The 288,358-nt window shown below is 41.2% G+C and overlaps 3 protein-coding genes and 1 long non-coding RNA gene across 9 annotated transcripts; 2 read left to right on the top strand and 2 right to left on the bottom strand.

The window, feature by feature from the left end:
* The first annotated feature begins 28,598 nt into the window (after positions 1-28,598).
* elavl2 (ELAV like RNA binding protein 2) lies at positions 28,599-59,276 on the top strand. 6 transcript variants are annotated; one of them, XM_086282856.1, is made up of 8 exons: positions 28,599-29,338; positions 43,080-43,170; positions 44,220-44,460; positions 49,915-50,018; positions 52,184-52,337; positions 53,902-54,127; positions 54,692-54,730; positions 56,529-59,276. In XM_086282856.1, the coding sequence occupies exons 2-8, from the start codon at positions 43,099-43,101 to the stop codon at positions 56,857-56,859; spliced, it is 1,167 nt and encodes a 388-aa protein (XP_086138982.1). In that variant the 5' UTR covers positions 28,599-29,338; positions 43,080-43,098; the 3' UTR covers positions 56,860-59,276. The 6 variants fall into 6 exon arrangements, with proteins under 6 accessions (XP_086138982.1, XP_086139006.1, XP_086138974.1 ...); XM_086282848.1 differs by having other exon boundaries at positions 28,603-29,338; positions 44,217-44,460; XM_086282866.1 differs by lacking the exon at positions 28,599-29,338 and adding an exon at positions 30,610-30,768.
* A 29,925-nt stretch (positions 59,277-89,201) lies between these two features.
* On the bottom strand, positions 89,202-266,760 carry LOC147335852 (glucosidase 2 subunit beta-like). The gene is made up of 15 exons (XM_086282813.1): positions 266,560-266,760; positions 266,110-266,226; positions 264,411-264,506; positions 259,805-259,862; positions 258,761-258,878; positions 253,948-254,077; positions 244,981-245,050; positions 240,593-240,671; positions 210,122-210,208; positions 194,291-194,360; positions 142,022-142,091; positions 140,321-140,410; positions 115,588-115,659; positions 94,939-95,038; positions 89,202-91,476 (listed from the first exon to the last, which is right to left on the bottom strand). The coding sequence occupies exons 1-15, from the start codon at positions 266,639-266,641 to the stop codon at positions 91,339-91,341; spliced, it is 1,377 nt and encodes a 458-aa protein (XP_086138939.1). The 5' UTR covers positions 266,642-266,760; the 3' UTR covers positions 89,202-91,338.
* LOC147335853 (uncharacterized) lies at positions 161,727-162,768 on the top strand. The gene is made up of 3 exons (XR_015128610.1): positions 161,727-162,179; positions 162,253-162,458; positions 162,538-162,768. It is a non-coding gene; the product is annotated as an uncharacterized LOC147335853 (long non-coding RNA).
* A 728-nt stretch (positions 266,761-267,488) lies between the features above and the next one.
* Positions 267,489-269,270, bottom strand: LOC147335851 (doublesex- and mab-3-related transcription factor A1-like). The gene is made up of 2 exons (XM_086282827.1): positions 268,436-269,270; positions 267,489-268,281 (listed from the first exon to the last, which is right to left on the bottom strand). Exons 1-2 carry the CDS (start codon positions 268,911-268,913, stop codon positions 267,524-267,526), a joined length of 1,236 nt encoding a protein of 411 aa, XP_086138953.1. The 5' UTR covers positions 268,914-269,270; the 3' UTR covers positions 267,489-267,523.
* Between the last annotated feature and the right edge of the window lie 19,088 nt (positions 269,271-288,358).

Raw genomic sequence — 288,358 nt, 5'->3', positions numbered from 1 at the left:
CCAGGGGGTCTCACTGCCTTGATAAAGCAGGGAGAGGGAAAGAGAGAGAGGGGAATGGAAGTAGAGATAAAGAGGGTGGAGTGCACCAGCTGAAAGAAGAAAGAACGGGAGAGGCACGCTTGCAGTGGCGGTGACCACTTTCTGGTTCTGATGTCTGCTCGGTTTGTTTCTGTGGCCTTGAGCAGAGACACTAGTGCGATGGTGATTCTTTTATGGACATGTGGGAAGCTGCCTTTTGTCTCGTCAAGAGGAGGCAATAAACACAATTAGCACCGTTTACAGCACTTTTCAACCGACGAGAGATAGCTTTCATTTTGCCTCGAAGAGCTGAAGGATGCTTTAAAGATCGCGTTGTATCCTTGCCCTTTGTTTTGTCGGTTGCACCTACAAATTAAACTTCGAAAGATGGTAAATAACAATGCTGCATTTTTCTCATGAAGCAGTCTTCAATTACGCAGCGGTCCTCTCAGGAATTATGTTTTATTATAAAGCAATACGTTTTCAGAAAACAGCAATTAACTCAGAGAGATTTTCATAAGCATTAGAGGTGGATGCAGTGAAATCGGCGGCGGCGGCGGCGGCGGTACTTCCCTCCTGACATCCTTTGTAAATTGTCAAACCAGAAAACAACATTTCACTGCCAATTAAACAACAATTACTGGACACGGCACACTTTGATGGGCGACTCGGAATTGCTCACAACATTGCTAATGTGTGTGTGTGTCTCTGTCTCTCCCACATGCAGGCCACCAGCAAAGACAGCCAAGATCAAACACCACAAAAAGCAATAAGAAGAAGCAAACGAATAGAGATTGAGCATTTCTCTTGCCCACCTCCGTGCACAAACGGAAAGCTAAATAATATAACACCCTCAGGATTCGAAATTGTTCTCTGGCTCCTTGAGACTTTATTTTTGTGACCTGCTTCGAACAAAGGCAACCCCGCCATCTGTTGTGTTTAAATGCAGCAAATATGTTGACTTAGGGGTCAATGGGGACAAATAGGGGAAGTTAGCCAAGAAGACACAAAGCTCCCATCCGTTACCCACAGTCTCCCAGTTCTGTTCCAGCAGACCAAAAACCACCGTCAGGTATTTATCATGCTGTGACAGGAGGTCACAGGCAAGTGTCACAACTATTGTTACTATTCTCTGAATGAGGTGTCACACTCTCTGGGCCAAAGCCACATTTGCTTTTTGGATTAATGTACCATCTCATGGGGGAAGAAATGGGGGGGGGGGGAAGCAGTGCAAAAATTGCTGCAACATTCATAATGATGAAAACTCCAGGAAAAAGTAAAATGCAAAGTATTCTAATGCATTTATTGCCTTAAATAAATCAAACACTCGCTGTACGTTAGGTACACCTTGCTAGTACTTGGCCTGACCCCTTTAGAGCAGCCTTAATTCTCTCCTCGAAGGGAGGATGTGATTGGCTTGTTTGTTTTGTTGCCTGGTTGTTAGCAATCTGACAAATCTTGTGTGATGTTAGACGCCAATAACCCCTCGAGTTGATTTTATTTTAGTGAATATCGCTTCAAGGTCACACAAAATGTGAAAATCACTAAAAACTTTACCCACAAATTTTATGGATCATCTTGAAACTTCACAGCAATATACTAGCCCTTGGGGGACCAGGTTGGCTAAACATTAGACTTTAACCTTCACTGTTAGCACCCAAGGTCAAACCCAACCTTGAAAAACGGTTTAGTTTTTCAGTACGACTCCCTATGACATCACAGTGACCCCATAGCACGCTGATGGCATAATAACAACAAGCTGACTTTAGCGTATTGTAATAAAAACATTATAAAACATCAAAGTTTTAGTACAGACTTTACTTTTATTTACACTAAATTCTGATCCTACCATCCAGTTGTTACAGCAGAACTTTGAGACTCTCAGACAGGGGCGGCTCCAGAATTTTTCACAGGGGTGGCCATATGGGGGCCACTAAAAGTATTGGGGTGGAACTCCAAAAACACAATTTCCAGTTTTATTATGCTGCTGTAAAATATAGGTTACTTGAAAAATATGTCAAAAAAGAAAATAATTATATGCCTAGTTAATTTTCTGCTCTTAAAGTTGATATCAGTGAAAATAGGTACAGATGAAAATCAATTATAGATTTTGAAATCCATAATAATCTGTTTTAAGCAAGAATAAATAACAAGTTAATGTTTCAACTCATTGTAGGGGGTCTTCCTCTTCAGTCCTCGTGTTTATCAGAATTATTACCAACATAGGACAAGGGGGGTGGCACCAATGGGGGTGCAAATTTTGGGGGGGTGACCTGTGCCTCCTGCCCCCCCCTTGATGGCGCCCCCACTCTCAGACAAAGCAACATTTTCAAACATTCTTGTCCTTTCTCGCTCCTCTCACCCCAACTGGTCATGTGATGTGGCCGCCCCTCCCTGAACTTGGTTCTGCTGGAGGTTTCTTCCTGTTAAAAGGGAGTTTTTCCTTCCCGCTTTCTTCTGACCATCTGCTTCAAGGTTCAACATGTTATTCAGAGCTGCTCTGAGGTCTAGCTGTTCTTCTCTGAACTCTGGCACCAACAAGGCATATTCACCCACTGCTACTCACTGAATATTTTCTCAAGTCAAGTCAATTAAATCACTTTTCTTTCACACTTTAATGTTCAGTTTGAACTCAAGCAACTTATCTTGACCGTGTCTACATTCATGCTTAAATGCATTTCTGCCATGTCACTGGCTTATTAGATATTTGAAATGAGCAATTAAACAGGGCTACTTAATACAGTCTCAAATGACATACATCATTACTGTATGACCATCCAAAATCTAAAAGATACTATATTTCATTGTTGTCAACAACAACAACAACTCCATATTAAGTAAAAAACACATAAATTCTACATAGAGCAGAATATAAAGTCTAAATTGACATTAACACAAACTTTATTTACCTGAACTTCATCTTGCGTTCTATAAATCTTATCTATGCTCCCTCTTATTAACCACTTCTCCAATCCATCCCAAATCCAGAAAAGGGTTTTGAGCCTAGTTCCTAATTTGACTCCTGTTTTAAACCGTCTTGTATTTAAGTTCTCAATTTAGAACTCCAAACATGACTCGCTGAGAATCGCGTTCTCCACAAATCGTCTGCTCTTTGAAAGCCTATGCTAATTTCCATATTCATCACAGAAGAAACCGCATGATTCAGATCCTTGAAACACGACTGCACGGCTCTCTTTGTAAATCTATTATACTTTTCCCTTTCGTTATCCTTTGTCTGCTTTAGCTTGTTGTTTTTCCAATTTGTAATTCTGTACACCGTTGACACCTTCTCTGTCAGACCTTGGTACGGTGCTATGTTTTCGTCTGTTTTTTCCTCTCTTTACATTTGCTTTTATTCAAATAAGTACTTTGATTGTTGTTGGACTTTTCAAATTGTCAGTCGTGTGGAAAAATGACAGAGTTTAATGAAAAAAATAGCTCAGATGTTTAAAATGTTTCTAATCCAAGTTTGATTTCCATCAGAGGATTGGTTATTATAAAAAAAAAAACGTCCGTCTCGTTCGCAGTCATTCTCTGATAATGTCAGAGCACGTTCATGCATTCGAGTGCGAGCGCTGCTTTTCTCAACTCATACAAAGTGTGCATGTAGTGACTCTGCTCCTTTGCCATTCCTGTGGAGGCGACCGTAAAATGTTCCATTTTTATAAACAATGTGACGCGTCAGACAACTACGCCCCATCACGATCGCTCGTCTCCACCAGTCATATCGGCCTCGCTGTGTCACATCTTCCTCTGCTTTCATCGGTAGAAAGCCATATGGTGGAGAGCGAGATGTTCCCACCTATTAAAATGTGTCAGAAACAGTTCTTATCTATTACGCAAGCAGAATGAAAAAGTTATCTGCCGCGCCGACTTCGACTGCTCACCGTATGTGGATTTTCTTTCCTCGTCCTCATCTGACATATTTATTCTGTCATATCTATGATGTAGAAGCAGCGTGCAAAAAATAAGGAAAGCCCTCCCAGTGATCATGAGTGTGTGTGTATTTTTTTTTCCTTTATGGATCTTGTCTGATGATGATCGTGGTTGACCTCGGGGGGCGTTAAGCATGCCGAACCTTCGCTCCATTACTCCACTTCAATGCAGCCCACACAATCCGAGTGCAGAGTTGAATGGAGAGGGGCTCTCTCGGCGCTGAACCCTCCACTGAGCTGGCTGACCTGTGGCACATTTCTCTCATCTCCCAAGACCTTGCTGGAATAAACACTGGGCTTGACTAATTACTCTTAAAAACAAGTGGGATGTGGGTGGTTTGTAATTGGCAAGTGTCAGCATCCAGTGAAAGATCGCTCGTCTTGAGGGCATACGTGTCTGAGCCTCCCATTCATGCAGTCTCTCCTCAGCCGGCTGATTTCTGTGCTGCTGCTGCTGCTTCGCTCCCCCACTGTTTTATTCTGCACACTTTAAATTTATTTAAAATATACTATTGTTGCAAAATTATCCAGCGATTCTGAGGAGTGCAACTGCAGAAAGAAAAAAAAGCTTTACTTTTTTGGTAATATTTACAACCTGTTTGCACAGTTACTTGAACTTTATAGCTGCAAATTGGCCATCTAGCAGTGCAGAAAACATTAAGCTGCACTGTGATCTCGAAGGAAGTGGGTGGGATGCCACACATTACAAGTGGCATATCCACTGACAGGAGGCATAACAGGGCCACTCTGTTTCCATTTATAATGCAGCAGTGGCCACAAAGCTAGCAATTACATGGACCGTGTTAAGAAAATGTTCTTTTATTATTTTAACTCACAATGACTGTTAAATATTTTGTTATTGACAGTGAGGAATTCACCTGAAGCTATCCGAGCTGTAGCTAGAATTCCACAACACGGCTCCTTTGGGAACGTCTTTGTTTGCTCTGGGTTTGAATTGAAGCTGTTTTACTTGCTATGACAAGAACACGTATTGACGTTCACTGAAGCCTCCTGCCTGAAAACGCAGGACGCCATCCATAGATAATGTGAAATCCGTTTCCTCCTTGCACCACGAGGCAGGAGCCGAGGCCCGCCGCTTAAGTCGGTGTTCATCTGTTAATCATTCTCCAAAGCCGAGCGTCCGATCCCCTTTTTGGGAGGGGGGAGTGTAATTACTGTGAATTCAAGGTTATTATGCGAGGCCTTGGGATGGCAGGCGTATATTAAAGGAGATTTCACTTTGGCTGTGGTATGTCATGCTGCTGAATGACAAAGGAAAACATAAAGTATATTTCAATAGACATATATGAGATATGCTGGATACATCAAAAGCGACCTTAAACTTTTAAAGGAAAAGATATTGGAAATGGAATTATGAACTGTCACGGGCAAATCTAGTAAGTAATTTCCTTTCCCCCCCCCGTGGCCATTCGTGGCCTTTGCAACGGCTCTAATATTAGAAAATATTACTGCAAGAATTATTTTCTGACATTCAAATGTTATTGCTACCTCCAGAACGCGTGCTGGTGCTCCCTCGTTCATTTGGATACTTGACAAGTATGACAGGTAGAAAAAGCGAAGCCTTAGCTGGACTTTTCTGTTGTTGTTGGGGGTTTTTAGCCAGTAACCTCACACTGTCCTACTGGCCTAACTCCCTGAAGGTTCTTGGACAGACCATAAACGTATCAATAATTGAGTGTCTCACTAAAAAGGTGGGGTGTGGGGGCATTAAAAATTTTATGGCTTGTCATTATTCCCCTCCTGTAACACCTGCATCACCACACCAAGGCTCCTACTCCCCCCCACCTTGCTGTGTCTCTCTTCCTTTCCAGCAGGAAGCAGCGTGACATGGGGCCGTCTCTCAGGAGCTAAGTACCACTGCCATGCCCCCAGTCAACTGCATCAGCTTCACGGGAGCTTTTAGGGAAGTACTAGCTAATGAACTCTCGTGGAAAACCAGGAGGAAATGTGGAAGTCGTTTTTGGGGGTTTGGCTTTGCTTGATTTGCATTTCTGTGAAGCACACCTATGAATGGATTAATATTTGATCAGCGTTATTAAAACATGAATGTAATGTGGAAAAACTATGTGGTCGCTCATCTCAGCTGTGAGTGACCGCGGTCGTCTTAGGATACATTTCAGGATACATAAGTAGAATTTTCATGTATCAGTATTTTAATTGAGTATTTGTTTTTCTGACAACTTTTTGCTTCTACATTTTACTCTATTTTCTACTCCTTACATTTTCAAAACAGACTTAAACCCTTAGGTTAGACACATTTTAGGAAAGTTTCTATTTCCCAGCATCCTGTGCTTCCAAACATCAAACTGATTTGAGCCTAAATGACGGGAACAATGATAGATCAAAGACAATCCTATTGGTGTATCCATCACCAGTGCTTAGACCTCTCTGCATTTATCATGCCTGTTGTTAATCTCTCTTTTATAGCATGTCTTTTATCCTGGCTTCCTTCTCTCACCCCAACCGGTTGCAGCAGATGGCCCCGCCCCTCCCTGAGCCTGGTTCTGCTGCAGGTTTCTTCCTGTTAAAAGGGAGTTTTTCCTTCCCACTGTCGCCAAAGTGCTTGCTCATAGGGGGTCATATGAATGTTGTGTTTTTCTCTGTATGTATTATTGTAGGGTCTACCTTACAATATAAAGCACCTTGAGGCGACTGTTGTTGTGATTTGGCGCTGTATAAATAAAATTGAATTGAATACAAAAAGCAACCACACATGTTTGTAAGCCACTCTGCATTTAATCATTAGTCATTATTAATCTCTGTCTCTCTTCCACAGCGGTCTTCATCTTGTCTCCCTCCCTTTACCGCAAACTGCTTGCTGCAGAAATTATTTCATAATTATGAAATTATGTGAGCTCTGATTCTCTTCAGAAAGTTAGACCTTGCCTAAAACAGTTTGTTAGTCTACCAATGTTTGTATTTTCTAGGGGGGGAGGGGGGTTATAAGACCAAAGGTAAAACCCGAACATGCCACCAGTTCGATAGTAGTCATACTGTATTTTTTGACTTATGAACTAGTAAAAAAGCTGAATAACTGAGAAAGACATACTAAATATGTCCCTACAAAAACCCTACATAAAATCAGTTGCTTTCTAAGTGTTCACCAAGCTGAGCTAATTATGTAAATACTTGACTGCTGGTGAGCCAACTAGTCAAGCGTCAGTAACACAATGTTGTGTCTAGACATGGCATTTTGGTGGTTTTTCTCCCTCTGTTATCTTAGAGGGGGGTTTAGTCGGGCAGACGTTTAATAATTTATAGCTGCTTTCCCATTTCCCCCCGTCTTGCCATTCCTGGCAAAGAATCCGTGCCAAAAGTCCTTTCCGTGTATGTGTTATCTTCAGCTTTTATTGTGCTAGAGAACTGTGTGAAAACACCTTGCTGGTATTAAAAAAAAAAAGCATACAGCTATGACTCACTTCCATGTTGTCCACGCCGCTGAAATTAGGTTGTGAATCGATGTGTTCATCTGCCATAATTGCTAATGGTACTAAATGTTCCACGTGTACTCGGATTACTGAGCTCCATCCTGTTTTCAGTTGTTTGAGGTGGGACAGGAAAGCTTGTGGCCAGTCTCTTCCCACTGACCTGCCTTGACAGGAGGCCATTTTGTTTCCTCTCGGTATGTGTCAAATATTTCTTTCTTTTTCTTTTTTTTGCGTCTGTGTGTGCGTGGACACTGTGACATGGTGGTCCTTGCATGTTCACCGGAGCGAAACATTCTGTCGTTAGAGACAGCAGGACTTTGGCACAGTACCTGGTGTTTGACAGCCTCTCACACTGTCTCTGCATTTGATGATAGCACTTTCGTGCCAGCCGCTGGTTTTTGGTCTTTCACCGTGCATACAGATTGTGACTGTGTGCCTCTTAGCAGGGGTTAGTAGGACACCCCCTCCCTTCCTGGGAAAACTGTCAAATGTGGAGTTTTGTGAGGTGCGAGGTGCGATTTGCAAACTCCCACCATCTCCGGGACTGTGTGCATATATATATCTACACACATATATACCCATATATATATATGCGGTGGCTCTATGGCTCTATACATATTGGAGGAGGAGGATTCCCGTGTATTCATTCTCTCCAAACTCACACTGGGTTTTGTTGTTCCGAACTGAGGGGGCGATGCCTACCTGAGCCTGCTCAGCACTTCCAATCCCCTCCAGAAAGAGGCCTGCGAGTGCATCACTTGGGTCAGGGGGGATTCACCCAGCAGCCTGTCATGCCACAGCTTGCAATTACTTGTCTTCACCCAACCAGCCCTGCACTGAAGCTTTGTTTTACCAGGACCTGAAACATAACCGAGCAACACCGAGCCTGTCAGTGGATGGGTTTTCAGGAGCCCACTTTCCTCTTTCTGCTCCTCTCTTGTAACTTTCCTCCCCCTCTGCCTCGTTCCCAGATTCCTCCCCTCTGCCTTCACTGCCTGCGTGTCATCCTTCTGTTCTAATGAGAGGCAGGGATCAGCAACCCCAGAGTTTGACAGAGGTACCTGTTGTGCCCCCATATTTCTTCCTCTATAGCTCCCCCTCTCTGTTTCCTTGTCTCGCTCTCTCCCTCCCTAAACACCAGAGCTGTCGACTCCTGGCAGTTTGATTCTAAACTGTTCCCCCACGTCGGCAGTAGCTGCCATGACAGAGAATAAAACGAGTGAAATGTAGAGTTTGTAGTGAACAACGCGAGCATTGGTTTTCTCTCTACATGGCGTGTGAAAGGCCAGAGTATTCTTTTTTTTTCATTCAGTCTAGGAGGGATTCTTTCCATTTTGTTGATTTCAGAAGAAGAAAATGGTGCATTTTTATTTGCTTTCCTTCTAAGTGTAAGCTGAGAAGATTTTTGTCAAACTTAAACTGATCAGGCATAGCATTATGACCACCTAATATTGTGTCTTTCCCCCTTTTGCTACCACATAAGCCCTGACTGATGGAGTTATGGACTCCATAGCCTCCATGGATTGGAGTTGTTGGTCCTCGATTGGATTGACATCTGATGAATTCAGAGGCCAAGTCAACAACTCAAACCGTTCCTGAACCCTGCTTTGTGGCATTATCCTGCTGAAAGAGGCCACACCATCGGGGAGCGCTGTTTCCATGAAAGCGTGTACATGGTCTGCAACTTTAGGTTGGTGTTACATGTCAAAGTAACATCCACATGGATGGCAGAGGTAAATGTTTCCCAGCAGAACATTGCCCAAATCATCACACTGCCTCCACCAGCTTGGCTTCTTCCCATAGCGCATCCTGGAAAATGTGATTCAGCAGGTTATTATTGGTACTTTCAGCAGTAGAGGTGGTGATGGTGGTGGTCACCCTGACCCATGTGTGGTTATGCAGTCTCAGTGGTCATAGTGTTATTTTTGATTGAATATCTGTGTATTATGTACAGCGCTAAAGCTATGCTTAGTAAAAGAAAGAGGGAAATAGCTAAACAACTTTTTATCATTGGGATATTCATTATGATACTTTTAGAATCTAGCTCCTGTTTTTATATAATTATGCATGTTTGAGTTTTGTTTCCTCTGCCCGTTTGTTAGTTTGCTTGTCTTTACAGGAGTCTGCTAGTACTGCCAGGGATTAATATGCAATATTTGTTGTCAATAAGCAGATCAGTCTTCAAAGATTTAAACAATATATAACACCCCCAACTGCGTAATTTTCTTTTTCTTTCCAGCTTTCAAGCTACTTTCATAGTTGAGATTGCTTCCTAGTTTGGTTTGTGGTGTTTTCTTGTTTGTTTGTTTGTTTTGGGGGGGGGGGTTGTTGTCTTCCTAGTGTACATGAATCCCTTATGTTCATAGTTATATCTTTATGAATGTCCTTTCTGGCCATTATCGTCTTGTTTTTTGGAACTGTATTTAGATGAAAGTAGCTAAGCAAATAGCTATCACTACTGCTGCCTAGCTAGCTTGGTTAGGATTAGTAATCAAAAGCTGAAAAAGCTAAGCTCACAAGTGAAAGCAGCCCTGTTTTTGGCATTTTAATGATTTTAAACCTTAATGTAATTCAAGCAGGAGAGAATGAATTATTGTCTCTCATTTTATGTATATGAATTGAGAGCGACCTTTTATTTACCACAAGCTAACAGTTTCAGCCTGCAGAATTCATGCTAAGCTAGGCTAAACAAACATTTACCTGAAAGATTTCCGTTTGAACTGCTGCCCTTGAGCAGAAATTTTAGGACATGAACAACAAGAAAATAAAAAATAGCTTTTATCAGGAAGGACGATCAAAGGCATTCTGGTTATGTGTTTCTGCTGTCTTGCAGAACAATGGTATATACTGCTATAGCATGGATTGCCATATTCTTGCCTTGGTGTTAAACCTGGCACTTCTTCAGGATGCTTTACTGCATCTATCACCACAAACAAATAAATATAAATACAAGCTGCTTTTAACAAGAGAATGGGTATGGCATGTGAAAATTGTGAGAATGATATTTTTCTTCGTAAAGCCAAAACCAAACAGATACAGTTTTTGAACTTCTCACTGCGTTTATAAAAAACAAAACAAATGATCCCACTGTTCTTTTACCTGCGATACCAAACAGAAATAACAAATTTGTTTTAATTAGAGTGTTGAAAACAGATTAGAGGGAAGAAAAGTTGCAGATTAGCTGCAAAACAAAAGGAAAAGGAAAAAAAAATCGGTGTTATGTAAAATTTATCTGTTGGATCTGGCTCGTGTGAGATTCATAAATGTCACCACTGCAGTGAGAGTTCCCAAAGTAGCATGAAACGCAAACAATCTGTAGGATTTAACACCCACTGCCTCGACACTTTTTCGCTCACACATCCCAGAGATCGAGAAATCGCTCTGCAAACTGTGTCACGCGTGTTCATTTGTTCTTCAAGATATCCAGGTATAGGCCGCCTGAAAAACAAAAAACAAAAAGAGAGGCAAAACTTTAACTTTATTCCTTCACATTTTCAGCTGAACTCGTATTTAATGGGGCTTTTAGCCTTACCAGCAGTTACCATGGCAGCCATATATTGAGTGACAGCAAAGACTGGATGCTTCCCCTATTAATGTTGGTCTATCTCAGGTCAAGTCAGATTATCTTTTTTATTTAAAGTGTGACGCCAAAAACTGTGTTAAACTTTCTAGTCTTTATAATCACATGCATATCATTATCGTTTTAACAGTAAAGAGGTTTTTTTCAGTGGTTAACTTTGCTTTCTTTTCCTCGTAGTCAGTGATATTGTCTAATTTGACTCCTAAATGAACAAAACGAGAGCTGTGATATTTAATTAGGCTCGTGAGATTTGATTTCCAGTTAAATTAAAATGCCACTTTGTCCTTTGTGTTCGCCAGCCTCTTTATTCTGCCTTCTTCCTGTTGCTTCAGTGCACGCTGCGATTCGCGCGATGCAAAAACGGCCAAGGGGAGGAAGCGAGGAAGAGGAGACAGCGAGAGGGGAAAGAGACAGACACTGACTTCTCAAGCTCTCACTGTTCGGCTCACCACTGTCAAGTAGGTCAATGCGACAGGCTTGACTGAGTTCTCCTCTGTAGCGTTGTTGTTCAGGCTGGCGCTGAGTAGGTGCCACGCTGGATTCACCTGTTTAAAAAAGCTCGCACAAATGCAGAGTGAACGGCGTGTCTGATCCTGTGTGGCTGGACCTCTGTGGGCGTCCTGTGGCCAAAGAAATAGATCACTCGTTGACCTAAACAAGCGAAAGAAGCAGCAAATAAGAAAAAACAATCATATTTATACAGATATATAAACTTTTTTTTAAAAAAAGACTGTAATGAAGTTCATCGAAAGTTCGTCAAATGCCACTGGTCATGTGATGCTCTTTAAGCTTGGTTGGGTTTTTTTTTTTTTTAAAGGGAAGATAATCTCCATGGGGACCAGATGAGCTATTCTCATTGAAGTCATCTTCCCTCACAATTGGAAAATGTTGAGCATAATAACTTGCACCCTCCACTTCACAGGCTCCTCTTCCTGCACACTCAGCTGCTTCAAAAAGACCACATCTGACTCATAATAGACCTCATTAGACTTGTATTGAATAAGCTCTGAGCCGGCGTAACTTAGCTTCACTGTTAGTTGCTTTTTCACCTCAGTGTGTATTCTCCATTAGAGAATTAAAGATTAATTGCCAAATTTTTTCCAGTTTAAAGCATTGATTAATTGCAGTGAGAATCACTGGTGGATCCAGAAGATTAATGTCGTGAGATTGCCCCCCACCACCACCACCACTACCACCACCCACCCCCCCCTCTTCTTTAGATAGCTATTGATTTTGATTTGCTCAAAAATGCCTGTCTTGTCTTCCCAGGAGGGCAGAAGCTGAATGAAGCACAAGCGGCATGCCGGGCTGCTCTAAATTGCATTTTGTGAGACACGGCCTAAAACACGAGCGGCGTGAACTAACATTCACTTAATTGGGCAGCAAGTGATTGCGCTAAAGAGGTTACCGGTTGAGAAGGAGAATCAAACGCGGCAATAAATAAAATTGTCACTTCAAGTTAAGAGATTAGCGAGGCGCTGAAAGATAAATGTACCTTTTAGACGTCGAGGAACTCTTCCTGTTTGTTTGTTGTTGTTTTTCTTGTTTTTTTTTTAAATCAAGATGCTCTCTAGTCTGTGCAAAATTTCTATTTCAAGACTCCAGTCTGTCCCCTTTCCAACTTCAGCTTATGCTGTCTCCTGTTGCCCACGAGCGATGCACAGTGTACAGTAGCTCAGGCAAAGACGAAAACAATTGTCTTTTTCTGGTTGTCACATTTTTTTTTACAATCTCAGCCTCAGTCACAACAAATCAGAGCGACTCGAGCGTTCGGTTCGTCGCGGACACGGGGCTCTTTATCACTTTGCGCGCCGCTGTGAGGTAGTCTTCTAAACGCAGGATTACGCCCATTGTGATCTGCCTAAGCGCACCATATTAGCGTGGTATTCTCATGAAAACACATGAAAGCCACTTTGAAACGTAGGATGCCTCTGATATGCCCTGCGTCAGGGGGAACGTGCAACCGTATCAGGGAACGCGTGATCTCCGATTCAATTACGGTTCCGTTTTAAATGAGATGCAGACGGTGTAAAACGCCTGATTGTAGCGCTGCGAAAACGTAGAGGGAGTCATTCACGAGACCTCTGTGTATGATCTGCATAGAAAGTGTTGCATCAAATGGATTTTCGATGCGGGTCTCCGCAGAGCATTCATCCTCTTTTCGCTACAAGACCAGGTGTATTTAACATTGCATGAGAACGGGGGATAGATATGAGAGCATACATGAGACTGTATGAGACCTCAAGTGTAAAATCAGAGGGAAAACCTGTATTTGGAGGCCTCGGATTTGGGTTTTCAGCTGACTGAAGATGGCTACGTGCTTTAAACCTGTAAGAAATATCTCGATTCTCTCAGTTTTATTACTTCAGCGCTTGACTGTAATTCTGCAGTGACAACAAAGCTGTCTTCTCCTTTTCTTCTGCAAGGCCCGCCTTCCCAAACCTGTTGAACTCAATCAGTGGAGCTAAGATGCACCATTGGTTGCAGGTCACGTAAGCTATGTTGGGGAAATGTTTGTCTCTGTGATTGAACTGTCCCCCGCGCCTACGTTAATTGAGCTCCCTGTAATCACACGCAGGCCCATATGATCAGTGTCTGCAGCCCTGCAGAGGGCTGGTTGAGATTATCCACTTGCCTGGCTGTTCCATTTTGAGACTGTAATCGAAATGGATTTTTGTCCTCTTCTTCCACATCCTGCCTCAGCGGACAAGCTTGGATATGACATATTTGCATACACTAGCAGCTAAGCTCCTGGGAAGGCTGCATCCGTCAGGAAGTCTGTCATTTTAGTTTTGACTGAAATATCTTAAGAAATAAATGAAACAAATGGATATATGAAATATTGCGCAGATGCTCAGTGTCCCGCTGGAATTAATCGTAACAGCTCTGGTGATTGCTTGCCTTTTTATTTAGAACCTCCTCCACGCCAAAGCTCTCGATCCCTGTTCCCGACATAGTGAATAAATAGATATGAATGTTTTAGAGGACTCACCTTAGCCCATTCCTCTGATTTTTCCTGTAGCGTCACATTAGTTTTAGTGAAATATTGCAAAGGTTGATGTGTGTCGTGATGCATTCTCAATAATCCAGGTAAGGAAATCCCAGAAAGTTGATTCAGTTCACTTTTTCAGTGTGAGAAATGTTTCATGACTCATCCAAGTGACTTCCTCAGCTGATGCATGCGTTACCATCAGCTCCTGGCTGGATGAAATGATGAGGTAATGAGATGAGGAATACTTTATTTATCCCATGTTTAGGGAGATCTTTTGTTAAAACAGTTAAAATGATGATTAAATACTAATAAAACAAATATCAGGCAGATCTCTCTCCAATCAGATAAATTATTCTATATAGGGTAAAAGCATGTGGTATGGCAGCCTGATAGGGAAGGTGATCTACTGCCTGTTCAGTAACTGGTGCTCAGGGTGGTCAGGTGGTCCACGATGAATAACAGTTTGATGACCATCAGCCAATCACAGATCCAGCCTTCCTGATCACTTTATTCAGTGTGTTGGTGTCATCAGCTCTGATGATGCTCCCCCAGCAGATCACAGCAAAGTCACTGTACTCGCCACAACTGACAAAATATCTCCATCATTCTGCTTTTCTATACAGCCTCAGTGTTTGTCTTCCAGTTCAGCCTGTGGTTGATCTGAGGATAGACACAGGTAATGTAGCATTTAGAAACAGATCATTCCTCCTAGACCACTACACAAAATCATCTACTAGTGCTCTGTATTTATCCTCCTGCCCGTCACCTACACAACCATAAATTCAACCAGTGCAAAACTGTTTGACTTTTTTCCCCAACCCATTTTAAATCTGTTCCATTTCTGCCAACTTTGTATGAAGTCGAGGCCAAAGGCTGAACTTTCCACAGGACAGCCTTGGTAGTGCCCCAGGGCCCAAAATATAGGAGGGTCCCTGTGGACATGCCTTCAAACACACCTCTCTCTCACTGTACAGATATTTCCCCTATAGCAGCGGTCGCCAACCTTTTTTGCGCCACGGACCGATTTGTGCCCGACAATATTTTCACGGACCGGCCTTAAAGGTGTCGCGGATAAATGCAACAAAATAAAACTAGTACCGGTACCGAAAAAAAGAAGATTTATTCATAACACACCTGAAAAGACTCAGGAAAACCGAGTTAACGATAAAAACGATAACAAAATAACGCTGAAAACCGATAAAAACCCTGAAAACCATACATTTCACACCTGAGCCTCCATTCTCGCGGACCGGTACCAAACGACTCATGGACCAGTACCGGTCCGAGGCCCGGGGGTTGGGGACCGCTGCTCTATAGTATATGTTTAAGTCATGATTGTGAACCAAAGCCTAACTCTCTTTATGCAGTACACATTTTCCTTATAAATCAAATTCTGGCTGCAAGTACTGTATTTCCTATCATTTTGCACATCCATTGATTAAATATCAATAGGCGTGCAAAACATTAACGCAAAATATTAGTTGTACATTCTGACCTTGCTATTAATCATTTCTGATAGATGCTTGCAAACCCGTTGATCCAAACTTAGCACCAATTAGTTCATAATTTATAATATAGCGCAGTGGAATACCACTGTGCTATATTATAAATTATGCTAAGCGAGCCAAAGCACAAAAAAAGGAAATTAAGTAAATGGTGCTCAAAAGAGGACAGAAAGCAGGATGAGTAAACCTCCAGGACTTTGGCAGTGTAAATGACTGTGCTTGTTTCGCACAGTGACCCCATCCAGTCAGTTTGTGAGGGGTAAATGGGCTTTTCTCTTGTTGGTCCACGCTTACAGACATTACAAGATGATGTAGCAAGACTGAACCTGTGCTGGGCTTATGCTAGCCTAGTAGAAGATCATGATGTGAGTTTATAGAACAAGCTTACATAAATGTGCCCGAACCTCAAACTGTAGTTGTTGCCAAAAGTTGGGAGGATGATATGATATTATTGATTAATGTCTATGATTATAGATGTGTGTTTATGTGTGTGTGAGAGAGCGATATCAAGAGAGAGACTATGTCAATGCCATGTTACTGGGATAAAGTTAGTTTTCGTTGTTTTCTATTAAAATAAATACAACTAAACTGGACAAATATGAATTGAGTGAGAAAAGGTTTTTCTTTGAGTTTAATATCTTTCGCAGTCTCCTCTTTCTACCCTACTCTTCTATCGTGATCGTGAATGAATGAATATAAATAAATAGTCCACGCTTCATGAGATCTTTGACCAAAGCAGCACTAGAAAAGAAAGCAAGTCCTCTTTGTCCTCTATGAATGCGTTTCCAATCACATCCCAGTAAATCCCTTTGCAATAATGAATGCGATACACGCTCAATTCATCTTCCCGAAAAAGCCGGGGCTGTCTAATTTGTACAAATATTTCTTTGGGTGGAAGCAATTAACAGCCGTGATGCACTAAGGTGACACTGCTGAGCTGAATCATACCTCAAATGGTGAACCAAAATAAGAACCAACGTGTTTCTCTTTAGTTAAATTCATTAGGGTGGAGAAGCCATTATCTCAGTAAACTGCCCTGGCTGAATAATTAATCATCCCATCACTTGTTTGTTTGGTCTAAATGTATAACATTTATTCCTCGCTCCTTCCAGCCTAATGAAATCCTTACATTGAGATGAGAAAAATGTTGGTTCTTCATGCTCAGCCCAACAAAGTCGTGGTGGAGGCTTGATTTGGTTAATGCATAATAAATTAAAGTTATTATGCACTTTTGATATAGAAGGTCAGAAAAACCTTGAGGCCTTTTGGAAGTAAGAACTAAAAGTAAAATTCTTCATCTAAAACACACATATCAGGAGTAACTGTAAGTTTATTGTTAAGTTGTGCTTAAGGTAATATTAAAAGGAAATTTTACGTGGGTAAAAGGCCAGATATGGAAATTGTTGGCAATGTATTTGAAATGAGTACTCATGCTTAGTGACTGTTACACTATGCAGCATACAATGTAACAAAAAGAATCAGATGAATTCAAAGTGCTTCATTCTGCAGCTGCTCGGTTGGAATGCGTACCGTTAGAAAACACGGATTCGTGAGTTTGGTTCCAGGTACGTAGCATAAGGACAGCAGTGCTTTCAAAAGTGTGGTTATACTGTGGTGTGGACGTGTACAGTGCGTCTGTTGAGGGACACATTGAGCATTAGTGAAAATTGTACGTTTTGTGTTTAAAACATAATATTCAACCATTTTTAAAGTTTCCATATCCGTTACTTTAAAAAAAGTATCGCCTCTTGATATTGGATGGTGCTCTTTTCACTATAATTATTCTTACTCATGCAATTTATTGTTGACCTGTTTTGTATTTTTTGATAGAGTGCAAGACATTTATTATTGTCTGATTTTGCTCAGCTAGTAGCGACACAATGGAAAAGTAACTATATACACCAGTTCTTGTAGAGCACCTTTCTACTCAACCTGAGCACTCAAAGCCTTTTATACAGCATGTCTCATTCACCCATTCATAAAAGCACTATTTTTTTCCATGCTTACATGCTCTCTGTCTAGTATTCACCGACAGTCACACTGTGATGGATGCATCAGAGAGCAACTTGGGCTGAGTATGTTGTTCGAGCATATTTGGCGTACGGGCTGGAGCACCCAGGGATCAAACCACCAACCTCCAGATTAGCAGACGAGCTGCTCGCCATCGGCCACCACCAACTAATGTCTCAGTCATAGTAGATTTAAAATACGATGACAACCTCATTGCTATAATCAGTGGTTGCCAAGTGATTACAATGAATCTTTTTCCTCATTCATCAATTGATTCCAAGTAAGGGGAGTGACCAACTAGCTACCTAGAGGTGGAGTATGCAACAACTTATGATCGCAAGGCAATTACAATGGTCACCTGGTGGGAGACAACGTGTCTCCAAACAATCATGGTATCTGGCAACTGCAGTCATTCTCAGTCAGACTGTCCAAGGTTTACAAATAATTGCCACCAAACTTACAACCAGGACAAATTGCCGCCATATTGCAATCAGTCTGAGGCACTCTGCACTGATTGCAATGCAACAGGGGATTTGACTCAACTGGTTACCAAGTAGTGGTATTCCAGAGAAACAAGCAAGGTTGCTCATCACCTGTCATTTTGCAATTAAATTACTGACTATGTCACTATTTGTGGAGGGATTTCTAAATTTCTTTGTGGCGTTTTCTGGCTTGACTCTGGATGTAAGTAGTTAATGCGAATGTTTCTTTAATTATATAAATTAACTTGTTTTTATGCAGATGGCAACAGAATTCTGACTTTTGCCAATTTATCACAAAGAGCTTGATCCTGTTCAGTAGTAGACCAGCTCCATGTCATTCCCATTTTATTTCCTTCTTGATGCACCAAAGTCACTTTGAAGACAGACTGACTGAGTGGCAAGAGATCTGGTCCCTGTCTTTGAAGCAGCTATTTCAAAGGTAACAAGATCGCAAGCTCATTGCTCGAAGATGCAATAATTTTGGTTGTGCCGCAGCCTCCAAACACTGTTTTCCCTCGAGGAACTATAGAAAAGCCTCTGTTACTAGCACAGGATTATCATATTTGTACTTTTAGGCTATTCAGTTTACTGCAATACAATACCAGGACTAGTAGGCTGCCTGCATTTGAAAAACTGGAGCCACGTAACAGCCCACAGTTTTTGCTTGCAAATCAATGAATTGATTACTCACTGACTAATCACTGAATCTCAAATGTCAATTACTATATGATATAAACGCATGATATCTTTTGCATGTATATATTTGAAGCAGCTGTATTTAGCGACGCACGCCATCTGAAACAAAGTGAAAAAGTACACATTTGGTGAACACACTGAAACGTGTAAGGAAACTAGAAACATCCCGTAATTCTGTCTAAGTGCATTATTTGAGAAACTGTATTTATTCTCCACCTCTGGGTTCTTTCAGAAATACTTGGACTCATTTATTGCATTTGCAGTATTAAAAACAGACCTTTTTTGTATTTGTTTGTTTGTGAAAAGCTGACATTTTGAAGCTGCAGTCCAAGGCTTTCACATGGCAACGGCCAAAACACCACAACAATAGCACGCGAAGGTTAAAATAGATTTTGGCAAACAACACCCACGACTAATCATGCGTGTGCCTGCACTACAATGGGGGTTTTCATGCTTCTAAGCCCTAATAAAGTCAAAGTGAAACACCCTCTGTGCTCCGATGTGTCCCTCATTTTCCTAGATTGATTTTTCTTCTTATTGTAATTGATTGGTGGGTAAAATGATACAAGCGCTGGCTGTGCAGTATGTGACAAACAAACACGAGTTTTAAAAACGCAGATTGTAAATTGACCTGGGTTTTTGTTAGCCAGGTTGGCAGCTGCGAGCAAATAGCCTTTTAAGGGACTGTGCTATTCATTAGAGTGTTGACCAAGAATTGTTTAAAGAGCTTAAAGAAATGCACTGATCTGAAATATATTTGCTCATAATTAGCTTTCCACCGACCCCTGTGTCTTCAGTGTGAGTGCACTATGATGCTCTCGATGAAGCAACACAAGCCAGTGTCATCAATTAAGGCAACAATGTGCTAAAGCTTTACTGTTCCACCGGTATTATAATGAGCACGCACTATAGAAAGCTAAATAATTCCTGGGGACACAGAGAGCTCCTCAAAGGGCTTATTTTCACCGAAGTCAGTGTCTGCCTCGTGCAAAGGCCGAGGCTGAAGGCACACACAATTGGCATTCAATCAGACAAGAGCTCAGAAACTCCTTTTTCTTCTCCGACATGTGGATTTAAAGCTCAAATTGCACTTAACGGGAAAAGTGTGAGCAGTCCAGAGTCTCTGTTTAATGATGCCCTGTGTTTGTTTTCTGGGAAATTCACTTTTTAATCTCCTGGACTCTGTGAAGGCTTGCCAGGGTAGCGGTGCCACATAAAACCCCCTTGATTTCTTATTTTATCTGTGGACAACCAAATCGATCGTTGTCTCCCCTGCACCTGCTCACCTCCCTCCTCCACAGCCCCCCAAAAGAGATAGGCCCACGCTGCCCGTCCCACTCTCCAATCAGGCTGTTTAGACCAGGCTATTTCAGGCAGAGAATGAGGCACCGGGTGGTCAAGCACTCCTCAGTGTCTCAGAGAGACGAGTGCATGTAAAAAAAAAAGAAGAAGAAGAAGAAGAAAAGCATTGAAATTTCCCAGGATCTTGACATGTCTAATTGAGATTTCATGCCCTATTTTCTCAAAGATCCGAATCCTCGCTCTGTTCTACTGCAAGCAGTATTTCCCTGAGGATTGAGATGAAAGAAATTGTTTTCAGGTTTTATTTGGTTTTTGTTCCTTTAAGGGTTGTTTTTTTTTTCATCGTGCTAGAGCAGCTTTTCAATAAAAGTCCGCCCCCCTTCTTTCTTTTTCTTTCTTTCTCTCTTTCTTTTTTAGATAAAGTGACTGCGGTTGATTTGGTTTGTCTGACAGGTAGCGAAAAAATGAAATCCAATAAAGTTTCGGTTTCTTCCATCAGAATAATTCATTTGACTACATGCATAGATTTGTCATGATTTTTGCAAAAAAAGAAAAAGAAAGAATGACAAAAAGAAGTAGTCTTTGCAGCTGCTCTCAGCTGATTCGTTTTTATTCATCTGTCCATCACAGAGTGCCTTAAGATATTATTGGTGTTCAGTCAAAAGATTTGACAGGGGACCATGAATATTTCACAAGGACATCTATTATAGGGGTAAAAAGGTGAACCCGTGTTCCCTACTTTGACATCGAGTACTGTGAAAGTCTTCAGCCAACCATCGTTTCTTTATATTTTGCTTCGACAATGAAAAACAGCTGCAGAGATTTATTATTGACACATGTGCAAACATAGAAACACAAAACATAAGACAAAAATGGAGTTTGTACACACAGCCTGAAATCTCGTAGGCAGGATTGCTGTGATTGCTTTAAGTAGTTCACCACTGGCTGAAATGCAGCCCCAAATCACGACAGAGCCTCCACCGTGTTATACAGATGGCTGTAGATGCTCACTGTGACCTCTCTCTCGATGGTCCTTAACTCATCAGCAGGACCGGTATCTGCTCCTTCGTGTAAGGACGAGCAGGATGAACACTGTGAGGTCACTGTGTGAATGTCCCTGACTAAACAATCAGAAACAGATTTCATGAGGGTGGCCTGAGGGCCCGATGTCCTCTAGTGGGCCCTGCAATCACTGCCCGGCAGCTGGGAGCCCAAATGGCATTTGCCTTAGAATACCAGAACTGACAGGTCCACCGCTGATGCCCTGTGCTTTTCACAGATGAGAGCACCCTGAGCATATCTGACAGATGTGAAGGGGTCTGGAGGGGTGAAGGGATGCACAGACTACTACCAGCTAGGCATTGGCACCCTGACTGCCATCAGGCATTAGAGTGAAATCCTTGGAGCCATGTCAGACGTTAAGCTGGTGCAGTGGGTCCTGGGTTCCTCCTGGTGCATAACAATGCTCAGAGTCATGTGGTCAGAGTATGCAGGCAGTTCCTGGAGAATGAAGGAATTGATATCATTGATTGACCCCCATGCTGGCCTGACCTAAATCCAAGAGAACAGCTCTGGGACATTATGTTTTCAACGCTGCCAGGTTGTACCTCAGACTATCCTGGAGCTCAGTGATGCCCTGCTCCAGATCCCCCAGAACACCTTCTGTCATCTCATTAGGAGCATGCAAGCACATCTTCATTTAATATTTTGGCATAAAACCACAGTAACACAATAAGATGCATCAAATAATGCATATTCAATACATCTGTTTTTCCCCCATATCCCATGTCTGTTTATCTTGCTGCTTCGTGCACCACTATGTCACTCTACCACTCTGCTCCCTGTGCTCTCACAATGACATCACCCATTCTTACATTACACATCCCTAACAGTCACAGTGGGAGCACCAGCTTCCCAGCAGGCCCCACATTAGATGGTCTACAATCAGTGACATCATGCACAAGCATCAAGCTCAATACCACGGGGAAATACACAAGAAGTGGGAGTGATCTCAGAGCCCCCAGGGCTTTTATTTATTTGTATCTTTTTTCATCTGGTATAAAGCAGGTTACATGACAGAAAGATATTAGCATCACATAAGGGAGTGACATTAAGTGATCTTGAGGATGTAAAAATGCTGTATTTCTTTTTTTCCATCTGCTGTCACTTCTAACATAAAAATATCAGGTTACATTAAATGAGACATTTCTGTAGCCACGGATGATCAAGGCTATATCAAAGAAGACAATGCCTAAATGTGTCTACTGAAGCGTTTCCATTACATACACCATTCTCAGTGTTGCTTTTGTTAAATATATTTATATTTTGTTTATCAAGATATGCTGTATGTACCTTGATGATCCAAGGCAGCTTGTTGAAGCTTGACCTCTCTTGACACAGATAGTTTTTTTTCTTTTTTGGAAAGGTTGCTCCCACTTGAAGGTATTTAAATAGATTCAAAAGCTTGTTTGAAGATCTTCAAAGCAATGCACCAAACCATCGTAAACAAGCGGCTTACACCAAAGCATAAATCTTGGGTTTTTCTGCTCAGAAAAAAAGTGCACTTTACCCAAGCTGGCTAAACAATGTAACCCCCTTTCATGGTCACCAAAAGTTGTTAACGGTTTCTATCAGTTTTGTTTTATCCACGTGATGGAGGTAACACAGTTGCTGCCAGTTTTAAAGGTTATTAAAAAGCTTGCAGCTGCAGTTGGTTTGACGTCTGGAAAGTCCAAACCATGTTTCAGCTTGAGGTTTCCACCTATTTTGTGATCTTTTCCCATCTAAACTGTATTAAACCTATAGGTGGCACAATGCTCCACAGAGTTATTAGAGTCCTCAGCGCTCGTAGTCCTTTGCATGACAGTCTCTTCCCTCTTGGGGTGGCTGTAGCTCAGGTTATAGATCAACTAATAGCCTTTCGCTAATCAGAAGGTTGGTCATTCGACCCTTAGCTGCTCCAGTATCCAGGATGCAAGTCTAAGTATCCTTGGGCAAAATACTAAACCCCAAGTTGCTCTCCAGTGACTTCATCACAGAGCAACTTGGGGTTGTAAATGTTTGAAGCAGTGTTGTAGAAAAAAGTGCTTGTGTGAATGTGGCATGAGTGAGTGCTGAGGTAGAGTAGAAAAGTGCTAGCATTCCTGATATGATATCAGAGCTCTTGTCTGTTACCTGTGTATATGTTTCATTCTTCTTTTATCTGCAGGTTTGGTTTCACACCACATTTCTTCATTCACAAATTGTATTGCTGTATTATTCTGTGGTTGTGCGTGCATCTGAGCTCTGAAGTCCTCTTGTTAGTGATACTATTTTTGGAGATGCATTACTCCATTTATCTAGAATCTACTTTAAAGCTTTTCATAAAAAAAAACTTGTATTATGTATCTGAAAACCTGTCTTTTTAACTTGACCTTTGTGAATTCTCTCTAAAAGCTGGAAATCACATATAGGGAATCTTTGTTGTTTGTAATACCGAGCATGGTGCAGAATTTAAAGCTTCTTTATGCACTAAAGAACTCCTCTAACATATTCAAAGAAATAATTAAGCTGTGGTTTCGCTCCCAAAGGAATCCTCTGCAATAATATTCCTGACATTCCAGTTCATTTAGCGCTTGGCATCTGCACTTCTTTCTGATCATAGCAATCTCTGAGCTCAAGGAAGAAAAGTCGCATTCAAAGAAATCTTTTATGGCAGTTTTGCTTATTACCCTCCTTTACAGCCTTTCAGGAAGCTCGTCTCGACACCTTTTTGTCCACTCCCAGCAGGGAGCATTAATAATCACCTCCATGCAACACTGGGACCATTGTCACAGAAGCAGCTCCAGCAAAGGGACCGTTAATGTCTCAAAGGAACCACTATTGACATCTTAGTGCTTTTGGAAGGATCTATTGGAGAGACAAAAATGCCTGTCTGTGAAAAAAATGCTCATCCTTGCAGGTTGCCAGTAAGTGTGCTGGGATGTCAAGATCCCTCACCTTTGGAGGTGGACCAGTGGATTAGTCAGTGGATTCAAATGGGAAGGAGGCTGAAGTGGGAATATTTGAGCTGAGTAAGTTTCAAATATAAATAACAATCGTGCACTTTTTATCCCCTTAACCATTGAATGGGGGTTTGGTATTATTAAGTATCTGACAGAGGGTGGTAAATTACATGAGGCTGGGGGAAAATACTACATTTCACAAGCGCTGTACTACAGTTTAATAAGGAGAGATTCTTTGGAAGAATTAAACATGATTCATTGATAGAATTCAAAATTCAGTTATTTGGCAATTAGACTCAGATGACCCATCATAGCAGAGCAGAATCCAGCACTAGGCATTAGGACAGGACACCCAGAAGTCTAGATGCTGGTGGTTGGTGGTGAAGATGAAGATGGAGGCTCGGCTGGAGCTTAAGAAATCACAGTCTGGAAAGGAGAATGACGTAAGAGCACTGAAATTTAACATACGCAGAGTGGAGGCTGATTGGCTCAAAGAAGGTGGGCAAGAGGGTGATTGGACTAGAGGAATGATGTCAGCACTGAGTTTGACAGCGTGGCAAACAGGAAGTGATATAAAGCATAAGGTTCATGTAAAAAAAATCACAAAAGTCCAGAACCGGTAAAATTTTAGCCAATGACAACATTTATAGCCCACATTCATTTATTATACCTATCACAGTATAGGCCCTTGAAATACACATGCACCACAGGTCACACTGTGAGACGTACAATACAGACAATCAATAAGAACTGAAAATTCAAACTGATCTCTCTTCACAAACTCATCTGAAGTTTAAAACAACCCCTGTTTGGGTGCTGCAGGTGTAGCAGATGCAGCACACTGGGCTGAATGCACTCCTTAATGAATGAATTTCAATGACTAGCTACAGCCCACAGTGACGCTTTGCAACAGAAAGGGGCGCCCCCTGCTGTAAGGAGTCAGCGCCTCAATTAGCGACCCAGAGGTTTCCTTCTTTACTGTCCAGTTGATGTGGGACCTTATTGCTCCACATTTCAGAGATGGATTAGGTTAATGGACCCCGCATTGACCCGCCTTCCCTCTGAGGGGTGCAGATATTACACAGCTGCTCCTTTTTTGGGGCCCTTAAATATAGATGGCTCCGTTTGCACTTTCTCTCAATTAAAGCTATATTGTTTTACAATAAAGAGTCCCCCGAGAAACCAAATTTGCTAGTTTTCAGCCAAAGGTCATTAAATACTATAATACCTGGCGTAATCATGGCTGCATGAATATTGGGTTCATAATCTCTTGATATTGATTATCCTTCACTGTAACACTTGTGTCAGGCAGGGGACTTTGCATGCAGTTTATTTTTGCTTGGATATTTTTATATCTTTATATTACTTTAAGTTGTTGAGGTTAAGAATTAACATGATGATAAATGGAGCATTTGGAGGTTTTGATTTTTTTTTTTTTCCATCAGTGTCCCTTTAAGGCCACGCCCTCTGCACAGTCAGCAAATTGTTTGCCACAGCCACAGGTTTCTCTGTAATATCAGAACAGGAAGTCCAATTTAGACAAGCAATGGTAGACAGCACGAAACTCTTAAAACAGTCTGTAAAAAATATAATGCAAACCAGGGGTAAGAGGTGTGGATGAGTAGTAGTAATCTGAATGTGCCACAGGAAAAGAAGAAGAAGAAGAAGAAGAAGTTGTTAGCCTGTCAAAATACTTTGCTTTCTTGTGTGCTAAGTTCAAATGATTCATTGGTGCTTTTACCCTAAAGCTACAGGTGCAGGTTTTTAGCATCTTTCATGCAGTCCTTAAAAAAGCCAAATGTGTGAAAGAATACATTGTGCTGGGTTTGTCTTCCTGCTCTCTGGGTAAGGTGTAGCTGACCAGAAGCAGGAGGACAGTGCTGGACCAAAGCTACAGGAGTCTGGTAAGATTTGCTAATGATTGTTGCCTCGACTGCCACATGGGAAGCAGGTAATGTTTAAGTTCAGCAAGTATTTATTTGTTCAGCCCCTCAGCCAAAACCAGCAACCGGTGGACTGCAGTAATGGGATATTTAACTTGATGGATTTGAGAGTAAGCTTGGCTGTACCTGAAGTGAAAGAGCTGATTTATTTAGTTTGTTCAAACGACAGGAGAGAGTGTGTGTGTGTGCTTGTGTGTGGGGGTGGGGTCCTAAGCACCCCCTCTTATTAGGTGGTTATTTGCTGCCTTCATGTTCTTACTGTCCAATTCTGTTACTAGCACTAAGATGCTGACAGCCTTATGCCTCCAGCCTGATTTATCCTGATATATTGACCCTTTCTTGTGTCTGATCTTTAAAATATAATCTACCTAGTGGAGAAAGTCTTCCTGACATTCTTTTGGGACACACCTTTACAAATCACCATTAAAAACAGGGCCAACGGGTCCATGTTCTCTTTCATTTTACGAATTCGTATGTGCTATCTAAATGCTAATGAGCTAATTGATATTTGAAGGCATGAATAACGTCCCCCTCCCCAAAAAAGCCAGAAACTACAGTCTGCTGTCATCAAGATGTAAAGCCTGGAAACATTGTTGAGAGGATCGATTTGGAAGGGGTCTTTTTAAAAAAAAAAAAAAAAAAAAAGAAGCTTAAAATGTTGGAGGGGGGGCATCAAAACAAGTCTTTCAAATGTTGTTTCCAGGATTTACACACTGATGACATTGAAGTTATGCTAATTATAAGTAGCCTCAGCCAGAAAACTGGAGCTACATCAAACTAAGCGATTTCCAGTGCTGCACGCCAACGTTACATCCCAGGAAATGTTGTTTTCCAAAACAAAAAAAATGTATGTTCAGTAGCCCAGTGCTTGTTTAAGCATCATTAAAGGTGCTTTGTTGTTGTAGGTCCACATAAAGGAAAACTGACATTGTTCTGTGCTTGCAGGAAATGAAGCCTGGCGCGCACCGGCGGACGTCATTCACATCCTGACTGCTTACAGCTGTTTCTAATATGGAGTAATCTGCTCTCTAAAATATTTATTTGTTTCCTTTCTTTCAGTTCAGAGCCGTCACTGAAGCTGTCAGACCACCGGCGGATATCTCCCAATCTATTTTCCAGCTGTGAGGATTTCTTCCTGGAGCTGTACGCCAAAAGGCAAATTCATTTGCTCTTCTCACTGACACTCTGAGATTTTCTATCATCGGCATCACTCGGGTCACTCATCCATTTTTTTTTTTCTTTACAGTCCAGCCATGTTTTGTTTTTTTTTTGGGCTACACATGTTTCCCAATTTGTGAATTCACCCTGAGAACAGATCATACATTCGACACATAGAAGCAGCAACATGCTGAAATTTGAGCGACCCGACTTCAATTTTTAATTCGTGAAATCCTTTTTATGTGGTTGATTCCCTAGTATGATGCCAAAAATGAAGATGCTGGAAAATGTTCACTAAGCCTCATGACTTTTTTTTTTTTTTTTTAAAGAAAATGTAAAAGCACTTGTGTGGTTGAAGGCTTGCTTGTTTATTTTTTTTATTTTTATAGATTTGAAGACATTAGAAGTGAATCCAGTTTGTTACAGTGGGTCCTCAGTCACAACTGGGGCTGGAGTGGTTGATGCAAAGTTCTCATGTTATTTCCTGTGTCTAACAACAAATAATACAAATTTGGAGAGATGCTATATTCTGAAGGCTGCCTTTTTTTTTTCATAGGAGTTTGTGTATCCCTCTTTATTTGTTTTTGAGGTGAGGACAGTGATGTAGGTACCATCAATTATGATAAAATGTCTGTTGTCACAGCTGATGACACACACATGACTAACACTAACATGTGTTTGAGTTTTTTACATCCTATTAAGAGACTACACTAAGCTCCATTTATTATCTGGCATCTACTGGACATACACATAAAGCAAAATGCCCTGGTATGCATGTACATCTGTGTGTCAGGTCCTCTTGTGTTTTGCTAGGAGTTACATTATATACTGTGCCTGTTTGAAACTGTCTGACCGCCTAAAAGAACCGATCTCCCCTCTGATTGCATTTACGTTAGCCTAACTGTTGCTCCACCCTCTGAAAGTCGACAAAGAAGGTATGAGATAACTCCTGCTGTAGAGTGTGCTTCACTAGTGCACATCCAGTAAGGTAAAAATTACGGTAATATCAGTATGTCTTTAAAATAAAATAAAATATGAAAAAGTGCCGGGGGAGCCCCAATTAACGCCCACATCTGTTTCTAACCTGTAGGTCGAGGGTTGAGGGCTGACCGTTGACTGGAGGGCTCCGAGTCAGACGGCATATAGGCTGCCTTTACAGTCACTGTGTTAGAGCAGTGCGCTGTCCGCGGTGCTGAAACCTGCTGATGAACGCGGGGATTCGCTTTCAGCACCAGTGCAAACGGGGAAATGGCGCAGACAGTAGCAGGGTGAGAACGAGTGCGGCTGGCCTGCTAGAGAGTGGAGGGGAAAGGCGTTTCGGAGTAGTTTTATTGTGTCTGCGAGGGCTGGAGTGGAATAAAGAAAAGAGAGAGGAAAAAAAACGAGCCGTTTGCAACACGTGAAAGCAGCACACGTCTCTTACATGACTTCAGTAAGGTCGCTGATTCTTAGATGATGGTGACAGTGTGGTGATCTGCTGTTAAACAAATTTCTCAGGTTTCTTTCTTTGCTTTTTGTTCTTCCTTTTCTTTTTTGTTAAGGGGGGGGCAAAAGAGCGGACTATGCTACTCTCGAGTCGTGGTGTTATTCCCGCCCGCTCCACAGACCCATACCACGGCAAAAAGGCGATGTTTGACTTCAAATGCCATATTTAGGAAAAATGCTCGGTCGCTTTGAGTGACTGGGGCGAGGACGAATGGCGTCTTGTGATCTGGGAAGAGACGCTCGAGCTCAGTGAGGAACGCCTCGGAGCCAATAGCATTGGAGGGCTTGTGCACGCATAAGCGGTGGATGGAGCTTCTCCGGGTATACTTCCGCGTCCAATGCATGTTCATGTGTAGGTTGAATGGATGAAACGGGGAGTGCGGAGAGGTATAGGCATGCTGTGATACGGCCCTATATATTTGCCGGCAGGACTATCTTCCTTTTAAAGAGAACCTCCTCCGTGCATTGGCTTCCACTCAGTGATGTCGCGTATTTGTGTGGCGCACCTGTAAAGAGCGAGACAGGCAGAAGCCGGCTTTTTTAATTATTTGATTCCTTTTCTTTCTTCTGTTATCTTTTTTTCCCTTTTGTTTCATGCATTTGCTGAAAGGAACTCATTTCTGTGTTTTGATTTAATAAATATTTCATTTCCCTCATTTTATCTTGTTTGTGTTGGCTTTTTATGTTCCCAAGTTTGAACTAAAGAGAGCGGAATTCGTCATTTTACACGCTATTGGCCAGGTGTTTTCATTCAGAGATTGTTTGCCTAAGGACGTCCCTAACTTTCATTTGTAGAAACGGTAAGATATTTTTTACACATTTGCTCATTCACCTGAAACATGTGAAATCGATTTCTTCTTCTTTTTATTATTATTACTAAGCCTGTTTCTGTTCGCTGAGGACAGTGTGTAGAGCAGATCATGCATTCACTGTAGTCTCAGGCTGTCTTATTGCATGCAGACGCGATGGGGAAAGTCGCCGTGATGCATTCATGTTTCCCCACTCAGGGCTGATTTTCAACTCTTGAATCGCGGTGGCTTGGCATATAGGAGAGACTTACAACAGGCTTTCTCCGCACATGTGCTCAATTTTTTTTCTCTCCTTCCCCCCCCACCCCTCGACATGCATGGACGCACTATTGCTCTAGTGTGCAGAAATACAGGCCTTGTAGAGAGCTGAAACGTGGGATCCGCATAGTAGTCGTTACACTGTATCCAAAGGTAGAAATGTGGGGTGTATTAGACTGATGTTACATATAGAAATTAATATTACTGGATACATGATGGAGCCAGTAAACAAACTAACAAAATTTAAGCTGTTTGATCTTAGACTTGAGCTCTTTCATTAATATAAAAACTTGCGATTTTATTTAAGCTCTAAATTATAAAAGAGAAAAAAGCGGGTCCAAATACAAATGAGATTTAAAATTAATGAGTGGTGGCTTTATTTTTTTTCTGTCTTTCTAATTTAATCGTAAGATGGTCTGTAAGGTTTAAGATGCAGCGTAACTGCAAAAAGACCAATGCTATATAGGTTAAGTGCAGCCGGGTGTTGTGCTACTTAGAGTTGCCGGATGAAGTTCTGCTATCACATGCATATTCCTATGCTATTTTTGAATTTCCATGCAGCGCTTATTTGTGAAGAATACAGGAGCTTAGCTACTCGTCCCAATTTTTTAGAAAAAACAAACACAAAAACCCAAAGCGATCCTAACCTTTGTCAGCATTCCTGTCTTTTGCCCTTTTTTGTCTTTAAATATAGGCCACCTATATATAAATTCCATGCCCATATGTTTGCTCTGCATGGATAACAATGGAGATGCTGAAAACTTAAAATATATATAAAATGTTTATGTTCACGTCATCGCTGGAAAAGGCTATCTGTTAAAATTAGCTGATTACCCTACAAAGAACCCTAGTGGCACAATGTTGTTTTTGTTTATTTGGTTTTATTTTATTTTGGAGCTGTCGCTATTTCTTAGTTGTAATTCTCCTCTGTGCTGAGCGCTGTTTAAAGCAGCAGCCTACACCTGCAGCAAATCAATTAATCGTCTATTTCCGGTATAGAGAGGGTGGGTCTGCGCTGATTGGCCAAAAGTCTGATTAGTTTATTTAGGGTGGCTGGGTTCCCGCCACCGCTCCTTATTCTGCTGCGCAAAGACTGTGACCAAGTTTGATGTCTGCAGGTTGTACCGCAATAAATTCCCGCGACGCCGATTCAACACATCAAGGTAAGACAAGTCAAAGTGTTAGCGTGCTTAAAAACAAAGAAATACTAACTGTAAAAAGGGGTCAGAGCTGTTAGCTAGGCCAGACATGCTAGCTGAGCGCCATTAGAAGTAGTTTTGACTTGAGTAAACTTTGCCTCTTGTAACCTAACCTTAAAGCTTCTTAAGTTAGTGGGGTAACCTAATTAGTTTGGTCTACAAAATAAAATTGTGTGACCAAAAAAAAAAAAACGCTCTAAAGCCCCTCCATCACTGGCAGAGGTTGTGTTAGCTAAACCCGCTCGGCTAAACCACAATTAGCAGAAAATGGAAGTTTCACCCGGATTAAACGCTCCACCTCTAACCGCTTTCTTTCGTAGCGTAATCTGTAAGTAGTCACGGTCTTTAATTGGATGAGCTGGGTTTCAGCACCGCCACAGGTGTCACAAATTAACCTAACATCACTGGGTTGCGTTCACTTGTTCCCGGTGAGATGGCTTCACTTCACTGTAGAAATGCTTTACTAACAGGAATTTAAGTTCAGTTGGTTTTAACAGTGGCCTTTGCCTATAAACACACAAAGCCTAAAAACGTAACCCCCGTCACCCATTGTTTTTGGGATTTTTTTTTCCGTATCTAAGTGACTTATAATAATATAAGTATATTTTTTTTACACAGGCAAATTGCTAGCTGTAAGGAGTCCTATGTATTTTCAGAGTGATTAAATTATTGCCTGATCTCATTGCTAGTAAACCTTGGATTATTTTTGGGTGATACGCCGGTCAAAGTAAAGAGCCTGGTAATTTTGTCTTTGTAAGCTTGACCTGTTAAGACTTGGAATTGCGGCAAATGCGTTTTCACTCTACTTTGTACTTTGTGTGGCCTTGAATATTGATTGAGTGAATCTGTCGAAGCCACAGGCATCGTGGTGAGTAACCTTCAGCTGTGAGGTCACGAAAAGATTACATATCATGGAGTCAGCAGCTAAGAGCCTGACCGGGTAATTTACCAGAAATGCAGGACATCTGTGGCTAGGGGAATAGTCAAAAGGAAAGTGACATCTTGAAGCTTTCAGTTTTTTTTGTTTTTTTTTGTTTTCCTTTTTAAAATTTTTTATTTTATTTTTTTTTATAAAAAGGAGGTCCTTAGTGATTATTAAACCTTATATGCGATTAACAGATGAAAAATCAGTTGTCTATGCTGCTTTTTGTCTGGGCATCCGAATAAATGCAGTACTACAAAATAATGAAACGCTGTGGGGGGGAATTCATAATTTCTCTAACAGAAATGCTTCTCCCCAATCATGCTGCGTTTTATTTTGTTCTTAGTTGTACTGGCTGTAAGAACACTGTTCGCTGCACAGTGATTGCACTTAATTTTTCTGATATCAGTGGTGTTGAACACCGCTCAGGGGATATTAATTCAGATGAAGTGTCACGGCAGATCTAATCATAGGTATGTAAAAGATAGCTGCTGCTTTTAGGCATTTTTCCCCTTCCTCTCTGTTCGTGCAACGTCCACAGCTTCAGCAGCCTTCCTGAGGACAAGAGATAAGAGCGGTTGTCTTTATGTATTATTGAGCCCCCACGTCTGCCTTTCTAAATAAAGGCTGCTGACAGAGTGACTAAAATGCAGGACAGTGAGTGAACTTCCAAAGGCCACATATCACTGTGCTCTGCACGGCGATGTGTGCTGCTGTCAGAACTGGGTTAGTATACAGCGTGTAGCTTTGAGGAGAAAAGCAATTTTGCCCTCTTTGTCCTCCTTAAATGTCCGTCCCATCCCCCTTCCATGACTTCGTTGCCTAACGCCCCCCCATTACAACCCCCCTTGCTGCTGAGACAGGCTAAGGCTCTGTGGTTTTTGCACTTACTGTGTGTTGGCCACAGGGTGGCCCTCCCCAGTATGTGCAGGTCATTACTGGAGATCAGCAATGCATTGTCCTTGAACCCTGTTACTGCTTTGTCAGGCCTGGATACAGTAGGTGGGGTTTTTGTGTGTGTTGAGTGCTTTATGTAATTTAACTGTATTGTCTGCAGGCCTGTTTCTGGTGGTGGAAATATGCCTGGTTTTGTGTTAGACGTGTGATTTGGATATTGGATTCATGAAGGATTTTTTTGTTTAATTAAAGTGTTTTGTTTTTTTACTCTTAGTGGTTTTAAGTACCGACTTGGATTTCAGCAGTCTCACTAGTATGTGTGTGGTTTTTCTTTAATTTACAAGTATCATGGTGGATTATTCTTGGAGCACAGGAACAGTTTTTCCTTAATAATGACTTGCACACTTTAAAATATAATGGCAGATAGTCCTATTATAGTACTGTATATTTTGTTACAGGAGGTTAGACTAATTCCACTCGTTCAACAATTATAAAATTGTCAAACTAAATTAAAGAGTCAAATGGTAATCTGTACCTTGTATAAATGTTTTATTGTACTGCTTTTATTGTACGGCTGCACGTCAGCTATCTTTTTTTTTTTCTAATTTCATACCTAAAGATAGTAATAACAGACTGGCAAATATAAAGAATCATAAGCATCGACATATTGATGTTTGTACTCTAGCTCCCAAGCAGCACAGAGCATGAAATATAAAAATGCCTCTGGTTAGGATTTCTGAATAAGTCAATACTGATGAACATGTGTTGCAGTCTCTTGAGCAATATGAACCCAACTGAATTTTATTTCAGCCAAATTCTGCATTTTTCAAATAACGTTTTCTTCTGAGATTGCAGGATTATTGACTTTTTCCAAAAGTGTTGGTGAGAAATTGTGCGCTTGTAATCTTGGAGGCACACTGCCAATTATAACTCAGTTGCGTCACATTTCAGTATTACTGTGACATGCTCTGGCTGGCATGGGGAAAATGCTGCATAAATACCCTTTTCTCAACCTTAGGACAATCATTACAGAAGTAATAAAAGTTCACCTATAAAGATGCTTCCCCTCCTTATCCTTAAGTTAAACTGCATTGAAAGCTGGTTTGCCAGTAAGAACACACACAGCAAAGACATAATGCAGCACTGCAGTTTTTTGAGATGTGGACTACGGAGCAGGACAAGAGGCTGGAGTGATCATGTTGGGCTGTGAGGTGACAGTGTTAATTTATCAGCAAAATTGATTGGATTTCAAGGAAATAAGTAGACCAGGGGCAATATGTCCAAGTAGTAAAATGCATGTATGTGCTTAATTTGGTAGGTGATGTTTTTGGCTATATTCTTTTTGTCAAGGACCATACAGCCTCTGAGTAACAAACCACATGAATAATGCTGCGCATGTGCAAACAGCTGCTTCACCTAACCCAAAACACACAGAGGTGTGTCTCTGGAGGGAGAGCTGGGACTTAGAAGTCGCTGCATGTTTTATTTATTTATTTATTTTTTAAATATAGATGTATGCTGTTGATTATAAGGGAGAAAGTTGCTAGGTTGGCATTGGTGAGGTGAACTGAGACGTGAGGATTACTGCTGCGAGTGAGAGGGATGTCAAACACCCAAGCTGAGATGCAGCGTACAGTATTCCCACATAAGAAAACAAATTACTTGATTTTTATTTTTTTCCAGGTCATCTAATACCTAACCAATAAATAAAAATAGTTGAATAAAACATCTACATTTTCTCATCCAGGTACAAGTAGACTAACCTTTTCCTTTTCTCCAGCATTTTCTTTTATAGCCTTATCCTTTGTACTTCTGGTGTGTGGGTAGACTAGTCTCATCTATGTTTTCAGCTGTGATATTTTGAACCGTTACTTGTGTGCTTTTAGTTTTCAAGGACAGGTTGTGCATGTCAGTGTGTGCACTCTGGAGTTCTTTACTCTGCAGCTTGTCACGCATACTTGGTCAATTTAATCCTCTGTGGAGTTGGTAGCAGAGATTCGTGCCTCCTCATTTTAAGTGCTCAGTGTCACATCAGTACATGCCGATCTAAATGTTGGCTTCATGTTCAAGTTGAAGAAATTCTATGGTCAGCCAGATCTGTACTAAACTGCCTCTTGTCAAAATCACGAGGGTTTATTCGGCTTGTTTTTCCCCAATGAATGTTTTCTCATAGCAGTCTTATTGCATTTGATGTAGTATTTAATGACTGAGATTAAAACTTTGCTAATTTTAGGAAGTTTAATTAAGAGGTTTAATTAAAGAAAAAACACTGGTAAATGTTAAGATTCTTGTTTATGCAGTGAACAAAATGTAGTATGTTCAGTAGTGGCCATTTAAAGTGTAGGTCCTCTCAAAAGCCTGGATATCTTCAAGTTTCCGTTATGACTTGTGTGTGTGATTAATTTAAATTTAGAACTGAAAGCTGTGGTGTTCTTCAGTAGTCTGTCAAGAAAAATCCTACCAAAAATATCAAAATGTAGAGCAGGGCGATATGACCAAAAATATTTATCACGATATATATTTGACAATTTGCGATAACGATATAACTGATGATATAATTGACACGAGACAAAACACTGGCGGTGCGGCTTCGTAGCTTAGCAAAGTCGCACTGAAACATTTAACAGATTTTCGAGCGCCATGTACATAAAATTGTTTCGAGGTCAGTAAACACAACCAGAATTCATACATAAGGCACACGGGATTATAAGGGGCACTGTTGATTTTCAGAAAAATCTAAGGATTGATTTTAAGTGTGCCGTATTTTCCAAAAAACACGGTAATAACGACGGCCCGCTAGCATGCGCTACCAAAAATAGTGCTTTGTTGTGTATCTGATGGATGAAAGCTAAACCAGTTCCACACCACTGAAGTTGCAGCATTTTTACAAACCAATTCTGGTTCATCCGTTTCATTCAACGATCCACTTTTGCTCTTCTCATTCTGCGTCGCCGCCATGTGCGTATGTAAACAAAGGCACTGCGCATGCGCGTTTTACCCATATTCTATCGCGATATTTCATTTTCCTATCGTTGCCCAACATTACACCTGTATTATCGTGAACGGTATGATATAGCCCAGCCCTATCAAAATGGTCTTCTTGTAAGGAACAATCTGTTGAATAAAAATTTGGAAAATGGAGGTATAAAAGCTTCACACATATTTCACGAATGTTGCTAACAGCACTTTGCTAATTGTCTGAACTTCACTCCCCAAAAATTTGCTGTGATGTAAAATGGAAACCTGACAGAAAATTGTGATATTGGATCCTAGGAGTGTACAAACGCTTTTCTTTATAAATTTACATCTGTCCATCTTCTTGGGTTTACTCAATTTAAGGTTATGGGAGGGCTGGAGCCCATTCTCAGCTGCTATAGCACAAAAGGCGAGGTACATCCTCGACAGTTTGACGCAGCGCTAGCATGGCGTACCTTGCCTCCTTCCCACAGTCCAAAGACACACAGCTACTTGTGTTAGGTTATTTAACGATTTTAAATTATTAATAGGTGTCAATTGGTTTTAAGATGCAGGTATAACTTCTGTTGTACCCATTGGGGTGAGGTGGGTGGGATGTGAGGATGGGTGTGAGGATGAGCTGCTCCTCCACCCTTTAAAGCTGCAGTAAAGAGGGGAAATGCTGAGATTGATTCAATAGTAGTTGATTTTTCAGCTGTATCTCAGTGGAATTTGATCAGCTGTGAAATCTTGCTGCTGAACACCCACTCAGTCACTTTTCTATGTAATTAATTAGCACAATCAGTGAGCTGCTAAAACAGAGCCAGCACTACCAGCTTCAGAGGTTATAGAATGACAAATGGCTTAGAAACAAAAGTTTACTACCTCAGGTAACTCCCTGCATCTTTGTGACAACATTTTGAAAGCCCCTGTACTTTCTACAAGGGATCGAATGACTGCTAAATTCTGGGTTGATACTGATGCTTACAACAGTTTGGCCCATGGATGACACTGATGTTTGAGTTTATTTTATTCATCATTGTCAGGGAAAATGAAGCAAAATCACTTTTCATGAAATTAACAGCTTTAAACTGTTTTAGCTCTTCTGTTTAGCCACTTTAAACGCGATCAGTCAGTAAATGTGACTTTTGTCCAAAAGTTAATGGTGGTCAACAAAGCAAGTCTTGCCAGTATTATCCTACTTTTTACATTGTGCCATAGTGACGCTAGTAAAAAAGCACTCACAGTATTTGAATTGGAAATCTGTATTTTTCTCATAGCAGCGCTGTGCGCAGAGCCTTTTTTTCCCCTTGCGAGAAGGCTGTGGGATCTGAAAGTCCCACTAACTAAACACGCTACACTTTAATGAGTCCTAAAAGGCAGCCTGCTCAGTGGGGTAAAATTGTGGAGGTGAATGGGTTTAGCTTAGCAATGATGGGAAAACAAAAAAGAACCTTGTGGTCTTTATCTGGGCCTGGTTTCTGACGAAAATTGTGAGGCAAAGCCTCTAGGGGAACAAGATGCTCTGCTCTAAGAGGAAGCTGCTGGCTGGCTGCACACAGTGAAAGCCTTGACTGAAATTTTTGGGGAGCGGCATCTTGCCAGGCTTCGTGTTCCAAGTGTTTATCTAATGAAATATTTCTGCCTTGTGGCAGTATCTCAAGTGGGACAGTAGCCAGTGTTTGTGCATTGTACTTAGAATAAAAGGTGAAACATAAAATGAGATTGAAGTAAGTCAATTTCTTTAACAACAATATGTTCTCCTGTGGGCCTGTTTTTCTGTTACTGTGCGTGTGGGGAGCCAGTTTGTAGAGCAGCTAACTAAATTACAAATGCAATTTTTGGTAAATTAAATTAAAGGGCACAAGGATGCTTGTGTGCCCTTTGTCACGTTAACAAAACGGCAAAAGTTTTGCAGTTCCCAACTGGTTTCACTTTTGACAATAACAAAAACAGAACCTTTTAGTCATTGGTTCTTAAGCTGCCGTTGTTCTACAGTAGACAAGTGGAAAAATATTATTTTAGGTGAACACTAATGAAGAGCAGGTAAGCAATAGGTAGCGCTGTATACACTGGCCTGCAGTTTGACTACCTGCAGTGTTTGGCCCTGAAACCTGCCAAGTCCCCACAGTACTGCACACAATGCTAATGCTGTCACTATTTTGTGTATCAATGTTTTACATATCTTTAGTAACACAATAACAGGTTAAAAGGGATTTTAATGATGCAAAAATAGTTTAGATCTCCGGCTAATCAGACTTCCTATTTGAGCGAATGTATAATTATTGAAAATCAGGTATGTGAGTAAGAGTAAAACTTGGACAGTAACATCATGATGCAGAATTATTTTTGCTTCATTAAATGAATGATGATTTGAATCCCTCATGTCAATGACCATTGTGTTTTTGTTTTTTTTTAATAAATACGCCCATGTTAAAAATGAGCCGCAGTATGAATAGTACTCTAAAATCTCAGTTTAAGTTGATGTTGTGATGCTCCTAACTCCATCGGAGTGCATTATGTCATATCAGCTCATGCTGCAGAATAACGTGCACACCTGGATGTTAACAAGTAGCAGCTGATTTTGTGCAACAGAACAAAATATAATTTGTAGTAAGCTGTTGTTGTTATTATTGTTATTGTGGGCTCCTTCATAACGCTAATGCAAAAACCACTAATAGGCCACTGTAACCATCTGCAGGTTCCTGGGTTTTGCATCTCTGCCACCATTTTTGGGCTCATTTGGTTCAGCAGCTTCTCTTTTAGTAAAATAACTGTTGTACAGCATTCATTAAATTTACCTCCCACATCATCCCCTCTGTTTCAGTCACAATAGTAGTTTCAGTAACTCTGCCAACTAGCATTTTGGAGGTATAATTACAGAGTGATGCGCAAAGTGTTAAAATAGGACATGCTGAATTCCATTTATGATTAAGAGTTTATTAGAACAAAACTAGTAGAGCTCATCAGGAAAGTCGGCACAGCAAACGACACAGGCTGAGAATCCTGGCTGAAAAACAGCTAAGCAATGACTCAGTCGATTACTGGTCGTCTTTAACAAAATCTTCAGTGTTTCTCTGTATTATTTAGGGTCCTTAGAACTGTTGTTTAAACTGAATTTAAACTTTGACTGCAAATGTATATCTCAAAGCTTTAAAAAAATAATTTATTGATCAATATTTGATGATTAAACTGTAAATAAACTTTACACTCATCCAGCAAACCCCTCTCCCTTCTGTGAGGGGCGGTGCCTCTGCTCAGTGCAGTCTCACCCTCTGGGAGAGGTTGGATCTGCACAGTCAGCCAGTGAAATTCGCCACCTTAGTCATCCTGGTGACTTCTATATTTGACCCTGTGTGCTCTGTGATCAATTAACAGTTTGTGAACCTCAGAAGTTTAATCATTTACGAATGTGCTGGAAGTGAGTTTATACATTTGCATCATTGCTGAAGCGCAATAATTAAAACATTCAAGGTAAAAAATTAATGGGAAATATTCTGAGATGGATAACTGGAATGTGCTTTTTGCATGTCAGTCTTAGTTTTGAAACTTTGTGGAGATTAAAAAAAAAATCATCATGGACTCTAACTTGGTTTTTCACATGCTGTGCCTGAAATATGCAGTGTCCACAAGAGCAAGCGAAGTTAACCTGTGACGTCTCCGGCAGTAGTTATTATTCATGAAATAAAGTTAAGGCTGATGCCTTTAGTCATGGTTTGGGGTTTCCTCCAGTGTATTGTAAGCTTGCCTGAGTAACCTTAAGCATTGGGGAATAATTTCGTTTTAGACTTACTGCACTCCAGTAAGCTAATGATGTTGGGCTTATTGTCACCTTGACTGTTTTTTAACTTATAAAAACACCTTATATGTAGCGATAAAATAAATAAAAATAAATCATTAACCGGTCCCTTTAATTATCAAACTCTAAAACACAAATCTGCAAAGAGATTTGCAATGGGGTGCATCTTTGTTGGAAACCATATGGCCTATTGTGCACTTCAAAATCACACTGTATAAATGAGTCTCCTCGGCCTTCGGTTCATCGTCTGTCACGGTCTGCTGAGGTTTTTCTCCTAAGTGAAATGCATCTGTGGTAATGGGTCATGTTGGTAAAAGCAATTTGCTGTGTTTTCTATTTTTGCTTGGGTTACGCAGCGAGTGGTTTCGACCTTGGTTTTGGGACATGCCAGCAAATCAAATGACTCATTTATTTGCACTTGTGCAATGCAACGTTAAAATCAACATGAATGCACAAATGTCTTGGCCAAGCTAAAAGCGGTGTTGAACTGAGTGTGTAACTTTCAGTTTAAGATATTAAATCTTTATCATCATCCTCACAAGTCTCTCTAAAAGAGATTTTGCGTTTGTTTAGTGGAGTATAATTGATAATATTTTTTTTTTGATAATAAAAATTGATACCCGTTAAGTTAATCACCCAAAATGTTAGACAGTTTTTTTTCTTTTGTCCAGCCTGTGGCATAAAATTGAAATATAAACATTTGATGCAGAAATGACAACATCTAATGACAGAGTTATCACTGGCCTGAAGACAGAAAAAGCCAGTCACTGTGCGTGGTTATGAAACTGCAAGTGAGGCTGCGACTGCATTGTATTCATTTGCTCTGAGTAAACTGTGCATCACACCATTTTACACATGGATTATGATCTGCCAAATATCTGGAAACAATGGGATGAGCATATTGTGCGTGACACAGGATCATTTTAAATTCAGCTGGTAATGCCCCGTTCTGAGGAGGTGCTCACAGACTTCACTGCTCGAGCACAGCTGACTGTTGTCTAGATTTTACTGTCTTGTCATTCTGACTTTAGTTAGCTGGTAGCAAAGTAATTGCCCAACAACTGAGGGAAAGCAACTGCCTGAAAGTCAAATTAACATGTAGCCGACATATTCAAAGGTCAGGTTGATTTGTATCCTGAATATTGTCACTATAGAAGATCTCTGCTCTGTACACGAAGAGACACAGCGATATACTTAAAACCCCCATAAATAACACTGTCCATGAACATTGTCATTTTTAGTCAAGCAGTCGCACTAATAACACATTCACAGTACACTTCCAGGTTTTCACACTTGGATAGACTGAGGTCATAATTATTTTCTAATTGAGAGTCCACAGCAGTTCTACAGCTGTTTGATGTGACTGACATTGGGCTGTTGCTGCAATTTGTCCATGTGTATTTGTGTACATAATCAGTGTTGTGTATGTATTTTTTTTGTTCTTCCTTTGTTTTGCCTCTTTAGACCCATGTAAGACCTTCCTCTGGTAATAAATCTAGAGACTTGATGGACACACTAACCTCCTTTAAAGAATCTAATTCTCAAAGATCTCAGTGTAAAGTTACTGCCAGGAGGCTTCATGTACAAGCTGTAAATGCTGAACATCTAATACCTGAGACTGCTTTTAGGGTCCCCTCAAATCAGAACCACTGTTTGAGTTGGATTCAGACGATGGACTGAATAGTCTTTCAATTTAGAAAAAAATAAAATTGAATGTAGGAAAATACTGATCTGTCCACCACTTAAGTTTCATGTAGTTTATTCCATGTTTGTTGCTGAATGGTGCACTAGTTCATGCTTACACCGGTTTAAAAAAATAAAAAGTTTGTTTACTATAATCTAGCTCATTAGCTGGTAGGATAATTAATAATATTCAGACCATTTCTACATCAGAAGATGCTGTAATAACCAGACCTTCAAAGTCATTTAGGGCAGTGAACAATAATACACATCATTTGGACAGGTGTTGCATTGTTGCATGGGTATTCTGTCTCTTGTGCAAATAGAAGTACATTGTGGATGATATAAACCCTTCCTAACTACTACTCTTAAACGAATATTTAATTTCCCCCTCCATCATCTCGGCACCCTGTGCATATACCAAACTCTTGTGACACTGATGGATGGCTATCTACATATCAGAAAACCAGAGCAGAAAGGACTAAAGGAGCTGTAATTATAAGCCATAAGCAGTTTTATAGGGTGAATCATCACCTTATTCTACTTCAACACTGATCATGTGACACAGCTATTCCCTTCAGCTCAGTGTCGTGGCAATGTTGAGGCAAAAAGAAACATTAAAGATGCCAATAGTTCTTAAAAGCAGCTGTTTACATGAATAATATGCATTTTATTATAAAAGGACACATGAAAAAGTAAGATTTAATATATTAACTTTACTACAAAATTTGGACATTAAATTATAGACTGAGTTCATGCTTAGAAGTATGGTGAAACACTAATGGCATATTGACGTGTGGCTTCACAAGCTCGCCACTAAGAAATTGGATTAGTTTGTACCTGTCCATGTGACAATCGCAGCACTATTTTCATTGCATGAGTGGAGAAAATCAATTGGCATGAGAATGCTCGCAGGCCGATTTTCATTTGATGCAACAAACAAATTCACGAATGAGGAGCTGTCATCTGTTACGTTTACTTAATGTTTTTCAAAATTAGCCAAAAGAATCTGTTGTCTCCAACTTTAATTTCACAATATTTTACCATATTATACACAACATGGAAAAATGTCCTTATGCAGCTTTGTGGCCTGTAAAGTTATCAGAGGTGGCCCCGCTGTAAATGTGTGATCTTTGATGCTAACAGAGGTATTTTTAATGGTGTGAATTAAACTAAAGTCAGTTTACACTGCTATAAATGTCTTGTTGGATTGTTGTATTATGCACATTATTATTGGAGCTTTTGTTTGTGTCTAAATATTGTGTGTGTGTGTGTGTGTGTGTGTGTGTGTGTGTGTGTGTATATATAGGAATGTAGACATGGGTCACATGGCCACATGTGTTGCTGATATTTGGCATACTGCGTCTTGATGGACTTTAAAATGTAACTTCTGTGGCTTGGATTGTTTTTGCCTCATTTGTCTTTAATTTTTAGTTGTAAGTGTCTTTGCCGCACTGTTAGTCAGTCTTTTGAATGCACTACTACGCATTTGGGCTCTGCATGTCACCTTGATGAACTACTTTTTAAGAACAGGTATGTTAAGACAAAGTAAACATGTAGATTATTTCACCCTGGATGTTTCCACTTTTATTACTTATGTGCGCCTGGAGTTTTTAAAAAAAAAAATGCAGGAATGTGTTGGCTTAGCAGTCTTAGACAAATTAACTTGTGCTTTGCGGTCTTGGTGAGCATCTTTGTATAGCGCACTCATCCATTATACAAATTCCCATTCCTCATGCTTATTGTCCCCGTTGTGGCCAGGTTGCTCTGTAGACTGAACACTCTACACTTCTCGGTTTTGCTTTTCTCTCCTTACTGTAGATGAATTGTGACCAAGTGAAACATTGCCTTTTGCTTCTTCTTGGTTTTCACCAATCTGCATGGACAGCCAGTTCGAAAAAAGGGGAGGGAGAAAAATGGCCTCCTTTTTACCCCCCCAAACGCTGACATGTGATCATCTCTGACTGTTGCTTTTGTTGTTGTTGATCTAACATGAAGTACTTTTTGTGTCCACATTTTCAGACGGCAACTCCAAACTAACATGGCAGTCAGACTGTGCGATGTGGCTTCTCTGCTTAGAAGTGGTTCGTGGGCGCCTGAGCCTTGGACTGGGGTCTGTGGCACTTTTATTTTTATTTTTGGAAATTATTTGTCCAGAAGGGCTCTTTGTCTCAGTGCTCAGGCCATACCAATGATAGTTCTTGTATTATAACATTGAATCTAAATCAATTTGCGTATTAAATGTAGGCACCTTTTTGCAGTTTGTATGAAAAGCTCCCATGTTTAATGTCTCACTGTATTGGTATGGTCTAAAACTCTCTACTGCCCCTGTCTACTCTGTATTTAACTTATTGCATCACTGCTTTTAAAATTATAGCCTTGTACTCTGTGTGACGATAATTTAAAGTGAGAATAATAGTGGTGTGACTACATCGCTCTGCTTTCTGGTGAATCTGTTAATTAAGGATGACTCTTCATACATTAACGTGCTGCTGGTTGCCTTAACTGATTACGCATCGTTTCGGCCTGTTCCCCGATGCTAGCGTACTGATGGCTGCAGGTTTTGGGCTTCTGTAGGCTTGGCATTTTCTAATTTTGGTGAATGAAATGTTGCTACTGCAGTAGGAAGTTTAAAATCCTGGAAAGATAATTTTTAATATTCTCACCTCAGTTGTTGTGCATATGGCAGATTAATAGATTGCCTTATTGCACAGGGCGTCTCCTGTTTTCTCATAAAAGCAACAATAACAAATATCAGAGTAATTAAACAAATATGGAGGGGTCCAATCTCAACTTCCAGTATTTTTGGTGGTTATATTGCTAAAATCTAACATTTGTCCTCATACCTGAGCTAAAGTTAAATTGACATGATTAAAACCTGTACTCAGTTTCTTCTGTGGTGGCAAACTCTTGACATTGACAGCTTGCAGTGTGGGGCTTCTTTATTTTATTTTTGTTGGGTTAATTACCTGTAATGCTGTGCTGCATTAAATGATTACCACTGTTTTTTTCTTTAATCTTTAAATTTCACCAGTGGTTGTTATTCCACTGAAACAGTGTTTACTGTGTGAAGAGCGTCCTTTTTTAACTGCTGGTTTTATGATGCTTTTTGTTTCATTTGCATTTAGTTTTGATTTTTTTTTCTTTCTGTCTCTTTAGCAGGTAATTGCTGCCATGGAAACACAGCTATCCAATGGGCCCACTTGCAACAACACAAGCAACGGTCCTTCAACTATCACAAACAACTGCTCTTCACCTGTAGAGTCAGGGAGCGTAGAGGACAGTAAAACTAACTTGATAGTCAACTATCTGCCTCAGAACATGACCCAGGAGGAACTGAAGAGTTTGTTTGGGAGCATCGGAGAAATTGAGTCCTGTAAACTAGTTCGAGACAAAATCACAGGTAACAACTGTTTGCATTGCTTACGCTGGTTAATGATTGCAGAACCACCTATGTGTGCATTATTATTTTGTTGTTTTTTTGCATTGGTGCATTTTTTCTATTTAGACTATTTAGATTTTCTTTTCAGGTTAATATAGATTTTGAACAAATGGTCGGCCTGTTTGTGCCGTAGGCTTTTGTGTTGCATGCACAGTGAGTTTTTCCCCTTCTTTTTAAAATAGACACCAACAAAGAAAGACCTTAATTCTGAAAATCATTGAGCATACATACTGTTTGATTATACAGTCGGCAAAAAGGGAACATTTGAGCAATATTAACATTCATTTTTGAATCCGGTGCTCAAAGGGTTGTTTTTTGTGTTCCACTGACAGTTGTGTCATTTAAAAAAATTGCACAGTGTCATTAAAGATTTTCAACCTCGCTGTCATTCATCGAGGCCTGAAGTACAGTTAAAGTGTTCCTGTAACTGCTTTGATGTGTTGGTTTCTACTAGAGCCAGTAGGGAAATGGCATTTTCAGAAAACTCCCTGTGGGAACATCCTGTTCAGTGTACAGTATTTGGGTAGGTGGGCAATTTGCAAATGATTTCAGGTTTTTAATGGGAGGAATGCAGCTGGCAGAGACACAGTGACACGGTCTATGTGACATGAGCAGCTAGATAATGGTCGAGGCTGCAGGATTCTCACTACTAGCTGTTTGTGGTTAAGGTTATGGAGACCTTTCAGCCTGTCTCTCTGCCTGAGATGAAAATCCATTTGTTTTGTTTGCATTTTCTTCTGAATCAACAGTCAGCGGAGAGAGCGAGCAGAGCTTTTCCTTGAAATGATGCTTGAGGCTGAGAGAGGGGTGGCTGAGGGATGCAGTGACTTTAGATCCTGTGACTCTGACCTACATTAAATTAACATGTCAACTGTACACCCACCCACTTTGAAATATTCATGTTAATATTTCAGTTCCTGTGTATACCTGATCATTATTCACAGGTCTGTCTTTGCAGGGTTGCTACTATTCCCAAAAGTTACTGCTTCATTTTTAAAAATGCTGTTAAATCCTCAAACTATGTCGAGCTAAATTGTCTCTCGCTGCCTCCAACTACACCAGCTGCATTCTCTTATACTTTCTCTAAAAAGCATTTCTGTTATAGCTGTATTTGTAGAGCTGATTCTTTGGACTGCCACAACAGATGTTTAAATCAGAGAGGTTATATTTCATTGGTGTAAACAAATGATAGCAAAGAGTAGACCACAAACCCAGGATGGTACTTGTGGGCATAGAAGACGGAGGGGGGGGGGGGGTCTTATTATTTATTTATTGAATTTAAACTATTTACATGCAGTGATGATGAAAAATTATTAGTCTTGCCTGGGATAAATGCCCTCGTGTAGCCATGCATAAAATAAATGTATTTAATAATGTGTGAAATGGGTTGCGTTGACTTGACAAGTGATCCCTGTTTAAAATCAGTGTACAGCACAGCCTACTTGGGTGATTGAACATAAACAACGTTTGATAGGTTGCATATTTAGGCGAGCTAGTGTGAACGCAACACTCAAACTAATTTTCCGAGCGAGGCACTAAATGAAACGTGTTGTTTGAAATCAGCCTGCCCCTGTGTGAAAACGATTTAAGTACTACGAGGTCCTGATTCATGCATGCCGCAGCTGAAATGTAGGCTTTGATTCAGGAAACGATAGAAGCGCTCTGTGGACGAGTGTTTTGGGTGACAAGACATGAACCTGTATGTTGCCTCGTCTTTTCTTTTAGTATGGGTAATTTTCACTTCAAACAAGACGTAAATAGACGTTAGTCTTGATCCAGGTGCTTTGAGCTTGATGATTTGCGCTCTTAAATGTTGGTTTTATATCTTTTCCACTAGGTGTGTGTGTGTGTGTGTGTGTGTGTGTGTGTGTGAGAAATATTTTGTACAAATAGACGTTCTGTGTCCATTAAGTACACTGAATCCTTGCATATAGTTTGAATTTTGACGTTAAAAGATAACAGAACTTGATTTCTCTGAACAGACTAAAGTGCCTCTTCCAAACTTTTGACATGCTTATTAGACTCTGTTCAAAGAAGTCTTGCCATTAGCTAATGCTGTGGTTTTTAAATATGGTCAGTTTACCTTTAAAACACTAATTAGCACAGCCTTTTCAGGTAGCTGTAATTAAACAATTAAAACCCTTGCTTGATCCAGCTAACTATAGACTGATCTCCAGCCTTCATTTTTAAACACGTAAAACAGCTGAGTGATCATCTGCAGAGCAATGATTTCGAGTCAGAGTGCAAAGCAGCACAGATGGATGATTGTCTGATGGTGTTCTAGTCTTTGTCCTCCTTCGACCTCAGTGTAATATTCAGTACAGTTCACAACATTTACTACAGAGATTTAAAAACATGTTATTAAAGGAAATGTGTTGCACCGGCTTGAGTTGTATTTATGGATTTAGGTTGCTGAGGGAGTTCAACACGGTACTGTGCCGGGACAGGACTTTTTTACATGTTTACCAATATAACCTGAAGTAAACACTACATGCATTTAACCATAGCATGTACAGGTGTATCTTGGAGAGATTTATTTTTCTTCTTCTATGGTGGGACTCGACTGAGATGGAAGCACGGTGACTCACTTGTGGTTCTCAGTTTTCCTCAAGTACAATGGGAGGCAGAGCCTGTATATGGAACCAGCTCCCATTTGGATTCAGGAGACACGCTCCCTCTCTCTGCTTTTAAGATTGGGCTTCAAACTTTCCTTTTTCATAAAACTTTCAGTTAAGGATGTTTCATTTGACCCCGAACCATTGCATCCATAGTTAAGCTGCTATAGGTTCAGGCTGCTGGGGGATTTCTCACGATGCACTCAGTGTTTCTCCTTCACCCGCCTCTCTTCACTCCCTCTGCGTTTACATGACACTACTTTGTCTTCCTTCTCCAGTGCTTGTTGTGCTCGTCTCTCTGTGCTGTGTGGTTCTCTCCTCTCCTCTCCTCTCCTTTCCAATCTCCCTTAAACTGGTTTCTCCAGCTTTTTCACCCTACCATCATCAGGTTTTGGCTCATGGGGAACTTGTTAGGATTCTCACTCTTTAACATTGCAGGGTTTTTACCTTGAAACACAAAGTGTTTTGAGGCGACCGTTGTGATTGTCACTATGAATAAAACTGAGTGACAGTTGCAGCAGGCTCTTTAGTGAATCAGTGCTTAGATGAAGTCTGTTGCTGCAAACTCTAAAAGATCAGTGTGGCTATTTTGTAATTATATTTATTTTTGTTGAAGTAGAAATGCAGCCAGCTGGAGACGGTGAATTCTTGGCTCTCCAGCTGGCAGAAGATGCATGTCAAAGAGCATGCTTAAGGAAGGTAAATTATAGGTAACTGTGTGCATTTGCATAAACAGCCCTGCCTTAAGCAAATTAAAGCTCTGAAAAGGGCATTAATCCCCACTATTGAGCTCTAGTTTCTATCAATGTACAAGTTAAATTTAATATAGAAGCTGCACTTTTGATTTGAAAATAAGCTTTTAAAGTAGTGCTTTTTACCCCTTTAAGGGAGCTTGAATTGGTGCTTAATAAAATACCCTTAATGTTATTCAGAACCTCGGTTGTTTCTCAGGAATGATTCTCGTTTTCAGCTCTGCATAAAACCGTATCCCCTCCAGACTCTGTTGCTTTTGTCTCTCCCTTGGCCCTTTGGCAATGGATTTAAGCCAGCCTACATCTGTGCGCTGCTGCTACATCAGATGTTGAGTAATCACCAGAGAGAGATGCATGCTTCCTCTTTGCTTTAAATGTTCACGCTTTGGCTGCTGCTGCAGAAAGCAGCTTAGTCTGTGTCATTTTCCTCCCACTATGGATAGCAGTAGGTCTGTACTGGAAGCTGGGTGCAGCTCTCTGAAAGTGCTTCTCAGCATGTCTCTGCTGCTCCTTTAATGACAGCTGAAAGCCAACAAGTTGTTTGTTAAAGGGCCTCTTGTCTTTACAGTGGATGCGATGGATGTTAGACACTCCATAGGAAGGTGTCACAAAAGCTTTGCATGCTCGTATAGAGCGTCTGTAGGGGAACATTGTACAGCAAGCATTTTGCCCTCAGGGCTCAAGTAGATGTTTCATTTCACCAGCTCATTTCAAAGACTTGGCATATTTCTCCTGGCGATAATGTTCCCTGACCTGGAGGTGAAATTAAGTTTATGAACTTGGTGAGTCACTGCTTGTTCTGCTGTGATCAAGCAGTGAGATGGATTAAAAGCCTGTTTAGGTGCAACACAGAAACCCAAAGATCAGGGACATTTATCAGTTGAAAATGCATTTATTATTAAATTGTTATGCTTGATTATATGACTAAATATCTTAATATCATAACAGTAATAATCCTATAACTAACCAGCAGTGGGATTTCAGTCTTTGAACCGTGCAGAGTAGTAAGGAATGGGTTCATACAGCTATTCACTGTAGCGATGCATCAACAAGGACAACTTACTGGTGCAAGAAAGCATCACCAGATAAATGCTGAGATAAATGTGTCCATTCTCATTACAAAATACTTGCATGAATGGGGACAGTCATTTAATATCTAAAATTTAAATTGACAGATTACTTTAAATTCCGCTTATCACCTGTGCAGTGGTGCACAGATGTGACGGTGTCTGTTACAGTATTGTGTACTAGACATGAATGTCTCAATGAGAGCTTTTTTGGTAGGAAAAAATGTATATATTTTTGGCAGTTTGAAGCATGGAGTGAGTTAATATATCACTGAAAGAATAGAAAGTCTAGTTTTACGTGCATTTAATTAGGGGCACCCGAGAGATGGAGAAAAGTCTATATTGAAGAGAAAAAATCTGCTACTGCAGGAAGAACTTCTGCCGCAATCATTGCTTTAATATAACTAATCAAAGTGCAGGTTAATGGTGTCATGAGCCTCACTGTCAGAGATTTAAATTATTTTTAATTTCCCAAAACTTTCCGATACTATTCAGCTTGTTTATATATGTGCTGCATTAATATGGTGAAACTGCTCGAGATGGTGAACTTGACCGGCAGTGAAATTGCAGAGAAACCCAGGATGTGGGTGGAGGAAATTGAATTGCCTCTGTGCACATAGTGAGTGGGTGTCAATCTATTGTACATTTTAGAGATAAACTGCAGCGGGAGGGGAAGACATTGAGCCTCGGCTACTTCGCTCTGTCGTAGATGAGTTGGTGTGAAAGCAGAGCAATTGCTTGTCATTTTTAATTTAAAACCTGTTTGTCAAAGAGCGTGTTTAGTTTGTTTACAACCTGTGGTAAATTTCCTGAGATTTGTAGGAAATGGTTTGACCTCTGTGCTGTGCCAGATATGAGATTGTTTGGGGAGGGGGTAAAACCACATTTATGCTAATTCTGCTGATTCTAAAAAGACCTGTTTTTGCACACATTTGTCTTAAATTTCATGTCACATTAATTTTATTTATATTGTGATTGCAGGGCAGAGCCTAGGCTATGGATTTGTGAATTATGTGGACCCAAAGGATGCAGAAAAGGCCATCAATACCTTAAATGGCTTGAGACTTCAGACCAAAACCATCAAGGTAAGACATCATATGTTATCCTTTTTGACAGGTTTGAAAAAATAAATAAAAATGTCTTACCGGTTATGTCTGGCTCTGTAGGTTGGAGTCGAGACATAATGAGGCTGGAGCAGTGTGGGGTGTAAAGGGAGCCTATTGTTAATCTGGGCACAGGCGGCTTTGCTTGGGCCTCTAGTAGAGCAGAACTGTTTCTATGGTTGCATGTGCTGTAGCACTGCTGTATGTCTTTACAGGGAGGTGGCTGCCATTAGCATTCATCAGGCAATGTAGCACTCAATGTGCTGGTGGAGAAACTCATTTGCTTCATATAGTGCTGCAGGATTTGTGGATGGTGGAGTCAGATTATTAGATGTGATACTTTTTTTTTCTTTTTTTTGTGCTGGCCTTACGAGGAGCTAGCCTTCTCATATCAGGCAGAAAGCTATTAGAGAATTTCTGTGGGCAAAAACATATTTTGTAATAGAAAATTGATGTTTGAATAGCACCAAATATGTAAGCTGTACGCTTGATTATTTCTGTTTTTAACACTTCAATATTGTGCAGATGTGGCATGTCATGACAGCGGAAGATGTAGTGTTGTGAGCCATACCGCTTCAATTCCACAAATCGGAGCCCATCTTTCTCATGTCGCTGCCTGTCTCAGTTCATACCCCTGAAAGTAGAACATGGTAACATTGCCTTATGCATCACACATCCGAAACTCTCTAGCTGCCCTGTCAGAAGTGCAAATAAACCCAGTGAAGTGGGGGAATATACTTTGCAAATATTAGCATTAAATAAAGTGTGAAGGTTAGACTATGGAGGAGGCTGGGCAGGGGGCTTTAGCTTTTACTGTTATCACTCTACTCTTCACCGGTGGTACACGGCAGATTTTGAGGTGTGGTCACTTGACCTTTATTTATTCCCATAAAATGATGGCAGAGGAATAAAGATGAGTGTGACGCTAGGGGGAACACACTCACACACTCTGTTCTTTCTTTGTCTGATTCTCTCAATTCTCTTCCACAAAACCATCCTCCAACACTTCTTATCACATCAGCTCTGAAAATTTCGGCTGCTTTGGTTCCTGCAGATTATCAGACAAATCTCGACATAACCGAAAATGAGATGGTGCATGGAGAAAAATGAATTTGACTGCTGAGGGGTGTAATGATGTATTGATCCACATGACCTGGTAGAGGATTGAGTCTACCTCTCTTTGCTATTACTTGTCTGGGTTTCTGGATGGATGTTTGTTTGCGCCCCATATTTATTCTAGCCTGTTGCTGGAGATTTTTCTGATGTAATCTGAATTCAGAGGCAACAAAACCTCTAGAGTAGTTCAGATGAAGGTAAAGAGGCAGCCACGTTGCTGTGTAGAGCGATTTTTAACACTTTGGGGTTTTTTAAAATTTTGTTTTATTTTGAAAGATGAGCTTTCTTGATGGGCCTGACGTTTAAATTGTCAGGGAGTTGAGGGACAAAATGTGACAGGTTAAACTCTTTGTGGACAGGCTGGTTTGTCAGTGTCCAATTAATAATAATAAAAATGTTTTAGTGTTTAGGTTTGCACTGAGGAAGACAGCAGCAGAAACCGGCAATGCACCACCCTAATGTTGCTAAAACCCAGCTGCTAACACTTGCATCCTTTATATTAACTAATATGTTACAAACACATCGAGTCACTGCAGTTTGTGTACACCACTTCTTTTTTTCCTTTTTCTTTTTTTTTGCAAAGCCCTGATTTCCTTTCACCTGCATTAATGGGGTCCCTCGGGTTAAGGATGGGAAAAGTTGAGCTCATTTTGGGACATTTTCAAACGTAGCCGACGGTCTGTATTGAATGTCTGGTTTGTGGTCTCACTGTGTTATCACGTGATGGTTAAAGTTGGAATACAGATGGTTTTACAAACACTGGCAGGCTTGATGTCTGCTGGCTATGATGTTAGGAGATGCCCTACACAGTAATGTAGTCTACAGAAGACGGTGTATTTAGTTTATCATGTGATGCAGTTCTGTGTGTGGCCTGCAAGTTCACTCACACGTGAGTTAGTTTATATTCTCTCCGCTATGACTCCGTTACAGCCTCTGTTCGGAGATAAGAATCAAAGGTGATGGATGGTCTAACCTGCTTGTGCGTAAACTGGCTGTAATATACTGAGGTCAACAACTGTTTCCACTTGTAGGTTTCCTATGCGCGTCCAAGCTCCGCCTCCATCAGAGATGCAAATTTATACGTCAGTGGCCTGCCAAAAACTATGACTCAGAAGGAACTGGAGCAGCTCTTCTCTCAGTACGGACGCATTATTACCTCACGCATTCTGGTGGACCAGGTGACTGGTGAGTACAGCATGACAGCTTCCCCTCGTCTTTGTTCCATCTTCACTCTGTCACGCCCATCCTCCCATTTCCCTCCTGACTGCCAGCAAAATGACACAACCAGGACTGAGAAATGCATCAGAGGTGTTGCTACGAGGTTCCCAAAAATGCAATTTTCCACCAGACATGCTCATAAATATGCATAGATGGAATATAAAATTGAGTATAAAGTAGCAAGACTCGATGCGTCATAATTTCTCCCTCCTGCCTGCACTTACTCCCTTTTCTCTTTCCATCCCCAAGGTGTACATGCGATACCTGTTTTATGGCAAGAAATGAAATGCATTTAGAGCAGTTATATTCTCCTTTCCTCAGCTGTCAAGCAGAAGCCTTATGAAACACTGATAAACAGAATCTTTCACTGGGACATTTCCCAGTGGTTCTGTCCCACTGCTGAAGCTTATTCCTTCTGGCGTGTGTTATGGGAATGGCTGTTTTCATAGTTTTCAAACATAAAACCACTTGTTCCTTGAGGATTCAATGGTCTTACCTTAGTATTAATAACCCAGCTCAGTCTTTCTGCAACCTGCAACTTTTTTATGTATAGAAATAACAGAAATGTGTTAATGAGCTAAAAATGTAAAAGTAGCAAAATGTGCAGCAAAAACTTCTTACACAAATGACATGGGAGGCTGGCCTGATTGACCAATACTGGCAAAGACTGCGCTCATTGGCAGGCAGCAGTCACATATGTGACCGAGGGGAATGACATGCACTGGTGTCCCAACAGGGCATTAAGAGGGTAAATAAGTCGAAGCAGCAAGTCAAGAGTGATGCAGCCCACTTAAAAGCCATTAAATCACATGGAGCCCACCTCAACTTAAATCCTCTCAAATCAATGTACAGGAGAAAGGGTTATTAAACCAATTAAATGTGCTGTCGCCTATAAATTGCTAATCAACCATATGTAAGATTAAGGCTGGGAATCACTGAGTTAAACGAATAACTAAATATGAATAATTAGCTTGTGTCTCTAGAGTGTGTCAAAGACCAAGTACCTGCGTCATCAGTTTTTCTACATCTGTGCTAACATAATGTAGCTTTTTCCTAATGTTCAGCTGCTAATAACAGGCAGTAAAATGTCACTTTACAGAGAAATTACAGCTGTTAAACTGCTACCAGCCTAGTTATATATAAAGTTTACTTCATAGATGTCCATAAATACATGTCACTGCTGATGTATGTCCTCCTCCTGTGTGTGTATGTTGTGTTATTTAATGAATTTCCAGACGTGGAACGCACTTCACTGTTAATACATACAAATATAAAAAAGCACATGTTTGTGGTCACGCATGCTGTAAGGTCATGCTTTTAAAACTGGAGTAAGAAATTACTTTACAGTGTAGTGACAGACCTTGAAAGCAGTTCACTGTACTACTGGGTAAAATGGTAAAGTCATATTGGAGGGGAATAAAAAGGCATATTGGCATTAAATGAGTCTACTTAAAAGGCTGATCATTAGGTCATGTTTTGACAGTCGGGTGAAGCTCAGTATGACTAATCTGGAGTTACTGGGCTCTCTCAGGTGTTTCCAGAGGAGTTGGCTTCATTCGTTTTGACCGGCGAGTTGAGGCTGAGGAGGCCATCAAGGGTCTGAACTGTCAGAAGCCGCCTGGTGCCACCGAACCCATTACAGTCAAGTTTGCAAACAACCCGAGCCAAAAGACCAGCCAGGCGCTGCTGTCCCAGCTCTATCAGTCACCCAATCGAAGGTACCCAGGACCCCTCGCACAGCAGGCACAACGCTTCAGGTAAAAGGGGCACACCAAAAAAGTATAATGCTGCTAGTGAAGCTGATTTTGTTGACCCTCTGAGGTTTTTGGATATTAGCATTTAAATTGTCTCACTGGCAGTATCGTGAAAATATTCTGTGTCGGAGCTCGTCGGTACTCTGGGCAGAATATATCATCCCCATTATTACATTCTTGACTTTGCGGCATGTTGCAGACGTAGGCCTACCACACAATCGGGTTTAAACAGATGTTTGGCAAATGTGGAAATGAGATGAGCAATGAATGAACAAATTGTGCAAGTTAGTCCAAAAAATGTGTTAATTTTCAGTGTGCTGATTGATGTCAGTGGTTGTTAAAGCTGCCACCCTGTCAGCCTAATTGACCCTTTTTCTGTATGAACTGCAAGTCTCCTGTTGGCTGTGTTGTGAAGGATGACTGGGAAAATTTAAGTGGAACAGCAGACTTTAATCGTGGTATCAGACCCATTACTCATCTTTGTCATCCTGTCAAAACTCATCAGCTTCCTGAAAAGTTTCTTTCTTATAAAATTAATTTGTCTGTTGGTGTTTTGCTTTTTTTAAGGTTGGACAATCTGCTGAACATGGCCTACGGAGTCAAAAGGTAAATTGACTTTCTGTTTTAGATTCTGTAGTCTGCCTTAATTGATCCTTGAGGGAAATTCCGAGCTAACGTGAGGGAGCTGATGGGATACATTTTGTTGTTTATTTCCTATGAGCTCTATGGCAGCATTGTGTAGGTAGTTAACACTGCATAAAGTGGCACTGATTCAATATGAGACTGCTGCTCAAAGCAAATGCTTTTCTGTGCATCCACAACAAATATACACACAATTCAGTTGGTGTGGGTGAATCAGGCTGTTTGTCTTCACAGTAAGTCATGATGTAAATATTGAAGAGCTGCTGCAGATGCCTAAAGGCAGACCTGTGTATGCTGAGAGCATAGGCTGGAGGGGCAGGGTCTCTCCATTGTGTTAGACCAGCGGAGGATGTCAAAAACTACCTGCTAAATTTATCTGATTTAAGTCGCTCTTACTGCCTGATGTGGCATCGTTTCTGGTTTGGTTTACAATTTCTAAAGCATAAATAACATGACTGTGTTGTCTGTAGGTTGCTAACCGGGTCGATATCCTTTAATCTAATTGAGTATTTAGTGCGTTAATACTAAAGCGCAGCATGTGGTCTGCTCAGCTGCCATGTTGGAGAATCTGAAGTGCAGTTTGTGGCAAAATGTGGTGACTCTTTATGGTTTGAACAAAGCAGAGTCTCTGTATCTTTGGGGACACGGAGGTGACTGCTTTAGTGGCCATGCTCAGTGTTTAACATAAACGGGTTTAGGTATTTGTCCTTTAAACGTGTTCTCTGAAATAAGGAAACTGTATAAAATCAGCTGCTGGTGATGCAGTGGAGCGCTTTAATCTAGAGCTAATGTCACAACATGTGATAGATTAAAGCACTGTCTACGCCGCTTGTCTACATAACAAAGGGCAGACTCTTACAATCTTACTCGCTATTGCACAAAATTGCACGTTTGTATTGAGCTTTGCACTCTTACCTTGATCTATTATGGACAGCCCTGTCCTGTTTTAAACTTTGTTGCGTCAGACGTCTTTCAGGATTCGCCGGGATACCAGTTTGTCTCAGTTCAGTTTTATAAGAATGTCTTCCTCGTGTGTGATTGAAGTCCAGTTCCCTGAAAGCTCAAAGAGCCGTCACCAGCAGCAATAGACGTGCGATTTCTCCTCTGCCGTGCTCGTTGGCTGACGTCTTGGTTGCCAAATTTCTCCGTGGGTCCTTGATGCTGGGAGCACACCTGTCATAGTGGATGTTCCCTGAGAGGCCAAGTGGAGCAGCTAATCTTGTGTGACACCTGCTGCAATAATTCATAGGCTTTTCATGCACTTTGAATTTTTTGTTTCTTAAATCTGCAAAAGCACACTTACCGAAGACCAGAGCCTTTCTGTGCCTCGTTATTATGCTCTTGGCAACTGCCGCATTTATATAGAATTTATTTCCCTTTATGATTTGCCAGTTTTTGATTTGGAGGAAATAATTTCCTTTGCAGTTGTGAAGCTACAAACTAAATGTGTGGGGAGTAGCTCGAGGACTGAATCTGTGCATTTATTCTGAGGGTTGCTGCTCAGGTGACTTGCTGCAGAAGATGAAGGAAGTGTGTTTTGTGAAAAATCTGATTATGTAATTCCTGAAATGAAAGAATGGCACTAGCACCATATGGCCATAGAAGCATCCATGGCTCACGATGTGTGGGTAGAGCTGATCCCTGCAGAGACTTGTCACACTCTGTTAGGCTTGTTGGTACGATCTCCTGTCTTATAAAATGGCCCGTTTTGTGCTCATTTTGGCTCTTGCCTTGAACCATGTTACTTTTTGTGTTTTAACAGCAGGTTCTCCCCGATGGCCATTGACGGGGTGACCAGCTTGGCTGGCATCAACATCCCGGGGCACGCGGGCACTGGCTGGTGCATCTTCGTCTACAACCTGGCTCCGGACGCAGATGAAAGCATCCTTTGGCAGATGTTCGGGCCGTTTGGTGCTGTCACAAACGTCAAGGTTATCCGCGACTTTAACACAAACAAGTGCAAAGGATTTGGTTTTGTCACCATGACTAATTACGACGAGGCAGCTGTGGCCATCGCCAGCTTGAATGGATACCGCCTTGGGGACAGAGTTCTGCAAGTGTCATTCAAAACCAACAAAACACACAAAGCCTGAAACTCAGATTGTTTCTAGAAAACTCACCAGAAAATGGAAACAGAAAATGGAAGCGTATTGACCGTAACTTTCTACATTAGTAACAAGAGCTTTGTAAATCAGTGTTGCGAAGAAAAACGATATTTAGCGTCCAACAATGTGATCTCTTTTTTTTCCTTCTCTTTTTTCCCATTGCTACACTTTGAATCTTCTCTATACTTTAAAACAGAAAAATACCTGCAGGTCTTGATGCCTGTCATGTTGACTTCTCTTGCTGTCTTTACAGATGGACCATCTAAAATGTTACTCTAGGTTTTGTCATTTTGTTGCACATCTGCTTTGAAACAGTAAGTCTTGTAAGGTTATGTGTAGTGATTTTTCTTTGTACTTCTGTGTCCTGATTTGCCACACGTGCGTTTATGCCTTCGGTGGTTAGCAAGTACTTGCGTTGAACTATTTGCGGTTCTGTTAATTTTGTAAGTATTCTGTTTCCTGTAATATCAGTTGGTTATTGGTTGGCTGCATAATGTTGCTTATTGTACAATTAACAGATAAAAAGACAAAAAAAAAGATTCTTAAAGCAGTACCTTGCCAAAGAGCTAAGAACCTCTTTGATGTGGGTTTAAAAGCATCTATTTTTATAAAAAGAAAAATTTGGAGAAACTTTTTACTGGACCTGGAACAAAATATTTTGACTTGGATACTTTGAGAAATATCTTCATATGACACCTTGTGAGCTTTTGAACTTTACAAGAAAGTTTGCAGTGGTTGAAATTTCTGGAGAGATTTATGATGTAAAAGATACCTTTTGAGATCTTTGTATTACCTTTAGATTATAGAATCAGTGGCAGTGCTGGTTTCATTTGTAAAATCATCTGTGGGTCCCCCCCCCCCTCCCCTCGGTCGTCTGGTCGTTACGGCTAGCGACTCGCTTTCCGGTCTGATTTGGAAACGGACAAAACTTCAAAGGTTGATCTGCAAAAAGTGCATGAAAAATTAAAAACATGGAGATATCATAAAGGTAAATGGGGGATTTAAAAAAAGGGAAAAAAGAAAAATCAGTTCTTCCTCTAAGATTCCCTTCAGATGGAGCTCATGGTGTTTTGTGGTGTATCTACAATATCATTAGACTGATTTTTGTCTTAATATCAACCAATGAGGGTTTTTACATACTTTGTATGAAAGATTGAAGACAAGCCAGTGAAGGCAGCAGCATCAAAAAACAACTAGCGTGACAAATAGAAGGGTTCCTCCTGAGCTTTGAGCTGTGTAAATAAGTCCTTTTTTATGTTGAGTACTTGGCAGACTTTGGTTTTTGTTTGGACTTCATTGAAAAGTGTTATTATATACAACTTTCTTTTCAGGACTGTGTAAGGTCTTTTTTTTGTTTTTGGGTCTTTATTTTCAGTTTCTCTTCAGTTGAAATACTTGAGTTGTCGTCCTATGGACTAGCATTAGTGCATCAGATTTGTTGGTTGTTAGGTCTGTAGATAGTCTTGCTTCGTTAAAAAAAAAAAGGTATTAAGAAACTATAGACATTTGTTTTGGTTTTTTTTATATATAAACATTATAGATATATATTTATGTGGTAAAGAATGGATATAAACCACAGTTTTGAACTATTTGATTACTTTTTTCATACTCATATCTCTATATATAAATATATACGTAATGCATATAACCTGTCTTTAAAATCGTAAAAAGGTGTATATTGCTTTATTCACTTTGGGGAAGGGCGGTGAAGCAGTTCCATTAACAATAGCAAAGTTGGTTGCAGAAGTTTGTCAACATCTAGCTCATCTCAAACACATGAATGGAGGCTGGTTGAGCCTTAGATGCACTGAATACTGCACCTGCATCCTGCTTGGTATTTCAACCGATTATTAGTCATGCTTTCCCTTAAACGAGCAGTGTGCTATGCATTATATAATTATCTTTGCAACTGCTTTTTCTTGTTTATCTATTCCTTCTTTGTGTTACTTGTACAAGTTAAACTTTAAGTCTAGATGAGTTGTGATACTTGCTGCTGTAGGGAAGAGACAACATTTGTCATGCCTGACCTGCCACTGCTGAGAATAAGTTTTGTTTTTCCTTTATGTAACCGCTTGATGTTTTTTTTTTTTTTTTTTTTTCTCTCTATTTATTTTATTTTTTTCCTTTTATTTTTTATTTATTTATTTATTTTTGGTCTTGGGAAATTGTGCTGCAGGTCTGGCATGAGGAAATGTTTCCTCCCATCCCTCTTTTCTCAATTCTTAATATGAGAGTGATTATTTATTTGAAGTTGTATAGTCTGACTTGGTTCACAGCATTTTTGGAATAGAATCTTTTTGTTAAGTATTTAAAAGGATGTACATGTTCTTTACTTTGTGTTTGGATACTTTTGGATTTATTTTTTTTTCCATGTTCAGTACATCAATAAATAAGTTGAAGGGCAATGAAGCTTTGTGATTGGATCATTCCTGTTTCCTGTCTGACAGGAAACTGAGTTTTATTAACTACATGCCGAAATGTTTAGTTTTAAACTGTTGTGCTTTAAGCTGGAAACGACCCCCCATTAACTAGCCAGTCTAATTGCTTTGCTTTTCACTTGACAGTTGCTCAAATGTTTCAGTACTTAGGCTTCCTTAAAAAAAGCAATATGCAGTTTTTAACTTTGTTTAAATGATATGATGCACTTCCCTGCTGATGGGCAGATTTCCGGGCTTTTAATGCTCTCTGCTTCTGTAGTAATTCTCTCCACGTACACGAGAAAGCCAAATAGATTTGCAGAATGTTTAAATGCCCGGTGACTCAAACTTTACTGGCAGTGAAATGGTAGGGTTCATCTTTTCTAAATTAAATTGGACAGGATTTATTTTGGAATGAAGTAGCCTTAAAGTGGACCTGTTATTAACGGCTCAGTCTTCCCTATTTAGTACTCGTCCTTGGTGCAGCGCCTCAGTTCATCCACCGTCTCAAACAAGCTCGACTGGTACAAAGGGCTGTGCCACGAAAATGTCCAGCAGCAGCCTGAACTGCTCATGCAAGCCCGGATGGATCCATGCTTTCATGTTCAAGTCTGACCCCGACTCGCGCATTTACAATCTTCTATCATCCAACTGTATAAGCTGGTGTGAGTTGTAGCCCCAGTTTCCTGTTCTGGGATGACAGTGTCCTGCTACTGTAGTAATCTGCTCCAAGATTCAACATGTTCATTCACAGATGCTCTTCTGCAGAACTTGGTTGTAACGAGCGGTTATTCGATGTAGTTGCCCTCCTATTAGTGCAAAGCAGTCTTGCTGTTTTCTTCTGGTCTCCACTACAATATTTTCCTTTTTGGACATTTCTCTAAACCTTAGATGGCGGTGTTGGGAAACCAGTAGAGCAGTTTCTGAAATATCCAGACCAACCTGTCTGGCATCAAACTTTAGCAGGCTGTGTTAACGTGTGCATTTTAAAGCAATTGAAAGTGAACCTAATAAAGTGGCCACCTTTTACTGAAACCTTACGATCATGAGACGACACTTTTAACCCACCCAACTGCTTCACTTTGGAAATTTTGGGGTGTGAGGAGGGGTTGCCACTGTAGCTGTACCTTCTTAGCTTTTCACTGCACTGTAGTACTGAGGTTGGAGTAGTTTAGATACAATATTTGAAAGTGCTGAACTTCAAATGTGTTTAAAAAAAAAAAAATGCTAATCTATTTTCAGGTTTCTTCTGCAGGAGGTTGAGGTATAATTGGGGCACAGTTCAGGTGCTGACTTGAATGTTCCAACACAAAGAGCAGCGCAAGGCTTGAAGGAAGAAGCCTGGTCTAGAGTATTGATTTCTTTTTCTTTCTCCCCTTCCTTTTTATTTTTTATCTCATGCTCCACTTGAGGCTGACGGTCGCTGATGAAATGGCCTGCTTTGAAGTGCGCTTCCCTACAGAGCAGCCACCTCACACTGCCCGACTGTCATTTTAGGGGCACTGCAAGGACGTAGATGGGAGCTGCTTTATAAGCCAGTTGCTTTTTTTTTTCTTCTCTCTTCCCCCTTTTGTAAAGAAAGCATTTCTGAAGTATCCACTGTTTTTTTGGGGGGAGTGGGGTTTCAGCACACTGCTCAGTTTAATGAAAACAATATTTGTGGCATGCTCAATCATGTAGTCATTCTAGCTCTCTGTTTGGCTCCAGCAGATAAGAAGGCTGCTCTTTGAGCTCCTTATAAAGCTTCCCCTCCGATATTTACGGTTCCATTAGCCTGCGTGCGCGAGCAGAAATGTCTTTCCCTGAAAGGAGTCGTGTGTTTTGTTTTTTTGTTGTTTTTTTTTAAAAGCAGTGTCAATATTAAGATTTCATGACACTTCTCTGGTTTGTGGATCTTTGCTGGAAACGGATGATGTGTGAGGGAGCTTTGGCTGAGCGACGGCGTGCTTGGTTTTTATCTGACATGTTAGCGGCTCTTCTCGCAGCTGAAACTGGTCTTATCGTGGCACTACAAATGATTTTGAACTGTGTGCAGTGATTACATGCTGCTAGTGAAAACAGGATTAGGCTTCAGCAGTTAACGGGCGTCACAGACGAGTTGGTGTGAGTTTATAGCACGTTGTGCTTTTAGTTGTTTGACATAAAGAAATGCATTTTCAGTGGGTTTCCTCCAGCTGTGCACTGAATCAGCAGTGTTTTGGCAGGTGCAGAAAATTGCATCGACTTCTCTTTGAATGCTCATTCAAAGATTTCATTCAGATCGCAAGATGAAGCACAAAGGACTAAAAATTAGCTTTTTGACTTTGACGGGGATACCGTGTTATCCTCTGACGGTCCTTGCAATCTTCTAATCATGCTGTGTATAAAACATGAACATGATCAATGTGTTTTTGACTCCTCCTCCTGAAGCCTTCAGGTTAGCAGTTAGCACCTTTAGCTTACACAACTAGATTGCTTGACTGATGCACTGAAGCTTGTGAGTTTCATGGTTTTAATGGACGGTTCACTGCAAAATTAAAAACTACTCAAGACTATAAAGAGATAAACGAACTTGAGCTGCTGATGTTTCCTCTGCTGTTAAACTCTTTCTTGGATAACTTGAGTTTTCCCGAGTTGGAAAGATGATTTTTCACTTTGCGTTCGTGTGTGCAAAAATCAGCTGCTTGTAGCCATGTTTTGTGTACGACATCAACATCGCTGCATCTCTTACCAAAAGTAGTTTAGTCTACTTGAGAAAATTCATGGGAATATTCCAGCGCCACATGAATGCACAATGAAGCTATTATTCATGGACTTTCATTAGATGTACTTCCATAGGCCAGCCTGAATAAAGTGCAGTGAAAGAATTTCACTAAGTCCTACTTTATTACAGAAAAACAAAATGTACAAACTGGACCAGCGTGCAGGGTTTTGTTTACCGAAGCATTTCAAAAAACAAAAGCTGTAGTTTGTTGGAGCACGGCGATGTCTCAGTTGTTTTTATAGATCTGTAGTATTTGAACGCAATTTGGACCTCACGGATATTTTTATGAACCTTGTGATGCGTTCTTCCAATCAGCTTTGGAAGAACATTGCAAATGAAGGTAATGCATTTGAACACAACTGCAAGAATGATTTGATATTTTTAATATCATTTATTAAAAATAATAGTATTGGGTTAAATATTCCATGTAGGAGCCACATTTGAGCTGAAATAACCTTTTGTAGCCGTTTTGTCTCAATTCTTCAATTCTCCATGTAAATTAAATTCAAAAAGATTCCAGAGTTGTGATTTTAAAGTTTTCTGCATCCATATGTAATCAAATCAAATCTGGGCTTTGATTGGCCCACTCCATATAACTATTTCCTCTTTCTGAGCCAATCTTTGGTGCTTGGCATCATTATCCCACTAAAAGCTTCCACTTCAGGTTCAATTGAACTTTGCGGCAGGTGGCTTGATCATCAAGCGTCTGATGACATGCAGATGTTAGTCAGTGGATACTAGTCTCTGTGGCTGTCACACACACTCTTTGTACAGCTTTATCTTTGATTTGTCTGTTCAGGGACAAATATTCCAAGATCCCCGGTCTTTGTACGTTCATAATTTTTGGAATGCAAAGTTGTTCCACTGGTATGAATCCCATTCCAGTTAAATTTCTCTGATTGTAGATGCATGCATCGAGATTACCTGCAGATGCTGTAAGGCTATTTTGTTATTATTTTATTTATTGGGGACAATTTTTATCTTTAAAGTCATTAGCAGTGATTTTCCTTACATTGGAAACATTTATTTCAAATAATTTCAGGTTTTCTCTAAATCGTGGCTCTTTTAGCTCCTGGCAAACTGATACCACACAGTTGAGCTGCAAAGAGAACAGCACAGCCTCCAAGGTTTAAATAACACAATACTCATTTTATAGATTTAAAGGTGTGATAAATGTAGGAGTGTATTTAATTCTCTTATCAGCTTTTCAAAATTTAGGGCTCTGAATATTGCTGCATGATGTCAGTTCTGTCTTCAAGAATATTGTAATAGTATTTCATTAAGGTTCAAATATTTGACACTTGGTCAGACAGCTGAGTCTGTAATTATTGGATACAGTTTCTATTTTTCCAAATGAATTAAGCCTTTCCCTCACAAAAAACCCAAACTGCAGCAGTGCCCTGTGGGATGCCGAGGGTTAGCCCATCATCAGGGGTAATTAGCCTAAGGAGAAATGTGCTTGATGCTGTGTGTGCCTGGTCTTTGCTTTCTAGGGTATAAAAAACCCCTTTATCCTCTTTACCCTTGATGTCCAGCTCTAATGTGGTGCAGCTTTGACCTGCAGTCCCACAAGTCTAGTGCATAAAGAGTAGAGCTCCAGCGATGTGTCCCCTATACTTCAGCCTACATTTCAGACGGTGTTGATGAAGAAAATAGTCACACACATGCTCTCTCTCAGCGTCTCGACACCTGGTTACTGCTCGTACCCTTGCAACTGCTCACCTTGGACTTGTGAAGCCTAGCCTGGTATGTAATGAAACGAGAGAAGTAAAACTCTGCTTTTGGGTTTTGGCCAGAGCTGCTGCTGATGTCAGCAAGCTGCACATAAACACATTTGCATGTGGTCTGTCTACCCGTCTGATTTATGGCTCACCAGGTTTTTAGTTGTGCTCATTTATAAGTTGCTTTTTCACACATGCTTTTCTCCCTTGGTTTTATGGTGGGAGTTACTTTTTCATACAGATAAATTTGGAAAATTGGAAGTTAAAACCAGCGTTGGTCAAGTTACTTGAAAAAAGTAATCAGTAACTAATTACTGATTACTTCCCCCAAAAGGTAATCCTGTTACTTTACGGATTACTTATTTTCAAAAGTAATTAATTGGCCATTCTTGTATTTTGCTCGTTTGTGTTGTTGTGTTTGCACATCTCTGTTGCTTGTGGGGCTCGCACACAAGAATTTCACTCGCATGTGCTGTGCCAGTGTGCCTGCACATGTGATGTGACAATAAAAAGTGATTTGATTTGATTTGATTTAATTAATTAGTTACTTTTTAAAAACACGATTTACAACCTGAGTAGGTGATAAAGCGATAGATCTTTCAGCCCAATTCTACTTTTTCTACATAATCCATCATACAAAATGTAATCAAATGGAAAAGTCTCTTTTTTTAAACTTGTTTTATCAATTTTAATCTTTTAACTTTATGCATCAAGCAAAAATTTAATTATATGCAACATTCTCTGACTGGAATAAATTAGTTTAACATTTAAACCTATTTTCTGCACATAAAATAAAATATTTTTTGTGTTTACACTCAGTCTTTCAAATAGATGCAAGTAAAACACAGCAGAAAAATAAAGTCAAAGACTCAGCGGTCCTGTTGCTCTATTTTCACCTGTAAAGCAGGACTGCGGTAGGCGGAGGTTTACCCTGGTGCAGGTGTGCCGCGGTCAGTTGAAGAATCCGCGAGTTTCTCTCTGAGTTTCCCATTACGTCGTTGCGCACTCAGTGCTTACTTGGAAGTTTAGGGGTTTTTTCGCTGTAAAAAGAAGTTTTCTTCCCACGCACAACGGACGCTAATGTTTTTGTCACTTTTTATGGAATCAAACTCAAAATAAGGTCAGTACTTCCACGCTTTAAACGCTGCACGCTCATACTCTCTTCTGCACTCGATATATGATCCACTGTTGATCTGCACACAGCTGTTGTCACGAACGTCGCACTCGCTTACGTCACTGTCATGAGACATTCTCGCAAAAAAAATCACGGTTTTAGTAACGCAGCGTTCCTACGGGAAAGTAACGGTAATCTACCGTTTTTGCGATAGTAATCCCTTACTTTACTCGTTACCTGGAAAAAGTAATCGGTAATCGTTACAAGTAACGCGTTACTGCCCATCTCTGGTTATAAGTGACAAAATATTCTGGATAACTGCAAAATCATTGCAGTAACTAATAAAATTTGAAAGCTTAATAATCTCTGGACATGTAAAATTGAGATGCTGTCCAGTTAAGAGGAGAAGAGAAGCAATCAAAACTATTCTGGTTCTGATTATCGAAAACCAACCGGTTGCCTTCAGTTGCAAATGTTTAGTTCCACTCTCTCTTTGGGGCTCCAATCACGCAGGCCTATGTGATCCCCTGGCAAGCGCAGGTTGCTGGGGGAAAGTGTATTCCCTGACTAGATGGCGAGTGGTTTCTGAAGGTTGCTGGTAGACGCTACTGTAGCTGAAGAGAGGTGCATGATGCTAGCAGATCGCCACAGTCAACTGTAGTTTGCATAGAAGATGCTGACTTGTCCACAAACTCACAGCTACACTGCGCAGAGGTGAAACTGAAAAGTGTCACGCAAACCATAAATGGAGACTCTTTGCTTTCAAAGAATAAGTTATGCCTGTTTAAATATGTTCTCTGCAGCAGTGAGGCAGAATATAAACTTTGAAGACAGTCCCCAGTTCTGGTCTGTGCCACTCTTTGAAATTTTCTCTTGACTGTTGGGTCAGCAAGTGTTTGCAGACAGGTTGGCAATCTTTTAGTGACCACAGCGATCATAAGGTGGTTTTAGTGCACCATCCTCTTTGCAAGCAGCTAGCAGCTGCGGACTTCCTGACGAACTACTCGTCTACCAGTTAGGGACACATTTTTCCCCAGTGGCTGGTGGTTGCCCCGCACCCCCGCCTAAGGATCTCTATGCCTGTGAATGACGCCTTACTTTTAAACCAGTTCGATTTATTGTAGTCTCTCAACATCATGTCACCACAGCAAATCATCTTATACTTTTAACACATGGTCTCTGCTGTATTTAAATGAGGAAAGGGAGCAAAAGGCAATGCATCAATGTATCCTAAATCACCTGTTTTTGTGAGAGGCCACAAATAATTTGCTGCCAATCCTGGTAGTTGGAAGCAAATCATTTGTCGGCATCTGATTCAGGTCCTGGCAACCACTGATCTTGTTGTGCCATCCTTGACATTACACACGTACAAACCTCACTGCTCGACCCTCCCGGCTAAAAAGAATTTCTCATCCGTCTCATTTCCTCCGATCCACTTGTTCCCTCAATTTTTTATTTTTTATTTATTTTTTTGTCATCGTCTTTCTTCCGTGGATGAAATGCTCTTGAACATGTTAACTGAAAAGGCCTTTAATCTGATTGGGGTGGAGTGGTTGAATAGTGGTGCTTTATGTGGCTTGTATATGATCCTTAATGGCCCCGTGTCACAGATAATTACGAGTACCTTCTCTGCGCGTGAGGTTCCTCCATTAAGCACTTCCTGAAATATTCTTGTTAACAAATGGTTAGGAAGGGTTAGGCATGTTGCAGCTGCCTGTTTAAGAGGATAAGTGGTGATCAGCGGTGCTTGTTTGATTGTGCACAAATTCAAATGAGTCAACTGCAAAGTTGAAAACAGTGAAATGGAGTTGGAGTAGCATTTTTGTCTGGCTTGAAATTAATTAAATGTTGAAGGTCAGAGGAAATAAGACCCTTTTTTCCAGTACACTACACTCAGAAATGCCCCATTCTAGCTGCCACAAACTGTAATGCAGTGTGGTTTTCATTGTATAATATACAGTGTTGGATATTTCTTTTTCATCATATTTCCATTTGTCAGACTTCAAAGGCATTTGACTCAGTATAGGATCTTGTTCTGCTGTCTCCATATTTCTTGCAGTCCACGGTCAAACATGTTCAGTGATTGGATTTAAGTTCTTACATCACAAATGGTTGGAGCTTGGCTTCCCTGCAGCCTCGTCAGATCAGCAGCGACTTCCATCAAGAAGACATCATCTATCTTCCATAACGACTCGTAACAGGGCTCCATGTTATTCTCCCTATGAGTCCTTGGCACCTCTGTTCCATAATGAGGCAGCAAAGAAAGGGGGTGCAGATTAGAATAACAGCCTTAACTAATCCATAAGAGGCCGATGAGGCGCCACGTTTGGGGAAACCGTGTCATTTCTCATTTCGCAGCGCCGTGGTAAAATCTCTTCTCTCTCTCTCTCAACCCCCACGCAAAACAAGCCCCAAGAATAGCGGCTGTGGCAAGCCGCCGCCGCAAGAACGGCAATCGACAAGCCATAGCTTCTTCTCCTGTCTGCCTTTTCTTTCTTTCTCAGCTCTCGCCAATAGTCTGAGGAGAACACAGAGGAAATCCATGCCTCTCACTGTTGACTCTGGAAATCAAAGATGAGTTTCAGCTCGAAAGGAACTGTGGACTCCAACCCCTCTGTCAGGGACGGAGGCTGTTCTGTCGCTGCTTGGTATTGACGAGTGGTTTTCTACAGTGATGGAAAAAAGGGGTTTGTTACTCATATGCTACAGTTACGGTGGTGGATATTAAATGTCGCCAAAGCTTCAAATGATGTTGGTGTATGTAAAAGTCATACCTGTGAGTCAAAAGCTTAATCTGCCATAAATGTTTGGTTTCTAACATTTTATTTTCTACTCGAGTCTCTGTATGAGCCCTGCGACAGACTGGAGACCTGTCCAGGAAGTACCCTGCTTGTCGCCCATACACCTATCTACGAGACAGAAGCTCCGACTTCCTGTTATTTAAATGTTACATTAGGGCTGGGAGATATGGCCTAAAATCCATATCACGGTATAGTTTGAAGCATGTGCGGTAACGATATATATCGCAATATATTCTTTTCTTCTGTGTAACGTATTTTACACACTATAAGGTACTCTTAAAATCCTTTAATTTTCTCAAAAATCGACAGTGTGCCTTATGTATGAATTCTGGTTGTGCTTACTGACCTCAAACCGATTTTATGTAGTACACGGCGCACAGAAATCTGTCAAATAATGATTTTGTATGACTTTGGTAAGCTATGAACGCGCACCGCTGGAGCATTGCAGCTGCTGTACTCAGGAGCCTTGCGGAGTAATATGGGTCCAAAACGCCGTCTGCTTCAGGTCCCAAAGTCAAACAAACACTGCGGCATCACTGAGAGTTAAAAACTATTTAAATTCTTTCATCTTTAATAAAATGATCAGCGTTGCTGCTTTACCAGGTGTAACAATTAAGTTTAACATCCAGGCATCCATGAAAACAGAATTTATTAAATTCATCGGAGTTAGAAGTTAGCAGGAAGTTAGCTCGCTAGCTTCCACCTAAACATGATATAGCATGTTCTGACTGAGAGATTTCTGAAAAAATTAAAACGTACAGCTCTGCTATCACTTCCAACATAAATGAAGACAGAAAACTAAACAGCAGTGACGTTTGTAGGGTTACTGAAGTTGGACTAGCGGGTATATAATGATGTACTAGGTGATTGCTAGCAAAACAGCTACATTAGCATAACATCAGCATAGTGAAGCTGAAGGATGAACGCTAACCTTTTTCCACTGGATAAAAGTTAACGTGAGGGTTTCTGGTGGTTAGGGACAAATGCAATTGCATGGAAGGATGCTATAAACGGACCAAACTTCAGTCAGGAGAACAACTGAGATAATCCATCCACAATACGAGGTTAGTCATTCATATACTGCAACAACATGGGAATAGAGCAGCTGTGAGAGAATTCAGCATTAATAAATCAATGGTTCGGAAGTGGGGGAAGCGCCGTTTTTGGCTTTCCCCATATTCCAAAAGTGTTTCGTCTCGTAGCCATTATTGTTGCCCGGCATTATTTGCAGATGATACTGTCGGCAGCCGCTGCAATGCTTTCAACCAAAACAGGCGCCGCTTGATGACAACATCAACATGCGCTATCGCGGTATAGTCAAAAGCTCTACCGTTGGCCAGATTTATATAGTTTCTACCGTATACCGTTTATACCGCCCGCCCCTATGTTACATTAAAGTAAAAATAGCACAACAACCTTGCAACTACGAAAAACAGGCAGTTGGCTGGTGATTGCAATGAATTTTGTTTGCAAGTCAACCTGTCTCCAGTTGCAACCTGACTCCAATTGCTCTCAGACTGATTGGTGAGGGGTTTGCAAATAATTGTGGACTTATTTATAAACACAATTTACCAACGAGTTGCAATCAATAGTATGCCCTGATGAGTGCATCTCGTCTGCAACATGTCTCTTGGTGACTTGATGTGACTTGGTCACTAGTTGATAACTAGTCGGTTCTGGTTATCAAAGAAGAGCTATGTTACTGAGTATCTGCCATTTTGCAGTTAAATCACGGTCCTGGAGCAACTGCGTCACTATTTGTGGAGGAATTTGTTTCAGACTTGTGAGGTTCTGGTTGAATGTAAGCAGTTGGTGTGAATTTTTGACCATAAAGACAAACCCAATCTGTCTATTAGGGAGGATGGAGGGTGCTTATCCAGGATATGCACACTCATTTTGGAATGTGAATCTTGGAAAATTGCTGCTCTAGTCCAAGAACAGAAACCTTTTTAATCATGTTTTGTAACTGCTGCCAACGGAGTTACAACCAGTGATGGCATCATCTCCTTTAATCAGCCACTAAACCCGTCGGTGTGTCGCAGGCTAACGCTCTCTGGCCGCGGCTGGATTCAACATGAGTGTCAGTTTCTCTCATCGCAGCAAAGCAGAGTGAAAAGCTGCTGCAGTTTTTGCTATTTTCTACCACTTGCACAGCAACTGCAGGCAATAAAGCGAATGACAGTTTTGGGCAATGCATAGCCCCTTCTGTTGCATGCGAGTGTCAGGTTTCCTCATTTCATTTTGTCTTTCACTTGTGCAGTGCTCAATTTATTTCCCCATAAACCATGTTAAAAAGGCAATTTTCAAGGTCAAGGATGGGGTTTTGGAAACTCAACAACACTGTGGGTGTGTTGCAATGAGGGCTTGATGAAAGCTCAATGTGTTTGCGTTTATCGCAGAGGTCACTTTGTGCACTGCCCATCTGGATGCTTTTTGCGTGTTTACAATGTGTCCATACATTTATACGATGCCAGGTTTGCATCATTTTGTTTACATGTGGTAGGCAGAGGGCGAATTAGCTGCTGGCTGCTTCACCAGTGTCTGTTCTGCTGTAATAAGGCCTGATTTAGGGTTGACCAGAGCACACCAGGAATAGCGCCTCGTCCCTCATTTCCTCTGCAGCCAGTGGAGATGAGATCTCTTCACAATATTTACCCAGAGAATAATGATGTTTGATTTGACTCGCTTCTGGGTGTGTCTCTCTGAGGGTTATTTTCGCCCACTGCTGCCACTAAGAGAGAAAACAGGCAGAAGCAGCTACGTCCACAGAAAAAGGGAAAACAAAAAAAAGAAGAAAAAAACTCGAATCATTGTTTATGGATGATGCTAGGTTGGTGTATTTCTGTGCTTGGCCTTCACAATGAAGTGCTGCCGTTTCGCTGTGCTGATAGCGTGAGTCACTCTCGGTTTCTTCGCTTATTGCATTTCACTAAGATGCTCCTGACCAACTAATGTCTGCTTCGGCGCGAGGATGCTCGGCACTGAAAAGAAGAGCTAGCCCGGGAAGAGACGTGTAAAAGCCACATCGTATACAACTTTTGTGGTTATTTTGTTTCTTTCTGGCTGTAATATTTTGCATCTCTGTAGAGTAAGGCTGGGAATCTTCTGGGTTTGTAGGTTGTATTTCTCACCTTGAGTTTCCTCAGCAGTTTGGCTCAAACGCTGCTGACATCCCAGCTACAGTAACCCACTGTAGTCGTTACCTCATTACAGCCTGCATCCTCTCTGCGGAGCAGAGTCATTTGCATGGCTGCTTGTCAAAGCATGTTAATATTGACAAAGATTTGCTCCCATTTTAATCATGCCACATAAAAGGTATACAAAGTTGTTTATGACTGCTCTACCGCTGAGCAATAGGCACATCTCCGTACTGCTGTGCACATTAAAAAAGATTGCACTTTGTTCCGAGCAGCGATTGCAAATCACAGACGTCAGAGAGGTGGAGGAAAAATAGATGACTGCGATGGCAGTTTGAGTCTAACGAAAATGCATTTACATATTAAACCACACAGCAGCGCGCGGAGCGGGGCTCTGTTTGAATTGCACGCTTCATGCTGCCCCGCCACCCCCACCCGAACTGTAAGGAGTAGCAGGAGCCTCGGCGCTGTGACTGCAGTACCGTAAATTTGAAGTTGTTTACGGATGCTGCCATCTTGGTGCGCTCCGGGAGGGAAACTTGGAGCGGGGCCTATTACCGGCAGCTTGATGAGAGTGCAGTGAGGCGAGTTAATTAATACAACATCTCTGGGCCCACAGGCTAGGCTGCAAAGCTAACCCAGGAGGGAGGAAGCGATGTAGAGTGACAGACAAAAGGACAAATCATGAGAAGGATTTATCGCTTTATAGAGGGAAAATAAAACGGTGAAAGGGAGGAAGCTGCAGTACCTGCTGGCAAAACAAAAATCAAGTACAGATACGGCTGATTTAGCTGTCTTGAAGCTGGAGTCTGATTAAATGTAATTGTTTTTAGCTCTGAGGTGCTGCTTTTAGAGAAAAATATCATATTGCTGCAACTTGACCAAAGCGGGGATGCTGGACCGAACTAATCATAACTGAACCAGTTGGGGATCAACCTGACCGCTCCAGCTGACGGCCCAAACACTCAGTGACTCCCAACCTTTCTGAAGCACTCACCATTTAATCATTAGTCATTACTGATCTGCGGCTTGCTTCCACAGTGTCTTTGTCCTGTCTTCATCCCTTCACCCCAACAGATGGGGCCGCCTCTCTCCCTGAGCCTGGTTCTGCTGGAGGTTTCCACCCTGTTAGAAGGAGATTTTCCTTCCCACTGTCGCTGAAGACCTTGTTCATAGGGGGCTGTCTACTTGTTGTGGATGGTGCAAAAGTGCAGGGAAACATTTTTGCTCCTTGCAAGCAAAAATATAAAGAAATGTTTGCTTTCAAGGAGACTTTGTTTTTCAGGCTAGTTTTCCAGGTTTTCTGAAGATTTTTCTTTGAGTGCTTGTTCACTCATTTTCAGGATCCCCACTCCCTCCCTTCCTATTTGTTAAGCCACTGAAGACTGACATATGTATCACTGAAGTATAAAAAGGCACCTCACTCAAGGCATGGGCTGGTATTATATCCATACATAACAGACATTGCCCAAAGAGAGATTAGCCAAAAACCTAGCATGACTTAATCATGGTGTGCAGTGTGTCCCTAAGAAAAATGAGGAGACTGAACAAGAGGAGGAGAAAAGAAGTGGCAGTCCTAAAAAGTATTTGCACTAGAGATGGACCGATCCGATATTACGTATCGGTATCGGTCCGATACTGACCTAAATGACTGGATCGGATATCGGAGAAAAATAAAAAATGTAATCCGATCCATTAAATATCACGAAAGCACCTCACAAAACTTGCAACATGCCGTAACTCGCCTCAGAACGTTAGCACGTCGGAGCAGTATGCGTCACGTGATAGAGCGGCTGTGGCATGCGGGACCTGTCGGTGGTCTGGATAGCATGTGGAGCTTCGCTAGCAACCCGGCATTTCATCTCCGACAAAGTTATCCCGAGAGAAGTAAAGCAAGTGTGTAAGTCCATCTCTGAATGTAAAGCATTCCTGCGTTAAGCTTAACAAACGACTGCCTCTTCTTGCTGCTACTTCAATCATGAAACTGCTTAACGATCAGCTGATCGGCTTTTCTGTCGGGAGTCCGTGTCTCTAGTTTGCTTTTGGCCCACTTTGCACCAGAAAGAGGAAACCAGCGGCTGAACAACAGCAGAACGTTTAAGCTTGATAAGCTGTTGTTAGAATGTATTTAATATTACTTTCTACTCGAGGATCTTTTTCTACGTAGCTGACGCTGGTAACTGTGCAGGGGCGGATCTAGCAAAGTTTAGCCAGGGGGGCCGATAGGGCATGAACAGGGAAAAGGGGGCACAAAGACATACTTTTCTTTCTTCTCATTTAAAATGTCGAGCTTTTAATAAATAATTATCTGACAGCCAAAGTTTTAATTTGATGCAAAATGAATAGAAGTCCATTACTGTATATAGTAACTATTAAGTCTAATATATATACCCTAGTAAGCTATAGTACTTTTTCCTTTGGGAAGGTACCATCTGTGCAGTCTGCAATTTTGTTGAAGAAAGATGTTGAATCTATTTAATATTTCTTGAAAAATAATTGATTTCTGTGCATTTTTTTTCACACTGCATCAAATTAAGGTTGATTACGTCGATTAAGCATCATGAGGTGGAGCGTGAGGGGTGGTTCCCTATTTTTTATTTATTTATTTTTGTTGTTGCTGGGAGTTGGAACCCTATTAGTTAGGTTGCTTAATATTTACGCTAAGTACTCTTTAAAATACCAGAATAGGGAGGATGGTGTAGGTTTAAGTTTATTAGATTGATCAGTATTGCTGAACTATGAAATATTTTTTTTGGATACAGGTATAACAGAATAGCTTTAGTGTAGTTGTTGTTTTAAACTTGAGTATGAACTTATACAAAATGCAGCAAGATATTTAAAAAACAGTTTTGTTGATTAAAAAACACTATATCGGATTCATATCGGTATCGGCAGATATCCAAATTTATGATATCGGTATCGGACATAAAAAAAGTGGTATCGTGCCATCTCTAATTTGCACAGGACCTGTGAAGATGCATCTGACCCTTCAGTTGATCCATCTACTATTACTGAAGCCTCATCAGAAATGGTCTCAGTGGAAGAGTGGCTGTCAAGAAGCCTTTCTTAAGAAAGGGAAACGGGGAGAAAAGGCAGAGGTACGCCAAATCACACAAGAATTGGACTAAAAATCAATGACTGGGGGTTTTCAGTAAGTACGGAGGCAAGTGATTGTCTGCAGTCATCTGTAAAACACACAGGAGGGTCTGTCCTGGTTCAGGATTGCATTTCAGCCAGTAGGGTTGGAGATCTTATCAAAATTGGTGGAATTATGAACAAAGAAAAGTGCTTTCAGTTTTTTAATCCACAATGAAATACATCTAGAAATCGTCTGACTGGCAGTAGCTTCATTTTTCAGCATGACAATGATCCCAAACACCGCCAAGGCAGTAAAGTCATACCTGGATAGAAAAGCATGTCACGGCCACGTCAGAGCCCGGACCTCGACATTATTGAAGCAGTGTGGGATCATCTCAATAGAAAAAAAGGTAGAAACATCCATAGAAGAGCTTTGAATGTCCTCCAAGAAGCCTGGAGAACTATTCCTGAAGACTATTAAAAGAAATGTCAAGAAAGCTGCCTCAGAGTTCAGGCTGTGTTGAAGATTAATGGCCGTCATACCAAATATTGACTTTCAAGTTTGTCGAAATTGTAAAAACAGTTTTAGTCTTATATGCTGTATTTCTATGTATGTTTGCACTTTCCAATAAAACACTTTCCCCATTTCCCATTTTCCTAACAAAATCTAAAGAAATGAGGGGTGACTCAAAAACATTAAAGTACTTTTTGTCTGGAGGCATATCGCAGATGAAGTCCTGTAAGAGAAATGTGGATGCTAATGGAAAAAAGAAAATGAATTTCTATAATGAAATGATAGCGTCTGAGGTGAATGCCAGAAATGTCTTTCTGAAAATGCTTTCCTTGGAGTGATGATGGTTTAAAATAAAAACAGAAACATTAAAGGATCTCGGGTTTGTCTGCAGGGTTTAAATCCGATTTGTGATTGGAAGCTGTTTTCGAAGAGGCTCATTGTAAGCTCTCCCGGGTGGATTGGATGCTGTCAGGTAGTGAAACGCGTTACATGGCAAAAGCAGCAACATTCACACTCTACGTCTGCAAGTTCAGGCAACTATTGGGCTGATATTATGTAAGTAAGTGAGTCGATGTCAGAGTTGGCTCCTATTCTTGGAGAGGCACGCTCACATTTGACATCGATTTGACACATGGCACATACCTCACTGTCTTTTCTCAGTCACACCTCAGAGGTTTCAACACTGACTTGAATTCTGAGGGTGATGCAGGACGACACCGGCGTTTACTCACCAAACCTGCAAGCTAGACTCCGGTACAATGTGTTGTGTCTTACCATTTGACTTTTTAACCACCCAATACACAACCACCGTCCTCCTCCTCCAGGTTTCTCCTCTTGGAATAACTGGATACAAATGCAGAAGATGGAGTGAGACCGCGGCTGACAGCAAACCCATGCCACTCCATCACGAACCTTAAAAGTACTAGCACACCTCTCAGATGAAGTGGGAAAAAAACTTCAGTCGAGTTTTGGTAAACTGCGAGCTAAGATGTTGTCACCCAGGGCAACGTAGTTGTTGCTTCCCCTTAACTTTGCCTCCATGAGAACACCCGTGTATGTTGAGCTCCATCAAACCGGAGAAAAACTTGCCTGGGGACAGACGGGTCCGCTGGGAGGTTCTCGCCTCCCCCAACTCTCACTCTTTCTCTCTCCTTCTGTAGCCATTTATTTTAGCTGGCAAAAAAACAACTTTGGGACCAAGGATGTCAAACATTTTTTTTTTTTTTTTTTGTTCCCCAGCAGATGCGGTACATGGGAATAAAAAAAGAAACAGAAAAGCAAATAACAATCTGCAAACTCAGCTTTCCAAGAGTATTCTTTACTGTAACAACATTTAGTCTCCATTGTGTAAGGTGGCCTGTGCTTTTAAGGCTTAAACTATATCATTTTTAAATAATGAATCTCTCTTATTCGTTGAGTAACTTTATAGCATTTGCGAATCAGCCAAGTGACGCCAGCAGAAATACTGTAAATAGCACACAAAAGACATGGGGAGCTAAAAATACCCCGAATAAATCCTCCTAATCAGGAAGTGAGAGAAGCATGTGTTGTGTCGATATAGGAAACTGGTGGCTGAATCCCATTTTAAATGCTTTCGCCAGCTTTTCCTTTTGGTTAGTGTTTAGAACTTCGCCTGATAATTACCATATTAAAATGCATGTAGGAGTCTGTGCAGTTGTGGTGGAAAAAGATAAGCTAGCGAGAGTGGAGAGGAGTGAAAGGGGGGGGAAGTCAACCCGAGGTCTATCAGTCAGCGCTGAATTGCTTTATAATTACAAAGATGCACAGACATAATTTCCCTTCTAAAAATAATGCAAAGTTTCATTTCCCTCCGTCTCTTAATACTGTTTGTGAGCGCGTGTTTTGTAAGGTTGGGGTGACTCTTTTTCTCTCCCTCTCTCTCGCGTCTGAATGCATTAACTTAACCTCTTCCTGTATTAGTCAATGTGGTGCCATGCTAAGCACAATGTAGCCTAGTTTCTGCACAGCGTGAATGTTGCCGCCTGCCTGTTTTGGGATTGGAGAGGAATCCTAATTCTGACACATTGGGGTTGTGCTCATGAATACGACACACCGTCTAGCTGAAGTTGAACTTGTCAGAGTTGTATTTGCATAGATTTCTCATAAGTTTAATTTTTTGTGTGTGTACACAGCAAAGCTACGATGAATAGTGTGCACGGTTTCCCCCCCCAGTTGGAGCTGTTGGCTCAGATGTTTGGCCTTAATGAGTCTGAACCTGGAGACTTTAGTGGGCTTTATAATGGAGGTTTGGTTAATCAACTTTGGGCAAGTTCTTGGATTTTTCAGGTCAAGGGGCTGGGTTTGCCTAGTTTGTAATTACCACTTTGTCAAGAGCTTACACACAAAGGTCATTTAAAACCTTTTCTCGGCTTAGAAATTATTTTTTTTGCAACATACTGCAGAAACGATGTTTGCAGCCTTTAATAATAGCTCTAAATATAACAACCTTTGGGATGTTTCCAGTGTCACATAATTAAAATGGCAGTTCACCTACTTTGCACAACTATTTCTTCTTAGTAGTGTACATCTGAACATATCTGTAACTGTAAGAGGCTTCTTGGTCATCTGGGAGGATGGAGTAAGGAAGACGTTTAAGCAGGCAGCAAAAATCAAAGACAAGATATTGTAGGATCCACACCAGAGCTTTAGAGTTGGGATTTCACAGCCTCTGCTGCTTCAGTACTGTCCACTCTCTCCTTATTATCTATTTTTGCACATCCATGTCCGATGACCAGTGTCACCAGTCACCTGCGATTGAATCCTATATCACGTTTTCCACTGATAATGTGAAATATCTCAACTTCTATAAAAATACATTCAGTTCCCAGATGATGGCTCTTACCATCTTTTTAAAATTGGTCGTCTCGGTATGGTGCGCATTATAAGAGCAACCATGGGTGTAGATTTAAGAGGGAACACGGGGGACACTGTGAACATGCACATTTAACGAAGCTGATATCAAAGAGAACCAGGCACAAAAAAAGACAGAATCATGCCTGTACGTGAGCTCGGAGATATTAAATACGAAAGTTGAGAAAATCACAATCCTGACTCTCTAAGAACTTTGTTGCATTTTATTTCTGTACATTTGAGGTTTTCGTTTTTCCATTACAAGTCTGGGCAAAAATGGAGGCAACATGAATTCTCCAAAACCTGAGAAATCAAATCCTCAAAATTTCCCGTGTTCAAGCAAAATCTATGCCTGAGATACCAAATGAAATTCACTTATAAAATGTGTCCAGTTTAGGTTAGCTTATTGCTAAAATACTGACTTTTCCCATCAGCTGCATTACACTACATAGCTTTGTTCATTTCTCCATTGATGGCTCGTTAAAGGTACAGTAAGCGCTGCTGTGAGCAGAGGACGGCGAAACTTCCTTTGAAGTGTCCCATTGTTGGACTTTTAGTGGACATTTAGTGAAAACATATAATGTGAGAATGTAATCAAACTGTTTATTGGAGGGAAAGTGTTATTTTTAGGACACCTGAGTCTGAACATTAGCTGGCATAATGTTAGCTTTTAACCAGCTGTTGTTGTTTAGCTGGCTCATTATCAGCTGTCTGGAGACGAGAGGGCCGCACGTCCACTCTGCTGACAAGAAGTGCGAAATTGGAGACAAATAAGCATGTTTATGCATGTTTTCGTGCGTTAGAGCCCTGAGTTCAACTCAGGAGATGAGACGTGATGTGAGGAGGAAGAGGATGAGGTGGTAATGAGGGAGGCATAACAGAGAAATGATGAAGATATTCATGTACAAATAGTCATATAGCTTGAAAGTGATACTGTATTTTCTGCACTATAGGTGCGTTCAAAATCCTTTTTCTCAAAAATCGAGAGTGCGCCTTATAATCTGGTGCGCCTTATGTATGAATTCTGGTTGTGCTTACTGATCTTGAACCGATTTTGTGGTACACGGCGCTCAAAAATCTGTCAAATCTTTTAGTCCGCTTCAGGACCCAAAGTCAAACAAACACTGCAGCACCACTGAGAGTTAAAAACTGTCTAAATTCTTTCATCTTTAATAAAATGATCAGCATTGCTGCTTTACCAGGTGTAACAATTAAGTTTAACATCCAGGCATCCATGAAAACAGAATTTATTACATTTATCGGAGTTAGAAGTTAGCTCGCTAGTTCCCACTTAAACATGATATAGCATGTTCTGACTGAGAGATTTCTGAAAAAAATTCAAACATTCAGCTCTGCTATCACTTCCAACATAATTGAAGACAGAAAACTAAACAGCAGTGACGTTTGTAGGGTTACTGAAGTTGGACTAGCTGGTGTATAATGTGCTACGTGATCGCTAGCGACACAGCTATGTTAGCATAATATAAACACAGTGAAGCAGGGACAAATTCAATTGCATGGCAGGGGACTGTAAACGGACCAAACTTCAGTCAGGAGAACAACTGAGATAATCCGTCCCCAATACGAGGTTAGTCATTAATATACTGCAACAACATGGGAATAGAGCAGCTATGAGAGAATTCAACATTAATGAATCAATGGTAGGGAAGTGGAGGAAGCAAGAAGAATGAGTAAAGTTTGACTTATCTGACTGTTTTGTTTTTCTTAATGCGCCTTATGGTCCGAAGAATCCGGTATTTGTGGTCTCTACACATGTGGCCGATCTCTAGCCACATGCATAAAACGCGATTAGGCGATGTCCATCTCGACCAATGTATGGTGGAGCAACATGGCGGCTTCTCATAAATGCGTTTTCATAAACTTAGAATCAATTCATCTTTGTGTATTTATGAATACAATATTCTTTCATTTTCTATGAAATAACCTCAAAAAATAACTTACTTTACCCTTTTAAAGCACAACATGAAGAATAATTGAAGAACTTGAAATCTCACTGTCAGCACGCGAAACGAAGCATGATGTAGTGTTTATAATGCAGGTAAAGGCAAAATCTGGGAAAATATGACTTCTTAAGGGTCTCCTGTATCCTACAGTAAGAGCAGCAGAGCAGCGATAAGGACAGAGGGGGAAAACACTGGGAAGGTAAGGTTGCACAACGACCGGCGGGTTCTCCTATGATGAAATATTGATGGCGCTGACTTTGATTCTGCAATAGGTACTTTTGATCCAGATCTGTCACGGCAGAGGAGACACCCCCCTTTTCCATTCTTCCTCAGGTGTATCGTTGGTCTTTGCGCTTTCGAAAAATGCCATCCACCCTCCGCTACCTTTGATCAAACGTGTAGACTTTGAAGAAGAACTTATAGAGATCAATGACGTGTGTACACAGGCAGGCGGATACTGTAAGGTCTGTAACTCAATATGTTGCACTGGTTGCTGGATGAGTGCCAACGTAGGGGCTTTGCAGTTACTCAGTTGTTGACTTTTATTTATCGCGACTGCTGCCGCTGTAATTGATGACTGAATCAACACAGTCTGGAACAGCAGCCGCTGAATTCTTTGCCTTTTCAGCTCAACAGCTATCGTGTCTCCTTTCCCCCTCAGCACTCATTTGAAATTTAAATTCAGCACTTCCAAAGAAAGGAAAGAGTGGGGGGGGAGCTAGCTCTATTATTTAAAGACACCAATTTCATTAACAAAAACTCAGGGTGTTGTTCAGGCTATAAATCCCGAGGCTACACAGTCAGTGTGTTCACGTCTCTTGATTTGTAGACTGCACCCCCAATGCAACGCTGTGCTGCTTTCTGCCTCTTTTATACTCTCTTTAAAAGAGTCAAGTGCCCTTTTCTTCCTACTTCCTACAATCCAGAGCGCGTGAGCAGTGGAAAGCATGGTGTCCGGGGCAGAGCTGCGTCCCTGGGTAATGGAGTGGAGAGCCATCTGTCTTTCTGGCCAGCCATCCGTCCGCTTCCCCAAATCCTATTGGTGTGTCTCACCTGCTAATGAGAAGCTAGCAGGTACTCTGCTGCAGCCCTTAAAATGAATGACTTTCCTCCACAGCAAAGACTGCTGTGCACACTCGGCTCCCGACCTGGACTTTTCTTCTATGTCCCCTTTCCTTTGAAGCCCTGCCTGCAGCATGCTAACATCCAGCGCTGACCGTTGCTCCGACGCAAACTCAAAAGCGCCCGCAGAAGTTTCCTTCCTAAAGACTTTGTTTTTAAAACTTAAGCTGGCTCCTCGTGGAGCGCAGAGGAATGCATTTACACTTTCCCCGGTCACCTGTGTTACGCAGCATTAAAAAAATCAATGGTCACACTATATGTATGAAATGCAAAGTAGCGCACGGATGTAGCTTTGTTAATAATTGCCATAATTGTATAAGTATGTGGAAGCTGCAACACAAAATGGAGCAATGACTGTTATCAGGTTGATAACCAATAATTACTTACAAACTCTGTGCTCATTAAGCTGCTCCTGTGGAGAAACTGAGCTCAATATAGCCCTCCAGAATCCCCTCCCCTCGCCCACCAGGATGCTCTCCGTCTCCCTACATCCCAGTTTCTCTCTTCTCGCTCCCTCCATCCCTGATTCTGCTTTTCATTCACGTCGGTCTGCTTCAGCCACTTTCTTACCTCTTCATTTAGGCCTCCTCCCATCTTTGCCTTTTCCCTCTCGTCTCGGCCTTCCGTCCTTTATCTGCTGTAATTTTTCTTCCCTCCACACGTTTTCTTGCTTACATCCTGTTTATTTATGTACAGGGCACACCGGTCTCTACCTCCCTCCTCTCACTGGTGTTTCTCCCCCTGAAAGATTAACCATCCCCTCTGCAGCTCTTCTCATCTGTCATCCTAATGGGGGTACAAGAGGGGAAAAACAACAATTTGCAGAGGGAGAAGCAGCCGCAGAAGGGCAAGGGAAAGTGTCTGGATTGCCACCGTCGATCAAGTTCCAGGCTGTCACCAGTTTAATTTATGCGGCGCTGTTGGCGCAGGACCAGAACTCATTCTAACCATCATCTGCGACAGGTCCATCTCGCACTGTCTGTGCGCGTGCAGATACCTCACTGACATTTCTTTAATTATTGTACGGTCCAATAAAGAACGGTTGCACTGCAAACAGCACTGATATCACACTGCTGTATATCAGCGTAGTAGCTGAAGTGGAGACACATGATGGCCGTGTGCTGAGAAAGTGATGCAGTATTCACTGGAACACTGGAGACAAAATCAACAAAACCGGACGTGGTAATTTCCAGGAAAGCAACATTAAAATTCCAGGGGGAAAAACCCCCCGCTGCTTTTTCAACATAGTCAAAAAGCACATGATCTGTGGTCTACGTTGTGCCAGATTGGGTATAAATAAGTAAAAAGGAACTTTGTAATGTATGGAGTACCTGTGCTTTAAATTGCCTGCATTAGCAAACTTAAATCATAGAGTGCAGCAGTGAGAGTGGCAACCAGAGCGCGATGAGCGGCTGTGTTGTCTGACAAAGTGGAGCAATGACAGGCGAAATAAGTATTAAATAATTCAAAGTGGGCAGGTGCTGCGTGAGACTCGTCTTAAGTTTGAGGCAAATGATTGATGCGATCGAACATGTGGCGTAGTGAGGAATAAATATGAGAGTGTGACTGTCGCACAACCCACAATCTCAACCTGCAACCAGCTACAACATGAAAGAAGGTGGGATAACTGACAACCAGTGTTGGGTAAGTTACTTTAAATTAGTAACTTAGTTACATTACTAGTTCTATCAAAAGTAACTCAGTTACTTCAAATTACTCGTTACTTTCAGAGTAACTAGTTACTAGGGAAAGTAACTTTGGTTTTACTCAGAATTCTCTTGTTAATGTGTTTCTTCCATAACTTTGCCAGTCTTCTAGCTTGCTTACTTGCCACAGTGCACTGTGCCACCTACCAATAGAAAGGAAAAAATAATGTGCACATTTCCACGAGAGAAATCCCACGCCTGGACCGTCGTTGACCGCCGCATGATTCTAGCCTGCTTTTTACATCCAACACAAAAACTGCAGTCGTGGTGCTTTGATTGTACTCAGAACTCAGAAATTCTGACTTCTGAATAGGAAGATGTAGGTAACACCAGACTGCAGATGAGCTGCATACAGGGCTGGACTGGGACCAAAAAATCGTCCTGGGCATTTTGACTAGAGACTGGGCCACCATTATAGGAAAAATCATAAAGCCTTTGAATGAAAACAAACGCTGTTGTGACAGTGATGTGCACTGTTCTGATGGTATATATGCATCAATCTATCAATCGTTTGTTGCAAGACTCAGATAATTATTTTTTTAAAAGTGAGACATTTTAAATGAGAATAAGAAAGAAAAGTATTTCTTTGTGCCACCTCTCCCTGTTAATGCCCTACCTGGCCCCCTGGCAACACTTTGCTAGACCCGCCCCTGCACAGTTACCAGCTGTCAGCTACTTAGAAAAGGATCCTGGTGTTATTTGTCTCTCAGAAACAGTTCATAACTTCCCTTCAACTCATTCATGTCACCTAAAAGGTAAACCTGTTTCTCCATCACCTGTTCAGCTCTGATGATCCAGTAAGGACATCTCCTGGTTTCATCTTCATGTTTCCCTCTCACCAGATAACCAAACCGACATCATGACCAGCAGCTTTACAGCTGTGGCTCCAGCAAACATCAGCTGATACTAGAAATTAATATTAAATAAATTCTAACAACAACTGATCTAACGTGCTGCTGTTGTTTAGCGCGACATCCGCTGGTTTCCTCTTTCTGGCGCAAAGTGGGCGATAAACAAACAAGAGAGAAAAGCTGATCAGCTGATCATTGATCAGTTTCATGATTGAAGTAGAAACAGGAGAGGGAGGGTGAGAGAATGAGAGAAGAGGAGGCAGCTGTGCAGCAAAGACACAGAATAACTCCAGCTTTGTGTCTTTTTCATTGTAGCTGAAGTCCGGGACAAACTGTTCCTTTACAGCTCAATACGAAACGCGTAATATTTTCTCTGAATACGAGACGATTCCGTTTTTTACGGGACAGTTGGCAACTCTAATAATTAACCTTATGAACAAAATAAAGTTCAACATCATTAACTTCATAGCACCACCCAGCTGTATAGAAACTCCGTCATGCTAGCTAGCACGCAGTACGGAAAAAGTCAGAATAACGAAAATAAACTCCACCTAAACTTGGTTCATATCTGACCCAGAGAGACTGCAGGTCATAACTTCTTACCTGAAGTTCAGTTCACACTTGGACCGGCGGCCGCCTCGGGTCTCTTTTCCTTCTGCGTCCCTTTTCCTTCATCCACCTGCTGCCCTCCACCACTTGCTAATGTTACTGAATCTGTGGAAGCTCCGCGATAGCCACCACACGAAGTAACGAGTAACGACCCTATCTAAATCCCAGTAACGACTAACGCGTTCCTGATTTTGGCATAATAACTAGTTACTGTGCTCGTTACCACAATAATAACGTAGTTACTGTAACGCGTTACTTAATAACGCGTTAGTCCCAACACTGGTGACAACACACGACTTTGACAGCAGGTGGGTGTGGCTTCAGTTTCTTCCTGTGAAAAGGGTGTTTTTCCTCCCCACTGTCACCAAGTGCTTGCTCATAGTGCTCCATCTGATTATCTGATTTCCTGTGGTGCACGCTGTATACAGCGATTGCCTCAAACTTAAGATTAGTCAGCACCTGTCCACTTTGAATCATTTAATGCTTATTTCACCCGTCATCGCTCCAGTTTGTCAGATTTCACACCCGTTCGTCGCTCTGTGGTTGACACTCTGTCATTTAGGTTTGCTAATGTAGGCTATAAATACACAGGTACTCCAAAGATTACAAGGTTCCTTTTTGACTTATTTATACCCAATCTGGCACAATGTAAACCACCGATCATGTGCTTTTGTTGTTTTTTTTGTTCTGTTACCTCCTGTGATCTCTCCCCACTGCTCGAATAAACTGTGGAAAGAAAAGCAACAACCTGAGAGCGGAGATAAAATGGGTCTGTGATAACAAAACAACAACAAAAAGATTAAAATTCACTCATTCAAAAAAGCCACGTTTAGTTTCTGCTCCCTGATTACTCTTTGAATAAACTAAATCCCTGTTGCAAACACGGCAACAAAGGTGTGACATTATTAAGTTTTATGTAAATTAGGAGTCGCTCCAAACACCGCTAACTCTGCGATATCCCTGTCGGTTAATTTCAATTTGTAATGTGTGTTCATTCCTTTCTGCCTGTCTTTGTTTGATATATGCTGTCACAGCGCTGACGTGTTCCTCTTTGCAAGTTTAGGTTCCTTTCAGTAATGAAGCTGCACTTTGGGAGGACAGGCTCTGTTGAGCTGGGTTGTTGTTCATTGGGTGAAAACACTCACGTTGTGTGGCAGCTTTCGCTAATGCACTTTTATTGAAAATGATGATTCTATGTGAGTTAGGAAAAGGCAACCATGCATTTTTGGCTTCCCAGGCCCTGAACTTCCTCTCCACCAGCCTCCTCTCCTCTAAGTGGGAGCAGCCAACTGCGGGAGGCTCCTGGTAACCACATGCTATCACAGCTCGGCCTTCCAGCCTCCAACCGCGACACGCTTACACTCATCCACTCCACAGGGGAAGTGTTGAGCCTCGCTCGCCGACGTGAGAGCACAAACACAGAAACATTCACCCTCCACCAGATAGACAGCGCTGCTTATAACCCCCTCCCTCCTCCACCAGCTTCACATCTCTCTCTTTCTCTGCTCCTCCCATTACTATTTGCTACTCGTGTAGTTTGTCTCCTCCTCTGAAAGAGCAGTTTTCCCTGAAGCATCGTCCGGGTCGCTGTCATTTTTATTTTTACTGCTGTTTATTTGACTGCGTATCTTCCTCCTCCCCCTTCTCTGCCCCACCCTCCGTCAATATTAGTCTTTGTTCATCTGCATCTCTAATTCTCTCACTGCATTTCTTACAGTGTCAGTGCAGTTATTGTTTTTCTCAAACACTGTGCAGTAAAAATAAAAAAAAGTCTGACTAGAAGTCACCCTTAGCTTCTCCCAATTGCCAATTAAGGCACAGAGGAGCAAAAGTAACGTTAGACTGTAACGTTCTGAAAGGGGAAGACATTCTGCGTCTTACAAATGAAAGGTAGATTTCATAAGTAATAAACCTACTGAACCCAGTGAGTTCTGCTGTTCCAGCCTTATTTGATCTGCCGTGACCAGAAGCTTATTTAGAACATTTTAATGAGTCGGCTCATTACCAAAAGGAAAGACTTTTCAATACTTGTGCTCGTGCTAGCATTATCATTACAGGTTCAGGCTGGAGCTGATAGTCAGAAGTTTAACGTTAGCGATGGAATGACTGATGTGAAAGCAGCTAAGACAAACGCAGACAACTTTGCTGAGCTCAGTATCCCTTTTTCAACCTTTTAATGGCCTGCATCTTTATTGTGTCCTCAGCAGAGCACTCTACACAACTGTGCTTATTTTATCTGCCTACCACCCAACAGCAGGGGATATAAACTAGTGACTAGCTTATTAACATAGTCTGCAACTGCCTGCTGACCAACAGGCAGCTGGGGACAAATACGCACTGCGAGAATGAGTGCTGTGAAATCAACAGCTGAAGGCTCAGTGACACGTGCCTAGAGACCTGTCAGTGACTCCCTGTTAACTGCCAACTGGTTGGGGAGTGTTTGCTGGAGTTTCCAACCAATTATTCACCAATTATAACCTCTGACTAACCAGTCAAGGAAATACACATTTTTTCAATTAAATTTTATTAATATAGCACCAAATCACAAAAACAGTTGCCCCAAGCTGCTTTATAGTGTAAGCTAAAGGCCCTGACAACCCCCCCCCTCAAAGAAAAAAAATAAAAAAATAAAAAATGAGACAACCTCCTATTAGGAGCACATGGCGACAGTGGGAAGGGAAAACTCCCTTTTAACATGAAGAAACATCAGGCAGAACCAGGCTCAGGGAGGAAGACAGGACAAAGTACACACAAGACAACCAGATCCTGACGTATATCTTGATATATCAAGATCTGGATATTTAAATCCAGTTCTTTAACCTCCTCGGACCTGGCGTCCACATATGTGGACGTCACATTTTGGGTTATTTAGACCAAAATACTAAATTTTGCTCTACAAGGGCCTGATATCCACTTACGAGGACATTATACTGCTACTGTTCTATCAAAATTTTAGACGAATACCCTCATTTGGGACTCTTATTTTTCTTGAAAACAAAAATAAGGTAAAAAAAAAATCTGGTAATTCTTTGTTTTTACATTCATCGGGCCCCAATATGTCCAAATATCAAAGAGAAATTAAAAATGCATGCCGTGGAAGAATTCGGGTCTTAGGAGGTTAAACAAGTTTATGCATATAAAGCACACTGTTTAACAGTCCAATGCCAAACTAGTTAGCAACTTAATGTGAAGGCCCTGCACCATCATCCCCTCAGCTGTGATACTATGAAAACAATAGAGGAGCTCTATGGGACAAAGCATCTTTTTCAGAACTGATATTTTTATATTATATAATTTTTTATATTTTCAAAAAATTAGCAGCACATACTGGACAACATACCGATATTCCTGTGACAAATGTGCCAATGAGGATCCAGCTGGTTTGCAACAGAACTTACATATATGCAGTGGGCAGAAAACAAGTATCTGAGGTTTCTTAATGCTTCTCATACCTTTGAACCACAAAAGAGTATTTATTTTCTTGCAGGATTATGTAAAAACTGATTTAAGAAGAATGTACAGTAATGAATGGCAGATTAAATTCATCAAATTAATCGATTAAATGCATCTATTCTAAAGAAGAAATGATCGCACAGACTTGTTTGGAAGTAAAACAGTATCGTGTCAGAGCTTTGAGTTGTATCAGGAAGTGCACACCTGAACACACAAACTGTATTCACTGTACTCTCACAAACACCTTTGTTTGTGCAAAATCTGTAGGCTAGAGGCTGACGGTGAAGCGTCAGTATCGTGACTGAATAGACTGGAGTAAGTGCGGACACGAGGGAGCTGGATGTGACTGTCGCACGCCGACTCAACGCCAAGGCCCTTTTTTTCACTCTCGGCCCCGAGGGTATAACTGGCCTCCCTTCAAAGGAGGAAGCTTAAAAACAATCTCCAAAAGAGTGAAAGCGGTGCTGGGTTGTGGTGGGCGTCAGTCAACCAGTCAGTCAGTCAGGCAAGAGCCCCGCTGTCTCCCACTCCAGAGAACAAGGTACCTTGAACTAGTTTCTACAAAGCTGAGTCGGAGATTTAATGCAATATAAAGCCTCTGGGTCCTTTTAGCAATTTGGAGTCAACACACAAATACGCCCACACTCAACTGGAAAGACTTTCCATCCCTGCCCCTTCATGTGCAAATGTGCTGAATGGAGGTGTGTAAGTATGTGCTAGCAAGTGTCTGTGTGTGCTCAGCTTCCCTACTGAGTCCTTCCCACTACTCCCTCCTTCCCTTTTCTGATCTGCTGCAGCACATCATTGGCTGTTCGGCTATAAAAAAAAAAAAAAAAAACAGTACAGAAACACACAGTGCTAGCTTTTTTTCCTTTTTTTAATAACTGTCCATTTAAACCGCAATCTTCCAATGTGTTTCCCACCCACGCTGTGTGGGGTGAAGCACGCAAGTAATTTACCACATGATGATCATTCAGCAAAGTGGGGAGTTGTTAATACCCTGCAGATTGTCAAATCTGTTCATCCGTGGAAAAGTTCTTGATGACACCCAATCACATGATCACCATATGGCGATGCCGCAATATAAAGTTTTTCTCCAGATGCCAGAAATGAAATGTTGACTCCTGCAGTAGCAGACAGAGGGCTGCTCTTGACACTGTCTGGGTGATTGGCAGTATTTCCAGCTGCTGCCAGACTTGGGAGCCTGTGAAGGCTGAATGTTGTTATGCTGACATCAGCTTTGGCATCTGTTGCATATTTGAAGTAAGGGAACAGATTAAAATCCTCAAACACTGTGTTGTTTCCTGGAGATTGTAGGGACACACAGTGGATTATCCATCCATCCTATTTTATCCAGTTGAGGGTCACAGTGGGGCTGGAGCCTTTCCAGGTGTGATGGGGCGAGAGGTGGACAAATCATGTTTTTGGTCTTTGGGAAGTACTCAGTGCCCCAGCAGGTCGATTCGAACCCATGATCTTGCTATGAGCTGATGGTGCTAGCTATTGTAACACCATGTAACACCACCATGTTTTGATATAGGAGAATACAATAATTTTACTGTGAGCTGTCAGATTGAGCTGTATTAACATAATGTGTTTAGTTCCACTCTGAATGCAGAGTGTGCATATGTGTGTTACATATTTTACTGGCTTTGAGAAGTTCTGGCAGAAATGTCCTTTGTCTGACTTGTTTTGCACCTTCAATAAAATTGACAGCTATTCTGAAAACTGAAGCTGAAAGCAAATAGTTTGATTCGCCATCAACCAGTGTGTGCGGATGGGAGCCGACGCCGGATAAATAAAAAGCAACAGTCCCTGGGCTACAGAGCCTGAGGCTATTGCATTGCTAGCAGGTAAACAGCCACCTAGCTGCCCCAGCAGGGTAGGAATATATCAGGCAGCCTATTGGATACCTGACAGCTGATTTAGCTCCCCCTTAATGAGCAGAGGGCTCCGCTGCAGAAACTCCACAATCTGTTACATAACAACATCACAGACAGCACACCCTGTACGATGCAGACCGCTGAGGACGGTGGACTCCTTTGAAAACGAGCCGCGCTACGTTCAGTAAAAAAAATAAATCCTACGATAATAAATGAAAATGTAAATATACAGAAAGATGTGTGGCTAATGTAATAAATGCAGTTGGAGAATATACTCCTGTGTGTTTAAGAAATGAGTTTTCAAGTGAGCCAGTTAGGAGGAAAAAAAAACATAGCGATGCCACTATTTTTATTGGCAAGGTTTTTTATTATGTTTTATGATTATGTCAGTCTTCAGTTAAAAAAATACTGGAATGTACACTGCTTGGAGGATATGGCTGACTTCAGTTCATTGTTCATACTGAGTAGAAACTGTAGCCAATAATTATTTAAATCACCTCTTAATACTTTCTTAAATATTGACTTCCACACTCGTTGGAAGCAACGCTAATCTGTAAAAACTGTTTTGTACTCACTGAACTTGGACTGGACCTCTTTTGTTCTCATGTTTTTGTGGTTAGAAACATTCCAGCATTGTAAAAATAGATGGTTGGCAAACGGTTGCTGGAGGTTGCTTGCTGTCGCTAGGCAAAAATGGCAACAAAGAGGTGCACGGTGCTGCAACTAAAACCACCTCACAATTTATTGGGTCGCTGTGGTCGCCAGCAGCATGGAAGATACCGACTTGGTTGCAAACACACAACTATTTGCTAGTTGGTACTGACACTATGAAATGTGCAACACAAAGTGGAAACGGAGACTGTTTGCCTTTATGTCAAAGTTGAAATGTGCTGGTTTCGGCAGAAAGGCACAACTTTTACTTTGAAAGTGAAGAGTTTCCATTTTTAGTTTGTGCATCCAAAGATACGTACACGGGTATTTTTGTAAACTGAGATTTTCTGTTTTTGTTTACATGTAAAAATAAAAAACGAAGTCAAAAGCTGTCAAGGACATAACAAAGCAACAGGTGGTGGTATAATCCTAACTGTGTAGAAAGGTTGGCCAATCAGAAGTCTAGAAGAGGAAACAAAGATGGCGCAAAGAAGCAGTCTTTCTAAATGGAGGGGCAGTAACTGTGTGTGTATATGTAAGAGTGTAAAAACTGCAGATAGTAAGATTAACAGCAACAGTGTTTTGTTCATATCCGCCAATGTAGAAATTCATCTCATGTACGCACAGCGTCATCATAAAAGGCGCACACCTTTGACGTAGCGTGACTAAATCTCAGTTTTCCTCGTCCACAAGTAAACGCAAAAAACGAGTTTTCTAAAATCTCAATCCTGGCAGGAATTTATAAAAATCTCGGTCTTCAGTGATCGAAAACGCCGTTTACGTGTGGACGAAAGGCCCAAATGCATAGAAACAGCTGTTTTCAAAAATACTTGCATACATGTGGACGTAGTCCAAGTTTCGCTACCGCTTGGCAAGTAGTTGGTGAGTGTTTGTAAACAAGTTGGTGTCCACCAAAGCAAATGTGGAATACACAATCTTCTATAAGTGATCAGAGGTTGCTCGGAGGTTGCCAACCAGTCTCTAGGCCTGTGTGACTGAAGCCTATAAGAGCTGGGTATTGTTGGTTTCAGGAGTAGTAAGATACATTTATTGGGAACTGTTTTCATCTGTGGAACGACACACATTTGGTACTGAATTGTTACAGTAAAGGGACTATAAATTATAAAGTACATGTTTACTGCAATGAGGAAAAATGTCAACCAGAGCGACAACTCTTTTGTTTTTTTTTGTTTTGTAGTTTTCACAGAATCATTTAGCTTTATGCTAAACTGCACCAGGAAACGGCTGAACATGCAGCTCCTTCTGGGAAGATCATCTGATTTATTTATAAGTTTCATTTGCTCAACATAAGAAACATACAACATATCCTCGATGTTAAGGAAGGCTATTTTTATAAGGCAGTCATTATAATGAAGAGCAAGGACACAGTCCTTTTATTTGTGCATATTACTGAGCAGTTATTTAAAACGGCAATTACATTAGCAGAAATGTGTTTAGACCCTACAATAGATTGGGTTTCACTTTCTCCCATTATTTACACAGTAATATTGCTTATTGCTGAGCATTGAGTGCAAACACTTACAGGGAATACACAGTAATGTTGAACACGTTGCGTTAACTAAATCATTCAGTAAATGCTCTATTTAGATATTAAAGTGTAACAGCAAGAAAGCAGCACTGTAACAATCAATGGAAACTAAAGTGGCTACTGAAAACCAGACTCTGACCTTAGCCAGACTGCCTTGGAAGTATATATGTTCTGACAACACAGATGTCAGAGGGGACCCTCAGGACCCCAGCCTGTCACCGCGGGCCAGCAGAAGAGAGGAAGGGGTCCAAGTTATTCTGGGCTAGGCCAGTAAGGGAATGGGTCACAGTTCACTGTGTATACCCTGCTGCTTTAGCACCGGCTGACAGGCCACAGGAGTCTGAAAGTCCATGATGTACTGGCATTTGCTGGGCTCTTTCACTGATCGCAAGGCTGTCTCCGTTCCGCATGTCAGTGTGACCTAGAAAAGCACAAAGAAAGAGAAGTTGAGGTTGAGAAGAGCCATTGTTAGCCTGAGTCAAGAGCCGTGGCAGTTTGATCACACAAAGGGAGCTGATTAAAGTTGACCTGCCACTTGTTTTACAACTTCTCTTAAAGTTTTGCGAAGAAGTGGGGCTTGCTACAAATGACAAAATTATACAGAAGGAACCGCTGACTTGTTGTGACTTTGCGTGAAGCAAAGTGTTTCTGTGAGTAAGAGCGAGCGTGGATTTATGGGACACCGCCGCTGTCGTCCCCGCGAGCGAACAGGACAGGGGGAGGATGCGATTACTGCTGTCACGACTTTAATAGGTGACTTTGACGCCCCCTGCAAGAGAGCGGAGGGGAAAACAACTTCTTTTACTTGGGAGTGGTTTCCATGGCAACCCCTCTCATCATTCAGCACCCTGAACAGACAATCCCTTTGGCGAACAAAAGCACCTGAAGAGGCAGAGATGGGAACCTGGCAGGTATTGTTGTGCAGAAGTTTCAGGCTAGTAGAAGTGGTGATTTGGCTTTGTCCCGTAGGGAGACTAAAATAGTCTTTTGTTATGTCACTTAGTATCTTGTCGCACTGAGATATTAAGTGGGTGTGCGCTGCTTGATGAGACAAAGTCTTTTCTGTCACGCTTGTCCATGAGTATTAGCGGTCTGGTTTTAATTTGCAGGTGAAGGAGCGATAGCTCAGTCTTGGTGGCGATTTATCCTTTGATACACTACATGTAATAATGTAAGACAGCAGTAGTAGAAAACACATCTTAAGAGGAAGTGTGGAAGAATTGGTTGATTAACAGGCAGTTATGCAGCACTGTGGGAAATCCAGATCCATGGATTTTAGACTTTGGCCCATAAAAGGGACCACAGAGCAAGACAGATCGGATTCTGCATTAATTGTCTGGAAGCCCCTAAACCGTACATTTTACAGTGACGCCACAACACGTGATTAGTCACCGGGGCAGCTATAGCTCAGGACGTAGAGCAGGTTATCGATCAAATGAAGGTTTGGTGGTTCGATCCCTCGCTGCTCCAGTCTGCATACCGATGTATTCTTCATCATATGCTATGACTTGTTTTGGTCAGCTAGTTCTCCTCTGTGGGGATATGACCCTTGAAAGTTTTACAGTTTTCTTCACTGAAAACTTTCCTCGGTGAATGTAAAGCTTACAGCTAGGGCCAGAACAGGTGACCCTAAACTATCCCTATGGTATGCTGCAGGTAGGCTGGTGGGGGCTGCTGATCATGCACTGAGCATTTCTTCTTCACTCCCCATATGTTTTTACATCACTGCTGCTTCTCATTAAATGTTTTCTCTCTACCACAGCTTGTTTTGCCTAGTCTCCCTGTGCTCTGAACCCTCAATTGAATGGGTTGCAGTTTCTAACAGAGATTAAATGTGTTATTCAGCCCTGAAAATGTCAGCGCTGTACTTACGAGTGCTCAAAAATGCTGAGAAAAATAAGTCAAATAAAAGCACTAAAATTTCAAACCATGCTTAAGTACATGCAGGGCCTGTAATCTGCAAAAGCTTCATAGTATGAAAGTTAAATTTTGCAAACTCCCATTAAATATACTAAAAATATTATTCTGGAGGAAAAACACCCTCTGTGCTTTTCCTTTTTGATAAAACTCATAGTTAGAGCTGGATCGGGTGACCCTGAATCCTTACTGTAGTTTTGCTGCAATAAGCCTGGACTGCTAGGAGCTTCCCATGATGCACTGGTTCTTCTTCAGTCACTGTGTTTATACACCACTCTGGATTTAATCATTAGTGTTTATTAATCTCTGGCTTTTTCCTACAGTGTGTCTTTTGTCCTGGCTCCCTCTTCTCCTCCCCAACCAGTTGGGGCAGATAGCCGCCCCTCCCTGACCCTGGTTCTGCCAGAGGTCACGGGGGTCATGTGATTGTCAGGGTTTTTGTCTATATTATTGTAGGGTCTTTGCCTTATAATATAAATAGCCTTGAGGTGACTGCTGTTGTGTTCTTGTTGGCTTAGGTTTTCTCTTCAAACTCTTAAAACAAGTGGTTTGGTCACCTGTTCAGGGGTTTATTACCCACGTATTTAGCAACGCTAACCCACACTCAGAGTTCAGCAGTTCATTCTGTGACTACAATACTGTCAAAATCACAGTCAGTGCCGCAAAAAGCAGATCGCAAATGTATTAATCTGGAATTATCCATGAATGAGTCAATGAACGGAGCTGGTTTAGATCCGGCTGTGGTAGCTGTAGCTCGTGCTTAATGACCACCGACACAGAATTAATAACTGAAAGAGTTGAGTTCACCTTTCCCCACAGACACACAAGATAAACTGTGCACCGCTTGAATTTGGATTACCCCAATATCCACCAGCAAAACAATACATCACTGGCGCCTCTTCTCCAGCATACATGATGGTACGCTGCAATGAAAGAGTGTGCTACCCAAAGCTGAGGTTCAGCCTTTCAAATATAATGAGCGTCTACTTCTGACAAGACTTTATTTATGCCGTCTGCGCAGAGTTAGGGGGTCGTATCAAAGGACTTCAATTTAGTGTTTTCAAAGGGGGGCCTGGATGGCATGAGTACATGCATTTGCAAATGACATTTATTGGACTGATTTGAAGAGGGGGCCAGGCACAGAAAACCAGATGATTAAATGTCCTTTATTTTTAACTGAGCAAATTTCTCACACACAAATGCAAATGGATGTCATAAAGACTGGCTGAGAGAGGGCATGATGCTGGGAATATGTCGAAGAGGAGAATGCTGCAGAAGAATGCAAACGGAGCAGCAACATTAACCATGAAAACCAGTGCAGACTGACAAAGAGTGTGCGTGTCGGGGGGGTAAGTCACTTTCAATCACTTGGCTCTGGACATAACATATTTTTGCCAGGCTGCTGAGCACGCCATGAGGACTGATTGACTCGATCCTGATTGTTGAAATGCTCATGCCCGGGATGAGGCAGACCGGGACACAGATCTCATTTTATTTCCTGGTTAACAGAAGGAGCTCAGTTTGCCTGTTTCCTTTAGTTTTCTCTTAGTGCAGTGTCCATTTACCCCGCTCTGACTTGGCGTCGAGTCAAGTGTTCATCTTGTTGCTTTCCCTAGAACTACAATAAGATTTGCAGCCTTGCCTGCATGTGCAGGGTGGTAGCTCTGCTCCTGGTACCCTGCTTATAAAACAAGAGGAAACATTAGTGTAATTACTAAATTATTCTCCAACTGAATTCAAATAAAATAGGCTCTCTATCCCATCTTTTATTTTGGGTGGAGTTATAATGAGTTGTGCACAGCCTTCATCCTTCCATCTGCTTGTCTGACAGTCTGTCAGTGTGTGCGTATACCATTTGTTCATTTGAATATCTGTTATTCATGTCTGCCTCTTGGTGCTCTCATTACTGTAAGAGGGTTTGGGCTGTAAAGGATGATTAAAGATATATACAGTTTGTTGTGCTTACTGTAGTACTGCGTGAACCTCCTTGCCAGCAGGGCTCTCCATTCTCATAGACCATCTGACTGTAGTGGTTCTTTGGCTTTCCTGTCCACATCCCCCACATCCTGAAAAATGTTAAAAATGAAATGACGTAAGACATAATATATGTTATTTTACTTACAGGTACAGTGTGTAAAATTTCACCACTAGATGTCAGTGCATCGCCGATTGCATTCAACAGAGTTCTGTTTGCTTTCTCCTTCAAATTTAAGTGCATTATTGTCGTTACGGTGGCTGCTGCAGGACAAACATGTTTTAGTCAGCCGAGAGAGAGAATTATTTAGATTGTACCCCATGTATCCAACAGGCACAATGTGTAAAAACACATTTTTAGTACAAACTATATTTGAATAATATCAACACTTTACAATAAATCGGGAATTTAAAAAAACATCAATTAAATATTTTGCAGTATTTTATGTTTTCACCCTCCCGAGCAGTGATGGGAATAACGACGTTACTTTTTTCAGTAACGAGTAATCTAACTTATTACTATCGTTACAACGCCGTTACCGTTACTAACTAGAAAATGCGGTGCAGTTGCGTTACTGTTTTTCAACAAACAGACGGCTGAAGCTGTGTTCAGCTTACTGCACCTTATATCAGTTGCACGGAAGTCGCTGTAAGTAATCTGGGCGCTACAGCTTTAACGTAAAACACGTATCACCCTGGAGAAACGAAGAAGTCAAAAAACTCAAAAGGAATTGCAGGGCTGCAGAAAGGAGATGGAGGAAAACTAAAAATAATATCAACCATCAAATATTTTCCGAGCAACTTAAAATGTACAATAATACATTAAGGAAGTCAAGAAATTCATACTTCGCCAAAATAATCAGTATTAACAAAAATAATCCCAAGGTCCTCTTTTCCACCATAGATCATTTATTTAACCCTGATTTTAACAGCTCCCAAAGAACCCCCACAGACTCGCTCTGTGAGCAGTTTGCAGACAACTTCAGGGGAAAAATCAGCGCCATCAGATCTGATATTTTATCTAATCGCGATATGATTGTAAACACATCTGAGGGCTCGATTGTACCTGAGGAGACACTGGACAGCTTTGTCCTGGTTAATGCTGAGAACTTTCAGAAGGTTTTCTCCACAGTGAGACCCACCACATGTCTTTTAGATCCAATCCCTTCTTCACTCTTTAAAACACTTTATGGATTTTTTGAAGCTGAGCTTTTATACATGATGAATTGCTCTCTTCAGTTGGGTGTCTTCCCTGCTGCCTTTAAAACGGCGGTGGTGAGGCCCCTTCTGAAGAAGAGCAATTTGGATTGTAATGATTTTAATAACTACAGACCTGTATCCAACTTACCATTTTTAAGTAAAGTCTTAGAAAAACTTGTTTTTACTCAGATTACTGATTTTCTCAATGATAGACAGATCCTGGAGATATTCCAGTCTGGATTTAGGGTGAACCACAGCACAGAGACGGCTCTCCTAAAGGTTTTAAATGATCTTAGATGTAACTGGGACGCCCAAAAGCTCTCAGTCCTGGTGCTACTGGATCTAAGCGCAGCCTTTGATACAGTAGACCACGCTATTCTTTTAAACAGACTGAAACACATGGTGGGCCTCTCTGGTGCTGTACACAACTGGTTCACTTCCTATCTCTCTGACAGATCTTTTATGGTGAGTATGGACACATGCTCCTCTAAGATCCATAAAATGACATGTGGTGTGCCTCAAGGGTCGGTTCTAGGCCCTGTACTTTTTAATTTGTATATGTTGCCTCTCGGCAGTGTCATCAGGAGGCATGGAGTGAACTTCCACAGTTACGCTGATGACACGCAGCTGTACATCTCCGTGTCTCCTGATGACACCAGACCAATGGATGCCCTTTTTAACTGTATCTTAGATATACGATCTTGGATGGCAGAAAACCTTTTACAGCTTAACCAGGACAAAACTGAAGTTTTAATTGTCGGTCCTGAGGCTCAGAGAGAGAAACTCTTGTCTAAATTAGAGGCATTTTCACTATGTCCTTCACTACAAGTGAAAAACCTGGGTGTTATTTTTGACTCTGAGCTTGGTTTTATCCCACATGTTAAACATGTAACCAAAATTGGATTTTATCATCTAAAAAATATAGCCAGAGTCCGCCCTATTCTCTCTCGGGCCAACACGGAGATGCTGATGCATGCTTTTATTACCAGTCGCATTGATTACTGTAATGCCCTGCTCTCTGGTCTTCCTAAGAAGAATATTTCAACTTTACAACTCTTACAAAACTCTGCAGCTCGTGTGCTGACGAAGACCAGAGGGCGGGCCCACATTACACCGGTTTTAGAATCGCTGCATTGGCTCCCCGTGTGTTTCAGGATTGATTTTAAAGTTCTTTTATTGGTTTTTAAATGTCTTAATGGTCTTGGGCCTTCTTATCTCTCAGATCTGCTTTTACCATACGAACCCTCGCGGACCCTGAGGTCCTCTGGTACTGGCCTTTTGATTGTCCCTAAAGTCAGGACACATACTCACGGAGAGGCAGCTTTTCAGTGGTATGGTCCTCGTCTGTGGAACAGCCTGCCGGAGGAGCTCAGGGCCGCAGAGAACGTACATGTTTTTAAGAACAGGCTCAAGACCCACCTTTTTAATTTAGCTTTTACTTAGCGTTTATTTATTTTTTATGCTTATTTATTCTATCCTGTTATTCTATTATTAATTTAGGATTTACCTAATATTTTTTTGATTTTATTCTTATTCATTTTTTAATCTTCTTACTCTATTTATATTTATATTTATTTTATCATTTTACCCTGTATATATCGTATTGCGTCATATCTCCAGTGTTTCCTCGGAGGGCGCTCTCTGCACCGGGGCTGTTATTGACCGTGGCTGCTGGGTCTCTGGGGTACTCTCAGCCTGGCTGGGGGGCTCCTTGGCCTCCCTCCTGCTGTGTGCCCAGCCCGGAGGCTGCGGTCTGTGACCGGCTCCCGGTGCAGACGGCTCCCTGTTATAATGTTTCCTCACTTGGCTCATGCGAGCCCAGCCCAATTTTTACTCTTTAAGTGTGCGCGTGTGTGTATGTGTGTGTGGGTGGGGGTGGGGGGATATATGTGTATTGAGAGTGTGGGGAGTGAGTTGGAGGGTGGGGTGGGCTGCTTTTAACTATGTAAAGCACTTTGTGCTACATTTTTTCTGTATGAAAAGTGCTTTATAAATAAAGCATTGCAGGGGCCGGCGAGCAGCTTGCTTGCTCAACATTTAAGCAGTTAGCCTAATGTTTAAACCCCCCTGTTTTTCTTTATATCCACAACAGTTACAGAAAACCCATCTCTGGAAGGTATGTCGTCATCACAATGTCAGGCTGTAATAAATCAGAAATATTTATGAAGGTGCCTTTAAACTCGCACTAGGCTAACCACACGGAAACAGATTGAGCTGTAGTGGTACCAACAAACACAAACTAATTTCTTAACATTAAACAATTTGCGCCAAAAGATTCTAAACAATGTAAAAAAAACCACAAATCCTAGTAAAGATTTGAAACGTGTGGCCACACAAAACCAAAAGAGGAAGAAAATGCATTAAGGGAGTGACGGTGTCTTATTAATAAAGATGCGTTTTCCTGCAGACAGAGGAGGATGGGATGATTTAAATGTATCTGCGAAGGAGGACGGGATCAGTCGAGGGGTCATCCAATGAGTTTTTGTTTTGGGACTCCGGGGAAATCAGGTGGCCACGCAGTCAGGGTCATGGGGGCCAGCGTATGTTGCCCCGCAAAGTTCAAGGAGCTGGGCCTTCTATTGTGCCGGGGTCAGACCGCTCTACACTCATCATCATTGAAAGCACACGAGGAGGGAGGGAACAAAAAAGCATTGCAGGGGCCGGCGAGCAGCTTGCTTGCTCACCCTTTGCCCTTGGAAACACGCTGTGTTTGACAGTCCAAGCTTGGAATGCGCCCAACATCCAAAGCTGAAAACAGGATAGACAAAACAAGAATAATAATAACTCCTAGACACGCTGCTGGGCGACTATAAGCAGACAAGCCATAAAAGAACAGTGGAAGACTACAAAGGGAAGATTTACACCACACCTATGACTCAGGCTCACACTTTCAAAATAGGGAAATGTAATAAGGAAAGGTTATAAATGTTGCACTATATGAATATTATGATTGAAGCCGATGCATGGGCTGTAGAGGTAGGCGCAGATTGTGCTAGTGTGCTATCGAGTCAAGGGAGAAAAAGAAAGAGTATTGTGAAACGGGGGGAAGAGAAAAAAAAAGGCTATTAGTGTTGTCAGTTACTCCTGCTGGTTCATATCGCTCAGTATTCAAACCCACAGGTCTCCCTTGAACTGCTTTATTGAACAGTAGATTTTCAAACAGAAAACAGTGGAGAAGTGAGGTAGCCTAGCAACATTGAAACCACAGTGAATGACTGTGTATGCCCACTGCGAAGGAGCCAGGCAGTTGAAATGACAGCGCAGAGCAACCCCAGAGAGAGTGGGATGTGCTGGCCACCGTGAAAAATACAAATAGGGTGGCTGTTTGTGCCGGTATGCGGCAGACGTACGTATGCCGCTTCCAGAGTGGCGTTTTCTCGGGCTAGCGTTTTCTCACACCTGTGGCTAGGCTCACTTACGTGACCCCATGTTGACCACACGACCACACAAAAGATCACCAGAACGTTATGGAGGAAAATCTTCCCAGATACTAACAAAAAAAATGCAGCTATTCAAATGCCTTCAGGCACTAGTTTGAGCAAATTTATTAGCACAAACCTAAGAAAGGAGAGGCCACTCTTTTCATACGACCATGGTAATATGAAACATGCTCAGTGGATCGATAAGAGTCAGTTCTTCATGAATACAGCTGAAAAGCGCCACGTCTTTTTAGAAGCATTAGAAAGGAATGAGGTCCTGATGGAAAACATATCGCTCCGTTCTCATTTTTAGATTGATTACTATTCACTCGTAGTTTTCTGCAGCGCTGCACACGCATAAACAGGAGAAAAGCACCGTCGCTAATTATCTCGATAGGTGGCCATTTCATTGCACAGCAATCATGAGGGAGTTTTAAGATTATTACTGTAAAACCACTTGAGCACTAGCAGATTACAAATGAGCACAAAGCAACTGAACATCGACCCGAGACAGGAGCGATGCACATCGTCGTCTCCCGACGAAATAACCTTACTTGGATTGGTGGCTACGAATGAAAATATGATCTAATAATGTGTCATTTTCAGGGTGCTATTAGCTGATTTTTTTGGAAAGTTTTTTTTTTTTAAAGATTTCACAAATCTGTGTAACGTGTTCGTGAGAAATGTTAGGATTCAGAATTTTATTGACTCTAGTTGAATTTTTAACGTTACCTCCAACAAAAAGGCTGCAGAGGAGCAGCATGCACATAGACATAACCTACATCCTCCACATCTATAATAACCACACACATCCTCATGGCCACGCAAAGCCAGAACCATGAAATATTAGACAGAAAAGTCTAATTTTTTGAAACTTGTCTTTATTCAACCAACTGAAAATGTGTATTTAAAAATAATCATTTCTACTACATTTACTGCTTTATTGTACTCTTTATTTACATTTTATGTGGGGAAAAAAATCACACTGATGATGTAGAGGTCTCAACGCTCACAAAAACTCATCTACCAAATATGATACACTTGACGTTAATGGGTTTAAGATGCTGTTTATATGTTTAACGCACTCAATATTCACTCTCTTTCCCACTGCCACGGCCCCTCAGCTCACCCATGTCCTTGTTCTGTTGAACTGGTGACATTTAACTGGCTAGGTCTCATGGGAAATGGTTTGTTAAGTTCATTAAAGTTTGGTTTTAAGCCTCCACCTAGACATACTCTCTCTCTCTGTATGTATATATGGAGGACAACAAAAATGAATCAACATTATTATAAATGCAGCAGTTTCACAGCTCCAGCCCTTTGGCAGTACTGAACCCAGTGTAAACTGTAAAGGCTGCTTTCCCCAAGATTAAATTTTGTATAATTTGCATTGTTACAAATTGTGTTGCTTACATCAACAGTTTAATTTTGGGAGGCAGTGGGTGGGCTAGATCAATAGGATATCCGTACAGCACAAACACACATTGTCGCCACAGACTAATAAACACAAATAACTCTTATAAAAACGGCCTTTCAGCCGCTTTGCTTCGTTCAAGTCGCGGATTCCCTCTTAAATTTTGGCTCGATATAGACTTGGCATTATGCATAAAACGATATTTTCTGACTAATGTTATGGCATAGTGTTTAGTCCTTCAACACCCACCGTGCTGCTGCAGGTGGTTCGCTTATATGCGAGCAAATATAACTTGTTTATTGTTAGAACTTAGCGGCATTACAATGTCTCCGTACGCTCGACATCGCACCTGGGTTATATTTACAGCAGGCCGATCCTTTTGAAGAACTCTCACCTTTTTCTAGAGCTAATATTTCCCCTTTTTTTTAAATTATTTGCAAAGTTTCTTGTTGCAAGCGAGTTCAGCGTTAATGCATAATAGTCGACCCGTCACGTGGAAAGTAGGCGCGCTGCATATCCACGCGTGGCAAAAAGACTAATGACTGTTTGTTGCTCCGCTCTTCTATATTTTTATGCGCTCACTTAATGAGTGCAGGGATGCTCCCTTTCATGTGTTCATATCAAAGCCAATCCCTTAATTGTTTTGATAGGCAGTTGTGGAGGAGAGAGAGAGAGAGCGGGTAAAAAAAAAAAAAAAAAAAAAAGTATTTATTTTAATTATTTATTTGTTTCATCTTATCTAAGCCATAATGATTTAACCTACAGAGCAGCGACAGTTCCACTGGAACAAGTGCATAATTATACATTTAAGTGTTCTACTTAATGTGCTCGTTTTCAAGCTGTCAAGGTCATTCCCTGGAGTGCCATTAGTGAGGAGAGGGGCCCTCTTTACCTGGAAACATGGCAGCCCGCAGGATCATACAATAGTACACTAGTGTAGCCCACTCTGACAGCCAGGCAGATACAGGAATTCATTTATATAACACCCTCACTGATATAAGAAATGAAAGACCTATATATAAATATATATATCTGTTCCTAATGTTTTTATGATATATGGTCCCTGCACTTAACAGCCCACGCGCTATCAAGGGGTAATGACTCTTGTGTGTCTGAGGAGAGGGTTAAAGTGATGGGGAGTGGGGAGCTGACACTGTGAACCCCCGATGGCCTTTCTGCTGGGTAGTCATGGCAACATCTAGCCCAGTCGTTAATGAGGCACAAGTGAGCTGTTAACAGAATACTGATTTGGGTTTGACATCAGCCCTGATTCATATCTGTCAGGAGGTGTTGATGAAATATGCACCCCGACTCTGCTTCATAACCGCGCATAAAATGGCCTCGGCGTGCCGTCTGTGCGGCGAATGCAAAACGCAACTCGCCGCGCCTGTCGTGTTTTACAATTCCACAGCGATGACGTGGGTCAGCGCGCTCCACCTTAGGAGAAGTGTGCGGCAGAACAAAGAAGCGTGTCTTCACGTAGCCCGCGTGCTGAAGGTGAGTTCGTTCGTACGCCGTTACGCGTAACGATGCATCTCAGTCCGGTTCTGAAAACTTGCATCGCAAATATGCTTGAAAAAAGGCAATGTGTCTTCTTTGTGTGTCAGTCATGTGAAACAAATGGAAAGCAAAGCCCTGACTGAGCATGTGCCCTTCACATGTTCCTTTGCCTATGAATTATTTATTAAGGTGCTGGGCACCGTGGGTGGTCGGAGGGTGAGAGGAGTGTCAGTGACTGGCACAGTAATGACAGTGCATGGGCTCATCTCAGAAGGCTGCTCTCTGATTGGTGACCTGACATGAGGAAGTAAAGGTTATAGCAATGCCTGCTGCTGCTTCTGCTGCTTTGCTACGAGATGAAACCTTTTCTTTTTCCCCTCTTTTCCATTTTATGGCGCCGTTTCGCAAAATCCAAATTAAACCACCAGCGTCCAAATTACTCTCTCTACCTGCCGGTGCCCTGGCCCCTCTCATGCTGTAAATGATTACGGCATTAACTGCATAGTGAGGGGACTAACGTGCTGCTCCAGACCCCGTGTTAAAGCAGCAAAAAGCATAGCTGTGAGGTATAATTCATTTGCTGCGGCAGCTAATGAGTGGATGCTACAGTGGGAAGGTGACAGTAATAAGCGCAGACATTACACCATCTTAACATAGGTACTGTATTTCATTAGTACTGCAGGTGGTGAGGATTCAGTGTAAGGAGCCGGTTGTTGAAGAAGTTTTTATGAGTAATTTGACGCTGAGCTGGCATATCTGATGTGACAGTTCCTGTCGCTTCATGGCTGCAAATGAATAGAGCGCTTCTGAAGGAGCGGGCTTGATGTCGATGCTCTCTGTAACAGAAACTGATGGGAGTCGCCTCTGAAGCCGTTTATCTGTCGGTAAATTGGCGTGACGGTTGTGTTTTAATTCGACTGTTTCTTGTTGCCAGACACGCTTGCAGTGAGATGTAATTGCTACCTGATTGTTTAATGTCTCTGCTGCGTTTTTGTAGCTTGTCCTTTGAGTAAATGTAAAAGTAAACACGTCCTTTTTTAGGTGTCTTTGTGTTCACTTTGTTTTTAATGAACTACAATCTTTCACTAACCTCGACTAAGCCCAGTGAGAACCTAAAATAGCCGCGAATATTTGTGGCTTCAAGCACGTGGTCATTAAATACTCTTCATTCTGAAACACTGCAGATTCAATCAAGACTTTCTCGTTCTGTCGGTAGTGAAAGTCATCATGTTTAATCACGGCGCTCACATGAAAGCCATTTGTAGAAGAGAGGATTGCATTTTGAAGAATACCAGTATGAGTTTTTTATTGAAAACTCATACTTATTTTGTCTTAAGAGAAAAAAAGTGATTGAACTTCCACTTATCAAAGTAAAGTCTAAACTGGAGAGTCTAACGAGAGATTTAACCGACTGTTGAATTTGGTTTTAGTCATTTGCTGGAAACTTGCACTATGTGCCCTTTAACTGTTATAACCAATGGTATATAAGCATGCGTCCTTTGTATGACTGTGTGGGTTCTCCCCGGGTACTTCCTCCCACAGTCCAAAGACATGCACTTAGTGGGGTTAGGTTAATTGGAAACACTAAATTGCCCATAAGTATGAATGGGGGAGTGAATGTGAGTGCGATTGGTTGTCTCCGTCTATATGTTAGCCCTGCGACCTCTCCAAGTGTACCCCGATTCTCGCCATAAGACAGCTGGGATAGGCTGAAAAGGATAAGCGGAAGCGAATGGATGGATGGGTAGACAAAAACAGAATTCTAAAAGTCTCTATTTAGTATGACCGCACCTTCACACAACTTGTTGTTGTTTCTGCCTTTTTTTCGGTTCTCTGTCAAGATGATCCTACACTGCCTTAATAATGATGTAACATGTTATGATTAAAGTTTCACGTATGTCGTGATAGAGAAGGAGGGTTACTTTCTTTTTCATTTAACTGTATGTGAAGCATGTTTAATGAATGCATATACTCTATGCAGGTAGTTTGGTTTTAATGCATTGGTTGATGCTTCGTGTCACTGACTTCAGCTTTCTAATGTCTACATAGATACAAAGAAACCTCTGTAGGCAAAAATAGTTGAGGAAAGATTCTAAAAGAGGCCACCGTGGTCTTCTCTTCCTGATGGTCCTCTCCAGTGAAGGCCTGGTCACACACCGACATGCCCATTAAGGCATGCAAAAATACACTTCTGGCCCAGATTCTCCCCCCGCTCGGTATCTGCAGGGTGTTTCAGCACCAGAGTAGAGTTGTCCAAAATGATAATTGCTTCTGAAAGGCTGATTTGTGGCTGTATCAGAGGGGGTAACTCTCCTGTCATTGTTGAGCGAGATTAGCCGTGGATCTTTGGGATTTATCACTCGAGGCATACGGATTAGCACTGCGATGAAGTTTAAAACAGAATCGCTGGCGACCACATCATTTTTGAGAAATAAGAGGAGCTTATATCAGCTCAAGTCATTATCAGAAGAAGAAAAGGGGCCTAATCAGCTCTTTTAATGCTAATTACTCTTCATGAGGATTAGATTATATATATTAAAACAAAAACAAAAAAACTGCTCTGACAGCTATAAAGTATTGTTTCAAATTCCTGAAGTGACAGTTTGGATAATCAACAACATATTGTAGTCCCACCCCCATCGTTTCTAATATATACATATAAACACACACAGCAGGCCTGTTTGTGGGCACTGGATTAAATGAAATCACAACTCCACCTGCTTTTCAGTATATCAATAGATATCACACCTTAGTGGAGACCAAATTAAATGAAATTGGCTCCCTAATGTGCACGGGTAAGAGGCATGTCTGGATTCTCCGAGGCTTACCATCTCACCAGCAATGCAAACTAGATGTATGGATAATAGTTTTAGCTGGCCGGATACGCTGCTATTACAGGTTTATCTTTGATGGAAGGTGCCTTTTATAGCATTAAGAGAGGCCAGACAAAGAAAGGATTGTAACGCAGATATCTGGAAATAAGATTGTGGACGTTTTAAGCCTGAAAAAGAGCATGGCTTCAATATCTTCCATCATTAATCATTAAAAAGGAAGTCTGGCTTTGTGGACCCTCGTTTCCTGTGGTTGGAAATGGATTTCTACCCTCCGCTGGCAGCGCTAATCTATTTACATACTCAAAATATGTTCATCCACGCTATTCTTCTAAAACCAGAAAAAGACGTCTGGTTTTTTTGTTTGTTTCTCGTCGCTGTTTGAATAGTAATGTTTGGAATCTCTGTAGCTCTGTTCAAACAGGTGCAGTAGATCAGCCAACAAGAAAATACATATAGTAAAGCAGATCATTTAAGGAGACTGACCCTGCTGCTACAAGTGTGAGCGAGCATGATTTGTGTCATGGCTGCAGCTTAAAGCCAAACTGTGACAAATTGGATGAGAAAATGAAGTTGTCACTGAGCCAGAGGGGTCAATTTGCACATTTGGGTTCAGCTATATTGTCTGTCACGGGGTCAGAGTAACATATAGTAATGTTTATGCACCCTGGTGTCTTGAAATTAAGCTTCTTTACACAGGTGTGAACACCTGGCAGTGCACTAGTCTGTTGATAAGTGTGGAATGGCTTTATAAAACGGCCTGCCAATACCGACTGCGAGTAGGTATTATTACGGGGAATGATCTGTCAATAAGATTCCATCTCCCGACTGGAACACTGGATTGTGTTGGCTATATCTCAGCAATAACTCAAGCCTAATTGACGGGGGCCTATGCCGCCTCCTGGGGCACGAGAGAGCTGACAGAGTGAGAATGGAGATTAAGGAAGGAAGTGAAAGAAGGTGAGGCGAGGGAATGAGCTGTGTGTGCGTGTTAGGGGGGTTGGGGGGCTGGAGGAGGTCGCGATGGATGAGCCGGCGCAGAAGTGATGCGCAAGGGATCGCCGGTCAACTCGCAACAAGAGCAGGAGCGCTGTCGCTTTCTCCACTTGGCATGTCTGCCGGCCCTGACAGCAATCCATTCGAGGGCCTCCTGATGCTAACTGAGTGCTAAAACCCAATCAAACAGGCTCGAAGGAAACAGGCGAGGCGCTCGGTCCCGAGCCGGCTCCCACTTGTGTGAGCAATTCACCTTCGACTGACCCGTTCGGGCGTCTTAAATAAGCCATGCGCATCAAGGAGAGCAGAAAAGTCACACTCGGGGACCTGAAGACGGCCGTGTGTCCGTACGAGCAGGAGAGTGTTTTTGAAATCAGATCACTCCATATTTTCTCTTGTCAAGGTCAAAGGTTTGTTTCTTGGAAACAACTTAAACACCCAGAATAGAGAGTCCTTTATTTGTTTACAGCCTCTCATTATGACTATAATAACAATTATTATTATTTCATGTGTGTCGTTTAAGATTTATGGTAACTTGGGTCAAAAACGAAAAAACTAACAAATTTTTGTTGTTGTTGAGCTTAAGAGCAATGCACTTTACTCAATGTCAAGCTGTCAGCGTAATATCCTACTGAGATCAATTAGGACCACCAATAAAAATATTATAATAGGTCATGAAATAAAGCAGATTAGCCTTCATAATACTAAACGCAATACTCAGAGCAGCTCTTGCTATGTTAATCCCCTGCGTCAGTGCAAGCACATTGATCAAGGGCTGGGTCCTTGTGACAGGATTGGTGACAGATGCACTTGTGCAAATTAAAACAATACTTTGAATTTATAGCTTTTTGCAGCTCTTTATCTTGGCTGATTAATAGAAGACCAACAAGCCATTAGAGGGGGGAGGGGCTGCAGGTTTATTTTTCCCCATTTGCTGTGTGTTTTCCGGAAAGTGAGGCAAAGATTGATTCTATTACTCGTGCTTTGTCTTGACAGGAAAATAGTTCCTAGCTGGAACAAGAAGGCAAGAGATCAGAGCAAGACATATTTCAATAAAATCTTCAGTCAGTCATGCACCGAGATTCCCCCTCCACCCCCTCAACAGGATTACAATCTTTTTTTTAAAAAATCAGTGCTTACCACCAGCGCCGCTACAGTTGACACCACCTCAAAGAAGCTGCTCGAGCTCAACAAAAGATCAGAGGAAGTTAGCCAGTAAAAACATAATGAAATGGCATCTGTCACTACTGTGTTGGATGGAGTCCACTGGCACCCTGGTTTGCTTTGGTTTTCATAACTCCCCTTGAAATGTTTGGTGAGAATGTAATTAGCTAGCACTGGGCAGGCACAGCCTCATTCGAGATAGGCTTCTCTGTTTTCCTCTTCTCCTTCCCTCCTGCACACAGTATTAATTCTGACAAAACGGTAATTAATATTTCCCCTCCATTGTTGAACAGGAGAGGGGATGTGATTGCCTGTGCCAGGAACCAAACAAGGGCACTGCCAGGCTGCCCATCTTGCCAGCTTTTTATTTTCGCTGAGAGAAAGTGTTTTTCAATAAGCCAACTGAGTGGTGTTCACAAAAAAGGAAAAAAGTTGTGTTTTTTTTGGCGGAGTTGGTCCTGGTTAACTCTTAAAAGACCATTTTTAAGACACACATGCACAAACTTAAAGGTGCATTAAGTCGTTTTTTTAGGTTATTTAATAGAAAAAATAATATTATATTCAAATATACATTGATTAGTGTTTGATGTGTTCTCAAAAACATCTATTAAAAATACATACAAGTGGGCGCTCTTTTGAAGACGCTGTCATGTTGCCCCGTCATCTTGAACACAGTGGCCGAGGTGGACATTGCCCTTCCACCCATTTGTGTTTTACCTATGTGACTAGAGGTGGTCAAATATGTAATATTCGAAATGCAGAGGGGAACTCGAAGGTGTCCACTTGTAGTGGAGGAACATTCACTGAACCTTCAAAATATGAGGAATCTTACTTGTGTTTTACTTTTATGGAGAAGAGGTCCGCTTCGCCAAAGAAGGAAAAACACAACGTCACTGGCATCAAAATGTCAACCTCTTCCTCTTCACCTCAGGCCTCATCTCCTGAACTGAAGTTCGAGTTCTAACACAAAAAATGTGCTTATTACCAAATTAGATAAATCAGATTACTCCTGTGACCCTCCCATCTCTGGACAGCTGAAAAGCAAGCTGACTAAACAGCAGCCAGCTAAGTTTACCAAGCATCATTCACTAAGATCCAGCGTTAGATCCATTTCAAAAACCGTTTCAGCAACGCTAGCTAACAGCGACAATAACAGCAGCGCTTACTGACAGAAAAGCCCACGATATCTTCAGTATCAATATCATCAGACAGAAGTAAGCGTCACTGACTCATTGAGTCGTATCAATCATTATAGACACGGCTGTTTTTGACCCGGCATAGGCAGCTGAGGTAAACAGTGGACTGACAGCCTACCTAGGAAGCAGTAGACTCTGTGGTGGATCCAGACTCTTTATTATTGGAATACAGTCACTACTGATGAGCAGTGGCCAAAGCTGTAGACTCGGGAGCAGTGTTGGGCAAGTTACTTTGAAAAGGTAATTAATTATAGTTGCAAGTTACTTCTTCAAAAAAGTAACTGAGTTAGTAACTGTTACAAGATTCTAAAAGTAATTAATTACTTGAAAAGTAACTATTGTGTTACTTAAAAAAAAAAGTCTAACCCTCTGGGGTCCAGGGTATAATTGGCCATTTTTAACTACTTTTGATTTTCCCTCCACATTTCACCTTTAAAAACTATTTACTTTGCTTTGTTTGGTATCATTCTTTTCAGCACAACCTCACGTGTCTGAATTTACAGTTATGTTTTCATGTTGACGTACTGTATTAACACAATTGATCTAAAATCAGACAAAAACTTAAAATCTGAGTAGAAAAAGTTCTATTTTTCACTGTAACAACCACAAATATGTTTATTGAATCATATTTTATAACTATAACTAACTAATAGAAATTGTCAATTTTAAAATCATATGCACAAGTTTTGTAAACAAAGTTATTTGCAGCCATTCACCTTTTACCCTCTTTTTTTAATAACCATTTCAAACTATTTAGATAACAATCAGCTGTTCTGCATTCAATAAGATGCCACAAATTATTTGTGCCACTCCGAATATTTCTGTCCACTCGCTCTCTCTCTCTCTTGCCGTCACCCCTAAAACTTCCCGCTCTTCCTAAACAGCCAAATCTCCCGACGTGGCCTATCAACACAATTTAAAAACTGGTATATATCACCTTGTTGCTTTGTCATCTTGAAGTGGTCATGTGATTGGCTTACCATGACTACTTTATTCTTCCTCAGTCCAACAGCAGCACTCATGTGATTGTTTTGCCCCCTTAGCTCCAGGCTAAGGGGGCAGTGATCGTGATCGTGATTACCGTCCGCGGGAGCGCGCGCAGCTGCTTAATCTTTTTGGTGGTGAGTGGAGCAACGGAGTCAAGGCTTTTCTTCAGTTTGCTGTTAAAATAACTAAAAATCAAATCGCAGGGTGCAGGTAAAATCACAGGGGGGCATTTGACTAAAACCCTGGTAAAATTTGCAGCCACTTCAGAGGTTAGATAGCGCCTCCTCACAGTTCGCACCGAGGTCTCCCGCTGAATAAAACCGGTGATGTTAAAAAACACACAGTAGTGGTCAAAGACAGCCAAGTCAACAACAGAGGACACGCTGGTGGACAGCCCATGGGTGATGACCAGGTCCAGAGTGTGTCCTCTGTTGTGAGTCGGCTGGGTAAAATCCAAACAGTGAAGAATGTTTAAGAATTATTTTGATGCAGGGTCAGAAGGATTATCTATGTGCAGGTTAAAATCACCGGTTAAAATTATCATATTATAGTTTGAATGTATGTTTGTTAAAAATTCTGAGAATTCCTTGATAAAAGCAGCGCTGTCTTTGGGTGGTCTATAAATTGTGACAGATAAAACTGGAGGGCTGCTGAAAACAATAGCATGGAATTCAAAAGTGGTAAAATGATCAAATAAAATGTGTTTGGAGGTGAGTGTGTTGTTGGTTAAAGATGCAGTCCCACCACCTCTCTTACCACTTCTAATAGAAAAAGAGAAAGTAAAATTTGGTGGGGAGGCCTCAGTGAGAACAACTGGTGCATCCGAACCCAGCCATGTTTCAGTTAAAAATAAACAGTCAAGTTTATTATCTAAAATTAAATCATTAATAATAAAAGACTTGTTCAACAGAGAGCGTACATTTAAAAGTGCCATACTGATTGAGACTGGTGGATTATTGACAATAGAGTTGAATGGATGTTGATATTTTTGAAGAGGCCGGAGGTTATTAATGTTTTTGGAGTTACTGGATTTATGATAATTCTGTTGCTCTCTGTTTGTGATTATGACGGGTTTTGTGTTGACTGTGGGAGAGAAAGGTCCTAGTCCAGAGTTTTGTGTATTACTGTTAAAAGTGGAACAAATATAGGAGCTGGGACCAGGGGAACATCAGTCAGTGGCAGACAGTGGCGATGTGCGGGAGTGCTGTACGCCAAATGCCAAATTGGCGGACAGCAAACGGCGTCCCCAGGCGTTGAGGTGGAGCCCGTCTGCCCCAAAAAGATGCCTCCTCTCCCAGAAGGCATCAAAGTTGTTAATAAAACCCACGCCGTGGGAGATACAGGCAGAGGAAAGCCAGGTGTTAAGGCTGAGCAGCCGGCTGAAACGGCCTATCCCTCTGCCACAGGTGGGGGTGGGCCCAGAGATAAAAGCACTCACCTGCAACTGACCAAGGAGGCTGAAGAGTTCGAGGAAGTCCAACTTCAGCAGCTCAGATTGCTGTTTGGGGATGTCATTGGTGCCGATGTGGATGATGAGCCGGTTAACCTGTGGGTGGGATGCCAGAATGTTGGGAATTCTGTCCACTATGTCAACAACAGTGGCTCCCGGGAACGACAGCGTGAGCGCCCCCCTTATCCGCACGTTCCTGACGATGGAATCCCCGAGGACCAGCGTGGAGAGAGGAAGTGCCACCGGGGGCTGTTGGCCATCTGAGACGCCCGCGCCGCAACACCGGGGGTGTTCAGATGGAGATGCGCCAGCCGGACTGCGTGAGTGACTCCCAGGTAGCCGCGCCGTGGGTCCTCTTCTCCGAGGAGCCGGGGTAAAGCACAGCTCTCTGCGGTGAGTTTGCACCACAGCGTCGGGTTGCCCGCCGCGGCTCCGGGGGCGTAGTGGTGGAGATGGCGCAGACCTCAGCGACACAGCGGGATGGCGAGGGCTAGCGGTCAGAGGAGGAAAGTCCACAGGATCCAGGACATTGAATTTATTCTCCAATACTACCGCACCGGAGGGGTGAGGGTGCGAGAGACGGATCCTCCTGCCCCCTCTGCAGCCACCGCGCGTCTCAACCATGGTCCATGGCGCTGGTTGGAGTGGAGTGGAGCTGACCAGAGCCTTGGGTCTGGCCCCTAGCTGAAACCAGGAGTTCTCGTCCTTGGCAGAAGCACCAGCGACGCAAGTTGAGAGCCTGTGTTGACTGTTGGCGGGATCTTGGGACACAGCAGCTGGATGGTGCACTGTGTCGGCTAGCTCAGCGCTAGTAGCGGTGGTTTGAGCTTTGCCAAGGAGGATCGTGTCAAGTTCGCATTCAGCCCCCTGGATTTGGTATAGCGTGGATATCCTTTGTTCCAGCTCGATCACTTTTTGGCTCAGGTTGATGCAGCTTTCACAGCTGGATGTTGAGGTAAGTGGTGCCATTCCGGAATCTCGTACCTTTACCGGACATGTATTTATTGTATAACACGTTATATAATTTGTCTACTGGTCGAATAAATAGCTTGCTGGCAAGGTGGCGGTGTTTAATCCTGTATTTTCCCCCGTGACCCGTGCGACTGGGGCCTTGGGTCAGCACTAACTGGATGACACAGCAGGACAATAACCTTAAACATTAAAGCAACTCTAGCACACAATTATTTTCAACAAAGAAAATCTGTGTTTTGGAGCGGTCCAGTCAGAGCCCAGACATCCAGCCATTCACACCAGACACACTAAGAATATGGCTAAACTGAAGCAGTTCTCTAAGGAAGAACGGTCCAAATTTCCTCCCACGTTGTAAGGAGTGATCTCAATACCACATTGGCTTTTTGGAAATTAATGTGACATGCTGGTGACAATATGATCAATGTTCTGTTTGTTAACACAGTATTAATTCTCTGCATGTGGTGTTTCTCCATCAAACAAATTGTAACGGCAGTGCTTGCAATACCTCACATAAGCACAGAGGTAGCAAGAGATCTGCCCGCGTGCGTCTCTGTTTGGACTTTTCCAGAAGCATTTAGCAGCTCTGCATTTGCTGTCTTGTCAATGTACCTAGCATGTCTGCCCTTTGAGGAGGAGGGCGGGGGTGGGTACCGCGGGGACATTATGAAGATGGACGACGCTGTCACGTTGGGATAGTGTTTGTAGCAATGCAAGCATTTTCTCCTATTCTATTATCATTATCATGGCTGATGTTAGTGTTACAATAGCCATTTCAGGAAGCGCTTGTGACGCCGAGGCCGAAAGCTAAATGGAAAACAGAGATATTGGAATTCAAGAGGTGAATATGTGTTGTATAATATCTGCGTTTACAGATAATTGGAAGCACAGAGTGACTGCTGTGCCTTATGAAATCTTTGGCAGTGTGTGGCCACAATATAAGAGCGAGCAGCTGCAAAAGAAAGCGTTGCCAGGTTGATTTATTGTTCCTCGCAAACATTTGTGTAGTTAATGGTCTAACGCCAAGCTATGCTGCAAAACCAAGCATGAAGGAAGGTTAAGGCTCAGGGTACAATTTCAACTTTTATGAGCCGTGACACACTTCGCAAACTGTGCAGGCCGTGAGCCGTAATCGAAATTCGGCAGCGGCGCCATCAATTTAATGCCGCGGAAACGTAACACGACTAATCCAAATTAGTCAGAAAATCGTACGAGCGAGTATTAGCAATGTCATCGCCAGGGCAGCCACGCTTCCAGTGGGAGGCCGCGCATGGTAATGCTGTTTCTCTGACACCAGCGCCACCTCTTCTCTGTCTCACATGGTTGTCCTTTAAGATGCTGGAGCAGGTGTGATAAATGCTGCCGTTTAAATCAAAGCACTCCCCTCTCCCTCCTCACCCCCTCTAGGGAGAAAGAGGAGGCCTCCATGCAGATTGATATCAGGAGGCTCGGCCACATCCTGCAAGGCCTGACTGATGGTCTGTCTGGATAAAAAAATGAACTTTATACCCACCATGCGAGCTATGATTCATGTGCCTCCCCTCCCCCTTGCCTCAGCTGAAAGCAGTCCACCTTCACTACACGCACTCTGGAAACAGTATAGTACATCATATAGAGCCGCACAGCCCGCCTACACCCAGAAAATACCAATGAGGTACATGTGATAACAACTTATATTAAGCTAGCATTATTATTTTTCTCTGACTTCTATGGAAAAATCCAACATTGTGTTTAGTCTTAGTCATCAGTGTGAAAAAATGCTGGAATGTGGGGAAAAAATAAATAAATATACATTTGAAATCTGTCCCTCGAGTCCTGTTTGGCAGAGATTTTGGCGTGTTTGACCATTGATTTCGTTTAGTCCTTCTGCCCTTCCATACCATGATGAGTGACAGGCAGGCAGAAGCGCTGGGGTCACATTACTCACAGTTAGCATTCTGTTCTTCCTCTTTCCTGCGCTAAAAACATGGTGAAGCATTGCACTTTACGCTCCAAAAGTGAGCATAGTGTGGGAGTTGATGGTGGAAAAAAAGAAAAGAAGAAGAAGAAAACAGCTCTGCTTTAGATTCCAATTAATTTTCCACCTGAAAGGGAAAAAACCCCCACTGTATCTGCACGGAAGAATAATTGCAGTTAAATTATCTCGAGTCTTACTTCAAGTTGGGCCCTAATGGCATCGCATCTCAAAGCAGACAAAATGTTTTGACTCCGTGTCGCAAATTTTCCACGGCCATTTTAGACCTTTTTATTATCCGTCCGCAAAACAAGTTGTTAGTCTGTGTGGTCGCTGAGTGGAAAAAAACACCAGCGCAACTCGGTCTTCCTCTTAGGGAAGGAGCTGACGTGGATCATAAAAGCTTTTTGCATAGGTGTCAGTGTGGATGGAATAGGTTTTCCATAATTGCAGCCTATAAAAGTGTCAGGTGACGGACAGCCAAGGCTAATGAGAGAGTGGAAAAGGACAGTGAGGCGACATCCCATAATTATCACCTTAAATCAAAAATTCATAAGAGAAGAAAAAGTAAGTAAATAAACAGGAAAAAACCATCCGTTTGATGTATGCTTTCTTTTTTCTTCTTGTTTTTGACAGAGATGTTACGGTGAAGAGAAAGGTGAGGTGATGTGGTCGCCGAAGCAAAACTAATGACTGAATAACAGCCAGCGTTTAAAGTCACATGCAAGATAAAAATACAATCAAGCAGTAGATATTTCACTGGTATATACTGCTTAACAGCAGATAGATCTCCAAAGAATCAAAATAAAAACGTTTATGACAATTAAAGGTGCATTTCAGTGGGGACTGAGTGGCTTCTTTCATAGCACACGGCCTTCTTGATGCACACCTGTGTCCAACAGTTGACAAAGACATTCCCCAAGGGTAAGGTAAAAGACCAGAATGTAAACCTTTTGATGAAATTGAAACCCTTGGAGGCTGAGGAAATATAACCCCACCAGTCTATGAAAGCTGCTCCGTTTTGTCATTGATCAAAAAGTATTAAAAATATAATAAAGATCTGTTAGTGACTGATTAAAGGTCATACGAAGCTAACAGAGATTGAATAACAATAAAAAAGAATCAATAGTGCAAATATTGGTCTTAGGGTAACTTCATATGAGCACTGTAACAATGATTAAAGAGCTTTCTGGGGAGTGCAGGGGTGGGATTTGTTTCAGGTCGAATCGTGAAATGAACAATGCTGTCACTGAATTTATCTAATTGGTATAAATAAGACAAAATGCCCTTCTTGGCTTTTAGTGCATGATGAAAGCCCAGGGGAGGGAAAATGTATGTGAATTGTACTAGAAGTGCTTTGTGGCTTCATATTAAAATATTGACTATGCTCTGCTATAGAATCTCAGGCCACAGTACTCAGAGTACTGCTAAGCGCTTTGGAAAGATGTCGTTCTATAAACTGTCTTTAATTTTTTCCCACCTGATCGCAGACATACCCCGGCTGGTCAGTGATTGGGATTTTAACTGTGTGCACAAAAGAAACAGTGATTGAGGTACTTACCCTAATGAGACCTCTACTCCTGCCGTGCTCTTTTGTGTAACTTGATTGAATGGGCACAGGGTATAAGTATACCTGCAGAGACAAAATGAAAACCAAAACGTACTCACTAAACTGTCGATTTTAGCTGGTCCCAGATAAAAGTTCAAGTTAGTAACCATCACAGTTCTCAGGACCATTCTACATCAGGGCAAATACTCCTTAGGACAAAAGGAACCTTTGAGTGATGTACTATCATGGCCTAAGCAAAGATATTGGTGCAACACCGGCAACCACCATATATACAAAAGAAATTAGCAAGGACATTTTGAAAGCACTCTGGACGATGTTACATTTTATGCAAAAAATAGCTCTAAAGATCTAGAGGTTTTCTAGTAAAGTCCAGGCTTTATTAAGGGTTTATTTTGACTTATCAAAGGAAAAAAACAAATGGCAGCATTTTCTGTGAACTACGTGGGATAGATGAAGATGAACAAAGATTATAAAACAGTAAAAGACCACAGCAACCAAAGAATATCTTTTGTTGATGATGGTAATATCAGCACAAATTATCTGTAAGTCAGGTTTTTGGAGGTTATCAGGAGCAGCAGCAGGAGCTGTAGTGTACCCCTAGGAAGCATCTGTCAAAGGTTAGTAAGTCCTTGTATCCTTGTATAAAAGACAGTACAGGTGCTCTTTTTATAATATACTTCACAGTGTCTACTAACAATGGACAAAAACATTTCAACTATAAGCTGCCATCAGTCCAACTTCAGACAAACAACAAAAACCCAGCACACTGTTACCGTATATAACATTGTATATTTAGCAATGTAGAGAAAATAGTGAGATGTTATTTTAAAAGAGCACAAAGTCAGTGCCATTAGCCACACGTCCATTTCCAGTTAAATTGTTTTGCTGAAACCGCACACAAAAAGTACAGAACTCTGAACCCGGTGTTATCTCACTTACATAGCTGTACATAGCTGCTGCTGTACATACTGCCAGCTAGCTAATATGCTGGCATTAGCATACTCACTTGCAGTGTGAAATGAAACAAAGTCCCATAGGGAATGCAATTCTCGGGGGCCCACCTCAGTGGACAGTTACCCTCATGAAGCCCTTGAGGGTGCATATATCTAATTTGGCAAGTTGTTCATGGGCACAGCCAACATACTCAACCCTGCTGCTCAACCCACAAATGCATTTTCCTTATGTGGCACCATTCAAGGGGAAATAAACAGATCTTCCAACCGTATAACATTTATTGCCAAGAAGTGTTGTTAAAACAAAGAAACCATTGACCAAACTTTTGTGCCAAGTTTAGTTGAACATTTAGCATGTACTCCAGTAGCTGGTGGAGACTAAACCTCTCTGGATGCAACAAAAGAATTACAGTTACATAACGATATTTCAAAGTTATGGTTACTCTGAAAAACTTGACAAAATAATTCCCATAGCTGACACAAGCAGAATTTAAAGCAAGTTATAGTCAATACTCTAGAAGTCAACTAAATCAAAGCTATCTTGTCTAGTCTGTCCTGGCTCAATGGCTCCCACCAGTGACAAAAGATGCCACTATCATCACTAATCTACTAACAAACTGATCAAAGACAATCATGATGAAACTTACAGGAGAAAAGCCGGCCTGGTTTGCTTCCTTGACATCCGAACTATTACAGTGGCTGTTATGAGAGGATGCCCACAGTCGAAACAAGAGGAGAGACAATGAGTGAGGGAGGGTGGAGGGAACGAAAATGGCTATGGTGTAAAAAAAAAAAAAATAGACGTGGGCTGGGAAGTGTAAGGGCGACGAAGAACCGTGTGCGAGAATAGGAAGATGAAAGAAATGAAAACGATGAACATCAGAGACAGCGGGGCAGAAAAGAGGTAAGTGATTGGCTGTCGAGTTCATTTGCTCTTATTTACACTTGCTTGCGGATTGAATTAAATACGGCTCATTTTTGAGACTTTTATTTAGTCATTCATCCTTTCATGTCTGCCCTGTATTTCACAAACATAAGGAGAAAAAATAACGAGCATCTGCAGCATTACTATGATGTCGGCAAGAAATGCAGCCCCACATGTCTCAACAACTCTTGGATTGACTGCAATGGAATTTGGTACATTTATGGTGCATTCATGCAGTAGTGATAATACTTTGTGTTGCAAAATATTGCCTCATTTTTTATTTCTTGGCTGACACAGGGACCTCTGCATAAAGGGAAGCACACAACACTCAAGCTTTACATTAAATGAGATTTATTTATAAGGGTCTATATGCACAGCAGGATCAAGAGTGAGTCAACAAGAGGTCAGACTTAGTGAAGGAAACAATGTTTTGTGATTGAGTTTGAAATTAAATTAATCCTTAAGAGTTACAACACAAACTTTGATGAAAATGTTAACCTCGATTTAGCCTTATGTAGCTTCCTAGCTCACCTTTGTAAGCTAGGATGCAAAATAATGACATTCAACAATAACGCCTAGAGTGCATTTCATTCATTGGCACCTTTCTTACGCAGAATAATAAAAACTGTCTGCTGTCCAGGTATTTAGCTGCTAGTCTATTCACGCTGCAGGACTCACGGCCAATTGTAGCCCAATCATCTTTCTGCTCGCCTCCTTTAAACCAATCAGCCTTCACTCTGCATCCTTTAAATCCCACTGTTTGTCTTTCATTCTTCCTTGCAGACTCTTTTGTCCAACCCACCTCCACCAAAGCCTCCATGTGATCCCTTAATACCATCAGGGTCTAGACAGTCCTGCTCTAATTCCTATCACTTCTGGGATTTCATTCTGCTGTGATGGGCCATCAGCATCTAACCACCAAATAGCATAATTGAGTTCTGCAGATCAATAATTAATGTTCAATTCCTTCTAATGGCTTCTTTGCTTGGGATCATTGCTCTGCTGCATGATCCAGTCTGGGCCAAGCTTGAACTATTGGACACACGACCTCACATCTGACGCTACAATACTTATTATTGCATTGCAGACTGTAAGAAGCTCAAGTCCTGCAGCTGCAAAACCACCCAAATCATCACACCTCCACCATCATGCTTTACAGTCAATATGAGGTGTTTGTGCCGTGGTTTGGTTTTTGGCTGGACATCTCCACTTTGGTTTTATCTCTCCGAACGACATTGTTCCACGTCTCGTGGTTTGTTCAGATGTAGCTTTGTTGTTTTAAGGGAGAACAAGCAAACTGCTAAATCATCTGCTCTTATGGTCACACTAATAATCAAGCAAGTGGAATGATTATCAGCACCCGGCTGCTCTAACAAAGGTCTATATTTTTTTTTTCCCATGACTATGTATGACCAACACAAAGTATTTCTTTGTGCTGTTCAAAACCCACATCTTGACTTTCACTATTAACCAATCAGTATTTGACATTCTAACTTTAACCACTGATTGTTTATTCGGACATCTTCTTGATCCACTCTTTCCTGCTGTGTATACAGAACCCTGTAATGGGTCAATAGCATTGTTATTATCACAATATATTTAAAAATCACAAATGCAACATTAAATATGTTGCCACTTTACATTTTAAAATTAAAGAAATATGTTTAAAAGAGTTGTGGACTAATTTATTAAATTTTTATTTACATAGTTGTCATAAGTGCTGTAGCTGAATGCTTTGTTTGCACGCTCATATTAAACATTAGCATGTGATTATCCCAAAGTTGTATCTAATATGGGTGTAGGCTCTGCTTCCCAGAATCTACACCCAGAATATTCAGCTCCGAAGTCACATGAAAAGTCAGCAGGAGACCTACAACTGAATTAAGTTCAATGAGGACCTCATGTAACTGGTTTCTATCATGATCCGATAAAAGCAAAACTGATTGCCAAATAGGACAATGTGATATGTGCCAAGTAGCTTCCCATGCTAAATAAAATAATAATTAATAAATTTGAATTCCCTCTCGACATTGGCTTCATTGTTCCTTATACAAGCCAGGAGATTCATTAAGTTTGTAAAGCAGGTGTTTCAGCAACAACAAACATCCTCATCTGAACTCTGAAACAGATGGCACCTGATAGACAGAAGCACAGTGAGCACAAAGAAGGGGGTGGCGGTGGAAAAGTACGAAATGAAAACGCTATCAAATGAGTCCCAGAAGGGAGTACCCCTCTATGTCCGTACCTCTTTTCTCCCTCTCTTACCCTCAAGGCAAACCTGTACACTTTTGCTGACACGCCATCACTGTGCCAAAAGAAATAAAAATACGGCCAGGCTATTTGTGTGTGAGGACACTGTGATTTGACCTTGGATGCTCTTCTCCGTGTGGCAGCCTGCAAGAAAACAAAGCAGGCATAGCAACACAGAAAATGTGTCGCTGGGTAAAAAAAAATTGATTAGAGATTAGAAATGCCGAGCAGACTGTGCTGCAGGTTGATTAGCTGCCTGTCTGCAAGACAGACACTTCACATTTTCCCATGTTATATAAATGGGACATAGCAGAAAGGTCGAAGAGGCACATTTACACAAACTGTCTCTGGCTATCCTAAGCAAATGAGCACAGTGTGACATGAAGGAGGAAGTATTCGTGAGATGGATGGGCAGTGACAAAGGCTTTGAGGAGAAGAGACTGACAGTGCTGGAAATATAAGACTAAGAAGGAGCCAGGAGAACAAAGACAGAGGGAAGGGCAAGACAGAAGGATAAAAAGAATAAAAGTGCGCAAAAGAGAGTAGGAGGGAATCAAAGTGTGCTGGTGGTGACGCTCTGCATATGAATCACCAACTGCACAGGCCTCGAATATGACAGATGATGACGTGCAACACGGGAGACTCTGAGTGGAGGATGCAAAAGAAAGAGAGAAGCAAAGGGAGAACATGATAGGTGACTAAATAAATCTTTGAAAATGATTAGAAGCAGAAAATCAGAAACGACAAGACTGATCCTCCCATTAAGGGCCTGAACTCCAACGCCCACCGCTCGATCTACGACCTTGTTCCAATGCAGCTCTGGCACTAGCCACAATAAGTTGGTAACACTGTGTCAAACTTTGGCAGGTGTTCTAGGGCCTGAAGGTACACATTTACAGAATAAATATCTTAGATGCAACCACTTAGCCCCTCAGGCTTTATTTCATGCTTCACCGGATCAGCAGGCTCAGTTCACTCATAAATCTGTTGATTTCATAAAGAAAAACTAGTTCTGTATTGAAATTCTCCCCAGTTTAACTCAATTTACATATAACACACAATCACAAAGATTAGTCTTAATGGTGGACGAATTAAGATATTCCAACCATCACACTAATAAATTAGTGAACCTTTGTATGTGATTGTCTGTTCATCTGGACAACTGGTTATTCAAACTACTTTAAACTTGCCGGTTCTATTGTTAGGGACATGACTAAGTGCATTATTGAGTGTCAGGTTGTTTGCACGATGGGTACACCAAAAACCTGCCTATGGCTACTATGGTTACCAGCAGATTGCCGCAGCTAGCTGTAGTTTGCAAGGAAGGAGCCGATTTGCAACCATTAATCAACTACTGTCCAGGTGGGAGGTATTTGGTGCAGCACCAAATACCTCTTTCACGGAGCAACCTCTGGCAACCACTCACCAAGTGCTTGGGGAGTACACATTTCTAGCTAGCAACCAGTGGTTTCCGGAAGGTCGCCGACCGGTCTCTATATTTCACAGAAAGAGTTTTAAAGAAATTCAATAATAATATATATGCTTGGAATTATTTAGAAAACACTGAAATGTTTACAAACTACCTGTGTAACCTAAATGGAGAACTTTAAGTGCCACTGTAAATTGTGTTCTGTTAAATATGCGCCTTATTTTCATGTCATTTTTGCTAAATGATTGAAGGGGAACAATTAAGCTAATAGGGCTTCACTAGCTTTGTTTTTTCTTCCAGATGCCTCAAAAATATGTGTTTTATCTAATTGAACTTTTTTTAACAGTAGGAAAAAAATACTTGGACTAAAACGAGGTCTGACACCCGTGCACCACCAGGAAATGCTGGATTACACCAGACTTTTTCGTATATTTCGACATTGTTGTGTCAGTTAAGTCGGTGAGCATATTCATAACAAACATCAAAAGTATGAAAAAAGCAACATTGTTAGAAACTGGAAACAACCTTTAACAATCAAATGTTAATTAGCGTTCCGAGACAATCCCTCAACTAGTTCTCACTGGGGATACGCAGGAGAAAAGGTGAGCATATTTATTCCTCAGTCCACTGAGATCCAGAGAAGAGCGAAAGTGAAGGGAGAGAAAGACAGCAATTAAGCACTTCTCCCACTAGACTGCTATGTGATGGTGTGGGTGGAGTTCACTAGAGGTGACACTGCAACACAGCAACATCAACACTAGCTACAGGTAACACTGTGTACACTCTGCTGGCATGCCAGGAGTCAAAGGTGATTCGGCAATATAAAGTGGTGTGGCTAATTGTTTATTAGCAAACTTTAAGGGAAACCAACACTATTCATCTTGATAGCATACAGCAACCTTAGGTCACAGTAAATAGAATGTGTTTCTGCAGTTGTGTAACAGGTTATGCTCTAGATAGCTTTATTTACTTGAGTCATCCTAATGTTGTTGATAATATTTTAAAATTCACAATATTTTGTCATCACACAGGACAGTGCAAAGTCTTGAGCATTCCCTCATTTCTTCATATTTTGTTAGAAAAACGAGACATAGATGCTGTGGTTTACTGAGACGTGCGTGCACAGAAAAATGCAAATAGGAGTTTGTAAAATTGTAACGAGATTGAAAGTCAATACTTGGTGTGACCAATTTTATTATTCAACACTGCCTGAACTCAAGCTTTCTCGTAGCTTTCTCTCAAATCTTTTCTCTGGATGTCAGCCGCCTTTTGTTCCATTCTTTGTCAAGATGATCCCACACTGCTAATGTTGAGGTCCGGGCTCTTGGGATGCCAGCCCATGACTGATAGTGCTCCATTGTGTGTTTTTCTATCCAGTTATGCTTTTACTGCACTGGCAGTGTGTTTGAGGTTATTGTCATGTCAAAGAAAGAAGCTCTTGCCAGTCAGATTCTTTCCCGATGTTATCTTAGGTTTCTCAATATGTGACGGTACTTTTCTGCACTAATAATTCTATTAATTTCGATGAGATCTCCAGCAATCCTGGCTGAAATGCAGCCCTAAACCACGACAGAGCCTCCACCATGTTTGACAGATGGCATTTATAAAGTAATGTCAAGTGTTTGGTGGATTTATATTTCCTGTTTCTCAGGGCTATGACTGTCAGATATCGTTTATTTGCTGTAGATTGTTTCTTTTTTAGTCCAGCTGCTTCTTCTTTTGCTTCCACTTATTCAAGTTCCTCAAACATTTTAAGGACAAACTGCACACCATGCATGCCATGATGTGTCAAGCATTTAACTAACAGCTCTTTGGGAATCATCCTGTTACTGTATGTCTGTAAAACTGTGTTACCTTTAGAATTTTTCATAGATGCAACTAAAGAAATGCAAAATATTTTTGAAAAATTCGTTTGTTGTTGTTTCCACAGGTGCACAGTATGACTGTGCAATAACAAGTTATCTTATCTCGTTAACTTGTCTTTTAATCCCATAAGTCAGCAGCCTTTCATATGCTTTAATGATTAATAGGTAATTATTATCTATTAAATGTCTAAACAAACAATAAAAAATGGACTGGACTGAAAATGAGGGAAAAAAACAGCCAATGTCCAAAGAAAAACTTGAAAAACTAGGATTGCCCAAAGAACTAGTTCTCAAGAGCACTTTAAGACATTAAAACAAAACTCTGGCTCCCTGCAAGCAAAATATGAAGACAAACAATGTTGTTCAGAATATGTAATATGTGCCATTTCTTATTTTAGCCAAAATAACAGTCGTATCATTGTCTAAGTGAGTAATCAAGAGAGACAGAAAGGAACAGGGAATCATTACTTTGACTTTTTCCAGAGACTGCAAAATTACAATTGCTGACAGTCACAAATGAAATAATTAATCAAATAATACATAATAGAAAGAGAAAGAAACTAATATAAGCAAGACTTTCAAATAATATCTGCCTCATCCGAACAGAAAAAATAAAGAAAATTGACATGCTGACTACTTTGGGAGATAATTATTTTAGTTTTTTTTCTGTTTTACTGGCCCCAAGGTTTTCACAGAGGTGAGTCAATATTGCGTCGTGATAACCTTGAAAAAAAATGAATCCAATTTCAATCTCTACTTAAATTCAGGACAGACTGATGTAACAGATGTAGCGTACTTTTTTCATAACTGATTATCAATTTAGAAAAACTGCTTTGAGTTATAGGTAAAATGGCTTTAAACCACTTAGACATAAATTAGGTAAGAAGATATGAATGGACAGCAGGCAGTCAGCTACAGCTTAGTTAAGAACAAAGACTTGACACATGGGCACTCTGCTAGCCCAGCTTGAAAGCTTCAATGATGGAAATACGTCTGAAAGCTACAGCATACACCTGAGTATTAGCCCTGCATAAATCTCAGATTACAGTGCAACCTAACTTCTTAAACGTTAAGCTATTTTGCTCTTGACTGATACATTTTATAAACTAAGCCAGCAAGACTGTATTGATTGATTGATCTCTCAGTCCCAAAGCAGATAGAGTATAGTGTAGTACGCAGAGTATTTCCCAGGACCAAAAACATGTACATGTTGGCTCACGAGCTGTACAGTAGAAACTTTTCACTCTTAGAAACTTAAGGTCAGTCAAAATCTTTTTTTCAATCACATTCACACACATGAATGTTCATGCAGAATTACATATTTTGTTTTTATTCACAGTCCACAATTCAATCTGACCCTATTGTAAAGTCATAGAGGCAGTCTATCCTGCCTGTCAATTAACCAGCGGCTCCAGCTTTAAGCCGCTTTGTCAACAAGTCTTCACATTGTTGAAGTGTCTTTGGTGCAGGTTGTAGTTACAAATGCACCTCTCTCACCCAGCTGATCTCAATATCAATTCTAAAGGGTGACATAGAATATATTTACCTGCTATATAATATAATGCTACAGTACCGCACAAACACCACATATAGTTGTGTATAGTGTATATAGTGTATAGTTTCAAATAGAGTAGATGGGCACCTGGAAAATTCCCTATTTTCTGCACCAAATTTGCATTAGTAAATTCCTCTCTGTTTAAGTCTAACTAAGTCTAAGTCTAACTAACTACAACCTTACAGCTTCCATAGAACTTTAGAGGGTAAGTAGCAGCCGGGTACTGCTAATCAAATAATCCTGATTAACCGATCATGGCTGATCTGTAAAGCCAAAGTTCTGACTGTAGCATTCTGATGTCTTAACACAATTCCCAGCTGTGGAAGTCTCAGCGAATTCACCCAAAAGTAAGGCTGCACAGAAACTACAAAAAACCCAAGAGCTATATCTCAAACTCTACAATCCTCAGTTATCATGTTAAATGTTAAACTTCATGACAGTACAGTTAAAAAAAGACTGAACAAGTGTGGCTTGTTAGGAAGGTGAAGAACGCACAAGACTTCTGGAACAACATCCTTTGGATAGATGAGAGCAAAGTGGAGATGTTTGGCCATAATGAACAGCACCGTATACAACACCTCGTACCAACTATCAAACACGGTGGTGGAGGTGTGATGATTTGGGCTTGTTTTGCAGCCACAGGACCTCGAGACCTTGCAGTCATTGAGTTGACCATGCACTCCTCTGTATACCAAAGTATTCTACAGTCAAATGTGAGGCCATCTCTCCAACAGCTAAACCTCACTGAAGTGAAGCAAAATTGTAAAATGTGTCAAAACTTAACCACAATGATGGGAGAGACTGGTAAAGAAGTTATTGTTGCTAAAGGTGGCTCTACAAGCTACTGAATCATGGGTAGTTTTTCACAGCATTACACAAATCTTCTAATTCTGCTGCCTTTTAACTGGAGAGTTATTGCCTTTTATTCGACAGCAAATCATTATGACTAAAAATGAGTAAAATTCCAGCATTTAACATATGTGCATTATTGATGAATGTCATGATTGATTTTTAATACGTTTCATGATATCACTTTGACAGCTCCTTTAGCCAGAGTCCAATATTCAAATAATAGTTTCACAAAAGTGCAGATAAAAATGTGCAAACAGTATACGACAAACACATAGCATATACACTTTAAATAAGCAAGTATGCACATGATGTTTGTGTAACACTTTAATGTTAAGATTCCAACTGTGACTTATGTTTAATTGATTTGACTAATTAAACTGCTTTGGAACTATTTTACCTCACCATTATATTGTATTATATTTTCATTATATTGTAAGTAGAGGCCTATTCTTACCTTATGAGCTATTTCATTTTCTTGCTATAGTGTTTTTTCTCTCTCCCCAGGACAGCATCTAATATGAGAGCACCTGCTACCAGAGATGAAGGTGGGAGAGAGGCCATTTGATTTATGTCTCGGTTGTTAAAAAAAAGGGTTCTGCAGTGTTTGGGTCTCTTTCCTACAGTAAAAGTTTCAAATTGCTACCATGGAGAGAGTTTTATTTTTATCCTAAATTTCATCTCATCAGCTCTCAAGCACAATTATGGAGTCAGATTCCAGTATTGTAGCTAATATTAGGACTATTTAAAATTCAATTTCCGGGCTCATATATTTTCAAAAAGAGCATTGCGATCACATCGTTTCTCCACACTGTAATCCTGGCAGCCCAAAGAGTCATACTAAAGCCACTTTTGAAGTAGAGACTTTTTCTTCTGGGAAGGTGAATGCATAGTGTAAACCTCTGCCACATAAGTTACCCTGAAGAAACATAAAACAGAGAATGTAAGAGCCTCTTTTGCTTAGATGCCTTACCTCGATTTAAAGAGAAAAAAAAAGAAGGAAGTATTAGCTCAAAATTGAAGCCAATTTAGTTTTTAGAGCTATCACTGAGGCTAATGAGGCAAATAGCCCCTGGCAGATCATTTAGAGCTACATTCTCCTTCCATGTCTGAAGATGTCACTTTATTATCATTGCTGCCATTTTCCTCTCAAAATAGTTGAAGGCTGACTTATACAAAAAGGGAACAGCATAAAAAAGTCTCTTCTCAAAATTTCTGAAACATTAAGGCAGGGGTGTCGAACTCCAGGCCTGCAGGTTTTAGATATCACCCTGGGTCAACACACCTGAATCAAGTGATCAGTTCATTACCAGGCCTCTGGAGAACTTCAAGACATGTTGAGGAGGACATTTAGCCATTTAAATCAGCTGTGTTGGACCAAGGACACATCTAAAAGCTGCAGGACACCGGCCCTTGAGGCCTGGAGTTCGACACCCCTGCATTAAGGTGTTCTGAGGGTAAAACAATCACATGTAGATATAACTACATTTAACTACGTTTGTATTACATTGGATGCAACTATAAAGTCTCAATGAGGCACTCACATTGACAGAAACAAGCACTTCCTGATGGCTGCAGCCAAAAAAACACCACTACATCACAAAAAGTGCTCAGAAACTGCTTGAGGAACACAACACAAAGCCCAAGGTGCTGACCTGGCCTCAACTCCCCAGATCCCAATCCAATTTAAAATGGGAAAGATCTGTCTCAAAAAGCCAGATTCGGCCATACAGAGGACCCAAAGCATCCGCTACCACAAACCACAGGACACCTCCAGGCATTCTCTGTCCATGCCCTGATGGATAAGAGCTGCTCTGGTGGTATATGGTGGACCTCCACAATAATAGGCAATAATTGTAGCTTAGCAGTATTTATGGTCTTCCTCAAACTTAAGACCTCTACCAGAGATCTGGGATGTATGTCCAATTCTAGGAGTGGAGTCAGACTGAGCCGTAACCTGAATATGCTAGAACCAGGTTTGGAGGTCACAGGCCTTAATGTTCCTATTAAGACTGGGACCACTTTCATCTTCACCTTCCATATCTGTTTAACTTGTCCCTTTAGGCAGTGACACCTTTCATATTTTCTCATGCTCCTTCATCCTGACATTACAGTCAGCTGGTATTGCCATATCAATCACAACTGCTGTCTTTTTCCTTGTCAACCATCACCATATCTGATTGGCTCGCCACCAGCTCTGAAACCTTGGTTGTTCTTTTGTAGGTATGTCACAGTGCGACTCCATTTTCCGAGTACGCTGTCCTGACTCACATCCTTTACATTGCTGCACTGTGTAAATGGTCTCATGACCCCATTTGCACAGCCTGCAAAGTGAGACCCTTCTGCTTAGGGCTTTTTCTCTCGCTGTCCTGATCAGAAACTCCATGATGTCCTTCTGGCTGGACTTTTGAAGTTCCTGGTAGGATTTCTTGAGGTCAACCAGTTCCTCTATTACGCCAATGATAGATCCAATGAATGGGCTTGGTCTTTTACAATACATCATCTTCATCCTCATCATTCTCTGGTTTTTGCTGCCTGAGGCACTCTCTTGGCAGTTCGTCCCTGGTGCCCATCTTCTTGATGTATTTATGGATTCTCTGTATTTCATCTTGGGCAGTATCCCCCTATCTCTTTCATTGTTTGCCTACTCTTAGGGGGCTGGACTTTGCGTGAAGTGTTGATATTATTTCTAACATTTAACTGGCTTCACAGCACCTGTTTTATCCTTTGGAGGTATTTTGGTGCAACTGAGCTGACTTTTCTTTAGTCCTGGATACAGGCCTGTGAAACAGTCAGGCATGTATCCATGTCTGCTATGCTGCCTTCTGTTAATTCTTGGTTTCTATTAAATTACCATTAAACTGACAATATAGGATAGAATGTATAGATTTATGTTTATATAGACACACACACACACACACACACACACACACACACACACACACACACACACACACACACACAAACAAATATACTCTGCTACCAGAAAACAAAAGAGCCTACGTAGGTGTAGAACTAGTCTTATTTAATAATTATTTCACTTTTCCTCCTCAACTGTGTAAAAAACTGTTCTCAACACCAAAATGTGTTAGTAAATCTACTTTAACATGACTTAAGGTGATAATTAGAGTTCCCACATTAAAAGTGAAAATAAAAACCAAGCCTACAATCAGAGGCTTAGAGAGCGACTGTGAAACATCTGTTCTCACAACACTCAGGCTCACTTCATCTAAAGCCTCCCTTATGCACAATAAGGTTCATGTTTAAAGGGTGCACTAAAAACAAATGAGCGTAGTTTGCACTCGTATGGTTTATTCGTATCACACATAGCATGTAAACACAATTGCTGGATGTTCAGCATGCTGAACATGTCCAGTTCCAATAGTCAAAGTCAACAACTTAAAGTTACAAAGTTAAAGATACAACAGGAAAAAGGTCAAAATCTCCATCTAGAAAACGGCTAGTCAATAAGCTCAGTCTTAAAATATAACCCACTTCTTCCCAACATACTTTCTCTTTCTGTCTTAAAATGCACATTACCAGCAATGTGCAGTGGGTAAAATGCTATTCATAACCCGCTACACAGTAATAGTAAAAATAATGATTGTATCCATGTTTGCACATGTTAGTTATTGCATATTTTATTCATTTATGTATTTTTAACTATATTAGGAATTCATATTGTGTCTATTGTCTGTATTGAAGCTGTGACAATTTCATTTCCTGCAAATGATTAATAAAGGATCTAACACGTATAATAAGCTATAAGTGTTTGCATCACAAAGGTTTGGTCACAGTATATTTTTACCATATTACCTTTGGTTTAACTGTGAAATGAAATAACACCATAATGATAACTCTTCTTCTTTAAAATAACTCTGCTTTCTATAATTTTATTTCATCATCTGACATTTAAAATAAAGCAGTTTTCAAATGGACGATTTACAATTTCCATTAACAGTTTGTGTCTGTGTATTTGAACAGCATAACGTGTTTTTCAGGGTGAAAAGTTAAGATGTGTTTCCTCTGGCTGTTAAATATCCCTCTCACTTACAAGTATCTCAACTCTAGATCCGGTTCAATAATTCAGCCCGATTCATACCAGACCTTTCCCGTTCTCAACGCACATTAAATGGGTCATGTGGACGAAAGTCTCAACCCCATTTCTGAACAAAAACTGCTCAAGGCCAGAAGGTCAGAACTATCAAAGCAAATACAAAGTCTTCAGTAATTTCAGCCCTAAATGTCAAAGAGTGTGAAGAAGAAGCTTCTTTTCACAGTTGGTGCACTTGTTTCTCTTTTTTCCAGTTGAAGTCTGTCTCAAAACAATTTTCCAATGCCCATTTGAACATTGCAACATGCTTTGCATTGTAATGCAGGTGAAGAGCAGGTCATTTTTCATGTATTAAAGTATGTGACAGGAGACAAACCCCAGAGGCTTGTTTCTGTGTACTCTCTACAGTCACATGTAAAACTAGTGTTACGACTGTTGTCGTACTGTTGTTTCATATCTGAGTGTGCAGGTGACTCTCTGTGATTGGTGGATCCAAGGGACGGATTGATTGGCTAACGACCTGGAGATGGCTTATATGATGACACCGTCATGGACGGCCAGTCATTCATCCTCGGCTTACCTCAACCGGCAGACTTTATGTTACCTGTCCAGCGCTGTTTCATGTAGGAGTGGACTACCTTTTTATTTGATTATCATTTTCTCATGTTTTTGTTAGTTAGGGAGATAAGTCATTGTCATTTGCTTTGATTCTTTTTGTAGGTAAGTTTGGTACATCCTTTAGAGGGGCTCCTTTTGTTTGTTGCTTTGGCATTAGGTCCACCCCAAAGCTATGGTCCACTCCTGTCCTTTGTTAAAATTCACTCACTGTAAATAAGTCACCAACAAATTGTACTTGTTGTGTGATGTGCTGCTTGGGATCAGACGGGGATGGATCACCCTAATGTTATGGCCCTAATGTTATGGTCTGGCCACCCCTAGACAAGCCATAACACTAGCCACACCCCATGGTTCAAAAGCTTGTAGAAGCACCCTTAGCAGCAATAGATTTTGCATGACTTTACCAGTCTGTCACATCATTGTGGCTTTTTGGCTAACTCTTCTTCACAATGTTGCTTCAGTTCATTTACACGAGTTTGTTCATGTTCAGCTCTCTTCGAGATCCCACCGCAGCATTTCCACCAGGTTGAGGTCTTGACTTTGACGGTTCCATTGTGGCACCTTGATTCTTTTCTTTTTTAGCTATTGTGTTGTAGATGTGCTGCTGGGCTTGGGCCAAGTTTTAGCTATCAGACAGTTGAATCTAGAATACTTTATTACTCAGTGGAGTGCATGGTCGCCTCAGGGACTGTAAGGTGCACAGATCCTGTGGTTGCAAAACAAGCCCAAATCATCACACCTCCAACCCCATGCTTGATGGCTAGCATGAGGTGTTGGTTGGTGCTGGTATGATGTTTTCGATTTTCACCAAACATAATGTTGTGTATGATAGACAAACACATCGACTTTGGTCTCATCTGTCCAAGGGACATTGTTCCATAAGTCTTGTTTGCTTAGATGTAACTTTACAAATCTAAGTACATGTTCTTTTTAAAGAGACGAGGCTTTCTTTCAACAAACCGTCAGAACGTCTGCTTTTATAGAGCTGTGCACACTTACTGCTAATCAGTTAATCAAGTGCACTGGATTAACAGCAATTAGGATTAGCAGTAATTCCTACAGAGGGAGTTAGGGTGTACTTAGTTTTTCAACTTTATGGCTCCTTTTACTATCTGTCCTTAGCAGCTCGGGAAAAAGAGGCTATCCTGGGGAAATTCTACTAAAAGCAAACCATTAAAGTCTTAGATTTGTCCAAGGACTGGATTTAATCTTCCATTTAAGATAAAAAATGCATTATAAATTGAACTTTAAATATCACTTTGAATAGGAAATAAAAAGATGGACTTAAAAATGTGTTAATTTGTGTATAACCACTAATACGACTATAGACTATCAGAAACAACAGAGTTTTCCACAAACCCCAAAACAGAAACCTTGGCCTCGAAACTCGAAACAGTCCAAGTGTGAGCTGTACTTTAGGATTCACGTGTAACACTGGAAATATCATATTTTTGTGGAGCTAGTGAGAGACAGCCATTTCTCAAGCAAGCTGCAACCCCAACCGTTAGAGTCGAAACAACTCATTGTAATGCATCATCCGAAGGAAAAATATTTGTGTAGGATGGAAATTACATTTTCACAGGAGTTCTTACAGTCACTGAATTGGATCATATTAGATTTGATTAGATAAAATAAACTCAGTTGATCTTGCTAGGAGGTTCAGGTTGCCACAGCAGGAACTGCAAATGAGACACAGCTTTAGAATGACTGGAAGATAAACACTGCTTTACAGAGAGATTGTAATTTTTATACACCAAGACACTTTGTCTCTCTTTTGGGTTTTATTGATTCTTATGTAATGCTTAATCCTATCCTGGGTCTCCCTGTTAAATGTATTAAAGTTTTCATTGTCAGTTTTAGTTTAAATCATAGTTTCCAGTCCTGCAGAGAATAATTGCACTTTTCTCGTAAGGGTGCCAATACATACGCCAGGAAGGATTTCACTGTTCTGCCTACTTATCAGCTACTTTAAATTTACAATAAAAAAGAACCAGTAGGGGGCTAAACCATTCCTTGGGAAGCTCTCTCTCACACTTGAATATTTACAGTACAAACTAAACAGCTGGGGAAAAACTCATTTTCCAACAAGTTATTCCGTGTGACATATTTATGTGCTGTTCAGTGCTCAGGCTGTGGTTCTCCAAATTAAAAGAATGTGCGGTTGTCTAACTAACAATGGAGTATCCACAGGAATGTGACACACACTAACAAAAAGTAGGTAAATAAAAGCTGACTTTAAATAATTTAATTAATGGAAAATTTCCATGTAATTTTGTTAGACAGGCACAATGTAAAATGCTACATGTAATAGAATATGGTCAAGTTAAATTGACTTGATGGGTATCGACTCAATTTATAAAAAGCAACATTACCAACCTTAACAATTAAGTATTTGAATTAATAAACCTTTGATTTTATATATTTCTCTTCTGTTTTACTCAAAATTATTGCTTCATGTTTACGAACTCTTGCTTCTTCAGATGGCCACCCCTGCTGTGGACTGGGCAGAATCTCCAAGTGTGTTCAGATGCTTACAGGAAGAGACCAGCATCCTGGCAGCCAAAGTCTTTGTTGATCACAATTGAGCAAGCGAGGCGGTGATTCAACAGCAAAATAAGTTGGCTTTTTTTTTCTCAGCATGGCTTCTAGGATTCAGAAGACTACATCTTCTCCAAACTTACAGAAATATCATCAAACAGATATATTTATTTGAATGTGTGCTTTTGGCCATCTGACGAAACCAAACTCAACATCCCGAACAAAGCAAAGGAAGACAAGCTTTTAGGTTTGTTTTGGTCTGCTCTTCTGGGATAAAACAGCCTTATTTAATATCTGCTAAAAGCTCGGGGTATAGTCATCAGATACTTGCTGAGTTTGTTTTCGTGCTCGGTGATAATGGATGAACGGTGTACAGTTTTTAGAGCTTTTTAGTGAAAATAGCTGTATGGTTATATCAGCTGAGAGACTGTAAAAACTGTAAAGATGCACAGTGAAAACCCAAAACAAGCTAAAGGAATATAACACTTCCTATAACTGAAGGGAGTAACACCCCAAACATCTTCAAATACTGTTCTGATGCACACAGCTAGTATCAGGTAGAACACCTTTTTCCCTTCAGAGCTGCTCTAATGCTTCACGGCACAGATTCAACAAGGTGCTAGAGATTGTGGTCCATATTGACTTGATAGTATCACACAGTTGCTGCACAGTTGCATCCATGATGAGAATCTCCTGTTCCTCCACATCACAAAGCTGCTCTACTGATTTCAGATCTGGTGACTGTGGAGGTCATTTGAGTCCTCGTTTGTTTAGCCAGCAAACTATAGCCTCAGTGTCCTGAGTGTCATCTGCTGCTGCTGTGGCCCATCTGCCTCAAGCTACAAGGTACTGTGCATTCAGAGATGCTATTCTGCACCTTAGTGTAACCAGTGGTTATTTGAGCGACTGTTGCCTTCCTGCTAACTCAAAACATTCTCCTTTGGCCTCTGACGTCAACAAGGCATTTTCTCCAGGACGTTTTCCCTTCAGACCAATTCCTGTAAACTCTAGAGATGGTTTTGTGGGGAAAATCCCAGTAGATCTGCAGCTTCTGAGATACTCAAACCAGCTCATCTGGTACCAACAATTATGCCACGTTCAACCTGGCTGATGATTGTATATTAAGAAGAGTTCTTCAGCTGTCTGCTTAAAGATATAAGCTTTAAAATGCTATCATCTCTGACACTGCATAATGCAAATCTTTAAGCAGACGAGAGCAATCCTTCTGCCTCCGTAGTTATTGACAGTTGGACAAACGTGACCTTTTGAAGTTAATTAACCGCATGAGCAGCTCCCTAAGAGTGATGTTAAATTTCATGCTTTAATGTAACAACAGCATCTGTGGCACATCTATCATCATTTAAAAGCTAAGGGTCTGACGAAGTGCTCGTGCTCCAAGGCATGGACCTGCTTATGCAGCTGTGGCAGCACAAGCACATTTTAACAAGATCCCAATTAGGTTAGCTGCAACTTTTGCCTTTCTGCCCCCTTTATAAGCCGGGACAAACAAGGTTTTCATGTAGTTTTTGTTTCTTCAGTGTATCTGCTAGAAGAGCAACAGGCTGCCATGCTTCATGTTAAAGACCGGTACAGTGAATGACTGGCAAATGATTTGCAGCAAAAACGCTTTCTGAAATTAGCTTTTCTGTTTCTAGCATCTCACTGATGTCCACTGGCAGACGGCAAATAGTTTACTGTCTAAAAAAGCCCACTGGTCCTGTCAAACCCAATTTGCAAATAGACAATATTTGTGCTAAGACGCTATGAAATCTACTTCATAAATCTATATGGCTCTTCATTTCCATGTTACGCTCAGCAGACACATCTAGGACTCCACACCACCCGCATTGCCATGGTTTAGATCCAATTTAAAACAGCTCCCTCTAGGCTATCCTGGTGAATTCCCTTTCTTCACTGGAAGAACCCGGCGAACTGTTAAGGCCATGTGATGTTCTGCAGACAGTTGGAAGTGTCACTTGTGCTGCGTTATCCTTCTCTCTTTCTCTGTCAAAGCTGAACAACAGTGGCAGGCATGACTCACTGAAGAGCTGTACTTTCTAATGACACAAGAGCGGAGGCTGAGTCAATCTGACCTGACAGTCTTGCATAAATCACGGGCCTTCGATTTAAGTTGCTTTGAGGAGTGTCAACAAATCCACAGGAGGAATATTAGGCTCTGCTGTAGGTAGGGACTCCGCCTCTGAGAACTCATTATGGGGTGTCTCCCTTCATGCTGTGCCAGGCTGTGTTGACTGAATTGCCAGGCTTATTTTGGATTCGCTGGCAGAAGCTCGCGTTTTAAATTCCCGGCTTGTGATAAGGCCTCCGACAGCACCCTAAAGACCATTTCAGGGGAAAATACGTGGATTTTTTAATGGCTAAATTTCTGGAGGTAAGCTTCAGTACAGTACTTTGAATGTGATGTAATATAAAAAGAGGAGCCTCAGGTATGGAGAGAGGGGCTTGGGAGTGCAGCAATAAAGGCCATTAAATGATAATGCAGCAAGAATAAGTTCTCTTTGTAAGCTTTTATTCGTTTTGTTTAGAGTCTTTAGAGAAACTGATGAGAAGGCAATGTGGAGAGTGCTACTACACAGCATTTAGCTTCCAATCTCACAGTTAATCATTCCACTTGAAAGTGTTTCACAACAAAAGACTGTTTTCTTTTCTCTCCTACTTTGAAATCAAAGTAATTATATATTTTTTTCTCCCATAGGGACAAACAAGAAAGGCCTTCAAGCCCTAGTTTGCACAAGCGATTCACACCATCATGAGGCAAGGCGGCGACGATGCAGAGGTCTCAGGAAAAAAGAAAGAAAAGAGGGCCCACGTTTACAAAGACGAAAGCAGAAATCTCAGCTGGCACCTTCCAATACAGATGAGACTCACTTTTAATAACAAGCTCTGAATGCAACATACGAGCGTGACCAAATCCAGTTTATACAGTTTAGTCTCAATGGGGTCGTCTCATCAACTGCTATCATCTCCCTACACAAACCCCGCCCAAGCACCAACTGGATCCCATCCATTTAAATAATGCACAGCTATTAGTCATATTAAAGACAGGCAACATTTCAGCACAGCAAACTTTTATGGCTTCGGGCACTTATCTTCGATATTGGCTGCCACTCAAGAAAGGATGGAGCAATTTAATCAAATGTGAGAGATCTGAACACCAGGGAGGGCGCTTGTAAGACGGTTTCAACTGACGATCAAGAAGCGGGAAAGAGAAGTGTGTTATTCTGCTCCATCATTGGAGAGGAATTGTAGCTTTGCTACTTGAGGGCATGGGAGGGAGAGTTATAGAAAGCTGTTGGTTTATGTGTCTGTCAATGTCATGTCTTTTCAGGATCACAGTTCAAGGCAAACAGCAAGGATAAAGAGGGGCAGGGAGGGGAACTGGTACATTGGAGAGAGGGTGCTGGTAGGTCAACTGAGTTGACGCAAGTAGATATTGTGCTCTTCGGTGGTTTCAAGGATGAAAAATAACAGAATGTAAGATGCCAATAGGCCAGGGAGAGCATACTGTGGGTTTCTGTGCAAAAGGCTGAAGGTGTGAGACTGAGAGAAATAGGCTAACTTGATAAATGTGCAAAGAATTGGAGTCAAAATATGAGCAAAAAGAATCCGTCCCATCTTTCTTTTGGCTGTGGGAGCAGAAATTATTTTACCGGTACTGATAATTTTGCCACTGATAATGGCACTGAGGCGTTTCAATGTTAGCAGATGATATATATTTAATGAGAATAGTTCAAAGATATAACATGAATTTGATGGCTACATATGATACACTACAGGTCGCAGGCTGATGTTTGTCAAAGACGCATAAAATAATGATCTTTAGTTGGAGATGAGAGCTAGTTACACCCAATACAGTACAACATGGAACATGGAACATTTATTTTACTTCAGCAAAGTCGACGTTAGGCATAACAAACATGACAGGTTTCAAAATGTACGTTTAATAAGAAAAATAACTAATGCTGTGACTTGAGGATACAGCAAGTAAAATTTAGGTAATTTAGGTAATTAGCTAATGCTACTAGCATAGTAGCATTAGCGGCTTCCATGAAGTGGATGATCTTATTTATTAATTAATTTACATTTTTTTATGTTATTTTAGCTGCAGCAAACAGTATAATCAGTTAAGCTGAGTGATCGTAGAATTACTAAAAGGCAACTAGAGATTAATTTGAAGAAATACACAAATTTTTCATTTGTTCCTTCAACCTTTGCTGTTTTATGCAACTAAAAAATGATACCATCCATACAGCCTTTGGGTGTTATGTGACTGATAATCGCCTATTCCATAAACTCCCATGGCTTGTTTCACGTATGTCTTCAGGGCTCGCAAAATCGCCCTGGGGCTAGCGATTTTTCCAGTCGGGCTACCAAAATCTATCTCTTCCCTGCCCGTCGGGCTATCGCAGGAAGGAAAAATATATGTCAATGCTTTTGCATTCTTTCGGAAATGTAGCTGGGTAATTATGTCATTGGCATCGGTGAGCCACTGCCAATATGTGACATATTGAAGTCGCGTTTGAATTTGCGCTTGTTTTTTGCTTTCACTTTGCAATCGCGCGAACTGTGTATAGAGAGCGACAGCACTGATCTGTGAGTGATGATAATTTGCGCACCAATTCCTCTGACATCGTCTTATCAATTGTTACCTTACTATGCAAACATGACAAGTGAAATCTCCCGCAGCTTAAACATGTGAGAGGTTGATCGCGCAGAGAATCGCTGAGCTTATGTGAGTGCGTGTGTAAAAGCATTTCAGTTCTGCTGAGCCAAATAAGACAGGTCAGGGTGAAGAAGTGACAGCCAAAGAAAAGCTTACCACAAAACGGAGAAGTTATGACAAATCAGACTATAAGGCAAAAAGAAAGTGCAGCTTTATGGTTTCATGGACAAAAGAATTTCTGTGGCTGCAATATGACGAGCTAAATAACCAGGGCTGCACATAAGTGGTCCGCAGGTGCGCATTCGCTGTCAAAATAAAAAACGCGCACCAGATAAGAAGTTGCAACGCGCGTTTGCGTACATAAGATTTTCTGGAGGAGGACAGACATTTGTTTAGAACTCTTAAAGATGTCGAAGAAGCTCCTTTAAGCAATTACTTTGGTGTTCCTCCACCTCCAAAGAAATGTCAGAAGGAGTCCGAACCACAAAAGAAGCACGTATTCTCAGACAAGTGGTTGCAGGAGGTGAGCTGGCTTCAAACAAATGATGAACGCACAGAGATGTGGTGCAGAATATGCCGTGAAAATGCCACTCTAGGACAAAAACAGCCTTTATATGGACGCAAACGCGCGCTGCACTTCTTATCTGGTGCGCGTCTTTTATTTTGACAGCGAATGCGCACATGCGGACCACTTATGTGCACCCGTGTAAATAACATAATGTTCTGCCGGGTGTGTTGTTGGTTTTCCCTCGATTCCTGAGTCGACAAGCGCCTTTGTTACTGGGACCAGTCATTTTAAGAAAGGCCCCCATTAGAAATGCATTATTGCTCAGTCTGCAATATCTTTCCCAGAACAAACACCAACTGCAAATAACAGACTAAAAATAAACCTGAAAGATCTGTTTAGAACAGCTACTATGTTGCAAAGAGTGAACTACCACTGGCACAATGTAGCCGTCTTTGCAAACTTCAAACAGCAAACTGCCTCGATCTTGGTTCCACTTACCCGTGACTTCAGTGGAAATTTCAGATTCAGGATCTGACACAGACTGATTCATGTCCTACACAGTTCTTACAAGTTCATAGAAATTTCTGTTTAATTAGAACCAAGTGTTTGAGTTGATGATTGTCATTTTTATACAATGTTGTAATTTGTTTTAACTATTTTTTGATTAATGTTTTGTTTCCGTTACAATATTATACATTAAAGTATAATATTGTAACGGAAACAAAACATCAATCAAAAAATTGGTCTTTTTTTATTCGGGCTGGTCTTTTGGTCATTTAGGCTCTTTTGGATCTCCGGTGGTAAAGCTCAATAAATAATATAGGAGCCACCTTCCCATCCCTTTAGCGTGAAATTAAACCATTTTTCAAGCAGTGTGAAATATTGTTATGTAAAACTATCATGTAATGTAAAAACCCTGAGACGAATCTTCTTCTGGCGTACATGCAAGAAGTTCATCTTTGCTTTTCAGATTTTGCCTCCTAAATGGCAAACTAAGCAAACAAATCACACTGGTGAATAAGGGCATGGGAAAACCACTGATTCCAAGGATGTCTGAAAATGTATTCGCAGTGCAGATCTCTTAATGCAGATCTCAGATAATTTTCTTTCAAAATTGCAACCACCCACAGACTTCTAAAGCTCCAGCTGGCAAGCAATCCTGAGGAGAACAGATTCTACCCCAGCAGGGGCCATAGGGATGCAGCAGGAGAGAGTAAAAGAAGCTCATTCTGTTGATTAAATTTAGTTGATTTAGCTGCTTGGCTTCTCCAGGGTGACTTGGAGCTCACAAATTATCAATCTTAAATGGTGGATCTTTACGAGATGGTTCACATTCCTTATAGACACAATTTGTTTTAATACAGTTGTGCAAGACAAGAAGTTGATTTTTGCGAGTTCTCTTGAAAACAGACTGACTTCCACATCCAGGGAGTTTACGCTCAACTTGAGGCACAGAGGTAAAACACAAGTAATAAAAACAAAGTGTTAAAGGCTTTAATGTTTCAAGTAACAGCCTTTAATCGTGACAAGTGCGCTGCAACAACGAAACGTGATTTTTAATATGTAGCGTTTGCTTTGAGCTTTTTAACTGCAGAGGCCAAACAGATACAACCGGCACAGGTGCAATGACACCTTGTTTCAATCGTGTTACAAAATGTTACAAGCACTGACAGGACAACCATAGGATGGGATGCCACGTTTGGTGTCGACACTGATAAAATAAAGCTTGAGGCTCAAGCCTTAGGATGAAACGACAGCTAGTTTGTTTTTCTGTTACCAGATAAAACGATTCTTCGTTTCGTTGGCAGGAAACGTTATTACAATTAAAAATGGTTGCACGGTGCACATTTTGTGCTTTGTAAAAGGTTGCACGGATCTATGCACCAAGTCTGGTTTTCATACATTAGAGCATGGTCATATAAAAGACCAATACGTGAGTCATATACTCTATGTCACTGATGCTTTCAGTTCACCCTGATCCAAGGCCTCCAACAATAAAAAAGAAGGCACACGGTTTAAAAAGTTACTAGACAAAATCTAAAATCCACCTTCAACCCATTGGCAGCTGGGGCCCCAAAGACGCCAATATAAAAACAATACACACGAGACCAAAGTGGAGATGTTTGGCCATAATGTGCAGCACCACGTTAGGAACTAAACACAGCATAACAGCACAAACACCTCATACCGACTGTAAAGCACGGCGGTGGAGGTGTGATGAGTTGGGTTTGTTTTGCAGCCACAGGACCGGGACATCTTGCACTCACAGAGTCGACCGTGAAGTCCTCTGAATACCAAAGTGTTTTAAGGTCAAATGCTAACTAACGCCCGCAAAACTCAAAGAACAACTGAAGCAACTCTGTAAGGAAGAGTGGGGCAAAATCCCTCCACGACAATGTGAGAGACTGATAAAGCAAGATGACATTAGGCTGCACTTGGTTTTTCACATGACTGTTCAAGAAAAGGCAGAAGCACTCCAGGTCTGTCAGTACTTACTCATATACTTTCAGCTTGTAACACTGGCCGTTCAAAAACAGAAATTCCCAGTCTGTTCCGTAGTCTATGGCCAACTTCTTCTGTAAGTCACTGAGGAAACCAAAATAAACAGAAACACAGATCAGAAGCACATCTGAAGCTAGTTTTGGAAGTTACAATACAGATTACATAAAGTTCCTCAGTTCCATCAGGAAAGACAACAAAACTCATGGTATTTTTAAGCAAATCATTTAAGAAGAAATCCATGAAAAAAATGTTTTCAACTAAACCTGAACAGAATCCTTTTTATGTTTTAAGACAACACTCTTCAATTCAATTTGTTGTCACTCCCTGACAGGCTGCTTTAATAACTTCTGCATGACTCACAACTGTGCTGACAAAGTAGCTTTATTTTCCTTGCTCCTTCTAGCGACTAACGTCTCAGATATTGTGCTGATGAGGTGGCCCGTTAAAGCCCATTTCTATGCAGTGTCTCTAATTATCCGAGCCAGTAAGGGCTGCTCTTCTTCGCTAATCGCAAATAAGGCAAGTGAGCCCTATCTCTAACAGCACACAGGCCCTCATTTCCATATTCATAACCCAGAATTGCTAATGGGGTTAACAAATGTTTAGGGAGGGTGATTGTTCCGCTTGAGGTTGATAAGGCAGGGGGTAGGGGGACGATTCGGGGTCAGGAAAGCGTTGTGGGTTGTGTAACCGTGTGCGCGTGTGATTCTCGGTGGGGCAGGGGTCGTAACATTCACGCGCAGAGTCAATTTTTGTGGAAATTGCTCTCTTCAGCGCAAAATGTATGGACTAATTAGAAGTAGACCTCAATATCATGTGACTTCTAAAAGGTATGAACGAGAAAAATGCGCAAGGCCGGGACACGGGGGAGAAAAGCACATCCGAGTCCTCAAACACAAATGACAGTGAGTAATTTGGCTAGAGGCAATTAAAGCAACGTGGACAATGAATAATTAGAACAAATGAAGTCATGCCAGCTCCTGTCCCCCTGCATCCACCCTCCTCCTCCTCCTCTCTCAAGCAAGTGTTTGGTTGAGGGGAAAAAAGGCTGACCTTTTGGTAAGTGCCACCTCTGTAGTTGGCACTCCTCTCTCCCTACTGTAATGAACAGTTTGGGGGCCTAAGGGCCACAGAAGCTACTTATCAGCAATTGCTGGCTGGCTCTGAGCTCTGTGAAAACATCTGAGAGGGAGCAAAAGAAACTGTGCGTGGATTTTACTCCTCAGCTGTTGTAAGCATGACACAAGAGCGAGGAGCAGAATGAATCCTATAAAATCGTTTTTTTCTTTACTAAAAAGTAGTTGCAATTTCTCTCTTTAAAAAGCCAGAGAGGGTTGTGGGTAATTCCCAGCCAGACGGAGACTCTTCTGCTCACACTAAGTCAGAAGAAGACCACCCAGCAGAGTACAGAAGACAGCCAATAGTGTTTGTTTTTCTTCATTAGCATTAGCCTTAGGTATCACACAGTGCATATTCACCACAGTGCTTCTTTCCATACTATGTTAGCACAGAAGGATGGAGTCTATTTTAAGGCTTGGTGAAATTACAGTCACGCTCCTGCTTGCGATCAAAAAACAAAAACTGTGAGAGGCAAATGCCTCATCTGCAAAAAGTGCAAAATGTTGAGGATTTAGCCACACGTATGCCGCAGTAGGCGCTAACCTCTGCCTCTGTTGCTTTCATTTTTAGCCTCACCTTATTTCCATGTTGACTGTCTCGTAAGCTTCTTCCACTTTCTTCAGATTGGTCGCCTCCCACTCTGCAGCTAGATAAAACAAAAGGTCAGACAAATTAACAATGCAGAGTTGTTGCATCTCAGCAGCTGTGTGTTGCCAAACAGTGGGCTCTTGGTGGATCTAAGACTGTGAGAAGAGCAGTGCTGCGCGTAAACAGGGAAATGCTATTTTCAGGTGCGCTAAGTGCCAACAGGCAGGCTTATTAGGCTCTTCACATTGTGCTAACTGAGACAGGGAGGAAAGAGAAGTCAGAGGGAGTGTTAGAGCAGCAAAGGTAGCTCACTTTATCATACCAAAATGTTCCAAGTATGACAAGAATTTCTGGAAAAATGAGTGTTAACAGAATCAGGATGAAGTATAATTCAACTCATGAAAAACAACATGTTTGTATCTGCCTAAAGTGGCTGATCTCTCTATAAAAATATAATTAATTAATGTATTTGTTACCACTTACTCACAGTGGTGTATGTCTAATTCCACATTCACATTCCGGAGTTCTCCTTTCAATCATGTTACTGTTACTTTGCAGCAAAATGCTTCAGCATCCTCACTAGTGAATAGCTTAGATTTTCTTTCTGTCAGTTTTTCAGGTGTTTTTCACCGAAAGCAGCCATGTGTTAAAGAAAGGTATGAGACATGTTGAAATAGAACTGGATAGACAATACCTTCCTCTGGGTTTCAGTGCATATCATAATTTTGCCCAAAACATCGGCGCAATCTGGATTTAGGTTACTGTTTTGTATTCTGCAATTTGAGGGTTTTTTTCACATTATCTTTTAGGATAATTGTAAAGTTTAAATAAGAAACCTTTTGTTCTTTGAATGTTACATTTCCAATATGTGACCTGGTAAAACATAGTGCACAAAAGAGAACTGTCAAAACAATAGTGGGAGATAAACATTTAATGACACTGATATAACTTTTTATTGTTAACTTATTTATTGTAATTTGCACCTTGCAGGTATTAGTGACTTTACTTTGCAACACACACACAAAAAATCAACCTGAAAGACACTCAGGTTCTGCCGTGACCATGATCAAAACATCCTGTTGTGTGGAGCACTGGTTAAATAATTGACATTTACACACCTCTGAAGGCATCCTCGTAAAAGTTGGGGGGGGAAATCAACACAGTATAGCATCACGATATTTCGCCTAGCAATATTGTATGGACACAGGGACGCAAAATATTAGTATTTTCTTAAATACATTAAAATACTCTGGGAATAATACAAACATGCACCACTACAGTAACTGCCAACTTGACCCCATATCAGAGTGCAGCTTTTAGTGATAATTCTGTATGGTTGAAAATCTCATTTTGCTGTACAAAAATAACTGAACTTTATTGGATAAAAGAGATATTGGCAAAGTTTAAAATTAAGGACATAATTTGATGGCCACCCTTCCACTGACACCATTTCTGATGAGGCTTCAGTGAACAGTAGATGGATTAACTGTTGGACCAGATCACAGGCAGTAAAAAGACACTGACATAGCTTTCTAGGTGGAAAAATGAATCCAATGGGCTTCATTTTTCCCATGATGGCGACAATTATGGTTGGAAATACTTCAATCTGATAGAAATCTATGGGAATATGGCTTTCTGATTTGACCCCTGCAAAAGGTTCCTGTTCAGTTGATAGTCTTAGTCGTTCATTCTGCGTCATACTGAAAAGAAAACTTAAATATATTTTATATATCTTGATCGTGGCATGTCAAACACATCTCCTTAGTCAATGAGCAAATGGTTTCTAATTCAGATCCACTCTTCCATGTCACATCAGTTTTTTTCTCACAACTAAGTATGTGATAGCAAAACTATATCAAAATGGGAATTCAGAAAACAAGGGATAATACAATACCCATCTCTTATCTGCTGTCTCTGCTATCTTTCTTTTTCTCTAAGGACATGACTTTCAGATACTGTTCAACTACTGTAGAGAGGTTTTTAAGCCTACTACTTCTCCTTCTGTCATAATGCACAACAAGCCATTCTGGTTGAACACCTGGGAATCACCTTGTTGGTGCAAAAATACTATTTCACATTTGTCAGGCTGGATTACATTTTTGTTTCCCTGGAAACAAAATAGAAAAGGGAAAATACCGCAGGTAACACATACAACTTCACACACAAGCACAATGGACTCAGTAAAGAAAAAGCTAATTCTGTTCAGCAGGCAGACATAGAAATTGAATTACTACTCAAAAATAAGGAGCTAAAATACACATACCACATATAGAAACGTATCAAGATGAAACAGACTATGACATAACCTTGTCTGAGGTCACTATTTGTCAACTGCCCCTAAGAGTTTGTAGCCTCCCATGGAAATGATAGCTTAGTCACATGTTTAAAGATGTCTGTCTTTGTATAAAGACACGCTGATTGCTCTAAGCCTTTTTGGGAAGGTTTCCAGAACTCTCTCAAGAGCCACGAGGAAATGCAACATCAGCCTCAAATATAATATCTCCAAGACCCCAACTTCATCTTCTTAGGCTCCAGTTAGGATGTTGTTGAAACAAAGCCCATCTTTTCCCTGAAAAGATCTTCTCTCCCCTTTTCAAGGACCGTTTTGCTTGAATAGCTCAGGGAATAACAATGGTTTATCCTTCATAGGAAGAATGCGATTGGAAGTGAGAGTTTTGAGGTTGGAGGAAATTCATCCATCAATTACTGATGCAAAACTGAGACAAGTTTTATTTATGTTGTGCAAACAATGACAACAGTTGCCTCAAGGTGCTTTATATTCTAAGGAAAAGACCCCACAATAATCGTGAGAAATCCCAACAATCAGACCACCTCCTGCAAGTACTTGGTGACAGTGGGAAGGAAAATCTCCCTTTTTACAGGATGAAGCCTCTGGCACAGTTTATCTTCATCCTTTGTCGATCTGGACAGGACAAAGACACACTGTAGAAGAGAGCCAGTGTTTAATAATCTATACAAAGTGAACTGGAACCAAAAGTTCAACACTGAAAAGACCAGAGACACTATCAAAAGTACCAAAAAGAGATTTCAACGTGCCACCAACCTCCTTTTCTTGTGGAAAAGAAATGGGCTGTTTGGAAAATTTGTGAAAATGTATCAAATAACTTCTACTTTCATGCTACGATAATAAAATAACTAAAATAACTGCAGACAACAACAAACTTCTTTTGGTTGCACTGCAACACTTAGAGTGAAAGAAAGTGCAACTCGCACACAGACACACACAAACACACCACACGTCCGCAACTCCTCGACACCACCTGCCCTCCTCCAAAAACACTCAGAGACTTTGAAAGTAGGCAGGTATGTTAATGTGAAGTGACACCTGCTCACTGGCTTCGAGCTACAAGTGAATTTATCAGGACGTGGTTTCAGTTCCAGTCGGATCCTTTCATAAAACGGTCGGTAAAACCCAAAATAACGTGACGATGGGCTGATGGGCACCATGACAACATCTCAAAAGTTTAAAATTTTTATTAAAAATACCCAAAACATATTGTTCCCAAATTGTAGAAATACAGAAATAATATTTCATAGCTTCCAAAAGCCTTGAACAAACGTGTGATGTGCATATAAAATACTTGATTTAAGCCACCAACTACGTTTTGGGGAGGGGGGGGGGGTCTGTTTAAGGAGGCGCTGACACCCCAGTGAAAGTGTAAGGGAATCATTTAATTAGTAAACCATAGTGTCTCTGACTGAGCATGAACAAAAGGGGCTGAAGAGCTGAAAAGGAGATAAGATGGCAGACAATAGAAGTGACAAGACTCCCGTTTGACTAGTGCTGATGGACACGGGGATTTACTGGGGTTTCTGTGAGTGGACGGGTTCGTCTCTGACGTCGAAGGAACTCTCTGGGGCCCGGCGCCGTGGCAACAGAAAGGAATGTGTATGCAGTGAGGACCGCGTGTGAGAAGCTGTGACAGCCCTGGCCTGAATACCAATTAGGATGTTCCTTGCATGTGGTCTCAGCTGGTTGCCCATGAAGACCCCCCCCCTCCACACACCTCACCTCACCCCACCCCACACACACACATCCACCCACCCCTACACAAATAATTCCCTCAGCACCTATTTCTTGCCAAACCTAGTACAGATGTGATGTGTCTAAGAGGCAAGCTGTGATTTACCATGCTGTAATGGCTATTTTTATAGCACCATGATGGGGAGATCTCACTTTGACTCACCCCCAAACCCCTCGGACTCTTTCAGAAAATCGCAGCCTCACACACAAAGCGCGGTCTCTCAGCCTGCTCCTACTCTCACAATCTCTTGCCCTGTTTCTCTCTCTCTCATACAAACACGCGCAGCAATCATCAAGCTCAGCAATGACAAAAGGAGACGCAGAATCCCGAGAGGGTGACATTTGACCCCCTTGCCGCAGCCCAGTTGTATATGGAGAGAGGAGGGGAAAAGCAGCCAGGCGTACAGAAGCACCCAGAGCAGAAAACACAGGGAGCACAAAGCCTACTGAACGGTTTCTGCACCCGTCAGGCCCGACATCACCTGAAGCCAGCGTACAGTACGCAGAAAAGACCTCAGGTTTAATTATTGCAATGATTAGATCAGCAGTTACATGATCACATGGGTGTAATTGCATCATAAGTGCAAGTCTGAATTTAGGAATTGCAACGCATGGGTACAAATGTGTAAGAAAAAGGGGGAAAAAAGCTTTCTCTGCAACAGAAAAACATACAAATCGAAGCTAAACTGACCGGTGACTGACATTTTTCCACTTCAGCAAGTGTGCTGTACTTCACTAGGAGCTGTCAAGAGGGGCTGTTAAATCACAGAGGCCGTGTACACAAATAGAAGAGGAGGAACGCACTGCATAGTATAGTCTTCCGACCAAACTCTCCCGTGTATTCGTACCTTGAGCCCAGAAGAACGGAGATTTTTTGTTTACATGTGAGCGGATCAATAGGCAAGCCGTTTCTCCTGCAGCTCTAAGAAAAGAAGCCGGTGCAGCATGCGAGCTGCAGCCGGGCTCAACAAAACAAAGGCGCTGCAGCGAGGCCACCCTTGAACCCCGCGCTCGCGCGAGCAGCCGGCACCTTCAGCGAGATTATCTCGGCTAACAGGCAGGAATGTAGGAGTTTGTTGTCTGTAAAAGTCTGCTCTTTAAAATAAAGACTGGCAGCATGCTTAAGCTCTGGCATTGATTCCTTTTTACTTTCCTTTATAACCTCTTTTGCTCCCCGCCATCTATCATCCAACCCCCCCCCCCCAACCTTTTTTTTTGTATTTTCATTTTGACTTTAACATTCTCCTCGCCTTCAATATTTTCAGCTTGAGCTCCTGAGAGTCTTCCTGTCACCCTCGCTACCTCCCCCTCTCTCCGAGCTCCATTTTTCTCGGTTTTCTCTGCTCGGGTAAAGAACTCGTTCTGACTGCAGAGAGGGGAGGATGAAAATATAGGTTGAGGATCCCTGTAATGAAATGTTTATGGCAGGTTGTAACAATGAACAAGAGACCTTTCAGATACCGTCAGCTGGGCTGTGATAGCACTAATAGCCACCTGCTGGAATTGAACGCGAGCGTCTAGAGGAGCAAATTACTCTGTTTTCCTTGAAGTGAAAATGTTATCAAAGTTAATTCAACAAAGGTAATAAGAGAGGCATGGCTTAATTAAAAAAAAAAAAAACCTGAACAAATGTTTGCATTTTAATCGCGCACAGAGCGTGCAGAGCTAACATTTGTAAGCCTTTAACTATAAGTTTAAGTGAAACGCACTTTTAAACGTTATATTTCTCTCTCTTTATCCGTCCAAATCCCACAAATGGTTGTGAAACTGCAGCACAGGCTGCTGAGAGTTGAGAAGAGGTCAGTCTCGCCCCCTGCATAATCGTTGTGTTGGAGTGTCTGATTGTATTAGGGTTGAGTGAATAACAGTAGCTGGCAGAAATAGCATCATGTTTTGAACTATCAGTGCAATTCATAGCCTTGTGACTGACTCAGTTTGTATTCATTCTCCCACACTCTCCTGCACCTCTCTTTTTTTCCTCCGCAGTGGTTGAAGGACAGGCGCAGCGTCACGGCGAGCACGTACTAAAATTAAGAATGGATCCATTCACTGGCCAGCTGTCATCATACCAAACGACTGAAGCCAACACTGCAGATTGATGACTGAGAGGCAGTCAGATGTTTAACTGTAAAGCTGCATTATCTGCTGTACCTAAACAATATGTAATATGTAATATAAATGGATCAGATCGACTTACAGCTTTAATGTAACCGTAAACGCTGTGCACGAGTTAGTGCTAAGACGATTGCAGCAGTTTATTATTAACACCTAGTGTATCATAGTTAATATATGAGTTGTTGTGAGTTAAGTAAGCACAATCAGTCCATATACAGAAAAGGCAATGACCTTGTTTGACAGATGAGACCAATAACACTTAGATTAAATCACAGTAACCTAAAAGTCTCTAAGTTATAAGTAGAAGAATCAAACAAAGGTACAAAACCAGGTAAGCCAAGAGGCATTTAAATGTCAAGTCTGCTCAAATACGGCAAAAATCATAATTACTGTACAATTATTTGGGTCATAATGAGATTGTTAGCTATTAAACCTTTTCAAAATAACAAAATTGTCCTTATAATTTAGCGCATTTCCTTAAACTTTTATTACACTTCAACTGCATAAATAAAGTAAATGAATGTGAAGTAAACCTAGCACAGCCTGGCAGGGAGTCAATTTTGATTTTTATGGATATGAGAAAGGAAGTGTGTAAAAAGTACTCCATAACAGACTGTGGGACAATAATTGCTCTGTCTTGATTATATTGCCTTAATTGGTGGAAGGCAGAAATTTTAATTGAAATCAAAAGCCCATTAATTGCACAGCCTTATTAGACAGCATTGCTCTCACAATCAGTATTACGCACGAGTGAAATGGTTAAAATGTACAACTGTACAATTAATGCATTCAAATAGGCCTGCTGCGTTTCCTGTCATATATTTGTATACGTATTCTGCTACAATGGTGGTTGCTGATGGTTAACATGGGCAAAGTAGCCCTTTGAGCCAAAAGCTTCACGCTGCTCTAAACACTCAGTTTACAGCAGTTTTTCCACTCCTGGCTCTTTCTGAGCAATGAATCAGTACGAGCCAGGAGGATACTCAAAAGTAAAAATAAAGAGCTGGGAATGAGCAGAAGGGGTCTCCTTTAAAATCATGTAGGTTTTTGGATTAACAGTCCTGGACAGCTTGAAGTGGAAGCAGGTTTTGCATTGCCTAGTTTAATGGCTCGCATCAGCTAAGCAGTCAATCTTTCCTGGTAGTTTTAGAGCATTCACTGTCAAACCAAACAAGTTTATCACCAAAAAGAGGACTTTTTTTTTTCTGTCACTGTAAAACTGCAGAACCAGAAATGAGGAAAGCGTCCGGTTAACAGCTTCATATTCAGCTAAAACCACGACAGTGGGGTCAATCTTCTCACCCAACTATGAGCGAGAAAAATGTTAAATGCACAGCACGTTTTACAATACGAGATATTGATAGTATAGCGTTCGTATAATAGCGCTTAAGTGCATTTAAATGCAGCAATCAGGGTCTGGCGCTCCCATAATCACGGCGATGCGTAATCACTGTTTAACATTTAAACGGAGAAGGGGGCCCAATGAACAGAATAAACAGCCTGTGTGGAGTGAGTTCGCTCTGTAACAACTGGGTGCTGTTTATGAATATGTATGATGTAACAAACGCCTAGGAGCTGACCTACTTCTGTGTCTCCTCTGCTCATGACTTGGTCCCCTTCCGGGGTAACTCTGTCATCTTGCAACATACTGTAATAGCAGGAAGCATGCGACTCCCATGTACAAATCAACATGCACCCGTTTGATGGTTTTGCAAGTGATAATCACCGTCTGTTGAGGGAAAACGCTTCAATAGGTGGCTGTGCAGTCGTAGGAATATTCAGGACCTGGCGATGTTGGGTCTTTTTATCCACTCCGCACACACATTAACCTGGGCTTTCACAAGTTTCTGCTCACCGAAATGTGAGCAGAAACATCAACAAGCATCCAAATCGCGTCAAAAATGCAAACGGCTGACGTTTGGATGTTTACTTAAACAGTCGTGTCACGTGAATAGGCGGGAAATGCAGGGAATGGAGTAAATGTGTGACGGACAAGTAAGTACGAGCAGACAAAAGAGAGCTCTCGACATAACTGGGGCTGCACACTGGAGAGCACTTGTCTGCACCATCTCATAAAATATCTTTACCCAGGATCATCTTGGTATGGTGCCAAACGCGGTTAGCTTCAGGAGCTGGGAAAGCACACAAAAAAAAATCTATTTCAGACAACGCGAGAGACAGAAAGCTGGCAGCTGCTCAAATCAGACTTCCAACATTTGATAAGTGAAAACGGGCTAATTTTGTGCATCCCTCGAACGGTTGCAGTCCAATACATTGCTCCCGTGGCTATGAAAACGCACGGGCGAGGCCGAGCGAGGGGTGAGAGGCAAATCGTTTCAACCTCTCGACAGCTTAATGGAAGAAGAGGAAAAAAACGCAGTAGTAACTCATTCTATGGCAGAAAGGAAGCCCGGTGCACTTTTTCCACCCCGCTCCTCTCTCGTGTCGATCGAGCACTCGAGGTGAGACAATTACGCCTCAAGGACGCGTCAACCTCGGTTGGGGTCAGAGGTCGCCGCGAAGGCAACCCATCCTCCCCTCTGATTCTGTTTAACATTTCACATCTAATATAGGAAGTGCTGAACAGACCCTTAAATTAAGATCAGCCCTCTGCTCTCTCACAAACTGAACCTCAGCTGCCTCACAAGCCAATTCATTTGCTGAGAGTGCTGAGACGCATTGGCTTTAAAAAAATGAAAATAAAATAACTGGTCACCCCAGCGTGGACCGAGGGACACTGTGAAGCGTTCACACGTGGGAGACTGAAGTGTAGGAGTGCAATTTATATAAAGAGCTGTTATGCCCGTGGCTCTAACACGCGATTAATGTTAAATAACGAACCTAAAGAAGAGCGCTTGGCGGGTATTGTTAGTGTTTAATAAGAACACAGTCTTCTAGATTTCAGTAGGTATGTGGTCCAAACACGCTCATATTCCTCTCTCTTTTATCGCGCCCGTGAAAGTTTGCTATTTTTAGCGACGCCCTCATATCTGTAGATGCAACCTTGCTAAATTAGATCAAAGTGAACCCTGCCTCACAGTACTCTTATATGTTAAGCTAATTTCTTTACTACAGCTACTAAGGGCGAACATCTAAACAAGTTGACAAAAATAGCACCCTGGATCGAAGAGCTGTGACTTCACGCGCCCTGAGGATGTCAGAAAAGCCTCTCCACGCATTTGAGGTCACGTAACGGGTGATTGTTGAGTTTTCGCAGGTCGTGTGGAAAGCTCTCTCTGAGATTGTGGTTGTTCCAAGTTTTTGGTTGGGTCACTTGGTGGATACAAAGTTTGAGCCCGAGCATGATTCTGCCAGAGGTTTCTTTCTGTTAAAAAGGACGTTTTTCCTTCCCTCTCTCGACAAGTGTTTGCTCATAGGTGGTCATTAGTTTGTTGGTGTTTTCTCTCTGTTATTGTGGGGTCTTTACCTTATCATATAAAGCACCTTGGGGCAACTGCTGCTGTGATTTGCTGCTATATAAATGAAACTGAATTGAATTGAACTGTAATTGAATTGAAAGGAGGAGGTGAAGGAGGATGGCTCACCGAGAGTATTGCCACAGTGCAAGGTAGACCACCTTGTCTTAGCAGCATCTCCACTACCATCAATCTGGGATATAGAGCAACAACATGACACACATTTAATAAAGTTAGTGTCTTGATGTAAGCTAAGATCAACCACATCAAGATCTGGGTTGTTTACAAGCTCGGTTAAACATTTGTGATGACATGAAGTGTTTGAGGTCATATAGATGAGATCAAATAAAGCAGGGTCAGTGGTGGAGCAGTGGCTCTGGGTTTGAATCCACTGAGCAGCTGAGGTCGCTCTGTGTGGATGCTTTTTAGCTTAACTGGTGATTCTTAATCCGGTCGTTAAGTGATGACGTGACGAATCCTACTTCCGGGTCTAAAGTAGTCTGCGTTTAATATGGCTTTTGTGTTGTTAACATGTTTAATGTTTTGTATTTTCTTCTATTTAATCTCAAAAAGCTCCTAAAACAATCAGTGATCACTGTTGACCTCCCTCGGCTTTTATTACCGCTCAGTTTTTAAAACCTTAGGATGTAACTACAGCCCAGCCCATGCAGCAGTATATGAATGACTAACCTCGTATTGTGGATGGATTATCTCAGTTGTTCTCCTGGCTGAAGTTTGGTCCTTTTACAGCATCCTGCCATGCGATTACATTTGTTCCTGACCACCGAGAACACTCACGTTAACTTTTATCGAGTGGAAAAAAAGTTAGCTTGTTTATATTATGCTAACATAGCTATGTCGCTAGCGGTCACGTAACACATCATTATATACCAGCTAGCCCAACTTCAGTAACCCTACAAACGTCACTGCTGTTTAGTTTTCTGTCTTCATTTATGTTGGAAGTGATAACAGAGCTGTACGTTTTAATTTGTTTCCAAAAACCCGCAGTCAGAACATGCTATATTGTATTTAGATAGAAGCTAGCGAGCTAACTCCCTGCTAACTTCTAACTCCGTTAAATGTCATAAATTCCGTTTTCATGGATGGCTGGATGTTAAACTCAATTGTTACACCTGGTAGAGCAGAACGCTGATCATTTTATTAAAGATGAAAGACTTTAGACAGTTTTTCAACTCTCAGTAATGCCATAGTGATCGTTTGATATATGGACCTGCAGCGGAGTTTAGACCCAGACACGGCTAGTGACGTCAGACTTAACGACCGGATTGACCTATTAGAGCACTTCGCTCTCGCTCTGCGGGCCTACTTGTTGTTCCTAGAGTATTTAAAAGTAGAATGGGAGGGAGAGCCTTCAGTTTTCAGGGCCCTCTTCTGTGGAACTAGCTTCCAGTTTGGATTCGGGAGACAGACACTATCTCTACTTTCAAGATTAGGCTTAAAACTTTCCTTTTTGCTAAAGCATATAGTTAGGGCTGGACCAGGTGACCCTGAATCCTCCCTTAGTTATGCTGCAATAGACGTAGGCTGCCGGGGATTCCCATGATGCATTGAGTTTTTCCTTTCCAGTCACCTTTCTCACTCACTATGTATTAATAGACCTCTCTGCATTGAATCATATCTGTTATTAACCTCTGTCTCTCTTCTACAGCATGTCTTTTATCCTGTCTTCCTTCTCTCACTCCAACCGGTCGCAGCAGATGGCCGCGCCCCTCCCTGAGCCTGGTTCTGCCGGAGGTTTCTTCCTGTTAAAAGGGAGTTTTTCCTTCCCACTGTCGCCAAAGTGCTTGCTCATAGGGGGTCATATGAATGTTGGGTTTTTCTCTGTATCTATGAAGCGCCTTGAGGCGACTTTTGTTGTGATTTGGCGCTATATAAATAAAATTGAATTGAATTGAATTGACTGTTGGTGTGGATGTAAGCACGAATGGTCGGCTGTCTGATAGATGGTGATTGTATATGCTTTGATAGTTTCATATCTATTTCAGAGTGCAATGTCATAGCCATGGAGCGAACACTGCTGGAGACTAAAGTTACATCTGGGTGTCTGGGGCCTGGGGTAACAAATTAGCATGTTTTGAACAAAAATGTTTGTTTCCACTGCAGGCAAACGCCGACATTTTTAGCACATTGTTATTTATATCCACAATTACAGCTGCAGCGCAAAATGATGCATTTACATTAAGGTTACCTTTTTCAGGCAGGGCCTGGCTGAGGTGAAGGTGTGACAGTAATAGCTGCCCCATTATTGATGGCTGGGAACAAACAGAGTTTCGTGTTTATTTATTTATATATTTTATATTTATTTCAATAAATATGAAACTAGGTTAGGGTTCAGTTTTAGGCAGAGAAAGCACAGCAAAGTTATTATCCACCCAGAGCAGGAGAGCAACAGCTGCTGTTTTAGTATGCCAAAACCACTTGGAAAAACTACCCAGTGACCCACAGCACGCTATAATAGTGGAACCAGTGAAAATAATGGAAATGTACTCACTTGTGTTCATAAAAATCATTTGCCTGTCACAGCAAAGGCTTTTTTTTAAACATATTGAAATATGTATTACATTAGGATTATGAGTCAATGTGCCCTCGAAAGAGAGATATTGCACTTAGTGGTTTTTCCAGATTTAATAAAGATAACACGAGTGCTTGCTTAAAAGGGAATCTTCCTTTTTTTCCCCTCCTCCATCAGATTATGTAATGTAAAGTGCCCTAAGATGACTAATGCTGTAAATTAATGCCAGTCAAAAACACAAGTATTAATCTGAACTAAGGAGAAAAGAAGTTTTGTGTAGTTTTGGAGAAAACTCAACCACATAAAGAAAAAATAGAGGACTCCAGTGATCTGTGTGCTCCACACTTGCTCGGAGCACACAGGAGGAGATGGTGCAGAAATGTGGTCAACCGAAACCGCAGCGCCCTGCTAGACTGTCAGCGGCACTCCCCCTGCCGCGGCCCGCAGTGAGCCGAAGTACCGAACAAAGAAAATCCCACTGACACCTCAGGAAAACACCACTGTTCCTGCATGAAGATTGAGTGTGGGAGCTAGAGCAGTGGCAAATCTGCTAACTGATACCCATTTAACTGGCAGGATATGAGCTGGGTGCAAAAAAAAAAAAAAAAAGGCATCCAGAGTGGCAGTTAGCAGTTTATAATCTGTGGCAGACATAGACTCTGCTTGCTGTAAGTGGCTACTGGGCAGCTCAATCGGCAGAGTGGCCCCGAACAAGCAGCATTAGCACTGCGGATCGCACTGCGGCTCTGTGAGAAACAGATGAAGTAGCACAAAGGTCGGCGCCCACAAGAGCGAACGCAGTCAGCTTACAGCTCAGCAAAGACCGACTGAAACAGGCCGGGTAGTGATAGCACCACGGACAGCGCCAGTTTGCAACCGTCTACGTCAGCACCATGGAGAGTTCTCGCTGAGCACACGCCAAGGAAAACAGACCGCGCAACTCGCTGAACTACACTCACAATATAATGTCACTGCAGATAAAGAGTCTAGACACTTCTGGAGTCACACCACATGTGACCTGAACATTTAGGCTGCGTCTGACATAAACAAAAACAACAGCAAAAAATGCCATCCTGTCCTTAAAGGGAGTCATTTCTGGAGACACAACTGCACTCCAAGCGGTGCTGTGATAACGTCCCTCCAAAGGGGACTTTTTCAGGACATGTCAGACAAATCTGTGAACGAAAAGGCGAGCGGGGAGGGGAGGCAAACCATGCGCGCGCACACAACTGAGACAACTGAGGCAACAACAAAGAGAAGCTGCAAGTGTGACAGAGGTAGCCTGTAGAATAACAGCGAGTATGGGGGAAGGGGGGTGTTAGTGTGCGTTTTTCTGGTAGGGGATGGGGGATTGGCATTAAGAAGCCCGGGAGATGTTTTTCTGGAAAGTGGCTGGTTTGGAGAGGCAGCAGCTGCTGTTGGACTAAACTGAGCATCAATGACTGTCTAATCCAAGCGAGGCCACTATCAGCACAGCGAGGGCGCTGCCGAGCAGCAGCTCCACCAGCTCCAACGTGCCCGAGGAGGGGGAGGGAGTAGACGCAGACAAGCCCGGTGACCTATGGTCTTCCTGCAGGCGACAGCTTCTTGCAAATAAGCTATATGCATTTATATGTGTGCTACTGCATGTGTGTGTGCGGCCCTGACACGCAGCTAGCTGCACGCTGCATCGGTCGGTCTAATCAGGGGGAAAGAGGAAGAGGGAAGAACGACAAGTGTGAGTCAAGTCGTCACGCAACGGCTGGCGATACACTCCGGGATAGCTCTCACCAGCCCCGAAGCGCAGCTCTTTATAGCAGCGAGCTCGCTTTTGACACACTCTCACAAAAGCACACAATGAGAGGATGATGACACTGCACCTGCATTTTCATCAGCAGGAGCAGAAATGGATATTTTTGCAGGATGGACATACACCGGCCAGCTTTCAGATCAGTGTTGGAGAACTTTCAGGCTACACTTTATTGATTTATGAGCCAAACAGTAAAAGTAGAAAGTCCTAGGCTTGTACGCTAATGCGGGATTATGTAATTGCTAAACTTTTGCATCGTGTTAAGTCTCTGTAACCGCGCCAGTCATCAGTTTCAAAATACACAAGTGCTTTAGCTTAACTATTCTATCTTTATTCCTCAAAGGGGCTTTTTCCCTTTTTTCCAACACAGACCCATCTGCCTCATTTACTTTTACAACCGTCCTCAAACCCCAGTGGGATGAGCGTGTTACGTCCTTCTCTCCTGGCAGTGTCACAATTATGATCAAAAGCTGCCTGTATGTGCGCGTATGCATGCTTTGTGTGTGTGTGTGTGTGTGTGTGTGTGTGTGTGTGTGTGTGTGTGTGTGTGTGTGTGAGGGACAAGTGTGGACAAAACAAATGGTGAAGCCAACACCAAACCCTCTTGTGTCACTTAATTATTTTCAGTGCTCCAGATGCTGTCTCTGACTGAGTACACAGCTTAAGACTTTGCTCAAGGCAGTGCTTTGCGAAGGCGTCCCAGCCCTTTAAATAATACTGCAACTGAAGGCGAGGGATGGGGCAACAATGATACAGCAGCCACAGCCCTGATGGCAATTATTTAGACGTCCACTTGCTAATTATAATAGAGGATGACAGGTGCCCAAAACAATTTGGGCGCAAACTGCCTGTGAGCTTCTGCGTGTGGTTGTCTCTGCTTATGGTTACAGATAAAGATAGCCAAGCCAGTGTCTCATCAAGCAATCATCTCTTACTTTGAGCCGGGCTGTGCTGCGGTTGATGCTTTCTGATGAGCATCTTGTTACTGAGATGCTGCATGCTGGCATATTCACCGTTTTCCTGAAGGTAATTCAAGAAAACTGTCTTCTGAAATACTGTTTTTCTCGCACCTAAGAGGTGCAAGAAAAGGGGATTTAAGAACCTTTTCTTTAAATTCAATTTAAAATGACACCAGTTTTGTTTGTCTATCATTTTCATGAATAAATATTTAATCACTTGGACTACAAGCTATTAGTATTTAGTATTTATTTAGTATTTATTTATTTATTGTCATTGTCAAGAACAATGAAATTGCGTTTGGGGCTTCCATACAACCCAAAAAAAAGAAGAAAATAATAAATACCCCCTAAAACCCAAGTGTACATATTTAACCCAGTGTGACTCCAATGCAATAAGACAATCCTTAGCAATAATGTTCGTAGAAATTCAGACAAAGACCTGAGAAACATGACAAAATACAACAATGCAACCCATTCAATATTATTGTACTGTGAGATATGATATCAGATATGATAGTTATCTATTTAAGAAAGAGGGGGGGGGGGGCAGGAGGGGGAAGAGAATAAAGATATGATGCACCAATGCAGACCAGTTCATTGCTATTAAGAAGTTGGATATGGTTATTGTCCGTGAGAGGGGGGCAGAGAGTTCAGGAGCCTCACAGCCTGTGGATACAGGCTGTTGGCCAGTCTGGATGTTCTGGCCTGTATAGACCTGTACCTTCTCCCTGAGGGCAGCAGATGGAAAAGGTGGCGCGCAGGGTGATGTTGGTCCCGCAGGATACTGTGCACCCTCCTCAGACAGCGAGTGGGGAAGATATTACTGATCTCTGGCAGACTTGTTCCAATAATTCTGCCAGCTTCTTTCACCACCCGCTGGAGTGCTTGCTGATCGGCCTTGGTGCAGCTGGGGAACCACACTAGAAATCCATACGTCAGAACGCTGCTGATGGCACAGTTGTAGAAGTTCAACATCAGAGATCTGGGAATGTGTGCGCTCCGCAGTCTCCTCAGGTAGTAGAGGCGCTGTTGGGCCTTCCGTACAACTGAGGTGATATGGTTGCCCCAGGACAGGTCCTCGGTCACAGTTACCCCCAAGAATTTAAAACTGCTCACCCTCTCCACCGCCTCACTGCCAATGAAGAGAGGCAGATGGTTGTTATGACCCCTCTTCCGGAAATCTACAATGATCTCCTTGGTCTTTTTGGTGTTTAAGACCAAGTTATTGTCGTGGCACCATGACTCTAGTTGTTGCACCTCTGTCCTATAGTTTGTCTCATCATTGTTGGATATAAGTCCGAGCACTGTAGTGTCATCTGCAAACTTAACAATGAGATTGGACGCGCAGGAGGAAATACAGTCATGGGTGAAGAGAGTGTATAGCAGAGGGCTCAGAACACACCCCTGAGGGGCACCGGTGTTGACCACAAGGGTGGAAGAGGTGTTCTTACCCACTCTGACACTCTGTCTACGGTTAGTGAGGAAGTCCACAATCCAGTTGCACAGAGAGGAGTTAAGTCCCAGTTGGTGGAGTTTGGGACGGAGTTTGTATGGCCGGATGGTATTAAAAGCCGAGCTGTAGTCTACAAAGAGGAGCCGTGCATAGGTGTTCCTGTGTTCCAAGTGCTTCAGTAATGTGTGCAGCACTGTGGCGATCGCATCCTCGGTTGACCGGTTCTCCCTGTATGCAAACTGGTGCGAGTCCAGGGATGGTGGAAAAGCAGCTCTGATGTGTTTAATGACCAGTCTCTCCAGGCATTTGGCGGGAATGGGGGTGAGTGCCACAGGTCTGAAATCGTTCAGACATGTGACATTTGACTGTTTTGGGATGGGAACGATGGTTGCTGCTTTGAAACAGGATGGTACCAGTGAACAAGACAACGAGGTGTTATATATAGAGGTGAAGACGTCCGCCAGGTCCGCAGCACAGTCTTTTAGCACCCGGCCCAGCACTCCATCCGGCCCGGCCGCCTTCCTGGTGTTAATGCTCCGGAACACACGCCTCAGCTCATGAGTGCTCAGGACCGGAGCAGGGTCGGTTGAGGGGAGAGGGGACAGGACAGGGTCGGTGTTCTCCCTGTCAAAACGGGCATAAAAGAGATTTAGATCCTCAGCCAGAGTAGAACTGTCGGCTGAGGGTGATGGTGTTCTTCTTTTGTAGTCCGTGATAGCCCTGATGCCCTCCCAGACCTGCCTTGGGTTTGTGTTGTTCTCAAACCTGGCCTCGATACGCCTCCTGTGCTGCTGCTTGGCAGTCTTGATGCCTCTTCTCAGGTTGGCCCTGGCAGCACTGTATGCCTCCTGGTCCCCGGATTTGAAAGCGTTGTTCCTTGTTCGAATAAGTTGTTGAACTCCGTGTGTCATCCAGGGTGGATTATTAGGGAACACACGGAATCGTTTCCAAGTTGTTACATTGTCCACACAGAAACAGATGTAGTCCAAGACAGTGGAGGTGTAACTGTCCAATGCGACACGATTGTCAGTGTCCTGCACCTTGAATACATCCCAGTCTGTGCAGTGGAAACAGTCCTGAAGCATCGGAATAGCGTCCTGCGGCCATGTTCTCACGGTTTTGGTTGTAATCCCAGTGCTCTTGATCTTTTGTGTGTATATTGGGTGTAGCAGAAGGGAGAGATGGTCTGACAGACCCAGGTGGGGATAAGCCTGGGCTCTGTACGCATTCGCCATGTTGGTGTACACCTGGTCCAACGTTCTATCTCCTCTGGTAGCACACTTCACATTACGGTGGAAATTGTGAAGTACAGATTTCAGGTCCGCGTGGTTAAAATCCCCAGCCGCAATAAAGACACTGTCCGGGTGTGCTACCAGGCTGTTATTGATGCTGCTGCTCAATTGTGCTAACGCTAGCTTAGCATTAGCATCTGGTGGAATGTAAACAGCGCAGATGTAAACGGCAGAAAATTCCCGAGGGAGTAAATCAAAACCAATGCATGTATTCACATGATTTACGCAAAATGCCGCATTGGATAACAATGGTATCCAATACAGCTGTTTTATTACATGTAATGCAGTGTGAGTCATTTATCTAGATGCAGCACAATATGAGCATAACTAAATAAGAAAGGTAAGTGTCTGTGAAGCTTCTCAGTCATCCAGGTCATCGTAGTCAAAGGAGCTTGTAAAGAAAAGCATCTGGACTTCTTTAAGTTGCTTGAAGATAGGGCTGCTCAATTAATCGAATTTTAATCACGATTACGATCTGGGCTTTCAACGATCATTAAAAATGACTGAGCCGATTATTAGCCCCTCCCTCGTGCTTTACTCTCGCGCTGCTCCGTGTGGCAAATCGAGCGCACCTCTCTGCATTTCGAACACGCATCACAACAATTAAGAGGACCCGAGGGAAGCTCGGAAAGCTAAGCAGAAGTTATTTGGAGAGGAGAGTGACTGCCGTTGGTTGAAAAGAGAGGTAAAAAAAAAAACTTCAGTGGTGTGGAAACATTATGGGTTGGCGGAGTTAGACGTGGATCAAGTAGACAGTGTGTAAACTTTGCTACGGTGTCATAGCTGCACCACAGAGCAACACTGCAAAGTTCACTAAACATAGATGTTTACATTTTTCATTTATTTTTTATATTGCAAACATTTGCACTGTTATCAATATTTGCACACTATTTTATATTATTTTTTAAAGTCATTATTCAATACATTGTTATTGTTAACCCTTTAAATCCCTGTAGAACCGGAACCGCGTAAGCTAGCGCAATAATTTGTTTTGCATATGAAACCAGAGGAGTTGTACTTACATCTTATGCCATCAGCTTGTCCTGGGTCACGGTTTCCTTCCACATAAAGCTTTGGAAAAATTGCATAAACAGCGCTTGCAGCAACAAAAACATAATATTCCAGAAACACACTTTGCCGATCCGATCAGCTGTTTGTAACACTTCCCACATTGAAAAAGACGTCAACTGGAACTATCGCATGTCCGCCATTTCCTGTCCGGAACCGGAAGTGACGTCATTTTCGCAGAAAATGTAGTTTTTTACTTGTAGGCCTTAAAAGCCTATTCGAGTTCTAAGCATTCCAGAAACTATTCAGAAAAGTATAGAGTCAAACATGACATGTTTTTATAAGTCATGTTTGACTCTATACTTTTCTGAATAGTTTCTGGGGTGCTTAGAACTCAAATTGCACTGCTGGAAATATTTTATTTTGATGCACATGCTGTTTTCTTTGCAAATTTGCATCATAGGATTGTTTTTTGTTTTTCTTGCAGTATATAAAAATTGGTGTATCTCCAAAATAAAACTATGAAGACACTCAAAATAAATTTCCTGTGGTGGGAAACTATTTTTTTTTTGTATTTAAAGTTTTGAGGGATAAGCCTCTTAAATTTCCCCAAGTAGAAATATATGTAAAAAAAACAAAAACGATTTTCAATTTTTTTGTAGTTTATTGCACTTTTTTGCAATTAATGTAATTACTATGGACTTAATGCATACATATTATTAAAATATGGGCTATAACAGTTGTATTGATGTATAGCAACTTGAAATACTCCCAAAAATGGCCCTACAGCATGTAAAAAAAAAAATATAAGCTCTGGCGGACTTGGTTCTATGGTAGGTCTTAAAGGGTTAAATAAATATCGTCAAAAAATCGAGATCTCAATTTCAGTGAAAATAATCGTGATTATCATTTTTGCCATAATCGAGCAGCCCTACTTGAAGACATTTCACCTCTCATCCGAGAAGCTTCTTCAATTCAAGACAGGAAAGTAGCCAAAAAGCAGGAAGTGTATTTTACTGCATTTCTGTGTCCGCAGTGGTAAGTCTGGTCAGTCAAATTGGTGGTGGAATTAGTTTCATTGTGTTGACACTCAGTGTCAGGTATGTTGTGGTAATATTATTTTGTCCTATGTCTAACAATTATCTATTTTCCTCTTGCCTGCCTGCTTCTTGTCTCATTTAGGCAATAAACTCACCATAGTGTGGAGGAGCGAGCAGACTTAAAAGGTTTTTTTAAAAACTCTTTGTAGGAGGTTAAACTTAAAAATGGGATAATCATACATAGTACAACATTGACTGTGTGTTCACCCTCTTTCCTTCAAGTACTTCAGAAAATAAGGCATCGATTTTCTCAAACTGTCATGGTCTACGGTGGGTGGCTGGAGTTTCCATTAGGCTCCTGAACTGACCTGGGATCCGCCCCTGGGCAGGGCCAACTCCAGCTCCTGCACACCTGGAGCCTATTGCAGGCTATCAAGCCAGAGGGATTTAAACCACACATCGATGTTCACTCACTGCCAGTTCGTCATCAACCCATGTTGGTAACAGGTCTTGTGTTTCAAATTCTCGCTGTGATTTATCTTACTAACAAAGACTCTTTTGTGCTACAGTTGCTGTACCCACCCTGGCTCACTCCACCTCCGGACTCGGGATACCTAGTGATCATTTTGGAAATCCCTCTGTGCCTCACCTGCCTGCCCTCCTGCCATCACACTCCATCTGGAGCCCCAGATCTCAGGTCAGCCTTTCCACGCCACTCAGCCTCCCCTGGATCTTCATCATCCCCCTCTCAAACACTCCAGGTCCCTAACTGCAAGTAAGAATTGCTGCTCTTATACTGGCCACTTCTGAGCTGCCTTCACTACCTGCCTAACTCCTATATCCTCTCCCCTCAGTGTGACTGTTCCCCACTCAGCTCCGTTCCACTTCTCAGGCCTCGTTCCCTCGCCCTAGCCACGTTCCCCTGGGCACGCCACACCAAGGCTCCACGTCTCGTCATTTTCTGTCTTTGCCACGTTTCCCTTTTTTTCCCCCTTGCACTTAACCGTAATAAACTGTTAAATCATCTACTGTCTCCGCTCTGGGTTTCTGCACCTGAGTCCTATTCAGTACCGGCCATCCGTCGCCGTGACACAAACGAGATTACTTCTGCATAGAGCTGGGCGATATGAGATTTTTTCATATCACGATATGTTTTTTTCATTTCAGGCGATAACGATATCTATCACGATATAAGCCAAATAACTATATTTGTAAGATTTAAATGTGCCGTTGCTCACAAGTAAAATGTGAAATAATCAGCAGCTTGTTTTTATTTAAATATTTATTTCCCATAATAAGTTCAACAGGGTAGATGTACTTAAGGAACATGAGACTTTTTCAGATAAATAAAGGCAAATATTGCAAACTACACAAAAGGCAGCCGCTAAAGCGTTTAAGTTTCAAAATAGAACAAACGAAACAGACTAAATTGTCAATTCCACTTAGAAACAAAATATTAATTCTAAAAATAAATCTTAGTTTGTTTTACAGAAGAACAGACAAAACTGACTAACTTTTGTCAATATCAAATAAACTGAGAACTAAAAGGAAATTCTCAATCTCTCCTTGTTGTATAGCTGAGCTTTTCAAACAGTTTTAACAGTTACTTTAGTCTGACAAAAGCCGAATGACGAATTAGCGCTTCCAGTCAGAGACTGAGGCTACGTCCACACGTACACGGGTATTTTTGAAAACGGAGATTTTCCGTTTTCGTTTTAAAAAATAATCCCGTCCACACATAAAGGGAGAAATGAAAGAAAACGCTGCTATGAACATGCCAAAGCAGCAGGTGGCGCTACAATCCTAACCGTGCAGAAATGTTGGCCAATCAGAAGTCTAGAAGCCTCGGTGGGAAAAAGTAAACAAAGCTGGGGCATAGAAGCAGAACCGAGTCGTATGTGTGGAGGGACAGTAACTGTGTGTGTATGTAAGCATTTAAACACTGCAGAGAGTAGAATTAACAGTAACAGTATTGTGGAAATTCATTTCACCGAAACAATAACGTGGCGCACAGTGTGACGCATGCACCAGTTTATTGTATTTCCAGACTTGCTTTCGGCACAATTTACAGTGCAGCTACTCTGTTTTTTGTCAGACTTGAAATAGCCGAAATACCTTCACACTACGGAACTTCTATGGCTCTTCCGTTCGACAATCTCTCCGGCATTGGAACCATCGTCTGTTTTCTCTTCGGTCACGCTCGGTTGATTTTTCTAGTCGGCACACTCATTTCCTCCATTACGCGCTGGCTCCATTCCCAAACAAACACACGTGCGCCTTGGCACTTGTGCTGTACGTAACAAGTCACGCGACGTGACGCTGCGGCTGTGATTGGTTCGGCTCTGCGCTACTTAATTTGGATTGGCTGACCTTTTTTTTTTTTTTTTTTTTAAGAGGACAAGAGCGGCGAGGTCTATCGCGATAGCTTAATTTCTCTATCGAGTAAAAGTTATATCGCGATACATATCGTTATCGTTCTATCGCCCAGCTCTACTTCTGCATGAGGGAAAACCTGGTCGCTGGACATTTTCATGAAATGTCTTCAAAGCATGAAAAGAAGGCAGCTGGACCACTAGCGTTTTATTTTGTTTGTTTGCTTTTACCTGAGACTGTCCACAAGTTGTTCTGGAAGTGAAGAAGTCTCTTGGCTGAGAGGCGCTAGAGAAGCCCATCTGCCTTTTTTTCAAGCTATCACGACTACCATGATGTGAATGACAGAGAACCTAGACTGTCATCTAAGAAGCTGGTATCACCATTAGAGGTGGGCGGATAAAGTAACAGTATGAAATTCAGTATTGATACCGGCCCTGAAGTTACTCGGTATTGGACCGATACCAGAATCTGCAGTGTCACACACCACTTCTCTCTGCAGATAAGTCCTGAACAAAACCATCCAATCATTTGTGTTGTCATCATGTATCCCAATAGCCCTCTTGCTGAGACACACCAAGCACCATTAAACACACAGGCATGCAGTCATACACACTAAATTAGCCACACAAGAACCCTTCCCATGGGACAGAAGAAATAGGGGGTGGGAGGTGGCAGAGGGTATATCCAATCACTGAAATCAAGGCAGCTGACTGGTGAATAATGAATATAAATTGAATGCTCTTCACTTGCATTGCCGTGCACGGCTTCAGTGAGTGGGAGACGGAGCTGATACACAGCTATTGACATGATGGGGTGATTGTGGGGTGTGTTTATACATGCTTAAGATAGGACTGTATTATTGTCTGTCATTTTGTCTGCTTCTTTCCTTTATGGCTTTCCAGTGTATCTGTGTGTGTGTGTGTGTGTGTGTGTGTGTGTGTGTGTGTGTGTGTGTGTGTGTGTGCTTCTCCGTGTCTGTGAATGAGCCCTATTGACATCCTCTACTGTGACCCTCTGACTCCTGACAACTCCAATCAGTAGGATGAGTGGGAGGTGCAGGGAGGCAGTGTGAGTCCACAGCAAACTGCTATGTTGAGGGTGTGTGTGTGTGTAAGAGAGGAGTCAGCGTGTGTGTGTGCGTGCGTGCGTGCGTGTGCGAGCAAAGATATAAGAGGTTTGCACATAAATTGGTCCTATCCAGGTACAAATTCAGAAAAGGCGAGAAAGTTTGATACTCATGTGATGCACTGTTTTGTACATACTGCAGTTTAAGTTGTTACACTGGAGGTAATGGTGAGTCTAGATTCACTCTAAGCTTTATAAAAATTACAACACATCATTTTTCAGTTTTATCTGACAACCTAAAATCTAAAACGTGGAGATTTTGAAGTAAAGCGGAGCTACCCGCAGGCAAAGTCGTCGGCTCCGAGTCTGACATCATGCAATATGTCACCTCCTATTATGCTGGCAATTATCTATTAGCACCATTGCTTGCACTGGGGTTTGTGAGAGTCACATGCCAAACAGTGTGACCTGCCATTTTCTATCAACAAGGTCCAGATTTAGATTCCACATTAGTCCCTGCATGATGCCAGGCGCCTGTGTGAATGAGGGAGAGGAAAACCGTTGCACTTTGCTTAACACAAACACAATCCCAGATGGTTTTCTTCTCTGCTCAAGAGGAGAGCGAACCTGACGCTGTTCGCACTCACGTATGTGTGATATCTAACAAACACCCCAAAAGGGAAAAGAAACACACACTATCATTCTCCTCCAGCCGGATAAACCGTCATTCAGTCTCCTGTTATCCTGGGGAAGATGTGACTATACAGATGTGTCACTATTTCCTTTCTTTTAATCTCTTTAGTCTGTAGAATGGCATTGGGCTCATTTCAAGGCACAACTCTGACAATGCTGGCAGGATAGTCTCTTACAGTGTGTGATATATCTTTTTGTTGTCGGGCATTACAGCCTCGCTATCAGCACGCTACTATGCTAACTAGCAGGTAGCACTGCATTTGGCACTTTCTAGGATAATTGTTCTAATTCATGCATAACACATGCTTTTACTCAATCAGTAACTATAAACAGGTAGCTTTGCAGTGCATGTCATTGCCAGCAGAAACACTAAAGGACAGTTTGTCTTAAAACCACACAATAAATGAATGAGTCTGCAATCATGTTTTCTGTTCTGTCCCGTTCTTTTTTGTATATGTGTGTTTTTTTGCTGCTGATACAACCAAATTTCCCCTTCTGGGACAATTAAAGGATTATTCTATCTAAAATGAACGTATTTGGTGAAGTTTGATGTCATTATTTAATTGTGTTAACCAAATGTAATTAGTATTCCAAACCAACAAGTTCTTAAACCTCCCAGCTGAATAGTCTAACAAGCATGTTGGCTAACCAGGCCTTTTTCTTTATCCTCCTCATCATCTTGTACTGCCAGCCTCATGCCCGAGCTGCCTAAATCAATATTAAGACTTTTTGAGGTCCTGTGACCACCCTGGGTCTATCTTACTTGTTATCAGTACAAAATTCAAAAGCCAGCATCTATCATATGTACATGGGGGGAATTATTTTTTGAAACCCATCTGAATTTGTATGTTTGCTCACTTACAAAGGACTGACAAGTCGTTATTATGATATTGTCATAGAGAAAGACTAACCAAAACACACTACATACAAGTTATAAATTGTTTTGCATGTCAATGAGTGAAATATGCACTTGATCCCCAAACAAAACATGACTTAGTACTTGGTGGAGAAACTCTTGTTTCCCAAGCAAAGCAGTGAGATGTTTCTTGTAGTTGGTCTTGAGGATTTTGGTCTACAGAAACTCTTTATGCATCAGGTTTCTTGGCTCAACTCCCTCCACAGATTTCCTATAGGATTGAGGTTTGGAGACGGGCTAGGACACTCCATGACCTTCTTTAGTCACACCTTTGTTGCCTTGATGGTATGTTTTGGCTCACTGTCATGCTGGAAGACCCATCCATGACCCATCTTCAGTGTTCTGGCTGAGGGAAGGAGGTTCTCGTCCAATATTTTAAAGTACATCCAACAGAAAAACAGCCCCAAAGCACAACGTTTCCACCTTCGTGCTTGAATTTGGGGATGCTGTTCTCTGGGTTATAGTCAGCATTTCTCTTTCTCCTAACACGTCGGGTTGGGTTGACGCCAAATAGCTTGATTTTGGTTTCATCTGACCACATCACTTTCTCCCAAGCCTTCTCTGAATCACTTAAATGTTTAATGAAAAACTTAATACAGGCCTTTATATTTTCTACTCTCCAATTTTATCAGTCTGTGTGAATTGTAGTGAACTGGCAAGAGTGGCACATGGTGTGGTCTTCTGCTGCTCTAGCCCATCCACTTCAACGTTCAACATGTTGTGTGTTCAAAGATGCTCATCTGCATACGTTGGTTTTATCAAGTGGTGATTTGAGTTACTGTTGCCTTCCTATCATCAACCTCTTACATTAACAAGGCGTTTTTATCCAGGGAACTGCTGCTCGCTGAATATTTTCACTTTTACCGACCATTCTCTTTGTGTGGGAAAATCCATCCCAGAAGGTCAGCATATTGTGAACTACTCAGACCAACAACCGTATCACATTCAGAGTCACTTAATCACCTTTCTTCCCCAAAGTGATGCTTTTTTTTACCTAACGCATATACAAACGAGTCATAAAGATGATGTCTTTTATGAAAGAAGGCCAGATAAAAGCCACATTCTGCACATGGTACACTTAGTGTGATACATAATTAAATAAATAAAAAATCTGGGTGCTAAACCTACAGCGCTAACATGTTAGACTCCGAAAATAAGTCACACAAACTGTTAAAATCCTTCATCAAGCTAAATCATAAACATTTTGCTTTCAAAACTACAATAGCTGGGCTCTTTAGTCCCCAAGAGCTTACAGTGTTGATTAAAGAGGAGGTGATGCAACATGGTGGTAAACAGCTAGCATTAAATTTTAGCCAATTTTAAAAAACACAAACAGACAAAAAAACAAAACAATATAAGTTTTTGGTTGAAATATTACTTTTTTATATATTTCCAAATAAATGCTAGATTTGACTTATTTCCAAATCACTGCATTGTGTTTTTTTAATTTACATGTTTAAGAAACAGGGCTGCGTAAATCAGCCCTACAGCTACATGTTTTTTTTTTTATCAGCCATTTCCTGTTGAAAGACAATTATGTTTATCAGAGCTTTGTGCATGTATTAAACCAACTGAATCAAATATGTAGCATGCTGAATGTTATTCAGACAAATAGGTTTTAGTTTGCACGCACAAAAACAAAAACTTGCCTCTGCTCCAAGTTCTCATTTTTCTCTCATAACACAAAGGAAAAGAATGAGTTAGCGCGCTTGCTGAGCACACAAAAGTCAGGTGGCCAATCTGAGCGCAGATTGAAAGGGCAACAGAAGAAGGTGTGTGATTTATGCTTAATCCAAGCACTGTGTCTCATAAGGCTGTAACTGCACTTTCATTTCAGGGAGTAGTTTGTTAGCCACGGGGAGCCCTGTAAAAACCCCTGCTTGGTGCGATGATATAGTAGAGGTATGCCTTACTCGTGCTACACCTCAGCTTTGCAGGTAGACCCGCTTCACATTTCTACAAGGGCAGAATTAAAATGTGTTCCGCTGCAGAGGTCCTTCATGAGAGGTTTAATATATGTTTCACCTGCATGACATATCAGGCTTTCCGTTGTTTACAACCAAACATGATTTTTTTTTTCCTGCCAGCAGTCTCGGGCTTTCAGGCACTCTTTCATAGGCATGTAAAAAGCATCACATTATAAATTCCCTGGTCTATTATTACCTTTGCTGTAATGGCACATCCCACACAGCCGGTGCCAAAGAGCTCCGCTTGGGAACAGGCCCAAGGCACTGTGTTACACCAGTTACACCTAAGTAACTACATTGTAGTGATTGAAATTTGAAAACCTCGAGACCTCATTTTTCTTTTACTCTGTATGTCACACTCCTGTTCTATCTGTAGTTGCTCATTCGCTGACTAGCGCTTACTCTATCTTGCTTTTTCTCTCTTTTTTTTACGCTGAGGACATGTAGAGTCACTCTGGGTTTGTCGCGGGGTTCAAAAGCGCACTAAAATTTATGAATTACAAACTAAAGACCGGAATTCTCAAGCGCACAATTGTCACAACAATAACACAAACCAACAAGAAAAAAAGAAGTCATAGTTTGGCCTTGAACAACATGCTGCAAGGGGGCATAACTAGGAAACAAGTTCTTGTATGTGTTTAGAAAAGAAGGCAAAGGTAGCACTAGGATAGCCAATTAGCGACACAGGCTTTGTTGTTCATAAATAAAATGGAGCCACCGGTTCTGCAGAAGCATTTTAAATGCTGCCACAGCACACTGAATTTTTATTTCCCCAACCTCTGCCGCAGTGTCTAGTATCTCATTTCTCATTCACATGTAAGTACAATCGTGTTTTGAAACATAATATCGGAGTGCTTCACTGTCCCATTGGCATAAGTGCAAACAGCCATGGTAAAATCTGAAGTAATGAAGCGATGCTTTGCAGGGGGAGCGGCGCTGCCCCCTCGATACGCAGCGCTCTGAGACACTACAGTGTAAACTACACAGATATGATTGACTTGTCTAATCCAATTACACGAAGAAAGCGCTGTTCATTTAAAGTGTACATTAAGCTCCAATTTGGAGACTATTTTCTGATTAGCAGACTAATTGTTGCGTCTTGTCGATTTGCGCTACCTAACGTGATCCCGGCGCTGTCAATCAAGGCCGCGACTTCTGGACTGTCAATCACCGCGAGCCCGACATGCAAATCGTACGGAAACACACCCTTCACGTAGACTCAGAGTGTCCAAGTCGGTGCATTGAGCTCGCTTACATTTGTTGTATTTAACAGCCTTGACATTTACCAAAATTGATTTCTTTCACAGCCTTGCATTTGTTTGAACATACAACGGCGATGACTCTGTAATCCCATTTTAATTAGAAAGATGTAGCAAGCATGCTAAGCTCACACGCTCTATTCCCTGCAGCGATGCCACACTGGCGAGGAATCAATCACCAAGGCACCGGTTGCCGGGGCAACAAACAGGGGGCTTCTTCACTACTGTCTAAGTGGTAAATGATTGCCAGTGTAACTCATTGGTGGATGTGAGGAGTTTTTATCTGTCTGTCTGCACCCCCCACCCCCACCCCCACCCCGCATATACAGCGAGTTAATTAAAAGCAGCCGACATGAAATACATTTAAATATGAGCAGGAATGAAACATACAGTACAAATTGAATGCCCACGTCAAGGGGGTTTGAGGTTGGGTGTGGAGTGGGGGTGGGGTGGTAGCGGAAAGGCAATAGTGAAAAATGAATATGCAGTGTGAGGGAGGTGTGAAATGAAGAAAAACACACACACACGCTCGAGGAGCCTGGTGAATGGAGCAAGAGAGGGAGGGGTGCGAGGAGCCAGGTGACTCCAGAGCGTTTTCTGATTTTATGTCAGACTGTCGGTTTCAAAACTCTCGAACCAGGCACTGCTCACACTGTTTTTAGTTCATTTTCACCCTAACAGCCGTCAAGCTTTCCTTATAACTGTGCAGCTCATTCTTTGCTGTAGCACAGATTTTACATATTTACTCGCAATGCTCTTAATAGGGTATTAAAATATCTGCATATGGATACTGTACTTTATACAGCTATTTTATAGTATCGTATTGTGTGTTACAGGGTAGGGCTGATGTTTTCTGCCTTTCATTATAAAGATGAAAATCCAGTATATTGGTGTAAATGCCTTTCACACTGGTATACAGTGTTACAGTTAGCCATTTTGACTTTTAACAAGCACTAGCCAATATATCCAATATATAACATACCACTACAATATTGCAAGTATTCGCTTACAATACTTACTGAAAAACACACAAAAAATGAAAATAATGTCACAGATTTTAGTCTTCCTTGTAAAAATTACAAGTATTTTTGGGCATTGGTACAGGAGTCTAAACACAACTCTGAGTCAGTTGTTTGTTTACAGTAACGCCTGTTCTGAAATTGCTAAATCATGTCCCTGACCACTCAGATAATAATACAGAAAGATGAAATCTAAATTAAATCTACACATTTTTCTGCAATAAAAGAAATAGCTCTAAACAAACCCATGAGTAACCAGTGAAAAATACAAACCTATAACAACTCTGGTGGCAGCTAGTAGTTTTGGATGTGGAAGCCACCTACTTTAGTGTATTACAAATACTCATGAAAATTAACATATTTTGAAATAGCGGGGAACAAGAGTGCTGGAAAAGTTGATATAGTACAACTCTGCACAACACGGCCACCCAGCACAGGATTTGTTATTTCAACATTTCGACTTTTGTCGGAGCTTCATGCACAGCAGGGTTTGCATGGAGGCTGAATAAATGTGAAGGCACCCACTGCTGCACAACTGCTTGTTATACTCAGGTTCACAATGAGAAGTTTGCAAAACTAAAACTGATCATACTGACAAACCAACAGCACACCTTCCAAACTCTGTCTCTCATACATAAATTAGAGAGCAACCACATTTCTGCCACTATCTGCCATCTTTATAATTTAGCCGCATCATCTTATAATGAAAAACACACTGTACTGTATTATGCTTACATGACTCTGGCACATATATTCCATATAGCAACTGAAGGAAACTGTTTCCAGGGCCTACTCCGTGGATCGGCTTCCTCCGAGGCGTGGACGTCTATCAGCAGAGAATGTACCTTCACCTATCAGCAGAGAATGTCCCTTAGTCTGTAACACAGTCAAATATATTCTCAAGTAATATTCAAGCATGCCATTCAGCGTGTTAGTACGAGCAGCTCGGGAGCAGCTTGGGAGAACAAGAAAACAGAGACTGCTTTAGATTGTCTTCCCAAAGTGACTCAACTTTATTCACAAGTACAACAGTTTATATAGAGGGTAAAATTCATGAGACAGCAGATTTATCAGTTTAAACCAGTACAGACCAAGATAAGGCAGCGTCTTCCTGCCCTTGGGTGAAGAAGCATCCTTTGTGTAGTTTATTAGTTCAGCTACAATTGTGATTATCTCAGCGACATATTTTCAAGGCACAAAACGAAGAGTTCTTACATTAGTGAAATCTGAAACAAACCATTTGGCCTTCAACAGGCGTCTAAAAGATTAAGAAACTAATGTAGCTGAGGGAGTGATCTCTGTGGTATTTCAACCTTGTACCAGCCTGTGATTCTCACACATCAATTCTTGGGTCAAAGAGAAAAATAACTAAAACAAAGGGGCCTTATTGAATGACAGAGTTTTCCTGCATAATGTCACTATAAAACAATATCCAGTAAATGCTCCCATGGTACTAAAATACCTAACAGCAACCCAATCAATTATCAATTAATTCTACATCATTAAAAGGAAACCAATTGTAATCATTTCTAACAAAACGGTACTTCTGGATCCTACTAGAGTAGCTTTGCATGACTCACAGTTTAATATAACCCTACATGGGGAAAATACAGGGACATCTACACATTACAGCCACAGGAGTTGTTTGAACCCCACGCCATGAAGCTGCCGGCACATTGTTTTTGAGTCACTATGCACCTCAGGACTCTGATGCTTTCTATGGTCTGCCACTTCGTTGCCGTGGTTCCTACATACTGCAATATTATCACTTACACCTGATCGTGGAATATCTAGGAGGAAAGACATTTAATGAACTGATTTGTGTCCAATGTGGCATCCTATCACAGCACCACACTCGAATTCAGTGAGTTCTTCTTTACTGCATGGATAAGTGCTTGATTTTATACACCTGTGCAATGGGACTGAAAAGCAAGGCTTCATGACAGCGGGTAGCTCCGCATGTTTGATTTGGCAGATTTTTTACACCGGATGCCCTTCCTGACACAGCTGGGGCTCTTTCGCTTGTTAGCCGACTGTATAAACCACTACATTACGGAGCCCCGGCAATGGGACTGTAAACATCTGAATTCAAAGATAAAGAGGTACACTATATACACTATATTAACTCATGTTCATATAGTGTATCCTATAGTGTGCAGCTGCTCAGCCTCTGTCTGTAATTAGCCATGTTGCTATCCTTAAGCCAGCTTTCTTCTGACTGGTCGCCACTTTAAAACTTGAGGTTTGAAAACCAGGTGGGTGGAGCTGCTGTGCTCACAGTCAGAGGAGTTGGCCTGAGATGACCATTAATAAAGATTTCTGTTCTCAGTGTTAGAAAACACTGTCTGAAACAGCACATTTATTATAGTACACTCTGAAGTCTGAGCTCATAAGGATTATTGGTAGACACTCTGAAGTCATTATTTAACATTGTGACAGTATATAATGCAGAGATGTAGAAGATGGGAAATAAGGATGGCCCTGATTTAAATCGAAATTGAAATTTTTTACCTAACTTAATGGGTTTGTACGAAGGATGCAGTAAACGGTTAGTTCCACCTAATGTTTTTTCTTTTGGAAACAGAAAACAAGCGTTGCCTGTGCCTAATCCTGCCAGTGAAAATAACATCATTTTGCAGCACTTGGGATGCCCTGGACTAAGCAATGGCTCTCCATCAAGCGCTTTAGAAACAGAGCACAGATCACATTGGCCTGACAATAAAATGGTGTACACACCAGCAAACTCAGGTTGTCCATCTGGCAGCAGGCGCTGCCTGTCTATCCACTGGGATCATTCCTTCCTACTCTTCTGCCTCCCACCACTGTCTCTCCAATTAAAAGTTACACATCAGCCTCAAGTCTGAGCCAGACTTCCAGATGGTTGGAATGATAAAGCAAGCTTTTTCTTCTGTTGCATTGTCAGCGGAGAAATCAGTTACCTGTGTGTCTATTTTCCAAAAGTGCTGTGCAGTTGGGTGGTTGGCGGCTGCTTTGGGAATTGAGCCGAGTTCTCGTGTTTAGTTAAATCTCCAAACTGTGCTCTGTACTTTCAGACACAGAAGCTCGGAGCTGAGTGAGGAACTGCAGATTTCAAATGCTAATGCTGAGCCACATTTTGTTCCCTTTTAGGTTAGATGAGACTGTTTGTTTTTCAGTTTTGCTTTCACCGTTTCTCCTGACATTAAAAGGGACACCGAGACTTTTGTTGAAATGTGAAGAAATGCCAATTACAACTCTGCATTCTGACATAATAGGTTGCAATTTAAGTTGCACTCCCAGCATACGGTGAAGCAAACGTTTCTCTATGATCGGCTGGAGTGAGAAAGCTGAATATCACAAGCACTCATCCGACTGTCTCCATTTATTTCCTAGCTAGCTTTCAGACGATGATGTGCATTAAGCTGTCAGCGACCAAATACCGCAGATATATATATATATTTTTTTTTTAACCATTACTGCATCCACCGTTTGTTATCTCGCACGTGTTTTAAACGCAGTTGACAAGTAAATCCCACAGCTCAGTATTTGTGCTGCCTCCTTGTGAAAATCTTCCTGTGTATGAACAACGAGCACATCTCTTAAGACCGCAAGACTGCAGCCCTCACAACACAGAACCTTACTTAAACAGCTGAGAACTTAATCATAGCAAGCACAGGTAGAGCAAAGACAGCACAAAGGAGAATACGCCATGCTGGTATGGTCAGCATCTTCTCAGTGTATTCATACCAAAGCCAGCAGAGCATCATCAGTTCCAACTGCATCCTGCAGCTCACACAATCCCGTGTGGGAGACAACTTATGGTTTCTGTGTATCATTAACAGGCTGGCAGCCACCTGTCTTCGTGATGTGCTATGCTTGGATTTTTTAATTCCTCAATAACTGTGAGTTTTGATCCAATATCATCTGACAGGCACGTCTAATGAATAACAGATCCCGCCAACAGCCCAGTTTTTAAAGCAACATGGGACTTTAGATGAAATCCATCCAACGGTTTCTTGAACTGTTTTACAGTCGGCTGGTGCCAGGATACATTGTAACAGAACTTGAAAGCCTCACGCAGTCAAGTTGAATATCACTGTAGTAGATCAGAAGAAAACAGAAGAAGATGGTTGTGTATATATCCAATAGGTAATTTCAGTTTTAATTTCTCCTTTTTCGAAAGAAACCAATTCAATTGGTTTAAGCTTCTGACCAGGATCCCTCCTGGTGAGGTGAGGTGTTCCGGGCATGTGCCACTGGGTGGAGGCCTCTCAGCTGGGAACGCCTCTGTGTTTCCTCGGATAAGCTGGAAGAGATGGATGGGGAGAGAGGTCTAGGGTTCTCTGCTTAGACTGTTGCCTCAGTGACTTGGCCCCAGATAAGCAGAAGAAGATGGATGGATGGATGGAATTTCAGTTTTAAAATAGAGAACATAAACTTTTATTAAGGTCCGAACATAAGCCTGTTTTAAGTCAATTTCATCAATTTTCATGCAAAATGTAAAATTAGTTTAATTCCTTCAAACAACACTCACACCTAAGACTGTTAGTCTGCTGGGGAAAAGCTGATTACAAACAGGAAGCTAAATGAAAAACCTCCTTGTGATTGCTTTGGTTGATAGCAGATTGCTGTGGTTGCCCGTCGTTTGCATTGAGAACGTAGGGCTGTTCGATATAACGATATATTTCGGATCACGATATAAAAACGTCTACCGTTTCATTTTACGCTATCGTTTGTTTCGTGGTGTCGCAAAATAAACCGTTTACAGCAATATTTTTCATCATTTCGATAGTCACTCTAGAATTTCTTAAAGTTCTCTCTGTCTCTTATATTTAATATAACCACACTACGGACAGACAACCGACTGTTTTTATGCGTTGTCGTTAGCAACAACGACGGAAAAACACGTTGCGTGGCTCCACCGTCCACTTGTTTATTTCCCACATAAACCTTTCGCAATAAAGCTTCAGATGCTATTGAGATTTTTCAAAATAAACGGAATCGAGTGAAATAGTATGCAGAGTGTTTACGGACGAGAAGCTAAAAAGAGCTGTCAGGTGCTAAAAAATAAACCTTAGAACAGCCTTTTCCCCGCATCACGCCATGTAATAAATACTCACAAAGAAAATTGCAGCCGTTTCAACCTATCTAACACTTGGCTCCAGGTACACGACGCCCAGCTGAAAACACTTCACGCAAGTTGAGTTGCCCAAGATTCACAGACTTTACAGAAAAAGTAAACTTTTGGTGATATACATCGTTGTCGGGACGATAATTGTCTTATATCGGGATATGAGATTTTGGTCATATTGCACAGCCCTAGGAGGATGCTAACCTCTCTACAATTGCTTGTTAGCTAGACTGAGCAGCAGTGAAACCTGAAAAGGTGTGATGCAAACTGGAAGCAACTTTCAAAGTAAAAGATTTGCCGTATCACTGAAATCGACATGGTTACTTTGAACAGGAGCAGTAGCCTTTTGCGGTTTATGTCACACTCTTTACAGTTTCTCTACCGCTTAGCAGGCAGTTGGCGAGTGTTTACGCCGTCTTCCAATGCAAACTATGGGCTCGTGACCAAACGCAAACTAAAGATTTTCAGTGCAGCCTATTTACATCGTTGCACCCAGTTTCACCTAGCAACAGCAAGCAATCTCTAGCAACCACTCGCTAGCCAACTGGGAAATACACATTTTTCACTAGCCGCCTAGAGACCAGGTGCCTTACACTTTTATCCAACTAATTATGGCTGTCAACCTTAATTTGTTAATCAACAAATGAGGAAACACAAAAAAACAGAAGCTAAAAATTGTTCCTGTTTTTCAAATATGCAGTCTTGCTGCTTTCTTTTCTATGTACGATAGCCAATGTTAGCACTCATTAGCTTAACTATTGTTTGTCGCTAAAGTGCAGCAGTCGCCAAGCAGTAATATTTCAGGGAGGTTATTTTCAGTGTCAGTTTAAATGACCAAACATTATGAGCTGCTGTGGCGTTTGGCTGCCTGTATGGCAGGAATAGAAGTAAGGGTGTTTGCATGCAGTGCCATGCAGTATACTAGCTGCTGTGACAAAAGGGTATGCACTCGCTTTTACATTATAAATAACAGAACGGAAACTGGCAGAAGAGCAAAAGAAAGCCTGTTGTTGTTGTTTCATGTTCAAGCTGGGCAATTCATATAATGATGTGACATCATGAATGAAAAGGTGCCTTCCAATGCAATGCTTTTGCTGACTGAGCTAACCAGATCATCAAAACCCAACAAAGAAACAGACGCCAGTTATGCAGCAACAAAATCTTCCAGAAATAATAGGAAGTAAGGTCACATGATAATTAAAAATGTGTATCGTTTCATCTTTGCCATATTTTCAGAGTACAAATCAATACAAGCCACCACGCTGGCATTCAGCAGGGTCACCACTCAATGATCTATTTGTGTCTTCTTCTGTCTCCTCCGTCAAGCTCATTACCAGCAAAATGTGGGCTGAGGGTGAACTGTGTGGCTGAGCCTCAAGTATGTGCCCCTAATAAGTGCTAAAGCAGTGTGGTGGGCAGTGAGGGAGAATGCAAGGTGATAATTGAGAGCACAACAGTCATTTACAATATGTGTATGGGCTCAAAATGTGGTCATAAATATTTTGTACTTGTAAAAAAGATTTGTATGTGCGTAAAAAAGATTTGTATGTGTAAAAAGAATTTGTGTGTGTAAAAAGAATTTGTGTGTGCGTAAAAAAGATTTGTATGTGTAAAAAAGATTTGTGTGTGCGTAAAAAAGATTTGTGTGTGTAAAAAAGATTTGTGTGTGCGTAAAAAAGATTTGTATGTGTAAAAAAGATTTGTGTGTGCGTAAAAAAGATTTGTATGTGTAAAAAAGATTTGTGTGTGCGTAAAAAAGATTTGTATGTGTAAAAAAGATTTGTGTGTGCGTAAAAAAGATTTGTATGTGTAAAAAAGATTTGTGTGTGCGTAAAAAAGATTTGTATGTGTAAAAAAGATTTGTGTGTGTAAAAAAGATTTGTGTGTGTGTAAAAAAGATTTGTGTGTGCGTAAAAAAGATTTGTGTGTGGACTTAGAAAAAAAAACCCTGCAAGTTACAAGTACGGATTTTTGACCCTATTTTTCTTCCCTTCATCTGATTGGTCAATGTCATGTCAATCACAAATGTAACAATCCAATCAGAGAACAGATGGGTTTGGCTGTCGGAGGGGCGCTGTTTTGAACTGCAGGTCCTTGAAGGGTGATACCGTTTGAAGCTGGAGGATCGCTATATAAATATCCGATAGCAGCTAGGTCCCCTAACTTTCAGTAGCTGTTGAAAGGATAAAGTTGTGGTATATCAGTGGTTAGAAATAACATTATTACTTTAGGATTAATTTAACACAAAGTCAGGGCTGACCCAGGACCATTGCTGTGAGTCACAGTGCGCAGCATAAAAGTCCTTTCACATCGGATGCAGGATACGCTGCTAATGCTAACTAAAAGCAAAGGATCCAGAATTTGTTACGCTGGCTGCTGGGCTCTGTGGGTTTTTGCAGCAGCTCTACCTGTACTAGATGCACCTGCTCCTTGTCTTTTCTATCTCTGACTTTATGTCCTCTACAAGAGTTTTTTTTTGCTAGTTCTTCAAATGTTCAATAAAAACATGTATGCTAATTCATAACGAAGAAAGCTTTGTAATGAAGACTGTCATTTCCAAAACACTGCCCGCCCCCACCCCGCGGTCCGCAGCGCTGTTGAAAAGGCTGTGGAAGTCCCTGTATTAAACACGTAGACCTGTGACACAAAAATCACCAAACTCGGACGACCACAGACTGTTTTCCTTCGTGGTGATGAAGGAAAAGGCTGGGTTGGCATGTAAAAGGGCATTTATTCCCTTCAAAGACCTGCAGTTCAAAAAAAGCGCCCCTCGACAGCCAAACCCATCTGTTCTCTGATTGGATTGTTACATTTGTGATTGATGTGACATTGACCAATCAGATGAAGGGAAGAAAAATAGGGTCAAAAATCCGTACTTGTAACTTGCAGGGGTTTTTTTTCTAAGTCCACACACAAATCTTTTTTACACATACAAATCTTTTTTACGCACACAAATCTTTTTTACGCACACACAAATCTTTTTTACACATACAAATCTTTTTTACGCACACACAAATTCTTTTTACACACACAAATTCTTTTTACACATACAAATCTTTTTTACGCACACACAAATCTTTTTTACAAGTACAAAATATTTATGACCACATTTTGAGCCTATACATGTGCACCCTTTGTTTTAAATGTAGCATGCATTTCAGGCATCCATAGTAACAGTAAGTACTACATGCATATATACATACATACTAGGGGTGCAACGATATTCGTATCGATATTGAACCGTTTGATACAGTGCTTTCGGTTCGGTACGCATCGAACAATACAACATTTGTAATTTATTTTATCAACTTTCCTTCTGACGATGCTGTCTGTGTTGAGCGCTCAGTGAATCTGCGTTCGACTACTCCGCCTAGGCTGCACTGTCGAGCGCAGATCCACTGAGCACTCAACACAGACAGCATAGTCAGAAGGAAGAGCGCAGGGCAAGCTAGCAAGACAGAAGTTAAGCTCTCCTTGCAAGATGGACCTCCCCCACTCTCATTCAGATCTGGCGTTTGGAATTATTTTGGTTTTCATGTGACGTATGACCCTGAAGGTAAGCGAGTCATGGACTAAAGTAAAACAGTATGTTGGATGTGCCACGCAATGCTTAATTACATGGGTGGGAACTAGTGTGTTAGCGCAGTTAGCTCGTTAACGTGTTGGCCGTCTAGCCCCATGCACGGGGCGATCGGCGGTAGCTCGTTAACGGAGATTTGCCGTGTTGTGGCGTTAAGGTCATTTCAACGAGATTAACCTGAAAGCACTAGTGGGAACACAACGAATATGACTGCACATTTACGCCGACATCATCCTAGTGCAAAGACAAAAACAACAAGCATGCTACTAACTTTAGCCGAGTCATTTAGACAGCTGTTAGCACATGATTCTCCTTATGCTGCTGAGAATATAGCCCAGAAGAAGCGGATAGTATAGCTTTTATTTTGGAAAGAGACATTTCTCTGTAATAAACTCTCTTTTCCAAAGATGAGTGATTCCTCAATCAGATACAGGGCTCGCAAAATCGCTAGCCCGACGTCCTGGGGCTAGCAATTTTTTCAGTCGGGCTACCAAAATCTATCTCTTCCCTGCCCGTCGGGCTATTGTAGGAAGGAAAAATATATGTCAATGCTTTTGCATTCTTTCAGAAATGTAGCTGGGTAATTATGTCATTGGCATCGGTGAGCCACTGTCAATATGTGACATATTGAAATCGCGTTTGAATTTGCGCTTGTTTTTTGCTTTCACTTTGCAATCGCGCGAACTGTGTATAGAGAGCGACAGCACTGATCTGTAAGTGATGATAATTTGTGCACCAATTCCTCTGACATCGTCTTATTAATTGTTAGCTTACTATGCAAACATGACAAGTGAAATCTCCCGCAGCTTACACATGTGAGAGGTTGATCGCGCAGAGAATCGCTGAGCTTATGTGAGTCCGTGTGTAAAAGTAGCAGTATATATATTTTAGTTCTGCTGAGCCAAATAAGACAGGTCAGGGTGAAGAAGTCAGAATCAGAATCAGAATACTTTATTGATCCCTGGGGGAAATTATTTTTTGTTACAGTGCTCCATTTTAAACCAACATTAAGACAAGACAGACAATACGCTAACTAAGAATAGTACAATATATACATATATATACATACATACATACATAAGTCACTTATAAATAAATATTTGGAAAAGAAACATGTGTAGCTGTAGCAGCAAACAGTGTGTTAAGTGGATGCGTTGTACAGGGAGATGGCCACAGGCAGGAATGATTTCCTGTGTCGTTCAGTGGTGCTTTTCGGTAATCTCAGTCTCTCACTGAACGAGCTCCTGTGACTGACCAACATGTCATGGAGTGAGTGGGAGGTGTTATCCAACATTGTCTTTATCTTGGACAGCATCCGCCTCTCCGACACCACCTTGAGGGAGTCCAGCTCCATCCCCACAACATTGCTGGCCTTACGGATCAGTTTATTAAGTCTGTTGGCATCTGCGACCCTCAGCCTGCTCCCCCAGCATGCAACAGCATAGAGGATCGCACTGGCCACAACAGACTCATAGAAAATCCTCAGCATTTTCTGGCAGATGTTGAAGGACCTCAGTCGCCTCAAAAAATAGAGACGACTCTGGCCCTTCCTGTAAAGTGCTGTGGTGTTTTTAGCCCAGTCCAGTTTATTGTCAATGTGTACTCCAAGGTATTTATAGTCCTCCACAATGTCAACACTGACCCCCTGGATTGAAACAGGGGTCAAGTGTTTCCTGGTCTTCCTGAAGTCCACGATCAGTTCCTTGGTCTTTGCCACGTTGAGCTGCAGATGATTCTGCTCACACCACGTGACAAAGGAGTCGACCACAGCCCGGTACTCTGTCTCATCATCCCTGCTGATGCATCCAACCACCGCAGAGTCATCAGAAAACTTCTGAAGATGGCAGGTCTCTGTGCAGTGGCTGAAGTCTGTGGTGTAGAGGGTGAAGAGGAAGGGGGAGAGGACAGTCCCCTGTGGTGCCCCTGTGTTGCTAATCACCTTGTCAGACACACACTGTGGGAGACGTACATATTGTGGTCTTCCTGTCAGGTAATCAACAATCCAGGACACCAGAGAAGCATCCACCTGCATCGCTGCTAACTTATCACCCAGGAGGGTCGGCCTGATGGTGTTGAAAGCACTGGAAAAGTCAAAAAACATGACCCTCACAGTGCTCGCCGGCTGGTCCAGATGGGTGTAGACACGATTGAGCAGGTAGATGATGGCGTCCTCTGTTCCGAGACGAGGCTGATAAGCGAACTGAAGGGGATCCAGATGTGGTCTTACTATGGGTCGCAGCTGGTCCAGGATGAGCCTTTCCAGGGTCTTCATGATGTGGGAGGTCAGTGCCACGGGCCTGTAATCCTGGGGGCCACTGGGACGAGGCGTCTTTGGTACAGGGACGAGGCATGATGTCTTCCACATCACCGGGACCCTCTGCAGACTCAGACTCAGCATAAACAGTTTATGAAAGACTCCACACAGCTGGGGGGCACAGGCCTTGAGGACAAGGGGACTCACTCCGTCTGGTCCAGCAGACTTGCCTGAGTGAAGTCTCCTCATTTGCATCTCAACCTGGTATTGAGTGAAGGTGATGGGTGGGGGAGGGGTGTCAGGAATCTCACAGGAGGCAACATGTGAAGAGAGAGGCTGGCACAGTGGTGTGGCTCTGGATTCCAGGCTGACTGCAGGTGAGGTTGTGGGGGTGGGAGCAGACACTGTGGTGTCGAATCTATTGAAAAACAGATTCAACTCGTCGGCTCTATTCTCACCTCCCTCAGCTCCCCTGCTGTTGGTTGGCCTGAATCCAGTGATGGTCTTCATGCCCCTCCACACCTCTCTCATGCTGTTCTGCTGGAGTTTCCACTCCAGCTTCCTCCTGTAATTGTCCTTAGCCTCTCTGATCTTGTCCTTTAGTAACACCTGGATCTTCCTCACCTCCTCTTTGTTGCCCCCTCTGAAAGCCCTCTTCTTGTTATTGAGGAGGGCTTTGATGTCCTTAGTCACCCACGGCTTGTTATTTGGGTAACAATGAACAGTCTGAGCTGGAACAATGGAGTCGGTGCAGAAAGTTATGTAGTCTGTGATACACTCAGTAAGCCCATTGATGTCCTCGGCGTGAGGCTCACAGAGTGTTTCCCAGTCGGTCACCTCGAAACAGCCCTGTAGTTCCGCTATTGCCTCCTCTGACCACCTCCTAACAGTCCTGGTGGTCACAGGTTCCCTCCTCACAATTGGCACATAGCGGGGGGTGAGGTGAATCAGGTTATGATCTGACCTACCAAGTGGGGGGAGGGAGGAGGAGCTGTATGCATCCTTGACGTTAGCATACAGTAAGTCTAAAGTTTTCTCTCCCCTGGTGGGACAGTCCACATATTGTTTGAATGTTGGTAGTGTATTGTCCAGTGATACATGGTTGAAGTCACCCGAGATCACAATAAAGGCACTCGGGTGCTGAGTCTGTAGCCGAGCTATGGCAGAGTGGATAGTGTCACATGCAGCTGTGGGGTTAGCAGAGGGGGGAACATAAACAGCCACCAAGATGACGTGAGAGAATTCCCTGGGTAAATAATACGGCCTGAGTCCAACAGCACACAGTTCAGTGTCCGGGCAACAAATCCTTTCTTTGATTGTTATGTTGGCAGGGTTACACCACCGGTTGTTAACTAAGTGACAGCCAAAGAAAAGCTTACCACAAAACGGAGAAGTTATGACAAATGAGACTATAAGGCAAAAAGAAAGTGCAGCTTTATGGTTTCATGGACAAAAGAATTTCTGTTGCTGCAATATGACGAGCTAAATAACCAGGGCTGCACATAAGTGGTCCGCAGGTGCGCATTCGCTGTCAAAATAAAAAACACGCACAAGGGTTAGGGTTAAATTTAAAAACTGTACTTTTGAGTTAAAATATATATTTATAATTTTAATAAATGACAAATTAAAAAGGCATGAACATTTTTTTTGTATCGAAAAAATATCGAACCGTGACACCAAAGTATCGAACCGAACCGAACCGTGAATTTTGTGTATCGTTGCACCCCTAATACATACATAATTAAATTACCAGTACTGCTAATTTAAGGTAGCTGTGGCATAAACCTTACATTTGGTGGTGGACTAATACATCTTATATATATACATAAACTTAAACTAAACCTTACCAGATTACCAGACCTCGACAGATTTCTAAACATATTTCAACACAATGTTGAGCAGAAATGCTGACAGCCAGAAACGAGGAAAAACCAAAAATTATGTTACAATTTCATATAAACCACACGTACAAAGATACTGGGAACCCATCTCAATTGAACAAATCAATATAACAATGTAACAACCTCAATTATATCTTGCACACGGGGAGACGAGACCGTTTTGTAGGGAGATAATCTTGACTGAATAGATCAAAGTGAAGGGAGTAGATTGAGTCCACAAAGGTTTGACATGAGTTTGCATGCATCTGAAATCTCAATTACGCTACTTTATTAAATTGATCTATCAGAAAACCCCTCCCTTATAGAAGTGCCTAATAATAGCTAAGCAACGATGGCAAGTATGTCTCAGTTTGGTTACTTATTTTAGTGCATTTTCATTTAGTCCACTGTGACCTTACTTGGGTAGTGCATATGTTTGGAAAGGTAGCACTGTCTCAAACTGAACACAGCGATTAGGGCACTTAATAAAAGAGACATTTATAATGAATGAGTGTGCTTGTATTGCTGGCTACTGCAATTTGCGAACATTTGCAACATGTTGTGCTTTGGAACAAACATATTAACTTAAATGCATAACCACTGAATCACTTTACATCATAGTCAATATGAGGTTTCAACTGCAAATCTGCTACTGCTAGCTAGCTAGTGCTGATGACGTATTGTCCTGAAATTAGATAAATGAAATAGTCTGATGGTGCCGCTTTTTCTGCTGCATGTACAACACGGTGAACAGAACAGAGAAGTGTTTAGCTCTCAAATTTTTTGCCTGCATCCAGGTACTCTCATAGCACTCAATGTAGCCGTACCTGAGAGTGAAACGAGTGCACTAAAAATAGCAAATGTAAGTATGGATGCATGCAATCTGATAATCTACAGTAATGACAATATTTAAACTGAAATGCATGTATATTGCTTAAAAGTATCTTCTTAACGAGCCTTTCCGGAAAAAAAGCACAACATTATAAGAAAATGATCAAGCAATGTATTTATCTGCTCTATTATAACATGCTGTCATTAGCATATTCAGTTATCTACCCTCCTTAGGCACTTGCAGTCCCCAAACAGAACTGCGATGCTGTTAATAGTAATAAGCTTTTTTCCTTTGTTCTTCTGTTGCTCCGTGATCGTTCAAAATTGTACCGAAAACTGAAGAAAATGATTTCAGACAAACAAAAATATATATAAATTTATCTAAGCTTAGCAGAAAGACACACAATACCAAATCCAGGTAATCGCTGCTACCAAATCAAATCATTTCATACTCCAAATAATGAACTGCCACTTTTAAATTACAGGTATTTACAGTACTTTTCTCCCAGAATAGCAAAGAGTCTTTGTTGTGCCAGCGAACAAGGGAGGTCAAAACAAAGCCATTTATCTCTGTTGAGTTGGAAATTAACTTCTGCCTCCGAGCAATTCGACCTAGTAAGAACCCTGTTATGCTGCTGACCTCTCGGGCAACGTGCGAGTGTGTGCGTGTGGCAAAAATAGCACGGTGGTGGATGTATAACTTCAGCCGATTAATATCACATTGTTGACATGACACAACCGAGAAACAACGAAACGATCTTTTAGTCATTCAAACTGCAGGATGAAGAAGGGACATGAATAGCATGTAAAATATGAAGGTATAGCTGCTTGCTTACAACTCAGACAATAAAAATGTGTCGCAGGACTTCCTCTATCAAAAAATGAAGCAAATGGGCAACAGTAGCAGTGTGGCACTCACTAACTGTGTACACACGTATGTGAAATGCATATTTGCACAGCGATATCTCTTTACACATTACATAACCATGATATACTGTGCATATAAGAGGAAAGTGCTGCTTCTAAAGATATCCCTGAGAAGCCTAGACAGCACTTCTTGCTGGAAAAAAAAAATCAATAAAGCATGTCTGTGGTTTTGTGTTGAAGCTTTAAAAATTGCAAGAAACTAAAAACTCTTTTATAAATCAGAAAATTATAAAGAATACACATGGGGACTGCCCACTCACAATTTTCTGAATTACTTGTAGAAGATACGCACAAGGATTTCTGCTCATCTAAGTTTAAGAGAAGGCAGATAAGCCTCTGGATTCTCTGTTCAACACCTGATTATATTTCTCGGTCTTTTCTCTCTCTCTTTTTTTAGCAAGTTCTTCATAGTTCACAGGCACACGTGTAAAAATCCCTGAAGGTGTAGCCAATCTGATCTAATACCCTAAGACTCAGAAGTGCAAATGTCTTAAAAAAGACTAAAGTTCTTCTTCTGGGATTGATTAAACCCCTAAATTCTCATCTGTGTCTCTAAATTCTATTCCCATAAAAATAATGCCTATGCACAGATCTATGATCGTGCCGGCAGCCCTCATTCTCTTACTGACAGGTTTAGCAGCCACGGGGAAGGAGACATATGATTGTCCACACTGTTACGATGTGTGCATTTACTGCTTAATTTGTAAACCAAGCGGTCAAGTACCAGAGAAGGTGCTCTGGATTAGTTGGGAAACTTTCAGCTAGAGTATCTTAATGAGTTCCCATCAACACGTTGGAGCAGAGGAAGAGCAAAAGACACAGACGAGGTGAAACAGAGAGCAGAGAACAGCAGCAAAACTTCATGAGGAGTCGCACACTGAGCTGAAACAAAACAGGTGGGCCATCAACCAATTAGAGAGGTTTAGTCAACAAATCAAAGCGTCCCAAAACTGATCCCAGTGGATCCATCGGCATGTGAGTGTGTGCATACAATAAATGATGTGCTACATAAGCATCAGTCCATTAGATTACATAAACCAGCGGTCTCCAACCCCTGGGTCTCCAACCCCTGGGTCTCCAACCCCCAAGGCCACCAGTCCATGAGTCGTTTGGTACCGGGCTCAGGTGTGAAATTAATGGTTTTCAGGGTTTTTATTGTTATTTTTTAATGGTTTTTATCATTAAATCTTCTTTTTTTTTTTTTGGTACCGGTACTGGTTTTATTTTGCTGTATTTATCCGCGACACCTTAAAGGCCGGTCCGTGAAAATATCGTCAGACATAAACCGGTCCGTGGCGCAAAAAAGGTTAGGGACCGCTGACATAAACAACATGAAACATCCTGTGGTTTATGTAAAATGTTAAAGGATTTTGCACAATCATTGTCTCTGATACAGGTCTCATTTCTCAGCGTCAAAGTCAGAACAACCTGGAAATATAACTACAAAGTTCGACAAGAAAAACTTGCATACTGTAGCTTTAAGATATCACCAGTTGTGGTGGCTTTTGTCTGCTCATCCACTTTACAGCTCCGCAAGCCTGAAGAGATCAATTTTCTGAGCTCTGCTCCCTTTTCTGTGGCCTCAGAGATTCTGTTATAGGGGATAATTGTTGTCTCCCATACATTCATACTAGCTGTAGGGACCTACGTGGAAAAGTACATGAAATGCAGTGCAGAAAAATCAATACAACCATGCTAATTGGACTCTCAGCAGGGAGGGAGGAAATGGCTGCGACTCGCACCCATTTCTACAATCCAGCGATGATGAAGAGCCAAATTGCATGTGACACATTAGACAGTGTACTGCTTAGTTACCAATAAAAAAATTAGCGTCAGATCAAAAAAAAGCGCTCACGCAGTATTCCCATTATAAATGAACAGATTCAAAAAACAACCTATTCTACTTTTCTATTCTACGCCGGTGTTTAGACAGACCGTCTACTTCCTTACTTTGTTATATTAATATAGCAACACAGCATATAACCTACTTATCGAACGCTCTCAGTTTGAAACCCCCTGGAATACGTCCGCACCTTGTTACTATGCTAAACATGTGATGTCCTACCAATGAATTACATAAAACAAACAAATCCCCTAAGAACAGAAAATTAAATGGATAAATACGTCTCAGTGATAGGAGACATGGCTGTAACCGAGAACATAATGAAAACAATGGCGGCGCATTGCAAAAGCAAATGTAAGATGCTAATTAAATCCCCTGAGTAGGTTGTGAAAGCGTCTAAATGACGCATAGTTTACCATCCAACGGGCATTAGTTTAACTATCGGTATTATTGTAATACATCTGTGCTCTAATAGTAGAGCCAGGACAAATATTTGAGGTTTGGCCACAAATGACAAAGCAATAACATTTTCTTGAATATATCTGTGAAGGTTCTCAGTCATCCAGGTCATCGTAGTCAAAGGAGCTTGCAAAGAAAAGCGCCTGGACTTCTTTAAGTTACTTGAAGACGTTTCACCTCTCATCCGAGAAGCTTCTTCAGTTCTAAGGTCAAATGGTGGACAGTCCCAGATAGGTCCCACTAGGTTTATATCTGGGACTCTCCACCATTTGACCTTAGAACTGAAGAAGCTTCTCGGATGAGAGGTGAAACGTCTTCAAGCAACTTAAAGAAGTCCAGACGCTTTTCTTTGCAAGCTCCTTTGACTTTCTTGAATATACTTTATTAAAAAGTTTCTTCTTGATAAAAATAGCCAAATATCTCACCTGTTTAAGCTCAGTCCCCCCTAAAGCTCCCGGTTGTGGTATTTATTGTAAAAAAACAAATCTGGTGCCATTTTCTGGAAGGTTGTCAAGCATAGCACACTCACAGAAGAGGCCACCTACTATTACTACGGCTCAAAACAGATGCTGGATTTGTTTTTCTCCTGTTCTGTTGCAATGAATTTGGTAGATTTGGAGGAATTTGTAAAACAGGTTTAAAAACATGACTGACTCATAGATTTATAGCCTTTAGTTATTCTCATATTCAGCTTTAATTAGGCAAAAGTACATTTTTGTAACATCGTTCACAGAGATCAGTGGTTTGTGGAGGGTTTTTGTCCCGGGTAGAAATGGTGAATAATGGCCTGGTTTGGAGAAAAGCACTTAATGAATGTATTAATACACCTGTGATAAAAGTCAAAAAGGTTTAAAATTTAAAATGACTGAATTCAAGAATTTATGACCAAATCATCGGTCGCTCACTAAAATTAAGAAATTAATCAAGTATAATGTTCAACCACCAAAACAAATTTAGAAATTCAAGCAAATAACTGTGATTTGACATCATAATAATAATAATAAAATAATAAAACATTTTTTTCTCCTTTTCTATAAGTTAACAACAGTAACAATATTTTAGCAATAAAACTATCATTTTGATTAAAGAGCGTGGACATACTGGTGGGTTAACCGTTACAGAAACAGATATTAGTCATTTCTAATTTAGGTCAACGGTGGCTCAAAGCTTACATTGGGTGGTGATCTAATGGATTTGTTAAGCACTGTAAATATCTAAAACAGTAGAACTGTAAAAAAATTGTAAAAATCTTGACGTACCTCAAATCAAAAAGTAATCAAGGTTATATGTGACCATATGCCAGCTTATAGTTCCCAGTATTCTCGCCTATAGATACAGAACAACACTAAAACTGTATGTATTTCCTAATAAAACTTGGGAAATGATGGTAACCTGGGTATTTTGAGTTCATGCTGTATATGTCACAGAGCAGAATGCACATATTCAGTTCCTCTGTAAACAAGCCAGCCTCACCAGAACACATTTAATGGTTTTAGCAGCTATGAAAGAACCAAGAAATCGCCCGACATCCCTAATTTTCTAAATCTAAAGAAAACCGGTAAAACGACTGGCTGTTGGCTGCCTTTGTGCATCCACTGTATGTTGCCGTCTGTGGTTCGGATTGTTTCTCTCGCTCTCTTTCAGACTCTGAATCAGCAGGTCCCTTCGGTAAACAAGGCAGAGTGATTGTTGGATTTGCATATTCCTGAATAAATTATATTTCATTTCTGAGATAAGCGGTGCACTACTGTTTGGTAGCTTTTCCTCCTCCTTCTCTTCTGCCTCCTCTCTATGCCATTCACGCATGCTGCCACGAATTAACCCTGATCATGAGGGACCGTGGCGAGTAAGAAAGTGCTGCTCAAAATTCATGTTTTCGGCGGAAGGAAAATCATGCCATTGGCCCCCGGTGGGGCCCAGACTGCCAACTACGTGTATGGTTAATCAAGGCTGATAATGATTCATGCCCATGTCTGCCACCAAGGAGAAGGATGGGAGCCACGCTTAGTGGTGTGAGATGGGGCTAGAAAGCCAGGGAGGAGAGGAGGTGGAGATTAAAGAGGCTGAAGCTACAGTTGGAGATGGAGGTGGAGAAGAGAAATGGGAAGATAAGGACAGTAGTGGAGAGGAGGCGATTCCCAAAGACGAGTCCGTGAAGGAAGGCAACGAAGGAATGCAAAAGAAGTCTAATCCACTGGATTAGGCTGTTTAATGTGGGAGCAAATCACTATTTCGTGTGTGTGTGTGTGTGTGTGTGTGTGTGTGTGTGTGTGTGTGTGTGTGTGTGTGTGTGTGTGTGTGTGTGTGTGTGTGTGTGTGTGTGTGCGCAGCCAGACCAGCATATGGACATGTGTGCATATTCACAAAACTGTGTCTAATGGGCCTGGGTGAATGAGGTTCTTCATATGAACACATCTACAGACTGTAACCCCTTTTTAATTACAGCCCTGGCATGCTGAAGAAGCGACCACGAGGGAAGAAAAAAAAGAAACCTTCCATTAAACCACATGTAGGTCCAACACCCACCTCAATCGGTTCAGCTGATGGCTGCTTTTTTATTTCTCCCCCTAATTCCTCTCACTTCCTTGGGAGAATTGGGCTGGTGGTATTTTGGCTGTGAAAAGGAAACCATCGGACGGCAGGGGCATGAATATTCCAAATGACTAATGTTGCACATGCTTATTTTTGACATATCTGGCTTCCGCAGGGAAATAAAACACTTCTAATGCAGGGGGACCATCTGTTATCTGTTGCTGGTGTTTCAGAGCAGGCGGATTCGGTGCTCGCTCTTGTACGTGCGCGCACACACACACACATTAAGGATACACACAGGCATACAGATACACGCGCAGGAACGCGGGCAGACAGATCGACATGTTCTCACGCAGCGGGAGATGTGTCGTGCGTAGCCGGTACGACACATGCGCACACACACGTACTAACAGCAGAATCCGTCGGGAGCATGCACAACAGACACGCTCTAAACTCCTATACAAATTGAACACTCCTTTTCTTCCCCCTTTTTTCTTTTATTCAGTGTGTTTGTCAAATGCACTGTAAATCACGGGGTGTAGGTGACTGGGAATGCACACAATTTTTATACTGGCCATAAATATTCTGGCCTGTCTCTTCTCTGCAGCTGGAGCAGGATAATATGCTGGCAGTGTAAAGGGGGGGAGGATAGACTAGATGCACTAGATTCTCTCTTAGATTGGTTTGAAACTGTGGTCAAAGTAATAGTTGCAAGAGGTATAGTAAACAAAGCTCTTGCATGCATGGATTACCTGTTTGTTATTTTCAGAAAATAGCTTCTGGGTGTGCCATAATACCCCTGTTCAGGCAATAAGGCGTTCTGGATAGCTAGATTTGCCTCAACAATATGTGATGTGTTTGAAAAGAGTCCACAGCACAGCTAACAGTGCAAAGATTTTAGATAAAGTGCAAAATAACCACTGAAATAATTAAATTGTAACACAGATATTGTTAAAGGTAACCTGGATTTTTTATTTAAATAAAATAAATATGTTACATACAGTAACATAATATATAAATGCATATTCTATACTGTATATAAATGATGGCAGGACCCACATTGCTGTCACTTATTTATCTGTCCTGTTGGGGGCGCTGTGTAAGACACTCAGACCTATGCTATGATTGTTTTTTTAAACCATATTGGAGTCCATGCTGTTATCACATAACGCCTCTTAGCTTTATTAACAAGATGCACCACACAGACACAGATACCTGCTAATTAGTGTGAAGATATTAATTACATTTAAACTGAAATTTCCCTCCTGTGGAGGGTGTTAGTAGAATTAACCACAAGTTTATTTTAAATTGGTAGAGCAAAAAGATGTTTGCAGGATGGGTTAGCAAAGCGCAATTATGTCATAGACACAGGCAATATTAACTACATCATTACCAGACATTATCTGGGCTTCCTTATTAGTAACTCATCTATACTACAAGCCTCTGAAACTGATCACTTCCTTCTTTGTATACAAAGATGTGACAGACGTGTTATTCTCCATATATGAAGCTTTGTGGAGTTACTGCTTACAGTCCACTAAATACCCTGATGTAAATGAAGGCCTTGTTTGTCTTGTGAGGTGCATTTGTATTGTCTGCGATCGCTGCTGTTGTGTGCTCCTCGCTGTTTGCAGTGTTTGACATAAAACTGATAAATATTGGGGGCTTAGTTCTGACGCTATTTGGACTCCCACACCTGGTTCAGCTTTAGAAGGATTTTAATTGGCTGTGCATCACTGCTGTAATGTTACACTCTCACCCCTGGTGGAAGTTTGCGATTGGTGATCCCGCGTTTTTGTGTTTTGTCTGATTAAAATCCTGTTGAAGGTTTGTGTGCTCCTATCGAGCTGTTATGAAGTTGACAATTAGATACAGGCAGCACAACCCTTTTTTTCTACCAGGGCACAAACATCCTGACTTCTGCTCTGAAGTCGGCAATTTTAACAAGAGCGTCAAGAGTGGGAGTTGACTCATTTTTGGAGCCGACTTTAAGTGCCTGTTTTTTTATTTTTGGCACTTCCACATCGGCCTCATTTTTTCAGCCACAGATTCTATTAACATTTATAAAACGTACCAATCGTGACGTTTTCGGCTACAGACATGGACCGATTTCGGTTAAAGCTGCTGAAACGCGTGCAGCACACATTTGACTTCCAAGAAAATCAAGACCAAACAGAAAAAATAAATGTTTTTGTCTTTGAAGAATGTGGTTATTATGAATTTTCCAGAGCACACCATGATCTTTTTTAAATGCTTAGTTTTTAAATGTACTTTAACAAGTGTGTAACGCTGTAAAAACAAGTGCAAAGTGCAGGCTTTTATTATATGCACTGTTGAAACACATTTTAATACACTTGACATAAATTTGAGCGTAATTAGTTTATTTATGTGGCTACAGTACATGTGTATTATTCATCTCATTGTTTAGGCAATTTATTTTAATGTTTAGTCAAAAATATATAGTGAAAAAAATAATATTTTTTTAACCCTAGGACACTATCGGGTGATTTTCACCCGAGCAAATATATTTGATTTTCAATATGTTTTGTTTGTCTGTGTCATGGGTCCTTGTGTAGCTTCAGCATTGTCTTTGACATCTTTGAAGGCGTGGGTGTTTCCCTAACCCAAAGCCCACTTTCTCCTACAGGCATGTGTTCGGGCGATTTTTACCCGGCAATAGTGATAGAGGATGAAGTAGGTTTTGGGTGGATTTCACCCAGTGATAGTGTTAGTGTATAAAATCAGGTGATCTTGCCGCATCTCAAGTCCCGATCTGTAGCGTGCTTGACATCCCTACCGCGGCACACTTGCAGGTGAGGCCAGACCAGTGGCAGCAGAAAGCAGTAGCCCCTTAGGGAGGTGCGCTGACTGCCCTGCAGGAGTGGACAGGAAGTGTGTCCACGCCATTACTACCCTGCGTCTATTTACTGCATGTAAGGAATAGGTAAGTAAGAGTGGGCCTGGAATTTGCATGTCATACTTATTTAGTGCAGTGATTATGACAAAATATCACAAAGTGGTGATTTCCAGGGGAATTCATATGATGAAAAAAATATTTTAGTCAACCGGTCATTTCCTCATGACTGGTCATTCTCCTGCAGCTGTTCGTGTGTCGAGACTGTGCTCAAATGTCCCAGGAATGGGTGGACCAAAGACCAACTTTCCAGTGTCATTATTTTTTTGTTTAGGATTTTTTTTTATTGTCAAATTCCTAATTTTTCAGAAATTTTTGAGCATTTTTTAGGCCCCCCCCCCCATGACACTTCTTCTTCATTTTGTTAGACATGGCACAGTTGAAAATAAAAGAAGACCACTCCAATTTGTCATGTGTTGTCAGATTTTGATATATTTTGATGCCAAGTACTTTTTGGGTATATTATATTGGGTAAAAACCACCTGGCGTTAGTAATGGTGTTACGATTTATAGCGATAGTGTTCTAGGGTTAAATGAATGCTTATTCAGGTCAATTTTAATTTGACTTATTTGTAAGTGATCCAGTCGTCTGAAAAGTGTCTACTCTCCGTTAGTCGAGCCCTTTTTACCATGAACAAGTATCTGTGATTGCACCTTAATTTCAGGGAAGCTGTGCAAATCCTCTAAACACAATGCAATTACACACACCCTGTAGTTGATCCATTGTGGATACACAATTAAAATAGTATCGCATTAATTAAAATAGGCCAACAAACCTGTCAGCTCTTGTGTGGAGGGTAAAAATCTAACAGAAAAAGAAATTAATGTATTCTGAGAAATCAACTCATAAGCATGTGCAGCACTGAGAGGCTTGCTACGAACATTATCTTGTGGCTACTTTGTGGTGAATCTTTAAAAGAGGGGTTTTAAATTGTGAGGGGAAGGGGCGAGGTCACTAGAGCAGTGGTAAGGTTTAATAACTCACCTCTGTCAGCTGCCTTTAAGTGAGGATCTTCACTGGAAAGACTGCCTGGAGCACCCTGCGTGTCTTTGATCTACAAGCACATAATGGAAGCAGAGAGGGGAGAGAAAACAAGGTCAAAGATCTGCACACTTGTGAGACCTTGGGTATCACCTGCGTTAATGTATAAAGCGACAACAAAGGCGCCCGTGGATGTGTGCGTGTGTAAGACATGAGAAGCTATTTTTTTTTTTCTTTTTTAAGATCATTTCAACTCAGGTCCATGACTCTAATATACACCTCCCACCAGAGAGAGGAGACACTTGTTTTAAAATACATGGTTCCTCTCTGTGCTCAAAGAGGCTCCCGGGAGCCTCTGCAAGACAGTTTAATGATGAAAGACAACATGTCTGGATGCAAGTGTTCGCTTTCAGATCGCAGGGGAAAAACAGGAAAAAGCCAAAACTATTTTGGGTCTTTAATTTTCTTTTAAAAGATGCCACGTTCATTTCTAAAGATTCAAACCGCGTCGAGGAGCCTCACCTCACGCAAGGTAGGTTTAGATACAGTAATCGCCTAATCCCTCCCAGAATAAATATTTTTGGAGTATTAAGCTGTGGCAGCAAAACATATGAAAAATATGAAATCTCAAAATATTTATGTTTATCTGTAGCTGGGAATCTACCTGAGGTTAGGAAACGTGGATTATTTCAGTCGAGCTGTATTCTGTTGTTGATGCTTGTAGGCATTCTGTATTAAAAAGAACATTTTGCAAAACACGCACTCTTTCTGGAGCTATCATGATGTTGAGGAGGACTAAATATGACAAGATTCCCACATATGGGACGGAGGAAATATAGGTCTGATTTGATGACTTGTCGCATGCTGCATGCTGTCACATTTTTTTCCTTCACTGGAAACCAGACTGTAAACTCAACTGTGCGAGTGAGAGGCGTTGCCAAATGCAGTGTGACTCACCACCTCTGAGGAGAACAAAAACATGCTTAAGATCACGGTGACATCGCATGCAGTGTTTGCAGTTCCGAATATTTTTGACAGATTGGACTGAATACAAATGTGAAAATTGTCAGGCAAGAAAGGGAAAAAAGAAAAAAACCTTAAGAGAACATGTCACCGAGTAACTCTGTTTGACAAGCATTTTAAAGAAACAACACACAACGTTACTCCCATGAAGCTTTGTGAGCTCAGGTTCTGAAATCTTCAAATCTGCCAGGGAATTTGTACTGAACCTATTCGATTGAAATTATGCTATTTTATGTGTTAGAAATCAGCAGGGATAGCATAAAGCAGGATCGACAGACGCAGGAACCTGTATTTTGAAGCCTTGATAACAGCTTTCATCCCACTGCCATCTTTTTTTTTGTTAGAGCCAAAAGTGACCATATTCAGAGAATATGCTGGAGTGCTAAATTATTTGCTAATGCTTGTGACCTTGGTTAACAAGGTAAGGCTTAAGACATAGATCCCTGCTTATTGCATTTCAGCTACTCCTTTGTTACCGCAGCAGATAGCTCCACATGTTTGATTTAGCAGACTTTTACACAGACACCCTTCCCAAAAGAAGGTTTGGAATTGAACCAGCAGCCTTTCACTTGCATTTAAAGAATGTTCCAAACAGGACATTTATTAAAAAAGGAAAAAAAAAATACAATAGACACTATAGACACAAACATCAATGAGCAACACCTGCACTGGTTAGCAATGTGTTAGCACAGTTAGCACTGTGTTAGCACAATTAGCACTGTAGCTTCACTGTCGCTAGCAGGTTCTGGGTTTGAACCTTCTGACTGGCAGGGCCTTTCTGCATGGAGTTTGCATGTTCTCCCCTGCACAGGTTTAGTCTGGCATAGCTAAAGCCCCGCCCCCACAGTCCAGTCCAAGCACATGCATATTAGGCTAACTGCTGATTGTGCTATGATGTCAACTATGATGACAACTCGTTAGCTAATGAGTGTGCCGTTTCACACCACAGATAATCCTTCATTCAATCAATCCTTCAATCCTTCAAACAACTTTTCGATTAAATGACCTGACATGATCGACCGATTTCATAAACTCAGCAGGTTTGTGTCAACTCAGAAAGCAGTTTCACCATCGACTTCTATAGGACCGGAAGTATTTTTGTAACCACAGCTATCACCATCTGGTGGCCTTTAGACAGAATTCAGGGAGGGACTTCTGCATTAGCATCTATGGGCAATATGGACCCATTCCCTGACGCTAAACTTAATAAGCAGTCAACAAACCTGAAAACAGATGGATTAAAACCATTTATTCTACCATGCTATATTTTGGGTATTTTATCGTGCATTTTCAGAGTCAGCCTCTAGTACCTTTTTGATAAACTGCAGTTCTGGTCAAACATTTCCTACTTTTTTTAAGCCTCTGAGCTGTCAAACTGTGAACATACAAATGCCAGTACAAAAGGAAAAATACAAAAAACAAAGCTGAAATGATAAAAAAAAACAAAAAACACAAGGTCAGCCAAGTAGTAGCTCACCCAACTCACCATGAAATGACAAACGCAACACTGATGTTGAGAGACACTTTGAACATCCATTAGGTAACCATTGTGCGCATGTTTGATTAAAGTCTGACCAATAACTGTGAACTTTGGACGGACAGGTCGATGGATGGACCAGTCATTTGACTGGATGTGCTAAAAATCCCCAATCTACAAATCCCAATGAAGTGCATCGGTGTTTCAAGGACACAGGAGCTGATGCATTTATTATCAACACATTTACAGCTCACTAAACAGATTACTCATTAAAGTTTTCTCATTATGCTAACAGGAAACATAATTCAAGCACTATTATGTTGTTTTTAGTTGCATACAAATGCAATTTCTAAAGAGTAACAGTTGAAAACACAAAATAGCTGCTTTAAATTATTAATTCTTCTTCGTTCACCTTTTTTCACTCCCTGTGTGTTTATGCATCACTCTGCATTTAATTATGAATTATTATTAATCTCTTGGTCTCTCCCACAGCGTGTCTTTTGTCCTGTCTCCCTCCCCTCACCACTAACCTGTCTCAGCAGATGTCTGCCCCTCCCAGAGCCTGGTTCTGCCGGAGGTTTCTTCCTGTTGAAAGGAAGTTTTTCCTTCCTACTGTCACCAAATCCTTGCTCATATGGGTCGTCTGACTGTTTCAGTTTTCTCTGTATTATTGTAGGGTCTTAATGCCTTAATGTGTTATCTAAATAAATTGGAATTTAATTTCTTAAAATGGTTCAGTATACAAAAAGTGAGGAGAGCTTAAATTTTAGAATCGCAATACCAAACATGTTGGCTAGTTACTACAATTAAATATTATGTGGGGACAAAAATAATTTATGCTAGCTTGCTAATATGCAGTATGCAATGTAAATAACATAACATACTGTGCTAGTCAGTAACTTGGTCTAGATGACCAGTGAATATATCCATGTATGCTTTATTTTTATTGAATATATAAAATATATTTCAATCCTTTATCCTTTTCCATTCATTTAAAAATCCAGCTAGTATTGCGGAGTTATAAATAGATACAGTATCTTCGTGACAATGGTCAAGGTTCGCCTAACCACAAAGACCTCAACAAGACAAGTTTCCTGCACGTAATGTGGTATTACCACAGGCAGAAATGATGGAAGCTTCACTTCAAGTGCAGTCTTCTCATTCTACCTATCTCTTCACATCCACATCATTCTCCAGTTGTTTGTGTCTGAGAGTGAGACACTGGCAGAGTAAAGCCTTCAAGCAGCCAAATACGCTGCTCTCAGAAATCAGCCGGCACAAGAAAACAGAGGCTTGCTCTTGAAAACTGTCTGCCTTTGAAGGATCTTTATTCTCCGCTCCCCAGCTGCTGGAGATGCGTGTAACTGCTTAGACATACAATGGGTGCATTGCGGGTATTTGTCCATGGAGAGCTGGGCCCAGTAAATGAAAAGAGGGGCACACATACCCAGGAAGCAGCTAATTAATTGACAAGCAGATATTTCGGAATTTATAATCATCAAACAGACTTCATTTTGTTCCCCCACCACCATCCTCGCCAACCCGTTATCCCAGGCGACTTACTTAAGAGACTTATCTTATAAATACAGCCCTAATCAAAATAAATGACTAAAAGCTCTGAGGGAGTTGAAGGCTATACACATTTACATCAGAGGAACTGATGCAATTTAAACAGCCGCCTCAGCACCGCTGAGTTAGGTTCAAATCACAGAGAATCCTAACTTATGTAATACTTCCACTGTTTTTTCTTTTCTTTTCTTTTTTTTTTTGGTTGTTGTTGTTGCTCAGTTTGGCAGACCTATATTCATGACAGCCAACTAGGAGAGACAGAGCCTCCCTCTATGTGTGTGTTACACTGAATTCCCACAGCAGCATTCGTGCGCTGTGAGTGTATCATATTATAAAGATTTTTTTTCTCACATGCTTTTGTGTCTATTTGACTTCACCGTGTGTGTGTTTGTGCTCGGTGCACATCTGTGGGATTGCCCATCTCTCAGCATTGGTTCAATGCTTAATATTCTTCCTTCTGTTTCCTACCGGGTATACATTTCTTGTAAAATGTAGCAGTGAGAGCGTTTTAACAGCCAGTGGCTTACAGGATCATTTACAGCTGGTCATTGACTGTCTGGCTGAGAAGCAGAGTGGCTGATGGATAGATTGTCAAAGTTTCACCTCGCTCCAAGTTTTGATGGATATGTTATAGCCACAAAGCCCAATATAACAGACTGCACAGACTGTGAAGCCGCAACTCACCGAGTATAAAAGCCCAACAGCTTTCTGTTGATTTAAAGGGAAGCTGTTAGAGAAATTTAATACACCAGCTTCATCTGTACCGAAGTCATGTTTAGGATTAATGTGGAGACAGCAGTGTTTATGACACGACGTGTATCTTTGCACAGGAACCGAGGGGCAACGGCTCAGTGTTTGCACAGCTCCTCTGCCTCTTGACACTGTTGATAACACAAAGTGAACATGACTGCGGCATTTGTAGAATCAGCAGTGTGGAGTAAAGGAGGATCGACGTTGTCACGACTTAGAGTCAGCAAACCCATTTTACCATCCGACCAACCGAACTCAAGTCATTGCACTCTACTGGTAAAATCGGTTGTTTTTCATGTGTTGTCTTACAAAGAAGGACCATAAGAAGAAAATAAGAACGTCGGCTCACAGCACATCACAGTTTACAGATTACCGTCCTGTGTGAAGCATAAAAAGAAACAATCTTAATCTTGAGCACAGTTTGGGTGAAGATCCATTAGCTGACTAAACTGTGTTAAGAGTAGTGACTTGTGAATTGTGGGTGGTATGAGCCATGGTACGAGCTCAGTGGTCCATCAGTGAGATGAGCTAAGAAGATGGATTGCTAAATAGAGCATTTTCTGATTTGTCAAATCAAAAGCGCAATCAAATCTTAGAGAAAGTAGCTTCAGTCTTAAAACAAATCCAAATTTCTGCTGGTTGGGCTATGACAACCAATGCAACCTCTTCTCTAAGGATGAGGATATACAGCAAAGATCCTTTGCAAAGGCGACTCTAGAAGCCTGGAGATTTGTTGAGATGACAATTCGCAGATCATGCCCGCTGAATTTAGTTTGGTTTCTGTAATTACTATGGAAAACATTTGTGTATCACATTTAAAGCTGAAGATCAAATCAGCACGTTTCATTTACTTTGACCCAACAAGTTATGCACAGTGAACTCAATGCAAAAGCTGCAATCGTGACATTTGCTGAAATCACGTGATTCACACTATTGTTCAGTCTGCTGCCTTATGACTTCGGTGCCCACTAGGTGTCATACCATAACCCTCAGTAACCAGATGTCCTGTTGCTGTAAATTATACATGGAACAAAAATGCTAATTTTATACACAGTTTATAACCTAAATGATGCTGATTCCCTGTTGACATTATGTGGCGCTGAGTTTGATCAAATATTTGACGATTAGATTAAACGCAGCACCAGGGATGCTACTGAAATTTTGTGGGTGGCACCAATTTGCCAAATCCACTAGCACGACCCATAAGATATGAAAGTCTTCATCACGTCGGATGTGTGTGTCAAGTTTCATAACTTCTCAAGCTTTCTTGGCCCCTCAGCAATAACTTCCTCTTTCATGGTGATTCATCATTCCACCAGGTGGAAATGAAAATTCACAACTTTCACAGAGAAGCATCGTCAAGGTCTGAAGTTCATTTAAATCACTTTTGAGGTGGATGTGGTAAACCTCTCTACTTTCAAGGTTAGGCTTAAGACTCTTCTTTATGATAAAGCATCTAGTTAGGGTTGGATCACGTGATCCCGTATCTGCCTTTAGTTATGCTGCAATGGGTCTAGGCTGCTGGGGGCTTCCCATGATGCACTGATTGTTTCTTCATCACCACCTTTTGGCAAGCTTTTTGTTTATACCAGTCAAAGCAGATGGCTGCCTATACCTATGGCTGGTTCTGCCGGAGGTTGCTTCCTGTTAAAGGGGAGTTTGTCCTTCCCACTGTCACCAAGCGCTTGCTCATGGGGGTTGTCTGATTGTTGGTGTTTTAACTGTACTGTAGTGTCTTTACAATATGAAGCACCCTAAGATGCTGTGATTTGGCGCTACATAAATATAATAGAATTGAATTGAATGGAACCTATAAAGAGAGGTTCATCAAAGTATAAAAGGCCTCCTGTCAGCTTTGTGGTAGTCTAACTATTGCTGGCTACTGGTGTATAGGTGTGTTCAGGTAAGGCAAAGGTGAAATTTGTTGAAAGTTACAGCAATTTTGTGCTTTATGGTAAAATATCGAAATCATGCTATTTGATGCAAACTCACTGTTTTCAAGAATAAGTAATCCAACCTCCTTATAGCTTTCCTGACCAAGTTTTAGATGGCCCAGGTCAACCTGCTTAGATCAGTGCATTAAAGTTCAAAACATGTCATTTCCTGTCAGTAGGAATTGCCACTGACCGTTATCAAACATGAAAAGTCTGGTCTAGATTCTACAGTTTAATGATGACTGAACTTCTTTACCCGCACCAAAAATATTAAAGTGCTCTGTCTTTCCGTTCATTCTGTTTAACTTGGCCACATTTTAGGATCTGATGCTGGCAGAATTTAAGAGTAGATCAAGGCAGCACAGGCAGTGTGTGCTGGTGGAAGAGTCCATATGTGTGTCTGAGAGACAGCGTGTGTCCTCTGCGAGAGGTAAAATAATGACAGGCGAGAACGGATGGCTGGTGACGCGGTGACGAGGAAAGTGCCACATATTTTGGGCCTCAGGCTGGGCAGATGTGAAAAAACTTCTTCTCTTTTCCCTTCTTCCCCCCGGTTGCCTTCTCCACTCTTCCTCGCACCACCCCTCCCTGCGACGCTGCTCAAACAAAGGACACAGACGCCCTGAGTGGTTTTCTTTTTCCGATCCCATACGTGTCTGCTGGCGCTTTTGCTCTTCTGTATCTCGAGCTCGCAGCGAGAATAGTGACAGAATGAGTCACGGTGGTTTTTAAAAACAAGCCAATCTTTTGATTAATTTTAAAGGCACTTGCTAACAAAATCTTCTTTCACTGGGAGAGAACGTTCTTATTATCACACGTTAAGTTGTGTTTTTGCATGAGATGAAATTATCTTTGACAGAGAGAAATATTACGATTCCAGATGTGCATTTTGCACCTTTTACTGTGTGAGTCATGCCTTCTGGGAAGTGGCACATAGTGTCGGCATACAGTGTACAAGCTACTGCGATGAACTATTAAAAAGAAAAACGCGGTGCAGAATCCAGAGACTCCAGGTGAGATAACACAGACTATTAAGGTTAGTTAAACCCGCATTTCTCTGCACGTATATATCAGAAGGTGATGGCTATCAGCGCTGAGAAAAACAGCAGCTTGTGCGACGCACTCGCACTTTCAGGTCATGCCAGTTGGCTCCTCAAAAGCGTGACAGCGATGAGATCCAGACAGAACAGGAACAAGAAAGTAAAAGAGCAGAAGGGGAGAACATGGCAGCCAAGAACTACCACTTCAACATCAAACGAATGTTGTCACAACAGAGCAACAGAGCCACCCCTTTTAACTGTGACACCATTCAGCTGCTCATCACGCTGAGCGGGGCAAGGCGGAAAGCTACTGTAAGTCAAGCACAAGCACGGTGTTTATTAAATCAGAGAGCTGGGAGCGGAGAAAAGTGTGCATACTGTCTAAGCGGCGTTAGAAAGGCGGCCTTTTTCCTCATCCCTCCATGAAAATGAAAGTTGGGAAGGGAAATGAAGTGTGTCTTCCAATGACGGTAACGGCGATCAGCGAAGCTTGAGAAATATGGTTTTGAGAGCTTGGTGCTGGAGTTTGTAAGAGCCAAAAGAAACAATATATGTGATAATCTAGAGGCATCATTTAATGGTTTCAGATTTCACAGAACGGTGCGGCTTTTTCGAAATCAGAAGGGAGAAACGGGGCTGTGAAGGTTGATGACGTAGCCATTTAAATGTGTAAGTTGCTGAAAGAAGCAGTTAAGTTTCTCTATAATCTTTAAGGCGGGTAATCGTATCATTTAGTGCTATAAATGATTCAGCCTGTGGGAAGGGAAAAAAAAAAACAGATTTTTATCCATATGTTGGCATTTTAGCTAACAGTGTCAGATGGATCAGCAGAAGTTCTGTAGTCATGCTAAATTTTAAAGAAACAGCTAAATGATCAGGAGCCAGACTCTCAGCTGAAAGAACTGTTGTATCTCTGACAGAAGGAAAACGTGAGGCAGGAAAAAAAGAAGAAGTAGGAGTGTCGGGGAGGCAGACCGAAAAGAAAGGCTGTCTCCTAGCGGACGCCGGCGTGCGGGGCTTGTCAGTCGTCATCGCGTGCCACTCTCCTTGTGAAACTGAGGCAATATACCCCATGAAATATTCACCAAAGTTGTTTTTGCTTAAAAAGGAGTGGCGAGGGGAGGGGGTGGCGGGGAGATGAGGAAAATGTGCTACTATAGATAGATGGAGAGTCCCCCAAATGCTTTTGATGTCAAGCTTGCTCAGGCTTTTTTACATGGGGTGCGACGGGGACACCAGCAGGGGGTCCATTAAATGTTCACACAAATGTACCCTTAACAGCACATCAGTCTCCACAGCCTGAGCTCCCAGTCCCCGACATAGTCTTCTAATTCTGCTGTAATCTTTATATATCCAAAGCTTTTGCTACTGATTCTTCTTTTTCTTTATTTGCATTGTGATGTTTGATAGATGTGGCACACTGGGAAAACAAGCACTGTTAGTCTATTATGGGTAAATTACATACTGAGGATTTATTGCTTTTAAATATTTCAACTCAAAAACTGTACATTTACTGCCAGTCAAATCAGTGATATCGAACTGCAGTTACCACCAGCTTTAAACACAAGTGTTCTTTCAAATCCAAAACCCAGAAATACAACGAAAACAAAACAAATAAGTAAGAAAGTTGATGTGCGAGCTTTTAGTGGGCTGCACAAATACCTCCTGAAATGTTATTTACTGTAACTAAGGCCAGCAGTGATGTTGCAATTCTATGAAAAGACAAATGAGGGAAGGTTAACGTCATTTAAAAATGTACAAAAAACCAAAAAAAGACTGAATAATTAGGTCCTAATTAGGTTTAGGAGAGTTGGTGATTCATTAGCCGTGTTTGCTTTCGACGCAGCAAGTGCTGTCACGGCTTTTGTATCTGTGACTACCTCCGTTGCCGGGATGAGCATTGTGCAGGGGACGTAAGCATGGCGTGGAATAACAACATGCCATTAGCTGCTGCAGCTGCTGCGAACGCTTTCAATACAACACAACTGCACACGGTCCCTTTGTGTGTGTGTGTAATAAGGTCAAGACTGTCAGTTTTGACGTAGCACATTGTATAACACACCCCTCTCCTGATCAGGAGTTTCAATGTGGGCGTCTCAGGAAAATGAAAGAAGGGTAACATATGTAGTTGGGTTTTAGACGTATCTGGACAGCGACAAAAAATTATCTGTATTCTGCTGATGCTTAGCCAAGCTGCTGTTTTCAGTTTGAGGGACCTCATGCCGTGATCACACGTCTCTCCGTGTTCCTTTTTAACTTGAAGCCGGAGTTTCGGAGTTTCAGATATCACACCCCAGTTGTCCGTGTTCCAGTACTAGCAGAAAAAGCTGCAGCAGGTTCATGGAGTTAAGCTGCCCAGGGCTCTGTGTACAAGCCCAGCTCCAAAAAAGTTGTCACGCTGTGTAAAGCGGAATTTATGGTCCAGCAGAGGTAGCACAGGGACGGCCTCTCTGCCAGGTGCAGGCGGGGTACAAAGTATGCCGATGTGTGTGGGCCACTCTTGCTTGTGCTGTTGTTGGTCCGTCAGCCAACCGTGGAGGAAATCGAAGCTATAACATAGAAACAGCTGAAGTGGAACCGAGTGTTAAAAACTATGAAGTGTCCACTGCAGCCACCGTCTCTGCTTTTCCTGCTGTATTTTTTCATCTTTTAAGTTTTTTTGGCGGTTCTCCTGTTCCCAGTGAACTCTGCTGTTGGCCCCTCCCCTCCCCAGGCCCTTTTGTTAACCACTCATCATCCGTAGACCCTTCATCTGCTTCCACCGACGTGCAGTCAGGATCTTGGAGGTCTGAGGATTGTGGTTAAAATGTAAATAAAAGCTAAATTTAATAATGTGCAAATCTCATAAACTCACATTTTCTCAATACCAGAACATAGAAAACATATCAAATGTCCCACTTTCATAAAAAACACCGGCTCATTTCAACTTTAACGGCAACAACACATATTATAAAAAGTTGTGACACGGCCATGTTTACCACTCTGTAGCATCCTCGCTTCTACTGGCAAACAGTCTGCAAACATCTGGGAACTGAGCGGACCAGCTGCTGGATTTACAGGAGAGGACTGTGTCCCATTCTCGTCTGATCCTACTGTAGGTCTTGATCTCCTTTTTTTAAATTTTTAATTTCATGTTGCTACAACTGGTTTTAGTCAGCAACTCGACACCCGGGGTCTTCTACTATGGAGCCATGCTGTTGTAATAGGATGGTGGTGCTTTTGGATCATGTTTTTTGCATGTCAGAGCCTTTAGCCTGGATTTGTGGATGTCGTGGTTAGCTCTGTTCATGCACAGTGATTCCTGGGCCCATGCAGTTGCTTCCATGAGAGACTCATGCCTGTTTATAAGTGCTGCCCTTACAGCTTACCAGTATGTTTTTTTGGCCACACCTAAAGAGCTGTTTCTAAAGGCTTGGTTTCACTTCTGCAGACTGAGAACGGCCCGAGAGCCTCTCGGACCCCATGCTGTGGCTTCACAGTAGCAGCTTCCAGATGCAAATGCCAGCCCTTTTAGTTGCTTAATTGATGAAGACACATCAAAGGAATAGCCCACACATGTCCATAAAAAAGCTTTTGAGTCAATTGTTCAATTACCTTTTGGTTCCTTGGGGGGAAAAGGTAGCTTCATATTAAATTAGCTGTATTTCCTTAACACTTTCTCCAATTTTGAAGCGAATAGCCTCAAATTAAAGGTGAGAATCTGCACTCCAAGCCCACATTCATTATGTAACTGTAACACGAATGCTTCGGTAAGCAGCTGAAACTGAGCATATGGCTAGAAGGTAATGGCTGTGACGGAGAGGCTTGATTGCATATTGAAGAGCCGATATGGAAACTCAGATGATTACAGGTAGATCGCAACCTCTTGACAATCTAAGTATCATACTGATGTTTAAGTGGCATACAGAAGCTGTGAGCTTCCAACGGCAAAGCATCTTCATGAAAATGCATTACGAGATCACAATCAGTCCACGCGCACATTTGTAGCGGTTTTTCAGATATCCGCAACATCACAGCAAGTAAAATACTTTGAGAAAAAACAGTGGAGAGGTCAATAAAGAGTTCCTCTCGCATCTCAAAAAGAGGAAAGAAATCACTTAAACTGTAAATCAGTAGCACAGGAGGACAGTACAGTAAAAAAAAAAAAGTCATTCCTACCTAATAGCACATTAGCACCTAAGCACAATGAACAGAAAGCAGCTTGTGCTCATTTAGTAACACACACACACACAAAAAGCTTTTGTGCGCCACATACGGTTGTATTTATAGGTACAACGACAGTTTGTAGGATGGCCTCGACCTTTTGGCTATCACGTGCTCTGTGGCCGTGGCCATGAATAAATATTATAATACCCACTAGAGTACTAAAATCTCAATGTTTATGTAGCTCTTTGTATTCAGTGAAAGGTAACAAACACTCGTCATCTTCAGCATCTTAGGGTTCACAGAAAAATGAACATCTGCATAGCTCGAGGGCCATATCTGGATACTTCTACCAAGCAAGACTCTCAATGTCTGCTTGCCTGCATTGTGGCTGTATAATAGTGAAAGGAAGGGATTGGACTTAATAGAAAGAGAAGCAGGTATAAGAGGTAGGAAACCTTTTCACTCTTAGCCTAGCTGGTCTTTACGTTCGGCTCATTTTTGCCTTTTCTGGTTATATTGATGCGCCGTGGTTTGTTTTGTTTGAAGCTAATGGCGATCCAACGAAAGAATGAACAGTAAACAAATAGACAGACTCAAAACTGATTGAATGGGAGCTCACATATATTACAGCCATTCCACGTCCACAGTATAGAACCGCAAAGTTGGGAAGTTGGGAATTCAGTGCTTCCTGAGCACCAAGTGAATCTCGTCTACATGACCATCAGTCTCAGTAAGCATAACGTGTACAAAGACGAATGCGTTGTCAGAGCGACAGGGTTGTTTATTCGCTGTTCGGTAAAGTGCTTCATCATATAAAGCGTTACCGCACCTAGCTGGCATAAAAAATGTATTCATTTGTTATCAGCCATGGAATTCCTTCTTTTATCAGTAATGATAATAGAGTCGATTTTAACATTCAGATAATTGTTACAGGGGTAAAATAAAAGGCTGTTCTGGTAACTTTTATGGCACATCAACTTTTCTGCTAGCAATAATCCTGTAAATAAAATGAATCCATTTTCAGTCTGTATGTGTTTCAATGGTGTTTTAATGAAAAGCGGCGAGGCAGGGGTTTGCCTTATAATTCATATTCTGTGATGGAGCAACACCGAGATAAGCCAGGCGGATGGTGACATGTAATCTGAACCCCACTGTTTTTTTTTGGGGGGGGGAGTTGTCTATGGAAATGACTAGCTTCTTATCGGTGGAGTGGGTTATTTGAGCAGATTCTCGCTGTGGCTTAGTGAAGGGACTCAATCACCACTGCCCAGCGATATGCCTCACTTTCGTCCCCCATCATCCCCCCTTCATCTTTTTATCTGAGGAAAGGAAATGAAAGGATGGTATCTGGTACTCTCCGCGTCCTCGGTTTAGGAGATGGAGAGGAGCGGACATTTTCTTTTAGGCTTTAACTCGCTGATGAAAACATGCGGTCTATAAACCTGCGCTCTGAAAAGAAATACACTGGCAATTTATTGACTCTGGATGTGCACCGACTCAAAAAGGAAGTAGTTATGAGGTAATTTGTGGTGTGACAGCTGCATTTATAACTCTGGAGTAATCAAGCTTTTACACATTTTGGTTAAAGGAACACCATTTTTCCTCATTTTCTGATTATCTTCTGGGCTTTTTCTCTTGTCTCCACATTTTTCTTGGAGGTTATTGCACACAGCCACTGGAGATGATGCTTTTGTTTTTCTGTGTACGTGTACAGTATGCGGTTAATGTAGGAAAATGTTTTTTAATTTGCAGGTAGAAATGGGTTTTGGGTGTGGAGAAGAGCAAAAATGGGACAGACAGAAAGGCTTGAGAAGTTTGCAGTCCACAGTAGGTATATAAAGGGAGGGCCCAGTGACAGATGTCAGGGCTCGGTCATGCATCATTTATTAGTCGGTAAATTTCAGGGGAATCACAGCGTTCGCTGGTTTCTCTACAAGAGGCAGAGTAAATGTACCCTGTCCGACTACTTTGGTGAACCTTAAAAGGCGACTCACACTATTTTGCCTCCTTGACAGTTTTGTCCTAAACTAGGAGAAACTATTGCAATGCCTTTATGTCAGGCTGGAATTGGACTTCTGTAAAAACACACAACAATTTTGAAGGTTGCAGAGCCTCCAAATCTCACCTGTGTCTTACATCAGAAGAGGTTGTGACAAGAAGCCAGACTGATACAGGAATAAAGCAAGGTTAAGGCTTTACAGCTTAAGTTGGGAGCTCTGTTAGGGCATCATTCAGCACCGTAATGATTCATCTGAATGATAACATCAGCACATTAGCACAAGTATAAAATCCCACTCTACTGTATGATTTAAAAGCACCAACATTAGTTAACAAGGATTAAACCTGTCTGTGTGACCAAATCTGGTGTATTTACATGACAAATTTAAGTGCTTATGTTAATTAATGTGCGCTGTCCCCTTTAAAGAAACATAACCAAGGAGCTGAGCTGTGTGCCATTAGTTTTACAGGGTTTTAGGGGTACTGCAGGAGAATTTCTAGAGTCCTCCTTGTTCCTGTGAGCTGATAGGAAGGCAACAGTCAGTCAAGTGACAAATAACCACGTAGCCAAGTTATGCAGAAGAGAATCTCTGAACAGATCATACCTTGACGCAGATGGGCTACAGCAGCACGAGACCACACTTGGCTAAGAACAGGAAACTGAGGCTACAGTTTGTACATGCTCACCAAAATTAGAAAATAGAACAAAAAATGTAATCTGGTAAGAAGAGTCTCAATTTCTGCTGCAAAATCCAGCTAGTAGTGCCAGAATTTCATGTAAACAACATAAAAGCATGGATCCATCCTCCCTTGTAACAGTTCGGGCTGGTGTTGGTAGTTTCACGGTGTAGGGGATGTTTTCTATGTGAAGTTCAACACATAGACAACACATCCAAAAAGATATAGTCTGCTGAGTTTTAGTGTAACTGAGACGTAATATACACAATAAAAAGGTAGAATATATATATATTAGTGCTGTCAAAATTATCGCGTTAATTGTTAAGATCAACGCGAAATGTTTAATGCATTAAAAAAATTTAACGCTGATTTTGTTTTTTTTATTAATTTCCTGTAATCTAAGACCTCTGGAGGAGGGGGCAACAGTGTGCTATGCTGGCGTTTGGCCTGACAGAAATGATTAGAAGAAGAAGAAGAAGTGACACCATGCTACTATCTAGCTAACACTAGCTAACACACGCAAGCATGGACGAGGGCGGACTTTTGGGTGGAAAGTTTCTCTTTAAGAAGTTGCCTGATGGCTTGTTGGACAAAACGAGAGTAAGATGCACAATTTGCAACGCTGAATTCAAGTACCACAGAAGCAGTTCATCACTGGCGTATCACCTGAGAGCAAAACACCCAACTGAATCCACCTCTACGGGACCTCGCCAGTCTACGCTTCAGGAGTATTGTGCTTGTGGACGAATAACAAAAAATGTGAGAGAAAAGGTAACCAATTCCTTGGTTGTTTGGATAGCTAAAAACTGCCGACCAGTTAGCATAGTAGAAGATGATGGACTGAGAGAAGTCATTCGTGCTGCATCAGGAGATGAGTGTTACAATCTGCCCTCGAGAGGAACCATTGTGTCGAGACTGCACACTTTGTATGGGGACCAGAGGGCTCAGCAGTCCAGCAAGCTTGTGCAAGTAAGGAATGTCGCTCTCACCGGAGACCACTGGACTTCGGTGAACAACGATAATTACTTAAAATATAAAGAATAAAAAAATGTAATTGGAGCCAGGCTATTAATAAAGTAATTGAGATTAATCGCAATTAATAACAGAAAATTGAGAGATTAGTTAGTTAATTTTTTTATTTCTATTGACAGCACTAATATATATATATTAAGAAAGATGGAAAAAAGATGGCTGATAGAATTAAAAAAAGAGCTCTTACTTTGACAGTGTCGCCTCTCGTCAGGACGTCCCAGAGTGTGCTCTGAAACTTGGAGAGATCCATCCTGTGACCTCTGTCCAACAAAGCCTGGGAGTGAGAGGAAAATCAAAAAGGTGAATCAAAGCGTGACAAACATGAGTCTGAGCACCCGAAAACAGCTTTCCAAAGACATTCAATGTGCAACCGTATCATATAAATTAGTTGAAAACAGCCCACATTACCAGCACTCAGTATATGAAGTTCCTAATAAATAAATAAAAAATTCAATATGACGGGCACCGCAAATATGCACATCTCCCCCTAAAGCACATATGCTGTTAGATTTGTATTGTTGATTGTCATTTATGCTTAGAAATATTTACTTATATGTGCTTAGAGTTTTGTAATTAGTTGTAGATTGGTAGAGGTTTTGATCCTTGATAGTCTGCAAACTTTGTGTGTATTAGACAGCACTTTGGGAGCATGAGAGGTCATACCGTGTCTTATTGTTTTATGGTAGGATTAACGTAGCTACGTCTGTTCTAGTCTAAGTGCTCTTTGTATAGATGAACTGCAGGACTTCCTCACCGTGTTATCTAGGATGAACCATCTAGGGTGAGGGGGAGGCTACCCTCTTCCTGACCAAGGATGTTTAACCCTTTGATCAGCAACACACACACACACACACACACACACACACACACACACACACAGGCAAGGTACTCTTTGTTTGTATGTAGACGTCGTATGTTAATGAACCTATGCATATTCATGTAACCTCAATAAAAGGGCAGTGTTACAGGAGGACGGACGAGACCAACTGGAGTCAAGCGGTTGTCCGGTTCTCTCCCGTGCACGAGTAACATGAAGAACTTTGCCTATTTGTGTCTTGCTTAGCAGTGTAATTATATTGTCTTAACGTTCCAGCGAATAGGTTTATGCTACAAACCTAACATATGCATTCTGACTAGGGCTGAACGATTATGGAAAATAATCTAATTGCGATTTTTTGCCCCAATATTGCGATTGCGATGCGATATGCGATTATTTTTTAAGGTATTTGTCTTCTGTATTATTAAACAAAGACAAGCAATACATCATATAGTATGGCCAATACTATATTACATTAATTTTAAACTGTTCTTTCCTGGAAGACAGACCTCTGTTATGATGACATGAGGTGATGCATGAATTGATGACTGACATTTTTATTTAACTTCTTCAATCACAACAGTATATTTGAACATACACAATAGTTTATTTTTAGCTTACAAACATCTGAGCATAAAGTGCTGACAAGGAACCCTGGTGTAAACATTAAAATGAAAGTCAGTGCAATGTGCAGATTGCAGAAATATACATAAAAAAAATCAGTGGCTTTACCACACTCAGTTTTTCGACATCTGTGAACTACTAGACAGTCATTAAATTAAAAAATAATATTAAATAAATAAAACTAATAAATAAAAAATACACACATCTTACTGATCTCTGCAGTCAGTAACATTACACATAAAGTGCAAACATAATAGCAATTGTATAAACACACACACAAACACGCCTTTAAAATTTAAAGGCGTGAAATTGGACGGTCTAGCCTTCTGATTAGCGTCACCGCTGTCTCGGTGGAGTTTAATAAACTCGGCCGTCTGCTTCTTGCTATCTAAAATATAACCAGACACTGGTGTAAATTCTCGACTGTCTCATACTTCTGTTTAATAAGTTTTCTGTTTGACGTTTAGTCAGCTGTGTGAAAACCAAGGAGGAACCCACCCGGGGGATTAATAAAGTTTTATTTTATCTAATCTAATAACTTTAATCTCAGCCAAACCGATTTACTCACGAACAAACAAAACACTGAAAAAAGCCCAACAATAACATTTTTAGGTTGTCTAAGTGACTTATATATTACGTTTAACCCGAGCAGCGAAACTCCGCGGTGATCTGAAAATGATGTGCCGGGAGTTGTGCCGTTCTCGGCCGCATCAGTAACCCTCGAGCTCCCGGCTAGCTGTCGAGCTGGTGGGTAGCAGACGCCTCTGAAAACGTCGAAGCACTTTTGCAAATATGGGATATCTTGATAAACCGAGCAGATATTTGATGTTTACACAACTACTTTCTCGCCTGAAAATATGTTAAAAGTTTATTTTGTGACCCAGAAAGATTAGTATGAGTAATTTTAAAACTTAGTAGCGGCCGCCATTGCTGGAAACTGGAGTTTGGCTGGGCCGCGCTATGAATTCTGGGATATGGTAGTAATTTGGACAGCCTTCGGCGCGTCGCTGTGACGTAATCGGTCTACAAATGCGGCCTCAGGAGGATGCAGCCCATGAATTGTATAATATAATCGCAGTATAATCGCAGCCTTTGCGGTTAGAAAATTGCACTTGATCATGTCGCGATATTATCGCAAATGCGATATATCGTTCAGCCCTAATTCTGACAGACCTCAGGTTGCACACAAGCTGGTAATCTTGCATCTGTTGTGCAGTTTGCCTGGTGGCCCCACAGGTATAGGCTTATAAAAAGTGCCTTACATAACTGATAATAAACGGCACATCATCCATCTCCCATTCAGCTCACCTCCCAATAATCCCCGCTGCCATATCTGCTTATCTATTCAAGTCACCCTCTCATTAAATCAGCTTTTACAGCCAAATGGAAGAAGTTTACTACTCATAGAAGTCAAATACCATTCATCATGAGGAAGGCTGTAGTTATACAGATATAGACTGCATGTTTTAATTCACTGGAGGACAAACGCATCCTTCCTCCTATCTCAATAAACATAGACTCCTGCAGAAATAAATAAATAAATAAATAAATAAAATAAGGTGGGGGGAAAAATTGACAGGCGAATTAATCTGCTGCCTTTTGCCTGCCGAAATGGAAGTCAGTGAGGCGGCACATACCAGTGGGTGCCCATCAGTCACAAGACCTTGTGCGGGGCCCGAAAACAGCTGAATGTGATGCCACTGCACATTGGGAGGTAAAGGATGGTGACAGAGAAGTTGGTACAGCTTTCAGTGTTTATTCATCTGAAACAGTGTCCCCTGGAAGCCATTTTGGCAGCAATGTATCACAGCAGGCACTGACCTTTAGATGCTATGCACAATTAAGCTAAGCTAATAAACACAACTGCGGATCTGGACTCGTGGAACGGAAGGCAGGTGGCTGTGAATCACGCTGGACACGTGAATGGCATAAAGCTCACTTGGGTGGTGTTTTCAGAGCGAAAACTGAAATGTGTTTGTTATGGAGGAAATGAGCTGAATTTCGAGCTTTGTCTGGTGCTGTAGAGGCTTTCTGATGTTCCGGGTGGCCTCTACGCAGAGTACAGAATTGTCCACGCGCTCAACTGAAGCAGTCCTTCGCTAACACAACATACAGTAACCTTGCCTTGACAGCTTAGTTAGTTAGTTAAGGTTTTAGTTAATGGTTCTTGTAAGAACTGCATTGGGCTGTCTAGACATTAGTATTGTGTAAGAAAAGGAAACCTGGCAAGTCTTTTTTTTTCTCTCAACTTTTTGGCTTCAATAATATTCATATTGTCAGTTACCTCATCATATTAACCACGACAAACAGATGTACTGACGAAGTGTACACGTGCAGGAACACAAGTGCCTGACTTTTGCCATTTTCAGAAGTTGCCCTTTCTTGGCACACACCAGGTAATGATCTTCTACAGAAGCATTTTCACCACAGGAAACACTATATTTCATCTACGTGAAAGCGTTTCCTGCAAAGCATGTAGGAGGGGGTGCACCTGCTACCAGATCCCTGGTACAAAATCTGCTTAATATCCAGGTGTGCACATGTAAGAATAGCGCAGTTAGCAGTCAGATTAATTCACAGCACACAATTAGACAAGTGTGGGGACATCATTTTTCCTGCCTCTTACAGGAAAAATGATGTCCACACACTAGGTGGTACTCCTGTCTGAACTAAACACAGTTGAACAGAAAAATTTGCTATCATGTGCAACATGTCTTCTTCTACTTCTTCTTTCAGTTAATCTCTTTAAAGGTAACCACAGCAGATCATCTTGCTCCATCTCACCTTTTCCTCAGCATCCTCCTCTGTCACACCAACTCTCTGCGTGTCCTCCGTCACTATATCCTCAAACCTCCTCTGAGGTCTTCCTCTTTTCCTCCTGCCTGGCAGTTCAATATATCCACTATCCCTCTTCTGCACATGTCCATCTCAGCGTTGCTTCTCTAACCTTTTCCCCAAACTGCTTGGCCTAAACTGTCCCTCTAATGTACTCATTTCTAATCTTGTCCATTCTGCTTGCTCCCAAAAATCTGAACATCTTCAGTTCGGCCTCCTGTCTTTCTGTCGGTGCCTCCGTCTCCAAACAACACACGACATCAGGTCTCACTACCAACTTGTAAATCTTCCCTTTTATCCTGCTATCCTTCTCTTCATCACCTCTCTTGTGTGCAGTACATTGCTTTGGGTGGTTGACCCTAGGTAATTAAACTCAACCACTGGTACACCTGTCTCCCTCTCATGAACACACACGTTCTGTCTCATTTCTACTGACTTTCATTCCTCTTATCTCCACAGCATACCTCCACCTCTCCAGGCTCTCTTTCACCTGCTTCCTACTATCACTACAGATCACAATGCAATCTGCAAACATAATAGTCCACAGAGACTCCTGTCTGTCACTCTTACCACACACTCCTGTCCTCATACGTGTCCTGCAATACCCTCACATACCTCTCTGCCACTCGTGACCTCCTCACGCAGTACCACAGTTCCTGGCACTCGATCATATGTTTTCTCCACATCCACAGAAACAGAGCTCAGCTCCTTCTGACCATTTCTATACTTCTCCATCAACTCTCTCAAAGCAAACATCACCTTTAGTGCTCTTTCTCACTCATCGTGACCTTTTTCGCAACCTAGCTTCAACAATCTTTCCCGTATCTTCATGGTAAGGTTCATCAGCTTTATCTCTTTGTAGTTCCTACAGCTCTGCACATCACCCTATTCTTTAAACTCAGTACTAGTACACTTCTCCAATCCTCAGACGTCCTCTCACTCTCCAGGACTGTGTCAAACAATATGCTCTCTGACCTCTCTCCTACACAGGCATGAGCTACAAGTGAGGTAGAATATTCTGACCTGAGAGTCTCGACATTTTCAGAAGTTCACGTGTAGAAACATCTGGATCCAGGGTTCTCAAAGAGTGAGAGGCCATCGGTAGCTCCCAGTAACAACTTATGAGCCCCATGATTGCATCAAAGTAGGAATGCACATAACATTTATCCGCGCTCTATATGCCATCACGTCGTAGCGCGTAATCAAATTCAGGGAAAGTATCTTTCCACTTCAACACCTTTCCATTAGTCATCACGACAGAGTAACCTTGAAACGTAATAGCGAGACGCCCATTACATTTCCCTCCACCAAATACAGCTGCACAAAGAAATGTAAGATTCATGGTTATGTGAAAATTCGCCAACAGTTCTGAGAAATAAGCTCCACACTTCATCATATAGTCAAACGAACGCACGGGCTGATGAATCAGTATGCAAAGATATTGCCTTACAAGAGAAAAGAGCTCAAATAACATGGTTACATACTTTGCTATGTTATTTGATAGATCCAGCCGGTCCCAGAAGCACAGTTCTACAAATACCATTTATATCTACCTGGCAAGAGAATATTGGGTTTCTAGTCAAAGTTATGAAATGTATCACCTTGCAAATATGTGAAAAGAGCACAAACAAAAAGATGAGACATCCATTACCATGAACCCACAAAACTGAAAATATTACCACTCCCACGCCGTATTAGTACATAAGGCATAGAGGATTGTACACATGCATGAGTAGAAAGTCACACAGGTAATAAAGCTGCAGCTACTTTTGTTTATTTGCCTCATGTACGAGTCCCTCTCCCTTCATTTAGGCTTTTATCCTTTGCTCAGTCGGGTACCCGGCAACAAATACACAGACACAGTACGTTGTTCAGACAAAGCAGTACTTACAAGTTAGGCGCCACACCAGCTTCCACAGTTAGCATGGTGAAATTTTCAGCAGTAAGCAATACCACTTAATGTTTTAATTATCATTAAAAAAACTGTGTTTGATCATCAAACTTTTATCAGTCACGGAAAACAGTGTCCTCATTTACCCAAAGGCAAGTGCGCAGGTGCAGCATGCAACGTGGGTTTGCTTTGAATCTAAAAAAACACAGCTCAAGGCAGTGAGGGAGCTCTAGAGATTTCTCAGCCTTCTAAGAGGACCAACCCCTCTTTCTCTTTTCTCAGACTGTACATCCTCGATTCCTTTTCGCGTGTTTTTAGCCCTTGCCACTAGAGACGCAGGCGGGGGAGGCGGGGGAGGCGGGGAGAGAGAGGAGTCGGGCAACAGGTATGTAACAAAATGAGACATCCTTGCTTCGGAGCCATCGTTTTAAAAGCAGTGTCAATTAAATGTGACATGTAGCACACAGCTGCATTGTGCTGTTTGCGTTTTCTTTTTTGTGATCGCAGATGTCAGATAGGCACGACAGTGTTTGTGACAGCATATATATATTTAGGCCCACTTTTAATGAAATTCCCAATGCAGCACAAAGTGACAAGAGTGTACAGACACACTTTTTTTTTTTTTTTTTGGAATCACACACATATACAGTGAAGGGCAGAAAGTCTGACAAGAAAAGACACATCTGAAGTTTGGCTGCAAGCTGGAGTTTAAAAGAGCACTGAGGGCGACTTGAGCTAAGATGGTCACCCTGTCTGCAGAATGAAAACAGCTTCGTGGCCACAACCGCAGGCTTTAAAGGAACATGTTTAGCCGAGTGCACGATGTGGGGACTTTGGAGCAGGGGAAGAATGTCTCTTTAACTCGCTAACAGCTTGTCAAGTATGTAAGCGGAAGCTCTCGGTGTCTGCGGACTAGTTATGTACATCAAACTGCTTCTAAAATATCCTCAATGAGAGAGACACACTGTAGACCCATGGGTGACAAACTCTTTTTATGACGTGGGCCACAAACAGCCCACTTTGAACTTAAACGGGCCGGACTGGTGAAACTCCTGTATAGAAGTTTAACTACACATTTAAAATCCCTGATATATATTAATATAAGATAAAGAAGTGCAGTTCCAGCAAATGAAGGAAATCTGTCAACACAAACAAATAAATGTGTGAAATATGACTTTTTTTATATATATTGAGAGAATCTGAAAATTCTACAGCAGAAAGTGAAAAAACAGGAACTTTTCTGTAATTTAATCTATTACTTCATTACTTTGATGCAGTATGAATGGCAATGGGAGAGCTCCCTAAACCTGTGAAAACACAGTTAAAAGTCCAAAATCTATGCCAGGGACGTCAAACTAATTTTACATCGTGGGCCACATAACAGATCACTTTGATCTCAAGTGGGTTGGACGAGTGAAATTCCCCCTTTCGATCATAAGGAAGATTAACCACACATTTAATCTCAGAGTTAATATAAGATTTAAGAAGTGCAATTTCAACGGGACGTCGCAGTTTTTATACAAGATGATGAGATCGTGCCGGAGTAAATGAACAAAATCTGTCAGCATGACTCTTTTGGCTTTAATTGTAAAAAATCAATAAATACGTAAAATTACAGAAAAACAATCCTGATCGCTCATTGCACAGACTGTGATGTCACTACAAAACAGCTTGCTAATTCATAGAAAATGTTGTTTTCAGGCTGAATTTCTTTTTTAAATTTTCAACATTCACTGCATGATCCTCTCTGTTAATCCAAGAAAATGGAAAGGGAATCAAGGGAGAGTGATAGCAGTCAACTGTGGGAAGAGACGGCAGCCTATTTGTTGACAGCTTATTAAAATGTAACTAGTTCAGGGGAGCTTTTTAAAAACTAAATGCTTGTTTACAGTAATTGTTACTTAAGCATCAATTGATACAGCTGAAGCTGATAAGCCATATAATAATCCTGCAATGTGCCAGGCTGATTAGACCACCTGAGGCACAGTAATTAGGTAAAGGATAATCAAACTTAATACTCTAAAGCTTTTTGACTAACTTCTGTGAGGCAGGATATTTTAGAGACATACTGATGTAGTACAGTTTTGTGTTCATTCCAGTCATGTCTTTGCTTATTCAAACTGTTGATCTTGAATTTAATGTTATCAGACTTCTGTAGGTTCAGCTTGGAACATGTAAATTGAGGGATAAAACAGTGCAAAGCAAAGTTTCTTCTTTACACTGACAAACTATTTTAGATTTATTTCATTTCCAGTTAAAAGTCCTGATTGTTTGGGTTAAAAAATGGTGCTAAGTTAATCATTGATTTGTAATTTAGTCAATTAACCCGAGAGTGTCATTGACTGCAATTTGGTTTAAAAAAAATCTCTCCTATATATATCTCTCTTTTTAGATATTACAGACGATTCAAATACTCAACTTTAAAACTAGGGATGGGTATCGTTTAGGTTTTATCCGATACCAGTACCAAATCGGTACTTTTGAAACGGTGCCGGTGCTTAAACGGTGCTCAAACCGGTGCTTAAAGAATGGAGAACACACACTTTGTCCTAAACCTCTCATGTTTAGCTGTTTCCCTCTTTTTCTTTGGTCATTTTAGCCTTTTTGGCCAGGGTGAAGGGAGTATCTGCCATCAAACAAGAAGACAGCCGCATGTAATTACGACGGTGTTTGCTAGTTCACCTTACATGCATTAATGTAATAACGTGGTTAGCCTACTCAAGGTAAATTACACACGAACCACATTAAGCTACTCACGCAGAGAAGAACGGCTGCTGCTGCCATCATCATCCGTCATCATTTCTGCTACACTGGCAGGGCTAGGGGCCAGGACTCTCCTCTTCGGGTTTTTGGGGGATGTTGCTAACTCCGGGTCCGATAACAGGAACGACACCCGCAGAAGATGTGCTCGGTGTGAGGTCTTGCAGCAAGCTATCAAATACGGTGCATTTCTCGGCTTTTAACAAAATGCTATATGTTGCCAGGTGTTTCATCAGATTCGAGGAGTTACCTCCTTTGCACATTATCAGCTTAAAGCACTTGTTGCAGGCTGCTGAGTTTGCAGAACGTACATACCTGGACCCGCCTATTACGCTTGCAAAGGTAAAATGATTGGCTAGAATCCAAAGTGTATGACATCTCAGGGAAAAAAAGCACCAAAATGTGCGCTGCTTTTCGGTCTGGTTACTACCGTTTATGTCAGAACCATACCGGTACCCATCCCTATTTAAAACTGAAGTATTGATCAATAATGTAATATCACAGTATATATATACACAGAAGAGCGCCTCTGAATCCACAACAAACAATGAAGCAGATGGGCTATGGCAGCAGAAGACCACACCACAAGCCTGTCAGCTAAGAACAGGATATATGCTGTTTTCAACCAAAACTGGACAACAGACGATTGGAAAAACATTGCCTGGACTGATGAGCTTTGATTTTTACTGCAACTACGACATTCAGGTGACACTTCAGTCAGATTTTGGAGTAAAGAACAAAAAAGCTTCAGGTTGGTGATGGTGGTGTAATTGAATGGGTCACAAACTGTGTGATGCTATCATGTTAACATGGACCAAAATTGCTAACAAATGTTTCCAGCACCTTGTTGAATCTATTTATACTTTATTAGCTGTACCTAATAAAGTGTCCACAGATTATCTCGCATATTATCTACAATTTAGAAACTGTGCTCACTAGAGATGAAATAAAATCCTTCCGCTCAATAGCAATGCTAACTAAATGTATTTGCTAGTGGCTCATTTTAGCACCCTTAGCTGTTAAAAAGCTAAATTTAGCTAGCTTTGCAAACTACTGTAAAGCACATTGTTAGCATTAGCAATATTATAGCCTAAAACTAATACAGATGCTAGCACAATTGGCTAAGAGGCAACCCTGCACGATTAATTGTTTCTCCCTCCTCTACGGGCAGAGAGCATTAAAAAGGACAAGGTATTTGTTGCATGGTCTCCATGACCCTTTTCTACTTGCTAACACTTCACATTGACCAAAAAATAATAACCATATTCATTATGAAAATAATTTTTAATTGAAGACCTAAAGTCTATACTGCACAATGAAAAAAATAACCTTCAAACTTTAAGGCTATAGAAAAGTATTTTCTTTACATCAGGAATATTGCATTTCTCTTCTGCACTAACTTGTCATCATCAGCCCACCTATGCACGCAATTACACCAGGCATATTTCCAGCAAAGCCTGATTTCAAGATTTAATCATAGGGAGAGAAAAAAGGTGTTGTAAGATTCTTTAATCATGTTAATGAACAGTTCCTCTTTTCTTAAGATAAAAAAAGATGGGCAGATGGATCGATATATAGCATCACATCAGTCCATATTCTCCTCAGTATCTGGGCCCGGGGAACATTTCATAAAGGCCATAGGGTCGGCTTATCACGGAGCTAAATGCCAATGTAATTATTAGTGTCTGGAGATAGTGGAAAGGGAAGCACATCCTGCGGCAGTACACCATATTTAATTAATAAATGTCACTCTGTAGAGGGAGTGAAGGGAGTGCGTGAGAAACGAGAAAAGAAGCGGGGAGGGAGAGAGTCAGAGTGACAGCAATACTGATCCTGACTTAAGTGCACAAGCAAACAGCCACATCTGGTACATGTAGAAATGCACTGGGTAACAAAACACAGGTTGCTGAGATTATACAAGCGCGACAACAAGAGTCACATCGGGTCCAGTGTTAAGTCGCTGTTATAAAACATGCGACAACAAGCTGGAAGAAATACTCGGCATACCCTTTCTTTCACAACCGCTTACATATTGCAGCTAATTGGCGACACTGATTTGCAAATAAGGTGTGATGTTCTTACAGCAAACAGAACATTAAAGGTACGGGAGATGGCTCCCGAGGTGGGATCACAGAATACTTCACTTTCTACATTTTTGCACTTGAACTCTGGACAGCGTTGCGAGAATGAGGTCAGGAAATGGTTCAAACCTGCCCTTTGACACATCTATGAAAGAAACACAATTACCTGTAGCATACTCGGGGGTATTCGCAGGGTACAGACTAAGGAGCTACCTAACAATTATTTAGCTACTGTCATTAAGGAGCTTGGAAAGAAAAGTGTCTGGACTTCTTTAAGTTGTTTGAAGACATTACACCTCTCATCTGAGAAGCTTCTTCAGTTCTAAGGTCAAATGGTGGAGAGTCCCAGATTTAAGGCCTATAGGAGTGTCCCCCAAAAGGGACAAAGGACCTCCTAATGATCCTCTACCTAATCACACGAGCCAAGGTGTGAAAACGGGTGTAGGTCACAATCAGCCAAGGTTTCGGGTGAACTCATTGTGAAGCCTAGCCCCACCCTGTCATGTGATTTCCTGAAGTCAGAAGGCCCAGGACATGAGTGGGAATTAAGGCGTCATAGCTTTAAATCTCATAGGACCATACTGTCACAATAAAGCACTTTGCTCTCAGACTGCAGGCTTACTTTTGGTTTCTCGAGTTTCTAGAAGTAGAATGGGAGGCAGAGCCTTCAGCTTTTTCCTGTGGAACCTTCTCCCAGTTTGGGTTCAGAAGGCAGACACTCTACTTTTAAGATTAGCCTTAAACTTTCCTTCTTGATAAAGTTTATAGTTAGGTCTAACTCAAATGTGTTTGAACTACCCTTTAGTTATGCTTCTATAGGCTCAGGCTGTTGAAGGCTTCCCATGGTGCACTGAGCATTTCTTCTCCACTCCCCTCTTTTCACTCCTCATGTGCTTACACACCACTGAAAACATTTCATTTAATACAAACCACACGTTGATAACGTTTGATATTACAGGAAAATAAGCTCAAAACTGTTGACAACTTCTAATTATGAACATCAGCAAAATCCAGAAGGCATTTTTTAAATGTGTTAATCAAAAACACAACAGTTTACTCAGTTAAATAAAATTAGCCTTACAACAAATTTGTGGCAGCAAATAAGATAAGATAAGATAAGATAACCTTTATTAGTCCCACACGTGGGAAATTTGTTTTGTCACAGCAGGAAGTGGACAGTGCAAAAGTTATGAGGCAAAAATTAGAATACAATAAGAATAAATACAGTACACAACTGTACAGAATAGAATAAAATAAAATACTATATACAGTAGAATAAAATAAAATAAATATACAATAAGATAAAAATAGAATACAAATACAAATACTATATACAACTGAGTAAAAATACAACGATGACAGAAAGGATTATTGCACTTAGTATTAAGTCGGTATTAAATATGGTCGGAATGAAATGTGACGGGAGCTTTTTCAAAATATAATGAAGAAATATTGCTGTTAATGAATGTAGGTGCAAACTGAGACACAAAATATCCATACAGAACCACTTTAAAGCAGCACTTGGCTCGCATTCAGGAAAGATTGTCATTTAATACAGAGCAAGCCCAGAGGAAGACACAACTTGTTTAGTGATTACAATTCTGTCAAAGTCACCACCTTTCTCTTAAACAATTTGCCTTTTGTGTCTAAACTACACAAAAAGATTCAAACCTCAGTCTTTGGTGTCAAATTCTGCCCCCTGGCAGCCGCCATCCACCAATCAACGCACATAGCGGAAACACTTCCTACTGTGGAGGAAAATGTTGCCAGGAAACATAATTCAAGCTGCAGTTTTCCCTCAGCAATGTCATTGGGAAAACAAATTGGTATTATTAGTATTTCTAGGAGAAAAGGGTTGAAATTGTCATCATTGACACTTAATTCTCAGGAGGAAAGAAAAGGGAAAAAATCCAGTTATGAAATTCTGGTCTTCGCTTGCTCTCGCATGCCTTGCGTGATTGACAGCTTCATTAATTAGCTAGTTAGACTTGAAAGAATGGCAGAGTCCTAGCAATGAGATGAGCGTGGAATATTACAGGAGTAGACGGCAATTTAGCTTCATTTTTCATCATAAAAAGAAACTGAGAGAGCATTTGTATGCAGTAAACATTTCAGCCAGGCATCTAGATATACTGAGCTTGGTAAACAACAAGTAATACACAGACTGGAAATAGACCTGTGTTTGACATGTATGTAATAACATATTATGAGAGGTTAGGTTAGATTTGACACACTTTCTAACAATATTCTAACACAGTGGTTCTTAACCTTGTTGGAGGTACCGAACCCCACCAGCTTCATATGCGCATTCACTGAACCCCTCTTTAGTGAAAAATAAAATGTGATTTTTTTACTGGTGCACAAAATGAGCCATGCATGTCATGGCGAAGGCTCTGCCGAACCCCTGAGACCGACTCACCGAACCCAGGTTAAGAACCACTGTTCTAACACTTATATCCACTATAATATATCACTATCTGTGTAGCAAATCAAACATTAACATTAATTTGGATCAAATAATGAATTCAGTGCTAATAGCAATCCTTTCCAATGTCTACCATTCATATTACTTAGCTCTCAGACACACAGGCCTAGAGATTGGCCAGCTAGATTACTAGAGAAAAATGTTTGTTCCCAACCAGTCAGCGAATGGTTTGTAAAGTTTGCTGACTGTCACTAGGTGAAAGTAGTATATGGTACTGCACCAAAGATTCCTTTGGTTACTATTTGTTATGATTGGTAGTTAAACTTGAAAAATGTTAGACGTGTTGAATGTGTTGTTTGTAGCACTACTTTTAACCTTCTAGGACCTGGCGTCCACATTTTGGGTTGTATAGACCAAAATACAAAATTTACAAGGACCTGATGTCCACTTACGAGGACGTTATACTGCCACTGTCCTATCGAAATTTAAAGCGAATGTCCTCATATGTGGATCTCATTTTTCTCAGAAACAAAAATCAGGTAAAAAATAAAAAATAAAGAAATCGCGTATTTTTTTGTTTTTACATTCATCAGGTCCCAATCAGCCCAAATAGCAAAGAGAAATTAAAAATGCATGCCATGAAAGAGTTCGGGTCTTCGGGGGTTAATGGGAAGGTGAACATTCTTACATTTTCAGCTTCCATCAGACGATTTCAAGTTTTACTATCATTCGTCAAGTAATTAGTGTGATTTTGCACACAAGCTGGTGTCTTTCATTCGAACCGCAGCTATCCGCTAGTAACCGAACCAGCAACTGCCAGGCATTCAGCAACAGACAGCAACCTTCAAGAACCACTCGCCAACTGGTTGGGGAATATGTGTTTCTGTCTAAATTTTCTGGCACTTTTGCCAAATCTTTAAGTCTTTCGGGGTAGAGTACTCAAAACATGTCGTTTGGGCCTCTCAGCGAATAATTTAAACCTGCGGACGGCAGCCGTGAGGATGACAGATGACTGCCAACAATTTAGCCAACACTGAAGAGGACAGCTTAACAATTATCCTAAAATTAGAAAAGTCTAGCAAGTTTTTAGGATGTTAGGATGCTTTTATAACACTTTTCCTATCTTATGTTTTCATAGTACTTCATTTTATACAAGTTATGAAGTTTTTGTAACATTCCCCCAGGTCAGGAAAATCTATTGAACATTTTAAAACTTTTCTCAGAGCATTTTAAGTTCTGTGCCCTGATCTAGTTTTATTTTACATAATTTTCGCTTTCCTTTGGTTGAATTATGCATTAATATGCTTTTTGCCTTTGAACGTTTTCATTTGCTGCTTGCTGAGGCACTTTGTAACCCCGGTTCTGAAAAGTGCTGTAAAAATAAGCATTTATTTTGCTTACCGCTGAAATAAATGCAGAAGCTAGAGACGCGCGCACTGGTGCCACTGCTGTTGGGAAACAAAAATCCGAGTCCCCCCCGTCCTACTTTGGTGAAGGTCGTAGGGGGTCAGGCGTCCTGTCTCTTTGCTTTTCCTGCTGTCTGGGACTCAGGCAGCGTGTCAAGCAAGACGCCAGCTTCCATGTTGCACCCCTCCCAACCCCCCTCCGCTGCTTCCTTTGCCCCCTTCAATCAGCCTGGAGTGCTACCTGAGTCATGACTACACCTGGGACCCTCTTGCCTCGCTGTCATTGAATCAGCTGCTGACACCAAGCCCATATCCTGCAGATTTTGTTTTCTGCCCACATATTAACGCTGAGCAGTCTGCAGAATAGAAAAAGTAGATGAGAGAAAATAGATCAAGGTCCTGGAAAGCCGCAAAAAAAAGAAAAAAAAAAGATGTCTCTAAATGTTTCTTATGCAACAATTTCTATCCCTCTCACACATTTCTTCTGAAGGCGACACTCCTCGGCACACAGAAGTGGGTATTCTTGTTTGGAAACAATAGCAGGCGTGCTTCTGAGGCAACTGTTAAGCTATTGCAAAGCAGATGCTTTTTTCTCTCGCCAATCAATTTAACACCTACACCTCCCCTCTCCTCCCTCACGCTGGCTTTGGCTCATCAGTTTTAAATGGCACAAGGCATTCTTGCATTGTTCTTTTGACTTACTCAGAGGACGAGAAATGCCTGCGCTGAAGTTACAGTCCTATCAAGACTTAATCACCAATAGGTCAGGTCAGCGCAGGCAGGAAACATAAAGCACTGCGAGGCAACATCAAAATCATTGCGGTGTGTGAAGACTTATATTTCTGAGTGTCTGTAAAAACAGGAGAAAGGTTTGAAACACCCCCCCAACCCCCACCCCTTCTGAATCTTATGTGAGACAGAATTGCAAAGGAAAAAGCCATCTGTGTCTGACTCTTATCCCTGGCTTCTCCAGAGCCTGGATGAGCCTGAGCCAGCAAATGTCAGTCGGATAAAGACCGAGCCTGACAGACAGACACAAGAGTTTTGTCATTCCGTGTGTCATCCCTTTGCTAGCGAGCCCAATCTTTGCCGGTCTCAAAAACCCCCAAGATGATGGGGGAAAGAAACATTCTCAGGGTGAACGTCAGGTTGTGTAACTCCTCCAAGTGCCACAGTAGCTGAAACATCGAGGACGTGAGCTATTCTGGTGCCCCTGGGGCCTTTAAGAGCTTTCATTATTGTCTTATGCGCTGTGCGGCGGGGTCACCATGGAAACACAAAACACATCAACAATTTCACCACAAAGGATATGAGGTTCTTCAACAAGACGTTCTTCCAGGAGCCAGTGGTCTGTCTCGAGCACAGGATATTTGATGTGACTTGATATGTAGAAATACAAAAGCAGAACTGTGCAGTTTATTTTATGATTATATGACCTGCAGAATGTGTTTAAAAAACATTAAAAGTGAGCTTATTATTCAATACTATCCTTTATTTAAGTGCAAATACAGTGCACTGAAATTATATACTCATTAAATTGCCTGGGAGTCTGTTTTTTTTTACTTAATAAAGATAAGTAAATTGTCATGAACAACTTAAAGTAAAGGAGTACCGCACGCTGGATTTAACCTCATTATTTTATATGGATTTTGCATTAATATACAATATTGCAATGCATATTAAAATTGAAACTTTTCTTATTAAAGGGAGGTTCTGTAATTTTAGAGCCTTGGGCACTAGTTATTGAAGGGTTTTTTCCTACATTGGTACTCAAAGAAAATGTGAAATATACAGTTATTGAGGTTTGTACAATATAGATTGCTTTGAATGAGTCACATTTCCAAATCCCTGTGTCTACAATCTCTAAAATAGATTGGTAAAAAACCCCAAAAAAAACAACTTATCACAGATTTTTTTCTACGCAGCCATTAAATCAATTGTGTCTTCAAATTAGGTCTTTAAAGCTAAGATTGTAGTAAGTATTCAAATCAAATCAAATCACTTTTATTGTCACATCACATGTGCAGGTACATTGGTACAGCACATGTGATGTGAAATTCTTGTGTGCGAGCTTCACAAGCAACAGAGTTGTGCAAAGTACAATAATGTAAACAAGCAAAATACAAGAATGGCTACATCTGAAACTAATAAATAAATGTACAATATATAATAGTATATGCATTTCTGGATGTGTATACTAAATATTTTTCTACGTGCGTGTGTGTGTGTGTGTGTGTGTGTGTGTGTGTGTGTGTGTGTGTACACATATTTTACAAATTAAATAGAGTAAACAATAATCTATTAGTACCGCTCCTACAGAAAATTGAAATTGTCAGCACAAGCAGCATTAATTTTTCTAACTTTACATTAGTTTTGATTTTTACTTGTCACTCACCTAAGGCCATACTAACAGAGCTGTTATAAGTTACTCCTGATGCAAACCCAATATTATGTACTGCTTCCTACCGGGTGGCTTTGAGTGTGAAGCACAATGCAACACACTAATTGAGATGCATTGTCATGTACAGTACTTAGTGCTTTGCTGACAGCGAGTGTTGGTAACCAGCCTAAACCTGTACTTAACAGAAAGTGATTTGGAGGCAGGATGTACAGCCACGTAACTAACTGCCGCAACCAGCACAGAGCTCTTCTAAGAGTGGAAAACTATTCAGCTTGTGGCATTTCTGTGGTTGCACTACACACAAACACACCAGTGTTTGATAATGTAAGTAGTATCTCAACTAACTACTAGCCTCGAACACAGTCAGCCGACATGACCCAGAGCAGCTATAGTTGGGAGTGGGAAAGTCCAAAGGCACTTTTCTGTCATTAGCTAACCCTTTACAATGTTACTTATTATTTAGCATATCCTCCTACTGGTAAAACATTCTTTTATGGTCTGGGATCAAATCATGTGCAGGTATAAGCAAGTCAAATGTAAGACTTGAGATCAAATTGTTACCGTCATAAAATAAATTCAGGACCTAACTATAGCCCATAGAAAAGATAAATGTAGCCACGATGATGTTCCCCACTACACTGTGAGTTGAAACTGTCATTAGCAAGTCTTGGATAACCTGCCTTTGTGACTCCAATAATGACCAAAAGTTGCAAAATGATCTTTACATTTTATTTAACATGACTTGAAACCAGTGTTGGTCAAGTTACTCGAAAAAAAGTAACCAGTAATTAATTCCTGATTACTTCCCCCAAAAAGTAATCCTGTTACTTTACTGATTACTTATTTTCAAAAGTAATTAATTACTTAGTTACTTTTTAAAAACACGATTTACAACCTGAGTAGGTGATAAAGCGATAGATCTTTCAGCCCAATTCTACTTTTTCTGCATAATCCATCATACAAAATGTAATCAAATGGAAAAATCTCTTTTTAAAACTTGTTTTATCAGTTTTAATCTTTTAACTTTATGCATCAAGCAAAAATTCAATTATATGCAACATTCTCTGACTAGAAGAAATTTGTTTAACATTTAAACCTATTTTCTGCACATTCCAGCACATAAAATAAAATATTTTTTGTGTTTACACTCACTCTTTCAAATAGATGCAAGTAAAACACAGCAGAAAATAAATAAAGTCAAAGACTCAGCGGTCCTGTTGCTCTATTTTCACCTGTAAAGCAGGACTGACGTAGGCGGAGGTTTACCCTGGTGCAGGTGTGCTGCGGTCAGTGGAAGAATCCGTGAGTTTCTCTGTGAATTTCCCATTACGTCGTTGCGCACTTGGTGCTTGTTTGGAAGTTTAGGGTTTTTTTCGCTGTAAAAAGAAGTTTTCTTCCCACGCACAACGGACGCTAATGTTTTTGTCACTTTTTATGGAATCAAACTCAAAGTAAGGTCAGTACTTCCACGCTTTAAACGCTGCACGCTCATACTCTCTCCCACAATCGATATGTGATCCATTGTTGATCTGCACACAGCTGTTGTCACGAACGTCGCACTCGCTTACGTCACTGTCATGAGACATTCTCGCAAAAAAAACACGGTTTTAGTAACGCAGTAACGCAGGCGTGCTTATGGGAAAGTAACCGTAATCTAATTACCTTTTTTGCAATAGTAATCCCTTACTTTACTCGTTACTTGAAAAAAGTAATCGGATTACAGTACCACGTTACTTTGCTGCCCATCTCTGCTTGAAACTAACGACCATAAAGTCATTAGCAAAGTGTTTTCTGAGTTTAAAGAGTAGGGCAGTCGAGGGCTGTTTTCCCATAGACTTCATACAACCAGAAGCCGTTTTACAACCAGAGGGGTTGCTTCTCAATAATCACTAAAATTATTGCACATTTGAGACGCTTTGGCATCAGCTTGGCTCTCAAGACCTGCCTGCTACAGCCATGCCATCCACTTGCAAGTATTGAGCTTATTTTAAAAAATGATCCCAAATGTCTTAATGTGAAATGACAACAAAAACGTCATTGCTTTTCAAAACCTTATCCACCTTATAAAATGTGCATTTTGCAACAAGTTGGGGAGTGGTTGCTGGTAATCGCTAATGTGAAACTCGTCACCAAGGGGCCTAATCTTTGTCTTGAAAGATGCTATATAAATACAGTTGTGTTAACTTACTTTTGGATATGGTGCTGCACCAGAAACTTCCATGCACTTGCATTGTTTGCCAGTAGTTTGCATGCAAGACACTGACTTGTCTGCAAACACTTGCAAACTACTCAACAGGCAATAGTAAAACTTTCAATACTTTTCAAAGTTGCATCTTTTGAAATACGTTGGTAGCAGTGATACAGCACAATTTATCTATTTTTCTATCATTTGTGTTGCAAACTTTTATTTTTCAAGTTTTGCAACAGCTTGGATAGTAACTAGCGAATGATTGCAGACAAGTTGGTGTCTTCGACAGTGGCAATTTGATAGTGACCAAAGAAATCACAAGGTTGTTTTTGGTGCAGCATCCTATTGACTGGCGATAACCAGTGACCTCCAGCAATTATTCACCAACTGGTCAGCAGATACCATAGAGGGTAAAAAACAAACAAATCCTGAAGTCAATGCAGAGAGTGCCATTAAACTGCATTATTTAGGGCCACCAGATGGGGACAGCTGCAGTTGCTATAGGAAGTCTATGGGGAAACAGCTTTCTGACTTGACCTCTGTAAACACTTTTCTGATGAATTTATGAGGTCAGTTACTTTTTTTGGATCACGCTGAATAAAAATGTCTACATTGAAAATCTTGGTCATACCATACTGTATACCCAAATGGATCTGTGTTATGAAACTGCTCACTCATTGGCTAACAAACTGTTAACTTGCTGGCCAAGTTTCAAAGCCAGTTCCACTCGTCCATCCATTTTTTTCTTTATAGTGGAAAGGCTTCAAAAACCTTCACAAACCAACGTTCAGCTACGTTCAATTTGGATAATATGGGGAACATCCTTTTTTTTTTTGAGCAACTGGCAGTTACCAAGGGGTTACCAACTGGTCTCCGAGCCTATGTCACTAAAGGCTTAATGTAACTTATCAGCCTACTGTTTCAGACATCGTTTTTACACACAAAAACAGCAGGGAAGGTTTAGGTGAACCAAAAATCAAGGCGTTAACAATCCAGATGCACTGCATAGTTTAAATACTCAGAGCAGAAATAACAGCATTGTGTGCCGCAAATTCTTGCAGCGATGCAACTGAAATTGAGGACAATGTGGTAATTTCTAAGACCTTTTATTAGTATTGCAAATTAGTATATGTAAATAAGATATTTTAAAGAGTTTTTAAAAACCTTGAACACAGTAAAAGACAGTAAATACAGTAATCAATGTGTTCACATAGGAGACACAAGCACAGATCATCCAGTTGGAAACAGAAGTCTATTGTCTTTGTACTCTGCTGACTGGCAACTGCAACATTAATAGTATTTGTCAAGTGGATAAGGCTGATAAAAATTCGAATGATTGCCTTGAGCTTGCTTTAAGGCTGGTTTATAAGACAGCTTGTAAGACAGCAGTACCAGTGTTGGAGTCAAAGTGATACAAACACAGCTGTGTGATTCAAATATTTTAAATCTGACTCTCTTTTTTTGTATATATAAACATAAACCACATAATTTTTTTCTTTTGCTTTTGTTAGTTTTTATATTTTGAGAGAGAAAAAACTGATTTGATTGTTTAAAAAAAAGCAAACTGGCAAACAGATGCAGGCGGTAAACACATGGACTCAGGCACACAGATAGCTCTTGATATAAGACACCTCTGTCAAGACTTGTTGGATCTGCACAAAAATGATGCCTCTTCACTTTGCTCCTTCCCTCTCTTGCCTTTGACCTCCCACTGGTTCCATTACCTGTATCACCTGCGCGACCTTGAGCACATCCAATCTTGGCAGTTACATAACAAAAGACGAATGCGGAGGAGATTAAAGGTGCAGAGGGAGAGGGCAAGGCAAGAGATTGAGAAGTGCCAGGTGTGCAGCCTGAAACAAATAAAAAAAAAAAAAAAAGTCTTTCACAGTTACCAACTAAAATCATTCGACATCCCACCCTCCTTTGAAGACCCTTGCTGTCCTCCTATTTCAAAAGAACATGACACATAACAGCACTTTTTTCCTTTTCCTAGGAGGTAAGTTTTCTCTACCTCAGCTCTACAAACCACATATCAGTCCACCTGTGGTTACAGCTTGTCATTTTACATTATATAACTTGAAAGCACTCCAGCTGGGGAGCAAAAAAACGTGATGTGTTCGATGGTAGATGATGAACGGTACGGAGAGGGGAAAGGTGTACACCAGCCTGCTACGGTATGACTTCATACATCTAGCTGGCTTTTTAACACGGGACTGTAAGTACTGTTTTGGATGCACAAGCGGAAATGGAAAACCTGTCTTCAACTGCTTGTTTACTACGAACACATTGCTTGCTTCACCATAACGCAGCGTAAGCCGCGTACGGTTTACCTTAACAACTTTATAATCCCCAAGCAAACACTGCATGGGATGGTAAGCCTGTGCATACAATGACTGTAGGGATGTAGACCCACAGTGTTACTGTACACTTAACTAAGAGCGGAATCCTAAGCACAGCTTAGGTCTGCAGATATTAGACTTCTAGGTTGTGCTCAGTGACGCAAGAGCACACATTGCTCCCCCCAAAAAAAGGCATTTTGACAAAGTTAAATACAAACTGTAAAAACACAAAAGCTCCCTTACAGTCGCATCCAGATTCGAGAATCTCCTCTGAACACACACATTTAATCCTGGAATCACTGCAAGCTTATGAAACCACCATCCAAAAGGATGAAAAAGGAAGTTCTTGGAGGCAGATGAGATTTCTCTGAGCAGGAGGGATCTCTCTCCTTTTCGAAAGAGGAGGGAGCAAGGCAAGAAAACAGCACCAGAGGCCCAGCCCATGACAAAACAAAGAGATTAAATGACCTGTGAATGTGACTTTCCATTTTGCCATCAGCTCTTGCTCAACTTAGAGGCCTGCTGCCCCCTTCTGGTGGCCAGGAAGACATCCCAGAGCAAATAAAACTCTGCTTTCCTGTTCACAAGTATTCATATGCTCTTCCTGTTCGGGACTCTTCACTTGACCAAATGTGCAAAAATTACCATCACGATGATATGCAGACCCCTGATGTAATAAGCCATTTGCACCTAGCACTGTATGAAAAGACAAAAGCAATTACACCCTAAATAGCCTAAACATGTATTCAGTACATGTCACAGTCTCTCACTTCACCAACATCTAACATACATTTAATAAGATGTTATCTTGTGGATTTGAGACGAAATCTAAGTGAAATCTGCCCTCTTGACACACAATACAAAAACAGAATGCAAACATGCCGGGCCCCCTCTGAAGTGAGATTTAAGCGTTGGCCGGGGCCAAATGTCAACCAGCTCAAACAGATGGTGTTAAGAGCCGAGCTGAGAGGCTGACCTTGGTTCGGGACTGACTAGGGGTGGAATGACAACGCAACACCGGCATCCGGTGTTTGTTTTCAGTGGATGTTGTGAACATCAAGAGAGCCGAGTGTTGTTGCCAAGATGGGGAGGTAAAGTCACGTCAGGGCTGCTTGCTTTGCTTTGCAGGTGCTTTTAGGCTCTGTGGGATGTTGTCAAGCTGCCACCATGACAGAAAAATGTTGGGATTGGATGAACAGCATAGGAATGTTTTTGATATTTCTATGGATAAACAGGATATATATATCATTTTAACGAGATTAACGTGTTTTATATATATATATATATATATATATATATATATATATATATATATATATATACACATACGTCAATGTGTTAGCGCGGTTAGCTCCTTAACGCGTTAGCGCCATTAATGCGGTAATTACATTAACATCATTTAATGACATTAACGCTGACAGTACTAACATATCGATAGATCGATAGATCGATAGATAAAACTTAATTAAGGTAAGTTTAGACTTCAATGAAAATGTTGAAATGTTAAAAATTAAATCTAGACATTTAATGATTATTTTTAAAATGATGAAACAACCACAGAGATAAAAATCTTACTTGAAAAACTTAGTGAAGGTAACCCAAAGAGCTCTGACATCTTAAATGTTGCCCCCCCCCCGGTTGTCTATGCACTGCTACCTCCCAACTACACCACAGCGTCATAATTTCTGCCTCGTTACCACCAAGGCAATGTCAGCTCGTCTACTAGGGAACCCTAGGGCATGGTCAATATTATAAAACTGTGAAACAAGCAGGATTTCCATACACACTAGGCAGGCCGTTATGGGGAAACCCCCGACCTTTCCCAGCTACACACAAAAATGTGAAATTTCCTCAACTTTTCTCTCTTATCACCACCAAACAGCAACTGACTTTTCTCCCCCCCCCCGTTAAATCCGGGGGGTTTTGTCCTCATGTTCAAAAGAAAAGGAAAAACATGTTATTTTCTCCATCTCTTTCCATTTCTGGTAGACTGAGTACGGGGCTTTAAGAGAAGCGAGTGGGTAGTAGATGGATAAGTGAAATTCACCTCGGCACAAATGTCTATAGCTTGAGAGAAGGCAATTTCCTCTAGCTCTAGTTCACAAGCACATTGCTGGAGTCCAAGCTTGGTTACACACTGGTGCTCCTGAAAATGTATTGTCCTACAGGTAATACCCAAAGAAATAACAGTTCCGTCTGATTTAGTGCAAATGTTTCGGTTTGAGTATTGAAATCATTTCTGTTCAGACGACGGCTGCATCTGACGTTCAGAGAATAGCAACAGCACAACATAAATCTCAGCTGCTTTTTTTTTTTATTTAACAACGAAAAACATTCTCCTTCATCAGCATGATTACCTTTCAAACACGAGTGGACCTACATTATCAGCTCTTTTTTTTTTTTTTTACAGGAGTGGACGGCTATAACATAATGACAGAATAGCGACAGAGAGCCACTTCAAAATATCCCTTCTCCCTCCCGAGCTCAGCGCCTCCTTTGATCATCAAATTGTTCTCCTGAAAATCCTCTCTGTTCTTGAATTATCTGGGCCGCTGAAGTGGAAGTTGAATTTTCTGTGGAGACCAAAGCTTCTTAAGAGAAAGGGGAGAAGCGGGGAAATAAAAAGATGTGAAAATGACACAAATTGAATAAGCGTGCCAAAAACCTATACCGCCCCGACAGGAGAAAACTTATCAAGGTCTTCAGACGTTACAGCCGAGAACCGACAAGGAGGAAAGTTTTCTTTTGTCTTTGTTCATATGGAGGGAGGAAAACAGGTACTTTGGTGTTATTACTTTCTTTCTTTGTCGTGAGGAAACACATTTAGAGTACGCACAAGCTGTATAGTGAAGTAACGGCAACGTTAAAGTCACCAGAAAATGTGTTTCTAAGACAGAAACACCAAACAATCAATAAGAGGGTTTAAAAACAACACCTTTTACTTAAACCCGCACCAATACACGCAATTAACTTTTAAAGGCACACCTGTTGCTGCCCCTGGACCTTGATTAAGGTGCTAACGTGGGGGCGCTTGTCAGTTCTAGTGTAAATTGCCCGGTAACCACTGTCAATGGCACCCTACTTAATTTGCCCAGCTTGATCACGGTTTGTTGTGGTTGCAGTTAAGTACACATTTTCATATTCATGCATATTCAAACTGATTCATCCTCTTCAGATGCAGCTGAATTCATTAGGAATGTCTCCCCGTTAGCAAGCAGGGGAGAAAAACGTGAGAAAAAAAACCCAACAACAACAAATGAGCACAGATTTTTTTTGAGTCCTTCATGTTGGTTAAAGCGCTGGAGCTGCACGGGTTTGTTTTCCGTTGCGTGTCGACACAACAAACGTATAACGGTAGAATTTTACAGAGGCTAAAATTAGCAAGCCAAAGCAAAAAATACACACCGTCACCCCTTATGGAGTGGAGGACAGTCCAACTCCAACTAAATACAGACAAACTAATTTGTGAAAATATCTGTAAACACATTTTCGGCCTAGTGAGAACCTACCCAAAGGCTCAACTCCTCATGCCCTACAGTGGGAGGACCCAGCAGACGTGCTTTGATTTTATTTTTATTGTAATTTGCATGTTTGTTTATTATTGTGCATATGATTTACAGGAGGGAAAAGGCAGAGGAAAATTTAAGCGTTGGCCATTTTTGTTTACAGCCAGAGATTTTTAGTATGTACTGCCTGGTAAGAGGGAGGCTCAACAAGTTTAGAGTGAAGCAGACAGCCGCGTTCTCGCACACAGCAGCTTGAGGGAAAATCACTGTGCGCTTCCTGTTCGGAATTCAAATGACTGTGGAAGGAACCCTGTTGTATAAGTGGGGGAAAAACATCGAACCAGTCAGGGAAGCGCACAGCTGATCGAAACCAGATAGCAAACTTGCAGACAGTGCAACAGCAGATTAAATCAATATTTGATTTTGAGATAGCGCTATATAGTATACTAAGATAAAACTACTAAACTACTATTTAGACATAAAAGGGATATGTTCGATGGTGTTCTTATGCAGTAGGCAGGTTGACAGGTCTGACATTCCTACCTACGGTCCAGATGCTATAAATACTCACCAGTGCACCAGCTGTGCACTGATCCACAGATGAAAGTACTCCCAAGTAAATGCAGTACTTACTCCAGGTGTTTTGGAAAACTACTTATACCTTTTTCAAAATGTTATTAATTGATATAATTCGAATATATTGTTGTAGTTTATTCACATTTACAAAATAGCACAACTACTTTCTTGCAACCAAAAGAGAAAAAATGATATTGCCTTGTGACTCCATTGAATTCTTTCACAAATGGCAACTGATTGCAGGTAGCTGCAGTCTGACTCAGACTGATTTTAACAGCTGGCTGCGTCGACTGAATGGTGAAGGTTTGTAAATAACTGCAGTGCAGTTTGCAACATTTGCAACATTTGCAATGGAGGACTTGATGCAACTAGTTGCGAACTGGTTGTATTCTGGTTGTATTCTGATTTCATGCTGATTGTATTATATAAGTGCCTTTGCTATCCTGCAGAAACTATGTCACTCTTCCTGGTGGAATTTCAGAATTTCTGTTATTAATTTGTGAAGTTCTGGCTGGACTGTCAATGTAACTATGAAGTATGATGATTATGGACTTTTGTGTATTTAGACAGCAACAGATTTGCAATTTATTACAGTTAATTGCTATATAACAGTTTCCATATAATTACCAACTTGAAACCAGTCAATCACAAACTGATAGCAGACTGATTTGATCTTATTGCCATTTTACTGGCATCCCGACACCCTGACAGTTGCTTTGAAGACAGCAACCAAAGGCTGCGAGTGATCATGGTCAAGGTTCCCATCTTTAAACCAACTAACGGAGAGAGTGCGATTGCAAATTCCCCAATCATAATCATTTTGTTTATGTGGCAGTCTGCAGCATGACGTCAGTAATAATAACTCATTTTTAAAACTGAGTCATAAATATAACAAGAAACTTTACAGATTCACAGATTTTCTTTCTGTCAAATCCCAAATAACACGGAGTGTGTATCTACATGTGTTTTGCTGGAACTTTAGCAACACTGTGCAATGAGAAAAAGCAGGCTGCTTCAAGAGTCTGGATGATAAAGAGATCGGTGAGAGCAGGTTAAGCAAGGTTGTGTATTTGTCAGTGAGAACTGGAGGTGAGATTTGAACTGCAGAAAGAGAGTAGAGGTCTGTGGCATAACTTCAGACTCTTTCAAGGAGCATGGAGGGGGGAAGAAAGCCTAGATTATACTCTGTGGCAGACATGGAAATGGACAGCTGGAGACATGTTGGCTGAGAAGTAATTCCTGCTTTCCTATACTAGTCCACTAGCCTGGAGCGTCCGCAAAGTTGTAAGTGCACAAAAAACAAGCAGGCACGCGGACATCCCCATGGACGCTTGCACTCATCATCTTAGGATAAAATTTCTGTCATTCAGACTTGAGTGGACCCTGGCGGATGCGGAAATTCAATTCAATTTTGTTCAATTCAGTTTTATTTATGTAGCACTGTGACAAAGTGGGTGACAACACCGTTTGTCCATATTCTTAGTTAACATTCTTGTTTTGATTTAACCATATTTCATATGCAATCTGCAACAGGCAAACATCTACTATCCCGGGTTTGTTTACGTTTTGCACTTTTACAGATTATATAATATAACATCTTGGTTTAAATCAATTCCTACAAGTTTAAGTTAACATGTTATTTATTTCAACTGTTAATTTGTATTATTTAGAACCTTACCTACCTGTCTTCTAGAAACAAAAGGAGGAAATGTAGTTTTACTTCCTGCTTTATAGCTTCTGGGTTCATCTGAGGTCACAGGATGAGACCAAGTGCAGAAGGGGAAGAATTCTTGTAATTTCATAAAGTTTATTTTAGAGTGTTTAGGGATAAATAGATTTAATGATGTAATATGTATTGATTACACCATAGAGTTTATGTTGCCAGTAAAGAGTAGCAGTAGAGGTTTGAATATAATCATGTTCATCTTACCTACTGAATGGAATAGTCCAGAGGAGAGATTGTTTGGTTAAGTGGACTATTTAAGCAGAACTCAGGTGTTTGAGAAGAAAGGTTCAGGTCAGTGTAGCTGTGCGCAGTTTGACCTTAATTTCCGTTGATTTAACTTCAGTTTTATTTAGCTGAACTGAGTTAATTTAGAGTTGAGTTTTTTATTGGTTTCTTTGTAAATATTGTTTGGGTCACAAAATGGTGAATAAATCACTTGCTACACTGGACAGCATCAGTCTCATGCTCTTCTTTGACCGCTTAAGTCAAGTCCTGCCACAAGCACCAAATCACAACAACAGTTGCCTCAAGGCGCTCCAGCAATACTGTTTAGAGATATGGAATAATATTTCCTCATATATGTATTTATTCATATGTAATGGATTTAATGACGTAGAGAAATACACAACCCCAAAATTATATACATTCACATATCCATTGATGAATCATCAAAGACAACTGGCTCAGATTGGTAGTAATTAGCAATAGTATCCAAACACAACATTAGCATCAAAGACTAAAACGCTTATGTTGCTTCACATTACAGTCAGCTGCTCTAGAAATAACTTGAAAGTCTTTGAGAGTCTCTACTAAGTTGTTCAGCTTGCTCCATCTCTGTCTTCCCAAAGCACATGAAGACTACCTTGTTGTTTCACTTTGCCACTGTTATTTTCACTGTCTGCTGTGTACATGCTGAAGCAATTATATGTGTAACAATCAAGATTGTAACGATTAAACATCAAACATCAAGACAGCCCCGATGAGTCCAGAAGCACTTTTGTAGGCTTTAAGAATGCTTCTATAAACCCTACAAAGTACCAGATAATGGGTCGAACATCAGCACTGACGGGGTCCGGACTCACATTTGAATGTCGGGATAAGGAAAGGAATCAAAGGCAAATCTGCTATAAAGTCCTGTAGTCTGACGCGCACTAAAAGGGTAATCTCTTCTGGCAGCAAAATTGACGAGCGGTAATTCAGCAGAATATCTGGATGCAAATATGCAGAATGTCCTGTTGTTGATGGTGTAGACACGGTGTGGAAGCTATGGGTTTGTCTGTGTTTTCATGATGGTTTTCAGTAATGTTGAGGAGTAAAGTGTTTTTGTGCCACTTAAGTTTACTAATTAAAATGCAATAACTTCCACTTTTTTTAAAATAACTTCTTGAAAAATGAATGAAAGTAGCATAAAGCATGTTAAAACCAATCATAATAACAGAAATCAATTAGATTAGATCAGTTAGCATTTCCTCAAACATTACTTTTAACACACTGTTACTTTTTCCTCCAAATTAAAATAAATCAATCAATAAATCAATAATAAATATATCAAAGAATAAAAAACAACTCCAGTAGGTGCATAAGTTTCAACCCACCTGCCATGCGGTGAAGTACTCATTAGTTTTATCATAAAATGAGAGGGTGGGGCTTACGTAGATGTCCTGTGACTGTCTACCTGCACTCTCAGATACTAATTGTTACAAAAAAGTATCCATTTGCAACATATTGTTGCAAATGGATACTCATTTGCAACAATATTGAACAGTGCCGTGTTTGCCTCTAGCTGACACACAACCTCAGCACCCTGCATACAGACAGCTCACAGCCCCTCCCCTCACTAGCAGCTGAACACTGCTTGAAACAAACTGACACCCTCATCTTTATGAGGAATTTCCTGTTTCAACAACACTAAAGTATTAAAACATTATCATAAACATTAACCTGGCCACCGCACACCTTGGCACATTAAGTCATCTGTTGTTATTAAGGTAGTAGGTACTACTACTGCTACTGCTACTGGGAGCTAAGCAGCAAATGTAATCAATTCCTCCCATCTGCAGAATCAATAAAGTGAATTTCACAGCATTACAAAGTTATTTGTGTTTGAAAATTATTACACTTCTCTTAAAGTCCCTGACTGAAGCTGAGAAAAGGCTGTTTGATCAGCAGAAGAAGTACGGTGAGAAGTCACCAGACACATAAACAGGACTGTAGCTGAATACAAAAAAAGATGCTTTTTAATGTCTTAACTTCTATGAAAAATTATACTCCTGGGTGCCACTATTGAGTGTGAAATTCCAGTGTTGTGACAACCCCGGTGCACACAGAAAAGCCAACAAAGACTGCATTAGGAGGTTGGATGGCAGTGGCACAAGTCATAAAAGCTGCTCTGATGAGACTTGGGTTAATTTCCTGTATATTATTATCATTATTATTATTATTATCATCATTTTCACTCACTGTTTAATCAGATTAGACAACAAAATGTTTTAGTTAGTATTTAGGTTAAAGGATACTTCTTTTAAAACGTCATACATGTTAGAAAAGCTTTATTTTCCAACAAAGAAAGAACGGGTACAAAGCAAAAAAAAACCCAGCTAGTTTATTTTTGAAAATACAAAATTTTATTGCCAACAATAAATGTGGCATACTTTGGTGTGAGACTAGGCAAAAGATTCCAAGGTAACAGTTTCACATAAAAAGCCTCAGACCCTCATTAACTTATTTGGCCTTAATTAAGGGAATCATCAGCTGGTGACAATTCAGAGCTGATAAATCCTCCACACTCTTCAACTCTTGTGTTAGCACTCAACAACCACGGGCTTCTCTAAGAAACTGCAAAGCTAATTGAGGCTTCCAGGATTGGGCTAGGCTATAAAAAGATATCAAAAAGCTTCCAGCTGTCATTAGGAAATGGCAGTTGAAGGGAACTTTGGAGAGCCGCACACGATGTGGACGACCAAGAAACTTTTAGTTACACAGGTGTAGCACTGGGCTGTTTCCCCATCCAGCATCAAATAATCATTAAAAAATATTACCTGCAGAGTTGTAGCATAAACTATGAATAAAGATGAACTTACCAGTGCTTCACCCTCAGAGAGAACACGCTGCTCATCGTGGACAAGCACCACTTTAGCCTTGATTTCATCCACTGTCAAACTGCAGAGGGTACAAAATCAGGAAGCATTTTAGTATTTATCCCAATATTGGTTTTTTTGCCCAATATAATAAGTTGATTTCATCATGATCCACATAACATGTCATCAGCACAGCATTCACAAGCACCTGAGGCCCACTGAGTCACATTTCAGTCTCATTTCCTGTGGCAGGGATTCAAAGTTTGCACAAAAGAAACAAATACTAAACTTTTTGATCAGATGCACAACCAGTCAGTAACACAAACCGACTGCATTGAACCAACAATACATTTTGCGATCAAGGATGTTCTGCTCTGAGCTGAGCACTTCTCTTTCCTTTTACCCTATCGCAGTTTAAACTGCACAAAACATAAAGCAGCACACAGTGCAGTCAAAATCTCTCATGCCACCTATTATCCTACAGCATTTAGATCTTTTTTCTATGGCCATTCTTCACCGCTGGTGTCTTCCTTCCTCAGGTTTTACGTAAACCAGCACTAAACTGAATGGAGATAATGACTGCATGGCCAGGATCAATCCTAGGAGTCCATCAAAAGCGGACGTGCAGGCAAACATACAAAGCAAATAGCTTGTTCCACTACAGAGGATCAATGCTAGGGGTAAGTGCTGGAGAAAAGCAATGATCTCTCTGCATTGTCGAGCTGCACACAATGACGCCTCTAAAAAATAAAGAAATAAATAGAATTTGGTGTGAGGAAAACCGGCTTTGCCCCCAATCACTGAGGGCAGATGCAGACCTGATCTTGAGAGCAGGTGCTTTGCTAGGTTTCCCTGAGAAAGACAGTAAAAATATTGGTAACTCACACACATGCACTGATGAATCCTGACAGAGGGGAGGGGATAAAAAGCACAACCTGTTCATGGGCCTTTGGGAGGCTCCATCATGGTTCATTTCCTGAAGCAGTTGGTAGACTCTATTTATAGGCCAGCATACTGGTACCAGTTAATCCTGCACTGGGCTGCCAACTGCTTGCCAGCTGGCACAGTGGGTTGCACTTGTGTGTGGTGCTCAGGAAGGTTTGGGTTGAAATAATCGTGAGGAAGGCAAGAATCTACCTTAATGAACAAAGTGTGGGGGAATAATTTACCCCCCTATAATGCAATATGAATCTGTGAGACTGCAGATATATAAACTTGAGGTGTGACCGAAATATTGGAAATGCTGCATGCAAAGATATTCCACGACGTTAGCCTGCTGCGTAACTCGCAGTAGCAATATTTATACAGAATTAATATTAGTATTAAGTACAAACTGTGGTGATAATCAGCGACATCTCTACCACTGACAGGTTCCTTCATGCACATCAGAGCAGATTCTAAACTTTAAAGGAAAAAAAGGAAGAAAAAAAAAAACAGGTTGCATGAAGCAATTACTGGTGACACAAAAATGAGATTAGCTCACAGTATAAATGAGAGAACAATTATCTGTGAATCTGCATTAAAGATAATTAGCAATTCCAATCAAGTGGATTAAGAATGGGATAACATTTCGCTAAGTGTCATTTGGGACAAAGCCAAGAGCTTTTTTCCCCCTGCTTTGTGCACGATAAAGAGCCTGTAGTGTGCATGCTAATCTCGATCAAAGTCCCCGGCAACGTGCAAGCGTCAGGTATACCAGCAAATTTGCATTTATTATAAAACGGCGACTAAATCAAGCTTGACACTCAGGCATGTGAGCCACAGAGCCACACGGGGAGGGGAGGACTGGTGATGTAGCACACAAGCGCAAAGCCTTCACCTGCTTTATTCAAATGGGCATCAGGACACGTCCTGCATCAAGATAGCCAGCTCACCGAATCCACATGCTGACAGGCTGAGACAATGGCTGGATAGAAATGAGCGACACTTGCAGATATTTCAGCTTAGTAATGTGTTTGTTTAAGTGCGAGGCGGTGCTTTGGATGGAGTGGATGGATGGAGGCAGAGCCGGGGAAGGAAGGGACTGTGGCTGGGAGGGGGTGGGCAGGAGGGCTTGAATAATGGTTTGCATCCAATCGCAGGAATGCATAAGTGGGCATATAGCGCTCTGCCAGAAAATCGCTGCACAAGCAGTTCGTCCTCGATGCGGCCATATGTTTTATAGCACTTTCAGTTTACTATGCTTGGGCCAGCTTGCTTTCCGGAAGAATATCCCCAGTTAGCTTAAGAAGTATCGATTTTGTTTTAACTTCAAGCATGTTGTGGGAAAGTGAGGATGTGAGGGTGTGGATGGCTGTGGAGAAAAAGCATGAAGGGGGACAGGCTCATTGCATATCATGGACTCCGTTTTTCTGCAAGCCACTAGAAAAATTTACATATCTTCCCTGGCAGCAAAACGGATGCCATTCCCTTTAAAGCTGGCCGCCGTCAGACGCCGATCCTGACAGCAACTTAGTTCGTCTGTGTAGATGCAAGGAAGGCCGGGAGATTGGAAAGCGGAGCAACAAGTGAGCCTGCTGAGACTTGAAGATTGAACAATGCAAATAAGGAGAAGAAATACTTTTTGAGGCTTGCTGGAGAATAAATAGGTGTAGGAGTTCCAGGGAATGAGATGCGCGCATTCGACTCAGACTGATGAGACTTCACTGCTCCACAAGTTAAGGTGGAACTAATGAGTGTAATCCATATTCATATTGATGTGAACACCCATTTATTTTATAGCACGAGTAATGCAAGACAGAATAAATGCGAGTGACAACCTATAGTTTTAATCCAGTGTTATGGATCTTCTTTATCATATTTCATGTTGTTTTGGTTTCACTCTGCTGCATTAGCAGAATTTCTCTTGAGGGTATCTGACATGATAATATTTCCTAAAACTCTCCGATTCAGTCTGCCGGAACTTAAAGGAACTTCTTCAACAGTATTTTTTTTTTGTGGTTGTTATTTCGTGTTTTGTGTTACAGTTTCATTTGACTGCTAGTGGCCGGTAAATTAATGACTGGCTTTTGTCACCAATCAATTTGGAGAGAACAATGTTCAAAGACAGGCGATCATTTGTCAGGAAAAAAAGATAAAATGTAACAAACGATTTAAATTCAGCACTTAACTTTAGCTCTCTTATGCAGCTTTCTTGTCCTTTCTGTAATTACAAGAAATTACTATTTCCCCAGACTTCTTGAAGGACATTCAAAGCTCTTCTTTGGATCTTGGCTGCTAGATGATCCCACACCGCTCCAAGAATGCAGTGGTCCGGGTTCTGGGGGAGGCCAATCCATGACTGATAGTGTTTCTATCCAGGTATGGTATTACTGCTTTGGCAGTGTGTTGGCAGCCATAGGGAATCAGATGCTTTCCAGATTGTCTTACAAGGTGTATCGAACTCTAACCATGCTTTTCCATGGTCATAATTTCATACATTTTGACAAGATCCCCAACACCTATTGACAAGAGTCATCACTCCGTTAGACCTGTTGCAATGGATCTTCAGTCCCGTTCTTGTGTAAACTGGCATACCCTGTTTCCCATCCTTAAGAATGGCCTTTTGGATCAGTTGAAGGGCCAGATACATCACTCACATCCTGTATCAGGTCTTTGCTGAATTTGTCCTATTTCTGAAGTCTTTATGAATAAGCCTTGAAATATTTTTCAGAACTGAGTGGTTTCTGTTATATTTCAGGCCTGTTTATAGAACAAGATAACTGGGTTTGCATTAGAAGTTAGTCACTGTAGTCGCTGCCTAGGCAGCTTCTTTTGGAAAAACCCAGAAAGTATTGCAATGGTAGTCAAACCACGACTTTACTGATAAATCGTGAGGTGTGAAAACCCATCATTAAGTGTACAGGGGAGGTCGCAGGGAGACACCACACACCATTCCAATATATCAAGTTTCTGTTTAATAGCTCTTCAGAAAGCCTGAAGAAATATTGCACAAGGTCACTTTAAACAAATTACATTGAAGTCTGGCTCCTTGGAAGCAATATATAAAGAAATAAGGGGTGGCTGAAGACTTCTGCAGAGTGCTGGATGACGACATAATATTTTTTTTTGTAGTATTAGATTTCTTAGCAATGAAATAATGCGACAAAAAGCCCATTCACCCTGGCAAGAGCAGAACCCAACAAGGAAAAACTATTTCAGTATAAAAACATCACTGGTAGCCTTCAAAACCTGAATCAGTGGATCTTTATTATGCAAAACTTTGCCTGCGTAATCAACAAAGTATTAATAGAATATGGTTCTAGCTTGGGGGTGGGGTGGGGTTAGCATTATAAGGCTGACACTTCATACGCATATGAGTGCAGGTTTCTGGACTCACTAGAATGGGCAGCACTGGCCAGAACATGAAAACAAAAACAGGACTCAAAAGAGTCTGAATACAAGTTATTTACCTGCCATCTTTATTGGTGTCCAATAAATGGAAAATGCTGGTAACGGAGCTGTTCTGATGTCTGATGAGACCTAAAATAAAAATAAAATAAAAAAATCACGTGTTACGGTAGAATTATGAGATTGTTTAAATAGCAACCACTTCCATCTGAATGCAAACTGAGAGGCAGGAATGAAGAAAAGGATGGAGCTGGATTTAAAAAATATGGGGTGTGGGGGGGTGTGGAGGGCAATCAGGCAATGAGTCAGTCACGCTGTGCAAGAACATTTGGTTTCCCTGTAGGAAAAGAAAAAAAAAGAAAAAAGCATGGCAGAGTCCAGAATGCAATCAGGAGGCTTTGTGCTGTAACGGCTGGTATGACAGTGATTTCCCTCTTCTCCATTCATGTACACAGGCAGATGAAAAGGAGACGCAAAAACTTCCTCAACCCCCTTTTTCCAGCGAGCATGTGACCCCAACTGATTCATTCTGTGAATCCGCATTCACTGCGAGTGGAAAGGAGAGGAAGTTCTCTTATGTTCAGCACTGAGCATCTCCCGTGTCATCGGCAGAGCAGAGAATGTACGAGGGGTAAACTGATTGGCCCCTAAGTCTGGGGAAAAACACTTTACATAATGCTAATTGCACATCCGCCGCAATTATCTTTCTGTACTAATTACAGAAAAGCTCATTTTGAAATTACCATTTCTTCCCAGTGTACAGTAAAGCAACTGTGTTAAGTGTGTGATGCAGGGGGGTTTAAAAAATGATCCCTTTTCTCAAACCCATCTTTGCCAAAATAAATCCATATTTATTAAGGCATGCTGTTTGTGGGATTAAAAGTTTTAAAAGATGCTAGATCCTACGCCACTCCTTGACACCCGAAACATGACCGGGAGCTGCAAACGTCTACGGAGAAGCCAGATTCCCGTCACCCCACCCTCTGTTTGTTGACTGTATTCAACCCCGGGAGTTAAACAAGATTTGCTAATATTCTCCTGCAATACACACAGCATCTGTCATATTAGTGGCTTATTCCTTTGTTTGAACAGCACTCTATTCCCAACCTAATGCTTGACATTCTCAACCCATCCTCTGGCCGCTCTGTCTCGCAAAAAAAAAAAAAAAGTGAGCGCACTAAAGGAGCAAGAGAAATGGTCTCATCCCTCGCTCTACTGCAGAGCCATAGCTATGAAAAACAACCATAAGGAGGATGGATGGAGACGAAGGCAGGGGAAGAAAAAAAAGATAGAGTGGATGCAGGGGATTGGAGGGCGGTGGGTGGGGTGGGGGTTGGTTGGTAAAAGGTAAGAGGAAGAGTCGAGAGGAATGGGGAAAATAAAAGAGGAGAGAGGAGGAGGGAGAACAAACAAAAAAAAAGAAAAATTGGGGAAAGAGGTTCAAGACATTGGCTCTTTAGGCCGACGGCACATATAGGGGACTATGTTTACTAATGGACACCATCAGTCATCCACCCATGTTGCTCGGGCAATATCACGGCACACTCGTAAAATAAAAGAGAGGCACAAAGAGAACAGAGGGAAATGGAACATATCAGCGGGAGACTGCAGATCTACGCCTAGCCTACAGACCATGTTATCCACACAGAGCTTTGTTATTGTAGGCTCGCGCTGCACTCCAAGGCTAAGAAAACACACATTGTCCTGTCTTTTATATACCATAGGCAAGATTTCCAAGAAGGGAAATTACAGTTTTCTGTATGAAAAAAAAAATACTTTGAAATGGAAATAGATCAAACGCTGCAGGTAGAATCTTTTTTTGTTTTTGCTTTATCGATGGGATGACAAGGCTGGAAATACTGATAGAAACCTGAAAATAAATATTTGAAGCTAAACGGTGCGTTTAACGGTGAGCATCAGAATGAAAAAATGAAAAAACACTGCAGCACAATGAGAGCGTTGCAGTGTACAAAATCAATATCTTACTCATTAGAGTTTGCTCATAAATTCATCAAGGTTGTGATTACAGTTGCTGAGCTAATTGCCTTATTCCCAGAACTCTTTTCAAGGTTCCCACATGGCTGTGAGTGATTTTTCCAGGAATTTTTTTAACAACCTGAAACTGATATGACACGCAGGTTTTACAAATGACATAAATGATTGTGCTGCAAGGAAGCTCGGGTATTCGTAACTCGAAAAATCAACTTTTAAATTACAAGGTACAATTAATAAAGATGAAAGAATAAAACTAGTCTACATTCTCTGTGGAGAGCTTAGCAGAGCTACCATCACTCAGTCCTGCTTTAGGACTAAATTACCACAAGAATACTTTAAAAATATATCAAATTTAATGGAATTTCAGAGTGAAGCTCTGTTTTCAGTTTGGGCTTTTGCTGCTTGACTGAAAATGTCAAGCCTTATGGGACCTTCTGAACTCTTTTATGTTTGACACTGTTTGTTTTGCTCTACAAGGACAATCAAGCGTTTCCTTATCTGGAGAGAAGACGTATAAGCGGGGATATGAAGCGCTCTGTTAGAGTTCAGAACAAGAAGACAATGCCTGCTGCAACACGTGTTACTGCATTATTTCAAGAAGACATAAGTTTTATAAAGTCTAAAGTCAGGTAGACAAGAATTTTTGTTATTTTCCTTTGTGCAAATCATGTTTTATTAGAAATAAAGATCAAGAACTTGTAGTCTTTTGAATTCATAATGGACCCTGGTTTCCAGAGAATATGATACAGCCAATGTTTATGACTGGATCTGGTCCATATAGGTTAGCTCAGGGGAACTACTCGAATCCTCAGAGGCAAGATAGCAGACACTAAGTGCTTAGTACATCCTTCATATACAAAGATACAGACATTCTCTATATTAATATATTCCAACAATACATATTTTGTTGGATTCAGTTAATCTCTTCCTATTCTAACCTACTATTAGTATTTGCATTTACATGTGAATGCACATTAAAGACAGGGAAGCGTAATCATATATGGCAAAAGGGCTTATAGTCTATTTCTCCTTCAAACAATTTTTATACAGAGATTTCCTTACATATACAGTACTGTGCAAAACTCTTGAGCGACACTCAATTTCTTTATATTTTGCTTGGAAAATGGGAAAAGAGTATATCAGTTTATTCAAATATGTACAAACACACATGGAAATACAGTATCTAAACCAAAATTTGTAAAATTCTAACAAGCAAATACTAGTCCTACATTTCCTCATACTTCATACAATAAGCCAAGTTTATGGCTAGCAGTTCTTTATGAATGATGCTGTTAAAAAAATTAGTTGTTTTTTTTTACTGTTTTTAATACTACTTACTGCATTTTTCAGAAATTCAACTAAAGAAATGTGAACAAATAATGAGGTTTTTGACGAGATGTTGGTAACAAAGTGTTTACATTTGGATACAAAGATACAATTTACATTTGGTTCTTTGATGAGCTGTCTGCTATGTGTCGACACGACACTGGTTTATCCCTTGAGTTAGGTGCCTTTTTTAATCCTTCAGTGATTCATAAATCTGTAAAGCTTTAAAAGACCTTCGTAAAGTCAAAACAACTGTTTCTCAAGGAAACTTCAATAAAAATAACAGGAAATTAAAATACAAAGAAATGAGGGGTGGCTCAAGACTTTTACACAGCAAGTCAAAGTCCACTTAAAAGAAATTAAATAAAGGATACTGAATCCCATCTTTATTTGATGCCTTCAGGAATAAAGACAATAAGCTTGTATCACACACATACTATGCTCTATATTAGTATGTTCTACTATCAGTGTTGGGGAGTAACAGAATACATGTAGCGGCGTTACGTATTTAAAATACAAAATATGAGTAACTGTATTCCGTTACAGTTACTGTTTAAAAAGGTGGTATTCAGAATACAGTTACTTTGTTGAAATAAATGGATTACACGGTGGCCTTTTCCTGTTTCATATGTTAGGCTATACCCTCTCTATTTTTGGTAATTCCACGCCAGTGGAAACCCAAACAAAACACGTATTAAGAGGCTCTTTGTCTCAATCTCGCAGCCCATGTCACCTCTACTTGCGGCCCGCATAATGACATGAAGAAATATTTTTAAAAATTATTATTCAAAAAATGATTTAATATGAAGGCAGAGTGTTGCAGGCATAGCCCTAAAGAATGTAGCCTCATGGGCAGTGTAGCCCAGTTGTAAGTAAGCTATTAAGACTCGACTGTACACAGTGTTCGTGTTTTCCTCCGAAACTATAAGCTCCGTTGCAGCAGCCTTTCAACGCCTCTCTCTGTCTCTCGCTAGCAAAGTTGACCCAGACAACAAAGTAAAGCTAGTTTTCGGCTACGAGCCCGACACAAACCCGACGTATTAGCCAGAGGTCCCTTTATTATGGTTCGGAGCCACGGACATGTTTTAGATACGTGCGGAATAGTTTTCTATATGAGATCGCTGCAAAAAGTGCTGCCTTACCTAATGTCCACCCTACTGTTACTCATTTTATGTTAGGATTTAAAAATCTAGTTGGTATTGGTATGGCGAGTATCCATTTAGTAATAGCAATAAATCACACAGCAATAGTACATTCATGTAGTTGTAAAAAGCATGATAATATATTAAGTAATCCAAAGTATTCAGAATATGTTACTCTTATTGAGTAACGTAACGGAATACGTTACAAAATACATTTTGGGGCATGTAATCTGTAGTAAGTAACCTTCCCAACACTGCATACTATGTTCATGTTAAGCAGATATGGTAGAGGCGATAATATTTTGGATAAAGCAGCAAACTTTTTTTTTTTAAATTCAACATTTACACCATCCTAACTTCTCTGAAAACAATCCTAACACTCTATTTTAGTTATAAGATGCAAAACTGTAAGTAGCTTTGGATGTTTGCCTCTTACAAAGATCACTTTCGTTGCTCCAGATTGACGAAACGTGGAAGAGCAATTTTGAAAAAACAAAACGACATTGAATTGGTTGAATTTAAAAAAAAAAAAAAAGAAAAGTTAAATAAACAGAAGAAATAACTGTTAGATAAAGTGATTATTAAAATTATCCGTGTTACAAAAGTTTGGGTCGTCCTTATGTTCATGGCAGCTGTACAAATCGCTGTAAAAAATAGCTACGCTTGTGTAGCTTATGTGTATTTTTTTTTTAAGATGTATTTAGCAACTAATGTATTCAGGTACGCCCACACATCAAACATCTGAGTCGACTCTGTTTCAATATAATTATAAAGTGGGTTGAACTGCGTGGTCCAGAATATTTTCCCCATTTGGAGTTTTACTGTTTACAACCAAAATGTATGAGTGTACTTTTTAAATATAACCAGCCTTTGATGAACTCTTTGAATTACATGTGGAAAATGTGTGTGGTGTGCTATAACGACAGCAAACTAAGCCTATTTGGCCGCCTTGGCATTCTGCAATCTCTGTATTCATGCTACAGGCCATCCACAACTGCACACGAGCAGAATGGAAGTGGTTTGCAAAGCGGTCTGCTAGAGAAATCAGGTCAACCAGTGGATTACCAATGAACTTGAGGAAATCCCCTCAAACTATGGATGAACTTCAAGTCTGCGTAGCTTTGCATTACTGGATGTACAGTAAAAGAGAAAAACTAGCACGAGTCGTACACTGTGCCTCTATATGATGGAGTTAATATCAAGCAAACATCATTAAACAGGGAGGAGACCTCGACGTGAACCCAAGGCTTATCATGGATGCCATTAAGACGGAAAGAAAACAACCGCACACGATCAGCGTCCTTTCTCATTAGCTGGGAATAACAAAGTCTTTGCTATTTAGTGAGGATTTACTCCTGATTTCCCAACATGCTCGGCAAAATGGGAAAAAAAAGGAAAATCAAGCCCACTGCTTTGCTAAAAGAAGAGCACTGAGTAACCCAGCTGTGTCTATGAACAAGCATATTCCTAATAAAAATGGGACATATGTGAAGGTTGGACTCATTGACTGAGTTTTAGTTCCTTAACAAACTAACTTGATAATTTAAAAGAAGGAAAATAGCAAATGCACGGTGCTTGTTTAGAATCTAATAAACGCATGAACTATATACCACACATATCGAAATCAATACGACTTAGAATGTTGTCCTGTCACGTCTGAGACCCGCAAAAAGTCCTGCAATATTTCTTTCACTGTATCGCACACAATGTGCCACAAGAAACTAATTTTCTTTGAGGGTACAAATAACCTGGCCCTTTAAAACTTCTCAATAACTGCGCGTGAAGCCCTGGAGACACGTTTGAGCGACAGGCGCTGTAAAGGGAGAGACTGTTAAGTTCTACTTTGCAGGCTCAGCTGGTTGTTCTTCTGGCTTTTCATTCTTATTTTGACTCATGCGACTGACAGGTCAGAAATGGAAAGACGAGATATTCGTGGAAAAAAAGTGTCTGTCTCGTTGTGATGTTTCTATATTTGTTTGTAACTCAATGCGTGTCCTCACGAGTACAACGTTAAAAGGTCGTTTAAGGCAATTGTTTTATCGACTGTTTCTTGCGACTCAAATGCATAATTAAGGTAACTAACTGAAGAGGCTTTCTTAATTATTATTTCACAACTGTGACACTATTGACAAACATGCTGCAGAGTTACAGTGACATAAAAGAAAATGTGGTAATTTAGTTCATTATGTTTTGCAATTTTCCTGTAGACCTGAGATTAACCCTATGTAATGAAAATGTGTTTGTAAAAGTAACAATTGTAAAAACAAAACAATGAGTAATAATGATTTAATTTGAAACTGGAGTAAAACTGGTGACCCTTAAATTACATCCTAGAGTTTGTTTGTTTGTTTTTTTGTTGTTTTTAAAGGCAGGTGGTTCCTGAAATTATGTTTTAGCCAAATCATAGCCATCAAGTTATAGATCAGTAGTACAAATTACAAAGTGAAGGCCATCACACACGGAGCCTGTTGGAAAAACATGACAGGAAATTCTGGATTTTTCAGATCCAAACTTGTTGTGTAACATATATACATGCCAAAATGTTGTATTTTTTGCAAAAATTTGTCTTCAAGAAACCCTCTGTGAAAGAAATGAAGTCTGCACCAAGCGATGATGAGCTAGTCCTAATGTTTCTAAACAAGAAAAGGAGGAAACGGAGATTCTGGGTATGTCCAATTCTTAAAAGAAGGCAGCAACGGGGGGGAAATTTCATTGTTTGGTCCAGGAGTTGACACTGTATCATGGCCACTTTTGTACTCTGAACTCTTGTTCAAGAGTCCAAGAGTGTCTAAGGTAAAACTGAACCATTTTATTATTTCTATATTCAGTAGTGGTGTTCATTTTGAGCTACAGGCGCACTTGTTACCAAATGCAGCGGTTTGACTGGTCAGATCTGTTTATCCAGATCTGATCATTTGTAAAAAGCGAGCTTGGTTCGAAAGAATAAATGTCGCAAATTTGTCATGTGAATTACATAGTTGGTGTGACCGTCTGCATTAAGAATTTACAGAATTTACATATCCGGTGTTTAAAGGCCTTAACTCATTATACAAATACTATCATGATATTCCATAATAATAACAATTATACTGCGATACAGTAATCCTGCAGTACGTCGCTACAACATCTGAAAAACGCCACTAAAAAAGGAGAAAATAGAGCTGGTTGCATGCATTGTCCTAACTGTCCTCCATGAGTTCCTTCTTCTTTAGCCCGAGTTGTTTAACTTCTGTTCACTTACACTCATTCATTTAATAAGCACCACCTCAATGAGTCATAATGCAGTGATTCAAGGAGTTTAACTGCTGTGGGAATCCATCTAGAGCACCTGCAATCTTTAAATAAAGATATCAGGATTTGGCAGCAGTGAATCCACACCACAGCGAAAGAGAAAAAAGTCAATAAGATACACCGTCACATCAATACATTTTTCAGCTCCTATTGTTAGCAGATAAATGAACATTCACCAACAAGTAATGTCATAAGCAGGACAAAGACTGGAACTTTGAAGAAGCCATACACACACATGAACTCACACATTTATTAAAACTGCAAAATAAGACCCCAGATGGATGACAAAACATAGACAACACCTGCCAACACGACCACAGAAATGAAAACTGATGGTTGCAAAAACTTGAAGATGAGCAGTAACGGAAGTGAATGATGATGGCGCAGGGAACACGTGGGGGGGGGGGGGGTGACGACTAGCAAAGGTCAGCTTGCACACCTTGGGAGCCATGATGGATGTGCGCTCTGAGAAGCTCCAAAGTCAAATGACCTTTATTGCAATCAGAACTTTTATTTTGAACACACAAGGCAGAATCAATTACCAGCACTATACAATATCTAGGTGTGTGCTGTTTGATATATGGATGAGCAAAGAATAAGACAGAAGTTTAAAACATTAATAAATCCTATTTCTGTGTGTTATGAGGCATAACATGAAGGACTGTTTTAATATCTGTGCTGCAACAAGCTAGAAATCTAAAACTAAATCTAAAATTAAGCGAACTTAACCCAAACGGTCTCCATGCCCTGCCTTCCCAACACAGACTTAATGATTCTAAATCCACGTGGACTACAGAGCTAAAAACGACTGAGCCCGTTTCCCATCCAGCCTCACTACTTTCAATACGTTCACATACACAAGTCTGAACGTCATTTAAATGCCGAGCCAGCTTGTGCTTGCAGTGATAAGGGAATTTTCCAGTGAGTCATAAGCAACTTCTCTCCGAAGGCTTGTGGAACCTAAAAAGAGAGCTGGGGGAAATGCAATATGCTGTTGCTCAGCAATCCTCTCCCAGTCCGCTTATTTCAACGACACAGGCATCTGTATTTAACCCTTCCAGCTCCTCCCTATCTTTTACCATTTGTCATCCTGACCGTGTGACCTGAGGTTCTCAGGCCAATTTACTTTTGCTCAATGCAAGATCGAGCTGAAATGAAATGAAAGTTGCCCTGCAGCTGCTAAAATTGCCTAACTACTGTCCACTAACTGAAGCAATTTGGTGAAAGGAGCAAATAGATTTAAATGACTCCGATTAAAAATGGCACGACCCTTACCACCGTTCCCTGCTTCCAGTGCCTTTAATGTTTGCTCTTTGAGTCGGTCGGCTTCGTGTTTTTTCCTCCTGTGTTCCTCCAACTTGACCTGCAGGTCTTCTGCCACCTGCTGGAGCTCTCTGAGCTGGGCCTAATGAGATGAAATGAAAACAAAAAATAGAAAAAACATGGCCAACTTTGTCAAATTTATAGCTATTTATAACTATACCTTACAGTCAGCATGCAAGATAGCAGCAACAGTTTGCATTGGTCTTAAATCTGATTGATTACAATCTTGAATCTAACTGTGGGGTTTTTTTAATCAACGTCCTTTGGAAATATAACTTTCATGCAAGCTGCACTAGCCCAAAGAACATTAGCGTTCATATGTGATGTTCATAAATTTGGCTATTGTTCAGTTTAATAAGTCTTAAGTATTGGATAGTGGCTGCAGAAAGACAACGCACAGAAACAAGCCCAGAAAAGTAAAGCGACATTACAACATTTCGTATTAGGCTTGTACTGTTGTTACAGATTGGGACAACCTACACAGTACTGCCACACTTTTTAAAAAACAGAGACCGTTTCTTAAGTAATGTTAATTTCTCTGTCGTTTGGTTGGCTCATTACTTTATTATACAATGTTTCCAGATATCGACTCTAAACATTTTGGAAACAGGCTGTTTCTGTTTAACTCAACCACTCTCCCACTGAAAACGCTACGTCCAGATGAACAGACTCAACTTTTTGGTACATGGAGCCAACAGTTGCAGTTTAAGGTGAAATGTTTCAGCAACTAACAGATGCGTTGGAATCAAATTTGACACGGACTTGAACGTCAACCACAGAGTGAGCATGAATAAGTTGTAATAATGTTGATGATCCACCGATGCATATCTAGCAGCATCATCGAATCAAAGTTTTATTTTGCTCAGCATTTCAAATACCTACAGAACTAATGAGAATGCCAACACCATCCAGTTTTCGTGCTTAGTCCTTTAATGGTAGCATGGAAAATACAATTATAAACCTCCAGAGCAGTAAAACGAAGCCAACGCAGAAATGCCAAAAACCGCAGTTCATTGAATGGCCACTTGAGGGCATTTGAGTCAACCGTCTTAAAAGCTTTAATAATGAAATTAACATATTTATAGATTAGTACATATAGCCCTTTTGCTCTCTATAGCTAATTATAGTGTGATGTGTTAGAACTCAAATTCTATCGAGGCATCGAAATAGGATTTCACAAACCAGTGGTTAATGTCAGAGCAGCTGCTGTATGTCCATAAGAAAACCTCCCACCTGCTTGATAGCAGCATGTTAGCACTGTTGAAGCAAGCATGTGTGGATGTTGATGTTTAGCACTCAAAACCATTTCATTCCTGTGTACACTGTGATTATAGACACTAGCAGACTCGTGGCACTTTGTAAAGTTCTTCATCCCGTATTTAGCTGATACATGTTTTGGAAGTATATGTTGACAGTCGCACATGAAACAAACGCACTAACCTAACATTGTATAAATCAAAAGAACTGGGATTTGTAATAAATCTTTTTGAAAACATATAAATGTTAATAATCACTATTCATGTGACTATGATCATGCAAAGTTTCACTGATATTGGCCCACCAGTTAAGGAGGCCATAGGCTACACGCAGACATATGCTAACATCATTATAATAACATTCTTAATGATAAACAAAGCACAGAGACTATTATTGAGAGATAAACTGACAGACAAACAGAAGCAGGAGAATTTCCCTGTTCTCTCTTTCCGTTTCCTCGTCTAGCTCCGGAAGAGAACCAACCAACACTGTGTATTTACAAAAACTTGTACCGCAGCAGCCGGGCCTGCACAATGGACTATTTAAATCACTTGCATCAGGAGGTGCTGCTGTCGCACCAAATACGACAGCTTTTGACAACCAAGCGTAACCTATCATCACTCTCTGTAATGGACCAATTAATATGAAAGAGCAGCAGCTCCTTGTTCGCGTGCATGTGTGTGTGCACATGTGTGTGTGTCAACTCTGCCTTCCAATCTGTCCTCAGAGACTCTCATAATGCAGTGATGGATTCTGCGAGGTTCAGCTAGGGATGACTACCTTTCTAGGCCATGCTGCTTGCTTAGACACCTTCAGCTTGCAGCGGTGATTTATGGGCGCCATTATGAGGAGTACAAGAACATATTTACTTGTGGAAAAAACACCCATAACATGCCAAAAGTTCTTCCATTGTGTAAGAAAAGAAGTAGAAAACACCAGAAACTAATATAAAGCTTCTCGCTGTTGCAAATTCTTCAAAGAATTAAAAACAAAAAAAGTAGAGAAAAGTGATTCTGAGGATAAGGAACGGCTGACGCTGCACTTCATTTCCTGCTTTAACATGTACTTTTAAGAGTGGGCCAATAAACAGCAAACATCGTGAAATGGGTTTTATTGAATACCAATTTGTATTCAATTAACAGCAGCATTCCCATTTCTGCTTGTTCTGTGGCACGTGAGGCTACAACGCCACGCTCAGCTTCTAATTTGATTTTTTTTTTTGGTTAAAGTTTGATCGCAAGTGTTTTCTTTAACAGTTTCCTCTTGAACCACAGGAAGGGTTCATTTTTGAGTCATTGTGTAAGGTTTCCAACACGAGGCCCCGGAGGTAACCCTGCCATATCAACAGAGACACGCTGAGAAAAGAGGATCGCAAAGTGCGGCAGGGCTAGGAGGACCGGGTGACACTTCAGCCTCAATCTGCCAATCAGCTGCCACCGAAAAGAACACGGAGAGGGGGGGGAAAGGAAAAGAAAGGAAAATAGAGCAGAGTGCAGGGTAAAAACCCAGGGATCACCAGCTGGCAAATCAGACATGTGTGAGCTCGCACATGTGAGTGTGATAAAAAGTGGCCTTCAGACAAATCTGTGCTGTAAACAAGTGGTTTCTTTCTCTTTTCTTTCCCTGACATCTTTTATAAGCGCTGCAAGATTTAAACAGCTGTATCCTTCAAGATACCTTAGAAATGAATAATCAGGGCAGGAAATAACAAGGATTCATAGCAGCCCTGAAAAAAGTCAGAACAGTGTAAATGTGCTGCATCAACAAAGAGTCCAAAATCCAAATAATGATGATGAACAACACTCAGTTGCTGCCATTTCAATCGCTAATACACTTAAAGCTGTAGGTGCTGCAGTGTTGGAAAGTAACTTGTAGTTTCTAAAGGCCACTAATGCATTAAGTAATGAGACCACTGAAGCGTCCTCGGAGATCCGCAGCTGCCAAATTTACCATATAATTTGCACCAAACTCCAGGAGTCCGTCTCTAAATTGGCTCAGTGCTCGCTGAAGTAAATGTGCAAATGGAGAGGAAAAACGGTAAAGCAGTCGCTGCTCGACCCCAAGTTCTGCAAAGGAGTCAAAAAGAGAGAAAAAAAAGGCCTGATTGCTCACGTACTTGTTTACTGGTGCTGATTTACACCCAGCCATTTACTCCTTACTGCTTTAAAGCGACGGCAAATGAAGTATAGTCACAGCTGAATTCCTTAAGAGACACAATAAAATGCAAAGTAAGGTGGCAGGAGCAGAGCATGATGTTGTTTATGGGTTACAGATAACAGTATGAACTAGAATTCGAATCTGAGACGTGACGCATTATATAGCACAGTGATGTCTCTTGTGCTAAAACTGGAGGCCACTCAGCAGGAAATGACATGAATTGATCAACTAAAACGACACGATCCAAGTAACATAATGGAGGGAGGAAAATAGCAGGGCTTTTTTTTTTGACAGCTAGGAAGCAGCGAGCTTCTTACTGTGATAAGGCAAAAAGTACCTGCACAGCAGGCTAAGGCTGGTGCTGGAAACTGGTGCTGGGAGCACAACAGACGCCTGTAGCAGCAGGTGCTGCGAACATGTATGATCAAAACGGCATCACAAGCTGCTCACTGCTCAATAGCAATGCTCTGAGCGCAGCATATATGAAAGCAAATTAACCTTTCCGTCAACTGTTAGCTAAAAAACGCTGTAGAAGCCACTGTATGGCAGCACACGCAGAACAACACTTAACCAAGTATCTTTATATCCTAACTACAAGCACTGTACATTTACCTTTAGTCCCCTAACCAGAACTGCTTTCCTGTACGATATAATCCACTAGCTTTTCTTATTAGAGCCACCACATTCATCTTAGCCGGCTGTTGGTTCAAAGCGCTTTACAAATGTGTCTCTAGACTCGTCTGAAGGTTCTCAGTCATCCAGGTCATCATAATCTATGGAGCTTGAAAAGAAAAGTGTCTACTCTTGTTTAAGTTTCCTTGAAGATGTTTCACCTCTCATCCAAGAAGCTTCTTCAGTTCTAAGAACAACTGGTGGAGAGTCGCAGATTTTAAGCCCTATGAGGGTCATGCACCCCCTATTGGACCCTATAGACTCACGGTGGTGCTGAAGCCACCAGCTGGGGGCCTTCTTGTGTGCATGTGCAATTTCCCTCCAATCACTCCAGCAGTCCAAAGACATGCATGTTAGGTTAACAGGTGATTCTCCAATTCCACTTTGATGCTGAACTAGACAGGTGAGAGAAACCAACTCAGTGTAATGTTACCCTGCTGTATCACTAATTTAACTCTTTGCTTTGAGGAAGACTGCTTCAAACCTGTTAATCAGTTCTGTAATAGTTTTGTAACCTCTAAACTCGAAATCACAAAAGTTCTCCAAGTTTTCTCCTGACGTAGAGGCCGTGCTTAGACGACGACTTAGTTCCAGTGTGAACACGAACTGATCTACTTTTCGGGTGGTTTTCAAACACATGCCGTATAATAGCTGGAACTTCTACAAGAATTTTTTTTACCTGTTTCTCCCTCCAGAGCAGCACTCCCTCCTCAATCAGCTGCTGCTTGAGTCGCAAACCTTCATCCAAGGTCCTCATCTGGCCCTCCACGTACGCCCTCTCTCTCTGTCCTAGATTCCTGGAGGAAAGGCGAGCGAGAGAAAGAGAGGAAGCACAGTCCCATCATTACTGAGAAAACGCCAGCCGCTCCTGTTATGGTCACCGAGATGGCGCAATCCAATTTTTAAGGGCCTGCGATGCAGCAGGAATCCAAATGGGAAAATAGAAGAGTAAATAAGATGGGGGCCGATGCTCCGCGGCTCAGCTAAATTGTTTCTGAAGCCTGGCAAACACAATATGAGTGCGGACCTTGTGAAAACATAATGAGATACACTCTGCTTGTACGCGGCTTCGAGACGAATGGCGCGGTGAATGAAATAATAGAGGACTGTCAACAAAAGAAGTGGGTTAGCGACATATACACAGCGGGCTGCGTTTCTGCGCCGCAGCATCGTCCATCTTTGCAGCTCAGCTCAGAAAAACATGATAAATACATCGCGGCAGGAAAATGAATTCTTATAAACATCTGTATTCAGGGACCTTCCACCTTTGCGCCGTGTAATTTATAACTTATCTAAATTATCTCCCAGGAACAAAAAGTCTCTGGGTGGTGGGAGCAGTTTAAAGCAAAAAGGAGGAGGAGGAAAAATTTGCAAGAAGGTCGTGAGTCACATTTGCATTTAACAGATGAACTCTTCAATACAATTTTGTGATGCACACACAGCCCTGAGTTTTTAAATCACAGTGACACCATGCCCCCTGGTGGCACAGTAACCGATTCACTGCAGAGTCCATCATACTGCTGCTACGATAAGCAGCTTTCTATTCAGATGATGGTGAATTCCCCTCAAAGATCTGTTTTATATCAGACCGCATGAATATCTTTTCACATTTGGATATTTGTTTTTAAATAACTGGACCCTCTGGCGTCTGGCGACATATTTCGAGTCAAACTGCACACGTGTTAATACATAAATACCGAATCTCAATTTTGAATCGACTGACCAGCAAGTGTTCTGGCAGCGAGTGTGGCTGTTGTATTCATCGGAAGCATCGCAGCAATCTGGCAAAGACACACAGGAGAAACCAATCCAATGCACACAGACCAAAACAGGAAAAGCATACCACATTGTCAGAACGGAGATGTTTACAATGTCTTACTCAATTACTACACAACAGATCAAAGTTTGTTTGTTTTTTAAACTCATACACAACAAAAAAAATACAAGATGCTTTCTGCAAAAGCAATATTTTGCTTTCCCACATATAATACACAGTTTTTTTCATTAAAACGATAACAAACAATAAACACAAATATGCTACAGGAAAACTGAGCTGAAACTTTAAGCCAATTAATTCTTGTAGTGAGTCAAGAGAAACTTCGACGGCATCTTTAACACACCCTGAACCGTCTTAGGCAGCTTTCTTGGAATTTCTTTAAGTAGTCTTCAGGAATAGTTCTCTAGACCTCTTAAAGGACATTCAAAGCTCGTTGGATGTTGGCTGCTGTTTATTCTGTTTTCTGATCCCACTCTTCTTCAATAATGTTGAGCTCCAGACTCTGGGGAGGCCAATCCATGACTCGTTTTACTGCATTGGCAGCACGTTTGGGATCGTTGTCATGCTCAAATATGAAGCTGACTTGTTCCAGATGGTATTGCACAGTGAATCAACATCTGATGATACTTTTCTGTGTTCATAATACCATCGATTTTGATCCCCAACAAAACTGGCTGAAATACAGCCCATAACAGAGCCTGCACTAAGTTTTACAGACAAACACTCACTATTATACCAATTATTCAATTGACCTCTTCTGTACATACTGGAGGACAGAAGACTTCTGCACAGTACTGTAGCTTAGCACAGCACTAAGGCTAGAAACCATGGTGATGTATCCACTGTGACATCTGACAGCGCTTTGTGAAGCTCAGGTTTAAAGCTGTTGGGGGGTTTTTGGAACCAGAAATGACCATGGCTGAAAACGCTGGTTAGAAAAGTGCATCAGCTCAGTGTATGGGTGCAGCGCAGACACTGCTAAGCAACATAAAAATAAAATAGAATTTCACTTGCTGAAGCACAGACATCTTGGATAGGCTGTCAGTTCAATTAACGACACAGCAATGCATGTTATTGGATAATATAGCTCAGACAACTCCAGTAATAGAGCTCCAAAAAGCACCAGCACCATAAATGTGGTTGAAAGGTCAAGTTCAGCGACTTCAATTGGGTGTAGATTATGTTTATGGAGCAAAACTTTTTTTCTACCAGCATGTAAATATGATTTTTCTTTCTTGCTTAAGTTCAGTTGCCTATTTTAACATGAGACTGTTTCAAGAGTGACTTCATTTTGGATGCAGCCCCATGTGGTGCCTTGAGGATTGCAGGTTTTTGCCACCACTAACTCAAAGAAGTGTATCTCCCAGAGTGTCAGACAACGCAATATCACGAGTCAATATTAGCTCTTTGCCTTTATATAAGCATCAGCATTTGACACAAAATTCAAATTTAAAAAGTAAAGAAGAAATGCCCTTCAACAATGTTACAAGGGTTGCAGTTGCATAGCTTATCCACAAGAGGGCACCTCTGGAACTTTTCTATAGGCAAGACCAAAAACAATCAGACGATCCCAGCAAAGACGAGCAGTGCAACGGAATATCGCTACATATAACAATGTGCTATTGTTATGTGTAATTATATTGTTACATTTATTGTGTGTGAAAGAAAAAAAAAATTAACCAGTGCATCAAAATATCGGATTTTTAAATCACCAAATATCGGTGCGCTTTTTAAAAATCCCATATCAGTCGTGCTCTATCAGATTATCCTTTAAAACTTCAACACACTGCATAAAACAAAACATTTCTGTGTAATGACAGTAATAATAATAATAATAAAGTATCGACGTCTGAGCTGAAGCCGGATGATTCACATTAGCAGCTGTTGCAATGTTTTTCTCGGTTTTCATCATTCTGCAGCTTGTGTTGTGTTTTGAGGCAGTTGAATATGACAGTTGTGTTGCTTTGCAGTAATGGCCTTTTATCTACAGTATATCACTGCGGTCAAGTGCATTTGGGAAAGCTCGTGCTGTGCGGTGCAGGGAACAGCTGTGATTGGCATAAGCAGGCAGGTCATCAAGCGATGATTTAGGGCGCGCTTTCCTGGCTTTTGCTTTGTGTTCTTCTGGTCGAGCACACATTTACAGCATCGTGTTCATTTAATCACAAGAAGCCACACGATTAAAATTTAATTAATTATGCTGACAAATGTATACTCTCTTTCATGTTGAGCTACCCAGGAAATCTTCGTCCTTAAAGTTGAAGATTAAATCTTTAGGTCTGCGTGACATCTCTCTGCGCTTCGAAGAAGGTCTCTTGATTTCAGCCACTTATAACATCAGCTGCATGGTGTTTTGTAAGTGCTCAGATCTGGCTCTTTCTCTGATGTTTCACCCAAGAGAGTGGGCACAGTGTGAAATCTCTCAATTATCCAGAACCCCATTGGTGACCCATCGAAAGGGAAGCCAATGAATGTCTCTGAACAACCAGTCAAAGAGGAAAAGCGATGATGAATTAGCTATTAAGTGGCTCCATTCAAAGCAGAGAAGGTATGAGAAGAAGACAAGTGGGAGCAGAATAAAAGGAAAGAGGAAAGGGTGAGGGCGGCTTTGGGAAATATTCTCCTGCCGCTCTATCATGCTTCATTCCTTCAGCTTTATTTCCTGCGATGGTTACATGCCGTCTATTGCTACTGCTGCAGAACGAGCTGGTGACAGAGCAGAGATGTCAGCAGCAGAATGTATTGAATTTATCCAAAGTGGTGAGCTACTGGAGAACAAAAGTGGAAAAGAAAGGGAGGCTGAAAAACTACCCGATTAGGCAGCGCATGTGGCAAGAAAGAATGGAAGAAAGCCTTGAGAATAATAGAAGCAGGATGTTTTTCAAGGAAAGCTGAGCGAGGGAAGTGACTGTATGGACGCGTCTGCATTTGTGTGAAGGCAGCCATGTTCTGTTTGTTGAAGCTACATCGTTTGTTTGCGCTACAAAAAAGACTGAGAGTGCGTACATCCACATGTCAGCATCTGCACATCGAGCAAAACATAAATTCCTGCCCGTGTCTGCAAAATGCACAAGAGGGAAAGTAAACAACAAGTTTTTACTCGGTAAAATCAGGACTTTAAGTTATTTTGATGAAGACCCGACAGCGTGTTTATGATTACGTGGTTGTGATGCTATTGCATTAACAAAATACACAAAGAGACGTAGAAAAAAAACTTGAGAGATAACTCATATGGGGCGATCGTGGCTCAAGAGTTGGGAGTTCGCCTTGTAATCGGAAGGTTGCCGGTTCGAGACCCGGCTTGGTCAGTCTCAGTCGTTGTGTCCTTGGGCAAGACACTTCACCCGTTGCCTACTGGTGGTGGTCTGAGGGCCCGGTGGCGCCAGTGTCCGGCAGCCACGCCTCTGTCAGTGCGCCCCAGGGTGGCTGTGGCTACAACGTAGCTTGCTATCACGAGTGTGTGAATGGGTGGATGACTGGATGTGTAAAGCGCTTTGGGGTCCTTAAGGACTAGTAAAGCGCTATATACATACAGGCCATTTACCATTACTTTGGTACCAATAACAATGCTAAGTTTTAGGGAGTTAAAAAAAAGTCTATCTATGATTTTTCAAATTGGACAGACTTCAGCCCCACCCACCAGGGACCAACAGTCAGGTAAGTGGAAGACCACAGCTGGATGGTAAACAGACTAATAGAGAGATGTCCTTTCTAACAACACATCGGAGAGCAACTTGCCCAAGGACACTTTGACATGCAGACTGGAGCAGCCAGGGATCAAACCACTAACCTTCTTAATAGTAGATGACCTTCTGTAACACGGATATATCACCCAAACTCACTAACATCAGCCATGTATCAGTAAATAAGAGGAATTTAATGATGGAGGTTGCCAACATTTATCTGTTGTATTCACAGCTCGACCGTGTTTTTGAGACCGATATTTTGTGATATGAAAATCCGATATTCCAATTTTTTTTCTTTCAGACATATAAAACATAACGAGATTTCGCTGTTTGTTTTGTTCAGTTATGTACTTACCTGTTTCCCCTCAGCATAGTGTTTGTGTCTGAGGCATGCTAAAGTTGCACAGTGCCCTCTGGTGGATAAACTATGTAACATCAACATTCATAACATGCCTGAAGGGCGTTTCTCCCATCTGTTCTTTACTGTTTTCATTTTCATTTATCATCTATTTTAAATGCCTAAAGTGATCAACGACAAATAGAGAATATCAGCCTGACAATAAATCAGTCAGGCTTTATTCTCCTCAGCTATAATATGTCCAACATGTGAAAATAAAAGTATTAACATATCTTCATAACCAAACAACAGATACATTAAAACTGATATACAGTATCTGTGATAGGACAATGTTCCCTGTGCTCTATGACGGCTGTAGGCTTTAATCTATGAATACCTGCCAAGTTACTCAACCCGCCTCTGCAGTAGTTTCCACTCAGAGGGGATTTCCAGGACCGCAAGTTGACATCCAATCAGAAAAGGCGGCTACCAGCCGACAGTAAGACACAATATTAAACCACAGCCTTACCACAGATGCCATCATTGACTCTGGATGATGGGATGTAGTGCGGGCGAAAACCCAGATTGGTGCAGTAGAATCGGCCATGAGGACAGGCTGAAGTGCCTACATGGAGCAAGGAAAACTGGTCAGCACTGCATTATAAACTAATGTGCAGAAACAAATGAATTTACCTTAAACTGTTCACAACGCTTGCAAAGACATTAGCCACTGCACCTGATTACTGTTTCTAAAAATTCAAACTTTTAAACATTTATTTGTATTCTTGATGGGTTTTTTTTTTGTTTTTAATCATTATTCTGTGTGTCTTTTTAAAATTTCAAAATCTGGTTAGTGTTGGCAGAGGTTAGCCGCAGCCCTGTGCCCCACATACAAACTGTAAATGATGTGTGACTTTGATTTAAAGCATAACGATAAAAGCCACAACTGCATAATGAAATCGGGGATGTGTCTCCTCTGTCTTTTCCCGTTTATGCTACACAAGAGAAAATGCCATCTATCTTTTAATATTTAAACCCTGCAAAATATCCAGTAACTATGTTTGCTAAGGAGGGTATGGTAGAGTTTGCATATCACGATAGCTTGAAAAGTTTTGAGATAATTCTGAAAAAACTTTGTAGCTATGTAGGGCAGGGTCATGTTAACAATCTATTAAAACTTGGTTTACGTCCACCAAAGTCTTCAAGATCAATTTAATGATTTATTGGTCGAAAACTGAAAGAAAAAAAAAAGTATAACCTACAAACTATGATTCTTCAAGAATGCTGGGTGTTGTCAGCATATAAAGTAGGATTTAACAATTTAAAATATCATGTCACATTTGATCTCTGACCTCTCCTTCAAAGGTTAGTAGATTAATCTGCAGGTAAAGTGATAATAATGCTATATAAAGCTATTTAAAATAACAATATGTTTTCAGACTGACAAAAACATGTTGCCAAGAGATGCTATTTGACTTTAGCTGAATAAATTTATTCTTACTTTTCCATTTACATCACAATAATAGATTGTAATTATGTAGATTGTAATCATTAAATACATAACAATTTGACTACATTACAATGTATAATTTTTATTTTTTTAGGGGGGGGGGGGGGGGGGCTTTTGACACTTGATATTTATTATTCAACAAATTTCACTAAACAATGGCATAAAGGCTGCACACGTCCTGTGGGCATATAAATGTTTAAAAAGTATTGCAATCAAAATTACGCCAAGCATATTAAAATGGGTTTCAGCAGGGCAAACAACAAAAGCCTGCACTTTGCACTTGCTTTTACTTAACTACAGACTTCTAGAAGTATGTTTAAAAATAACATAGAAAACAATATGAATATGTACAAAATACAAAGTAAATACTTCCCAGAGAGTGAGCTGCCTTGGTGGGGGTTCTTGTTCTCATGGCTTCTTGTTTACATGGTTTATTGTTTTGTCCACGCAGTGCACGTCTTCGGTATTGACAGTCTATGTTTTTGTTGTGTACAGTTTTTCCCCTCACACTTCCCAGGATGTAAAAGCATGCACTTTTAAAATCGGCGTCTGCTTTTTGCAGATCAGCTGCATGTGTTTTGCCCCCCAAAACACATGCAGCTGATCTGAGCGCAGAAAACTTCAAAAGTCTTTAAAGTAAAACACTGATTTTCCAACAGAGTCACAGTGACCAGACAGACTGACAGAGGCCCGCTGGCCCCACTGATTAACCTTTTACCTGGTTCATCTGAGCCATCTTCACAGTCGCAGTAATCGTCGTTCACCTGCTCAAATGGGATCATTCTCGACCCATCTATGCACAGAAACGACTTCCTCTCCCTGTAGAACCTTTTATCTGTTACAAAATAAAAGCAAACGCCCACTTTTGTAATCGCTGCTGACTCTGAGGTGCAACCAGAATTGTAGCCAAACATTGTGCATCAGTGTGAGCGCTTATAGTGTCTTAGCACGGATCCTCTGGGGAGGGTAAAACAGCAGGTTTGTGTTGTGTTGCTACTACACACTCATGTTGTGTACCATTATTATGCTGTGTCCTCTGTTATCACAGCTTGTAACGTGCTGCCTGCGTCTGAAACCAGGAGCTGCCAAAGCTTCAGCACCATGTAGCTGTTTCTGTATATATTTGGCAGCTACCTAGCTGGAAGCTAAAAGGGAAGAATGGACTTACAGGACGAGGATATTCCTCTTACTTTCCGCGAGTCCACATAACCACACCAAAACACAGCAGCGACAATAATGTAGACACGCATGTCAGCGCCTCCTGCCTCATAAAATCCCGCTCAAGGCTGTTTCAAACACTGCACCGCCAGCATCTCAAACTGCCGTGTCCCGACTTCCTGAAACACGCGGTCTCGTGGCGCTTCTGAGGCTTTCTATTGGTTTCTAGTTTAAGGTTCGTGTGATCATCCACCGACCAATCGCAGGGGAGAACGGCAGCTGAGGCGAAAAAGAGGACGAATTTGATTAAGATTTACTGCACTTACGGCTTTATTTACATTTTAGAAATGGGAGTATAAAGTTGAAGCACTTTAAGTGTAGCCTTTTTTAGAGAGCCAGCAGACATCTTTTGTAGTCAGCTGGAGCTCCTTCACAAGCGCAGACATCACCAAGGTCACTTCCACATATAACATATTTACGACTACTGCACTTAAATAAGCCTGAACTAAAATGTGTGAAACGAAACAGGGAAGAAAACAAAAAAAAAAAAAAAAAAAAAAAAAAAAAGATAGATTTCCTTCCTCCCCTCCTAGTGTTTTAAAAAAAAAAAAGAAAGAAAGAAACAGAAGACTTATCGTGGGACAAAGTCCGGTTTTTGTTAGTTTTGAGTGCTACACATGCAGTTGTTTTTCCATTTTCTTTTTTTTTATCTGCTAAAAAAACAAACAAACAAAAACACATCGACAAAAGACTCACTTCATCATTTTATATATCTGCACGAAATGAATACAAAATGTGTAAAACGAGAAAAGATAACTCTTCATAATAAACAATCTGCAAAATTTACATTAAGAAAAAAAAGCATTTAGTCGTCAGATTTTAGTACACCATTGTGGTTCGAGGCACTTGAAAAGCGGTTATTTAAAAGCTACAGTTAACTTTTTATTATTTATTTATTTCCATGTGTCCCTTTTTTATTTGGTCTCGCTGTTTAGCCGTGTGTACAGGCCTGCATTGCATAGAGACTCCTTGCTTTGGATGTAAGACAGGTCTCGGATCATGCCGGGGAGGGAATAAGAGTCCAAGGGTGGACGCAGTGGGAACACTGGCATCAGTCCTGATGTCATGTATGGAGACATGAAGCCTGCCATGCCGCCGTTAGCGGAGGGATAGGCCAGCCGCAGGGGGCTGACGCCCAGGCGAGGGCTGAGGCCGTACAGGCTGTCTCCCCCTGGGGACGCGGGTATGTGCAGCGGGGAGAAAGCAGACTTGGCCCCCAGAGCACCGAGCCCTCCGGGCAGTCCCGCAGAAGGCCTGCGCGCGCTGTCAGCGTCAATTTTGTTCTCTTTGGAGTTCAACGCCAGCTCAATGGATTTGACAATGTCACCTTTGCACGTTCTCACCATAGACTCCAGAGTGTCCCGTTTCTGATGGGGGAAGATCTTAGCCATGATGTCGGTGGGGTCACGGTCCGGGCTCAGATACTCATTGGGCTTCTCCGACTCGCTCCCCGACTCTGGATCCGAGGAGGGAAGTGACCTCTGCGGGCTCTCTGTGTGGTCTGAGCGGTGATCCATCGCAGGGGATTGACTTCCGCCGCTGTCCTTGCTGGAAGACAGCTCTTTCTTGTCACTTGGAGAGGGCAGCCGTGGAGAATGGGGTGCAAACAGGGGTCGGCCCATGAATCCGTTGTAAAAGTTGTATTTGCGTAATTTGTCCTCTGAAACTGTAACTAAGGATGAAAGAAAAGGGACAACAGCTTTTAAATTAAATGCGCACGGGGTAATCAAAGTTCACCAAAGCTGCAGAGGAACCAAAAAGAAGAACATTGTTGTGTATTAAAATAGTTATGAAGACAAAGTATACAGTCTCACATTTCAACTCACCGTCTTTCTGATTCTCACTCCCAAAAACATCGAAACAGGGAGCTGCAGGAGTACTGCTGGCAGATACGGGTACCCCGGCGCTAATGGACGATCTCTGAGGGATCCCCGCTTCCCCTCCGATCCCAGTGCAGGGGTACAAGAGCCGAAGATCCCGGGCCTCGCTCTCTTCCTGAGCCTGCTGCCTCCTCAACGCCACCTGCGCGGCCATCACCCGCTGCCTCTCTGCAATCAGTGTGCACTTTGCGCACACGCAGTCTCTCCATCGACAAAACCGCTTGTGGCCTTTGAGCGCAGAGACCACGCCGTGGTTCCTGCACCTGGCACACTTCGGGGTTCGGGGGTATCCCCTCTCCAGCGTGGGGTTGCAAGTCTGGAGGAAGAGAGGCGGAGGACGCAGAAGGGAAGGGGGTACCGGCAGGCTACCGAGCGGGCCGGAGGTATGATCGGTCAGACCAAGGGGTCGGATCCTATTTTCCATCGCTCAGAAGAGAGGGTTAAAAAAAATTCTACGAGTCCTGCAAAACTGTTTACGGTGAAATCATTAAGGTGTTTTGGACTTCTCTGAGCGACTGGTGTCTCTGTAATGCGCCAGCACGCTGAACCTGCGCGCCTTAAGTGTCTCCTCGCCAGGTGGTTTGAGTTGAAACACAACACCTTCGTCACACCCCTTTCCGCTCAAGCCTCTTAATGCCCTATCATGTTTATTTGCATCCCGGATGAATGGGCGGGGGTCTAATCTGCAACTGCATGCGGCCATAGAGTGAAAGGACAAATAAAATTTCAATAAAAACTTGAAGCTTATCAAGACCAGATAAAAAAAACCTCTCTTTTTGGAAATAAAATCAAAACTGCGCTCTGTTTGAAATGACATGCAAATTCGCACAGACGTTATAATAACATAAAGTAGTAGGCACAGAAGGTGGATCGAACAAGGCCAGCGTGTTACAAAACAAGCATTATTAGAAAATAAGAAAGAAAAACATGTTGCCTCAGGCCAGCTTCCATTCGGTTGCCCTAATGTGTGATGAATATTCACTATTAGGATGTTTTTCCCTCCCTCAACACAACAATGGGCCTAATAGCCACAAAAGAAACAGGTAATTATCTGCTTGGTTGTTCTGTTGAACAAATTACTCTGACAAAAGACCCATCTGTCAACAAACACCCAGCGAGATTGGCGAATACCTAATCACACCTTGTCACATGTTTCATTCATTTCCCTGCATTCAAACAGGATCCGGTTACACGCACCAGATTGCTTTGCCGTTATGACAAGAGAAGCAACTTGAGCATAATGTGACAAGCGCAGTGTCAGTCACCAAGGGCAACGCCACGAGGAAAAAAAATATCGTTAGGCAGAAATTAGCAAATATGTGTGTGTGGGGGGGGGGGGGGGGTATCATGATGCGAACCCTATTGTTCAGTTCAGTACTCTATGAAATGAATCCAGTCATGTTATGTGTGTCCAAAACAAACACAAGGCTCGGGGGGCCAGACTCGGCCGGCAAAAAGTCCAATCCGGCCCACTGGAAGGATTTAGAAAATGTGACAAAACCTTTTAGCTGTGTTGTCATAAATTTTACAGTTTCCACTGACAAAGATTCAAGATTCAAAGTGTTTATTGTCATGTGTCACAAAAGAAACGGCATTTCTCTGTGCAATGAAATCCTTTCTTTGCTGTTCAACCACAGATGCCGATTAATACATACACAATAGAAATAGAACATATAAATACAAATAGTACAAATAAGTGAAGACAGAAAAGGAGACAAAATATGGAGATTTGAAACAGAGATGTGTGCAGAAGAGCTATAGCTTAATATGTAAGATGACCTGATGTGCAAAAAAACAACAACATTATTACTGTTCAAAATGGGTCAGCTGTTCAAGAGTCTGGTAGTGGGGAAGAAGGAGTTGTTGAGGCTGCATGTTCTGGATTTCACACTTCTGAACCTTCGTGTGAACAGTCTGCATTGGGGGTGTGGGGTCTTTGAGGATGGAGGCAGCTCTCCTCTGGACTCTGCGATGGTAGATGCTCTGCAGAGAGGGCAGCGGAGTCCTGTTATCACTCTCTGCAGGCGTTTGCGGTCCGTAGCAGTAGTGCTGCCGTACCATGCAGTCATGCAGCTGGTCGGTGTGCTCTCCACAATGCAGCTGTAGAACCTGCTGAGGATCTTGGCCGACATACCAAATTTCCTCAGCCTCCTCAGGAAATATAGCCACTGCTAAGCCTTCTTGACCAGCTGGATGGATATTTTCTGTGAAATCACAAAAAGATCTTCATGTAGAGAAAACTGAGAAAGACTTTGTTTTCTTACACTGAGTTTAAACTACTTAACACTGACTTTACGTTGGTCCGTGTGGGACGTATGTGGCCCGCGACTTTGACATCCCTGCTCTAAACTACTGCTAAACTGCCTTTCTTCAAGGTGTGTCTCTTACTTTGTCCATACTTATCTGCGCAAACAGAGTGAAATGATAAATCAAATGCCACACATGATACCATCCCCTGATCGTCTACAGACTTGCTCTGCCTGTAGTTTTGACTCCATCTGAATAATGCATGTGAATCAAAGAAGAAAAACCAACAATAACCTTGTGGATGGAAGCACTTGGTCCCCTGGCTTTTCATTTAAGATAAAGATTCCCTGACGTGCATCTTTGAGGCAGATCTACCACGACACTGGCATGGGAAATCGCAGACATAACTAACGGTGATTAATGTTAGTTATCACAAATGGAGACTCGTAGGTGTTTCAACTTGCTGATAAAAGAAGATAACTGTTTTTGAAACTAAATTATCTGAGTTACTGGGACTTTCTTTTTTTTCCCATGTCTTCTTCACACAGTTGCCTCCTTTGTCGTTTCCCAAGTGATGGATCTTATCTGAACGCTATTTTGCTGTGCGGGGAGAAAAGCTACACGCACACCTGCACAGCGGCCATGCTTGCGTAAAAGCTAAGTGCAGACATATTGTGCAAAGGCTCTGACTTGTATACAGGCTTTGTCTTGTAAACTGAATAAATAAAGCATCCAGATAATGATTTGTGCAGATGAGGCTTTGAGAAGTGAGTCTGCTATTTGCAGAAAGATGTTCCATTACTTATGGGCCTCGATAGATAAGGGCTGGTGCACGCTCACTCCAGCCGTGCAGGACAGGAAGGTAATCTGAAATGCATCCATCAACACAGAGTGAGTGTGCTTAAAGCATAAATAAATGCCGGTGATGCAGATGCTGTGTGGACGCACATGCAGTTTTTTTCTTTGCTTGTTTTGGGTTTTATTTCTTTATCATTTCATCCACTGTGAAGTGGAATTTGATGTTTGGATTTGTGGCTGGCAAGTTTATCCAGACACATTAAGCTGCTCCCACCTGGCTGCTTCTTTTCTCTTCTTCTTCTTCTTCTTCTTCTTTTTCATTCTTTCACTGCACAGACCACTTAGGTGGTTTATACAGACCACTTACAGCTTTTTCATGGATGGAGGCTGGAAGCGGCGCTGCATCATGCCTGTGTAAATGCACGTCACTATATCTTGAGCTTTTTGTAGGGCTCTGTTCCAGTCCTATTTTGTAATTACCCAGAGGAGGAAATGGGGAGGGTTAGGGTTAGGGGTAAAAGCCTCCATAAACTGGATTATGGATAAAAGCTGTAGTGTTATATTTACTGCCTCTTCTGTTTGTCTGCGGATCACAGGATTACGAGGCTAAGCCAGGCTGGTTATTTAAAGTGCCTTTAAACCACATCATCTAAAAGAAAGAGTTTCTTTTTTTCCCCCTCCTCCAAGTAGTTTAAATCATAATCTTACACACAAGAAACTTGAATACACCGCTGTTATCTCTGCCTTGTTTTAAAAAAACTTTTTTAGTCTAGTTTCACATTTGTATGGATCATCTGGCTGTATTTGGAAATTTTCAACCTCATCACCAACACAGAACGGAGAGATCGGCAGGGATAAGTCCCGTTAGAGTAGATATGGGTAGACAGTGTCTTAACTGTGTTCTTAACAGATCTGCTCCTGTCAGATATGGTGTTTCATCACAGACATGTGCCTTCCAGGACAGGCTTTATCAGTGCAGCTTCTTATCTGAAGCAAGGTGGCTGCTAATCTACTCCCAAATCTAGCAAAACCTGATTATGTCTCCCACTGTCAGAGAGATGTAGGGTGGGGGGAGTGTGGGTGGAGAGGTAAGAGGGTAACGCTCTGAGAAAGGGAAGTTCTGACTTGACAATTTCCATATAATAACATATATCCTCAAAGATCCTACTTTGTATACTTGGATCGTGTCCACAGGTTGTGAGTCTTAATGCACAAAGGGAAGAAAATCAGGTCGTGTTACAGCTGCCAGCTATGAATCAACATCACCAGAGAGATCATGACGCGGCCCGAGTTTCCGTGAATTCGGCTTTAAGACAGCGGCATTGTTTCTGAACGCACGGCACTCGAGTTACAACAAATTCCCCTCTCCTTCAGGAGAAGAAAGGTCTTGACCTTCACGTGTTTGTTTTCTCATGTGTCACTTCACGCCCTTGTTGCCGAAGTGGCGCACAGCAACCTCCGCTTCACTCCACTTTGGGTCGAACGGTTGCCGGTGATGTTCAGACTGCTTGAACTTGTTGTGTGTCGCATTCTCAAAATGAAAGTGTGTTCCCTTTTTTTGTGTGAACATAGCTTTCTCTTCACTTTAGCCTTATATGCCACTGACACTTTTTTGTATTAAAGCCCCGTGGAAGTAAAAAAATAATAAATAAAAAGAAGAAAAAACGAAGGGGAAAAAAACACTTATTCGTGTGACGTGTGTGGCCTCGGCGGAGTTCAGCTGGCAACTTTGCTTTTAGTGGAGCTTTCAAGACTGTTGCCTCTGTTTTTATTTTTGTGCCAGGGGATGTTGACTGTTGCTGTGCTGTTGGACTTGGTGTCTGTGTTTACAACGCCTGGGGCATAAGTTACGCCTTTGCCAGCGCCGCATCCTACGGAAACATTCTGACACAAGTCTCTCTGGAGATCAGACTAATAGCTCACTTCAAGGTGCAAAAAGAAAAATCACACTGAAATATGTTTGGAGAGCTGCTGCAAAATAAATCTTATATCACTCTGCAAAATCACTCATGGTTCCATATTAAAAGTACAATATTACATATGATTGCAGGTATTTAGCCCATTTAAAAAAATAAAATAAATGAAGCCTCCAGCCTGAAACGTGAACCTGCCTTATATTTAAAAGCCAGCAGGGGGTGACTCAACTGGTTGTAAAAACAGAGTTCGACTGTACAGAAGTCTATGAGAAAATGATCCTACCTCTCACTTTATTTTTTACTTCAGTAAACATTATCCTAATAAGTTTATGGTCTCAATCACTTGTTCCAAATCTTCTTTAATATTGCTTGTTGCTTGTTTTGTAAGTTTTGGTCATATTTCGTGTAAAACAGATGATAACCCAGGGCATGTTTTAGGGTGCGGCTTTTCTGTGACTGTAAAGTGGCTACCTTATGAGCATGTGATGTCATAAGTAGGGTCGAGTACCTTTTGCTTATAGAGTACTGATACAGGTACCGATACCTGGAAATTGATAGCGGTACCCAACAATATCTATTTTTTTGGGTACTTTATTTGACCTGTAACAATAGCTGCAAAGTAATTCTCAAAAAGCTGTTAAATGAATGAAACCTGATATTGTCATTACTGATGTCATCAGTCAGACAAAGCCTCTGTATCAGTGCTGGTATGGAAAGAGGAAACAGGAAGTAAATGAGTATTTTTTCTTGGGGTTTTTTTTCCTGTTGTTGTTGTTTTGAAAGTCTCACCTTTTCTACCTGTTATCACATCTCCCTCTCTCCCTCGGGAATATCTGAGTTGATATCAGTTGATATCGTGTAAAAAACAACACGATCGCATACTTGTGTAACTCCAGCTGCACAGTGCATGCCCGGCTGAAGTGGCACAAAAGTGCAGAATGTGCCAGCAGTTGTTCCAGCTACACAATCGTTCACAAGGGCACCAACAGCGGGTGAAAATAACTTAACCAAAATTATTAATCTATTGCAAATGAGTAACTAGTACCTACCATTACCCTACCATTTCCATTAGTACCTACTTGGATCACCATTGCGCGGCTCGGATTGAGTGGTTTTCCATTACAAACGAGTACCACTTAATGTGCGTGGTTGTAGCAATGAAGGCGAGCGTCCCATGACGTAATTAGTATGCAACATGAAAGCTACAACAAAGGTAGACGTCAAGGCAACGATATACCTGCTGCTCGGTCTGTGGCTTTTGTCAGACTCGGGGACCACGGCGTTGGTTTTTGTAGCAATCTCTCTGTTTGCTGGGTTTCAAAAATGGTGGTTTTGATTTTTGTGAACGAGACGCTCTCGTGACTCATCGAGTGACCAACTGACCAGCCAATTGGTGGCATGCAGTCTGACGAAGTCGCATTTTACTAAAAAGTACCTGGTACCAGGCACTCTGACCTAATGGAAAACCTTGAAAACTGTGGTAAACCGAGTAGGTACTACTGGAAAATGGGTGTGAGACTAGGGTTGACCTCACCTGACGGTTGGGGACTGAGCTCTAGTCTTAGTCCTAGGGTTGTTATTATTGGTTAGTTTCTCAGACCCTGCCCATAGGTTTTAAGCGACTAAGGAGCTTTTGAAAGACTTTACAACTCAAATCTTCCAGCTCGAAGTTTTCAGAAACTCAGTTTCTGTGTCTACATGTGGACAAGGAAAATGCAGATTTCGTCTCGCAACATCAAAGGTGTGTGCCTTTAACTCCTTTTTGACATCACACCGTGCACCCTGTTACAGTTTGTAGGCTTCCAGTTGGACAACATTTTCTTTGAGCTTAGGGTCATCTCACCATCAGTTTTGACATGCTCTTGGCAGCGACTGACATACTTTTGTCCTTTTATGACAGATGGATAGATAGAGATCATTTTCAAAACAAAAGCAGGTTTGGTAATAACCTTGGTCAGAACTACTATTTAATTGTTCAGAATTAGGTTGTAGTAAAGCAATATAAAGAGTTAGATGTTCAGTTCTCCTAGGAAATACCTTTTATTCTGGATTTTTTTTCCCTCTCTACCAAAAACTATTCAATTTAATTGAATTTTCTTTATATATTACAATCTATAAGGCCTACAATAATACAGAGAAAAACCCCAACAATCAGACAACACCCTGTGAGCAAGCACTTGGCGACAGTGGGAAGAAAAAACTCCCTTTTAACAGGAAGAAACCTCCATTAGAACCAGGCTCGGGAAGGGACAGCCATCTGCCATGTTAAGCAAAAAGGCAATGTTGAAGTAGAGAGGGTTTCTGTCTCCTGACTCTAAAGTGGGAGCTGGTTTCACAAAAGAGAGGCCTGAAAGCTGAAGATCCTGTCTCCTATTTTACTTTTAAATTACCCCGGGAACCACAAAGAATTTGTTGTGATTTGGTGCTATATAAATAAAACTGAGTTAAATTTAGAAAGTAAGCCTCCAGTCTGAGAGCAAAGTACTGAGGTCAAAAACTAGGATTCCAGCTAAATGTACAGCGAATAATAACTGCACCCTGGTAACAATAATACCTTTTATATTAATTTCCCTTTTTATTTAAATTTTCACACTGCTTACAGTTGCTAAGCTAACCTAACCAGTACCAAGCAAACCTCACTGTTTTACATTTAGAAACAATTATTTCAGCCTTTATTGCAGTGAGCTGAAATATTCCACTGCTGCTTTTTTCACAGAGGAAAAAAAAAAATCTATGAAATGTCATACGATACCTGTGTTGCACCTCAAAAATCATACAACCCAGATCAGGGTTTCTGTTCTGTAAAGATAACCGGAATCTGATTTCACATATACGCAGCGAGGAGAAGCATCCATATTATACTTGTATACACACCTGTGCATTTGAATACATGGAACAATAGATTTTCTTTTCACTTCTTTTCACCATGCCTATCCCATCAGAGTTTACATGCTCTTATCTCCTACCATCTTCTAGTCCCCTATTCAATATTCCTCCATTTGCTCCTTGTCTCCTCCTCTCTCACACCTTTATTGGTGGTCTGAGCCTGGTAGGTATCTATCAGGGCCCCTCACTTAGCCCAGCAATGCTTCAGTGCCAATGAACAATAGTGGGCCAAAGACAGTCAAGTTTGCTCATGGGTGTGAGTGTGTGTTAGTGTGTGTTTGAAACGGGGTGGGTGGGTTGTGTGTGAACCCCCTGGCTATGTTTTAAATCATGCATATTACATCTGCATCAACATGATGTTTGCATAAGGAAATGCAGGTTCACTTTTCCATGCTGGTTCACTCCAAATGCTTGTATATACATTTTATAGTGTTATTGTTCTGCGTGTGTGTGTGTGTGTGTGTGTGTGTGTGTGTGTGTGTGTGTGTGTGTGTGTGTGTGTGTGCGTGCAGTAGTAGTAGTAGTGGGGTGTTGAGGAACATTAGTACCTTGAAAGGTTCGGGTCATCTGCCAGTGAATGCAGCTTAAGCAGGTTAGGATTGAACCCAGACAGCTCCTTGTTCTAGTGTGCTTACTCTGGCTACACTCTCTGTTTGTTTCCTGTCAATGGCACTTCTTTACTCAGTGATACACTTGCAAGGAGTGCTCAGCAGCTCAACAATGCATAACTCAGTGGCAGATGAGGAAAAACCCTTTCAGAGGGATTTGAAGAATCGGGTTTCTGCAAATGCTTTTTAATTTAAAAAAAAAGTGAAATTTGATAGAATGTTAAAGAAAAACGTATCAACAAGAACATGAGTGCACAAGTAACTCGCTATTAGTGCTTCATGATTATGAAGACTTTATAAGTTCTGTGCACGAAGTTGACTCTAGAGTTCTGTATGTATATACAGTAGCTCTCATTCAAGCTGGGCAGAAGAGTTGCAATAGTTTGTCTTGTCTCTGAACTGAAAAGGAATTCAGCCTGCACGCCTCCAAATCAGACCTCCAAAGCGTTGTTTGCTGCGCCTCGAGTGAAAGGATCTCTCGTCGTCCTAATGGGAAAGGATTCTGGGTAATTTCTGTTTGACGAAGGGATTTGCTTCCAGCTGTGAGGGCCTTCACATGCCTTTGCTATCAGATTAGGGAGCTGTAAACATCCTCTGTGTAAACAAAAGCTATTATTCGTACTTAGAAATTAAAAATTGATGACTGACAAGAAATTTAATGATATGCAAAGGTGTGAATAATTAGTGCAAGGAAACTGGTGTTAGACAAACAAATGTTTAAATCTTTTTGATTGAGTTCATATAAATAAACATGCTACAAGGAAATATTGACTTTTCAATCATAAAAAAAAACATTTACCCGACCACTCTTCCAAGCAAAAATCCTTCCTTTGCAAAATGTACTCTTCCCATTTGGTCCAACACTTCAGTGGGATTCAGATATGACCTTTGGGTCAGTCATTCCTCTTGTTGGTTTTACTAGTTTGATAAGGATTCACTTCTCCAATTAAGCACAATTCATAATAGTTCCACCACCATGCCTAGCTTCTAATGATGAATGCTGTAATGAATGAATCTTGTTACTGCAATCTCACGGATCCTGAAAAGCAACAGTAACTAAGCGTCTCAGTGTTGCAATACCAGGGAATACTGAAACAATGTTAAACATGTCCACTTTGCAATAAGCATATTAAAAGTGCAGGGGAGCGTTGAGAACACAACGACAAACAAGGAAAAAGGAGGTGAAGCAGAAAGAAGGTGATTGTGCTATCAGATGAACGTCGAGCACGGGGAGAGACATCAGTGCTGTACATCTCTGCCAGGGTGCTATGGGAAAATATTCTGGGCTTTCAGAAACAGACAATAACAGATTAGAAATTGTTAACATTGTCTCTGATAGCAACTGGCATCCGTAAAAAGATCAGATGGGAGCTGCTACTCAGAATAGAGGAAAAATGAAACCACAAGAGAAGAAGCTTCTAGATGTTAGTTCATGGGGATGATGTCCAGCTATGTCCAGCGTGCTTTGTTACATATTTCCTGTACATGCATTAAAAAACAATTCGATATCCAATCATCTGAAAAGCCATAGTGAACAGGACAGTTGGTAAAATAAATTAAGCATTACATGTGGTTTAAACCTCAATGAAAAGATTTTGAAGCCTGCATTGCCTTCTTTACACCCAGCATGCTCAAGCTGTTCAAGTTTCACATGAACTCTGTCCATTTCTCACAAAGGAAACCACTGAGACATGATAAATCTGTTACAGATGAACAAAAAGATCACAATGCCTTATTTTATCTCATCGTGTTAGTTGGCATAAAATCAAACGGTGGTGCAGAGAAGCACGTATGCAAACATACACTGTCTTAAACTTTTCACATGTGACTAATCTAAACAAGTTGGTGGAAGTCTCCATGGAGACACTAGAAGAGATCTTTGCTGATCGTAGAAGAAACGTTAAATTAAGTCGCCCCAACTTTAAATGGCTGCTGTCTGGATGGATCTCTGATTTGATTTTATAGTGATATTTATGTGAAAGCTGGAGCCTCTAAACTGATGTCACCTACAGGTGCACCACAAGTCTACAGATGAAAGTCAATATAAGCTGAAGGAATGACATATTTTTAAGAAAGTCCTGTCCTGGCTGCCTTGACAAGAAGACAAGAAGCTAACTAAGTAATTATGTGGGGATATTCCTTACTCATAAAAAATGAATTCAATTCTTATAATTATAATTTCTTTATATGCAGCATTGTATAAAGATAAAAGAAGTCTCATGTTTCTCATGCTTCTTTGTCCAAATGACCATATTTGGACTTTAGCTGCTACTGATAATAATGCTACGTCCACACTAGCCCGGATAGATTTGAAAATGGCGTTTTCATCTGAAAACGCTCCGCGTCCACGCTAGCATTTTCAGTTGTTTTCACAGAGTTGTGCGTCCACATTGAAACGGCCGAAAAAGCTTACGCTCCAGTACTGCACATTCGTGAAACGCAAGAAGATTCGACCTGCCTCGTTTCTGTCTGTCTGCCGCTTATTTACTTTCCGGCTCTTTGAAACGTTGCGGCAAAATGTTGAGGAAAAGCACCAAGTTTTTTAAATGGACTAACAATGAGGTGGAGTTGTTGCTGTGAGAGAACACAAAAGTACAAAGTTGCAAAAGCGAGTGAGAATTAAAGAATTTGAAGAAAATCTATCTGAAGCATGTACGGAGTGATATTAATCTTTAAAAGGGCTGTCAAAATTGAGAGCAAACAAAACAGCTGCTGTATAATGCCCTCCGCTATCTTAGTTTAATTGGTCACATGACTGCATCATATGACTAATATGCGTCATCGCTTTAGAAAGTCTGCCTTTTCGCTGTCCACACTGCCACAGCATTTTCAAATGAATGCGTTTTCGAGAGCATTTTGAAAACGCTGCGTTTTCCATGAGCGAAAACGCCGTCTCAGTGTGGATGGGAGGCCAAAGCGGAGAGAAAACAAAAACACATTAGTGTAGACGTAGCCTAAGAAAGTAAAGAGTGATTTTGTTGTTTTTTCTGGGAAATTAACGATTTTAACTGCCATATTAATCATACACCTTGGCTGTTGGTAGTGATTTTTACTACAGTTGGCTCGTTCCGCTATTTTGGGACTTACAGAGTTAGGCTTACTGTAAGTAGGGCAGGCAAAAGACTTTAATGTGTCACACTTTACACGCTTCCATGATTGCCAAATGAGTGCCTGCTATTTATTTCAGTTGTTGTTGCACTCTGATAAATGATCACTTTTATTCGTTTACAGTAGGAAATCTTCAGCACTGGGCCAAGCTTGTCCAATATCACTATCCGGTCGTTAAGTCTGACGTCACTAGCCGTGTCTGGGCCTAAACTCCGCTGCAGGTCCATATATCAAACGATCACTATGGCATTACTGAGAGTTGAAAAACTGTCTAAAGTCTTTCATCTTTAATAAAATGATCAGCGTTCTGCTCTACCAGGTGTAACAATTGAGTTTAACATCCAGGCATCCATGAAAAACGGAATTTATGACATTTAACGGAGTTAGAAGTTAACAGGAAGTTAGCTCGCTAGCTTCTATCTAAATACAATATAGCATGTCCTGACTGCGGGGTTTTGGAAACAAATTAAAACGTACAGCTCTGTTATCACTTCCAACATAAATGAAGACAGAAAACTAAACAGCAGTGACGTTTGTAGGGTTACTGAAGTTGGGCTAGCTGGTATATAATGATGTGCTACGTGACCGCTAGCGACACAGCTATGTTAGCATATATAAACAAGCTAACTTTTTTTCCACTCGATAAAAGTTAACGTGAGTGTTCTCGGTGGTCAGGAACAAATGTAATCGCATGGCAGGATGCTGTAAAAGGACCAAACTTCAGCCAGGAGAACAACTGAGATAATTCATCCACAATACGAGGTTAGTCATTCATATACTGCTGCATGGGCTGGGCTGTAGTTACATCCTAAGGTTTTAAAAACTGAGCTTAAATAAATGATTAGCGGTAATCCGAGGGAGGTCAACAGTGATCACTGACTGTTTTAGGAGCTTTTTGAGATTAAATAAAAGAAAATACAAAACATTAAACATGTTAACAACACAAAAGCCATATTAAACGCAGACTACTTTAGGCCCGGAAGTAGGATTCGTCACGTCATCACTGAACGACCGGATAGAGGAATTATTTACTGGTGTTTTACATAAATGATAGGCAAAGTGAAGACCCTTCTTTGAGGTAAGACTGTTTCCATCACATTTAGTGTATTTGGCATTAAATCATAGCGATGTGCATGTACACGGACTAGCACCTGTTTATGGTTCAAAGCCACTGGGAACCACAGCGAGTCAGGTACAGAGGCAGAGGCAGAGATAACAATGTGCACTGGAGTCTATTCAGAACTATAGACTGCAAAATGCTGGCTGCATGCAGATGAAACTCTGATAAAGGTAAAATACAAAATACAGCACTGACCACAGGTGTGAACAAAGCACTATTTTCAAAAACACTTCCAAATGGGGGACTGCACTGATGTTAGGGGGGAACGTTTTGAAGATCCTACCCCTTCTCATCTACAAACCTGAAGATAAATGGAATCTTTTATCAGTTTAGATGTTGTATAATTGTACAACTGGAGTTCCAACATCAATGCGGGCTTCAGAGTCTAAGAAAAGCAACCATAAGTTCACAGGCTTAAGGGAATTTATCTGATCATGACACACAGCTTATCGTTGTGATCGTTCGCATTTTAGTAAAGATCTTCCTCGTTGAGCTTTAGGAGGTGTGAGAAAGTCCTCTAACTTATTTGAAGTTGTGAAACTGTTTGCAAACTATGTAAAGCTTTTGGTAGATTGCAAAGTGTGTGAAATGAATGGTGTGCTTAATTAAAACTCGGCTGTGTTAGCTAGAAATGTAGAATCAATGAGGAGCGCAGACACTAATGTGTTTTCATTGTTGGTCTGCAGTCGGTGAGAAACTTTAGTGTCAGACAGGAAGGATTAGGCAACAAGGTATTTAGCAGTCAGTGTTTCCTTTCAGACGAGCCTCTGGTATGTATCAGTGCTTTGTGTTCCAATAAGGGAACCAGTTGGTTTTATCTTGTGGGAAACACAAATGAACTTTGTTGTTGATGTGAAAGTTAAGGACGACTTGACAGATTGGGATGTTTTGATTGAATTAAAACAGAATGTGCAGTGTTTAAAGTGAAACAACGACACACTATTAGTCATGCATTAAAAAACATAACCTGTAAATACTGAAACAACACCGTGACCCAGAGAACACAGGCTGATTGTTAACAGGCGCCTCTTAGTTTACCCAGAATACTTAGTTTTTTTTACAGATGACAGAGAAAGCTGAAAAACAAAACAGCTCCAGTGTTCACATCTAGATAGTTTTCTTCATTAGTATTCATTTAGAAATTAAATAACCTTTTTTTAATCGTTCTATATTTTTTATATAGAACGATTTTTTTATAGTAAATTTTATAAAAAGTTGTAAATAAAAAAATGTATATAAAAAAAACATAGTGACTCTTTAAATATCCCTTTAATATGGAAACTGCAAGCAGCAGTGTGATCCATGTTGTGAGTGTTGATCTGCTTTAGTATAGTGGGTACCGATCTATTAAAATATGCTTGAATCGTCTATTTTCCTGCATTAACAAGAAACAATAGATTATTTTTATTATCAGCTTTTCTTAAAATGCAAGCCAGTTGGCTACTCTTCCTCTGCAGCCTTCTGCCAAAATGTTACAAACACAGATTAATAAATATAAACAAAAATAAATGAGTCAAGACAGAAAACAGCCAAACACAAATAGTAATGCAGCCACAGATAAGCTGAAACCAAACAGGACTGCAACAAAATCTGATTTTCGGCTCATGTACAAAATGACATTAGAAAAAAAAAAAAAAATAACAACTTCATCGACTGATTTCAATCTTTGTTTTTGTTGCTGTTTCATTGGTTCAGTTCAAGTATCTGCAACTATAAGTATACGAAAATACATTATTTACATTATTATTAACGCGCAGTATTAACACAATATTTATCAAAAGCAGGATTACTGCATTGTTAATGCTGTTATGCAAGCAATGCTAGCACTTACTTACATGTTACTTAACTGCGATTAAGTATGAAAGTTACTGTGACAAGTTACTGTATTTTAGCCTTTATTTTAACTAGTATCTGGTTTCTGTAGACCAGAAAAGTGTAGCAAAAATGTGGACACAATCCAGGACACAATCAAGCGTCCTCCAAAGTGCATGTGGCAGAGCTCTCCAGCTGACTATAAACACTCTCCTGGGGAAACAGGTTGGTATACCTGTCACCGAGACATCTCGTTGTCTCTTCCTTAACGCGAGGTCACGGCAAGGTCACGCGTGCTGGCTTTCGGAGGAACTTTTAATTTTGCGATCAGAGTTTAAAGCGAGGACGCGAAAACAGCCTGCTGGTAAGAACGAGGGGGAAAGGATACAAAAGACAGCTTAACAGGCTGCTGATGTCACCCCAGCACCATCAGAGCGTCCCACTCAAGCTAAAGCACCTCTGTTGTGTTGCTTTTGTCTGTTTCTTGTCAGGCCTGCGCCCCTTCCTATAATAATGAGCTCTTTGGCAAGAGATTAACTTCGGTGTGGTGTGTACTCATTAAATTTTTTAAGAGCTGTTGCATTTGCATTTTACCGTCCGTTAAGTAGTATTTCCTGACTTAAGTGACTACATGAAATTGAGGGTAAAATTCACCCAATGACAGAAAAGCTGACAAAGAAACAATAAAGAAACACAAAACTTTGTTTTGGAAGTGTGTACCACATCTCACCGTCTTCCTGAGCAGATGGAGTTTATTCAAAACTGTAAGTGATAAAATCACCAAATACCAACCTATCTAACAATACTAGACACAACTGTTGTAATTATCTTTTAGCCTGTTACACTGACAAGCTAAAGCTTATTTACTGTTCTAACTCTGAATAGCAGGATTTGGTTTTCACCTTACAATTTGACAAATTTCTCTCAAGACCTGGCTTTGATCCTATCAGGCAGGCAGGGGGTACAAGAGCTCCCAAAGGGATGACTGCCCCCTGATGGGAGAATTGCTTTTACCCCAGCTGTGATTTGCTTGTACTGCAACATCTAATCCCAAATACTATTTTGTTAAAATCAGACCGTAGACTTTGTGTGATTAAGGCCAGCCTGGTTCCCTACAGCAAGACAGGCGCTTTTCACCCCCCAGTGAGGGAAACAAGCCAAGCCTGCCCCCACACAACAAAACAACACCCTACTCAACAGCAGCGTGACATTTCCTCAACCAGCAAATGAGATGAAAGCTTTAAACCATGAAAATAGTGGTTTGAAAGGCTTCTGAAGCCCAGCTACCCTGCTAGCACAGAATAAAGATGGGCAGTCCACATGCAACAAAGGCCAAACACAACAGGGAAAAACATCAAAGTGGGATTTTCGTCGAGGGAGGGAGACGCCAATTTGTGCCCACAGAGAAAAATGCAGGTGAATTTTCAGGTAAATACCACATAGCTGGTAAGCGCTACAGTTGTCTCTAACTCCTGAATGCAGAGTGTGATACTATTCACAACAGTGAGCTGAGTGCACTCTCACCTATTACACCGTTTGCAGTGCTTTGGTCCCACTTTCAGCAACTTTTTCAGTGGTTTAAAGTAAAATCTGCTCCACACTGCTGCTTGTGTTTCCTAATAAAGTAAAATTACATTTTGTTCCTACATAAATTTTGTACATCTCAACGTTGATAGCTGATACTATCGAATTAGATATTTATACACGGATATGCAAGTATACATATACAAATATCTAACCAGGCAATGACATGGCAGCAACTCAGTGTATTTAGGCATGTAGACACAGTAAAGATGACCTGCCATCTTTACTGTTTCTTCAAACAGAAATTTCAGTTATTTTTGTTGCTTTTTACTGGTTTTATTAGGCAAATACAGTGAAGACTGACAGGAAAACACATGCGGTACTCAAACCGGGGCCGGCCGCTCTCAGCCACGCAGCATATGGTTGCCTGCTCATCCAACTGAGCTAAACTGGCACCCCAAAAGAAAGGTGACTTTAAACGTGGCATGGCTTTTGGGGTCAGACAGACGTGTCTGAGTATTTCAGAAACTGCTAAACTGCTGGGATTGTCCTGCACAACCATTCCCAGGGTTAACAGATGATCAGAAAACAGAGAAAAAAATCCAGTGAGCAGCTGTTCTCTGGGTCAAGATGCCTTGCTCATGCCGGAGATCAGAGGAGAACGGCCAGGCTGATTTCAGCTGATAGAAATGCAACATCAACAGGAGATTTATGCTTCTGTGTTAACTCTGTGGTGAAGGTGCGTCGTAACCACAAAACCCTATTACGTGCGCATAACCTGACGTGCACCTCCCTGGAAGCTTCCTGTCTCTTAAACACAGACCACAAGTATCGGGGTGGATTTCACTGGACTCAAACAGATCTCAGTCCAATAAAGCAGCTCTGGGATGTGGTGGAACTGGAGATTTACATCATGGATGTGTAGCCGACAAGTGTTCTGAAGGCAAAAGGAGGATAACCCACCGTCAGCAAAGTGTAATGAAAAAAGTATCTGCCTAATTTAACAAGGTGAATAAAGTACATATTATAAGATTTTTAAAAAGATTGTTTTACAACTACTAAAAGTCATTAAACGAGAGCTAAATAATCGTCCTTGCCAAAATCTCCTGTCAAACCAGATTGTTTAACAATTTCTAGGTTGTTGCAGAGCTTTTGTTCACTTTTCACAGGTGGATTTACCTGACTGTGAAATCTGATCGCTCCTTAGTCCACGTGAAACTTTAAATGACGAGCTTCTGTTAATAAGGCAATAAAGACATTTCCCAAACAAGGATTGTTTGAGTAAACGGGGCTCCTTTTTTGCACATGAATATAGGAAGACGACATCCTAAGACAAGATCAAATGCATTACAACGTATTAAGTAAAACAAACATGTAAAAATACCAAACAACAAACAGTGAAATGACACTTTAATATAAATATATAGTTTGCGAACCAAGTCACTACTGAAAAATATGCTAAAAGACAGTAATTATTGTAAAAATACACAATGCTAGCAAATCTGTAGAGGTTAATAGTGCCAAAAAAAAGTAGACAGCGCAGAAAATAGATTGCACTTAATCCTATACTGGAAGGAATTCAAACGTGATCTCACAGTGAAATTCCAGAGACTTACAGAAGGAGTTAAGTGCCTCGGGTAATCAGATTTTGCCATGCACATGAATGCTTATTAATGGGCTGCAGTGAAGTGTGGGAGTCATACTGCAGTACATTCCCCAAATTTAGCAGTGTATAGGAGTGTCAATACAGGCATGTGATAACAACAGTAAAACAATGCTAATCTCAATTAGACATCCACATTAGTTTAATCATGGTCAGATTTTCCAGCACACACTGCATAACGAGGTGGGATTTTTTGTTTAGGCCCTTGGGAAATGTAAGCATCTATGTACTGAGGGTTCCTTGACCATGTTTGACTAAATTCTGCTCAACACAGATGAACAATAATTGCCATTCATGTCAGTATGTGCAATGTCACGAAGTGTATGTATGCAATGTGAGTTTCTAAGTGACACATGCTCGAGAGATTCCAATCTCATGAATAATCCACAGCTCAGAGGAATTGTAAAGCAGAGTCATCGACAATGAGAATTTGTGTGTGTGCGTATGTGTGGAGGGTATCGTATCATTTCTGGCTAAAGAAATGTGAAATTACACCACAGCACAATAAGAATAATAGGCAAGTTATTCACTACTACTTTCCTTTCTTGCCCTGCATATCTGAGCAACAATTAACTTATGTCAGTTTGCCAGCTATTGTGAGGGGATCTGGAAACGTGAGAACGGTTGTTCCACTTTTTTAAATCCTCGGGCATGTTTTAATTTACATTCTCAACTCCCAGCATGCCTGTATTCCTTCCACTTGGCTGTGTTCTTTGGTCAGCCCTCTGTGCCTAAGTGACCGTATATTGGTTCGGGCACCCATTCAGGGCTCTATTTTCTAGGTGATTGACTCTGAAAAACTAACGTTGTAATCCCCAAGTGTTTCCTCTGTGTTTGAGGAAGGTTCACAGTTGTATGTGTGTCATGCTGTGCATTTAAAGTGGTGGGAGGAGCAGGGTTTAAACAGGTGGAGAGATACCGCTGAAGCAGGATTGACCAGATCTGCCAAAAGGGAAAACTGAGCTAGCCTTCTGTCAGTCAAACCAAGGCCACATAGTTCCCCTAAAGGATCTACAGATTCTTTAATTATATGATTATTGCTGAGAAACTCTCTCTCGCTCCAGGATACCCAAATAAAATAGTTCCCTAAAAATCATTTCAATCATCTCAGTTCAAAGTCGTATTTAGTGAGAAAGCTGAACAAGACTCAATAGACTACATGCAACACTATTCTGCATGAAACGAATAAACCTATAAGAATAAACAAGACATACACATTAACAACTATCTTCAAACCATTTTAGAAATGGTCTGAAAAAGTCTTCGTCTCTTTGAATCATACTGAAAGAGTCATTTAAAGGCTATTGCTCATGATTGAATCTGTTCCGTCTGTCACTATTTCACATCTTCAAGATCTGAATCATCAGCTTGTCATGTCAGGCCTGAGTAGGTTTAATCTTTTTGTCAATATTTGATGCAACAAAAAGGAAATGGATTTTTAAAAATCACATAAATGAATCTACAACTTCAGCTTTAAAATAACAACTAATGGTCACTGAACAAAGCTTTTACATTCGTTTCATGAAATCTCTCTCCTTAATGAGATTCGCTCTGCTCGTCTTCTTGGAAGAAATGAGCAATGCCATGAGCAATAGCAGCAGTTCCATCATGCTTCGGTGCGATTGGTTGCAGATAAGGACCACCACCCACATTAACACGCTAGTAATTATTTGGATTTCTGCAAGCAGGTGGTGATGGAAGTAGGGGAGTCCGTGATCAGACTCCAGAGTACCTCGAGATAATCATCAGGGACACACCTACACCAGTCTGTACAACGCTCATCAGGAACCACCATGTCTCTCCTCAACCATGCAATTATACACTACATGGAGCTGGCGAAATAGTGTACTCTGCTCTGGGTTATGACTTACACCAGCATAGGAAAATAGAGGTTTTCTTTCAAATTGGAAGCATTAGTGGAGTGAAAGGGTAAGTTTATTCTGTAACAGTAAAACTGGTGTCTGTTAAAAAGAAAAAAAATCACACTAGCTCAAGTCTGAACAACAGCTTAGAAGGTTTGCAAAAATGTTGGTGCACGACTTGCCGGGTTATTAATGTCATATCTATAAAATGATGGCAGATGCAAGTTAATTTTTCATTCATAAACAAAAAGAACTTGGATTATGGATTCAAAACGTTTCTCTTATTTGACAAAATTTAGCATCAGTTGACTGGTATGGTGGTTAG

This window comes from Aulonocara sp. 'chitande type north' Nkhata Bay, linkage group LG3 (genome assembly GCF_057382095.1).
Source record: "Aulonocara sp. 'chitande type north' Nkhata Bay isolate Kocher_YH1m ecotype deep benthic linkage group LG3, A_spYH_male_GT1.1, whole genome shotgun sequence".
Classification (NCBI taxonomy): domain Eukaryota; kingdom Metazoa; phylum Chordata; class Actinopteri; order Cichliformes; family Cichlidae; genus Aulonocara; species Aulonocara sp. 'chitande type north' Nkhata Bay.
Note: the sequence above shows the minus strand (reverse complement) of the source record. Positions and strands in the feature narration are given on the sequence as shown.

Coding starts and splice junctions, on each gene's coding strand:
- elavl2 (XM_086282848.1), top strand. CDS start 43,099: ATGGCAGTCAGACTGTGCGATGTGGCTTCTCTGCTTAGAAGTGGTTCG. Junction 54,128..54,691: donor CAGCAGGCACAACGCTTCAG/GTAAAAGGGGCA, acceptor GCTTTTTTTAAG/GTTGGACAATCTGCTGAACA. Junction 54,731..56,528: donor ATGGCCTACGGAGTCAAAAG/GTAAATTGACTT, acceptor GTGTTTTAACAG/CAGGTTCTCCCCGATGGCCA.
- LOC147335852 (XM_086282813.1), bottom strand. CDS start 266,641: ATGCGTGTCTACATTATTGTCGCTGCTGTGTTTTGGTGTGGTTATGTG. Junction 142,092..194,290: donor CTTAAAGGCAGCTGACAGAG/GTGAGTTATTAA, acceptor TGTTTTATCTAG/CTGCAGAGTGGGAGGCGACC. Junction 115,660..140,320: donor TACAAGCTGAAAGTATATGA/GTAAGTACTGAC, acceptor TTGTCTCTGCAG/GTATACTTATACCCTGTGCC.
- LOC147335851 (XM_086282827.1), bottom strand. CDS start 268,913: ATGGAAAATAGGATCCGACCCCTTGGTCTGACCGATCATACCTCCGGC. Junction 268,282..268,435: donor GAGTGAGAATCAGAAAGACG/GTGAGTTGAAAT, acceptor TTTCATCCTTAG/TTACAGTTTCAGAGGACAAA.